The 276,106-nt window shown below is 49.5% G+C and overlaps 3 protein-coding genes across 13 annotated transcripts in view; 1 reads left to right on the top strand and 2 right to left on the bottom strand.

Annotated features, from left to right (window-relative positions):
- DNAJC27 (DnaJ heat shock protein family (Hsp40) member C27) overlaps window positions 1–74 on the bottom strand; it is a 15,673-nt gene extending 15,599 nt beyond the window's left edge. The window contains exon 1 of the mRNA XM_032790539.2: window positions 1–74. This exon is cut by the window's left edge and continues 388 nt beyond it. The gene's annotated coding sequence lies outside the window, so the exon portion shown is untranslated.
- A 32,922-nt stretch (window positions 75–32,996) lies between these two features.
- On the top strand, window positions 32,997–188,813 carry EFR3B (EFR3 homolog B). Of its 11 annotated transcripts, XM_075063570.1 has the most exons (25): window positions 32,997–33,255; window positions 33,717–33,901; window positions 43,322–43,342; window positions 111,458–111,534; window positions 114,177–114,304; window positions 124,408–124,558; window positions 138,676–138,797; window positions 148,639–148,788; window positions 151,783–151,917; window positions 153,646–153,724; window positions 158,757–158,892; window positions 162,178–162,336; window positions 170,559–170,670; window positions 173,395–173,446; window positions 173,995–174,167; window positions 174,998–175,073; window positions 176,376–176,537; window positions 178,532–178,663; window positions 179,827–179,894; window positions 180,535–180,662; window positions 181,162–181,253; window positions 184,575–184,623; window positions 185,443–185,546; window positions 186,507–186,556; window positions 187,184–188,033. In XM_075063570.1, exons 2-25 carry the CDS (start codon window positions 33,895–33,897, stop codon window positions 187,287–187,289), a joined length of 2,469 nt encoding a protein of 822 aa, XP_074919671.1. In that variant the 5' UTR covers window positions 32,997–33,255; window positions 33,717–33,894; the 3' UTR covers window positions 187,290–188,033. The 11 variants fall into 11 exon arrangements, with proteins under 11 accessions (XP_074919671.1, XP_032646435.1, XP_074919672.1 ...); XM_032790544.2 differs by lacking the exon at window positions 43,322–43,342 and having other exon boundaries at window positions 33,044–33,255; window positions 185,440–185,546; XM_075063571.1 differs by lacking the exons at window positions 32,997–33,255; window positions 43,322–43,342 and adding an exon at window positions 33,298–33,490 and having other exon boundaries at window positions 185,440–185,546.
- A 23,999-nt stretch (window positions 188,814–212,812) lies between these two features.
- POMC (proopiomelanocortin) lies at window positions 212,813–224,468 on the bottom strand. The gene is made up of 3 exons (XM_032790516.1): window positions 224,242–224,468; window positions 218,832–218,985; window positions 212,813–213,802 (listed from the first exon to the last, which is right to left on the bottom strand). Exons 2-3 carry the CDS (start codon window positions 218,961–218,963, stop codon window positions 213,152–213,154), a joined length of 783 nt encoding a protein of 260 aa, XP_032646407.1. The 5' UTR covers window positions 218,964–218,985; window positions 224,242–224,468; the 3' UTR covers window positions 212,813–213,151.
- Window positions 224,469–276,106: the final 51,638 nt, after the last annotated feature.

The raw sequence follows: 276,106 nt of genomic DNA, 5'->3' as shown, positions 1-276,106 counted from the left end.
CCCACCCAGGTAGATTCGTATTCAGGTTTGTCTACATGGAGACATGACTGGAATAGCTATCTGCAATTTGCTCCCTCTGGTGATGTGCTATCTGGAATAAAAGTGATTTTAATTCTGCAATAATACTTTGTATGGGAAAGTCACTAATATTCTCGAATAAAGTGACTTTTATTCTGAAAGTGTCTGCAAGGGACCTATCCAGATCAACTACCCTGTGAATAAGGCCTAACAGCCTGCAAGTATTGTGTGTGTAAAACGACAAAACGATTGGAAGAGGAAGCTATCCCTACCCACGGTGATACAAACAAGAGCTCTAAATAACTAATCTATTGCTAAAGCCAGAGGACAGGGCCCAGATAAAGATCCTAAAGATGCTGGTTAGAGCAGAGATGAGAGCCCCAAGAGGATGGGTCTTCTTTCGTCTCCCCCCAACCCTCACTCCACATGCACTGGGATATGACAGCACTTATGACAACAATGAACCACACTGACAAGGTCGAGCACTAAGGGGCTACATAACCTTTATATTATCTAGCACCACAAAGTTTATTCCTAACTGCTAGTCTGTTGCTTTACCAATAGACTCACAAGAAGAATTCAAAGTTATCGCCCACAGTCTTGTTAATGCAACAGCTTTACCTGCAATGTTTTCCCCTGCACAAACTTGCCTCAGTTATTTTACTTTGTCCAAGGATGGCCATGAGAAACCAACACACAACGTAGACATGAGCGTGTCTTGGATAAGAAACCAACTTCCAATAGCTGCCAAATCTGTATCAAAGAGACAAGAGATACTTGTAGCGACTAGCGACTAACAAATTATTTCAGCAGCGCTTCGTGAGCTACAGCTCACTCTTCAGATGCACAGAATGGAACACAACAGACAGGAGATATAACATACAAGAACATGAAAAGGTGGATGATGCATACCAACAGGAAGAGTCTAATCTTTGGAGATGACCTATCATCAGCAGGGGAACAAGCATTTAGATGATAATTAAGATACCTATAGAAGGGTGAGAGAATTAACATAGGAATAATTCAATTATGTAATGACCCAGCCTCCCATCTCTGTATAGGCCTGAGTTAATTGTGTCTAATTTGGCATATTATATCAAGTTCAGCAGTCTCTCTTTGGAGTCTGTTTTTGAAGTTTTTTGTTGCAAAAAACTCCACCTTCAAAAGTCCGTCCTGATGATTAGAGAGGTTGAATTTCTCTCCACTGGGTTTTGAAATTTATGTTCCTATGTCAGATTTAGTGTCCATTTATCTTTGCGAAGAGACTTTCGTGTTGGCCAATGTACATGCAAGAGGGCATTGCTGTACATATGGCAATATTCACGTGGTAGACTGCAGGGAACGAACCCCTGATAGGATGGCGATGTGATTAGATCCTATGATGGTGTCACTTAATCGATATGTAGACAGAGTTCGGCATCACTTTGTTACAAGGATAGGTTCCTGGTTAGTGTTATGTTGCCGGCTGCTGGTGAGTATTGTTTACCAGTTGGGACGCTGTCTATAAGCGAGGACTGGCCTGTCCCCAGGATCTGTAGAGAGCAAGGGATCATCTTAATGAATAGGCTGTAGATCTTATGATGATGCATTGGAGAGGTTTTTAGTTGGAGGCTGCACTCTAACCAATGTGATATATCCATCAATGGTCATCTTAATTATCCCTTCAAAAAAGTTTTCTTCCCCTGTGACTGATAGCTCACCAGCTCAAATTGATTAGAAACTCTCTGTTGGTATGCATACTTCACCTTTTCATGTTCTGTGTACGTATAAAATCTCCTGTCTGTGTGTTCCCATTCTGTGCATCTTGAAGAAGTGAGCGTACTCACGAAGCTCATGCTGAAATAAATTTTTAGTCTCGAAGGTCCACAAGTACCTCTGTCTTTTCGGATACAGACTAACACACTGCTACTCTAAGATCTGTGACAATTCTCAAGAGGTGCTTTTTCAAATAAGCAGGGGATTCGGAAATCACTAGCTCCAGGACCATCTGAAAACAATTGTTCCTTACTTATTTCAACCATTTTATCCCAATCCTTATCACCCCTCATTCACCCAAAATTTTCTTTAGTTCCCCTCCCTGCGCAAGTTTGAGAGATTCTGACTCTTTGGTGGAGTGATGTCTTGCTGTACACAGGCTCTGACCCCTTTATCTGCATAGATGTGCATTCCCCAGCCTCTCGAGGTGCTTGCACATTGTAAACTGGGCCAGAAAACTCACCCCTGCGGCGCCTCCATGCCTGTCACTCCTGAATTAGCTCAAAGTTGTAGCTGGAGCACCCTTGCGGCCCAGTTATCCACCTTCTGCTAACTGCCCCGTGTCCCTCCCTGGAACCTCCACCCCTTTTACATGGGGTTCTGCCCCCGGCAGTAAACCCACCGATTCTCCTTGGGTTCTGCCCCTGCATAAACCGCGTTCTCCTTGGGATTCCCCCCGCCCCCCATTCCCACTTTGCCTCAGTGTCTTGGGCAACTCCCAGTATAGCGTATCCCACACCCTAGGCAGTATTAGCCTTTCATCATCAGCAAAAGGGGTTGACCTGGCCCGTTGCCTACCCCTTGGGTGCCACCCACAACCCCAGTACCTCCTAGCCTAATTCTAGGCCTACAGCCTCGCGGCTTTCCAGGCATGGCTCCACCAGCTCCTCAATGCCTTCCCCACGCCCCTCCACCCTATGGGGAGTACCGTTATCTCAGCTTACCAGCAGCCAGGCCCTTCCTCTCTGAACACGAAAGACTCTCTGGGCTCCTGGCTTCTCTGCCTTTTATAAGGGCCTGTGCTCAGTTTGGGCATGGCCCCAGCTGCTGCCACTTCCCCCAATCAGTCCAGTCTCAAAAGGCTGCATTCCCCAGCCCCAGCCCCTTCCTGGGCTGTTTTACCCCTTCAGGCAGAGCAGAAATCCACTCTGCTACAACATCCATCTTGGTATCAGTGGAGCAAACTACCTGGAGGTTCTACTGAAAATATCACATGCAGAGAAAGTGATAGAGCAGCAAATCTTCAGCTACCTGCACATTTCATGCAACCCACAGTCCTGGCTATCAGTCAGGACTGAAACTGCATGGATGGTTTCCAAATCTGATTGTTTGGGACAATCTGGACTGTCACCAGCTCTTCCCACATCTGATTCCTCAAATAGGTCTGTCATTCAAAATCAAATTAGAGGGCATGAGAACAAGCTGAAAAATCCTCCCTTCCTGCAGTGGTTATACACTGCAAATCACAGCTTGATGCATGTTTTTTCTGAGCAGAGCAGTTCAGAGACATCAGCCACTGAGGCAGCAAAGAGAAGAGTCACTGACTTTCAGCAAATAATACTAAAAGAAACTACACTCTGTGTCTGTAAGACTCTGTTAAGTACTGGGAGAGTTTTACTCTTTTCCAAGCCACATAAGTTGTCTCATAAGAGAGTGTGAAATTTTTGTGTATGTCACAAGCAGAAGAAATAATAATCTTTTCCCTTCAAAAGAATGACACAGAAAAAAAAATCCTTAAAGAATAAAAAAGCTGGACCCATGGTTCATTGTCTCAGCAACAGACTTCCAGCTCCCAGCACAAGCATAGGAAACAATACTGCCCAGACCACTCAGTGCTGCTCCTAACCATCTTAATCTATCAGTAAGCGATTATTTATCAGCCTCTCGTTCCTTTAGCAAGAATCTCTAAGGCTACACTCCTCATGAGCTCAGCTTTGTAAACACCAATTTAGCCTCTCTTCCATGTCATAAACAGATAGTAGGTTAATAGACAGAAGTACTTAAGGTCCTTTTTGCCTGTAAAGGTTAACAAGATCATGAGCCTGGCTTCACCTGACCAGAGGACCAATCAGGAGACAGAATACTTTCAAATATTAGGGAGAAGTTTCTGTGTGTGCTCTTAGAATTGGTGTGTTCTCTCTCTGGGTTCTGAGAATGACCGATTTCTCTCCATCAGGCTCTTATAAGTTCAGAATAGTAAGTACTAGTAGATAGGCTTATGTTGTTTTCTTTATTTGCAATTGTGCATTGCTGGAAGGAGTTCAAATTTGTATTTTACTAAAGGATTTAATTTGTACTGTATGCTTAGCTGGAGGGTATTCCCAGTGTCTATAGCTGAAAGACCCTGTAACATATTCCCTCTTAAATTTACAAAGATAATTTTTACTGTTTTTTCTAATTAAAAGTTTCTTGTTTAAGAACCTGATTGTTTTTTATTCTGGTGGAGACCCCAGGCTGGTCTGAATCCACCAGGACTTGGTGGGGAGAAGGAAGAAGGGGAGAGAAAGGTTAATTTCTCTCTGTATCAGGATTACTGTCTCTCTCAGGGACAGTCTAGAGGAGAGAAGAAAGGAGGGGAAGGTGGATTCCTCTCTGTTTAAGATTCAAGGAGTTGAATCACAGTGATCTTCCAGGGTAACCTAGGAAGGGGAGCCTGGGAGAGCAACGGTGGGAAGGTTTACTTCCTGTGTTAAATCCAGAGGTTGGGTCTGGGTTCCCGGACAAGGTTTGGGGACCAAGGAGTACCAGACACTGGATTCCTGTTAGTGGCAGCACTACAGTTCTAAGCTTAATAAGCTTAGAGGAATTCATGCTGGTACCCCAGCTTTTGGATGCTAAGTCAAAGTGATTTATCATACACACCATGTATCCTATTGCTCTGTTTTACGCATGGAAAACACATCTCTGGAATCATTTGCCCAAGATTTCACAGCAGTCAATCAGAGCTGGACTAGAACCCAGATCTTGGCTCATCCCCCTTAGTCTCATCATAGATCATGCTCCCCCAGAGGCGGAAGAGAACTCAAGGATCCTGGCTCCACCCCTGCCGTCACCACTGCACTGCCCCTGGACAGGAAGGAACCCAGATCCTAGCTCCACCCGTGCTCTCACCACTGCACCGCCCCTGGAACAGGAAAAAGAAACCCAGGAGTCCTTGGCTCCCCCCCTGCTCTCACTGCTGGCGCGCTGCCCCCGGAGCAGGACTGAAACCCAGGATCCTGGCCCACCCCCCACTACTCACCCTGCACCGCCCTGAGCAGGGAAAAGAACCCAGGAGTCCTGCTCCCCTCCTACTCTCAGCACACTCACTGCACCGCCCTAGCAGGGAAAAGAAAACCAGGATCCGGCTCCCCTCCTACTCTCACCACTGCACCGCCCCTGAGCAGGGAAAAGAACCCAGGAGTCCTGGCTCCCCCCTGCTCTCACTGCTGGGCCGCTGCCCCCGGAGCAGACTGGAACCCAGGAGTCCCAGCCAGACCACTAGGCCCGTGACCCCGCTGCCTTCACCCTATCTAACAGCAGAGCAACCCCCGCCCCCGTTCGCCCTGACAGCAAAGTGTCAATAAAGTTATGAAATTGAAAAAACACAGTGTGGAAATCCAGTGGTTTTAAATATAAGAGGAGAGCTTCAATAGTGAACGTGGGACATGTAATTCTCCATTGGTTCGAAAAAGTTATCCCAGATAGAGGAGAGACCGTCGGAATTACACCACAACCAACTGGCCTGGAACACAGCCTTTATTGTAAGCACTGGCAATATTGGTAATCAGTGAATCGCGTAGGTTGGCATGGTTTCTGGAGACACTCTGCTATGGGAGTGCTGACGAAAGTGGCGTTAGGCTAGTCTGTGCAACAGTTAATAAAGGTTAACCTGCGTTGAGATTCTGGACTCATTTTTGCTTCAAGGAACGGTAAGAATTAGGCAGCGTGCAGCACTGGGCAAGATCTAGCATTCAGGTAATGCTATGCATCCTTCCGTTAATGGCAGCTCTCTCATCAGTAGCCATCACAGCACCTCGAGGCATATGGAGGAAGACTACCTTTGTTTGTGAATCGTTCCAAGCTGTTTACTGTTCTGAGCTGCTTTTCAAGGTGCAGAGGTGAGTCTGAGACTGTCCCGTAATAGGCTAGAACAAATGAGATTTCCTTCTTACAAAAGGCAGGTTTTTTGTAACTGGACCTGTAGAGGAATTATAAAACAACCTGATGTGCAAAATATACTGCGAGTCAATCCAATGGATAAAATATTAGGTAGATGTTAAGCTAAATTACAGGCTGTAGAAACCTGCGAATCATACGGCTACAAAAAGCTCTTCCCTTCTACAGGCTGCAGACAGCTCCAAGGAGGGTTTAATGGCTAGCAAATCCCTCTTTCAAGAAATAACTTTATCCAACAGACAGTCTGCTGGCAAGGAGATAGGTTACCTGCTTCATCTTTGTGCATTTGGCTGACTCAGGTTCAGCTCGTCCACAGGGACAGTATAGGCAAAGGCATCATCAGAGAAATCACTTTTTTTTTTCTCTTTTCTTTTAGACAGGGGTTCTACAGACATTTGAGTGGCGGCACCAATTGCTGGGTGGCGCTCTGAATTTTTCTGGAAATAATTACTTTAAGGAAAAAATATATGCACAACAGTCCATCATTTAATTTATTTATGTAGGGTTTTTTTTTCAGAATCGTAATAAAAATAATGAAAGTTTCTTATTCATTCTAGACTAACAGACTAGAAACAAAAAGGACTTTGCGGTTCTGTTTTGGTGTTGTTTCCCTTTGCTTTTTTTTAAAGACTTGCTAGCTATAAGCCTTGCGCTGTCGAAGTGCATTTGTATGTTTTTTAATATAATTTTCCGTAGACTTGCTCAGCGCGCGCAAGCCCTGGGACAATTAAGGTCTGAAGGGGGTTGGGCAGGGAGGCCGAGGGCAGACGAGGTGGGTGTGGTGAAGCTGGGCTGGAGCTGGAACATAGCCTGCAAACATGGATGGAGCCAAAGCAGGCGGCAAGAAGATCTGGGGGGTCGGGACGGGGTGAAAGGCCAACCCTGATGCGCAGTGGGAGAGGGGACTGGTTTTGCCCCCCCTCCTCCCATCAAGCAGGAGGCTGTTGCGCAAATAAGCCCTGATGGCTGTATTTGGACGAACGCTGACTTCAGCTGGCAGAACTAGTATTTTAATACAGATTAAGCCTGTTAGAGCTTGTGGCAACAGGTGGATAGCCTGCTGACTTGTTTCTAGAGATTTACAAACCTCAGAAATAAAACGACGAGTCTTGTGGAATCTTAGAGACTACATATTTATTTTTAGTCTTAAGGTGCACAAGGACTCTTGTTGCTTTGCTGATTAGATCTAACACGGCTACACTCTGACCTGTCAGAAGAAAAGAAAATACAAAAGCTTAAGGAACTCGGCAACAACACAGTTATAAAATGGCATTTAATTTGGCAGAGACAAGCAGCTGCTGTGCAAAAGGTGAGGTGTCTCTGTCTGCCCGCCATGGTTTGATGGAAAAAGTTGAGAGGGTATGTTTAGTGAGACAAAAGAGTGTTTTGTGTAGTTAACATTCAAGGAGGGGTGACGAGAGGCTGCATAATTAATACCAACCACCAGGAGTAGATGTCTGTATCAGGTTTGTCTACAGGAGACATTGACTGGAAAATAGGCTATTTGGCAATTGCTCCCTTTGGTGGATGTGCTATTTGGAATAAGAAGTGATTTTTAATTCCTGCAATAATTGTACTTTGCTATGGAAAGTGCACTATATATCTCGAATAAAGTGACTTTTATTCTAGAATAGTGGTCTGCACAGGAGGACCATATCACTACCTGTGAAGATAAGGCTAGCAGCCTGCAAGTTGACTTGTGGTGGTAAAGACGACAAAACGTATTGGAAGAGGAAGTTTCCTCCCACGGGTGATACAACAAGAGCTAAATATATATCTATGCTAAAGCGCAGAAGGAAGGGCCCGTAAGATCCTAAAGATGCTGGTAGAGAGAGATGAAGAGCCAAGGGATGCGGTCTTCTTTCTCTCTCCCCACCCTACCACTCCACATGCAAATGGGATATGACAAGATTATGAAGAACAATGAACACTGGCAAGGTCGAGAGTAAGGGAGGCTACAGTAAGCTTTTATATTATCTAGCTACCACGCACAAGTTTATTCCTAATGCTGAGTCTGTTGCTTACAATAGACTTCACAAGAAAGAATTCAAAGGTTATGCCCACAGTCTTGTTAATTGCAACTGCTTTCCTGAATGGGTTTCCCCTGCAAACTGCTTCCAGTTATTTTTTACTTTTTGGTGCCAAGGTATGGCCAGGAATACCAACCACTAAGACGTAGAAGTGGAGCGGTGTTTGGATAGCAAACCACTTCCAATTAGCTGCCAAGATCTGTAAAAGAAAAGAGTACTTGTAGACGTTAGCGACTAACAAATTTTTTCAGCAGCGGTTCGTGAGGCTACAGCTCACTTCTTCAGATGACAGAATGGAACACCAGACAGGAGATAGTTATACATGACGAGAACATGAAAAGGTGGAGTATGCATCACAACAGGAAGAGTCTAATCTTTGAGATGAGCCTATATCAGCGGGAAACAAGCACTTTTGCAATGATAATTAAGATGACTATAGAAGGGTGAGGGAATTAACATAGGGAATAAGATTCAATTAGTGTAAAATGACCCGCATTCCAGTCCTGTTAAGGCTGAGTTAATTGTGTCTAATTTGGCATATTAATCCAAAGTTCAGAGTCTCTCTTTGGGTCTGTTTTGAAGTTTTTTGTTGCAAAACTGTCCATTCAAGTCCGTCACTGAGTGATAGAGAGTTGAAGTGTTCTAACCACTGGGTTTTGAATGTGTAGATTCTGATGTAGATTTAGTTATGTTATTCTTTGCGAAGAGCTTTCGGTTGGCAAGTACTAGGCAAGAGGGGCATTGCTGGTACTATGGCTATATGACGTTGGTAGAGTGCAGGTGAAGAACCTGATGGCATGGCGATGTGATTAGGTCCTATGATGGTGTCACTTGAATCGATATGTAGACAGCGTTGGCATCAAGGCCTTTGTTACAGGAATAGGTCTGGGTTATGTTTATGTTGTCGGCTGCTGGTGAGTATTTGTTTCAGGTTGGGACGTCTATAAGTCGAGGATGGCCTGTCTCCAGGTCTGTAAGAGCAAGGGATCATCTTAAGGATAGGCTGTAGATCTTTGATGATGCATTTGGAGAGGTTTTAGTTGGGGGGTGCACTCAACCCTGTGATTTATGCCGATCCATGGTCATCTATTAATCACTCAAAAGTTTTTTTCCCCTGCTGACTGATGCTCCAGCTCAATTGATAGATAACTTCTGTTGGTATGCATACTTCCACCTTTTCATGTTCTGTGTAGTATAATAATTCCTGTTCGTGTGTTCCCATTCTGTGCATCTTGAAGAAGTGGAGCGTAGTCACGAAAGCTCATGCTGAAATAAATTTTTTAGTCTTCATAGGTGCCAAAGTATCTTGTTCTTTGCGGATACGACTAACACAGCTGCTACTCTAAGATTGTACAATTCTCAGAGGTGCTTTTTCAAATAAAGCAGGGGATCTGGAAGTCACTAGCTCAGGACATCTGAACAATTGTTCTTACTTATTCAACATGTTTAATCCAATCCCTATACACCTCATTCACCACCAATTTTCTTTAGTTGCCCCCCTGGCAGTGTGAGAGATCTGACTCTGTGGCTGGAGGTGATGTCTTGCTGTACAGGTCTGCCCCTTTAGTGCATAGAGTGTGCATTCCGCCAGCCTGTCGAGGTGCTTGCATTGTAACTGGGCAGAAAACTCACCCCTGCGGCGGCTCTCTGCTGGTCTCTGGAATTAGCGTCAAGTTGTAGTGGAGCACCTCTGCAGCCCATGATCACCTTCTGCTACTGGCCCCGTGTCCCTCCTGGGAATCCGGACCTTTTTACATGGGGTTGCCCCCTGGCAGTAAACCCGTTTTCTTGGGGTTCTGCCCTGGATAAACCGGTTCTCCTTGGGATTCGCCCTCCCTCCCATTCCACTTTGCTGTGTGTCTGGGCTAACTGCCTCAGATCTATAGCGTAGCCCACACCCTAGGGAGTATTAGCTTTACTCATCAGCAAAGGGGGTTGGACCTGCTGCCCAGTTGGCTACCCCTGGGTGCACCCTACAACCAGTACCTCCTAGCCTAATTCTAGCTACAGCCTGGGCTTTCGCAGGCATGGGCTCACCAGCTCCTAATCGGCTTTCCCCAGCCCGCTCTCCCTAGGGGGGAGTACGTTATCTCACTTACCAGAGCAGCAGGCCCTCTCTTCTTGAACACAGAAAGACTCTCTGGGCTCCTGCTTCTCTGCCTTTTATGGGCCTGTGGCTCAGTTTGGGATGGCCAGCTCTGCACTTCCCCATCAGTCCAGCTCAAAAGGCTGCTTTCCCCAGCCCGCCCTTCCTGGGCTGTTTTAACCCCTTAGGCAGAGCAGAGATCCACTCTGCTACAAATCCATCTTGGTATAGTGGGAGCAACTACCTGGAGGTCTACTGAAAATATCACATGCAGAGAGAGTTGATAGAGCAGCAAATCTTCAGCTACCTGCACATTTCATGCAACCCACAGCCTGGTATCAGTCAGGACTGAACTGCATGGATGGGTTTCAAATCTGGATTTGTTGGGGACATTGGACATCACAGCTTTCCCACATCTGATTCCTCAAATAGGTCTGTCATTGTCAAAATCAAATTAGAGCATGAGAACAAGCTGGAAATCCTCCCTTCCTGCAGTGGTTGATACACTGCAAGATCACAGCTTGATGCATGTTTTTTTCTTGAGCAGAGCAGTTCAGAGACATAGCTGAGGAGCAAAGAGAAGAGTCACTGACTTTCAGCAAATAATACTAAAGAACTACACTCTGTGTGTCTGTAAGACTCTGTAAGTACTGGGGTTTTTTTGACTCTGTTTCAAGGATAAGTGTGTCTCATAAGAGAGTGTGAAATTTTTGGTATGTCAAGCAGAAGAGATAATAATCTTTTCCTTCAAAAGAATGACACAGAAAAAATCCTTAAAGAATAAAAAGGCTGGACCCATGGTTCATGTCTCAGCATAGCAGACTTCCGCTCCCAGCACTAAGCATAGGAAACAATACTGCCCAGACACTCAGTGCTGCTCCTAACATCTTAATGCTATCAGTAAGCTGATTATTTATCAGGCCTCTCGTTCCTTTAGCCAAGATCTCTAAGGCTACAATCTGCATGAGCTCAGCTTTGTAAACACCAATTTAGCCTCTCTTCACCATTCATAAACAGATGTAGGGGTTAATAGGACAGCGAGTACTTAAGGTCTTTGCGCTGTAAAGGGTTAACAAGATCAGTGAGCCTGGCTGTCACCTGACCAGAGGACCAATCAGGAGACAGAATCTTTCAAATATTGAGGGAGGAAGTTTCTGTGTGTGCTCTAGAATTTGGTTGTTTTCTCTTGGGTCTGAGAGTGCGAATTTCTCTCATCAGGCTCTTATAGTTCAGAATAGTAAGTACTAGTAGAGTTAGGCTTATGTTGTTTTCTTTATTTGATTGTGCATTTGGTCTGGAAGGAGTTCAAATTTGTATTTTACTGAAAGGATTTTAATTTGTATTGTATGCTTAGGGGGAGGGTATTCCAGTGTCTATAGTGAAAGCCCTGTAACATATTCCCTCTTAAATTTAAAAAGATAATTTTATCGTTTTTTTCTTTAATTAAAAGTTTTGTTTAAGACTGATTGTTTTTTATTCTGGTGTGAGACCCCAGGGGACTGGGTCTGGATCACCAGGGACTTGGTGGGGAGAAAGGAAGAAGGGGAGAGAGGTTAATTTCTCTCGTATCAGGATTACTGTCTCTCTCAGGGACAGTCTAGAGGAGGAGGAGAAAGGAGGGGAGGTGGAGTTCCTCTCTGTTTAAGATTCAAGGAGTTTGAATCACAGTGATCTTCCAGGGTAACCCAGGGAGCGGGGAAGCCGGAGGCAAGGTGGGGGAAGGGTTTTCTTTCTTGTGTTAAGATCCAGAGGTCTGGGTTGGGTTCCGGACAAGGTTTTGGGGACCAGAGAGTAAAGACACTGGAATTCCTGTTGGTGCAGCACTACAGTTCTAAGCTGGTATTAAGCTTAGAGGAATTCATGCTGGTACCCCAGCTTTTGGATGCTAAGGTCAGGTGGGAGTTTTATCATGACACACCATGTATCCTTTGCTCTGTTTTACGCATGGAAAAGCACATCTCTGGAAAGTCATTTGCCCAAGATTCACAGCAGGTTCTATCAGAGCTGGGACTAGAACCCAGGATCTTGGCTCATCCCTTAGTCTCATCATAGGATCATGCTGCCCCAGAGCAGGGAAGAGAACTCAGGAGTCTGGCTCCACCCCTGCCGTCACCACTGCACTGCCCCTGGACAGGGAAGAGAACCCAGGAGTCCTAGCTCCACCCGTGCTCTCACACTGCACCGCCCTGGACAGGGAAGAACCCAGGAGTTCGGCTCCCCCCCTGCCTCTGCTGGCGCGTGCCCCGAGAGGGACTGAAACCCAGGAGTCCTGGCTCCACCTCCATCTACTACTGCACCGCCCTGAGCAGGGAAAAGAACCAGAGTCCTGTCCCTCCTACTCTCTCTGTGGCGTGCGAACACGCACCGGGAGCAAGCGAAAACCCAGGAGTCCTGGTCCGCGTCTACTCCCAATGCTTCGCTGGAGGCAGGGAAAAGACCCGGAGTCTGCTCCCCTGCTTCACTGCTTGGCGCCGTGCCCCGGAGAGGACTGGAACCCAGGAGTCCAGCCAAACTAGGCGCCGTGGACCCGCTGCTTCACCTATCTAACAGCAGAGCAGCCCCCGCCCCGTTCGCCCTACAGCAATGTCATAAGAGTTTTGAAATTGACTGGGTTCTCTTCCTTGCTCCAGGGGCGGTGCAGTGGTGAGAGCAGGGGGCGGAGCCAGGACTCCTGGGTTCTCTTCCCTGCTCCAGGGGCTGTGCAGTAGTGAGAGAAGGGGGTGGAGCCAGGACGCCTGGGTTCTTTTCCCTGTTCCAGGGGCGGTGCAGTGGTGAGAGCACGGGGTGGAGCTAGGACTCCTGGGTTCTCTTCCCTGTTCCAGGGGCAGTGCAGTGGTGACGGCAGGGGGTGGAGCCAGGACTCCTGAGTTCTCATCCCTGCTCTGGGGGCAGCATGATCCTATGATGAGACTAAGGGGATGGAGCCAAGACTCCTGGGTTCTAGTCCCAGCTCTGATATGAACCTGCTGTGAAATCTTGGGCAAATGACTTTCCAGAGATGTGCTTTTCCATGCGTAAAACAGAGCAAAGGATACATGGTGTGTCATGATATAAACTCCCACTCTGAACCTTAGCATCCAAAAGCTGGGGTACCAGCATGAATTCCTCTAAGCTTAATTACCAGCTTAGAACCTGTAGTGCTGCCACCAACCAGGAATTCCAGTGTCTGGTACTCTCTGGTCCCCCCAAAACCTTGTCCGGGGAACCCCAAGACCCAGACCCTCTGGATCTTAACACAAGGAAAGTAAACCCCTTCCCCCACCGTTGCCTCTCCCAGGCTCCCCCTCCCTAGGTTACCCTGGAAGATCACTGTGATTCAAACTCCTTGAATCTTAAACAGAGAGGAAACTCCACCTTCCCCCTCCTTCTCTCTCCTCCTCCTAGACTGTCCCTGAGAGAGACAGTAATCCTGATACAGAGAGAAATTAACCTTTCTCTCCCCCTTCCCTCATTTCTCCCCACCAAGTCCCTGGTGGATCCAGACCCAGTCCCCTGGGGTCTCACACCAGAATAAAAAACAATCAGGTTCTTAAACAAGAAACTTTTAATTAAAGAAAAAACAGTAAAAATTATCTTTGTAAATTTAAGAGGGAATATGTTACAGGGTCTTTCAGCTATAGACACTGGGAATACCCTCCCAGCCTAAGCATACAAGTACAAATTAAAATCCTTTCAGTAAAATACAAATTTGAACTCCTTCCAGCCAAATGCACAATTGCAAATAAAGAAAACAAACATAAGCCTAACTCTACCTAGTACTTACTATTCTGAACTTATAAGAGCCTGACTGGAGAGAAATCTGGTCACTCTCAGAACCCAGAGAGAACAACAACCAAATTCTAAGAGCACACACAGAAACTTCCCTCCCTCAATATTTGAAAGTATTCTGTCTCCTGATTGGTCCTCTGGTCAGGTGACAGCCAGGCTCACTGATCTTGTTAACCCTTTACAGGCAAAAGAGACCTTAAGTACTTCTGTCCTATTAACCCCTACTATCTGTTTATGACATGGTGAAGAGAGGCTAAATTGGTGTTTACAAAGCTGAGCTCATGGCAGGATTGTAGCCTTAGAGATTCTTGGCTAAAAGGAACGAGAGGCTGATAAATAATCAGCTTACTGAATAGCATTAAGATGGTTAGGAGCAGCACTGAGTGGTCTGGGCAGTATGTGTTTCCTATGCTTAGTGCTGGGAGCTGGAAGTCTGCTATGCTGAGACATGAACCATGGGTCCAGCTTTTTTATTCTTTAAGGATTTTTTTTTCTGTGTCATTCTTTTGAAGGGAAAAGATTATTATTCTCTTCTGCTTGTGACATACACAAAATTTCACAACTCTCTTATGAGACACACTTATGTGGCCTTGGAAACAGAGTCAAAAAACTCTCCCAGTACTTAACAGAGTCTTACAGACACACAGAGTGTAGTTTCTTTAGTATTATTTTGCTGAAAGTCAGTGACTCTTCTCTTTGCTGCCTCAGTGGCTGATGTCTCTGAACTGCTCTGCTCAAGAAAAAAAACATGCATCAAGCTGTGATCTTGCAGTGTATCAACCACTGCAGGAAGGGAGGATTTTCCAGCTTGTTCTCATGCTCTAATTTGATTTTGACAGACCCCTATTTGAGGAATCAGATGTGGGAAGAGCTGGTGACAGTCCCAGATTGTCCCAAACAATCCCAGATTTTGGAAACCCATCCATGCAGTTTCAGTCCTGACTGATAGCCAGGACTGTGGGTTGCATGAAATGTGCAGGTAGCTGAAGATTTGCTGCTCTATCAACTTCTCTCTGCATGTGATATTTTCAGTAGGACCTCCAGGTAGTTGCTCCCACTGATACCAAGATGGATGTTGTAGCAGAGTGGATCTCTGCTCTGGCCCTGAAGGGGTTAAAAACAGCCCAGGAAAGGGGCTGGGGCTGGGGAAAGCAGCCTTTTGAGCTGGACTGATTGGGGGAAGTGGCAGCAGCTGGGGCCATGCCCCAAACTGAGCCACAGGCCCTTATAAAAGGGCAGAGAAGCCAGGAGCCCAGAGAGTCTTTCTGTGTTCAGAGAGAGAAGGGCCTGGCTGCTGGAAGCTGAGATAAGGTACCTAGGGTGAAGCAGGGCTGGGGAAAGGCAGAGGAGCTGGGGAGCCCATGCCTGGAAAGCCCCAGGCTGTAGCCTAGAATTAGGCTAGGAGGTACTGGGGTTGTAGGGTGCAACCCAGGGGTAGGCAAGGCCAGGTCAACCTTTGCTGATGATGAAAGGCTAATACTGCCCTAGGGTGTGGGGATAAGCTATATCGGGCAGTTGCCAAGACACTGAGGCAAAGTGGGAATGGGGGGGGGGGAAATCCCCAAGGAGAACGGGTTTACTGCGAGGGGCAGGAACAAGGAGAACTGGGTTTCTGCCAGGGGGCAGAACCCCATGTAAAAGGGTAGGAGTTCCAGGGAGGGACACGGGGGCAGTAGCAGAAGGTGGATAACTGGCCTGCAGAGGGTGCTCCAGCTACAACTTTGAGCTAATTCAGGAGTGACAGCATGGAGGCGCCGCAGGGGTGAGTTCTGCCCAGTTACAATGTGCAAGACCTCGAGGCTGGGGAATGCACACTCTATGCAGATAAAGGGGTCAGACCTGTGTACAGGCAAGACATCACCTCCAGCCAACGAGTCAGAATCTCTCAACTTGGCAGGGAGGGGAACTAAAGAATTTGGGGTGAATGAGGGGTGATAGGATTGGGATAAACATGGTTGAAATAAGTAAGGAACAATTGTTTCAGATGGCCTGGGGCTAGTGATTTCCAGATCCCTGCTTATTTGAAAAAGCACCTCTTGAGAATTGTACAGATCTTAGAGTAGCAGCTTGTGTTAGTCTGTTCCGCAAAAGACAAGAGTACTTGTGGACCTTCAGAGACTAAAAAATTTATTTCAGCATGAGCTTTCGTGAGCTACAGCTCACTTCTTCAGATGCACAGAATGGAACACACAGACAGGAGATATTTATAGTACACAGAACATGAAAGGTGGAAGTATGCATACCAACAGGAAGAGTCTAATCAATTGAGCGGTGAGCTATCATCACAGGGGGAAAACTTTTTTGAGTGGATAATTAAGATGACCATGATGGCATATATCACATTGGTAGATGTGCAGCCAACTAAAAACCTCTCCAATGCATCATCAAAGATCTACAGCCTATCTTAAGATGATCCCTTGCTCTTACAGATCCTGGGAGAAGGCCAGTCTCGCTTATAGACAGCGTCCAACTGAAACAAATACTCACCAGCAGCGCGCAACATAAACACTAACCAGGAACCTATCCTTGTAACAAAGCTGATGCAACTCTGTCTACATATCGATTCAAGTGACCCATCATAGGACCTATCACATCAGCCATGCCATCAGGGGTTCGTTCACCTGCACGTCTACCAACGTGATATATGCCATCTGTACAGCAATGCCCTCTGCATGTACATTGGCCAAACCGAAAAGTCTCTTCGCAAAGATAAATGGACATAAATCTGAATCAGGAATCATAACATTCAAAACAGTGGGAGAACACTTACCTCTCTAATCACTCAGTGACGGACTTGAAGGTGGAGTTTTGCACACAAAAAACTTCAAAAACAGACTCCAAAGAGAGACTGCTGAACTTGAATAATATGCAAATTAGACACAATTACTCAGGCCTTACAGAGACTGGGAATGGCTGGGTCATTTACATAATTGAATTATTTCTATGTTAAGTCTCCTCACACCTTCTATAGGTCATCTTATTATCATTAAATTCTTTTCCCCTGCTGATGATAGCTCATCTCAATAGATTAGACTCTTCCTGTTGGTATGCATATTCACCTTTTCATGTTCTCTGTATGTATAACTATCTCCTGTCTGTGTGTTCCATTCTGTGCATCTGAAGAAGTGAGCTGTAGCTCACGAAAGCGCATGCTGAAATAAATTTGTTAGTCGCTAACGTGCTACAAGTACTCTTGTTCTTTGTACAGATCTTGGCAGCTATATTGGAAGTGTGGTTTTCTATCCAAACACGCTCACTGTCTACGTCTAGTGTGTTGGTTTCCATGGCCAATCCTTGACCAAAAGTAAATACTGAGCAAGTGCAGACATGCAGAAAAGCATGTTGCATTAACAAGACTGTGGGGCCATAACCTTTGAATTCTTCTTAGTGAGGTCTATTGGTAAAGCAACAGACTCAGCAGTTAGGAATAAACCTTTGGTGGTAGCTAGATAACTATAAAAGGCTTTACTGTAGCCTCCCTTACTGCTCGACCTTGTCCAGTGTGGTCATTGTCTGCATAAGTGCTGTCATATCCATTGCATGTGGAGTGGAGGGGTTGGGGGGAGAGAGAAAGAAGACACATCCTCTTGGCTCTTCATCTCTGCTCTAACCAGCATCTTTAGATCTTACTGGGCCCTGTCCTTCTGGGCTTTAGCATAGATATAGTTATTTAGCTCTTGTTTGTATCACCCGTGGGTAGGGATAAGCTTCTCTCCAATACGTTTTGTCGTCTTTACCACCACAAGTCACTTGCAGGCTGCTTAGGCCTTATCTTCACAGGGTAGTTGACTGGTATGGCTCCCTGTGCAGACACTATTCTAGAATAAAAGTCACTTTATTCGAGAATAATTAGTGCACTTTCCATAGCAAAGTAATTATTGCAGAATTAAAATCACTTCTTATTCCAGAATAGCACATCCACCAAGGGAGCAATTGCAGAATAGCCTATTCCAGTCAATGTCTCCATGTAGACAAACCCTGAATACAGACATCTACTCCTGGGTGGGTTGGTTAGTTAATTTATGCAGCCTCTGGTCACCCCTCCTTTAATGTTAACTACACAGAAACAACTCTTTTTGTCTCTACTAACATACCCTTCTCAACTTTTTCCCAGCAAGCCATGGGGCGGGGCAGGACATGGAGGGACACTCACCTTTTAGCACAGCAGCTGCTTGTCTCTGCCAAATTTAAAGTGGCCATTTTATAACTGGTTGTTGGTGTTGCCTGGGAAGTGTCCTTAATGGCTTTTGTATTTTCTTTTCTTTCTGACAGGTTTCAGAGTGGTAGCCGTGTTAGTCTATATCAGCAAAAGCAACAAGGAGTCCTTGTGGCACCTTAGAGACTAAATAAATAAATTTGTTAGTCTCTAAGATGCCACAAGGACTCTTCGTTTTTATTTCTGAGGTGTTGGTAAATTCTCCTAGAAGACAAGGTGGCAGCAGTGCTTTATCCACCTGTTATGCACACAGGCTCTGAACAGGCTTAGATGCTGTAGTTAAAATACTAGTTTCTGCAGCTGAAGTCCAGCGTTTCTCAAATACAGCCATCAGGGGCTTTATTTGCGGCAACAGCCTCCTGGGCTGTGATGGGGGGAGGGGGGGGCAAAACAGTGGCCCCTCTCCCACTGCCGGCAGCAGGGGTTGGGCCTTTCCCACCCCTCCCGACCCCCAGGAGTCTTCTTTGGCCGCCTGGCTTTGGGCTCCATCCATGTGTTGGCAGGCTATGGTTCCAGGCTCCAGCCCCAGGCTCACCACACCCACCTTCGTCTCTTGGCCCTGCTGCCTCCCTGCCCAACCTCCCTATCCAGGGCTTAATTTGTCCCAGGGCTTGCTGGGGCTGAGCAAGTCTACCGTGAAAAATGATATTAATAAACATACAAATGGCACTTTCTACAGCTGCAGGCTTATTAGCTAGCAAGTCTTTAAAAAAAGCAAAGGAAACAACAACAAAAAGACAAGAACGCGCAAAGTGCCTTATTTGTGTTTCTAGTCTGTTTAGGTCTAGTAATGAATAGAGACAACTGTTCATTATTTTTATTACTGATTCTGAAAAAAAAACCCTACATAAATAAATTAGAATGATTTGGACGTGTTTGTGCATATTTATTTGTTTTTCCTAAAGTTAATTATTTCCAGAAAAATTGTCAGAGCGGCCACCAGCAAGAGTTGGTGGCCGCACTCAGAATGTGCTGTGAGAACCCCTGGTCTAAAAGAAAAGAGAAAAAAAAAAAAAGTGATTTCTCTTGATGATGGCTGGTGCCTGATAGCTGTCCCTGTGGGGAGCTGAGCTGAAGCCTGAGTCAGGCCAAATGGCTACAGAAGATGAAGCAGGGGGTAACCTATCTCCTTGGCCAGCAGGGTAGCTGTCTGGTGGAATAAAGTTAGTTTCTTGTGAAGGAAGGAGGGATTTTGCTAGCCATTAAACCCTTCCTTGGGAGCTGTCTGAGCTGGGAGAGGGAAGGAGCTTTTTGTAGCCGTGACTGATTCGCAGGTGTGTTCTACAGGCCTGTAATTTAAGCTTAACATCTACCTAATATTGTTTTCCATTGGATTTGACTCGGGAAGTATATTTTGCACATCAGGTTGTTTTATAATTCTCTCTGACAGTCCAGTTACAAAACCTGCTTTTGTAGAAGGAAATCTCAGTTGGGTCTGAGGGCCTATTACCTGGGGACAGTCTCAGACTCATGCCTCTGGGACCTTGGGAAAAGCAGACTCAGAAGCAGGTAACAGCTTGGGAACGATGTCACAAACAAAGGGGGTTGTAGTCTGTCTCCATTAGTGCCTCGGAGGGTGCTGGTGATGGCTAGCGTGGGCATGAGGAGAGCTGGATAAGCGGAAGGATGCTATATGCAGTTACCTGAATGCTAAGATCTTGCCCAGTGCTTGCACGCTGCCTAATTCTTACCGTTCCTTGAATGCAAAACTGAGTCAGAGATCTCAACGCAGGTTACCTTTATTAACTGTTGCACAGCACGTAGCTAAACAGCACTGTTCTGGGTCAGCAGCTCCCATAGGCAGGGTGTCTCCAGACAACCAGTGCCACCTAGCGCGATGCACTGGATTACCAATAGTTGGGCCAGGTGCTTACAATAAGAGGCTGTGTTTCCAGGTGCAGGTTGGTTGTGGGTAATGTCCGACTGTCTTCTTTCCTCTATCTGGGGATGACTTTTTCTGAACCAATGGGAGAATTACATGTCCCACGTTCACTATTGAGAGGCTCTTCCTTCTTATATTTAACCACTTGGATCTTCCACAGTGGGTGGAGGGTATGTCTGTCTACTGTCCCACTTAAAAAACAGACAGGGGAGGTAGTGTGTCCTAATGGTTAGTTCTAGGTACTGCAAGGATACCTGGATTCTAATCTTGGACCTGCAACTAACCTCCTATGAGCACCTGTGCAACTCAGCAGTTGTGTAGTTCAGTTTCCCTGTTGGCTTTAATGCCTGTCTTGCAGAGCTGTTGTGAGGCTCCTGTTTGTAAGAAGCTTTGAGATCCTCCACTGAAAGGTGCTGTAGACGGGCGGAGTATTTGTGCTCGAGTAGCAAAGGGTGAACATCATAGAAACAAGCTGGTCAAAGAGGCCAGTCTGAAGGCAGGCAGGGAGGGAGGTGTTCATCAGTCGTCTTCTCAGCAAGTTCAATTGTTCTGACTGATCGAAGCTTTCCAGTCCTGCACCGGTTCAGCTGCTTTGCCAGTGCCCTTTGGCACTGTGCTCATGTCTGAATTGGTTAGCGAAGCAAGAGGGAAGCAAGACTAAATCTGTGCTGCCAGGGAGGGAAAAAAATAGGCTCTGAGGGCCAGGGTCGGTATAAACTGTAATTTCAATTTATATTAAGATTAAACGACGTAAACCGGAGTCAAGCTTACAGGCACCACCAGGGGTCACTGTAGCTCCATGTATGGCTACAGGATTTTTGAGCATCTCCTCCAAAGCTGTAAGTGCCTATTGAACATACCTTACTCTGGCAAAACTCCCATTGGCTTCAGCATAAAGGGTGCTTAATTAGGGACCGAAGAAAACAGTCCTTGTGTCATGTGAACAGTGAGTAGAGATGATAAGGGGGTGTTTACTGATCCCCTGAGGAAGAGCTGACTGCACACAGCTGTCAAATAATCTGTGAGATGTAGGATAGGACAACTGTTGCTCTAAAGCTTATGATGGAAAGTGATGTGATACAGACGCGGGCAAGAAGTCAGGAGTCCCTGGGTCACATTCCTTATTACCAATGATTTACTGAGTGGCCTGGAGCAAGTCTTTTAACTTCAATTATACCTCAGATTCACAATTTGTAGAATGAGGTTGGTAACACTTACCTGCTTTTACAAGCCCTTTGAGATTTATGAGTGAAGAGCACTGGGAATTGCTAGATGTTACTAAGTAAATACTATCCCCATTGAACATATGGGGAAACTCAGGCAGCCCAAAGAGTGAAGACACTTGCCCAAAGTTGCTCATTTAAATGATAAAGCAGAAATGAATCAGGTACTGAGCAGGTGCTACTTTGGGATGTGTCTTGGGATTAGAGATGGGCCTGTGCCTTGCAATTCAGATCCAGACTTCCCTAGTGCTTGGATCTGAGGTTCCAGTTCATTACAGAGATGGGTTCAGGCCCGGAAGCCTGGATCTGAACTTGCCTAAAGTTCAGGGGGGTTGGATCTGAGGTTTCAGTTTGGACCAATATTAGGACTCATTGAATTCAGCACTAAATAAATGCTCTTAAGGGAAATAAAGTCCCTGTGGGGCTAGTCTATTCCACTGGAAAATCAGGTTTATTTTAGGAGGGGAAATTCCTGGTGGATGATACTGGTGTGTACAATAACCACTGACACCTGTGTAGCGCTTTTCATCAAAGTTCTCTAGACTTTACAAGTTATGGGGTTGATTGTGTTCTCACTCCGGTTTTACACTGCTTCAGTAGGATTCCCCCGGTTGACCCCAGCAGTGTAAATGAGGAGAGTCCCTACATATGCCAGGGATCATTTCAGAAATGCAGCTACCTCCATGAGGCAATGGGCACCATTGTTGAGTGGTAAGAATTTGAAGGGCCTAATTTTAAGGGAAATTTTTAAATATCTCATTGAAACGCAAGGAAATCCTTCCTCCCAAGAGGGGAGAGACTTTGAAAATCCTGCCTGAAAACCAATCCCAAGTGGGGTCACTGCCACAATGAAGGAGACTTGGCAGGTCGAAAGGCAGTCTGCTTTAAATAGCTCAGAGAAGTGCTACAGGAGAGAGAGTGAAGAATATCTTATCCACCTGACACTGCAGGAGGAATGTAGGGAGTTGGAACATAATGAACCAACTTAGCCCCAGTGTCCTGAAAAAAATTCCAACGCCTTGCCTCTTACAAAATGTGCCATGGGATCTTTACTTATCAAGAGCTTAACCCAAAAAAGGCTTAGACATTTTTATAGTGAATGAGAACATGCATGGTTACATGAGCTAGGATAACAAAGTGTATGAGGATTATTCATCAACCAGAGCTAGGTAGAAACTACCCTTACGGGTAGGTTATTTCATAATGATCCATTACTGGGATTCTTGTGCTGTCATCTGAAGCATCCAGTGCTGGCCATTGTCAGAGACAGGGTATCAGAGTAGGCTGGACCACTGGCTCTGATCCTGTATCGGAGTGCCTGAGTCTTTAGCCAAAAGGCCACACTATCCACAGTGCTGTGGGCTGTATGCTGACTCAAAAGGAAGAGGGCCACTCACTGACTTACAACGCTGGTGGCTGTGGTGCTGGCATGTGTTCCTCAGAGGCCTCCTATCCAAGGCCAGTGCAGTTTGGGTTACCTAAATGTAGGTATGGACCTGAAACAAAATCCCAGATTTGAACACCGTTGAAAATTGAAGAGGGTTGGATCTGGATTCAAACGGCACTGCTGACACGCAGCTGGATAGCTAGGCCAGAGCAAAACGGACCTGACGCATCACGGACTTTGGAAGACACTGGATTTGGATCGGAGCTTTGCCACTCCAGCCCATATCTGTGTACCAGGGACATGAAATTCCTCCTGACAGTTGTGGGTTGAGACAGGGCTGGCTCTAACTTTTTTCTGCCGCCCCAAGGAAAAAGAAAAAAGTGCCGCTCCTCCGAAACAACCCCCCCCGAGCACTGCCCCACCCCGCCGAAACAACCCCCTCCAAGTGCCGCGCTGCCCTGCCGAAACAACAACCAACCACCCCCCACATCTCCCCTTAGTGCCGCCCAGCTGAAACAGTAGAAAACTTTTCTTCTGCTGAGCTGACAAACTCTTCATGCGTCTTTCTGGAGAGTTTATAAACTCCCTAGGTTTGAATGCATAAAGATTTAAGTGAATATAGTTTTTATATAGAAAACTTCATGGGTTGAAGTCAAGTCATGGTGGAACTTACAGATCTGTCATGCACATTTTTATTAATAATATTTCATTCAATTTCCTTCCATGTTACCAACCCTAATTAGCCAGTATAAACAGGTAGGATTATTGCTTTAGATTTGGAACAGTCAGTCAAAATGAGCTACTCCCAACCGTTCATTTCCTGAATGTTTTCTAGATCCACTTAAGTGAATCACATTATTTACCTTTGGCCCTATCCTGCAACGAAGTAAGTAGGGTTTGCATATATTTCGGTGAAAGATCAGGACTTCTTAGCTTTTGTCCTCCTGGAGCAATATATGTACGAATGTTTGTTTCATACATCTTGGTTTTTTGGGAGGCCTTCCATAAATGGGATTCCAAATCCTGGGATTGTTTCCCTAAGCATATTATAATATACTTTGGGGCTTTATATAGAATAAAAAGGGCACCTCAACAGTCAGTTGTACTTTCAATAATTATGACTAAGTCTCAGATTTTGTCACTGATATTTTTAGTAAAAATCACGGACGGGTCACAGGCTTCCATGAATTTTTGTTTATCACCTGTGACCCGTCCGTGATTTTTACTAAAAGTGTTCCTGACAAAATGGGGGTGGGAGGAGGGTCCAGCACCCACAGTGGACAGAAGCTCTGGGATCCCCTCGGCCCCCTCACAGCAGCTGGGAGCTCTGGGGTCCCCTTGCTGCCCGCGGTAGATGGGCTGCTGAAGGGGGTCCCCTCACTGCCTGCCACAGCTGGGCAGCTGTAAGGAGCCTGCTGCCCTTGGCAGCTAGGAGCTGCAGTGTCCCCCGGCCACCTGTAGGGGTTGGGCGCTCCGGGGAACCCCCCTACCCATGGGGCCTGGGAGCTCCAGGGGACTCCTGCTGCTCAGCAGCTAGGAGCTGCTGGGGGCCTGCTGCTAGCAGTGGCTGAGAGCTGCAGGGCTGCCTGCTGACAGCTCCAGTCCCAGGGCAGAAAACGTCACCGAGGTCTCTGGATGGAAGTCACGGATTCCATGACACAATCGTAGCCTTAATTATGACTGTGTCTCCAAGCAGAGCTACTTATTCCTGGGGGAATTCGCAGCCAAAAACATTAAAATTGTGCAGAATTTTAAAATATTGTGTGCATATTTTATTTGTCAAAACAACACAATATAATCACACCAATTTCAATTATTTTGGTAATTGGGCCCCCACCCGTCTGTCCCTCCCACTAGCCCTTCTGAACCCCCCCACCAGCCCTATGTGCCCCACGCTGTCCATCCCCCCAGTATCCCGTTCCCCTTGACCTGACACCATGGGCAGGGCACTGTGAGGAAGGCAGCCTCTTTTTCTTCCCTATCCACAGCTGGGGTTGCTCCCGCCCGGGAGTGGCTGCTCTGTTCTGGTGCCAAGGGTCCCTTGTGGTGAAAGGTGTAACAGCAGTGCCTTTCCACCAGAATGTATTTTCTGTGGGGGGGTGGAAATTCTGCACAGCCCATGAATTCTACACATGCACAGTAGTGCAGAATCCCCCCAGGAGTAACTACTATCTAGTAAAGAAGAGCTTTGTTGTTCCTCTGCAGCTGGTGTGTTCATTGGCTTTTTGAGAGTCTGCATTTGTATGTTGGTCTGTAGCAATGCGGAACATATCTGCCTCTGCAGGCACAATGGCCAATAATAATTATCCTAGTGGAGGCAGTGTGGTCTAGTGGGTAGAGCACTGGTACCTAGCACATATCCCCAGCTCTGCTACTGGCCTGTTGGGAGACTAGGGGAAAGTCATTTCACCTCCCTGTGCCTCAGTTTCCCCATCTGTAAAATGGTGACAGTGATATTTATCTCCTTTGTTAAGTGCTTTGAGATCTACTGATAAGACCTAGGTATTATTATTATGGGATGGATAAGTCATGGCACAGGCAACATTAAACAAGGGGAAATATCTGGACATCAAAGGAAAGGGGGGGAAAGGAGACACAGATGATTCTTCATAACCTGTTCATTTGTCTGACATGCTCGTGTGTTTTGTTGTGGTTCTCAGATCACTTGGACACTGCGTCCAAAGCGTTTTACCTGTTCACTCAGATGTTTTGCCTCGCTGTTGAATTAGGCACCTGTTCCTTAGGCGGCCTATGGGCTAGGTTTTTGCTTCCCTAACCTTGGGTGGAATGGGTTTGAGGGGACAGAAAGGGTTCATTTGTGACTGCTTGCAGGGTTGGCTGAAGGGGTTTTGTTATCCTGAACAAACCAGGAAATATCCACTCCTCTCTACAGGCCCTCAGCTAATGCCAAAGGGGAGTTTAGTAACTCTCACCAGGACTGGAGTTGGAGCGAATTCTCCCTTTATCATGCCAGGCTGTGACCTGTGCAGCTGACTCTGGGGAGTGTTCCGAATGCCACCTCAAACTGAAATGCACAGGGCAGTTTGTAGTGGAGCTGGCAAGAGACCCACAGCAGACACATGCAGCCTTAGATGCCTTTTTGACTTCTCATCACACTGCTTTGTCTTCACCCCAACCTGTTCTGGCATTCTGCTTCCCCTGTTCTTTAACCGCTCTCTTTAGCTGTGTCTCAGCATTACGTTTGCTTCATTAGAAAGAAACTCTGAAGGACAATCTAATCTTCAGTGCAGATGCCAGGAGCCCAGGGCTGCAGAGCAGGTGGTGTGTGCTCAGGATCAAAGAGATCTGACATATCGGGAGTAAGAGACAGGACTGAGGCAGGAAAATGACTTGGCATCTACAACTGCCGCATGCAGAGCTGGCTGAGGGTGTGGGTGAGAGGCAGAATTAAACAGGAGGCCCGTGCAGCTGAGGCTTGATCAAGGTGCTGCAGGAAGCCCTGAGACAGATGGTTAGGAGAGACGGGGAGTGTGACGCTTCAGAACCGGCCTTTTAGAAAATATCCCAACAGATTCGAGCCTTGCTGGCTAAAATTCTTGGCTTATTAAAAAGATTCCTGTTTCAGAACAAAATCAAAGTGCCAGCAAGGTAGTTTGTAGGAGCACAGGCTTCAGTCCCCATCTGTGCTACTCGTGGGCTCACAGACTTTGAGGCCAGAAGGGCCCATCAGGATCTTCTAGTCTGACCGAACCACAGTGGGATGAACTGGCTCCAACACAAGTGTCTCCACGTCACTTCCATCTTGTGCCATAGATGGGGCCATCACTTCATCTGGAGTGCACTAAACCCCAGGTCAGAGACAGGATGAGGCTACGTCTGCCCTTACCCCGCTACAGAGGCACAGTGGCAGCGCTACAGTGCACCGTTGTAGGCCATCAGTGTAGACACAACAGTGTTAGGAGGGGTTCTCCTATCACGGCGGTTAATTCACGTCTTCAAGAGGGACTAGCTAGGTCAATGGAAGAATTCCTCTGTCGACATAGTGCTGTCTATCCCAAGGGATAGGTCATTTTAGCTACATCTCAGGGATGTGGATTTTTCACACCCCTGAGAGACAGAGCTGTGCCAATGTAACTTTTCAGTGTAGACCAGCCCTCAGACTCACCTGCAATCAGAGATGGAACGATGGGGCAGGGTCAGCCATATTGTAACCAGATCCACTAATATGGCCAAATCTGTAGCTCTAAAGCCTTGGGCTTGGTCTACGTTTGATCAACCTTCCTGCCTTGATCAGAGTATAAAAACCCCACGCTCCTGACCAGCAGAGCTTTCCTGATCTAGCCACCGGTGTGACCCACAGCTACGTCGATGGAAGAACATTGCTTACGTTGATGTAGCTAACATAATTTGGAGAGATGGTGTTCCTGCACCGACAGAGAACCCCCTTCTGTCAGCATCAGCTGCATCTACACTACAGGGTTATGCCAGCATAGCTACACCAAGGTAGCTGTGCTGGGGTAGAGTCTGTAAAATAGATACAACCTTGCCAATCATGGGGATTTAAGCCATTTGTGCAGCTGCACCAGTGGAGATAACTAATGTAAACTCAATGCATTGGCCCCAATCGCGGTTCGGGCCAGTGCACTGAGTCTACCTTCGGAGGTTGCGTTAGTGCAGCTACTTCAGTTTAGCTCAGGGGTGGGCAAACTTTTTGGCCCGAGGGCCACATCTGGGTGGGGAAATTGCATGCAGGGCCATGAATGTAGGGCTGGGGCAGGGGTGCGGTGTGCAAGAAGGGGCTCAGGACAAGGGGTTGGGGTGCAGGCTGACCAAGGGGGCTCAGGGCAGGGGGTTGGGGTGCGGCAGGGGGTTGGGGCGCAGGAGGAGTGCGGCAGGGGGCTCAGGGAAGGGGGTTGGAGTTCAGGCTCCAGCCCAGCACTGCTTACCTGGAGTGGCTCCAGGATGGCAAAGGCGTGCACCAGAGCCAGGGTAGGCTGCCTGCCTGCCTGCCTGCCTGCCCTGGCCCCATGCCACACTGCACCACTTCGCTCCCGGAAACAACTGGTACCACGTCCCTGCGGCCCCTGGGGGGGGGGGACACGACAGAGGGCTCCACATGCTGCCCTCGCCTGCAAGTAACTGCCCCGAAGCTCCCATTGGCCGCGGTTCCCCATTCTCAGCCAATGGGAGCTGCGGGGGGCAGTGCCTGCAGGCGAGGGCAGCATGCGGAGTCCTCTGCACCCCACCCCCGGCCGCAGGGATGTGGTGCCGGCCGCTTCTGGGAGCGGCACGGGGCCTGCGGTGCCACGGCAATGGCAGTCCCACAGGCCAGATCCAAAGCTCTGATGATCTGGATCCAGCCTGCAGGCCATAGTTTGTCTACCCCTGGTTTAGCTAGATAGATGGCTACAGCCCCAATATAGACAAGGCCTTAGCCTGGCCTTAGACTGAAGGAAGTGGTTTTCTGTTTCTGTCTAAAGCCCTATTGACTCTTGGGTCTCGGTCAGTCTTTTCTGAGCACTTGACCACTTCCCTTTTCTCCTCTCAGTCACTTAAAAATGTGATCTAAACCCTAGATTCACAAGAGTCGGCGCTGATCTTCAGGGTCAACTTTTCTAGCTCTCGCCTTCTCGTTGTGGGTCAGCACAAGACCTTACACACCATTTGAGACCTAGTTTAAGTGGGACTTAACTGGTCTTGTGGTGGTCCTTTTCAGGGTGAATTTTGCCTTTAGTGAGCAAACACTAGTACGAGGGCTCTGATGTGGAGCCCTCTTAAAACTGCATGTTTCTAGTTGCCTTATTCTGTTAAACCTCCACTCTATGTGAAGCATCTACAGCCTTTTCCCTTCCTTCTATTTTGGGATAGGATTAAGGGTGAGAGAAATACGCTAGCAAGAGATGATGGCTGGCAACCTTTGAAAAATGAGAGAGCTGAAAAAGAATGACAGGTGCAACTTGCTCCTTAGACTGTAAATTAGCCATCTTCAGTGGTAAGTGCAGTACAGCCATAAAAATAATGGAAAGGTGAAGTCTCCAACTTGATAAGAAACCGCCATCAGCCTCCTGGCTGATTGATTGAAGGAGGGAGAATGGATGCCCTATGACACTCATTGGAACGTGTTGGGAGAGCATGTCTCTGTAGCTGCATCCAGCTATTGTAGGTGTGTTGAAATTCGGTGTGGACCACATGGGACTTGCATCCAAACATAGCACACATTTTACCCAGCACGGAAATCTTGAGAGGCACTAATGTCATAAAGGGCAGTTGCGGGAAGATGAGGTTGAGACATTGCTTATGGAACGGAATTACAAATCTGTTCCTTCCCTTCTGGCACTGGACACTGAAGATGTAGATTCTTACTCCAAATCTCTGAGTGCAAAGGAGCCGTACCGCAATTCATTGCAACACATTGGGGAAGTAAGGTGACAAAAGGCAAGACAGCTGAATTCAGTGTTTTGTCTAATATTAAAGACCTACAGTCCTGCCCACCCAGCTCAGTATCCACTGAGTGTGTTTTCACCACATTCAGATTGGCTTGGTCAATGTTTGCAAAAGGCTGCAGGCTGAGAAGACAAATTAATTGGGTAGAGGGTATTCCTTTCCATGGGCAGCTGTAAAAGTGTAGCAAGTCTAATTAGATACAAGACTGGAGACTAGATAATTGTGTTCCACTTTCAGAACAGCAGTTTTTCGCCTTGGTCAATGTGTGCCTTTTTAGGCTGATGGAATAAATATGCATCTAACGTGAATTGCATGAGGTCTGTCTCATTCCATTAAAAAACAACAACGTGGTTTTAAACTGGGAGTTTTCAGTGGGCTCTCTCTGGGTTGGAGGGAATCCTAACAATCCTGCTGAGGGTTCTCAGATGCAATGAGCACAGCGTGTTAATTAAGAAATCATTTGCTATATTAATAGTTTGTGTTAGTCTCTAACAGGTTCTACCCGAAAAGCGTTTCAGTCAGCTGCACAGGATCTTTACCTGATAGGATTCTTTTTTAGTTTGAGGCAAATGCGTATGGAAAAGTACAGAGGTCAGTACGGATGCATCCAGCAGTAACTCTGAGATCACTTGAGCTCCGTCACTTGGCATATTTGAAATAGAATCAGACAGTACTGTCATAGAAGTTCTGTCACAAGAAAGCGAGAGCAGAGAGCTGATCTCTCGTCCATCCCTGAATTGAAAACTGTGCAAAGCCCCGAATTATTGTCTGTTTCAGATCAGTTTCACTTTAGTTCCAAAGTACAATCTAAGGAGAGTGAGGCGAACCAAAACAGTGATAGAAACTAAATTTTGTTTCTAAAATAAATTACAACCCCCCTTCCCTTCAGTTTTGATACTGAATCATGGACAGTTTGTGGAGTTAGATCTGCAGCTGGGGTAAATCGGTGTAACTCCATTCTCTTCATTAAAGCATCACTGATACCCCAGCTCAGCATCTAGTCCAGTAAAGCACAGGCTTACAGATTACATGCCCTACAGAGCTCATTACTGAAGACACATCTTCTGTTTGATGTAATTATTGTGGCCTGCAGCTGTAAATCAAGGACAGCTTTCTGTTCTGTTTCATTTTCCCTTATGTGAGTGGCTTAAGAAGGATGCAAAGAATAATTTAGGGCAACTCTAAACTGGTGTATACAGTAAATATATTTAAAGTCCGGGACTCTGTTCCAGGGCCATGTTCCCTTGGGGAATCTGCTAGCCCCTGAAGCACATCAGAGAAGAGGGATGAATTTCTTCCTTTGCACAGGTAAAGATTTAACTGACTGGCTGAGAGAGCAGAACTCACTTCTGGGGAGGTTCCAGATAATCTTTAAATTAAGCACATATGGCGTGCATCAGATTCCTTTCTGTATACACAGGGCACTACTGAAATGCAGCTACCACTGGGGTGCAGCATTGTAGCCAGGCACAGAGCACAGCTGAGAGGAGAGGGTTTAAGGTTTAGACACTGAGCAGATTTTGCTCTTGCAGAAATCACCATAGGATCTTTAATGGCCACGCAGAACCTTGGTTTCAAAGGTCTCATACTAAAGGACCTTCCTGCAGTGCATGGCCTAGAGCTTGTTTTATCTGCCTCACATGGATGAAGGGCTGAGTTGGCTGATTTGAGCCTGTGCTTCTGAGGAATGCAGGCACTCCAAAGCTAAGGCATAGCCCATTAGGACATCTCTTCTGGCTTCTCAGGACTTGCGCACTAGGGCTCTGACCTTTGTATGTGGCACTCAAGTCTAAGGAGAGGGACGCCCTGAGGTGTAGGTGGTTCTTATGCAGCTTGCAGGATGGGTGAGCCCCAAGTTCATTTGGGACCTGATGATGCTGCATTGTGACACACAAGCCAGTGAAGGCTCCTGTTTGTGTCCATGTGCAATGTCACAAGAAAGTGCAGCAGTATCCCGCATGGAAACAGTTGCCCCAATCCTGTGGTTGCGTTCCTGCTAGGGACACCCTAAACAGGTCCATGGCCTGTAACTGAGGTGTCAACAGGAACTTGCTGTAGGTCCACTTAGCTGAAGGAGTGAATAGGGTCTGTTGGTGAAAGCAAGGGGTTCTGAGAATTGGGACTCTTGGGTTTTGTTCTCAGATCTGACATTGACTTGCTGTGAGTCAGATGCATACCAGTGTGCCTCAGTTTCTCCACCTATAAACTGGAGTGTTAATACAGATCTATCTCCCAGGGGTTTTGAGATGTATGAAGCGCATTCAAATCATTGCACATCTAGATTATCTTCAAAGTATAATTGTATTGCTTTCATTTCATTTTCATTGTGCTGTCACGTTTTCTAGACACACGTGCATAGAACTTAATCTAGTCCACCACGAAACTCAACTGCCCAGCCCGAGACCTGCTTGTAGCCAAAAGCCTGAGTCACTAGCCCTGAAAACCCAAACAAGTTTGAGGACTGTTGTCTGTGGGACCAGGAGAAAAGAGATCCAGAGTTGAAGGCCCTTTGCAGTATCTGGTTCCCTGCTCTGGAAACTGGGGGACTGTCAGAATACCTCACCTCAGCTATAGGTGTTATTATAATGTAATATATAGGATACGTGTGTGTGCTGCCCTCTCCTGGATGGAATCAGAACAGCTAATCATGTCAGACCCAGACTGATTTTTAGTGGCACTCACACTGCCTGGGTCCTGGCCGTCCGTCTGGGGGGCTCTGCATTTTAATTTAATTTTAATGAAGCTTCTTAAACAGTTTAAAAACCTTATTTACTTTACTCTAGTGCAGCACCTGCTCTGGTCACTCAGGGAACAGAAAACTACTCATCCAGTGACCAGTATATTTGCCCTCTACCAGACTCCTGTACCCCACTGGTCAGGGTCTGTCACATATTGTTGTATGTAATCAGGAACCTGCTAAAACCAGTTAAGACAGGCAGGATAATTAAGACACCTGGAGCCAATTAAGAAACTGCTAGAATCAATTAGGACAGGCTAGCTAATCAGGGCACCTGAGTTTAAAAAGAACCTCACTTCACCTTGTGATGTGCATGTGAGGAGCTGAGAGTGAGAAGACATATTGCTGGAAGACTAAGAAGTACAAGCATTATCAGGCACCAGGAGAAAGGTCCTGAGGTGAGGATACAGAAAGTGTTGAGAGGAGGCCATGGGGAAGTAGCCCAGGGAGTTGTAGCTGTCATGCAGCTGTACCAGGAGGCACTCTAGACAGCTGTAGTCCACAGGGCCCTGGGCTGGAAGCCGAAGTAGAGGGCAGGCCTGGGTTCCCCCCAAACCTCCCAACTCCTGATTAGACACGAGGAATTGACCTAGACTGTGACTTCTACCAGAGGGGAAGGTCTCTGGGCTGTTTCCTGACCCACATGGTGAATCTGTGAGGCAAGCAAATCTGACAATAAGCACAGGACCCACCAAGGTAGAGGAGGAACTTTGTCACAAATAGTTTAGTTATATATTATAGACTTATAGAAAGAGACCTTCTAAAAACATTAAAATGTATTACTGGCACGTGAAACCTTAAATCAGAGTGAATAAATGAAGGCTCAGCACAGCACTTCTGAAAGGTTTCTGACCCCTGTGATTGTCCCTTCTGGCCTTGAGTCTAACCCACTGTTGCCATTTAGTTCCAAAATCAAACTGACAGAATATCAGGGTTGGAAGGGACCTCAAGAGGTATCTAGTCCAACTCCCTGCTCAAAGCAGGACCAACCCAATTAAATCATCCCAGCCAGGGCTTTGTCAAGCCTGACCTTAAAAACCTCCAAGGATGGAGATTCCACCACCTCTGTAGGTAACCCATTCGGTCACTTCACCACCCTCCTAGTGAAACAGCGTTTCCTAATATCCAACCCTGATTATTGTAGCACTGAGAACCTCAGTGCTGTAATAGTCACAAATAATCTCTCCACCTGTTGAAAGCTCAGTTGCTTTCCTCACACCAGTTACTTCCCAGGCACCACCTGACTGTTCTGCTGAGCCCAGTTGCAGCTGATATGTGTCCACCCCCACTTCCCCTCCAAGAAACTTGAGGCTTCCCGTTCCTGTTTCTCCAGAGCTGGGGGGTGTGTGTGTGTGTCTCTGGGCCATTCCTCTTCCCTGTTACTGCTAGACAAATTAGGGGAATCAGTCCTACTCCTGTGGAAGTCTGATGGCAAAACTCTCGCAGGCTTTAGTGAGAGGCTCTCTGCTGGGAAGCCACCTCTCCCCTGCAGGAAGGACGGAGCATAGACAGATGGAGGGGTGGATTTCTTGATGTCTGAAGTCCCTGCTGCGGTTTCTGTGGCAGCTACTGGTGTCCATGGAAACAGCTGTGAGTGTGTCAGGCGGGGGGGGGAGGAAGGAAGGAGCAGTTAGACCAGGGAGGAACCTGTCTGACAAAGGAGGGAGCTGGGCCCCTTTTCCAGTCTCCTAACTGTCTCAGTTCCCTCTGCTTGCCAGTCACCTGTTGGTCAGGACAAATGATGGTTTTATCATTCCAGGCTGCTGTCTTGCTGGCGGTCCAAAGTGCCTGAAAGAGAGCTGTAGGCTTGGCCGGCCTGTTGCTGGTAAATGGGCCTTCAGGGATCTCTGCTTCAATTCACCCCAAGTCACTGTTCTCTTTCCTCCCGCCGAGGCTGTGCTCTGGGCAGGGGTTATTACTCATCGCTCCTGTTTAAAAAGGAAACTGCACGGCTGGGGCTGTCTGCGTGACTTGGGAAAAGAACGAGGCAGCCGACGCACCAAGTAACTTAAACATTTCTCACTCTTGTTTTGCTGCTGCTGACTTTTCAGAGAGGGGCTCTCTTCCTGACGGATCGTGGGGCAGCAGAAGCGGCGGTGTTGGTGGTTTTCTCAGACTTGTCAGCCAGACTGCGGGGAGAGAGACGCCCACACGGATTCCCTCCCTGCCTAGGCTGGGCTGAACTTTGGGACCCATCTTGCCGTGTGAACCCGGCTCTCGAGAGCAGCAATGACAGGTAGGGGGGGAGCTGCAGCTGCTTGCACTAGTGGCAGCACATGGCAGGGGATGTGGGAAGGAAGGTGAAGGGAGAAAGGACTTAAGCTCTTTTTTTGCTTGCCTTGTACCTTAAGGGTTGCTCCCTCCTGTTGAGTAATGTTTGTCTGGTCTAGGCATGCGAGAAGCAATAAGATACCCCATAGTTTTGCCTGGAGCAGGCAATGCGGCAACTGCAGCAGTCAAAACAATGAGAAGTCCTTGTGGCACCTTAGAGACTAACATATATTTGGGCATACGCTTTTGTGGGCTGTAACCCACTTCATCAGGTGCACAGAGTGGAAAATCCAGTAAGCAGTATAACAGCACCTGAAAAATGAGTTGCCTTACTAAGTGGGGGGTCAGTGCTAACAAGGCCAGAGGGAATTATTTTTTGTAATGACCCAACCACTCCCAGTCTTTATTCAGGCCCAATTTGATGGTGTCCAGTTTGCAAATTAATTCCAGTTCTGCAATTTCTTGTTGAAGTCTATTTTTGAAGCTTTTTTTGTTGAAGAATTGCCACTTTTAGGTCTCTTATTGAATGTCCAGGAAGACTGAAGTGTTCTCGTACTGGCTTTGGAATGTTAACAATTCCTGATGTCTGATTTGTGTCAATTTATTCTTTTGTGTAGAGATTGCCATGTACATTGACCAAACCAGACAGAGGGGCATTGCTGGCACATGATGGCATATATCATGTTGGTAGATGTGCAGGTGAGCGAGCCCCTGCTGGTCTGGCTGATGTGGTTAGGTCCTATGATGATATCCCTTGAATAGATATGCAGGCAGAACTGGCAATGGGGTTTGTTGCAGGGTTTGGTTCCTGGGTTAGTGTTTTTGTTGTGTGGCTGCTGGTGAGTATTTGCTTCAGGTTGGGGGGCTGTCTGCAAGCGAGGACTGGCCTATCTCCCAGGGTCTGTTAGAATCACTACAAAATAATTTTTCCCTCTGCTATTACTCACACCTTCTTGTCAGCTGTTGGGAATGGGTGATGTCCACCTTAATTGAATTGGCCTCATTAGCACTGACCCCCCACTTAGTGAGACAACTCCCATCTTTTCATGTGCTGTAATATATATATATATATATATACACACACCTGTCTACTGTATTTTTCGCTCCATGCATCTGATGTAGGGGGTTCTAGCCCACAAAAGCTTATGTCCAAATACATTTCTTAGTCTCTAAGGTGCCACAAGGACTTTGTTGCTTTTACTGATAAAGACTACCACGGCTACCCCTCTGAAACCTGCAGCAGTCCAGTTTTCCCTGCCCTTTCTCCCTCCAGCCCCAGAATGTGGTGTGTCAGTAAAACATTGCGCTTAAGACTGGGAAATGCTGTGTGTCCTTTATGAAGTTGGAAAAAAAATTCAGAGGTGAAGGGGTTAAAAGAGAACCACAGGAGTTTCCATCTGCTGTCTGGAAAAACAGTGTGTTTGCTGGGCAGGAGATTGTTGTCAGGACGGGTACCTTGGCATTAGATCTTAGTCCAACATTTTTCTGTTCTTACTGGCGTATCTGGAAAAGCAGCTCGACTGTGAGCTGTGTCCCATGGGAAATGATGGAAGCACCGTTGCGTGGGGCTTCAGAGACCAAACTGGACAGAGCACAGGAGAATATGGGGTGTGGGGCGCAGCAGTGATCTGATGGGCCTTTTCCATCCCTGGCTTCAGGGGTTTTTAGCTGTGGTCTGTAAAGAGTTTGTGCAAGGGATGGCACTGTCCCGGGCAATGGAGGAGGGATACTTCTGGGGGTGGGCTAGCCTTAGCTCCTCCCAGGTGTCTATAATTACCACCCAGCTGAGAATAGGTGGCTTTGCTGTTCCCCAGACTCTCTGGGTGACAAGTGGGCCAGCCTGGATGCAAGTGGGGTTTTTCAGGGGAAACTCAAAACAAAACTAACAGATGGATGAAACTGACTCGCACTGTGCAGGAGCCCTTGTGAAATGACCCTATGGAGTTTGCACAGTTGTTTCGCTCTCGCAGAGCCAGACTCTCCGTGATCATTCCTGTGCTTGGGGTGAAGGTGGCTTTCAGTCACCATTGCACTCCCTTTATTTTGGGGCTATGGAGGGCCCCAAGTCAGGGCACCCCAAGAGCTATTGTCACTTCCCTTCTCATTGCTGCAGCCCCGTATAAGCATGAGAAGCAAAGAATAGGCATAGTGCAGCACACTGCTGCTGCACCCAGGAACCCCACACTATACTGGGGGCCTGAGAGCAGGGTTGTGACCTGGGAGGGAGGGGCTGTTTCCACCCATTTTAAAGCCACCTTATACTGCCCCCGCATTATAAATGGGCCTTGACATAACTAGAATTAGGGCCTGTTGGGTACAGTTCTCGGTGGCGTGACAGACCTGTACCCAACAGATCAATCCCAGATTGCTTTTCAGGGAAGAGTGAGCCTGTCCCCTCCTGCTCTCCACAGGTTTGGGAGAACCCGAGCTCACCTTTCATGGGGAAACGGTTAAAGAATGAGCAAGCTGAACCACAGGTGGATTGAGCTTCTTTACTGCAGTACTTGTTCCCCTCAACCCAATTGTCAAATCAGTTCCACTCTTTTTATCTAAGTTAGTATATAAATATCTACAATCACTACAACACCCCCAAACCGCTTGAGTAATATGAACGCCCATGCAATGAATGTTAATAGGTATATACTGAATATAATTATCCTCGCCCCTGATAACAGTTAGCATATTCTACAGATGTCTTCAAATGCTGTAAAATAAAAGTTACTACTTTTTTTTTTACAATAATTGTAGCCACAAATTCCCTGGAGCAGCACTTCGCAGGGAAGGAAGGAAGGGGCCAAGACCCTGGGCTAGTTTACGTACAGTAGCTGAGAAAGAAGGGAGGGGGGAAGATAACATGGCTTTACAGAAAGGTATCCTTTAGATCCCCATATTCCTTATGCAGCTGCAATGCTTATCAACCCTTAACAAGGAGGGGAGAGGGGTAGCACTTTATCTATCAAGTGCACAGAGGTACCTGCATTTTATCTATCAAGCGCAGAAGTGGTGCCTGCTTGTGCCTCTACTCCCCATACCATGTCAGCACACCAGTGGTTTCCCAGGTCTCTGCTTAACTCCTACATATCCCAACAGAAACGACATCTGTTAAGAGACACAGCATTGCGTGTTGTGACAGCATTGCCATAGGCCGAGGCTGGACCAGCCTCCAGCTTCCCTTCAGAACAAGGGGGTTGGTTCCATCCACTTTAGGGCTTTCTGTTGCTCCTACTGCTGCTGTATCTTAACACTGCACCTAGAAATCTGTATGGTGAGGTTTGTAGTGAACGTCAAAGAGGGTTCTGCTCTTCACTTCACTGTTTGTAGTACAATATCTAGAGGCATTATAAAAGCATAGGACTGGAAGGGACTTGAGAGGTCATCTAGTCCAGTCCCCTGCATTCGTGGCAGGGTTAAGTATTATCTAGACCATCCCTGACAGGTGTTTGTCTAACCTGCTCTTAAAAATCTCCAATGAGGGAGATTCCACAACCTCCCTAGGCAATTTATTCCAGTGCTTCACTACCCAGACAATTAGGAAGTTTTTCGTAATGTCCAACCTAAACTGCCCTTGCTGCAATTTAAGCCCATTGGATTGAGAACCATTTTTCTCCCTCTTCCTTGTAAGAGTTTTCAACAACGTAAAAGGTTATCACGTCCCCTCTCCGTCTTCTCTTCTCCTGAAGAAACAAACCCAATTTTTTTCAAACTTCTCTCATAGGTTATTTTCTAGACCTTTAATCATTTTTGTTGCTCTTCTATGGACTTTCTCCGATTTGTTCATTACTTTCCTGAAATGCGGCACCCAGAACTGGACACAATACTCCATTTAAAGCCTAATCAGCACAGGGTAGAGCAGAAGAATTACTTTTTGTGTCTTGCTTACAACACTCCTGCTAAATACATCCCATTGCTTTTTTTGCAACTCATCTGCTGTCATAGCTTCCTACTCAGATTTTGAACCTTAGCGTTCATAAAACTGAGAAAGCTAGCATGAACCCTCTAAGCTTAATTACCAGCTTAGATCTGATATCGCTGCCACCAGCCAGAATTTCCAGGGCCTGACTCCCTCTCTGGTCTCCCAAAACCTTCTCTGGGGGACCCCAAGACTCAGAAGCCCTGAGTCTCTCACCAAAGGGAAAAACAACCTCCTCCCCCCTTGTCTCCTCTTTATCTCATCCCCAGCTCCCCTCCCTGGGTTATCCTGGCGATACTGTACTTAAACTCCTTGAATGCAAAACAGAGAGGGCAATTTACCTTCCCCCTCCTTCTTCCCCTGAGGCTATGCAGATTCAAACCTAGTCAAGCTAACACAAAGAGATTTCCCCCTCCCTTCGTTCCTTAGCCTTAACCAGAGAAAAACTCAACAGGTTTTAAAAGAAAAGCTTTATATAAAAAAAAAAAAAAGACATAAAAATATTCTCTGTATCAAGGTGACAATAATACAGATCAATTGCTTAAAAGAAAAAATGAATAAACAGCCTTATTCAAAAAGAGATACAATTTAAACATTCCAGCAACTACACACATGTAAATACAAAAAAAAACAATAAACAGCCTATTGTTTTTTCTACCTTTGTACTCACAACTTTGAAAACTGAAGATTAGAAGCTTGAAGAGAGAAAGATCCCTCTCATAGCTGAGAGCCAGACAAAAGACACAGACCCAAACATTCCGTCCCTGAGCTTTGAAAAATCCGTTTCCTGATTGGTCCTCTGGTCAGGTGTTTGGTCCCTTTGTTAACCCTTTAAGGTGAAAGAAACATTAACCCTTAGCTATCTATTTATGACATAGGCCCATCAATGGCTACTAGCCAGGGCATGGGCAGGGATGGTCTGTCCCTTAGCCATCTGTTTGCCAGAACGGATGGATCACTTGATAATACCTGGTTCTGCTACCATATCCCTCTGGGGTACCAGGCAATTGGCCACTGTTGGAAGACCAGACGGCTCTGAGGTGATCTCTCTTCTCAGGCTTAAATCTTCTGATTTCCAGTTGTAAGTTAAGTTTTAAACGGTATTTTTAAAAAAGGGGGGGGGGGGAAACAAATATAGGTTCTTTTATTGTTTTTGTAGTTTACATGTGTGTGTTGACTGGAATGTTTTAAATTGTATCTCTTTTTGAATAAGGCTGTTTATTCCTTTTTTTTTCTTTTAAGCCATATAACCCTAGTGATTATTGTCACCGTTGATATCAGAGACCATATTTTCTCATGTTTTTTCTTCTGTTTTTATATAAGCTTTCTTTTCAGACCTGTTGGATTTTTTCATAGGGGAGCTCAAGGGATATGAGTCTTGCATGCTTCACCACGGGGGAATGGTGGGAGGAAGAAGACAGGTGTGGGAAGGAAAATCTTATGTGTTAGAGTTGCTAAGCTTAAATTTGTTTTAGCCTCGGGTGAGGGGGAGAGACAATTTGATTCTCTCGGTGGCTTGTTTTCAAGGAAGTGGGAGGAATTGAAACAGGGTGATCTCCCAGGGTCATCCAGGGAAGAAGAAACGAGGAGACAAGGGGAGGGGGTTGTTTCCCTTTGTTGTGAGACTCAGGGCATCTGAATCTTGGGGTCCCCCAGGGAAGGTTTTGGGGAGACCAGAGTGAGCCAGACACTGGAATTTCTGGCTGGTAGCAGTGCTATCAGATCTAAGCTGGTAATTAAGCTTGGAGGCTAATGCACGCACCCACATTTTGGACGCTAAGGTTCAGAATTGGGACTTATGCTTTGACACACCCTCACCCGACAGTACTTTGTTTCAGGCTCTCACATGCTTTGTCCTAGACTTTGTGAGCTGCACTGTCGCAGAAGAGAGTAGCTGCCATGGATGGAGATGTGGTTGCTGGTGTAGCTGTTGATAGCTTTGAAAGTTGGGACCGAGGGCTTAAAATTAGCAACAAGAGGACTGGGAAGGGGACACTGGTGATGCACTGAAGGGGGGCCGGTGTGCTGAGGAGGTCGGACACCATATTGTACATAAGTTGCATTCTCTGCGTTGCTTCCACCTTTTGCCTCAGACAGAGTTATCACAATCCAGTCAGAAGATGATAAAGAAAGGGGTCACTGGGACTAAGGCCTCCTTGAGGAAGAGGAAGCTGGAGATAGAAGAAAGCATTTTTCTCCTCTGTCTCTCCCCAGTCGTGGAGGCTGAGGGGAGGGCTGTGGGGCAGATGTGTCATCTCAACCAGCATCACTTTGGCCTTGTTCAGTCCTGCAGTCTCTATGGGGAAAAATCTGAAGAGTCAGGACAGCTGAGTGACCAGCTTCTTACACTCCTGATTGTGTTAATGGAGCTGCTGTTATGAGCAGCAGATAAGATACAGTTATACAAATCAAACACTCCATGGATCTGGGGGCTAGAACCCTGGCCATTCTTTCCAACCCACAGGCCTCTAACGCTTGAACCAAAGAAGATCTCCCCTAACTGCTCCTAGTAGTAGGTCAGTTATCCTGTCTGTGAGCTAGCCATTGCCAGTCAATATTATATACATGTTTCAGAGTAGCAGCTGTGTTAGTCTGTATCTGCAAAAAGAACAGGAGTACTTGTGGCACCTTAGAGACTAACAAATTTATTTGAGCATAAGCTTTTGTGGGCTACAGCTCACTTCTTCAGATGCATAGAATGGAACACATAGTAAGAAGATATATCCACACACACACACAAGTGCACGGGAGCTGCGGCCACTCTAGTACCAGCTGCTGCAACTGGACTTGCTGCTGCTGCCTGACCCCTGCTGTATTTCATGGTGTGAGGGGACGCTGCATGCTGGGCTCCTGCAGCACCACACAGCGAGACACGGCAGCGTGGGCTCCACCGGGACTGCCAAACAGCCTGCACCCTTGGCTGCTGAGGGGTGAGGAGGAGAAAGTCACGGGTCAGGAGAGCTGCTGGCAGGGGCCCATCCTGGTTCATTAAATTAAATGCATGAGCCTTGCTGCCTGACCACAGCTCCCACCCATAAAGCTGGCCCTGTTTAGGGGGCCAACAACCCCCTGTCCCCAGCTACACTTCTGCCTGCGCACCCCCTCACCCTCACCAGGTCTGCTAATGCCCCTCAATCCTGACCCACAACCTGCTCACGAGCATCCTCCCACCCACAGTTCTACCGATATCCCTCACTTCTGACCCGCTGGGCCCCTGCTATTCAGTCGGTGCTTTCCCCAAGGCAGATAAAGACAAACACAGAAAATTATGCCCAAGTGTGCAGTGGGGTTTGATGTGTACAAATGGGGCCTGGAATGAGACCCATCTGACTCATTCTCCTTCGAGGCCTGCATTAGAATTCAGCCTAGCGCCTGCGGGACTGAGTAGCTAAGTGAACCCATTGAAATCTTGTCCCATGCAGCTTTAGAGCATCCCTCCGGCAACTGCCCTCTATGTTCCTGGTTGGACTCCCAGGGTCTCTGGTATCCAGTCCTGCAACAACAATCTGCTACCTTCCCCAGACAGCATTTCCTCATGGTAGCCAGTGATGGGGAGTCGTTGGGATTGCCTTTAGTCAGCAGGACAAAACAACCCCCATGTTACAGGTAGGAAGAGGGTCTAGGGTGACCTAGACAAATTGGAGGTTTGGGGCAAAAGAAATCTGACGAGGTTCAACAAGGACAAGTGCAGAGTCCTGCACTTAGGACAGAAGAATCCCATGCACTGCTACAGGGTGAGAACTGACTGGCTAAGCAGCAGTTTTGCAGAAAAGGACCTGGGGATTACAGTGGACGAGAAGCTGGATGAGAGTCAGCAGTGTGCCCTCATATGCCAAAAAGGCTAATGGCATATTGGGCTGTATTAGTAGGAGCATTGTCAGCAGATTGAGGGAAGTGATTATTCGCCTCTATTCAGCACTGGTGAGGCCACATCTGGAGTATTGCATCCAGTTTTGGGACCCCCACTACAAAAAGGATGTGGACAAATTCAAGAGAGTGCAACGGAAGGCAATGAAAATGATCAAGGGGCTGGGGCACATGACTTACAAGGAGCGGCTGAGGGAACTGGGGTTATTTAGTTTGCAGAAGTGTAGAATGAGGTGGGATTTGATAGCAGCCTTCAACTACCTGAAGGGGGGTTCCAAAGAGGATGGAGCTCGGCTGTTCTCAGTAGTGGCAGATGACAGTACAAGGAACAATGGTCTCAAGTTGCAGTGGGGGAGGTCTAGGTTGAATATTAGGAAAAACTTTTTCAGTAAGAGGGTGGTGAAGCACTGGAATGGGTTGCCTAGGGAGGTAGTGGAATCTCCATCCTTAGAGGTTTTTAAAGTCAGGCTTGACAAAGCCCTGGCTGGGATGACTTAGTTGGGGTTGATCCTGCTTTGAGCGTGGGGTTGGACTAGGTACCTCCTGAGGTCTCTTCCAACCCTAATATTCTATGATTCTGTGTTCTCCCATCACCATTCATGCCCAAGATAAATGTGTGGCTTTAATTGCCCTGCAGGTAAGGCTTGCTGGTCGTGTTGTAATTAACTGGCTAATGTATTTATGCACCACTGTGCTTTAGTGGCCAGAGGCTTCCGCAAGATTATTACATTGGCTGGTTAACGATGATTATGCCGCAGTTCAAGTGGTAGGCGGAGGTTCTGGAATCCAGGGGCACTGGGTTTTATCCCTTGATGTGGCATGTATGCAATGTATCTGACAGCTGTGATATCTGGCTCTGGGCAGCTGCAAGTTCACTTATGAGGCAGATCTATAAACAGTAGAACTATCCCATGAGTTCCAGGACCATTGGTACTTGTCCTTCATAAACATGCCTGTATGTTGTGATAATTTTATCACTAAATCAAACTAAGAAGGGATCAGCTCTTGCTAATATCCTGGCTCTCGGTAAATTTGTCCCCTTGATTTCACAATTATGTAAGACATGATCATTTCATGTGCAGACAGATTGCATTTCATGGTGGCACTAATTCCACATGCCCTGATTATGCCACAGTATCTTGCAGCTGCTAGGAGAGCTTTTTCCCCCCGACGCTCTGTAGTTGCTCTGAGCACACTGCTCCTTGGCTTATCAGATGTCTGCTTCTATCTCCTCATGTCAGGGCTTTTCAATCATCCAGTGTCTACAGTTCAGGACCTGAAATGGGAACAACTCAAGGTGTTAGCAGCTTGTCTCTGTATTCAGGCGAATTCTGTTCTAAACAGACATCTGTGTTGCCCACTGACATGCTGTTCAAAGCTGATGGGTTCAGGCACATTCAGGAATCGGGTTTCTCAGAGGGCCGCAGATTTAAGAGTTAACATTTCAGCTGGAGAACAGCAAAGCTCTGTTGGGCAGCACAGGCTTATTTCATTTCTTTCTGCATCAGCATGCCCATCGGAAACCATTCTGGTGAGAAGATGTTGTTGTTTTTAATTGACATTTTATAGCAAATGAGTGAGGCTAACTTAGGCTATTTCACATTGCAGGGCGCATCCCGTTGTGCGATGGTGAGTATACATGTCTTTGGTTATGAGGAGTGACTTGCCGTGCCAAATTGCAGAAGTGGGATCCTCTTTAGTAGTAATTAACTCTTTGATCATTCATCTTAAAGCACCTTACAGCACCACTGAAATGCAACAACCTCTGGGGTGGAGCATGGCAGGGAGACAGGGGTTGGGAGGGTGGATTTCTTTTCGCCCTGGACACCAGGAGAAATTCTCACTTATACAAAAAACACCAAAGGGTCTTTTATGGATAGGGAAACCAAGGCACACAATTGCCCACAAATGACACCTTATTTTTTTTAAGGTCATATGCACACTGTAAACCATCACACTTTATATTAAAGCTCCATTGCAAAAAGTTTATAAAGGGTTGATAAATGATGACTAGATGTTATAAGCATGTTAGATGATTATAAGGATATCGGTAAGAAGGTGTGATCGATGGTTATAAGCAACCTATTGACATTCTGGACTGTATAACAGAGGATTCACCATGTATTGAAACATCTACTAATCTGCAGCTACTGTAAATGGAACTTACAAACAAAATGTGGTCCTGTAAATTCTCTGTGGAACCGGATTTACCCAGCAGGTCTCGGAGTCCCAGTAACACAGTCACTCAATGCACTTCATTTCTCAGGTGTTCTCAGGTTGCTGTCTAACAGCGTAGAATGTTTGGCAGTGAACAGCAAGCAGATTTTGAGACAGAGGAGGAAAATAAAAACAGAGACGGCGCTGGGGGGTAGTACCAGGTTAATATGAATCTGTAGCAAGATCATTTAAAACAGGTCAAACATGCTGTTTTAATGCTCCAGAGCAGAGACTGTCTCTTACTTTGTGTTCGTACAGTGACCAGCTCAAAGGGACCTTGATTTGCACAGGGGCCTCTGGGTTAAAATAAACGTTACTGAGTTCCCATGGAAGTTCCCTGGAGAAGCATAGAGAGGGAGCATTATCTAGTAGTTAGAGCAGTGGTATTGGGCATTATGGGACTTGATTTCTATTCCAAGCACTGCACTCTCCGAACAACTTCTCTGAGCCTCAGTCAAATGGGAACAATGCTACTTAGTCACCTTATGGAAAGCAGTTGGAGACCCTTGGAGGAAAGGTACCTACAGATAAAGTATAGATAAGATACCCAGTGGCATGGGACGTTGTTCTTCTTAGTGAATGTACTGTCTGACCTATCGTGGTCCATGAATGGTCTGCTCGGGCTGTCCTATCGTGACTCAAAGTGGAATTGTTAAACAAGTCTCTGTCAGGCCTGTCACTCTAGCTCTGTTCGTATCCTGGCTCTTTTCAGTCAGTAATGTCAGGTGTGGGACACTTCGGTCACTGGGTTATTTTGTAATGGAATATCACGAGCTAGTCTCCGCCTTGTTAGAAGAATGTGAGACAGTTACCAGTGAATCCTATTTCTGGAGCTGTGAGCCGTGGTCCATCTAGTCCCGTAGCTTCTCCCTGACTGTGGCTGATGCCAGGTGATAGAGGAAGGTGTAAAAATCCCCTCCTAGACAATTCCACAATGAGGTGTAACTCCAGCACCCTTGTGGCCAAGTTGGAGTCTGCTCTGCAGGCAGCTCCAGCCAAGAAAAGGCATGCACAGGGAAAGTCCCTTCCACCCCAAGGGCACCTGTTCTAACCCCCTGGAGTAACACATGCACTCTAGAATAGTACAGTGAACATAGGATAGGGAAATATTTATTTAGAGGGACGCATGGAGAAAAACAACAGGGGAGAAGATTAGGGGAGTGGTAAAACAGGGTTACATGAGACCCCACAGGCCCAGCGGTACCGCAATACAAAAGGGCAGACACTAAGCAATGCATCTACACTCAGACTTCAGGAGTCCTGAGCCAGTCTGGCAGCGAGTCTCCAGTGCTCCTGCTCATCTTCGGTGCCAGCAAACTTCCTCCAACAAACCCCTCCGGTGTGCTTAATCTCTGTGGTGCAGTTCCCTGTTAAAGGGAAATAATGGCAATTCCTTTGTTTCTATAGACTGTAAGCTCTTTAGGGCAGAGACTGTCTCCCACCATGTTTGTACAGCACCCAGCACATTGGAGCCTTGACCTTGATTGAGGACTCCAGGTGCTATTGTCCATCCAAATAATAAAAATATTGCTGGGGGGGCTATTTGATTCCTCCACCCACCAGTGCTAATGCCAGCCCAAGTGTCTCAGGGTAAGTCTATGCACCAAAGGAAAAAAGAGGACTGAGCCGGCTGATTCGGGGCTGTTTAACTGCTGCCTAGACTTCCCGGGGAACCTCCCACCTCGCAGGGTCCTAGATCCTGGGCACCAGCCCAAGCCCTGACATCTGCACAGCAGTGAAACGGCCCCGCAGCCTGAGCCCTGCAAGCCTGAGTCAGCTGGCACGGGCCAGCTACAAGTGTCCAGCTACAAATGTCTACCCTCTGAGTCAAGATGGCACCTTCCTATTAGTTCAGTGTTCTCCTATAGAACTTCCATACTGCATTAATTTCCCTTTAAGGCCTGTTGCCCTTTATGGGGTCACGGTGATGTCTGCTCAGTAGACCAGGGATAACGAAGTCCCCTCTGTAATGAGGATCAAACTGAGCTGCTCTCGGTCCCTGAGAATTTCTCTGTTTTCCATGGAAATCGAAAAAGCAAATTCATCAAAAAACGTTTTAATTAAAAGCTTAAAATCTCTTGAGGACAGATTCTGAGTCATCAGCAACTGCATAATTAGAACTGAAGAGCCTGATTGAACGCTGGGGCTTTGGCTGTTCTGAGAGAGTCCAGAATCAGAACTTCTGCATTCTAGTCCCAGTTCTGCTGGGTGACCTTGGACAAGTCACATTGCTGCTCTGTGCCTCAGTTTCCCCACTTGGAAAATGGGGATAACACTGAACTATCTCAGACAGGTGTAACTAACTGGCAGCTCACCAATGAGTGTCTGTAAAGCACTTTGAGAGCCTTGGATGTCAGGTGCTTTAGAAGCACCAAGTTTGCATGTTTGAGCTTTGAAAAGGTTAAAAAATGGGGCCTGATTCTACTCTTGGGTGTACATTGGGAGTCATTCCATCAAAATCAATAGGATTACAGTGGTGTAAGTGAAAGGGGAGCTGGGTATTGGGACCTTCCCTGGAATGGAATGGTTCAGAGAGATACAGGGAGCCAATGGCTTTTTCCAGTGTCATGTGATTGGGGAGAGCATCTGTCAGGGCTCCCTCCCCACTCTGAACTCTAGGGTACAGATGTGGGGACCTGCATGAAAGATCCCCAAGCTTATTTCTACCAGCTTAGGTTAAAAACATCCCCAAAGCGCAAATTCTTCCTTGTCCTTGGACAGTGTGCTGCCACCGCCAAGTGAGTTAGACAAAGATTCAGGAAAAGACCCACTGGGAGTTCCTGTTTCCCTGAAATATCCCCCCGAGCCCCTTCAACCCCGTTCCTGGGGAGGCTTGAGAGTAACCAAGGTGACCACAGACCAGACCCTTGGGTTTTTGGGACACTAAAAACCCAATTAGATTCTTAAAAACAGAACTTTTATTATAAGGATAAAAAGTGAAGGAAACACCTCTGTAAAATCAAGATGGAAGGTAAGTTTACAGGGTAATAAGAGTTAAAACATAGAGGAGTTCCCTCTAGGCAAAACTTTCAAGTTACAAAAAACCAAACCAAACCAAACAAAAAAACAGGAATAAACTTCCTTCTTAGCATAGGGAAAATTCACAGGCTAAAACAAAAGATAAGCTAATGCATTTCCTTGCTATTACTTACAATTTCTGTAATATTAGATGTATCATTTCAGTAGGAACTGGATTACTTGCTTGGTCTCTCCCTTTTGTCTCCTGAAAGAACACCCACAGAGCACAAAAATAAAGTCTCTCTCCCCCCCCTCCCCCGCCATTTGAAAGTATCTTCTTTCCCCATTGGTCCTTCAGGTCAGGTGCCAACCAGGTTATCTGAGCTTCTTAACCCTTTACAGGTAAAGGAGGGATTTTATGCTACCCTTAGCTGTATGTTTATGACAGCATCCCTAGTGATTTCCCGAGCAGCTGCTCTTCTGGGGCTGTGAGGAGCCCAGAAACCCTATGGCAACTCAGGGGAGGCTTTGCAGCTGCCGTGATTGTGATTGTTCCCCATCAATCCCTGCTCACTCTTGCTTCATTGTGTGGGTTCAGCAGCTGGCTGAGTCAGAGGCCCTGATTCTTCTGGTGTGACTCCACTCAGAGCTCCTCCTGAGGTGCACCAGTGTGAATGAGAGGAGAATCAGGACTCAAATGTCAATGCACGCTGCCCTGCACTGGCTGCAGACCAGCAGCAGAACTACAGAGCTAGAAAGCATGAGTCTGTACCATTTGAGCTGAAGGAGTAATTCCAAGAGCTAGCGGTTGTAGTAGACTTTACCCACTTACACGGATTAGCCACTAGAGGAGGAAAAAGACTCATACACGGCACATGTTGGATTACCTTTGCAGCACATAGGTTCCTATACAAAATGGCCAGGGGGAATGGATAAAGCAGAGAAATGTTGAGGGCTGAGGCATGATAATTGGAACTGTGCTAGCCAAGCCCACTGTACAGGCCTGGTAATGTGGGTGATGAATCGGGCCAGGGTTTGTGAAACCCACTGGTGAATGAGTGTTACAGGTCCCCTTCTGTGAGGATCTGCAAAGGATAAGAGTTGTTGCAGTTGCAAGTTATTGGAGCCTTGATTCTGTAGCTCATGCTGTTACCACTGGAGGTTGTGGGTTCAAGCCCTGGTGTGTGAGCCTAGAGGGAGGTCATCTAGGGTTGCCAGGCATCTGGTTGTCAAAAATGAACCCTGGAAGCTCCAGTCAGCACTGCTGACCGGGTTGTTAAAAGTCTGGTCGGCAGTGCAGTGGACTAAGGCAGGCTCCCTGCCAGCCCTGACTCCTGGAAGCAGCCAGCACATCCAGCTCCTAGGCATAGGAGTGGCCACCGGGACTCTGTGCACTGCCCTGCCCCAAGTGCCAGCTCCCCAGCTCCCATTGACTGGGAACTGCGGCCAGTAGTAGCTGCGGGTGTGGCACCTGCGGCTGCAGGCAACACACAAGGCCCCCTGGCCTCTCTGCCTAGGAGCCAGACATGCCAGTTGGTTCCTGGAGCCACCTGAGGTAAGCGCCGCCTGGCTGGAGCCCACACCCTGAACCCCCAGCCCCAGCCCTGAGCCCCCTCCAGCACCCTTCATCCCTGGCCCCACCCCAGAGCCTACACCCGCAGCCAGATCCCTCACCCCCTTGTGAACCCCAAACCCCTCATCCTCAGCCCCACCCCAGAGCTTGCAACCCCAGCCACAGCCCTCAACCCTCCCATACCCCAACCCCCTGCCCCAGCCCGGAGCCCCCTCCCACACCCTGAAGCCCTCATTTCTGGCCCCACCCCAGAGCCTGCATCCCCAGTTGGAGCCCTCCCCTCCTCCTACATCCCAACCCTCTGCTCTAGCCCGGAGAAAGTGAGTAAGGGTGAGGGAGAGCGAGCGACAGAGGGAGGGGGGATTGAGTGAGCAGGGGGCATGGCCTCAGAGAAGGGGCGGGGTAGGGTTGTAGCCTTGGGGCAGGGGTGTTCAGTTTTCACGATTCGAAAGTTGGCAACCCTAAAGTGATTGCATTTGTTCAGTGCTTTCCTATGCAGCGATGGTCTTTGGATTGTGTGTGGGAAATGGAAGCTGTCGAGCTCCTGCAGAATGGAGTCCTTTTGGGTCAGGGCCCCTTTCAGCAGAGCCACTCGCCTTCTGCTTTCTATCCTGTGTCTGTGTCTTTAAAAACTCATCTCCAATCCCCCTGGGGGTTTCACCTCCTGAGTCCAGAGGATTAGGTACACCCAAGGCCAAACCTCTGTGAATGTTAATGAGCTAGGTACTAGGCCAGCAGGATCCAAGCATGCTCAGAGGGGCCATCATGATTTGCTTACTAGAGGCAATCACAGCTGGCTGATGGGATTAGGGTTTGTTTTTTTTTATCATTCCTTCTCCCTCCCGCTATCCATTATTTGTAAGGCTGCAGAGCTGGGCGCCTCTCAGCGTAAGGTCACTAAATGCTGTCCTAAGCTTCCGGGCTGTGTGTGCTTTGATCCCATAGGAGGTGTGGTTGGATTCGGCGTCAAACAGGTCAGTCTGGGAAGATGGGGGTTGGCTGTGTAAATTAACGGGATGACATGGCTGTTCCATCTCTCATCATTCTGCAGAAAGAGCAGATGTTTTTGCCCCAAGTTTCCTCTTCGCTGCCTGCTGCTCAGTGACCGTCCTCCACTCCAGAGATGGCCCCGTTTCACCGGCGCTCACTTTGGGGTCCTCCAGGCGCATGTCCTGCCCCTAGAGTGTCTAGAATGGCGTGTTCTCTGCTTGGAGCCCACTGATATGACCCCCACGGTTCCTTCCTTTGTGTAATTCCTCCCCCAGCGATTCCTCGTGGGATCGGCTGGTTTCTGGCAACACCAGGGGCTTGGCAGCTGTGTAAGCCTGACAGGCTGTAGCTCTTGGGATGGAGCTCTGCTGTTAGACCCAATCTGTGTTTGACTCGTCAAAGCAGGGTGGGCGACCGCTGACAGGTGATTTCAATAGTTTAAAGGGAAAAATGTGTATATATACAGAGAGGGAAAGAGATTTCTCTTTAAAGCAGCCGTAACCCTCTCCCCTCCAGCCCCTGCCTGGGAATGTCTGCTGCCACCTGCCCCTGGAGATGCTGCAGCTTTTCATGCCTCTCTCCACTCACAGGCATTCAAAGCAGAGCCCAGAAATAGCTCACCAGGAATGTGGATGGCTGCCGTGCCCAAAGCAAAAATGCAGAAGCCCTGGTAGCTTGCTCCCATCCCCCCCACTGCCAGCTGTTCAGAGGATTTGCTCTGAGGTGCCCCCTGTTGTTTTTTCCTTCTGCCCTCTTCCTCACGGATATAGAGGGCCCTCTGGAAGAGGAGCCCGTGTGCCCAAGGTGGATGCCCCCAGTACATGCAGCCTAGCTCCTTAGGGTGCTGGCTGTGTGGCTGAGCATAGCTGGGTGCATGGGCCTGGGGGGGAGAAGTCCTCCTTCCCTGTGAGGCAGGGAAATGATTGTCCTAATTATAGAGGAATAAACTGAGCCCAGGGATTGTCCGTATTACAGTCCTGTCTGCAGTCCCCTCGCTGTGATCAGGGCCGCATTGTGTTAGGTGCTGTCTGTGGCATAAGAGCCAATCCCTGCCCTGAAGAATTTACAGTCTAAATAGACAAGCCAGACAATGTGTGCGTGTGTGTGTATGAGTGAGAGAGAAGGGGCGGGGGGGAAGTATAGTCCCCATTTTACAGATGGGTAATTGAGACCAAAAGGGATCATTAAGTGACATGCTGCAGGAGACCAGAGACTGAATCTGGTTCTTTTAGGCTTGGTCAAATGCTTGAACCACAAGAGCATCCTTCTAACATAGTGACTTGCTCATGCCATAAGTAGGTGGTTGAACTAGGACTCGAACCCTCACCTGTGCCTCCCACCCCTGTAGTGCTGCTCCAGATAGGGTGGTTCTCTTCTCACAGATGCCTGGTTCACACCACTGATGGGAGTGGAGTCAGGCCTGACTGTCACTGCCTGAAGAGCTGGCTAGGTCTAATCTCTGACATGTTGGCTGTGTCTATAGGTGTGGCTATAGCTTCACTGCTCCAGTACCCAAGACTAGCTAGATTAAAGCTGTGCAAGCAGCAATCCCAGCCCAGGGTTGCAGGATGGACACAGGCTATGGAGGGGAGCCCATCCTGGATATTACAAGTTTCTTATTGGGCTCCCAGATCCATTAGGGGCTTGGAACACTGAGCACATGGAAGAGAGAACAGCCAAGCAGCTATAGGGATGAAAATAATCCCCTCGCTCTGTAGGCCGTGCAGAGGCTGGAATCTGACTCATCCCAGCACCACTGGTGTTGTCATCTTCCCCAGAGCAGCTCGCAGCACAGATTGCCAGGTGTCTGGTGTGGCTGTCGTGGCTAATTAAACACGCTCCCCAGCCCTGCGTAGAAGTGAAGCAGCAGTGTGGGGTTAAAGCTCCCTCGCCCACAGCTTGCGCCTCTCCCTGTGTGGTAGTGGTGAGGGTGACCTGTGATGTTTGGTTTGTTTTACACTTTTTTCCCCTGCTTGTCTTTTTACCTGGGAAATATCAGATATAAATCTCGTCTGCCCTCTTTTGGCTAGTGAGATGGACTTCATTGAAGGGGCATAGGATTGTTTTCAATCTTTAACAAAGAGCCCTTTTCTCCCAATTGAGTGCCAGTTGCTTGAGTTCAGTTTGGCACTTAAGAAATGCCCCAGGATGAGCTGGCTCTTTTAAGAGAGTTGAGGATCAGGCTCCCCTATGCCACGTGCAGCCTGCTTTCCCAAGTGGAGTGACTACCACCATGGATCATGTGATGGGAGCTTGTGACTAGAAACCAGGCCTGCTCTGGGTAGATTGAACACTGACTGAATTCAGGAAGAGAGCTGGCTGCGAAGATGGCAAGGAGACAACTCTCAAAACCTGCCAGGCAGAAGGCAAATAGACACCCCTTGTTCTCCCTTCTTTTGCAAGTCACCTTTTCAAGCGGTAATTTCTCTTTATTAGGTCTAAGTTTCTTGCCTCGTTCTGCTGCCTGCACAAGAAGCCCATGGAGATGATTTGCTGTGTTATGATCAGACCCTCTTCCAACTCTGGGTGCTCACCAGTTGCCCCGTCCCCTAGAAGGGCTCTCTTCCTCTGCTTTAAGAACATGAGAACTGCCATACTGGGTCAGACCAAAGGTCCATCTAGCCCAGTATCTTGTCTTCCAACAGCGGCCAATGCCAGGTGCCTCAGAGGGAATGAACAGAACAGGCAATCACCAAATGATCCATCCCCTGCTGCCCACTCCCAGTCTCTGGCAAACTGAGGCTAGGGACACCATCCCTGCCTGCTTTACTCTTTGCTTGGCCTCCGTTTTAGAACAGTGACCAGTTCTGCTGGGATCTGGCGTGGGAAGAGATCAGTGAATGCGGCTCAAGCAGAGCAATGGATAGGAGAAACCTCTTCCACTTGCCTATGGGAAGGGATGTGCTGCTCATTGCTTCAGAAGGTGGTGGTGGGGAGAGTGAGGAAGGATGGCCTTGTGGGTTAAGATACTGGCCTGCAACATCCTGTGTAACTTTGGGCACGTCATTTGATCTCCTGGTGCTTCTAGTTCCCATTTGTAAAATGGGGATAATAAGTGGTGCTTAATTTGTAATGAAAGAGGTGCTGCGGCTCAAGCAATGTTTTTACTTTCATAACTAATGCAGCAAGGCCAGAGATGCCAGGGCTAGGAACCGCCAAGCCCAGAGGTGAGCCTCCCACAAGATCTTTGCACAAATTAAACTTTGTTGATAAGACTTTCTTCCTGTCTTTCCCTTTGCCTGCTCTGGATTTTGTTTGGTTTGTTAGCTCGCAAACTCCCTGGGGCAAGTACTGTCTCTCCCTGTGAGAATGTACAGGGCCTGGTCCAGTGAGGCCTTGATCTATGCTATGTGTGTGCAGGGACTGGACTAGATGACCTCTCGAGGTCCCTTCCAGTCCTGTGATTCTCTACTGTAATATGAATGACAAATAATCATGAAGCACGTGTGTCTTTGAGGATGCTATTTGTGGCCAAATCCTTCCTTACGAGGATGCTGCAAAGGAGGAGACCTCTTGTGGGAGCAAATTACCCCATGTCAGCCTAACGTGGGGTTTCTTGCACCTTCCTTGGAAGCAGCTGGTGCTGCCCAATGTGACAGACAGGACCCTCAGCTCGATGGACCCTGGCTCTGCTCTGGTCTCGCAATTCCCCTCTTCCTGAACAACAGGGACCTGTCCAGATAGTGAGGAAGTATCCGGGAAGAATCCTCTTTTAGCGTGTAGAAAGGGCCCCTCTTTGTTCAGCCTGTAAATGCTCCAGAAGCAGTGCTTAATTGGTACCAACGCTGAGCCCCGGCACCTCCGGGCCCGGCAGTTCCTAGCCCCGGCACCTCCGGGCCCGGCAGTTCCTAGCCTTGGCACGGCAGCACCTCTGGGCTTGCTGCATCCATTATGAATGTAAAAATTGCTTGAACCCTGGCACCTCTCTGCTTACAAGTTAAGCACTGTCCAGAAGCAATGATTGGGAACGGAGGGGGAATAACTCTGCACTGAAAGGCAGATGGGCTGGATAATCCCATGCGGCTTTTCTGTCTTTAGCGTCTATGAGCTCTAAAGGCCGCAGGGTGGCAATGCGGATGGAAGAGGGAGCCTAGTTGGCTCCCGGGGTAGCTAATGGAGTGTGGAGCCTCCCACTTGTTAGACTGGCTCAGGCTGGTGATGAAGGTCAGAGTGCTGTTGGGTGGCCTGAGTTGAATGAGGCTAATGCAAGTAGGGTGACCAGATAGCAACTGTGAAAAAACAGGACAGGGGGTGGGGGGTAATAGGCGCCTATATAAGAAAAAGTCCCTCAAAACGGGACTGTCCCTTTAAAAATGGGACATCTGGTCACCCTAGATGCAAGTATCCACAGAACAAAACCACCCGGAGCTGCTTTGGTCCAAGGACAGAATGGGCAATGGAGACTGAACTGCCTTCACTGCCTTCGAGGTAAGCCCTCCAGGTAGGGCTGAGGCCCACGGGCAGGGCAGGGCTGGCGGAGTCTTGCCCTCAGGTTGACAACGTGCCCTGGATACACAGAAGGCTCAGGTCCCTGATGGGGAGACGTTGGCTGAGAGCTCACGTTCAGGAACTGCTGCAGATCTGGGGGAGAGGGAGCCGAAGGACGAGCTCCTGCTCTCGTAACACTTCTCTGTCACCGGCTCACTTGCTGCGGTGGCTGGTACCTGAGTGTGACCTTGAGATGTTGATCACGCTGCCCAGGAATTGCTTGCAAACAAAGTGACTCATTTAAAGGGCGACAGTCACTGGGATTAGCCATTAAACCAGCCACGAGTTCTGGGAATTAGGCCCTGCCCAAGACTCACTAGTTCCAGTGCTGCACTGTTCCTGCATTTTGATTTTATTTATTATTTCAGAGGGGAAAATCCCAGTGCGTGTGATTGGATGTGTAGGTGCAGGGCCGGCTTTAGGAAGTGCGGGGCCCAATTTGAACAGTTTCGACAGGGCCCCGGCAGGGATGACTTTTTTTTAAAAAAACAAACAAAAAACACCGCCACACACGTAAAAAAACACGTGGGGCTTGTACTCACCAGGCAGTGCTCCGAGCCTTCGGCGGCACTTCGGCCGTGGGTCCTTCACTCGCTCCAGGTCTTCAGCAGCACTGAGGGACCCGCCGCCAAAGTGCTGCTGAAGACCCGAAGCGCCACCAGGTGAGTAAAAATTTAAAAAGACGCCACTAGTCAGGGAAGGGATTCTCACTGGATATGGAGCCCTCTTTGGCGCGGGACCCGATTTGGGGGAATTGGTGGAATAGGCCTAAAGCTGGCCCTGTGTAGGTGAGATCTGCTCCTGCTTTCCCAGCTGCCCAGACCCTCCTCCTGGCTCAGTATAGTAACTGCCCCACTCCCGCTCCTTCCCCTCTGCTCTTGTCCCTAGTCCGGAGTTTCTCTGCAGCATTATAGGAGCTCCCCTGATTCCCCACCTCCCCCTGCTCCTATCTCGGCCTCACCCCAATTATTTTCTTCACACTTTGTATAGCAAACAAGCCCCTTCCACCTCTCTCCTTGTGTGCTGGTGGGAAGGAGTGAGAATCTCCGCTTTGTTCTGTACCTGCAAGGATTTTTAGCTGGCTGTTTGGAGAGGAGACCCAGTTCTCACTTTGTCTCTGGCTTAAAGGTGACATGACAAGGAAAATGGAGCTTGTGCCCTTTTTTTATTTGCTGCTTTTTGGTGGTCTGAAAAGAAACTCGGTAAAAATAATAAAATCTGGCTTGATTTGTTGTTTTGTTCCACTAGAAATCCAGGTTTCGCCTGCCCAGTGCGGGCTTGGGAGGAGTGGGGAGCTGGTGCAGTGGTGACACTACAAGAGTTAGAGAGTGAAAGTGGAGCTATTAGGACAAGGGATTTTAGTCAGATGATTTCAGACATTGGTTTTGCTAACACCTGTTTAGATTCATAGCGTCCCAGACCAGATGGGACCACTGTGATCATCGAGTCTGACCCCGCCCCCATAACAGGCCAGAGACCTTCCCTCAAATAATTCCTAGAGCTTTTAGACAGACATCCAATCTGGATCTGAACATTTCTAGTGACAGAGAATCCACCACAGCCCGTGGTAAATAGTTCCAGTGGTGACTTACCCTCACTGTTAAAAATGGACGCCTTCTTTCCAGTCTGAATTTGTCTAGCTGCAGCTTCCAGGCATTGCATTGCGATGTGTCTTTGTCGGCTAGACTGAAGAACCATTACCAAATATTTGTTCCTCATGTAGGTACTGCTAGACAGAGATCAAGTCACCCCTTAGCCGCCTCTAACTCTAATGTCAAAGAGAACTCGCTAGGAAAAGTTTGGGCACCTTTGCTTCCTCAGTTATCCTGCACGAGTGCATGGTGCATATGCAAAGCCAGGGGGCTTAAACTGGCCATTCCTGATAGGTTAAAACTGCGCCCCCCGCAATCCCTCTTCTCAGGCCTACTTTGTCCATCAGAAAGAAGCAATCAATCAATAAAAGGCCATAGGCCCAATTAGAAAAAAATCCTTTGCCTGGGGATTCGGAGGCACCCAACCTGCAGCCCTTTAAAAGAACTTGATTGCTCGAAAATGCTAAGCTGTCAAGCTCTGAGAATCCACGCTCCTTTACCATGGGCAGCGTGTATAAGAGGCCAGGGGAGGCTTAACCCAAAACAGCCGGCCAAGGGCCTTTACGGGTTCTCCTGAGTGTTCACAGCGGAATTTTAATGGCACCTTTAACCAATGAAACCTCCACTGGCTTCTCTCTGCCCGTGAGGAGGAAATGGAAGGCCAGCGTCTGGGGAAGGTTAGAAGAAGGATTTAGGGAGACAAATGGAGAGGAGATGGGGAGGGGAAGGAGAAGCCACAGACAGTAGCTGGTAATTGTATACTGATGCCTTTCATAGTGTGAGGCAAGGCGAAATGAAAAGCTCTGGGGAGAGATCAAAAGAAAGTACAGAGAGGGGGAGAGAGGGAAAAAGAGCAAGTGAATGAGCCAGGGAGAGGGATGTATTCCTGAAGAGCCAGAATTAGAGGGTTACAGAATCAGCTGAGAGGCAGCTGAAGAAATAAACAGTGGCTCTGGGAGGAAGGGAGCAAACAGACAGGCAGGAGGAGGGAGAAAAAAGCCAGAATAACAGGAGCCTTAAAGCTGAGAGCTGGGAAATTAGAGCAGCCAGTGGTGACAGTGTTTTTGCACAGGAGGCAAATTGTGTGGGGGGGTGGGGGGTGAGATTTGTGCGGGTGTAGTTTGCAGCGTGAGAACCCTGGTCTCTGTGGAGGCAGGAGACGCAGCCACTTCTCCTGCAGCTCTCTGTCCTGGCTGAAGGAGCATCCCCGCACTGAAGTTGCCTGATGGATTGCAGAGCTGCTGCGGACCATCGCGTTTGCAATGGTAATGTATTGTTTGGGCGCAGATGAACACATGGGAGACAGGCTGGAAGACAGGAGAGGAAAGATGGGCTTGTGGCTCAGGCTTCAGCCTTGGAGATCTGGGTTCCGTGTCCGGCTCTGCTGCAGATTCCCTGTGTGATCCCAGACAAGTCATCTGGGGCAGGTTTACACTTAAAATGCTGTGCTGGTGCAGCTTTAGTGAAGACGCTACTATGCTGGTGGGAGAGCTTTTCCCATACACATGGTTAATCCACCTCTGCCAGAGGCAGTGGCTGTGTCAATGGGAGACGTTCTTCTGTCTGCAATGGGGGTTAGGTTGGTGTAACTGCATTGCTCAGGGGTGTGGATTTTTTACACTCCTGGCCGATGTAGTTATTCTGATGTAAGTTTGTAGTGTAGACCTGGATATAGTCTCTCTGTGCCTCAGTTTCCCATCTCTAAAATGGGAACAATAATCTCCCATCTTTCACCCTTTGTCTTGTCTGTTTCGATTGTAAACTCTTCAGGCCAGGGGCTTGCTCCTGCTCTGTTTATATGGCACCTAGGATGGTTGGGTCCTGATCTCAGCAGAGGACTCTTGGCACCACGATCGTATAAATAATAATAATGAAATGGCTGTGAATCCAGCTTCCCTCTCCCCACCTGGCTGAACCCCAGAAGGAACAAACTAGATTTTCCATTGTTTCATGTCGTCTTCTGCAGAACGGAGGGTAGGTTTATTAAGTGCGCAGGGAAGGTCTGACCCCAGGGCACGTGAGAATGGCTATCTCCAGAGAAACTAAAGTGGTGTCTAATTTTAGTTTAGGTTTGGCAGGAGCAGCAGCTATGTCAGGAAGCCTGGCTTCCTCCATGTGGTGTCACAGGATTGAGCGTCCCATGGACTAGGCTCTCTGTATGCTGTTCACAAGTGGTGGCTGAATACTACAATGGGTGCAGGCCACTGGATCTCAGTTATCAGTGTGTCATGGAAGTCCCCATGATAAAGCCCTTTCAGATTTCCCTCCCCGATTGGTGTTTTAATGAGTGTCTCCTTACACGTTTGAATGTGGTTTCAAACCGTTTCAAGGGTTGGGATTGGAGTACCACTCCGCAGTAGCAGAAATGGGTTTGTCTGATACTGCCCTCTGCTGGGGAGAATGTCTGAAGGGCTTGCGTGTTCGCATGGCAGAGCAGTCTCTGGAGTTCACCAGGCAGCGGCCTGGGGCTTTAAGCTGCAGGATGGGAGTTCAATCTCTGAGGCTTGTAAGTATCCATCAGGCTACCAGCTGTTCTCGTGTATTAGGAAGCATTATGTCTAAGAGCAGGAAGGCAATGAGACCCTGTCAGTGCCAACAATGGAGAGGAATTATTCAGTGCAATCCATGATTTTATAGCAGACATTGACTCCCTACTGACAAAGAAGCAAAGTTCCACATGGCCAGTTCTGATTGGCCTCAGGAGCAGCGCCAGGGTTTTTGGTGCCCTAGGCGGGGGTCCTTCTGCTGTCCCGGTCTTCGGGGCCCTTTTCGGCGGGTCCCGGACTGAGTGAAGGACCCACCACAGAATTGCCACTGCTGACCCAGAGCGCGGAAGGACCCGCCGAACTGCTGCCGAGGGCAGCAAAATGCCGCCCTCCAAAATCCTGGCTCCCGTCACCTAAATGGAAGCCCAGCCCTGATTGGCCTTATGTAGGATGCAGGGCTATATTCTGATCGGTCACACCCACTGAGGTGTGCGAAGTTCCTCGGCATGTACGGGTTTCAGCATCGGAAGGGAGCTGGTTAGGCATGTCAGTGGGAAGGCCTGAAACTGACCAGCTCTGCCTTCCTTTAAATGTAATGTCATTTTGCTGTGAGAATTATTTACACCCCAGTATATACTGGTATATAATTACTGTATATATACATGTATAATTCCCACAGCAAAATGACTGAGTAAGCATCATTATTCTATCAATTACAATTGGTTGATAACACAGTAAAAACATCCCGATTGACTAATAACTTAGACTGGTTAATAATTAAATCACATAGTGTTTTACTATCATGTGCTGCAAAGAGCCGCAGGAGGTGCATTAAAGAGCCACTTGCGGCTCCCAAGCCTCAGTCTGAGTATCACTGGGCTGGAGGGACAGATGGCTGGGGGAAGATTAAAAGAACCGGACAGTCTGGAGAAGTGATGGCCAAGTGGGGGAGAAGGGAGGAAGGATGATGACCAATTGACAAACTAACTGTTGAGAACAGCATATGCTGTGTTGTTGTCACTGTGTCGGGCCCAGGATATTAGAGAGACAAGGTAAGGGAGGTAATATCTTTTATTGGACCGTCTTCTGTTGGTGAGGGAGACACGTGTTCAAGCCACACAAAGCTGCTTTTCAGATGTGTCCCTGTGTAACTGGCAGCATCCAAAGTGTCAAAGATGCGTTAAAAGTGTGATGGAATGCGGCTTTGTATGCTCATCAAAGAAAATGTTGCTTAAACAACCTAGAAAGGGATGGCCCAGTACTTAATTTGCTGGAACCAGCCTCTCTTAATTCAAGAAATAGTTCTTTACGAATCCTGGCTGGGTGACAAAACATATCCAAGGGCAAGATGTGCTGAAGTATCAGAAAAGAGCAGGCCCGTAAATCAGTGGGCTCTGCTTTGCAAACAGCCTCCGTGCAGCACTTTTCATGCCATGTCTGTTGATGATCAGAAATTCTGCCACTGCAGAGGGTTTGTATCCAGTGGCTCCGTACGGCTGATTGCTCCCTGGCCCAAGTAGTTTCATGAGCTGTGCGCTGATGCAATGAGAAGTTGACGTCGGAGACGACTCCCTGCCCTTCCCAACCAGCACCCTCTCAAAGTTGCATTGCAAACCCTAGCAGGGAGTATGCCTTCCCCAGCCAGCATCCGCAGGCAGGAGGAGGAGCCTGGCTCTGCCAAAGACCTGCTGTCTGGGGCATGTCACATTCCCCTCCTGTATTCCCCCCGCGGAATATTGATGCCTCCTTAGTAAATGCTATGAGATCTACAGATAAGTGCTAGAAGAGCTATGGATTCTCATGACTAATCAGACCTAACCCTTATGTTTTCTGTGGTCTGCTGGCAGCCGGGATACCCAGATTTTCACCAGCTGCACCTCGGCACTTGGTGATTAGCACATGAGACGGGCCTGATATTGCTAACCTGCCCTGACTCCATGAGCAAAGGGCATCACAGGGAGCGAGGTGCCATGGCTGGGGTATTCTGCTGCCCTGCAAAACCTTGTGGGGTTATTGATGCATAGGCACAATTTAGGGCAGCCCTAAGGCTGGAAGCCACATCAGCCCTATGCTCGTGAATAAACACGATGCAGAGCTCTGACCCTGCAATGGTTCAAGGATGAATCAGGCCCAGAGAAGGCTTTGATCTGGCTCCTGAAATGAATGAGGACCCAGTGGAGTGACATGCTCCTTGTGGGTGGCAAGGCTGGTAGGACGTGGTTCACCTCTTCCTGTTTTCTGGGTGTCAGTTTCTCAACTTCACGTTTGGAAGCACAGAGTGTTCCTGTTGGTGCTTCACTGTGTCATAGGCACAAGGAACAAGCGATCCGTGGGAGGGAGGGAGCTGAGTTGGGCATTGGGCAGTCTGTCTGCGTTCAGCTCTGCTGCGGACAAAAGCCGAGATTTCCCTCCCCTGGCCAGGCCTTGGCTTCAGAGTGCTTCCAAAGGCAGATGGCTTTTGTGCTACCTTTCGGCTTTCGTGGTGGCTCCAGAATCTGCCCCAGAGCCAGCAGTCTATGGGCCTGTTCCCAGTGGAGTGCAATGGGGGCTGCGCCATTAGAAGTGCAGCGAAGACTTTAGCTCAAAGTCCTTTCTCCCCATCCAGTAGCTGCAGCCCAGAAGCGAATTAAAGCTCCATATGGCGCCTCTCAAAACAGGCAGCAGGACGGAGGATGTGGCAGGATGAGGTCCATGCTCTCTGGCTGAAGGCATTTGTCTGCCGTTTGTCACTTGACTTCTCAGCTCGGGAGGCTGGTTAGATCCCAGTTCAGGTGGCAGTGACATTCATCTCAGGCCAGGAGCCTGCAGCCTTTCCTTTCAGATGTGGATGGTGGGAGAGGTCCCCAAAGGGCTCAGTCTCCCATTACTGACCTGGCCTGGCTCCACTTAGCTGATTAGATCTGACCGAAATGCCATCTCAAGAGCGGTGCTTGCATTTGCCTCTCGGTCTATGAAGCCGATACCCCGGCGTAATACAATGTGAACTCGGTGGTTGCATAATGATTGTTTAATATTTATATTACCAAAGTGCCTCCCCTAGAAGTCTCAATCAGGATCACCAGGAATTGTGCCTGGGGCTGTGCAAACATATATGAACACAGGGCCCCGGCCCCACAGAACTTACCATCTCAGAAGACAATTGAGGTATGAAGGGCGTGGGAAAAGAGCCAGATAATTTGCTACAACTTTTATATATATAAAAAATGTTCAAGTGCCCTCATCTGCTCCTTACGATAACCAGCATTTGGTGCATTGGGTGACAGAGCAGCAGCAGCCAGCCCCCACCGGTGCACACATTACATGCGTCCTTGTCTGTCCTAGAACCTCCATCGTGCTTGCTGCCAAATCATCAGCCCTCCCCTGTTGCACCAACAGTGAACAATGCCCCTGCGCTCAATGGGTTACAAGGACTGGTTTTGTGGCAGCTGCATGAGGAGTGTGTTCCTGTCTTTCCGTGGGTAGCGCTGGTGATGCTCATTGAGAGTAGGGAGACCTAGAGACCAAACCCCATCGTGTGCTCCACTTGTTACCAGCCAAAGCCATTTATTCATGGCCCAGAGCCAAGATTCATTCGCTTTCCCTGTGTGGGTCCCACTGGCAGCTCCTGGGCCCTTCTCTGGTAAGAGTGCTGCTGAGAACTCTGGCTTGCTGGCTCCGGATCGCCAGTGCCTGCTCGGGTTTCACTTCGCCTGAGGACAAAGGGTAAATCAGTGCAGAGAACTATTATCAATGGTACGTCTGTGGGGCCTTTGTTAGCTACGGCCAGCTCAAGTCATCACGGGGAGCGAGCGTGGCCTAGTTGGGAGAGCAGTGGATGTGGGAGCCAGGATTTGCCAGTACCTTGCTGGGCAAGTCATGTGGCCTCTCTCTGCCTCAGTTTCCCCATCTTGCATCTCTGAGTGGAGGCTTCATTGGATTTCTTCTGCATCAGAGGGAGGTCCAGTCAGGAACTCCAGACCCAAATGCCTCTCAGCTTTGGCGATCTGGATCCCAATTCCCCTCGCATAACCGTTTGGGACCATCTCTACTGAGTTCTCTCTCCATCCTCTTCCCCCTTCCCTACCTAGTCATCTTCAAGCATGCGTGGTCTACGGACCTTATTTTCACTGGGCCATTGTGCTTCTTCCTGATCTGCCATGCGCAGGCTGAATGTCTTCTGCTGACTCTTCGCACAAGAGAGACCTTCACTGTCTTACGGCTGCTCTCTTCTAGGCAGGGTGGCAGCACACTAAGGGGTGTGTGTGGGTCTTACCTTGTCTCTGGTGCTCTGTCCCTCTTCTATGTCTAGAGAATTTCCGTCATTTCCAGAATCCAGCCCTGTTTGTTGGTTTGAAATACAGCAAACCTGTATCTGTCTTTATGTGTTAACTCTCCCTCCAGCCTCTCCTGTCACCTGAGCAGTGTTTTTTGGAAACCTGTGCCACTCCCTCTCAGCCGAACATTTAAAAATAGCAACTGGTGATGCACAAAAGGGCACAGTATCTTCTGCTGTCCCTGCAGTTGCTGCAGTTCACTAGCCAACCTGGTTCCCAGAGCTGGGCTGTTGCAGACGTCATCAGTGATGCTGCTGTACAAGGCACAAAGATCTCTTGGCAGGATAAGCAGTTGAAGCTCTTGTTGATGCGGGTTTTTTGGGCTGGGAGGCAGAGGGGGAATTCAGTTCTAGACAAAAACATGAGGGACAATGTAGGGGGGAAAGGTGGGGATGTAATAATCAGTGTTTTCCAGATTGGAGACAGGATTTTTCAAACGTTCACACAGGTTATTGCCAGCAATGGAGAGTAATGAGACTAATGCTGAGTACCAAGGCCTGGATTTGGAAAAGGACCTAGTTCCCTTTTAGATACCTAAGTAAATGGCAGGATTTTCAGACAGCCTCAGTGATGATCCCCTCTAGAAGAGAGTCGCCTCTCTGGATTTTTAGCCGGCTGTTGCTGAGGGGGGCAAGTGGGAAGATGGGGACATGTGACTCTCTGGTCTAGCTCTTCTCAGCCAAGCTGCCACAGTGGGTCGTGGGTAGCCAGACCTAACAGTCGGAGCCAGAGTCCGCAGTTTGCAGGAGAGGTGTCAAGAGTCGGCTGAGTCAGGATACTGGGAGATCAGAGGCAGGAGGCAAAGGGGAGATCAGAACCATGAGTCAGGAACTAGGGTCAGAGGCAGGAGGCAAACTGGAACTCGGGAACCACAAGTCAGAGGCCAGGAGTCAAGCCGGGTTGGGACACCAGGAAAACAGGTAGCAGAAAGCACAAGGCATGCTGTCCAGAGCAGGGTGGAGCCCAGTTGTTCAGACAACTTCCTGCTCCTGCTGCTGGCTTAAGCAGGGCTAGTGGGCCAATCAGCTGCTTTGGGACCTCAGGGGTGGAGCCTTGCATTGGGGCTGCACAGGGTCTCAGGTAAGCTGCTGCCAGCCACCAGGTGGGTGGAGGGTGGAAACATGGCTGCTGCCATAAACGTTGTGGGCCTGGGCTAAGACCTATATAGGTCGTGACACAAGCTCCTCCTCTTCTCACCAAGACACCCTTTGCCATAGGCACTGCAGAGCCTTGTATTAGTGGGGAACTACTGGCCTAGGCTGCATGGAGAGGGGGGGAGATGGTATCATGAATGAAGAGGAAAGAGTTCTTCTCACTTGCTTACACCACTGTGCCAGGCATTATTCTGCCTTACCGACTGCTGTTTGCTCAGTAATACCGAAGTTCAACGGCCGTGCTAGACCGAACACCCCCCGTCTCATCCAATCTTGTCAGGTAATACTGAAGTTCCCAGCAGGGGAAGCTGCCTTCAGTGATGGAAAGAACTCTCCTGCTGGCTGTCCTTTCAGTAACCCTCTGATATGATTGCTGATAGGTGTACAGTGCCATGAACCTGAAATTTTTAGAGATGCTGAGCATCCACAGCTCCTTGAAAACTTCACCTGGGGTTGGGGAAACTCAGTAACTCAGGTGTGTACAGGGCCTGATTTTCAATCTGCCTAGGTTCTTATATGGCCCCTACTATCTGAGCACCTTGCTGTCATTAATGGGTTTTATCCTCAGCACCTTGAGGAGATAGGGAAACATCATCCCCATTTGGGGGAACTGAGGCACAGGGTAGATTAAATGACTTACCTAAGGTCCCACAGGAAGTCTGTATCTGAGCAGTAGCTGAACCCAGGTGTCCTGTGTCCTAGACTGTCCATTAGATCATACTCCCTATGAATGCTAAGTATGAGTGTCCTTGACTTTGATATCCCAGGCCAGGAGTCTCAAGCCTTCTGGGAAAATGTGCCAGCTATGGTTCTGACTATACCAACCAGTGTCTGCCACTTCCTGTGTGTGAACTAACCTGTGATGGGAAGCTTGTGCTTGCTGGACTGTAATTTGGAGCAACCTCAGCTCTGTGCAACACGCAGCTGAGTGGGAGGTGGGCAGCAGCAGTAGCAGCACCCTGAGATCCAGCTTCACGTGGTGGCAAGGAGAGATCTTAAATGTACTGACTGGCGACTGGACATCTAATGTAGTGAATGCCTGTGAAAATGAGGTAGGATCAGAGTCAAAGTAATTTTTGACTAGTTCTTTCCCTATTTTAGACAGGTTACATATCTTCAAATCATCAGGGCCTGATGAAGTACATCCTAGAATACTCAAGGAGCTGACTGAGGAGATAGCTGAGCCATTCGCAATTATCTTTGAAAAGTCATAGAAGACGGGAGACATTCCAGAAGACTGGAAAAGAGCAAATCTAGTGCCCATCTATAAAAAAAGGGAAATAAGGACAACCCAGGGAATTACAGACCAGTCAGCTTAACTTCTGTACCCAGAAAGCTAATGGAGCAAATAATTAAGAAATCAATCTGCAGAGACCTAGAAGATAATGAGGTGATAAGTAACAGTCAGCATGGATTTGTCAAGAACAAACCCTGATAGCTTTCTTTGACAGGGTAACAAGCCTTATGGATAGGGGGGAAGAGGTAGACGTGGTGTATCTTGACTTTAATAAGGCTTTTGATACTGTCTCGCTTGACCACATAAACAAACTAGGGAAATACAATCTAGATGGAGTTACTATAAGGTGGGTGCATAACTGGTTGGAAAATCATTCCCAGCGAGTAGTTATCCATGCTTCACAATCATGCTGGAAGGGCATAACGAGTGAGGTACCGCAGGGATTGGTTCTGGGTCAGGTTCTGTTCAATATCTTCATCAATGATTTAGATAATGGCACAGGGAGTACACTTATAAAGTTTGCGGACAATACCAAGCCAGGAGGGGTTGCAAGTGCTTTGGAGGATAGGATTAAAATTCAAAATAGTCTGGACAAACTGGAGAAATGGTCTGAAGTAAATAGGATGAAATTCAATAAGGACAAATGCAATGCACTCCACTTAGGAAGGAACAATCAGTCGCACACATACAAAATGGGAAATGACTGCCTGGGAAGGAGCACTGTAGAAAGGGATCTGGGGTTCATAGTGGATCACAAGCTAAATATGAGTCAACAGTGTAACACTGTTGCAAAAAAAGCAAACATCATTCTGGGATGTATTAGCAGGCATGTTGTAAGCAAGACATAAGAAGTAAGTCTTCCGCTCTACTCTGCGCTGATTAGGCCTCAGCTGGAGTATTGTGTCCAGTTCTGGGTGCCACATTTCAGGAAAGATGTGGACAAACTGGAGAAAGTCCAGAGAAGAGCAACATAAAGGATTAAAGGTCTAGAAAACATGATCTATGAGGGAAGATTGAAAAAACTGGGTTTGTTTAGTCTGGAGAAGAGAAGACTGAGAGGGGACATAACAGTTTTCAAGTACATAAAAGGTTGTTACAGGGAGGAGGGAGAAAAATTGTTCTTCTTAATCTGAGGATAGGACAAGGAATAGTGTTAAATTGCAACAAGGGCGGTTTAGGTTGGACATTAGGCAAAACTTTCTAACTGTCAGGGTGGTTAAGCTCTGGAATAAATTGCCTAGGGAGGTTGTGGAATCTCCAGCACTGGGGCTTTTTAAGAGCAGGTTGGACAAACACCTGTCAGGGATGGTCTAGATAATATTTAGTTCTGCCATGAGTGCAGGGGACTGGACTAGATGACCTCTCAAGTTCTATGATTCTATGATAACACATACCACTTGTGTAGCAGATGGTGCCCAGGACATGAGGAATAGCAGTGACCAGGCGAAGGGGATCCTCAGTAGGTGAAGGTCTGCTCAGCTGTTCTGGGGAAAGGCTACACCTGTGCTGCGGGATGGAGCTGTCTCACATGGAAAAGGGTGGATCCCATCTATCTGTCTCTTTCCAGAACAGAACATGGGGTGTGTGTCTGGCAGACCTGGGGATCAGTTGCTAAGCACTCAGAGGCTGTCACTGCCTGCTGGACAAATAACACTTTCTCCTGTTAAAATCCCCCGGGCTTTGTGTCTCCTAGGGGTCGCTGGTTTATGGTTTGGCATAGACGTGAGAGATGGGAGTGGTGTCTTGTTTGTAGCAGAGAAAACACAAATCAGGATGTGAGGAGTGGTTGAGGGCTGCACAATTCATGGAGCTCTACCATGTGGCCGATGAGCGCCATCATTTAAATACAGGGCCAGGGCTGGTGCAGGTTCCAGTCCCAGTGGGTGCTTGCACCAAGAGGGTGCATTGCCGACTGGGACCTAAGGTCTCCGTCCCTCTGCTTGTAGGGACTACCATGGAAAAACTCTTCACAAACATCAGTTGAATTGATCCTCTCAGCACTGGCGGAGTAGGCAGGATTATTGTGCGTATTTCAGAGATAGGGAAGTGAGGCCCCTAGACACCTCAGACCAGCTTCAGGAAGGGCTGGATTGTGGGACAGAACCCATCAGGCAGCAGAATAGTGATTTGCTCAAGGTCACGCAGGGACTGTGGGGCAGAGCTGGAATTTGAACCCAGATCTCCTCCTGCCTTAAGGGATCTTCCTTCCCGGCTGCGCACCTAGGAAGTCGTGCAGGACACGGGCTGTATTTGATCCCAGGCAGGTGCAGCTCCAGGCAGGGCGAAACTGGGACAGCCGGGTGTGTGCCGAGGGCCGGATGCTCCGGTGTGATGGGGGGTTTGAGCCCGGCCGCAGGGAAGAAGGGATCTGGCGTGGGCCCCTCTCCCTTTGTGTGCGGGTGGGATGCTCCGTGTGCCAGCAGCCCCGGGCGGGGCGGATCCGGATTGACAGCTCCTCCCGGGGGCGGGGGCTGCTCTCCCCGCCGCTCAATGAGCCTCGCGCCGCTCCATTCATGCTTCCTCCGCCCCTCTGCTGCCCGCTCGCCGGCGCGCCCGTGAATGAAAGGCAGAGCCGGCGGCGGCCGCTGCTGGAGCCAGGGGAGCCGGAGCCATGTACGGTGAGAGAGCCGGGCGGCTGCTGGCCCTGATCCGGGGCGCATCCCCCCGCCCCGGCCCTGGCGAGGCTGGAGCCCAGGGGCGGGAGCAGAGGTGCCCCGTGCGCCTCTGCTGCGCCCCGGGCTCACTCCAAGCGCCGCGTTCCGGCCCCGCAGGTTGCCCGGTCCGGGCTGGGGGCGAGGGGATCGGGCCTCTGGCGTGGGCGCACAGACGGTCCCGGGGGGCGAGGCTCAGCAGGGGACAAGGCAGCTCGGTTTGGCGGGGGGATCCCCCCCTCCACGCCCCCCAGCTTGATCGTCTGGCTCTGTCCCCAGCCAAATTGCTGCTGCGTGCGCTGGCCCCGTCTGCCGCCTGCCTGGGCGGAAAGCTGCGGTGAGCCCCGCTCTGGCTGGGCATCAGCGCATGGCTCTGCCCGGCTCAAGCCCTGGCTCACACTTGCCCCCCAGCCACGGCTGAGGGAACGCGCCGGGAGCCCCCCATAGGTTGCTGGCTTCGCTGCGCGCTCTCCTTGCAGGGGCCGCCGCGTTGCGAAGTTCACGGGGAAAACTCCGGCGTCTGGGGGAGAACCCGAAATCGCGGCGCAGATCGTGGGGCCGCTCTGGCTCGTGTAGACACTTTTGGGGTGGCTGGGACCCCGGGCTGGCTGGGTTCCCTGCAGCGTGCGGGGCTGCTCGGCTTGGAAGGGGCTATTAGGGAAAATGCCCTGGAACGTGTTAGCCCATAGGGATAATCTCCTAAGGGAGGTAATATTGGGGGATTGGCCCAGGGGAGCCGGATGAAGGACTTCTGCAGTCAGGTTCTGGTCCTGGCTGTGTGGCTGATTTTGTTTGGTGGCCTGAGCTAGTTGCTTTGCCTCTCTGTGCCGGCGCCTTTCTGTCTAGGCACTGGGTGGTATGAGGTGAAGTTTCCCCACCTCCCAGGGATGTTTTTGTCCATAAAGAATCCTTGTCTGAGCTCTTTGGATGAAACCTGCTGAGAAGGGCCTGGTGGAGTCCTTGCGACCCTAGATTCTGGCCCCTGACCCTGGTCATTTGCGGAGGACGGAGGAGCTAATGCAGGCAACATGTCCCCGGCTTGGCAAGGCACCCTCTCCCCCTGCTTTCTTGGTTATGGCGCAGTGACAGGAAGGGGTCTGCCATCGGTGCCAACCTGACTGGGGCAGGATTCCAGCTACGTCTCTCCACGGGCCTGCTTGGTTCCTCGGAGAAACTGCACCAGTGGGTGGAAATGGACTGGCTGAAGCTGCTTGTTAATTTGCAGAAGCTCTCACGGCATTCCTAGATCCTCAGCTCTGGACCTGCCCCGGGATGCCTTAAAGCTCTGAGTCCTCCACGAGCATCAGCCGGTTATGCAGGTCTCCTGCCCCTAGGCGTGGCTGTTGGAGGGGCTGGGGTCTTGTCTGATTTTGGGCTATTCCCTCTCCACCTCCTCCCTGGGCCTGGGCACTGGATCCAGATTGGGATCTGAACTCTGCAGCTTAGCTGCAAACTTATTTTCCCAGGAGCTTATAAGGGGGCACTTAATTCTAGACTGGAGCCATCTCTATGACTGGGAGCAAAGCGCCCCTGACCCCACTGGAGTCTGAGAGCTGCCAGTGCCCAGCACCTCTGAAAAACCAGACCCAGAGTTTCAATGACAGAAATCAGGAGCCCTGGGGTCACAGAGATTGAGGGTCTTCAAAAAGTCTCCACTGACTCCACTGTATAAAATACCATGTGGGACCGACCCCCTCCAGCCCCCAGTTGGCAGTGCCATTTCATCTATCTGATCTTAAAGGCCTAGGCTTCCACGCTTGCTTGCCAAGCTTCCCTCTCCCATCCTATGACCCATCCCTCTGAGATGGCACCATTAGCCAAGGCAGTGGTGCTGCCTGCCATCTCAGCTCTTCAGTTCTGGAGAAAGCATTTAGCTCTTACCAGACACAGCATGCCCTACGATTACTGCTGGGCTAATGGATTCTGCCCCTCCTAAAGCACCTGCTCCAGAATTCTCAGCGAGCTCTCCCTCCAAGCAAGGACTGGTGGGAAAATTGCAACGCACTGCAGGACGCACAGGGAAATTCCTTTGCACAATTCCCCAGATGTCACCACTTAAATTCCAGCCTGGAACAGCACTGGAAACCAATTTCTCAGCTGTTGCATGTCCCTGTTGGCTGGAAGCGATCCAGGCCCATAAATCTGTAAAGTGCTGTGGGATCCTTCTGGATGAAAGTTGCCTTAGAAATGCAAGGGATTATTGGTGTCTTTTTAATCTTTTTACTGTCTCTTGGGCTCTAGCAAGGATTAGATATTTAACTCTGGGTGATTTTTTCCCCCCTTTGTTCATGCACAGGACTAAGCTTTTACCACAATCGGGGCTGGCAGGGAATTGTCCCCCAGTGACCTTGGCAGTTTCTCCTCACTCTTTTCTGCAGTGCTGAGCAGAGATGTCAGTAAGGATCAGGTGGGCATTATGGTCCTGTTGATGTGTGGGCAGAAGTTACTGTCCTGCCTCTCCTGGCTCCGATGAGCTTGAAGTGTTGAGACACCAGGCGTGACTAGTGCTGAGTCACTCCTGGCAGTGTTCACCAGTCCACTTCCTTCTGCTATGATACCAAGATGCTGCGCTTACTCTCCTCTGTTAGACTGTGTCCTCCCCAGTGGCTCCTCACACATCTGTCCCCTCTGCACTGCGGGACGGGATGCAGGTTGCAAATGCTTGAGGCAGTGGGCATGGCTGTTTGGCTGCTCTGTATTCAGCAGCCTGGTCTCATGGCCTTTTACAGCCGGCTGTAGATCCTGGCTGCGCATGGCCAGCAAGCAGCACAGATTCGGGAAGCCAGTCGAACACAAACTAGCCTGCAGCCCAAGTCTTCACCCACAACGGGCATTCTCACCTTAGCAATGGCTGCCAGGACTTGCTGTTCCAGGGTAGCAGTTCCCAGTGTTACTGGTGCTTTCTGCCCTAGGCTCTTTCTCCTTTGAATCCTGGTGCCAGCCCTTGGTGCACCAGCACTGTCTCCCGCTGCGTGAGCTGTCACCTGCAGTGTGGCGTAGGTTGATGCCAGTGCCGCGGGACTGGGTTTTGGGGAAGTATCACCCTGTGACGCGTTAGATAATACGTATTAGGGGTTCCCAGGCACTGGGTGGTAGAACTGAAGTCTTCAGGTGCGTCTGCACTCCAGTAAAATAACCCCATGGCACCAAGTCTCAGAGCCTGGTTAATTGGTTTGGACTCATGGGACTTGGGCTGTGGGGCTAAAAATTGCAGTGTAGAAATTCAGGGTCAAGCAGGAGCCCGGGCTCTGACGCCTACCCCCCCTCGCGGGTTTCAGCTGTGGCCGGGCTGTGGGTCTTTTAAAGCAGTGTAATGCGCCGTTAGTCTGACAAACCGGAGCAGTTGGAACCTCTGCTGCAGAGAACGGCGTAGCTCTGACCCCCTCGTTCCCTTCACCAGCCCGTGGAACGTGTCTCCATTTCCTCTTCCCTCCCCCCAGGTGACAGGCCACACAGCGAGCTGAGGGAAGCAGTGAGAGTCCAAGGACAGCAAAGGAAATAGCAGAGCTGTTTTTCCTAACCATGTTACCACAACAGCACCATAGGAACTGCACCAAACTGCTGTGTTCTCGGTGCCTCTCGGCTAGTGAAATCTGCTTGGCTGTGGCATGGCCTCCCAAGCGAAGCAGCGTATGCTCCATCACTGGAGACATTTAACGCTGAGGCCTGATCTACACCTAAAGCTCAGGTTGAGCTCGTTATTACGTTGCCCTGTGCACTGTAGTTAGGTCACGCTAACTTGCGCTATAGCAGCAGCTAGGTTGACAGAAGAATTCTTCCCTCAGTCTTGCTACCGCCTCCACAGGGTCGTCCTTGGGCATATGTAGCATACGCAGCTGCATAGGGCACCGTGAAATTTGGGGCACCGAATTGCCCCAAATGTCATGGTGCCCTAGGCAGCTACATGCTGCATAGGCGGCAGCACCAACCCCAGCATCCGGCCCTATCCCTTGGCCAGCCCCCCTGTGCTCACTGCAAAGGAGCAGGGCTGTCCCTAGGTGGGTGTGGAGCCCCGGACAACTCCCTCCGCCCCACCTCTTGCCCTTCCCCCTGCTCCGCCACCAGCCTGCCCCCATTCCAACTCTTCCCCGCACTCACTGGTAGTGGCGGGAAGTGGAGCAACGCGGCCCCAGCCCGCTCTACTCCGCCAGCTCCCAGCCACGGCACTCTGCTTCCTGCCACAGGTGAGTGCTGGGAAAGGATCGCCCGCCCCCCTCCCTCAACTGGTGGCAGGAAGTGGAGCAACGACGCCCCAGCCCGCTCCACTTCCCTTGCTCTGGCCTCAGCCGTGTCGCTCGGGTTGGGGAAAGGACCGCCCCCCGCTCTCACTGGCAGCGGGAAGTGGAGCGCTGCAGCTGGGAGGTGGCTGAGTGGAGCGGGCTGGGGCCGGGCTGCTCCACTTCCCGCTGCTGGTGAGGGGCGGAGGGGGATCCCTTCCCCCAAGCCCTCTCCCCTGAGCGACACGGCTGGGACTGGGGTGAGGGAAGCGGAGCGGACTGCTCCTGGCCCCCCGTCAATCCCCTGGGCCACACTGGCCTGTGGGGCCCCAATTTGGGGCCCCACAGCTGCTGCCTCTCAGGCCCTGGGAGGGGAGGCCTGGGGGGGTTGCATAGGGCACCCAAATGGCTAGAGGTGGCCCTGCCGCCTCTCAAGGAGGTTGATTGACTACAGCAATGGAAAACCCCCTTCCGTCACTGTGGGAAGTGTCCACGCTACAGCGGCGTAGCTGCAGTAATGCAGATATACCCCGAGAGGGCTCAAACGGAAGGAAATGGTTTGTTTCAGTTGTGGCTATAGGGCTGCACCAGCAATCAGTGTGGTGTCACTGACTGCACCATCTCAGGTTCTGGCCCAAAGGTCTTTCTCTTATTGCATTGGCAGTGAGGTCAACTCCTCTTTTGGAGGAGGCAGAATGGTCTTTGGTCTTTGGTTAAGGTTCAGGACTGAGCGTCAGAAGTTGTGGATTTTATTTCTGTCCCTGTGAGGGTCTGCGTGCCACACATTTCCTATGTGCCTTGTCACTTACCTTGCCCCGTTTTCCACCCCTCTCTCCCCCACCCCCCGGCTCAAATGGAGAGAAAGATAATTACTGCCACGCAGGGAGGATGTGAGGCTTAATTCATCAATACTTGTAATGTGGAGAGATGGAAAATGCTATCGAAGCGCAGTGAAGGGTTGTTGGGAGAACAGCTTTGGTGTGAGGTGCTGGCTTGGGTGAAAAAATGTTTTTCATCCATTCCCCTCCAAAAGTCCGGGAGGGTCATTATTCCCATTTTGTAAATGGGGAAACTGAGGCCTGGAGGCTGAGGCCACCTTTTCAAGTGCCCACTCATTTTGGGTGCCCAACCTGATTGCACACCCTCAGTTCCAGCAGCAGTCAGTGGTTTCATGTCTCAAGACAAGCATCCAAAATGAGTAGCTACTTTTGAAAACATGGTCCTAAGTGACTTTCCCAAGGTCTCATATCTCACTTCGAGGATGCTGTGATCCCTGTGGGACTTGTACAGCCCAGGTGAGGTCAGAGTTGATATGTTAATATTAATGACAATTAAGGCTGCAGTGGAGATGGTCGCAGGCTGTCAGGGTTGGACCTATCCTGTCGTACCATCTACTCTATTGCTACAATCTGTTTCTGCTGTGCCCATCACCATGGTTTTTGATCACCAGCAGAAACTGCCGCCTGCCACGCTAGCAGAGCTGAAAAAAGAGACCATCTCTTCTGAATCACAACAGCAACGATGGAAAATTAGCCACTTTGATCACTGCTGGAACAAGTGACTGCCATATGGTGCGTCGGTTTCATAATATTCCTTCATACCACCCCCAGCCGAGAGCGAGTCATTGACTCATAGGCAGCAGGAATATAACAACATGTTTTGCATTTAACTCAGTAGCACTAGGTGGGACTGGTGGGGTCTGCAGGTCGGGAAGAGGGGGATGCAAAGTCCAACTTCATTTCCTAACAAGTTACTTTAGTGCTCTCGAAAGTGAGGAGCTGATGGTGCTGTCTTCGATTCAGGCATGGTGCAGGCAGCATCTGAGCTGGCTCCCTTAGAGAGCCCTCTGTTGCACCTCATTCCCACGAGGTAATTCACACACCTGCTATTCCTGTCTTATGCCTTCTCTGGAGCAGAGGCCTGTGCTGCTCAGCTGAGTTGTGCCTATACAAGACACTTGTTATGATACCTGAATCCACCCACAATTCCCCTGGATTTCAGCCTCTTGCAGACTCTTGACACATCATGGTTTCATCAATAGGTTTGGGATGATCCCAGACTCAAGTTTTGAGCAAGCCTTGGCCAACTTGGCTGCAATCTGTGTTTTGAATGAGAAACTCAAGGGATTTGAGCTCCTGAATATGAATGGGAATAACTCCAATCCTGGTTGTCATCAACAGGATTTGAACCCTAGACCTTCATCACGCTGAAGCACACACTGTCATTTGAGCTAAAGGAATAATTCCCTTAGAGGGAAGCACTAGAGGACTATTTTCTGCATTGTGGAGTAGACCGTGGAGGGGGGAATGGAAACTAATTTTGGTGCGACTTACATGAACTTCTGCTGACCAAGCTGGTTGAGTCCTGTGAGGCCACTAGACTTTCACCTGGTCCCCATCAGTACTTATGCTTACAGATTGTTCCCCATGTGATCAACACTGGCTTGTTAGGCTGAGTGCCTTGGGTCTGATTATTTGCAGTATTCTTCAGTCTTTGGCCTGTCTCTGGCACCACCTGTCTGAGAATCTCACAGCACTTTAAGAACATCGTAGATCAGCGCTCACAGCACCGAGTGTGCCAAAGAGGTTTCATTATCCTTGTTTTACAAACAGGGAAATGGAGGCACAGAGTTTAGGTAATTTGCCCAGCAATGAGCAGGAAGGCTGTGCTGGGGCAGAACTTGGTATTGATGCTGCCTTATCTATTATTGGGAGTGGACCACATCCACCCTGACTGTTTTGGCCTTAAACACTGGTTCTCCACTTCTAAGGTAACTCCCTTCTCTTCACGTGCCAATATATATTTATGCCTGTATCTGCAATTTTCATTCCATGCGTCTGAAGAAGTGGGGTTTTTTATCCATGAAAGCTTATGCCCAAATAAATCTGTTAGTCTTTAAGGTGCCACCAGACTCCTCGTTGTTTTTATGGATACAGACAAACACAGCTACCCCTCTGATACTTAGACCCAAGATGTCCTGCGACCCTGATCTGGACTTTAACCTCTCCACCAGGAGCAGGTTCAGGCTTGTAGTCCTGTTCAGTGGTCTCATGTCTGAACAGTTGCGTTCTCGTTCAGGTGTCTTTGTGCAGGCATCCGATAGCATCAGATGGTCCTTAATCAGGGCTGTGGTTTGGGCTCGGAGAACACTTTGTGCATATCAAAGAAGCACCATATGCATAGGAAGAGGCCTGCTCCTTTTATAAACCCAGACAATACAGTTAAGATGTACAGTTAGAGGATCTTCTCCACCAGTTGGAGGATGTGCATGCAGCTACCAGAGAGCTATTGGGAAGGGCACATTTGTTTGCTTTTGTTCTGGCTGGTGTATCACAATTGGTCTGGACCTGCAAAGGTGGTCTGCATTGATCGGAGCTGATGTCTTGCACAGGATCTACTGTAGCAATTGTCTGAGGAACCACACCGAGCCTTTGGTGGTTATTTTGGTTGTGTAGGCAGAGCACCCCAGTGTGGAGCATGGCTGTGGCCCAAGGTTGCGCTGAGCTTCCTATTCCCTCTGTGAACAGAAAAAAACTATGTGGTAACCAAGTTCAGGAACCATGGGTGAATCCAGGGAGGTAACCAGACTAAAACATGATCTTCTCATGTAGCTAGCATCCTTTTCCTTTCCTGACCCCACCAGGCGAGAGACTTTTAGCCCTGTGATCCTTGTAAAACACCTTGTACCTGCAAGTGCTCCCAGCTGTGCATGAGTGTTTGGCACCATTGCAATGGCATTTGCTGTGAGCGAGACTTCCCGAGGAGACCGCCTGCTCTGGGTCACAGTGCCATTGGGCAGTGCCAATGTGGACAGAAAGCACTGGCATTTCAGCTGCTTTGGTGCAATGGGTCCTCCTACTGTGCCCGTGCCATGCTGCAGCGAGCAGAGAGAAGAGATTTTTGATTCTTAAAATGTTTTACATAGAAGTGCTTGTCTGTCTCCGGGGGAAAATGGGGCGGGGCAGGGCAGAGGCTGGCAAGCTGTGCTGACAGTTATGGGGTAGGGACTCTCCATGCTGCACGTGGATGTGGTGTATCGTGAACGTCCGTAAGAGGATGGCTAGTGTGATCGCTGCACTGTGGCAGCTAGTTGACCCATACTGCTGTACAGCTCCCACGGAGAAATTCTCTACTGTAGGCAGAGCTCGGGGGAAACACAAATCCACTTTGCAACAGAGTTGGACCCCATCCATGTTTAAACATCCCTTCCTACTCCTGGGGTGAGAACAGGGCATAAGGTGGCAATGTTTTAGATCCTGTCCACATTCGATGTGTCTCCACTAGCAGATTCTGTTGATAACCGGTGTGGTGGGTTGACGATGGCTTGAATGTGAGTGTGGACAGGGCTAAGTACATGCTCTGGCGGTGGAGACAAGGCTGTTGAGAATAGAACTGTGCTAGGTACAGGCCTACTTAGACTTGTTGCTTGTGATTCTAATGTGGGTTGCTGGACCAGTGGGGACGGGGATTTTTGATTTGCATTAACTGTGTGTGGAGCTGGCTGCAAAGCAGCAAAACTATTTCACAAAAGCATTTGAAATGTCAAAGCTGTTGCCATTTTGCAGGGTTCCAGCTGGCCCCAATTGCAGTCCTTTGGGGAAAAAGTCCATGATGGCAGTTTCTAAAAAGCATTTTCTTACTGAAAACCAGATTGTGTGGAGTGTGTATGGTTTTTGGCGGGGGCGGGGGGAGGGAGAGGGAGAAGGGGGTAAACAAAAATAGTAAGTCATTTTTGAAAATGCTCTAGATTAAAAATATCATGTTTCATTTTTTTGAAAATGGAAAACGGAGAATACGGATGATGTTCTGTGTGACAGGATCAGGCCAGATGGCTACTGGCGAATGATTGAAGGCAGATATATTAGCCCCAGGTTAAGTAGGTACCTTACCCACGGAAAGGGGAACAGGGAAGGTTCCAGAACAATCAGGAGCTTTCTGGAAACAATTAAGGCAGACAGGCTGATTAGAACACTTGCAGCCAATCAAGAAGCTGCCAGAATCAATTAAGACAAGCTAATCAGGACACCTGGGTTTAAAAAGGCGCTCACTTCAGTTTATGGTGTGCTGGGGCAGCTCTAGCCATTTTGCCGCCCCAAGCACGGCGGCATGCCGCGGGGGGCACTCTGCTGGTCGCTGGTCCTGCAGCTCTGGTGGACCTCCCGCAGGTGTGCCTGCGGATGCTGCACCGAAGCCGCGGGACCAGCGGACCCTCTGCAGGGATGCCTGCGGGAGGTCCACTGGAGCTGCCTGCCGCCCTTCCGGCGACCGGCAGAGCGCCCCCCGCGGCATGCCACCCCAAGCACGCGCTTGGCGTGCTGGGGCCTGGAGCCGCCCCTGGTGGTATGCATGTGAGGAGCTGGGAGTAAGAGGCACAAGGAGCTGAGAGTGAGGTGTGGTGCTGAAGGACTAAGGAGTACAAGCGTTATCAGACACCAGGAGGAAGGTCCTGTGGTGAGGATAAAGAAGGTATTTGGAGGAGGCCATGGGGAAGTAGCTCAGAGAGTTGTAGCTGTCATGCAGCTGTTACAGGAGGCACTATAGACAGCTGCGATCCATAGGGCCCTGGGCTGGACCCCGGAGTAGAGGGCGGGCCCAGCTTCCCCCCAAACCTCCCAACTCCTGATCAGCCACAGAAGGAGTTGACCCAGACTGTGGGTTCCACAAGAGGGGAAGATCATTGAGGTGAGCAAATCCGCCAATAAGCACAGGACCCACCAAGGTAGAGGAGGAACTTTGTCACATCTGGCTTTAGTCTTTTTGAAAAGGGTCTTGAACCCTTTTTGTGTGTGGAAAATGCTGACTGGCTCCACAGCTGCTGTGGGTGAGTTAGTCTATGCTGTAATCTGGCTACTGTGACATAGGTGAAACTGTTAAGCCTTTTTTTCTGTACTGTATCTTTACATTTCCAAGAGCTCAGCCTGTGTGCAGAGTCCAGCAGCCATGTTGTTCCTGGGATTGTCAGAGCCTGCCACCGAGGAGATGCACATGCTGTACTCTCTCATAGAGACTTAACTGCGGTTCCTTCTTCTTGTGGTTTCTTTTTTAATCTAAAATAAGTCATTTGGGGCTGAAAGTCTCTGTGGAAAAACATCCTAGCTACTGTGACTCTCAAGGAGGAAGGAAAAATCCCTGTGCCCACTAGTCTTGCTTGAACCTTGCAATCTATACCCATATTTAGGATGCAGAGTCTTGCTCCTTTCAGAACAGGACTCTTAGACCACTGCTAGTACAGTCCTGATTCCAGTGTGGCCAGGGATCTGTATGTACCTCCTAAGAGCACTGAGTTTGGCTTGGCCCATTCTGTGCTGGGATCAGGGACCAGCAGCCCCCCTATCAGCTCCTCCCTCCAGCCCCCAGTGTTTGCTGCCCGGTGGCAGGCCCAGCTGATCAGTGCCTCCCTGTACCTCCAGCCCACTGGGATTAGCTGTTTCGTGGTGTGCAGGAGGCTTTGGGAGCAAGGGTGAGGTGTGCTGGGGGGCGGAGCCCTGGGCAGAGCTGGGGGTTGAGTATCCCTCCCCGCCCCCCCGGCACATTAGAAAGTTGGCGCTTGTGATAAGGAAGAAAAAGGACACGTTGGGGGTGGGGGGACAACAGAGTCTCTCACATCCCAGATGGTGTTTGGGATTTAGCTGGAGGTGGTGGTGGAAGCTGGTCAGGACACATCTCAGGCTCAGGAGGCAGATGGCCCAACAATGTGTCAATGGATCCTGTGGCTGGGAGGTGGTGGGGTGCAGCCAGGATTGTAAAGCTTGCTGCGGCGGTTGTTGGCAGACATCTGCTAGTTCCACCCCACCAGCTCTTTTTTCTTTAAGAACTCGGAAAGGGAATGGGGGCAGAATAACATCCTCTCGTTATTTTGCCCACCCATTAGGGCTAATTCCCAACACACCAATTTTGGTTCACTGATTGTGTTCTCCAGACATGACCTTAACACGGTCCTTGGCTTCTATCCGGAGTTCTTTTTGTTTGGACTAAGTCAGTCTGTCTGTCTCCCTTTTTCCTGTCCACGTTTCTTCTTCTTGTGACCCTTTATCCACTTTTATCCACTTTCCCACAGTTGCTCACCTGTGGCGTAAATCAGTCAGCCCAGTGATTACAACAGGTCTTCCATGCAGACTTTGTATTGCAGATCAGACAATTTGCAAAGCCTAGCGAATGAAAAACCTGTTTAACATTGGGAGCAATTCAGCAAGTGTTCTCACAACACAAAGTCAAAGGGGGTTATTATGTAGAAAGCCAAGTTATGAGCCATGTATCAAGTGTATGTACCCTTACTGTATGGGATGTAATGTACCATATAATTCAGCTCTTTGTCTGCACAGCTGGTGCGGCTGTTACACAGTCCCCAATAACCTCTTTCCTCCCCCACGCGGGCAGCTTAATAGAAAGTGCAGTTCTCTTCTAAACTCTGAAGTTGAGACGCTAATAACAAGTTAACACTAACGAGCAAAACCCCCTTGTATCGAAGGCTTCTGGAGCTCAGAGCAAATAAAGATGCTTTCAAAGCCAGCTGCAACTGATCTGTCTTTTTCAGCATCTTGGTTGTATGCTGTAGCGCCAGAGTTTGCAGCAATGCCTGCTAGCATGATGGGTGCTCCTTGTGTTTGATCCTGCAGGGCACTGAGCACCTTTGGGCCTCATTGATGTCAGTGGGAACTGAGCACGGTCCGCATCTCTGAAAGTCAGGGGTGCTGATGTTCTGACGCCTGGGTTTGCAAAAGCTGGCTGTGGTTTAGGGAGCACTCTCAACATGAAAGGTGTTTGTTGGAGAGGATATGTGGCCAGGGACTAGCGCCGTGGACTGGGAGTCAATAGAGCTGGGTTCTGTCCTCTGTTCTGTCATGTGACCTTGGGCAAGTCACTTCTCCTATGTGTGCCCCACTTTCTCCATCTGTAAAATGGAGACAGTGAGATACTGGCTTCTCTCTGTAAAGTGCTTTCAGATCCATGAGTGTAAAGCATCTGATGAAAGCCAAGTGCTGTTAATTGTCACATTTCTATTGTAGGGCTGGAGCACTTCACGGAGAACAACCCGAACTGGTTATCTGTGGTGTCTAACAAAAGTGTCTCTAGTCTGGATTTAAAAAAAACCCCCGCACATGGATTCTGTTTATGCAAAAAGCAGCAGAAATCGATTCCTGGAAGCTCAGAGTAGCATGGACTTCACTGTGTCTTTGGGGGTATATCGGATATCTGGCAGCTGCTGCTCTGAGTGACTGACATCAGTGCAGAGGTAGGTCTACCACACGACAGACCGTGAACTTCACTGTGCATAACCCAGTTGCATGCCAGCTTTGCTCTGGCAGTATCCCAGGGTGACCCTGCAGAGAAGACAATAGGCGGCAGGGGAAAGCTGTTGGACCTTTCAGTCTGTCCTGGGCGAGACTCGTTGGCTGTGAGTATGTTGCTGTAACTCGCTGCCCACAAACGGTGCATGGAAGTGCTGTAGAATTCACATTTGGATTTTGAATGTCAACCCCAAGTTTGGGTGTGTTTGGAATCCTGGGGGTTGGCTTCAGCCCATTATAGATACAGGATCCAGGTGTGGATGGCGAGGGCTGTGAGGCCAGATGTGCTGGCATGTCACATCTCTAATGGAATTGGGAGGAAGGAGAGATTGTGATGGTGTGGTGATATATTTTTCTTCTCATTTGTCTGAATGGAGGGATAGTGGCTTCAGAGCAGACCCCGCACGAGCCACAGACTTATTATATATTCTGGAACCCACCCCCATCTCTCCATGGGTTCCATACAAAAGGCTCTTTCGGATAGACTCCCCCACCAGTCTCTCTCTCCCAGCTGCACCTTGTCCTCCCCTTACCACCTAGTTAGACTCCATAGTCAGGGATATATACCAACCACCCCTCTGCTCTGGAACCAAGTGCATTGCTCCTCTCCTCAGGGTGTCATTTGCACCCAGCTGGCTTAAAATAACTTAAGTGGCAGATAAAAACATCCTGGTATCTCAAAGTTGGTGGTGGCACAGCAGTTCCAGCCCCGCGCCCATGCAGCTGTAGTTAATGTGGGGTCAACATCTCCTCTGGAAAGCACGTTTGCAGCAGTTTACAACTTGGCTGTAAAATATGATGGCCCCACCCACCCCTTGGCTTACTCTTCTTGGCATTGCCACAGTCCTGGGACCAATGGCTAATTTAAATTCTCAGCAGTTCTTCTGCTTCCGTTGTGGAGCCAGTGATTTCCCCCCACATTTCCCTTGAGACAGGACTATGCTTTTTTATAGTGACTTATATTTGCAGATACAAAGATTAATAAATCAAGCTTTGCCACTTTCCCAGAGAGGAAGGCCATGGTTATGGGGGAGAGATGGTCTGCTAAAGCCAGGGTTGTGAGTTCAATCCTTAAGGGGACCATTTAGGGAACTAGGGTAAAAATCTGTGTGGGGATTGGTCCTGCTTTGAGCAGGGGGTTGCACTAAATACCTCCTGAGATCTCTTCCAACCCTGATATTCTACAATTTCTGCTTCGTAGACAGGAAGACAAGAAGGGGTGTGTGTGATTAAATCAGAAATAGGCTGAGGTGAGTTGTGCAGAACTCAAGGTTTTTTAACCTGATGAGTCAGCCTGGCTGTACCATCTGTCTCTTCTCTCTGTGTCTATTCTATGCCATCCCACTAGGCTTGAAGTGTCCTTCCTTGCCCCCGCCCCAACCATATTCTATAGACTTGTAGCTTCTGCAATGTCCGCGAGGAGTAACTTAAGCCACCAACAAATCTAGCAACTCAAAATCCATCCTTCACTAGGCTTCCTGCCTTCTCCATTTCACCTTCTGGCTTGGAGGTGGTCAGGGCTGCATTTTGTGTTGGGTGCAGCTCCAAGCACGCTGTCGGCCCCTAAGGCATGATAAGTAATAACAGCACAGTGACTTGCCAAGCATCACACAGACGGAATGAGTCAGTGGGACCTATCTGGAGTAAAACATAGGGAGGGAAATTCTGTAGCATGAAACAGAGGAACATATGGTATGTCCCCACCCTTGATTCAAGCTATTGGTGGAAATAATACAGAAGGTATCACCCCTTATGGAAGTGTCAGACCTACTTCACTTAAGGGAAACTGTTTTGAATCTGGTATAATGCACTTTAAGTGCATTGTACCAGATTTCATTTATAGAAGTTACCATAAGTGGTAACACATCATACTAAGGTCCTCGGGAACTTCATAGGGATGACACTAATTGAGTACTATAGAAGCTTAAAAAGATTCTCTAATGTTACTTTACGTATTTTTAAGGCTAGATCCTCAACTCGTATAAATTGACGTAGCTCTGCGGAAGTCAACATACAGCAGCAGTTGAGGATTTGGTTCACTAAATTTAGTGTCTATCTGTCCTGTTTATCAAAAAGCTCTCTGAATATCTAGGGAACTTTCTCTAATTTTCTATGAAATCCCATAGGATTTTTCTACAACTGATTATTTGTTCATTTTAAAAATCTGGTGTTATTTCCCACTTTCCAAAGCCCTGTTCTTAATGAAGGACACCATCAGATTACTGAAGCTTAGCCTGGATTTTAAAAATCACTTTTTTTTTTTTTTAATTCCTTGTGCTTCACTATCTTGAAAGGTCAAGGATGGTTAATTAGTGGCAGTGGACTGCCTTTAATTATGTTGTGCCAGCAGGGTTCTGAATACTGCCACCTCCCCTCCTCTGCAGTGAATGTACATTGCGGTGAATCTATCCTATTAATAAGCCATTCATGATGTAATGAGTATTATGCATCCAGCACTTAAACTGTAAATGAGCTATTTCATTGAACGGGATGCTAGATATTGAGGTCATAACACCCAGCTCTTATGTAGATGTTCTCATCAGTTGAGCTCAAGTGCTGTGCGAAGAGAGAATGTTCATGATCCTCATTTTACAGATGGGGAAACTGAGGTACAGAGCAGTGAAATGACTTGCCTGAGGTCACCCAGCAGGCTACTGGCAGAGCTGGGGTTAGAACTCAAGTCTCCTGGTTCCCAATCTTATGTTGTATCTACCAGGGCCAGGCCACTTGGACTATTGCATAGAGATGGGACCAATTCTCTGAGTGGTGAACTAGCCAGAAGTTCCTCCATTCTACTGTCATCTCTGACAGTGACTTGCTCTGTAGCCAGGGGCAAATCATTTAATCTCTCTGCCTCAGTTTCCCAGATGTAAAATGGGAATAATCGTTCAGGCTCAGTCCTGAAATCCTTGAACCATGAAGAACTGCAGAATCCAGCGCTTATCTCCCTACGTGGGCTGTTTGGAGGATTATTTAATGTTTGCAATGCCCCGGGAAGATGAAAAGCATGATATAAGTGCCAGATTTTATTATTTATTATTATTTCTTTATTATTAACAGAATTCCTGGTGCCCCAAGGGTGCCCGGATTCTACAGAGGGTTAACCCCTCTGAATGTCCTTTGTGTCTTAGAGCCACAGCCTCTCTACATTTCGAGAGAAAAATCTCCTGTCTCCTGTGAGGGGGACCAGGGGAGATGCACAAGGGCGCACCAGGGAAAACATCCCTATTAGACAGCAAACTCCAAAGCCAAACAGTGACACATGCTTGATACTAGAAACAGATCGTCCCTTGGAGAAATCCCAAGTTATGCTGTCAGAATTATTTGGGTGGGTGTGGGGGAGGGGCATAGGAGGGCAAAAAACTGGCCTACCATACACAGGACTGGTACTGGCTGTTTAACCCAATTCGCTGCTCGTTCCTCTCCATCCAAACCAGAACCAACCCAGCCCCACCAGTGTATTTGACTCAGCTCCATACCTACCTTCCCATGACAGTGCATTCGAACCTAGCCAAATTCAACCCAGTGTGAACCTAATCCTCAGCCTTCCAGTCCCAACCCCAACCCAAATGGACCTTCTCCTACCCATCACAAGTGTATGTGACACTCGGGAATCCAACCCAATGTAACCTTGCCAAGGTTGTTGGGCAGCCAGTGTGACCTCAGACACCCCAGTGCCACCCAAACCAACCTCAACCATCAGAGTGCAACTGAACAGAACGTAGTTACACAGCCCTGGGCAACCCATCCCCATTCCTGCCTTGGTGCTGTGCAGTCCACCTAACCCCAGTGTAGCTTGCAGGGCACCTTTGGGGGGTATCAGGTGAGACTAGAGGGCTGGGGTGATGCCCTTACAAGGCACAGGCTGCCGATTGCTGGAATTCCCCATCTGGGCTAAGAGAAGGTTTGCTGTGTGAGGCGATATCCTGAGATGTCTCTGCTCCATGATTAATGACAGTGCAAAAGGAAGGAGAACCCCCAGAGCAGAGAACAAAAGAACGCAGTTCAGCAAATCCCTTTCAGCAGCTCCCCCAGCAGAGCTGCCGGCGTGTGCTGAGCTGATCTTGTTCTTGACGGCGAAACGAAAGAAGATTTTTCTGCACTTTAGAAACCCTGTTCCCTTGGTGCACTGTGTATGTGACTTGTGCGAGTAACCACGGCTGCTGCTTACATCGCTGTTCAAAGGGCCAGTCAGGAGAAGGGCCTTGGACAAACAATCATCCGATAGAACCATGCTGAGCTTCCGGGCAATGTCCCCGTCTGGTACGGCAGCCAAGCCCCTTCATCTCTGCAGGGTGTTTTTAATTCCAGGTCCATTGAAATCAGCAGGAGCCGTGCCACTGGCTTCAGCCAGCTTTGAGCCAGGCCCAGTCTGAAGAGGAACCGTCTCCTTGGCACTTTACTATTGGGAACATTTGCTTGTAGCTCGTGCCAGGCTAAATTCTCAGCCCCAGCCACCCATATGGATGCAGCCTTTTCTTAGGGCCAAATCCGGAATGGCATTCAGCACTCGAGTTGCAGGTGCTCAGTCCATCTTGGGATTAGGCTCTTCGTTTACAGACATTTCAGGCTGTGGTGTCGTTGCATCCCTCGTGGCTCTTTTAAACTTGACTCTAGATGTCCGGACAGATCCTCAGCTGGGGGTAAATTGGCACCGCTCCACTGACCTGGAGGGAGCTGTGCCGATTTACAGCCGCTGAGTCCATTGTCTCTGAGTGCGGGGAGGAAGGGAAGCAATCCTACCCCTGTGGTGGATGGAGAAGATAGTGTCCTGTCGTATTCTTAACTTTTATCATTTTTAAATCCGTGGTGCCCCCTCTTACGAGCTGCTAAATAAAACCCCAGAGAAATGCCCCATTTATATTTTGCCTTGTTGCTCTTCCTGAGGGAACACATTTACACTGGAGAAGGGCGATGAGGCAAGTCCACAGAGGCATTTGCAGAATGTTTCTTGGAGCACCAGCTGTGGGGCTGATCCGACTACTGCTAAAATCTACCATCTCGCTGATGGAGCCTGCCAAATACTTGTCAGTGTTTTTTTTTTTTTATTTTTCCTGCTGCACTGTTGTTCTGGGATTAATTCTTCTCTGCTCTTTGTTTTCTAAATGGCCTGAAGATCCTTCCCTCAATCTTTCATCCTACACTGGGGTAGATAGGTGGTGGTCTCCTCAGCTGACTCTAATGCTCAATGAGTTGGCTAGCAGAAGGCACCCTTTGGAAAGACCTCACTCTTTCCCAACCAAGCCAGGGAACTAAACTGCTAAGAAAGTCAATAGAAAAGAAAGAAACCCGTGCAGCAGGAGCTTAGTTTTTTCCTAAGACCCTCATCAGACACGTAAACTAGATTCCGCTAAGAAGATTTAGAGAATGCTCTAATTCAGCCTAGTTTAGGTATGGCATTTATGGCAAGGATTGGGGGAATGACCTTCATGGAATATTTGGTTTAATGACTATTTTGCGGATTTATTTTTAATTTGAGTGCCCTCATTTTGGGTATGGAGTTTACCTAATGCTTTTCCGTGTGTTGTTCAGACACAGATGCTATTGAAATTGAGGAGGAGAGAGACTAATGCAAATGGTCACTAGATCAAAGCACTGATGATCCATCCGAGGGCTGTCAGGTGGCCAACAGGTGACATCGCTTTTGGGTCTGAGCACAGTTCTCAGGAGACAGGGAGCCCATCACAACTGCCGCTATCACAGTTAGTATTGATTTGCGTCCCCTGCTTGGCTGGATGTTTGGCCACATTGATTTTTGGTTTCGTCAGAGTGAAAATAATATAATCTCTTTGTTTCATGTTCATGCTGAGGGCCAGCCCTTAAGTTGATGTAAACTGGCCTCCCCCCAGTGACTTCAGTGGAGCGATGCTGACTTGCACCATTTTAGGATCTGGCCTCCAGGTAGCTGTTCTGCAGGCAGAGTCCATGGGAGTTCTGCACATGGTTCCATGGCACCATTATAGCCCATATTACAGTGCCTAGACACCCTCGTGCTGGGTGTACTAGAGTTGCTAAGGGGATGTCTGCCTGTGGCATTCAATAGTTAAGTGTCCTGTGATATTTTGGTCTAGTTCCAGCTGTTGGGTTTAGCGTATGGGGGCTGGGTGGTGCTGCAGACCTGTGATGTAGAGGTCAGCTAGATGTGGTGTGGTCTTACAGTCTGTGACAGACTCCCTCTACGGCATGGCCCCAATGGGGTGAAAGGAGCAGTGGCTTTGGAGCAGTCTTCGAGAAGAGTGGGACCAAGGCAGTGACATTCCCTGTTCTCTAAGGCTCTGGAAGCCCCTCCGCATGAGTGCCAGCTGAAGGGGGAGCATGGCCGGGGTAGAGCAGCTTTGAGGCATCCCCGGGAGTTCAAGTGGGAGTTAATGGGGACCCTGTCACTATTGATGCAGTCCACTCTCTCTGCCAGCCTCAGGGACAGAGGGTGTGGACATGGAGGCAGTGCCAGGGTGGTTATTGGGAGCTATGCTGGATGGCGAATAGCAGATGGCCTGGCTCTTTGGACAGATACTCCATTGTCCTGAGTGTTTCTCTGAGGTCCTCGGACGTGTGCAGTCAGAGAGATGGGCCTCTTGCCCTCTCTGTGGCCCCATAATTCATGTCCAAGTCCCAGGAATTCTGCAAGCTGCCTCTCCCTTTCCACTATAACTTCCAGGTGTGTCCTGCAGGTGGAAGCAGGGCCGGATCCAGGCACCAGCTTAGCAAGCAGGTGCTTGGGGCGGCCACTCCGGAGAGGGGCGGCACATCCGGCTATTCGGCAGCAATTGGGTAGAGGGTCCCTCACTCCCGCTTGGAGCAAAGGACCTCCCGCTGAATTGCCACAGATCGTGATCGCGGCTTTTTTTTTTTTTTTTTCCTTTGGCTGCTTGGGGCAGCAAAACCCCTGGAGCTGGCCCTGGGTGGGAGTGATCACGCACTGAGTGTTTGGTTCAGCGCCGCTGTCTGGATGGATGCGGCAGTAGGTCTCCAGTCTGTTACCCTGCATTGGAGCAGGGTTTATTTCACTCTCTCTAAACCATCCTCAGTATATGGGGCCTAGGTCAGGCCTGATGGGATCCTTCCATGCACCCTCCCGGGCAGCTGGCGGCTGAGGAATGTGCTCTTCCGCCTGGTATAGAATCATAGAATATCAGAGTTGGAAAGGACCTCAGGAGGTCATCTAGTCCAACCCCCTGCTCAAAGCAGGACCAAGTCCCAACTAAATCATCCCAGCCAGGGCTTTGTCAAGCCTGACCTTAAAAACCTCTAAGGAAGGAGATTCCACACCTCCCTAGGTAACCATTCCAGGGATTCACACTCTCCTAGTGAAGTTTTTCTAATACGAACCTAAACCTCTCGCACTGCAACTTGGAGACCATTGCTCTTGTTCGTCGATCAGGTACCACTGAGAACAGCTGAGCTCATCCTCTTTGGAACCTCCTTCAGGTAGTTGAAAGCAGCTATCAAAGCCCCCCTCACTCTTCTCTTCTGCCAGACTAAATAGATCCATTCTCAGCTCTCATCATAAGTCCTTGTGCTTCAGCCCCTAATATTTTGTTGCCCTCCACTTGACTCTTCCAATTTTCCACATGCCTCCTTGTAGTGTGGGGCCCAAAACTGGACACAGTACTCCAGATTAGGCCTCACCAGTGTCGAATAAGGGAAATGATTAATCTCGATTCTGCAATGCCCCTACTTATAAAGCCCAAAATGCGTTAAGTCTTCTTGGCAACAAGAGCCACACTGACTTGTATCCAGCTTCTCATCACTGTAAACCCTAGTCCTTTTTGCAGAACAACTGCTGCTAGCTGCTCACGCTCTAGTCTTGTCAAGTGCAATGGGACTCTTCCTCTCCTATAGTGGCAGACTCTCACTTGTCCTTGTTGAACCTCATCAGGTTTCTTTTGGCCCAATCCTCTAATTTGTCTAGGTCATTCTGTATCCTATCCCTACTCTCCAGCATATCTGCCTCTCCTCCCAGTTTAGTGTCGTCTGCAGACTTGCTGAGGGTGCAGTCCACGCCATCCTCCAGATCATTAATGCTGCTTTCCCCTGTGGAGAAAGGCTTGTCACTTCCTGTTCTGCTGTTGCCATCGAGTGACACTAATTGGTCCCTGCCCACTTCAGAACATCCTTGCTTGCATCTTTGCGGGTTGTTCCTGCGCCTCCTCCGTCATATTTTCTCTCTGGCAAACGTGCCCTGTCCCTTTACCTTCTCCTCTGAGGACTTGCTTCCCAGCCCTGGCGCTGCTTCCGTTGATGGTTGTTCTCCGATTTGTCTGCGTGGGTGCCGAGTGGAGCAGTGTAATTGGCTTTGCTTGTTTTCCACCTGCTACTCGCTCTTACATAACTGCTGTCAGTTGCTTAATGGCACCCAGTGTTGCATTTGCAAGTTGAAACCAGCTGTGCTCCTCCATGTCCGATTCTGTGATGCCATGGCCCTGTCACTGTCCTCCCCTGCCCCCATTGTGTATTTGCATCTGATTTATTCCTTCCTTCGTGAGCCACTTTCCACTGGCTAGTGATGAATCTCATTGAGCGCATCAAGGCCATGCGGTGCTGAATAGCCAGAGTTCAGAGCTGAATCCTGATTAATTTGAAGCTGGAGCTTGGGAGTTTGAGGCCTAGTCAGGCCTAGGGTTTGGGTTAAGGGGAACTGAAATTGTGGATGCTGTTCTCCCCAGGGTTTAGCCCCGTGTGGCTGAAATCTGGGTCTGATCAGCTGTGGGATTTCTGCCGTCTCAGATAAATCTTGGGAGATCCACTGTCCTGCGAGCTTCCCGTCAACATGAGTTGCAGCCAAGCTGGATCATGAAAACAGGTCCCTGCTGGTTTTGGACTTTTGCCCAGTCTCTAAACTAACAGGGCAGGTTTGTGGAGCTGAAGTTCAGAGGGCTTCAGATCTCTTGTTTTAATACCATCTTCCAAAGGCTTTGTCCTCTTCCCCAGCTTCTCACTGTGTATGACTTTGGGAGGGGTCTTTTCTACTACAACCTACAATTCCTTACTGGAAAATAGTGATAGCATTGGGTCCAGGCTGGGACTCCTCAGGACTCACTTAACACTGGCTACTGAATCTGTTCCGTAGCCATCATAGAGTGGGTCCCTGTGACCTGCATTTTTCTGGTACTCCTGCGAACACCTTGTGGAAGTCGATACTTCCTGGTGGTGTGGGTGGGGGAGTGGAAGACAGGTGGAATCATGCCCTGCTGCATCTGTTCTGTGAATAATCAGAGGGCTTCTGTGTCTCCAGGAGTATTAAGGCAGCACCTTTGGCTGGCACAAACTGCATTTTGAAAGCTAAAAATGTTCCTCAGCAGATGCAACCTACTCCAGATCCAAGGCATAGTGAGGTCTGGGACCAGTCACTGTACGTGCCCAAATAAACTTCTGTGCTGTGACTCTACACCAGGGGTCGGCAACCTTTCAGAAGTGCTGTGCCAAGTCTTCATATATGCACTCTGATTTAAGGTTTTGCGTGCCAGTGTCATAAACAGATAGCTAAGGGTTAATGTTTCTTTTACCTGTAAAGGGTTAACAAAGGGAACCAAACACCTGACCAGAGGACCAATCAGGAAACCGGATTTTTCAAAGTCTAGATCTATTTAAATGCTAGGCGTTCTCCCCCTGTCGGAAGAATGGCTCTGTCACTTCTCGCTGTCCTGCTGTTTCTAGGCCTCGTGACCCTATTGTCCCTGCCACATCAGAACATCCTTGCTTGCATCTTTGCGGGTGTGTTCCTAGCGCCTCCTCGTCTATTTCTCTTGGCAAACGTGCCTGTCCCTTCTTCCCTCCTGAGGACCTTGCTCCAGCCTGGGCGCTGCTTCCGTTGATGGTGTTCTCCGATCTTGTCTGCGTGGGTGCTGAGGTGGAGGCAGTGTAATTGGCTTTGCTTGTTTTCCCACCTGACTTCGCTCTTACATAACTGCTGGTCAGTTGCTTAATGCAACCCAGTGTTGCATTTCAAGTATAAACCAGCTGTGCTGCCCTACCATGTCCCGATTCTGTGATGCCATGGCCCTGTCACTGTCCTCCCCTGCCCCATTTGTATTTGCCATCTGATTTTATTCCTTCCGTTCGCGAGCCACTGTCCACTGGCTAGTGATGAATCTCATTGAAGCGCATCAAGGGCCATGCGGTGCTGAATAGCCAGAGTTCAGAGCTGAATCCTGCATTAATTGAGGCTGGAGCTTGGGAGTTGTAGGCCTAGTCAGGGCCTAGGTGGTTAAAAGGGGAACTGAAATGTGAGCTGTTCTCCCCAGGGTTAGCCCGGTGGCTGAAATCTGGGTCTGATCAAGCTGTGGGATTTTCTGCCAGTCTCCAGATAAAATCTTGGGAGATCACTGTCCTGCGCAGCTTCCCGTGCAACGAGTTTGCAGCAAGCGGATCATGAAAAAGGTCCCTGCTGGTTTTGGACTTTTGCCCAGTTCTCTAAACTAACAGGGCAAGGTTTGTGGAGGCTGAAGTTCACGAGGCTTCCCCAAGATCCTCCTTTTTTGGTTTTAATACCATCTTCCAAAGGCTTTGTCCTCTTCCCAGCTTCTCACTGTGTATGACTTTGGGAGGTCTTTCTACTCACCTACATCTTACTCTGGAAATAGTGATAAGCATGGGTCCAGGCCTGGGACTCCCAGGACTCACTTAACACTGGCTACTGATCTGTTACCGTAGCCATCAGATAGAGTGGGTCGTGTGGCTGCATTTTTTTCTGGTACTTTCCTGCCGAACATGATTCTGTCCTGTGGAAGTCGATACTTTCCTGGTGGTGTGGGTGGGGGAGTGGAAGACAGGTGGAAATATGCCCTGCTGGCATCTGTTCTGTGAATAATGCAGAGGCTGTCTGTGTCCGCAGGAGTATTAAGGCAGCACCTTTGCTGGCAACGAAACTGCATTTTTGAAAAGCTAAAATGTTTCCTCAGCCGCAGATGCAACACTACCTACAGATCCAAGGCATAGCTGAGGTCTGGGACCAGTCACTGTACGTGCCCAAATAAACTTCCTCTGTGCTGTGACTCTACACCAAGGGTCGGCAACCTTTCAGAAGTGCTGTGCCAAGTCTTCATATATGCACTCTGATTTAAAGGTTTTGCGTGCCCAGTGGCCATACAGATAGCTAAGGTTAATGTTTCTTTTACCTGTAAAGGGTTAACAAAGGGAACCAAACCTGACCAGAGGACCAATCAGGAAACCGGATTTTTCCAAGTCAGGGATGGGAATTTTTGGGTGTGGGGCTTTTGTCTGTGTCTCTAGGTGCTCTCTCAGTCCGGCTCTGAGAGAGGATCTCTCTACCTTCAGGCTTCTATCTTCTGTTTCCCAGTTGTGAGACAGGTATAAGACAATATAACGGTTTTTTATACTGTTTTTTGTATTTACACTGTGTGTAGTTGCTGGAATGTTTTAAATTGTATTTCTTTTGAATAAGGCTCGTTTGTTCATGGTTTAAGCCAATAACCCGTATATTAGGTCACCTTTCGATACAGAGACCATTTTTAATGTCTTTTTCGTTTCTTTTTATATAAAGCTTTCTTTTTTAAGACTGTTGGATTTTTTCTAGTGGGGGCTCAGGGGGATTGAGCTGCAGGTCACCAGGGAATTGGGTGGGGAGGGAAAAGAAGGAAGGGGGAAGGGTGAATTGTTCCTCCTGTGTTTGTAAATTCAAGGAGTTTAAGTACAGTAATCTTCCGGGTAACCCAGGGAGGGGAAGCCTGGGAGGAGGTAAAGAGGGAGAAGGAAAGTGGGTTATTTCCCTTTGTTGTGAGCCTCGGGGCATCTGAGTCTTGGGGTCCCTCAGGGAAGGTTTTGGGGAGACCAGAGTGAGGCAGGCACTGAAATATCTGTCTGGTGGCAGAGATATCAGATCTAAGCGGGTAATTAAGCTTGGAGGTTTCATGCTAGCATTTATTTTCTGAACTCTAAGGTTCAGAACTGAGTAGGAAAGCTATGACAGCCAGTGATACATTTTAACCTTTTTAGAAGGTCTCATATAAATAAACTATTGTATGTAGAGTAAATAAGGTTTTTTAAATGTTTAAGAAGCTTCATTAAAATTAAATTACAATGCAGAGCCCCCCCAGACTGGTGGCCAGGACCTGGGCAGCGTGAGTGCCACTGAAAATCAGCTCATGTGCTGCCTTTGGCATGTGTGCCATAGACTGCCTACCCCTGGTCTATACTCTGTGTAGGAAGCTGCTAAGCTCTTATAGTGGGCTGTTGTGATTGAAGTAATAGGACCAACTTCCCAGTTGGGCTAAATTGCCATAGTCCCCCATGGACTTCTCTGCAGCCCTGCTGATTCATACCAGGTCCCCGAGCAGGGCAGATCTGAAGTAGATCCTGAAGTGGCTGGAGAGCCGGTGGAGCTGTCTGAGTTGGGAGAAGCCGCATTCACCACCTGCTGGAAACTGGTGTGTCTGCGTCAGTATTGCTGCTCCCACTGGCTGTGTTGTTCAGACTGGCCAATTTCTTCCTTTGCTCTAGAAAGGAAATAGTTTTCTCCTGAAGTGGAGCCCTAGGGTTTGCCTTTTGTCAACAGCAGAGTTGGTTTGTTACCAAATGGAGCTGCAGCAAGCCCCAAAGCACGGAGACCGATATTTAGAATCGGGAAATGTACTTAACAGGTTTCTAATAAAGAAATCGCTCATGCAGGCACCAAAGCAGCTAAATAAAGTCTATAATCCTGAGCTGTGTGTTTTGGAGCTAAATGACAATAATTATCCTCTTAGATCAATGTTATTGGCACTAAAACATCAAAGCAGAAGTTTCCTCTTACCTTAGCTTGCCCCTGGCACAAATGCAGACAGAATCTCCTGCGTTTTACAGCAACAGTTGTGGGGAGTCTCTTGGAGGTTTAAACTAATGTAAATGGTGGATTCTCTGTAACTTGAAGTCTTTAAGCCATGATTTAAGGGCTTCAGTGACTCAGCCCAAGGTGTGGGTCTGTTACTGGAGTGGGTGGGTGAGATGCGGCCTGCAATGTGCAGAAGTTCAGACTAGATGATCATGATGGTCCCTTCTGGCCTTACAGTCTTTGAGACTAAAAAATCACTGAGTTTATCAAAAGAGATTAATTCACCTGGGTTTAGTTGAAACTACACAGCGTGGGACACACATCTACAGAATCCCCACCCAGCACCAAAGCCCTTCCTGCAGGATATCGGGTTGCATAGCTGACATAACCAGGACAAACTCTTGTTGGCTGACTGCAGCCTAGTAGCAGGATGTTGTTATGAGCAGCTTTCATGGGAGGCTGGGCAACTAGTGCTCACATTTGTGGATTGACCTGAATCATGTCTGTCTCTGCCTCATTTTCCCCATCAGTAAAAAGGGGGCTGTGGTAAGCATCTCTCTCAAATCTGGACCTTAGCGTCCACAATCTGGGTGCTTACAATGAACTCCCCCAAGCTCACTACCAGCTTGGCTCTGATCTCGCTGCCGCCAGATAGGATTCTGGCTCCTATCAGCCCGGGTTCCCCAAATATTCCTTGGGGGGACCTACCTCTCTGGTCTCCCCAACTTCCCCTGAAAAGACCGCCCAAAGACTCAGAAGTATGAGTCTTACGTAAGGGAATTACTCCTCCCTTCCCCTTCTTCTCTCAGTCGTTCGCCTCTGAAGCAACCGAGGGAATTGAGGCAATCTCTTACATCAGCAATACCGGAGAACCTGTCTTTCTCTTCTCCAAAGAGACAGCCCTCCAACACAGGGAAATAGACGCTGATTCTCTTCTCTCTTTCTTTCCCCGTAACTTTTTCTGCCCTGGGACAATAGGCAAAAAAAAAAGAACCCCACAGAGCATTGGGCTTTTCCTCACCCCTTAACCTGTCCACAGATGTAACAGAATCCGGGCACAGAAATGTGTCTCTCCCGTTGCTCACTAGGAAAAAGAAACTCCCACAGTTTAGAAAAGAAAACTTTATATAAAAAAGAAAGAACTTCATATACTACACTCTGCATAGAACATCATACAGGGATATGGCTATAAGAAAACAGGAATAAACAGTCTGATTTAAAAGATAGCCCAATTAACCAGTCATGCAAAATCAACACCCATGTAAATACAAATCAAAGCACATTCACAGCCGATTACTTTTGTTTCCTGTACTCACAACTTGATAGTAAGAATATTGAAAGAAGATGGAGTAAAGAAAGCTTGTTTATCACAGCCGAGGAAAACAAAAAGACACAGAACAAAGCCAAAAACCTCTAGAGGTTCCCACCCTTACTTTTAAAAATCCGGTTTCCTGATTGGTCCTCTGGTCAGGTGTTTTGTTCCCTTTGTACCCTTTACAGTAAAAGAAAATTAACCCTTACCTTACCTATCTACTTATGACGGGCTAACTCTTCGTGTACCTCTTTAAAAACTTTCTGATGCCCAGCTGCAAAGCGCTATGCACATGCAAAGTATCTGTGCTACTGCCTCTCTCCTGGGTTTGCATATGCCATGTAACCTGCTGGTATGTCCTATGGGCATATCCTGGGGCAAGGAGTAAGAGGTGCTGCATTCGTAGAATTCCCCATCTTAAAGTGCTTCAGGGGAAATGAGCAGTGAATTAAAGGCAAGACTTCTGGGGCTTTGTGATCTAAGGGCTTGCGCTATGGGGGTGTTTGAATTATGGTCCCCGAAACAAATCTGGACTTCACACACAAGTGGGGAAAAAGGTCTGGAGATCTTCTCCCATGGTCATTATGCATCTCAGTAAGCACAGTGTAGTTTACTTGGACAGGATCAGGGTGGAAGAGCAAGGGGAGTTGCAGGTCAGGATGGCACATCAGCAGAACTGTGTGTTTTGGGAGCAGCAGAAAGGGGGAGGACTGGAATAGTAGGGTAGGTCTAGAAGTAGAGTTGCCAACCCTCCAGGATTGACCTGGAGTCTCCAGGAATTAAAGATTATGTCATGATGAAATCTCCAGGAATACATCCAGCCAAAATTGGCAACGCAAGCTAGAAGTCAGATTGAGATGCATCGTAAGAGGCTCATGAGTGGATCCAGGACTGGAATATGGAGGGTAGGGACAGGTACTGTGGGTCAGGATACAGGAGCTATGTACAAGAAGCTTGCCTGCTGCTTCCCAGCTCTCTCTGTCCCTCCCTTGTGTCAACATTTAAACTCCTCCAAACTGCAAAAGAATGCGTTTCGTTTTCACTCCTGCAGTTCCTCTGCTGCTTTTAGGCTTCAGCGTAGAGCAGGCAAAACGCCCCCCTCTGAGTGACTATACCACCTTGTGTGAAACGCCAGCAGAATAAATCAGCCTCCCGAAGAGGGTTCTGTCTTATTACAGCCCGGATCCTTCTGCTTTGCTGCCATCCGAGCGGACTTGGTGACTCAGCACATCTACTCCAGACCCGCAGTAAAAGCTCACTATTTATTTATTTTATTTAACATGCTGCTTGCTGAGCTGGCCTCCCGAGATACCCCTCTCCTCCCCCGGGATGCTCCCGGCGGAGGCAGCAGTCATGCAGTCTAAGTCAGCCTCTCGCTTCTGCTTCCGCAGGGATGCTTCTGTTTTGCGAGAAGTGCGTGTCAGACCATCAGACGTGGGCTATTGAGGTAGCAGCTGCTAATGGCCATATTGGGTTGTTCGGTTCTCTCTGCGGTGGATTTGTGTGGTGAGAGCCCCGCATTGTACTGGAAAAGATTCCATCTGGCTGGAGGTACCTTCCTTAGTCCTTGCTTCAGGTTCGTTTGATGCCAATAACGGAGATGCATGTAGGTGTCTGTGCTGCTGGGCTAGACTCTGATCTCACTTCTATCGGTGTGTAGCTGCAGTTATGTTAGTGCCATATTCTCAGGTCAGGTAGGGCTTCCTAGGTCAAACCCAACATCATCTAGCCAACAGCCAGCTCGTGAAAATCCGAGAGTGCTGGTGTTGTGTTCCTGTGGAGACGTACCATGTCATTGTTACGTCAGTGACTCGGAGTGAAAAGAACCAGCTGTCAAATCTCCCGTACCCTCCCCCCCCCTTTCTCCTGCCCCCTACCTTATCAGGTAATAGGCATGACAGAAAACCCCGAACTGAACAGAATAGCTTGTGGAATTGTAGCTCGGTTGAAGTGAGGGATGGGCAGGAGAGACCGATCCCAAACAATGAGAGGGGAGGTGACTAGCTCCCAAATATACAGGAATCTCTTAACAATGAATTGGATGCTTAATGGAGTCAGTGCCCAAAGAAACTCTGAAAGGAAACCTCCCTATAAATGGGATATCTTCTAATCCTGAGACAGCTTTTTGGGACTAGTCAGTGTGTAAGAGTTTGGAGAATCCTACAGCCCATCGTACCTGGCCTGGGCATAGAGATAAATTCACCACTGTCATCAGAACAGCTGCAGTTCCTTTAACATCCCAGGCTTCCCTCCCAGCTGTTTCCGCCAGCGGTGAATTCAGTCCATAGGAGGGAAATGCAGCCAAAAACCCCCTTCCTCTTTCACTGGGAAAAGTGATTTTTAAATAGACACCACCGAAACCATTTGGTGGGCAGCACGTTGACAAATCTCAGGCAGCCACCTCCCAGAGGCGACTGCCGGGGCACACAGCTTCCTGCAAAGGCATTGTTAGCTTGGGCACTATGAGGTGAAAGTGACTGTGGTCTGGCTGACGGCTGAGTGCCTTGGCTCTTGGTACAGAGTGACACAGGATGGAGATGGGCTGTCCTTGCTGTCTCTTGTTTCTGCCCAAGGGCTAGAGATTTGCAGTCCTCGGTCACAGCTTCACGATCCAGCCCGGGCAGATGGACGCCGCAAGTAAAACAGGTTTGGGACAGGGAGACTTTTTGTGCCTGCCTAGATGCTGTGTAATTAGCTCTTTATCCGCCTCGCAACATTGCGTGGGGTGATGCTGCTGAGGCTGCAAAGCTCCTTTCATAGAGATTTCTTTGCGTTTTCTGTGCAGAAGCTTCTGGTCGATATCCCTCCCCATCCCCCACCCGTCTGTGCAGGCTCTTGTTTCAGTTGTTGCTGATCCTCTGCTAACAAAGCAAACCCGACAAAGCAATTTCTCTATTTTGTAAAGGCCTGAAGCTTGGTTTGCATGAAGCTCGGGTGCTGCCAGTGCCCCTAGCCCTGGGGGCTGATCCATGACAGGAGAAAATGTAACACCTGGGTCTTGTTGCTGATTGTAATGAAAGGAGCATGGGAATTGTCAACCTGGATCACAGGGTGGGGTTAGACCCGTGCCTTATTTCCAGCAGGTTGTGGAAATTTCCACTGTGCTTCGGGGAAAGTTTCTTCCTAGCCCCTCTCAGTTTATGACCTGAAGCGTTAGGGTTTATATTAGAGCTCACTGGAAATTTTCCATCAAAACTGTTTTTCAGTGGAAAATGGAGGTTTTATGCTCAACAATTTTTTTTGCAAAAAAAATTTACTTTCTGCAGAAAATTTGACCTTTAATAAAAAAAACTAGCCAAAATGTTCAGTTTTTGGCCCAGCAATTCCAATAGGAAAAGCTGCCTGGATGTCTCTGGGGAATTCCTATGCATCCGACGAAGTGGGTATTCACCCACGAAAGCTCATGCTCCAAAACATCTGTTAATCTATAAGGTGCCACAAGACTCTGCTGCTTTTACAGATCCAGACTAACACGGCTACCCCTCTGATTCTTGGGAGTTGTAGTTTTGGTGGTTCATACCCCCATTTTCCCCTATGGGTTGGGTCACCCAGCTGGATTACATCTTCCATGATGCACCATGGCAGCACAACTAGAAGGTGGACCATGGTGTATCATGGGAGATGTAGTTTGGCCAAGGAGTCCGTTCTGTAGAGAAGTATGGGGGCCTGGGGCACCTGAACTCTATCTCCCATAAGGCCTTGGAGTGGGCATTTCTGAATCAAACTTTTGGGGTTTGGGGGAAAAAATTTAGTTTTCAGCTGAAAATTGTCATTAATAAACTGAAGTTTTCAGTAGGCAGGAAAATATTTGCCATACACCTGTGGTTTATATTCCTTATATATTTTTTTGATCCAATCTAGTGGGTCTGTGGAGTTTCTCCATTTATAAAATGAGCTTTAATGATGTTGAGGATGGACGAATATCTGTCTATGTCCTGTAGGTCTGAAGTTAAGCGGGGCCAGGCAGCCCCACTTCTGGGGTTTCTGCCGCCCCAAGTGGTGAGAGGTGGGGGGGAAAGCCAGTCAGCGGCACTTCGACAGCAGCTCAAATGTGCTGCTTCATTCTTCGGTGGCAGGCCGCCAGCGGGTCCTTCATTCCCTCTCTTCCTCTTCGGCGGCAGCTCAAAGAGGAAGAGAAGGACTGAGGGACCCAATGCCGAATTCCTGCTGAAGACCCGGCTGTGCTGCCCCAGTAGTGGATGGAGTTCCACCCCTTTGTTTTGGCCACCCCAATCACCTGCTTCCTTAGCTGGTGCCTGGAGCTAGCCCTGCTAATGATTGTTCCCATCGTTAGCAAGGAGGATATCCAGTGAAGGCCCCCTGTACCATCTGCACATGGGGAGGTGCTCTAGTGGCTTGAACATAGAATTGGGAGCTAATATTGCCTGAGTTCTGATCCCAGCTCAGCCACTGACTTGTCCTATAGACTTGGGCAAGTCACTTTGCCACCTGATGCCTCAGTTTCTCCATCTACAAAATGGGGATGAAGAGACTGACTTATCTCACAGGGAGCTTGGGAGGATTAATTCGTTAATGTCTGTGAAGTATGTTGAACAAGTCAAGCACTAGATAAGGGCTAAGCCTGATTATGCAAATGAGGCTCAGCCCTCTGGATCCTGGCAAGATGCCAGTGCAGCCCCCCAGTGGGGAAAGCTTGGATGCCCCTGAGATGAAAGAATAAAAGAGACTCTGCCATCCCCATAGTGTTATGCCTGTGCTTGCAAGCAGCATACACAGGGCTGGTGCTAGGATTTCTGACGCCCTAGGCGCCGGGACATTTCGCCGCCCCCCGCGCGGGTCTCGCAGCTTCAGCGGAGCTGCCGCAGGCATGCCTGCGGCAGGTCCACCGGAGCCGCGGCTCCCTGACCTCCGGGGTGGGCGCCCGGGCTGCCGGACCCAGCCGCGACGGCTTCCTGACCGGGACGCACCAGGCGCCGGACCAACCGCGGCAGCTCTCCACCCGGGAACGCCCTGGGTTGTGCCGCGGCCGCTGTGCGCGGCCTTTCTGCCCGGGGCGCCCTGGGCTGTGCCCGCGGGCTCGTTGCTGACGGGTAGCTAACGGGGCGCCCTAGGAGCCCGTGCCTGCCTGCGACTTGCGCACTGACCCTGGGGGCGCACCTAAGCTGCCGGGGCGTGCAGGCAATGCTCGCGCTTATGGCTGCCGGCAGCTCAGACTATCACAGCCGGCCGCATGCAACCATTTAAAAATTTGGGGGGGGGGCGCCGCTTTTTGGCGCCCCCAAATCTTGGCGCCCTAGGCAACCGCCTAGTTCGCCTAAATGGTTGCACCGGCCCTGAGCATACAACATGTCTATCCCAGCAGGAGGGAAGAGCCAGGGGAGGGTGGAGTTATAACTATTGTCTTCCAGGCTTTTTAAGACCTGCTGTGAATTTTTGGACTCTTTGGCTTTGCGGAGACATGACAGAAACCAGCATGCATTGGGGAGAACTCATCAAACCCTCAGTGAAAAAACCCTGTCTACAAATATGTTGCGGGGGGTGGGGAGGTAGATGGGGAAGGAGCGGATGCTTGCCAGGGTTATGTGTGGAATTTTATTCTGTCTGGGCTGTGAGCCTGCACCTGTCTCCATGGTATCTGAAGCCGAATGGCAAGGGTGGTGGAGCATTCAGTAGTGTCACCTAATAATTACATAGTACGTTGACAGGGCAGTGTGGTAGGGAGCTTTTCAAACCTGCCCTCTGTGCTATGGTGCCCATCACAGGGGTGTTGTGAGGATATAAACACAGTCAAGAGTGTGAGATGATTTGGATAACGGAGGCCATGAGATGGGATTGGGTATGCTGAACTGTGTCATAGCCCTATACTGCAAATGGAGATTTCCCCTCTAACTCAAGTGGCAGGGGCCTGGGATTTTGGAGCAGGAAGCTCTTGAGTTTATCCCCCATGTTGCTGTGAAGTTCTGAGTGACTGCAGCACAGTGACACGGGGGACTGGGGCTAATGGAGCTCAGATCTGGCCCAGGTCGGCAGGGCCTGGGAAGTGGCGCTCTCTCCAGACACATCTGTTTGCTAGGCGCCCGCCCTGGTATCGCAGGGCGGCTGTTCCATGCCGCTGGTGCGAACTGAAGTACCCGCTACGCCCGCTAGAGGCTGCTGCCCGGAGCAGGCCCTGTGCAGCCAAGGCCTCGCCCTCCCTGCCCCCAGGAATGGGGCATCAGCTGGGTAAGGCGGCCCCAGGGGGAAGGGGGTGAAGAAGGACGGATCCCTGGAGAGCAGCTCCCTCCCCTGCCAGGGAGGGTAGAGGGAGCTGGGGCCTGGAACTTGCCTGTGAGGTGGGGAGGGAACAGGGGCTGGGCCTGGGGCCTGCCTGGGAGGTGCGGGGCAGAAGCCAGAGTCGTTCTGGGAGTGGGCAGCTGCCATGTACCAGGGGAAGGGGTTAGGAGTTGGAGAGCAGTGCTGGTGGCAGGGGGAGCAGGCAGAGCAGGTGGTTGCTAGTGAAGGTCAGAGGGGGCCTGGCCTCGTGCCAACAGGTGGGAGAGGGATATCTGCGGAGCTGCCTGTTCGGTCGCCGGCACTGCCGACTTTGTCCTTCTGTGGCAGGTCCGTCGAGTCCCGTGCGTTTCACGAGGCTGGGCCTTCCTAAGGCAGGATCCTGCTGGCTCTGCATAGGGGTGATCCCGTGGCACTTCTTGGGACCCTAGAGGTTTGCCCGGCCACCCCACGGTTCGTAGCAAGCTGAGTGCCTGGCTCTGTCTGCCAGATGCTCTCCACCCTCAGGAGCTGCGTACCAGTGGTGGTGGGTGAAGTGATTCCTCTCTAGGGATATAAACTAGTACTTTTCTGCATTGGCAGGAGCTGCTTGTGAGAGAGAGGACAGCCACAACTCTGCCTCCCAGGGAGAATCCACTTCATACAATGATCAGGGCTGCCTAGGAGAGGCAGCTGGTTTGCAGTGGGCTCTAGCAGTGCATCCTGCACCTGGCTGCACCCCCTTTATCTAGGCAGCTCACTTTTTGGGGCTCCCTTGTGGAGAAAAAGTTGCAGCCACTTTGCTCTGCTGCAACTTATTCCTCCCTCTATCCCCCAACCTATGGTGGGTTTTCCACTGCGGAACATGTCTCGAAGGGTCTCTGCTTAAAAGCGATGCTGTAGAACTGGAGGTGAATCGGTGTAAGACTGGGACCTGGCCTGTCTCTGCTATATGTGTGTGCAGTGCTTAATGCCTCCACACCCCCGATCCCTATTGGGGACCCTCTAGGTGCTACCACAATCTGAATAATTAATAATAATCCTACCAATGGATCTGCTTGGCTATTAAAAGAAATTTAAAAGAGAGCTAATTTAATTCCATTGGGACCCATTGGCTGTGTCCCTCCATCTGGGGATGTCACAAGTTCTTGATGCCCCTGGGAAGGAGGGAGAGAATCTATTATTCTTGGAAGTTTAACAAAATTTACCAGGTTTTTTTCCTGATTAATAACCTCTCCCTCCTCCGCTCAGTGTTTGTACCTAGGCTATTCTTCCTTCCTGTCAGCAGGTTTGGGGGGCTTTTAACACTTGTCCTGCCTGCTGCTGGTCTTTAAAGGCATCTTGAACTCTTGTACTGTATTTCCAAAAGGAAGGTCATGTCAGATGACGGGGAGAGCATTAGACATGATTATGCTGTTAATATTAATGGGAACCTTGATGCATCTGCCGCTCAGCCACCTTCCCCACAATGAATAGCAGCCCTGAATCAAGGCGGCAGCTCGGCTGGACTAGCGTCTTTCCCAGGGCTCATGGGGGGGAAGGAGGGAAATCTGAATTAGACGTAAAAATACTCTGAAGTCGCATTTATGGAGATGAGATAATGTATGTTGAGACTGTGGGGGAGATTCAGAGCTAATGAGATAATTTACAGGAAGACTTGAAGATTCTAGACACATGTAGAGGAAGGGCTTGTGAACAGATGAGCCAGCTTCATCCCTGATATAACTCCAGTGAAGTCAAAGGGCCGATTCTCAGCTGCTGCGAATGGGCGCAGCTCTGTAGCTAGCTCAGAGACTCAGACTGCGTCAGTGATGCACATTGTCAATGCGGAGACGAGATAAATCATGGAAAGAAGGTATTCAATCAGAGATCCGAGATAAAGGGAATTTATTAGAAGGCTTTAAGAGATCATAAGACACCAGTTTCAATGTGAATAGGAAACAAGAATTTATTAAGAGGCCAGATTAAAGGTACTTTGTATTGGAAAGAAAGAGAAATCGATGACTCCATCTGAAGGAAGATGCCAGAGAGAGAGGAAGCAAGCAATTGTAAGGAGAATTACAAAAATCAATGGTGGGAAAGGCACCAAGGGGCTTGTCGGAAGAGTGTACAAAAAGTCCAAAGGCCAAGAGAGCCACACTCAGTCATTCACCACCAGCCCTGCCAGTTTCACACTGCTGCGGCAGAGCGAGCTTTTTGGGTCTTGCTACCCTTGGGATTGCAGGCAGCAGTGGCTGTAGCTTTGGCAGGAGCTGTTGTTCACACGGCCGCATTTGCTCAGAGGTGATGCATTCAGAAAGCGAGTGAACACCTTTCAGGAAACAAAACAGGCCCATGAAATCTTGGAACACTTGAGCCAAGGGCTGGCGTGAGTGGCCTATGACTTCGTGCATTCCAGTGTGATCAGAAGCTAGTTCTCACTAGTGGCCTGTTTCTAAAAGCCGGGGGAACGAAGGGAAAATATATTGATCACTTACATTTCAAACTTTCTGAGCGTTTTACAAAGTATGTTTACAGCGGTCACTTCAGCCGCTGCTGACATGCAGCCACCTCTGCGGGGGGACGGCAGCAGCTGCATAACACACAGTGCTGCTTGGAAAACAATTGTAGTGTAGTGTAGCTAGCAAAGGGAATTTTAGGTAGGCAAAATACCTGATCTGTAATACCAACAGCACCTCTCAAAGCACTTTGCAAATATTAATCACTTGAGCCCTGCAATGCCCCCACTGCAGTGCAGATGGAGATGCAGAGGGACTGAGAAGTGAAGTGACTTGATCAAGGGGCACAATGAGGTGTCTCAGTTGGAGAGATGGGACCAGAATCCACAAGTTTTAAATCCCCCATGCGCCTGCCGCTAGACAATACGTGCTCAGCATAGCCAAGGAAATGGGAGTGATCTGAATGCTTCCCAACAGCCTCTTCTTTCACGACACCAAACCAGTGAAATTACGTTGTCTCCATGATCAGTTGCTCTGCTATGAGGGATACAGCAAGACTCTGAGGACCTGGATATGGTACAAGGCCAAATTTCTAGGGCCAAATGATCCCTTTATCACTTGCCAATCATTTAGAAACCGAGCATGAGTCTGTTGTAGTGTGCAGAGAAGCAAAGTGTAGCATTGATAATATCCAATTATTACAGCCCAGCAGGTGTATAATAAACACCTCTGATGTGAACGTGCTGAACGGAAACTCTTCAACTGAATTCAAACTGGAACAGGTACAGAGAAGGGCTACTAGGATGATCCGAGGAATGGAAAATCTGTCTTATGAAAGGAGACTCAAAGAGCTTGGCTTGTTTAGCTAACCAAAAGAAGGCTGAGGGGAGATATGATTGCTCTCTCTAAATATATCAGAGGAATAAATACCAGGAGGGAAAGGAATTTATTTAAGCTCAGTACCAATGTGGACACAAGAACAAATGGATATAAACTGGCCATCAGGAAGTTTAGACTTGAAATAGATGAAGGTGTTCTAACCATCAGAGGAGTGAGTTCGTGGAAAACCTCCAAGGGGAGCAGTGGGGCAAAAAAGACATATCTGGCTTCAAGACTAAGCTTGATAAGTTTATGGAGGGTATAATGGGATACTGAATTTGGCAATTAATTTTGATTTTGATTACTAGCGGTAAATATGGCCAAGCTGCTGTGATGGGATGTTAGATGGGGTGGATCTGTGTTACTACAGAGAATTCTTTCCTGGGTGCTGGCTTGATGAGTCTGCCCACAGCTCAAGGGTTTAGTGATCGCATGTTTGGGGTCAGGAGAATTTTCCTCCAGGCAGATTGGCAGAGGCCCTGGGGTTTTTTTGCTTCCTCTGCAGGGTGGGGCAGGGGTCACTTGCTGGAGGATTCTCTGCACCTTGAGGTCTTTTAAACTATGATTTGAGGACTTCAGTAGCTCAGACAAGGTTAGGGGTTTGATTAAAGGAGTGATGGGTGAGATTCTGTGCCTGCTCGTTGTGCAGGAGGTCAGATTAGACAATCATGACGGTCCTCTGACCTTAAGTCTATGAGTCTATGAAAATGACATGCCTTGGGGCTGTCTGGGAAACCCTTTGGGAAACTTCAGCTGGTGTGGAGTGCAGCCTGCGTGTGGTAGGGAATATTTGATGCTCAGTGTCCGTGGTCTGCACCTGACTTCCAAGTGATTTCTCAGATGAAATTTAAGGCATTGCATGACCTGTAATGGTGTAAGTCCTGGCTCCAGAGACACCAATCTCTCTCCATGAGATCCTTCAATGCTGCTTATGGGTGCTCAGACTCCTAGAATCCCTTTTAAATGGGGGAAGGGCTGGTTGTCCAATGAGGCTTCCTCTCTGGGAGGGACAACCCCGATTTGTTGCCATCAGAGCACCCTCGCAAGGACTGTTCTAACCTCAAAGGCTTTTGTGGAAGGAGTGTGGTAAGCTGGATCCAGGTGGGTGGAGTGGGAGCATCTATCCATAGGCAGAACTGTGTCCTTGAGGCTACAGCCAGCTGAGAGAGTGAGAGAGAGTGTGTGTGTGTATATAAAATAAGGATAACAGAGCTCTTCGAGCACTGGGTATTTGATAATGTAAACGATTTAACGTTGTGGGTTGCTGCTCCATTAGATTGCCCCAAGAATAATTTGCAGTGCCGCTGACTGACTGTTAAGTCTTTCATACATTACAGCTAGATTGGGTATTCCTGTGGGCTAAGAAACACCATCAAATAAGGCACTTTTGACAGTTGAAAATGGCTGTGCCGACATAATAAAATCTTACATCCATAACATCTTTCTCCTGAAGGGCTCCGAAGGAATCAGTCTAGCAGCCTGGTGGGGTGTTGTGACGGCTGTTCAGTTCTGCGCAGCAACAGTTAAGGACAGAAAGTGAAGGGTAATACTGTATTCAGCGGAGACTGGAGGGAATTTAAGAAGATGGAATTTCATTCTCTCAAATTGGATATCTGATCAGGCACTGAGATGATGCTGTAAGATCAGGACTCCAGCATTCTGTCTGTGTCCTGGGATTGTCAACATGGGCCAACAGTGCCAGTTGGGATGTTGTAGGCGGGCTTCTCAAATGGGGGGTCGGCGACCCTCAGGGGTTTGCAAGGTATTACATGGAAGGTCATGAGCTGTCAACCTACCACCCCAAACCTGCTTACCTCCAGCACTTATAATGGTGTTAAATAATTTAAAAGGGTGTGTTTAAGTTATTAGGGGGGGTCGCACTCGAGGCTGTGATGTGAAAGGGGTCACCAGTAAAGAAGTTGGAGACCACTGTTCTAGGAGGTGTTGTTTCTTCACTAGAGAAGGGGACTGGGAGACAGGGCTCCCGGGTGCCACCCCCAGATCCAGCCCTGGTCTTGGTGACCGTCAGCGAATCACTTCTCTCTGTGTCTTACTTTCTCCATCTGTAAAACAGGCATAGTCTTTGTCTAAAACAATCTGACTTCCATGGCCCCTGTCACTTTGGTGTCTGATCGCCTCACCCCGTCCTTTATACGTTTATCCTCTCAACTCCCCTCTGAGGTAGGGCAGTGCTAATGTCCCCCTTGTACTGGCACAGAGAGACTGAGTGACTCACCCAGGGTCCCACAGGAAGTCTGTGGAAGGGCAGGGACTTAGTCTTCCAGGTAGGCACTCTAACCACTGGCCCATCCTTCGTCTCTTAGTAATACCGACCTTGAGGGGTGTTGTGAGGATTCGTTGTTGTCTGTAAAGCATAGTATCGGGGTGACTTTTTCCTGTGTTGTTTCTTGCCATGTGGATGCTTCTTCACTAGATCTGGACTGAGACACCCCTGCCCCCAAACTTCCATCGCTTTCCAAACAGCCATCGGATTGTAACATTTGGCTACCACTGATATGAAACAGATTGGGATGGGTGACCTAGAAGACTAGGTTCCAGTGGTGCCCCCCCCCCCCCCCCCCAGCTATCTCATCTCCTGCTCGTGATGGCTTGTGTGTGAATACATTGGTCTTTGTGTTTTTAAAATTCTCTTTGGGGACACCTATCAAGTTGGTCATGTTCTGCAGAAACGATTGAATGTGTTCTTGGGAATTTGTTCCTTAATTCACTGTAGTGCCAGTATTTGCTTAGGTTGTTCCTGACCTTGCTTTCTGCATGCAGCTTGTTTGGAGAGACAAAAGGTGGAAGGGGTCATCTGTGTTGAGGCTACTGGATACCTGTTTTCTCTGCAGAGCAGACCCTGTGCAATAACAATGGAAACTTCATCACTCAGTGAACAGAGCTGAATGTGAGTGATGACTATCAACCAACTCAAGTACAATGTTCAGACAAAGAGAGAGAGAGAAATGTTTTGACAGGCAAGCGGCAAAACAGGTCAGGCGGGGATGCATTAATGTTGTTGTTTGTCTTTCTCTGTGCTCAGATCTATTTTCAGAGTGGGCAGGGAAGAGGGGAGTGAGTAATTTAAAGTCCACTCTCTTTCCTGTGGTACGGCAGAAGGTCAGAAGACTTAAACGAGCTTGGTCTTGCGGTCTCCTTAGATGGTTCCTTGATTAGATTTTGTGGTCTCTTTGGATGGTTCCTACCTGACCACAATACTCTATGGGATGACCCAGTACCGTTTAACTGGACCTCTGTTCAGGAAATAGCCAATGCTGGCATGGATGATCAATCTGGTGCAGAGTCCCTTTTGCCACTGATGCATTAGTGAAATTGTAATGGCTCACCTCTTTGAGAGACACTTCCATCAGCATGCCATTGGGACCTCTGGATGGTCAAGAATATATTGTAGGGAAGAGTCCTAAATTGGCAGGGAGGGTGAAGAGGGGAAGGACTAGATGAACTAATCGGTCCATCCCCTCTGTAATTTCAATGGGTTGTATTCTGTTCTGTCTGTCACTGATTCTGTAATACATGCTGTCAATAGTAAAGGACCAACCAAACTCCTGACCAGTATGTTGGACACCAGATTACTTTTTTTTATTATGGGTGGGCACCTGTTGGATGAGGCTATCTGATTACAGACCAACATTTTGGTGCTAGGCCCATTGATCTGGTACTTCATCTCTTGCCTATCATTTTGTGTAAATAATGATTTACTTAACCCTATGTAATGAGTTGCTTGCTCCATTTCTGGTTGGGTGCATTTTCTTCTGTGGCATTGGTAATACCTCTGTGGGGAGTGAATGAAGTCCTTGGCTTATGCCTTTTCACTGCATGCCATGGAGGTAATGCTCTTTGCTGAGAACACACACCCAGGTTCTGATTTCCCTTACACTTGTAAATCTGCAGTTGCCCCATAGCTGCGTGACTTGCACTAGAAAAATGTGGATCTTTCTCTCTCTCTAATGGCTGGTCCACATGAGTGGATAAGAGTCTACTACAGCTAGCAGCTGATGGAGTTACTACTTTAGCTGAAGGGATAGAAGCTCATGCTTTTAGCTTGGAAGGGTTTAGACTCAAACCATGTTGATGACCAAGGTGGGGCTTTGTTGCAGCTGTAGGGGAAGAGAGGTAGGAAGTATGGGGCAATGGCACAGGGACAGAGACTGTGTGTGTGCGTGTGTGTGCGTGTGTGTGTGTGTGTGTGTGTGAGAAACGCTGTGGGAAAGGAGAGAGCGGAGTAGCTTTGGGGAGGAACCAGAGAAGAATGGGGAGTTAAAAATGGAGTTAAACCAAGGATGGGCACCAGAGGACAAAAAGGGAAAATGCAGAGGAAAGAAAGAAACGAGAAGAGGGCCAGGTGATGAGCGGGGGAAAGGCTGAAAAAACAGGCGAGATGCAGCAAGTGCTTTGATTCACAACGCGAGGTGGCATCAGATGAGGTGTCATCTGCTGCAAGTAGAGGCATCTCCAGTCAAGGAAGGTTGGGAACTGCTGAGCTCTTCAAAGCAATCTTCCCTGCTGCCGCTCATGCATTGGCCAGCAGGGGTGGGGCTGCGGAGGGGACTGTCCCCGCAAGTGGGATGACAAGCTGAGTGGGTCAGCAAGATGCATGTTGAGAAACACTGCAAACTAACATCTAGCTGAATTCAGCTGCCTTTGCTGATGCCCACTTGTCATGCCTCGTGTTGTCCCAGGAAACTTAATGAGGAGAGACCGAAGGTCTGGAGATCTGCCCTCTCTCGCTGGATGTCTCTGAGCGCGGTTCTGTTAGCATTCTCTGTATAGCACCCAATGTTTGCGAAGTCCTTTTACTGGCAAGGAAGAACAAGCCACTGTTGGTGTTCTACTCATACTGCGTATCTTAGGCTGGATCTTCAGTTGGGATTGGGCTTTTATATAGTGAACAAGAACGCCCAGAAGGGAGATAAAACCTCATGCTTCAGGGTTTAAGCTAATCTCTAAACTAGTTGGGTTTGGTATGAGACCTTCATGGGGGCAAATTATTGCACCTCTGCCTGTTGCAGGGTTTATTGTACTTTCTTCTGAAGCATCTAGGCTGGCCACTGTCTGGGAGAAGACTCTGGGCTAGATGGACAGGTCGGTTTCATGGCAGCACATCTTCATTGGCCTCCGTGGAGTCACGGTCGGTGTAGTTAGCCGAGGATCTGGCCTATGAACTTTAGAGATTGAGTTTATCATAAGCATAAATCCCAATTCTGAACCTTAGCGTCCAAAATGTGGGTGCTTGCATGAAACCTCCAAGCTTAATTACCAGCTTGGATCTGATAGCGCTGCCACCAGCCAGATTTCCAGTCTCTGGCGCCCTCTGGTCTCCCCAAACCTTCCCTGGGGGACCCCAAGACTCAGATGCCCTGAGTCTTACAACAAAGGGAAATAACCCCTTCCCCTTGTCTCCTCTTTATTTCCTCCCCGCTTCCGCCCTGGTTCACTTAGGAGATACCGTTTCAAGTCTGAAATGCAACACAGAGAGATCAAGTTTCTTTATCCCGTCCAGAGTCCGCAAAGGTACGCTTTGCAACTCTGACACAAAAGATTTCCTTCCCCCCCTGTTCTTTCTCCCCACAATTCCCTGGTAGTTCTAATAGGGAAAAATCCAACAGTCTAAACGAAAGCTTATATAAAAGAGAAGAAAAGACATAAAACTGTTCTCGTATCAAGGTTGACATATACAGGGGCAATGCTTAAAAGAAAAATGAATAAACGCCTACCAAAAAGATACAATTTAAAATTTCAGCAAACTACACACTGTAAATCAAAAACAATATAAAACCTATTGTCTTCTACTTTTATCTTACACTTGGAAACAGAAGATTAGAAAAGCCTGGAGATAGAATCACTCTCATAGCCGAGAGGCACAGAACGAGAGCAGACAAAAGACACACACCCAAAATTCCCTCCTGCGCTTTGGAAAATCTGTTTCCTGATTGTCTCTGGTCAGGTGTTTGGTTCCCTTTGTAACCCTTTACAGGTAAAGAAACTTAACTCATCTGTTATGACAGATCTGGCCTATGAACTTTAAGATGATTTATTGTGCACAGCCTTTCTAAGCAGTAAAATCCAGCGATCTACGAAATGGCCATCAATGTGCTGTAAATATGCCTGCACTGAGGGATTAATTTATATTTATGTCTTACATATCAAAACTCCGTGTGACAGTCCTTCTGTGCCACCCTTGCTAAACACGAGCAATGTTTATGGTTTCACAGAGGCAGTGGGGTTACTGGCATGAGTAAAATTTACTCCTGTGAGTGGGGATGAAGGACCTGGACCTGATCATGCAGGTTTCTGAATCTTTCTCTTGTAACATACTGAATTAATCCTGGATCAATTTCTCCTCCTTACCCCCCCCCCCCCCGCAAATCCACCTCCTAGTCTGCTACCAACTGCATTCTCCATCTCTCTCAGCTCTAATCCCATTTAACCTCCATCCTCGCCAGGTAAGCCTGGAAGAATACATAACCTTTGCAGGGTGCCCTGGAAACCAACAAATGCAGATTCTCTTGGCCCAAGTGGGAAGTGAGTTCCAGGACAGTCAGCATCCCTTCTGAGTCCAGGCCAGGACTTAGGGGGTGGGTGGGCAGGAGGAGCTCTGTGTAATGACAGCAGGTGGCATGAGCTGTGAGAGTCACTTAGGGGCAAGCGAGCCAGAGAGACCCATGAGGACAGCCTGTGTCCAGTCACTACACGTGAACCCTGTCTCTCTTCTCTACCAGGAAGAGTGCTTCATTAGCTAGGACCATAAATGCCTCGGCACTTGTCCTCCCCAACCCCCACCCCACCCCCAGTTTTCCTGGCTGAAGCGGCTGTAGCTTTTAGCTTTACTACTTCAGCTGATTGCAGTCAATATGCAGCTTGTGGAAGTCAGGTCCTGGTCAAATCACAGGCATCCCTGCCAGCCGAAGGGAAATTGCTTTGTGAGTGACCTCCCGTGCAACCTTCTGTGCCTAACAATGTAAAAGGATCTCAGGTTACATTGATGCCACAGTTATAATCTGCCTCCCATACAACTGTGAGACGTTTCCTACCAGAGTTCTGTGGCAGCAGCTGATCAAAGCGACTCAAAACCAGGTTCTTTAAAGACAAGTATTATTTATTCACCCAGAGGTACATAGCAAGCAGGGGAAAGGGATTGACCAACAAGAGGCCTGTCTGTCTGGGTCTTCCCAAAACTTTAGTCCTTTCTTTGCAAGTGTTGGGCAAATTTCACTTAGCCCAGACACCTGACTCATGGCCTTTGAGAGAGAGACTGCCCCAGCCATGTTCTCCCAGTGTGTCTGTGTCAGAGACTCATCTCCAGCTGTTGCTGCCCACTGCGCCTTACTCCTCAACTCCTCTCCAGGCCAGGGTGTTTAATGGTATAGTGCCCCTTTGATCCTAAGCTTGGACCTGGGGAAGATTTAACCTGCTAGCCTGTTTGGAGCCAGGCAGGTGGGCATTTCCCAATTAATGGACCCCCCCATCATTCCCTTACAGATCCTGGGTATTCTGTCTCACTGTACAATTTCTGTCATTGTTTTTTTACCTGCTTGTTTTCCCCCAGTGGCCTTCTTTGATTTAACTCCATGCAGTCAGGCAGGATCGTATCACTAGGTAAACTGCAGGCCCTAGGATGTTCATAAAACAACAATACAGAGAGCTCCCTCCTGCTCTGCGCGGTGCTTCCAGCGTTTCCCTCATCTTCTCAGTCATGACACTTTACGGTGGCGTTAATCTTTGTGATTCATCCCTTTGCAGCCACTCGTGGCCCTGAGCAGTCGCTGAGTAATGCTATGAGTGGTGGTTGGTTGGGTTTTTTTTGTTAGCGGGGTACGAGTTTTCTGTCAAACATGCCTCTCCCTGGAATCTTCTCTGATCCGAGCACATTGTTGGCTCTTGACGAAGGACACGTAATGAGGAGGACCATGGCCCTGCTGCGTTGCTGAATAGCTTTTCCTTTCTTTTCCAGGTGTGTGCGGCTGCTGTGGCGCATTGCGTCCCCGTTACAAGAGACTAGTTGACAATATCTTTCCGGAGGATTCAGAGGTAAATGAGATTCCTGTTTTACTTCAAGCACAATAACTTAACAGCCCCCTGCTTGCTGGAACCAGTCCCAGAGTCTTCACATTTCTCCTGCGTGTGGGATTGCAGGAACTCACTGTCATTCAGTGGTATTCACCTGTGTGCCAGGAAATGCTGTGGTAGAAGAGGTTACCTTTTAAGGCTCTCTGGTTCATACATGAAGGGTTTCATGTTCTCTAATACGCCCTTAATTTTTGTTAGAAGCATTTTGTGTTGGTACCAAAAGCCCAAGCCCCTACCACCTGAGCAGGGCCGGCTTTAGGACGTGCAGGGCCTGATTTGAAAGAGCTGCTGCCGAAATGCCACCGAAGACAGTGGCAGTGATTGAGCAGCCGCCAAAGATAGCGATGGCAGCTCAATCGGTTGCTGCTGTTTCTGGAGGCACTTCAGTGGAGGGTGCGGGGCCCCTCTTCTGGACACTGCAGGGGCCCGAATCCCGGGAATTGGTGGAATTGCCTAAAGCCAGCCCTGCACTTGAGCTATAAGGGCCTCTCTGGGTTTGTCTAGACTAGGGTTTAATTAGATTTGCTGTCAGCTCAAAGTGATGACCACAGCTGTAAATGCTAGTCTAAACACTCCCCAAATATTTGTTTCAAGACACAAGTGTGTGTGGTTTACCCCAGGCTGAGTCCTGCCACAACCATTGGAGTGTTTAGCCTCGTGTTTATGATCACATTCGTTAACTTGAGTTAATTGCAATCATTTGCACGTCCGTAGCACCATTTGTCCCCTAATTTGGAAGTACTGGCTGCTAGTGACTTGTCTCAAACTCACTCAGTGGCAGAGCCGTGAATAGAAGGCACCTAGGACTCCTGGCTCCCAGGACTGTCTTAAACAGTAGACAACAGAGCCGGGAATACACATCACTACCAAGTTGAAAAGCATCTCACATCGGTTGCTTATTTCCCACATTATGACATAAAGTCTGTGTTTGACATCTGTTCCTCCTTGTGTTTAGCTGTGACACTGAGTATGTTTCCCAGACTTGGAGAAGAGCTCTGTGTAAGCTCAAAAGCTTCTCTCTCTCACCCACAAAAATTGCTCCAATAAAAGATATTCCCGCCCTGACCTTGTTTCTTTGACATCTAGTGGATAATGTCACAGGTGGATGGGTAAGAACATAAACAGGGAAGCAGGAGTGGCAGAAGCGTCTCCAGATTCGAGACTCCTGTTTTCATGCTGAAGTCCTTGGCAGTACAGAATAAGGGAGGAGGAATGTTGAAAACATCTCACATGGGAACAGAATAATTTCTAAAGAAAACTGTTTTTCAAAGCTTTCCATGACACACAAGCAGCTTTCTGGGATAATTACCTGCCCACTCAGTGTAAGTGTCAATCCCCCAGCTCTCTTTGAAGATGCTGTCATCATCCCACTAAGAGATGGTTTTTTTATCTCAACAACTTTGTGATCTGGTAGAATGAAGAACTAACGGCTCCTTTAATACGTTTCAGTATAATTTTGTCTGGAGGAACAGATGAAATTTTCTTTTCCCTAAAGAGATGTTCTGCTGTTGGTGTCTATAAAATAGATGTATAATAAATGCCATGGATAGATGGGAGAACAAGATGCAAGCTAGCAGCATCCCTGGGTAACTAATTGTGACCACATGCATGTGAATACCACCAGGCGCGAGTAGGAATTGAACCTGGGATGCGTGGCTGGTGGTCTCATAATGGGATGGCAATAGTATCTTCAAAGAGAGCTGGGAGACTGATACTCGTGCTGAAAAGGTAGGTAATTATCCCAGGCTGCTTATGCAACCCCAGCAGGTGTAAACCACACAAGATATAAGGCAGAATCAGGACTGGTATCTTCCACTTTTGTTGCTAAAGATCACTTGGTTCTAAAGATCCTCTTTGGAAGATGGTGAAGTGGTGAGACCTTGCATTTCTACAGCATCTCCCATCTGAGGAGCTCTAAGTGCCCAACATTCGGCACCTGAATAGGTTACTTGAGCTCAGCACCGAGTAGCTGCTATCCATGCAGAAAGAGTGTGGTTTGCCACAGCTGGAGACAGAGCTTGGGCGAGGTGAGATCTAACAGACAGGCTGCATTTCTTTAAATAGAGTGAAGTGAATTGAATGCTGATGCAAGCTGATGGATTGTTAGCCCTGGAGGCAGAGGTCTCTGTTTATTCCCAGCCCAGGTTCCAGTTCCTCACCAGGGTGCTTCAGGCATGACCCTGAACTATGCAGCTAGTTCAGCCTTCGTCTAGTCAGTCTTTTGACTCTGGACTGAGGCTGCCAGCTTGTGCCAGCTGTGAAGTGCGTGCTGGGAACGGCAGTGACTCCTCCACTCATTTCACATAGGCTGCTGGACAGCAGATGCCTCAATGCTAACAGATACTTACAGCTGACTGTAGGGTTTCTGGCACCTTCCTCTGAATTATCAAGAATCTGGCCAGCGTCCAAGATATGAGACACTAATTGACTAATTAGAGCATTGGTCTGACCCAGTGTGGCAATTCACGTGACTTCCAGTGCTCTCGATTTCAGCCTGGAGGCTGAAAGCTCCGTAGCCCCTTCCCTGTGCCATTCCCTGGGAGTTGCCTTTTGAAATGCAAAGGAGATCAAACCCCGTGTCCCTGTGTCGGTCTGTTTTCCAGGATGGGCTGGTAAAAACGAACATGGAGAAGCTGACCTTCTACGCACTGTCTGCGCCGGAGAAGCTGGACCGCATCGGTGCGTACCTTTCGGAAAGGCTGATCCGAGATGTGGGCAGGCACCGATATGGGTAAGAACAGCATGACACTGACTCTCAGCGATAATTACACTGTGTGCATAAAGAGGGAGGGCCCAGAACATACAGGAGAAGGTCCAGACAAAGATTGAAGCTAATGGGATGAATCGGCATATTGAGCATTGAAATAGACACATGTCCTGGGGGACACTCAAACTACTGTGTTCTCTGTTGCTGGGCAGCTACACACCCATCAGGTTACACCTGGACGATGGCATCTTGTCACCTGTGGACCTACACGTGGTGCGAGACCAGGAATTGCACTACTGTGCATAGGCACAAACTTTCTCTGGTGCCAGTGGGTGCTTGTGCCACCCTGCCTCTGCCCCACCTGTATCCCAACCCCTTCCCCAAAGTTGTTGCCCCAACTCCGCCCCCTCCCTGCCTCTATTGAACCCCTTCCCCAAATCCCTGCCCCAGCCCCGCCTCTTCCTCGAGCATGCTGCGTTCCTCCTCCTCCTCCCCCTTCCCTGCCAGCCGTGCAAAACAGCTGTTTTGTGGCGCAAGCGCTGGGAGCTAGGGGGGAAAAACCGGGCATGCATCACACTCAGGGGAGGAGGCGGATGTGAGCTGGAGTAGGGAGGGTGGGGCGGGGAGCTGCCAGTGGGTGCTGAGCACCCACCAATTTTTCCCCATGGGTGCTCCAGCCCTGGAGCATTGAGTTGCACCAAGCTCAAAGTACCCATTGATCCATGCCTTTGGATTTCCAAAGCACTTCTCTCTGTAGTAGCTAGAAGCCCTAAGAGGCTTGCAACCATTGCTGCTTATCCAAAGTCATCCATAGCAGTGAGGGGCAAGACTGAAAAACACATCTGATTCCTGCCCACCATGGCTAGAGCACTGTACTTGGACAGGCTCGAGGATTTTGTGGGTCGGTGGGTGATTTGATGCTGGGTAACACCACAGGCTCTTAACGGCTTAATTTTTCATACCAAGTGTCTGAGCCGTTAGAACCTTCCCCACGTCATCTCTTGCTGCAGGAGTGGAGCCCTGCTGGTGTGTTGCTGTTAGCGCTGGTGATTGGTTTCTGTCAGTTTCTTTTCCAAGACTCGGCTCAGGGAAAAGGCTACAAGTAACTTTTAATTTTTTTTAAATGAAACCTGAGTCTCCTCATTTCTGGTTTATCCTGAATCATGGGCACTTGTGGGCCTTCGTAGGGTCCGAGGTCAGACAGGACTGTTGTGATCATCCAGTCTGCCCTCCTGCGTAACACAGGCCAGAGAACTGCCCTGAATTAATCCCTGTTTGAATTATGTTTTAGAAAAACAAAAAATACCAGTGATGGAGAATCCCCCAGTTGTTGCAATGGTTAATTACCCTCGCTGTTAAAAATGCGCACCTTATTTCTAGTCTGAAGCTTCAGCTTGCAGCCATTAGATCTTGTTACGCGTCTTAAAGAACCCTCTGTTATCAAATTTCTGTTCCCCATGTATGTACTTATAGACTTAACCTTCTCTTTGTTTAGCTAAATAGATAGGCTCAAGGAGTTCAATCACTTTAAGGCACTTTCTAATTCTTTAATTGCATGGAGCCCAAAGTCCGACTGTCTCTGTCAAGCCCGTTCCTTTTCCCATGCGCCTCTGTGCAGATGGAGTTCCATCAGACTGTAACCCTGGCTCCGGTGGTAGATTCCTCATGAATCACACCAAACCACACTGCCCCTTTGGCTGTCCACTGTATACGTAAATGGTCATCAAAATCACTGCTTAATAAGCCATTGGGACGGCTTCTCCACCTCCTGGCTATTAGGTAACCATCTGCCACTTTGCAAAGTGCGTAAGGGAGGAGCACAGATAGTATTTTATGCTCACTTCGCACTGGCAGCAATAAGGAGGCAAGATGCATGGAAGAGGCGGTGACTTAGGCCCACAATTTGCTTTTCACATAACCATTGTATTAGCAGGAGAGTTGTAAGCAAGATGCAAGAAGTAATTCTTCCACTCTGCTCAGCACTGATAAGACCTCAGCTGAGGCACTATGTCCCGTTCTGGGTGCCACATTTCAGGAAAGATGTGGACAAATTGGACAGAGTCCAGAGGAGAGCAACAAAAATGATAAAAGGTCCAGGAAACCTATGAGGGAAGATTTTAAAAAAAAATTGGATTTGTTTAGACTGGAAAATAGAAGACTGAGAGGGGATGTGATAAGTCTTCAAGAGCGTAAAAGGTTGTTATAAAGAGAAGTGTGATAAATTGTTCTCTTTTAACCTCTGAGGATTGGACAAGAAGCAATCGGCTTAAACTGCAGCAAGGGAAGTTTAGGTTGGACATTAGGAAAAACTTCCTAATGGTCAGGGTGGTTAAGCACTGGAATAAATTGCCTAGGGAGGTTGTGGAATCTCGGTCATTGGAGGTTTATAAGAACACGTTCGATAAATACCTGTCAGGGATGGTCTAGAGAATACTTGGTCCTGCCTCAGTGCAGGGGATTGGACTAGATGATGTACTGAGGTCCCTTCCAGTCCTACATTTCTGTGGTTCTATGGTTGTAAGATTCCCTGCCAGGTACCAATTATTCCCTCGTTATAGAGCTCAGATTAACATTTCTTTCTGGGGCAATACAGAATGGACCTGTTTAAGGAAGAGAAGCTGTATTTCATTTGTTCCCTTTATGTTGCAATTTTTTTGGCTCAGCCAGTTGACTGGATTCGCTGTTCTCTTTTTCCGTCTGTCTTTTATGTAGTGCCATGTCTGGGACTTGTGGTGTTTACAAACCTATCCCTTTGGTAGCAGAGCAGTTGCTAAGACTAGACAGCTTCTCTGATTTAGAGTTGCCAAGTGCTGGAAGACTGCAGAAGGGATTGCTCTTTGAAATAATGGAGAGAGTCGTTCTCTTTGTCTCGGGAACAAAGCCACAACTGACAAAGTATCTTAATGCCATGGTGCAGTGGGAAGTTCAGTTTGGCTTTCATCCTCTGGGGAAGAGGAGGCAGAGAGGTGCTCCTGAGAAGTGAAAAAGTTGGAAAAAGCCTGCTATGCATGAGCTGTCATGACTGACAAGACACCCTAAAGCTCTGCCTGATGGCTGCTAACGGGGCTCTGCATGCTACCCAGAAGAACGACTTGAAGAAAGTGTGACATCTGATGCCAGACTTTCTGGGCACTGTTACCCCCCTCTCCCCCCTGTGGTACAGGCATAGAATTGACTTGGTGCATTGGTTAATTCCCTGCAGAAGGGCAGATCTCAAGTCTTTCTCTAATCCCTGAAATCAAGCTCAGGTCATCACCAGTTGGAATTGACATGCTTCTTCAGACCAGGGTCGTGCTGTGACCTAAACTCAAAAGCAATGAATTGTCAGTTCAGAATAAACAGCCACGGGAGATCTGCAGAGTTGAGTTTGTGTTTGCTGATCTCCTGCCTTGTAAAATGAGGTTATAGTCTTTATTTCAGAATCCTTCTGCAATGGTTGGTTATCCAATAGCCCCGTGATCTGATCTGATCTGCTTGCACTTGTGTTTTTCCTTTTATAATCCTCTACAAATTGCTTATTTTTTGAACTCACCTGCAATAGAACCCAGCAGTTACTGGAAGGCAGCAGGTGTTGATCACACACCAGGACTTCCTGAGTCCCATTTGGCCCTCTGGGCCACCCCTGTGTTCAGTTGTCCCCAAAACAAACTTTCAAATACTGTGATCTGGTTCAGGACACCAATTTTTAAATACACACAGTTGGGCTTAGTCCCACTGGGTTCCACACCAGTGTGAATAGAAGTGTTTTCAGTGGAGCGACACTGGTCTAATACTGGGGTAAGTGAGAGCAGAATCAGGCCTGGTACCAACTTGTCAAACGCACACCTTCCTTATGTGCTGTTACCAGGACCCCACATGCTCCTCGATTCCGTGGCCTCGGCATTAGCACCAGAATCTACCCTTTTGCTGCAGAACTGAGAGGCAACTGCATGAACTAAGCCTGGCCCCCTTTGGGGAGTGCAGGACAGCAGTGGGGTATCTGTCTCTGTGAGGTAACTGGCTATCTACTTAGGGTGACCAGATGTCCCGATTTTATAGGGACAGTCTCGATTTTTGGGTCTTTTCTTATAAATAGCCTCCTATTACCCCCTCACCCCGTCCCAATTGTTTCACATTTGCTGTCTGGTCCCCCTATATCTAATGCAGTTTTCTCTTCTCTTCTTCCCCTGCAGATAGATGTCTGTAGCTGGCTTTGCATGTTGTATACAGTGCATCTTTCATTTACACCCCATGCACCCTTTTGGGGGTGGGAGGGTGTCTTATTAGCACAGAGGCATCTCAGACATGCTGCCTGCATTGCGGCTAACTGTCTCTGCTTGCAGCCAGACCCGTTGTAGTGGGCGAAGATCTCTGCTGCTGTGGCACTCTGTTGATCAGCAGTTCTGCGCTGGCACTTGGCACTAGTGTGCGGACAGATTTTTACCACTATGTAAATCTTTAGTATTTCTGAAGGTAGAAGGTTAAAGTCTATTGAAGAGTAACTCATTTCTTCTGGCTGTGTGGGGCTCTCCAGCTCTCTCCTCTGCATCTTTGGGTGTTGATATTCAAGGCTGTGCAATACATTTCCTAGTTTCCTTTTACAAAGGGACTTGGTGCATTGATGTATTTAGCAGCTGATTGCCTGTTCACTCTGTCCGCTGTGTCTGAGGGTGCATTTTTTTTCATCTGCATCATCTTAACATTCAGGCAGGGCGGCGACCCATGCAAATAGAGCCTCCATCTGCAGATTATTTTCTGCTCGTACTAGAAATCTTTGCTTGGAGAGTCTCTTCCTTTGATGCTCTTAGTTTTTCCCCCTTACAGAGCGATATGGTCATTGTTGCATGTGACCAAGGCTACCAAATCTAGGATTTTTAAGGAGCCAGGACATGAAATGTACATTAATTGTATTCTTGTATCCATGGTTGTCTTGGCTGCTCACTGGACTGCTTTGTGACACACTCTATCCAGGTGGGACTCACTCGGCCAGCCTACGTCTTCCTTTCATGTGAACTCTTTCTAACTCTGAGTGAAATGGACTGGAGTTCCTTTTGTTTTTTACCCTCTTCTCCTCTCTGAAAGCCAAGGCTAATCTCTGCTGAATGAAGAGAGCCTCTCTCTAGAATAATATGAGTAGTGCCCTCATCCCCAGATCCTGAGGAGATACTTTAAAAACATTAATTAAGGCTCAGGTCACCCCTGGGAGGCCAGTAAATATCGTCCTTCCTCTTTGACTGGGGAGAGCGGGAGCTGAAGCACAGAGATGATAAAGGAGGATGCTCTTGAGAATCATGTTTGTTATGGTCCTGCCCAGCGACACACTGAGATCAGGGCCCTGGCTAGGTGCTGTGCAGACCCATCGTAGTACATAACCTTTGCCTCTGAAGAGCTGATGATGTAAATGGAGAGGCCAGACAAAGGCTAGGGAAAAGGGGTATAATGGATGTGATGGTACCATGAGTTGTTTGGGAGGTGAGTGGTTGGAGTTGGGAGGGGATTGGTTAAGTGGGAAGGGAAGGGGCAAGGAAGGTAGGAAGGGGCAGGTGTGGAGTGACGCTGCGGTGAAGAGGCTGTGAAGGAGGAAGTGGGAGCAAACAGCCGATCAGCACCAGTCAAAACTGTAGCAAATCTCATCTGTGTCTGTGGCGCTTGGTCTCGGCTGCTTCTGCAGCTGCTCCCTGGCTGCGTTCTCTGGCTGGCTCCTCCCAGCCCAGTTTCCTTTCTCCAACGCCTCACGGCTTGGGGGAAGGGGTGCACTGCGGGTATCCCTGCTGCTCAGCCGTGGCCTTGTGCTTAATCCTCCGGGACAAGAGCCAGGTGCTCTGGGAGCTCTTCTTGGCTCTTCCATGGGACTGGTCTGTGCATGTCCCGATCTGTCAAGTGAAGCCTGTAGGGGGGAGGGATAGCTCAGTGTTTGAGCATTGGCCTGCTAAACCTAGGGTTGGGAGTTCAATCCTTGAGGCGGCCACTTTGGGATCTGGGGCAAAAATTGGTCCTGCTAGTGAAGGCAGGGGGCTGGACTCAATGACTTTTCGAGGTCCCTTCCAGTTCTAGGAGATGGTATATCTCCAATTATTACCTTCTCCAGTGGGGTTGTAACTCAGGAGGCTGAGTGAATTCATACTTGTAAAGCCCTTTGGGATCCTGGTCAAAGTGTCATTATCTATACTGGGCAAGTCGCCTGGCTGGTGTCAATCAGGGTAGTGCCGTTCAGAGCCGCACTGACGTACAATAGCTGATGACCTGGCCCGAGATCACCCCCTGATCAGGAACAGAGCTGGAAATAGAGACCACTGCACTTGTGAGGAGTATGCTGGGTTCCTGTTTAAATGAGGCAGGCCTCATTTTTAATGTGGGGAGGTGGCCCAGCGGACTCCTGGTCCGAATGGAACATGGCCCACCGGAGCCCGCAGCCTCTGCTGGCATCAGAGGTGAGGCCCAGGCTGCGGGGGAAGAGGCAGAGAGTTAGTGGGGTGAACCCATCAGCAAACCCCCACCTGTCTCAGTCCACCAATAGTAGGGGGAGTTCATCTTCCCTGGAGGCTTCGTCACCCTCCAAAGGAGCAGCTCCTCCGAGATTGCCTGTATTCCTTCTCAGCTGGCTGGGCCCCTCTGTCCACAACCCGTCACTCACTCTTCCCTGAATGCCCAAGGGAGAGCTAAGGCGTTAACACCCTGTGGGCCAGGCCGTTAGGCCGTTCGCAGCCACACTAAGTGCATAGGCAGCACTGGCTGCAAGTCCCTGTGACCCTATTCTCCTTTCCTATGGTATGAGTAACTCCTGTTCAGGTTTAGGGGAGGAGCTCCTGTCCTGCTGCTGGAGAAGAGGAAGGGTGGCCCAGTGGTTAGGGCTGTAGCCTGGGGCTTTGGAGACCTAGGTTCCAGTCTCTGTGTTGCCAAAGACTCCTTGTATGACCTTAGGCAAGTCATTTAGTTGCTCCATGCCTCAGTTTCTCCATCAGTACAATGGAGGTAACACCCTTCTCTGCCTCACGGGGGACGTTGTGAGGATACTACAGTGATAGGAGCCATATAAGGACCATAGGTAGAGAATGGGGCCTGCAGAGTCTAGCTTGAAGGTTACACTGATCATTTGCAAGCACAGACGGCTTGAGAAGGTGCTGACGCTGGGAGACAGAAGATTGTCAGTGTGTGTGGCTTGTTTTTTTTTGTTTTTTTTTTAAATGATTTTAATCAAATCTGTGCTGCAGCACCTGATGCCAAACATCTGTTAGCTGAAGCCACAGGAGCTGTGCAAAGAGCCAAATAATTCTCAAGACGTGCTCAGGGGGGCAGGCGGCCTGCAAAATAACACGCTGCCGGGCTGGCCCACGTATGTGAAAAGCAAGAGCCTTGGTACCAGCATCTGAGAGATGGAACAGGGATGCCCAGGGAGGTGGTAGTAATGCTTCTTGCTTACTGCAAAGCACGTTGCTGATGTTAGCCAACTCATCCTCCCAACAGCCCCAGAAGGCGAGGGAAACTAAGACTGAGAGGTGATGGGACTTGTCCCGGGCCACGCATGGGAGCTAGAGTCTGAGGCCGGATTGGAAATTACAAACTCTCGACCCTGGGGCTTGTGCCCTCACCACTAGTCTGTCTGCTGCCAGGGGTCTGGGACTAGATCTGCCTTTCCCCGCGTGCCTTCCCTGTACGTAAATCTTTCCAGGGGGCTGGCTGACTCTTTTGGTCAGGTCGTGGGATTTGAGTTGATTTCACTGGGGTCACTCAGCAGTCCAACAGCTATGTCTGGAAAGCCCAGCTTTGATGGCCATTCCTAGGTCCATTTGTCAGACCCGGGTCTGGCTGTGAAATAGCCACTGAGGGTATCGGGACAGATCCTCAGCTGTGTACTCTGCTGCAGCTTCATGGATTTCAGTAGAGTTATGCTGATTTATACCTGCTCAGGACCTGACTCTGTGTTACTAGTGCCCTTTAATTTGGGGAAGGGAAATACATACATTTCTGGAGCAGCCGACTGCTTCCACAACTGCAGGGTCCGAAGGCTGCTCGGCCTGTCTCTTTGTTATATAACTAGCCAACGGGGAGGTAATCCAGAGACCAGAGCCATCGGCAGCCTGCACGCACAGACACCTCAACACGCATTGAAACAACCAGCTTCAATTTGTCTTGGAAACCAAATGTGACAGAGAACAAATTCTGAAATTGGAACATAATCAGGCAGCCTGCGTGGTGGTGTGAGTCCAATAAAGATTCATACCTTGGTGTTCAGTGTCTCCTTCGGTCTCTTCTCTCCTGTTCAAATATAGGAGCATTAGAAAAGCAATTTACTAAGTGACCTTAAAAGATCTGCTGTGACAACTCACTGCAAACAGTCTGGTGAGGCGTCGTTCTACTTCTCCCTCAGGTGTTCTTCCTGGGCTCAACTCCTGGAGCTGAGACGCACCTGCCATGCTCATTGACGTCAGTGAGTGGCGGGGGCCTGACCTTGGAGGGCATGCTGGCGGTGTAAGATGCCTGATGTGGAGTTCACCCTCTCTCAGGAGCCATCAGAGCTGGAGAGGCGTGGCCGGCAGTGCAAGAGATACTTTTACCCAGCTGTTTTCTGGAAAATCAGGGCTGCCTGGAGAGTTTCCTGGCTGCACGTGGATTGTGAGGGCAGCATTACAGATGATTTGTACAGCACAGTAGTGAAGTCCGCTTGCCTCATTACAAGTGGAGTAAGCTTTCTAACTGGAATAAGCTGAAGAGCTAGAAAACTGCCTTAAACTGAAACACAAGGGGGTTGCACCCAGGTAACTCAACTAAATCAGATTCCGAGCAGATTTAGTCACTGCACACAAAATGCACTGACTAGGTTCGTAGATTCAAGGCCAGGAGAGCCCCTTGTGATCCTGGAGTCTGACCTCTTCTCTATAACACAGGCCAGAGATCATCCCCACAATAATTCCTTTCGAACTAGAGCATATCTTTAAATAAAAAAAAAAAAAATCCATTCTTGATTTAAGGATCGCCAAGTGATAGTGAATCTCTGCGACCCTTGGTAAGCTGTTCTAATGGGTAATTACCCTCCCTGTTATAAAAGCTACGCCTTATTTCCCATCAGAATGTGTCTAGCTGCAACTTCCAGCCTTTGGATCACGTTAGGCCTTTGTCGGCTACGTTCCCCGTCCCGAAGATTGTACAATTGAAGATGGAGAAGACGTGGGGCGAGCCATTAGTAGCATGACTAGTACCAGGCGATTGTTTCCTGCTGCTCTTCGCTGGGAGGTGGCAAATGGTTTTTCCCCCTTCAGCGCAGAGATCTGAGTCCAGCTGTCAGTGCTCGCAGACGTTCAGCTGGAACAGGGCTCTGAGCCATCCCTGTGGGTGGTGGGACGTCTCCCAAAGTGCTCCATCTCGCTATCGGGTTATGCTCCCTCCCCTGCCTCCTGTCGCGGGGCTCAGGATATTGCAACAGACCAAAGAATCTGTGTCCCCATTGCCTCAGCTGTAAGGAGACGCTAAGCAGGAAGACCAAATCCAGAACTGGGTGGGTAGCTTTGGAAAATGCTGTTCAGAGCCTGTTCTGTTGCTGCCTCCTTGAGTCCCCTGGGCCTTGTGGGGCTGTTGTTATTCCTAGAGAAATTAACCTGTAAAGAGAATCGTTGTTTTGCTTTACCAAGCAGCTCTTCCTGCTGCTTATTCCCCACCACGAGTCATCTTAACCCACAGTTTGCACCATTGCAATTATTTCCCCAGCAGCGTCTTGCAGAGTAACGGGCACTGGGAGCAGATTAACCCTTTCAGAAGCAAACGTGGTGGTTGGATACAGATTCCCCGTAATACTGTAGTACTGCCTGGGCCAGATCCTCAGCTGGTGTAAATCAGCAGGGCTCCATTGGCAGCTGAGGACTGGGCCCTGTGCCACTGTAGCATCCAAATATCTTCGTACACAAGCATTAATGAATTCAACCGAGGATCTGATTCTTTGGCGGTGTATTGTGCAGTAGGTTGATTTTAACCCTGCTTTACAGATGGGGAAACTGAGGCATTGAGGGGTGAAGCTAGCTCAGGATTGCACAGTGAGTGAGCAGCAGAGCTGGCAGTCGACCCCTGGGTTCCTGAGGCCCAGTCCTCCCTGCTCTAATCACTAGGCCTCCTTTCCTACAAGGTGAGTTACTTTTGCAATATGCCTTTTCCCTCAGGTACGTGTGCATTGCCATGGAAGCCTTGGACCAGCTGCTAATGGCCTGTCACTGCCAAAGCATCAACCTGTTTGTGGAGAGCTTCCTGAAGATGGTGGCGAAGCTGCTGGAGTCAGAGAAGCCTAACCTGCAGATCCTGGGTACAAATTCTGTAAGTAGCAGCCTGGGTAAGGCTGAGCCTTTCGTCGTATCTTCTCGTGCACAGTGGTTGTCTTCCCCTCACTGCTCCCGTCCCCCACCCCATAGAAATCCTTTGCAGTGTAGTGAGATCCTGGTTCGATTCCGCCCGTTCCAATACGCAGGGGCACAAAAGGGTTTTTCCCCCGGAGAGCCAGGTTCAAGCCTTGCCCAGATCACAAGTGGATCGTAATCTCATCCTTCTCTAGCCACATCTCTGAACCACCGTGTGTGTCGGAAAATCTCCTGTTGGGAGAGACTCAGGCCTGGAATACTGGTGTGGAAGGGGGCTGCAGGCCAGGATGAAGGGGCATGAGTAGAGCTGGGGTGGGGGCAGAGCTCACGATGAGAATAGCAGAGGGGCTGTGGATCAGGATTGAGGGGCATCATCAGAGCTGAACAGGGAGCCCAGGACTGGGAAAGCAGTGAAAGTCCCTGCAGCTTCCCTCACATAAACCTAGCAGGGGGGAATAGCGCGTTCTGTATCCTGAAGATCAGTGGAAGAGGGGCACAGGTGTGTGTGTGGGGGGGAGAGAGAGAGAGTGTGTGTGTGTGTAGTCAGAGGTGAGGGGCAGAGAAAGAGACTGAGGGGTGTAGAGTGAGACAGACAGGAAGGCAGAGAGCTGGAAGGGATCCAGTGCGGAGGTGGGAGAGACTAATGGGATAAGGGTAAGAGAGACCCAGTGGGGTGAATAGGGAAAGGGCAGGAGGAATAGGGGTGTCAGGAGAAGATGATGAGATGGGGAAGGAATGGAACTGGTAGCAGAGGGGGAGTGGAGACATGGGGAGAGAGCCAGTGAAAGCGGGAGGGGGATTGAGAGAAGTGGGTTGAATTTAGGGGATGGATTGAATGAAGACGGGACAAAGAGGGAGGGAAGGGGCTGTATTCAGCATTAAGCTTGTCCTGGACCTGGAGGACTCCAAGGAGCCGGTGCCTAAAGCTTGTGGCCCTGCTCAAATGGACCTTAATGGGGCAAGGGTTGGGTGTGTCCCTGCTGTCGACCTGACAGCAGCCCCAGGGGAAACTTGGAGCCTGTGTCATTTCTGTTGCATTTTCACCTGGCAAGTAGTGTCTGTCTGAGCGGGGTGGGCACGCTGGCGGAGGGGGAGACGTGGGGTGAGAAAGATGGTGCCTATTGGTGTTGACTTTTAGTGGCTGGGATCGTGCAGTGTCAGAAAGGTGAAGGGGTCGTAAAGGGACATGGTGACTTAGGGCAAAGTCTGCAAAAGTGGCCACTCTTTTGGGATGCTCAATTCTTAGGAGCTTCTCCTAAGCCAGGTCGGGCCTGATAATCAGAGATGGGAGCGGGCACCTGCAGCTGCCATTGCCTTCACTCAGGAGTTGCCGCAATATTGCCAACCTCAGCATTCAAAAATCAGCAGTCAGGTCCCCAGAAACCATGAGACTGAAAGAAAAACCATTGTCTCCTTTCCTCTTTGAACTATTAGGTCACGTTCGGGGCACCTCTTCAAGCTTCTTTTTCTGAAACCCTACGAGCGAGAAACATTTCTTTTTTTTTAAAAAAAAGGCTGAGTTTTGTGAGAGTTTCATGAAATAACAAGACTCCAGGAGTTGGGGCTTTTAGGGGAAAACTCCCCCCAATCTAACAAGGTTCATGATGCAGTCACAGGAGTTGGTAAGCCTATTGATGGGTACCCAGCACCTCTAGAATTCAGGCTCAGGGTGTATAAAGTTGGGCACCCAAGAAATCCATGACCACGTGTGGGCTCAGAAAGTCAGATTTAGCTAAAAACATGCTGGATATAGTGAAGTGAGACCAGTTAGTCTCCTTGGCTGATTCACATGTTGTTGGTCTCATTTCACTACATCCAGAATGGTCCAGTGGATAAGATGCTGGGCTAGGACATCAGAGACCTGGCTTCTCTTCCCAGCTCCGCTACAGACTCCCTGCGGGACCCTAGCTGAGTCAATTCTCTGTGCCTCAGTTTCCCCTTCTGTACAAAGCGGATAATACCACCCGCCTTGGATTGGGAAGAAGTTGCAGGGGACAGTGCTGCAGGGTGTGGCTTGACCTTAGTCCTCTTTCTTTGGACCCTCCTCTCCAAGCTTAGAAGAGCCCTTTGCCTGTGAAATCCTAGCTGAAGGGCTCTGCTGATCGCTGGCCTGTGTGGCCAGGGGTTGATCTTTCCCTTTATGTTAAGCTGTGACGGTCCTAGACAAATCCCAGGCTGGGATTTCGTGCCCCGTGTAATGAACTCTGGCACCTGAGCCTTGCTGGGGAATTGTTAGAGCTCCATCCCTCTGGACAAAGGCTGAACCATGGAAGGTAGTTGTTCAAAGCAGATTCTTAACAGCAGCTTTTCATTCACTTCATAGACATGCAGAGAGCAACGTGAGCTGAACCTAGCCCAGCTGCTACGGCTCACTGCCCCGGGAGTTCCCTTCCTTCATCTTGTAGCTGCAGGCTGCCGGCAGGGTCACAGCTGCAGGAACGAGCAGGATGGGCGCTGGCATAGCAAGCCCAGCTGCCAGGATCAAGATTCCCTTCGTTGGCTCAATCTGTCCTAGTAACTAGCAGGCACATCATGGGCAATACTACTTCTCCCCACCCTTAACTGGTATCGCCCAGTGCTGAGAGCTGAGTATCCTGGGTTCTTTTCCTTTCTTTCCTTCTGACTAGCTGTGCAGCCTTGGGCAGTCACGGCACTGTTTTGTGCCTCAGTTTTCCCCTCTGTAGAGCAGGGATCGTCTCATTCCTCAGCCCTGCAAAGCGCTTTGAGATCCTCGGATGAATATTGAGCGCTCACCATGAACAATTTGGAACAGCAGGTATACTTCTTACAAATCATGCTGGGTTTGTGAGCAGAGAAAGGGCTGAATTACCCAGCGACTGCATTTGCAAGAAATCATTTTGACCAGCTCAAGTATGTAACATTACCCCCATTCTACAGATGGGAAAACCAAGGCACAGAGTGGTGAAATGACTTCCTCCAAAATACACAGGGCAGAAGTCCCTGATTCCCAATCCCCTGTTCTCACTACTACACGGTGCTGCCTCCAGCTGTGTAACTGTTCGTAGGTTGACTCTTCACATCTGCGTTTGGTGGGACGACTAGAACCTCTTATTAGTTGCTTCATTTCTCTGGCGCACTAGGTTTGTGTGACAATTAGGTTTCTGAGGACCTCTGGCTTGATGGCTTCAGCATTGCTAGTTATAACCCTTTAGGCAGTGGAGACCCTTGGCTTTCTCTGGCTTAGCCACTCAGGTGGGTGACACTGTTTACAGCTCTCCTGTTTGAACTCTGGTGGATGCATCTCAAAGCTCCTGGCTTGAGACTTGGCCATGTAATAGGCCACCCTCTGGCTGGATGGGGAACTCCGCTCCTGGGTTATGGCCAGTGGCTGCATCCCAGCTGGCAGGCCGGACAGCCCTGAGTTGTGTTCTGCCTCTTTCTTGCCGTGGAACAGAACGTTCCCAAGAGCGACGTGGGTTATAAACATCACCGCATAAAAACCAGAGACAGAATCAAAAGCTTTCACACCCTGTTCTTCAACGATGTTCATTGCTCCAAATTGAAAGTGATGGGAAACTGCCACGGCGCATCCATCAGCAGAGCTCTTAATCTACAGACATCAGAGGAGCAAGATCATTGATCGGTCGGGCTAAGTTAGCAGAACGCTGCTGTTGGCAGGCTGGAGAGGCATTGCGGCACCATCTCCTACTGTAATGACTCTGCCGTTAACCCACAGTCCTCAATAGCCACTTGATTGGAATCATAGGATTCTCCTAGTCATAAAGCACATATCTGTTCAGGGAAAGGAGAATCTCCACTAGCTGTCTATGGCCTATGACATACAACTGAGCTGTTCTGGGTCCATCCAATAGAAGGCAGTGGTCTCTCCCCCACCCCAGTTCATTCTGATATACTGTAATATAGAGCACTCTATGAACAGTAGTTACTTCTCATCCCTGCCTCCCTGCCTGTATGGCATCATTCTGCTGGCAGGAAAACCTAAACACCAGAGGTTAAGTGTTTCACCTTAGGCTGCAGAAGGAGTCTGTGGCAGAGCTGGGATTAGAACTTGGAAGTTCCTGGCTCCCTGTCTGGTGCTCAAAGCACTCAGCAACACTGCCTCCCTAAGTCAAAATTGGAACTCTGTCCAAACGCCCCTAACCGTTAGGAGCTCTGATAAACCAGAGCCTGGATCCCAGGGCTCAGGGCCCCATTGTGCTAGGGGCTGTAGAGACACGCAGTAAAGCGACATTTCCTCCCCTAGAAGGTGGATGAGGCAAACCGCATGGGGCTTGGAGGCAGAGATGAGGGGCCTGCCAAGTGTGTTTATTGTACAGCAGCCGGCTGGAGTCTCTGCTCACCACCTGCCCGGGTGTTGCGCAGGCCATGGGAGAGCCATGGAGGCAGAAAGGAAGCGAGAGGCGACAGACTTGTATTTCGGTTTGTGGCAGCAGCAGCAGCCACCTCCTCTCCTGGGCTGTCTGGAGTGTAGTGATTTTAATGGGAGCTGCTTTTTCAGGCTGGCTTGCATCCATGTGGGGGAGTAAATGTTAAGCTTGCCGAAGGATTGGAGGTGACAGTCGTCAGCTGCTGGGCTCCAGATGTTTCATCCCAGTGCTTGCGCTGTGCTGATCAAAGCCTTCTCCGCACTCACTCAAGCCAACGGGGAGCTGTGGGCGAGCGGGAGGCTCAGACCCCAAAGAAAACACAGGGCCTGTCTCAGTCCGGTTCCCCTGCCAGACGCAATGGGGACAGAGCAGCCCTAGGATGGAGGGGCAGAGATTTGGCGACAGCAAGTGGGACCCTGCCATGAGTCACTTGGTGGAAGGGAGCGAATTTCTCAGCAGCTGAGCTGCCCTAGGGGAGAAAGCGGCCATTATCAGCCTTTTAAATGAGTTGGCCGGCCCCCATAGGTAGGAGGCTGATTGTACCTGGGAAGCGTAGAATGGCTACTGGAGCATGGCCTTCGCAGCCCCGTTCCCTTCAGTTGATATAATTGTGGATTTCGACGGTGCCTGTGGTCAGTGATAAATTGGGAGAGTAAAGGGGAACCATAGAGTCCAGTGAACATGAGGAATATTCATCCAGGCACAGAGGAAAAACACTGGGCTCAAGGGTAATTCACTGCTGCTGAGCGGGGATGGATTGTCATGCCTGCCAAGCGGAGGGTCAGAGGCTGCTCTTGGTTATGCCAGTTGCAGGCTCGGATGCTGCTCTCAGGCACTTTACTGTTAATCTTAATCCCTCCGTTAATGTTAATCTCAATCCCTGTGCCAGCAGGCCTCCCGCCTCCTGTGCATCCCTTCCTGCAGCAGGCCAGCCTCAGTTTCCCCCTCTTCAGGGCACTTGTAAACTCCACACAGTCTCTCGTGGCTAACGCCAGCCCTGCCTGGGGACGAGTGAATAACAGAAATAATTCAAGAGATGAGGTGGGGGAGGTAATATCTTTCGTTGGACCAATTCTCCAGGTCCAAATAAAGTCCAGCACAGCATCAAACTTCACAGTCAGCTGTGGTGCCTCCTGCCATGCCTCTTCTTGGGTCCCAGCCTGCTCTTTGTGAAGCTGTCACCCCTAGCTGGTGTCTAGCCCTCTGCCTCTGGCTTCCCTTTCTCCCAGTTAGGGTCTCCTGCAGGAGCTTCCTCCTCCCCTCTGGCTCATCATGGGGAATACCTGCCCTCCACTGGAGAGGCTGCTAATGAGGCACAGGTGGGTTGGATCAGTTCCCTCTTAAGGGGCCAGGTCCACCCTGTGACACTCTCCATGAACTTCAGAGAAGTTGCTGGCGCAGCTGATAGCAGAAATCGGACCTGAAGTCGTCTTTTGTGTCTACACAGATTAGAATCAGCCTGTAGATCAGCTAGAAACCTCTCCCCTGACGCAGCCCCGGGCCAGTGTGCCTCCGACCCAAGGAACGAGGGCCCGGGGAGAGGATCATGAAAGCTGTCCCTGCCCGTTCATTCTTTGCCTGTTGTTGCTCCAGCAGCGCAGACCGTATGCAATAGCATTTCAGATTACGAAGCCTAGTGGTTAGAGCAGAGGACTGATGCTCACATGATGAGAGTTGGTGCGTAGGTACTGAAATGCCTTAGGAATAATGATGGGCGCTGAGGATTTGGCTACTGCCTGGTTTGTGGTATTTCCCTGTGGTGTGGTCCCCCCCCGCCCCAGCAGTCAGTTGCGTTGCTGGCAATGGACTCTTAATAATTTATCCCAACTACGTTCTGGTCTGACTTGAGCGGACGCTCTGCCTGCCATGTGGTGTTTTGCACTCCATAATTCGGAGGAATGTTCAGGACAATTTCTGTGGAGAACCTGTGGTGTGTTTGTGCTGGGAAATGGATAACGGTAATGAGACGCTTCCTCCCCTATCTGCTAAGGAGAAACTGTTTCAGGTGCATGCTTAATTAAAGGGTATTGTCACAAACAATCCCTCCTGTCATGGAGCTAATGGTGGAGGCAGGAGGATGCTGTTTATAGACAGCCAGGCTGAGTCACGCCTGTGAAATCTCGCCTTCGAAATGTCTCCCCTTCGCTGAGTCACGCGTTGCTAATCCCCAATACTGATCATTCTCACACGCCCCCCGGGGGGGGCTCGTTCCACATCTGTCTCAGATGTGCCCATCTCAAGGTGTCTAGCAGAGATGTGTGCAAATCCTGTTATTACTGTATCCCTGAAGACATCCATTCACCCATGCAGATTCTGTACCCTTGGGGAGTTTCTGTAGTGTAGAAATCCGGCTCAGACACATGTAAAAGCCTCCCCACCCCCAGTCCTCTGACACGTTCCTGCATTCTCCTTAGCACATAGGCTTGCTGGCCAGGGGTATAGGTACCGACCCTTGTCCCAGCCTGCCCACTTTGCAGTGAGGGCATAGAGCTATAGCACGGTTGTGGTGCTTGTGTTCTGATAGTTCACCAGCGCTATCCCACAGTTCCCAGGGTCTGCGTGTTCCAGCCCTTCTAGATCCCGACTTCCAACTTGCCTCCTATGCGCCTGAAGCAACTCGCTGATTGAAGTGCAGCTGCTTGGTGTTTATCCCCACATGGACTGCTCTGCTTTGCACTAGGATGTTAGTGTACCTCTGCATAAGCAGGTCTTCTCAGGACTCGGCAGTCCTAGGGTTCAGCAGACATGTGGGCAGATCCTGTTGTTAATTTTGCTGAGTTTCTATAGGGAAATCTGCAATGGCGCTTGGAGCTATACGTAAAGGCTTGAGCCTCCAGAAGCTTACAGTAGCATTCAGATGCATGCATAAGACTTCCAATAGCTGTTGGGGGTATTAACGTGAGTTTGTGGTGATGGAGTAGGGGGTGGAATCCTGCAGCGCTTTCTCAATACGGCCGTCCTGTGAGATAGGGAAGGATCGTAATCCCACCTGCTCTACCTGCAGATGTTTATTTAAAAAACCTCATTGAAGTTAGTTCCTGGAATTTTTAAGAATTTAAGTCATAAACATTTTCCAGTGTCTGTCAAAGCTGATGCTTTGATCTTTAGGTACCTGTCTCTGGCTTCTCCTGCTTTGGAGGACTTTGAAGTATGCGTGGCTGGCGCCAGCCCCACTCTGAGCCCAGAGACACTGCTGGGTGTTTTCAGATATGCTTCAGCCTACGTACAGCAGAGAAAGAGCATCATTAAAAACCACAGGTTCCTCTGCACTCACAATGGTTGGTTTGAGCCTGGGTCTCTGATCCAGTTAATCAGGGACTGCTAATGGCTGGTGGAGCCTTTCATCTACAGGTCACTAGCTCCAGTCTGTCTCAGGGCAGGCAGAGCACAAAGCGACTCTGGTCTGATGGCTTCTACTGGAGTGAAATGCGCGCTTGGTCTAAGTCTAGTTCCTTATGGACAGATGTTGCCATCCCAATGGATTATGTGTATTAAGGTGGCATCCAGAAGCCCCCCCCCCCGTCCGATCTGGGTCCCGTTGTGCTAGGCACTGGCTAAACAGACAGAGGGAGACCGTCCCTGCTTTCAGACAGCTCAGACTGCAGTTGGCCCCACTTTGCAGCCCTGGCTGGCAGGCAGAGCAGAGGGGCCATGGATCAAGTGGGCCCTGGGGAATGTTCTCCTTTCTCAGCCCCCGGAGGAGGTCCCTACAGGCCAGGAAGGAGGCAGATTGGCAGGAGATGGGCAGCATGCAAGAAGCTCACATTGCCTGTATGTTGTACTCTGGAGCTTGTCAATCGGGCATCTTTTGGGAGCACTAAATGTCGTCCTACTTTAAACAAACCTTCTCCCCGAAAAGGAGAGGCTGCTTCAGCCAGGAGATGCTACAGCCAGCACTGCCGGTGCCAGCTGACATTGAAGGGAGCTTAGGATTTTAGGGTGACAGTCACTGGAAACTAATTAAAATCAGTGTCTTCTGCTGGGATCACTAGCTCCTTCCTCGGCGGGGGGATGGGCAGGATAATCCCTCCCAGTTCTCTCACCCTGGGATCCAAGTCTTGTGCCATGTCAGCACCCAGATGTACAGTAAGCTAAGCAGGTGACTCCCTTCTTGTGCAGCCAGTGGTATAAGGTTCATTATACCTTAATATATACTGCTGCTTTTCCTGGTAAATAATGGATGCATTTATAGGTTGAAAGTAGGTCTGTTTTTTTTCTGGGAACAGTTCCCAATGTGTTGGATTGCACATAGCCAGTCTTTCATTTCCCCCTTTGGATCTAACATTTTATTAAGAAAACAAAAATCGTGTGCCCAGAGGTGAATCAGACCCTTCCGCCTGTGCAATGATTTGAACACCGAAGGCAGAGGCTGAGCAAAATGTGCAGATGATAAACTACTCAAGATAGTTAAGTCCCAGGCAGACTGCGAAGAGCTACAAAAGGATCTCTCAAAACTGGGTAACAAAATGGCAGATGACATTCAGTGTTGATAAATGCAAGGTAATGCACATTGGAAAAATAATCCCAACTAGACACATAAAATGATGGGGTCTAAATTAGCTGTCACCACTCAAGAAAGAGATCTTGGAGTCATTGCGGATAGTTCTCTGAAAACAGCCACTCAATGTGCAGCGGCTGTCAAAAAAACGAACAATGTTGGGAATCATTAGGAAAGGGATAGATAATTGGACCGAAAATTTCACACTTAGAGGAAAATTCCACACTTAGAGGAAAACAAGGTGATCAGAAGCAGTCAGCATGGATTCACCAAGGGTAAATCATGCCTGACCAACCTGATTGCTTTCTATGATGAGATGACTGGACTTGTGGATGGGGGCAAAGCTGTTGATGTTGTATACCTTGACTTTAGTAAGGCTTTTGACACGGTTTCCCACAGCATTTCTCATCAGCAAACTAAGGAAGTATGGGTGTGGAGGAATGGACTGTGAAGGATAGAAAACTGGTTGAATAACGGGCTCAGCGGGTAGGTTATCAATGGCACACTCTCTAGTTGGCAACCAGTAACAAGTGTGTGCCCCAAGGGTCTGTCTTAGGCCCGTTCTATTCAATGTCTTCATTAATGATCTTGATGATGGATAGCTTGCCATTAAGTAAATTTGCAGATGACACCAAGTTGGGGGGAGTGGTGGACACGCTGGAGGGCAGGGATAGGATTCAGGGAGACTTAGACAAATTGGAGAAGTGGGCCAACAAGAAACCTCATGAAGTTCAACAAGGACAAGTGCAAAGTCCTGCACTTAGGACAGAAAAACCCCATGCACTGCTACAGCTGGGGACTGTTTGGCTAAGGAGCAGTGCTGAAGAAAAAGGATCTTGGGGTTACGGTAGATGGAAAGTTGAACATGAGCCTACAGTGTGCTCTTGTAGCAAAAAGGCTAATAGCATACTGGGCTCTATTAGTAGGAGTGTTGCCAGCAGATCGAGGGATGTGATTATTCCCCTCTGTTCGGACTGGTGAGGCCGCATCTGGAATATTGTGTCCAGTTTTGGGTGCCACACTACAAAAAGGACGTGGAACAATTGGAGAGAGTCCAGCGGAGGGCAACAAAAATGATTGAGAGGACTGGAGCACATGACTTAATGAAGAGAGATGAAGGAACTGGGCTTATTTAGCCTGCAGAAGAGAAGACTAAGGGGGGATTTGATAGCAACCTTCAACTACTTGAAGGATGCTCCAAGGAGGAGGGAGCTAGGCTGTTTCTCAGTGTGACGGAGGAGAACAAGGAGCAATGGTTTGAAGTTGCAGTTGCGGAAGTCGAGGCTGGATATTAGAAAAAACTTTCTGACTAGGAGAGTGGTGAAGTATTGGAATGGGTTACCTAGGGAGGTGGTAGAATCTCCATCTTTAGGCATTTAAAGTCCGCTAGACCGCACCCTGGCTGGATATTTTAGGGAAAATGGTTCTGCCTTTAGCAGGGGTTGGACTAGAGATGACCTCATGAGGTCCCTTCCAACCTTTTGATCTATGATTCTATATTGCCTCTATATAAATCCATGATAGTGCAGATGTGGTTCCCTCATCTCAAAAAAGATATATTGGAATTGGAAAAGGTACAGAAAAGGCAACAAAAATGATGAGTGGTATGGAACAGCTTCCATAGGAAGAGAGATTAATAAGACTGGGACTTTCAGCTTGGAAAAGAGGATGTAATAGAGCTCTATAAAATGACTGTGTGGAGAAATGAATAAGAAAGTGTTATTTACTCCTCTCATAACACAAGAACTAGAAGTCACCAAATGAAATTAATAGGCAGCAGGTTTAAAAAAAACAAAATGAACTTATCTAACCTTTTTTTGAATCCCATTATATTTTTCCACAAAACGCACAAGTATACCTGTGGAACTCCTTGCAGAGGATGTTGTGAAGGCCAAGACATAACAGGTTCAAAAAGAACTAGATCAGTTCATGGAGGATAAGTCCATCAATGGCTATTAGCCAGGATGGGCAGAGATGGTGTCTCTAGCCTCTGTTCACCAGAAGCTGGGAATGGGCAATGGGGGATGGATCACTTGATGATTCCCTGTTCCGTTCATTCCCTTTGAAGCACCTGGCATTGGCCACTGTTGGAAGACAGGATACTGGGCTAGATGGACCTTGGTCTGACCCAATATGGCTGTTCTTATGTTCTTATTGAGTGGCATAAATGATACAGATGGACAATTTGGATGTTGTTCTCCCAGCAGCCTCGCAGGATAGGCAAGCAGAGAAAAGAGAGAGAATCAAGTCTAGCCCCATCGGGCTTGTGGGGGCAGAGAGAAGGACTGGACTTGCTCGCTATAACTTTGAGTTGCAGTGGTGATGGGCACCATATTAGAAGCTAGATACACCTAGCACACTTTAGAGGTAAGTCGTATTCTCCTCATTTTGCAGATGAAGACATTAGATCGGCCACGCTGGGTCAGACCAATGGTCCAGCTAGCCCAGTATCCTGTCTTCCGACAGTGGCCAATGCCAGGTGCTTCAGAAGGAATGAAGAGAACAGGGCAATTTCAAGTGATCCATCCTCTGTGGTCCAGTCTCAGCTTCTGACATTTGGCGGTTTAAGGACACCCAGATCATGGGCTTGCATCCCTGACCATTTTGGCTAATAGTCATTGATGGGCTTATCCTCAATGAACTTATCTAGCTCTTTTTTTGAACCCTGTTATGGTCTTGGCCTTCACAACATCCTCTGGCAAAGAGTTCCACAGCTGTGCGTTGTGTGAAGAAATATTTCCTTATGTTTGTGTTAAACTTGCTGCCTATTAATTTCTTTGGGTGACCCCTGGTTCTTGTATTATGTGAAGGGGTAAACACATTTCCCTATTCACGTTCTCCACACCAGCCATGATAAAACCATAATGAAAGTAAGGAAGTCTGAAATAGAAGTGATGCATAAATGTCTCTTTCTGGCAGAGGGAGTGGGTCTCTGTAGTCTTCATTGCATTGCTAACAGACAGATGGTGGCTTGGAGCATAGAGCTGATGTGCTGGCTGCAGGCTGGACTACAGCTCCTGGAACGAAGCATTTTTTGGATCCTTCTTCCACGAGCAGTCATTCCTCTCTGGATGTTTGCTGTGTTGCACTAGGAATTAGGACAGTTTTGGAGATAGCTTGGCTGTGCCTCACAACGCCATCCAAATGCAGCTGCTACTGACACAGCCCTTGTGATGAAGGAAAATTGCACGTGCTGTTGAATCATTATCTGCCCAGTTTTATAGGTGCTGCGTAGTATTAGCACAAGAATTGTCTGTCAGGCTACAGTAGCCAAAATCTTACCAGGGAATTGGTTGTGTCTGCGTTTTGGGAAAATAAAGCATGTGGGATTGTTAGCAAAAAAAAAATTCAAGGACTCTGCCTTTCCCTGGGGATAAAATAAATCCAACGTGTGTTCAAAGTATCACAGCATTGGTAACTTTCTAAGATGTTTGTCCTGAGGTTACACTAAGAAAAGCAATGACCTTCTCTTCAATGCAGCTACTCTCTGGGTGTTCAGGTTAGATGCCAATGCTTGCAGTTTTATACTGAGTCTTGTGGTATTTGATGTTTTTCTGAAAGCTGCAGCTTCAAGTCCTGGAAAGAAACTGCAGAGACTGTCGGCTAAGTCTCTAGCCCTTGTGGCTGCAGAGAAAAGCTTGAAAATGTGACTCTCTCTCAAAGACCCGAGCTGTAGATCTGCTGACTTGACTGACACAAGTTTTCACTCCAGTTAGCCCTGCAGAAGCAGGTCGGCTCTGAGCTGGATTCTATCAGCAGCAGCAGGCTTGTCAGCTAAGTTCTGCAGGGAGAATCTCCACTGTTTCCTGGTGGAGATGTTAAAAATAGGAAGAATCCAGTTGGATTTTCAGAGTCTCATAATGCTATTTTAAACCTTCACTTTTCAGGCCTAGATTCCCAGGTTAGCTAGAGCAGAGCGCAGTGCCCTTCCAGGGGCATTAGATGGCTTTATGCCATCTTTCCATCCTTTCAGATCCTGGAGATACTGAGGTTGAACTAGCCAATAACGCAAATTAGAGCAGCCTCAGGGGTGCTCTAACTTGTCAGTGGAAAAAGGTCCTCAAGGTGCCGTTCCCCCAGCCAGGATCACCAGAGCACATGTCACTGCCATCTGTGACACCCCCCTTCCAATCCCCTGCCTATCCCTCCATGGTCGGGGCTGGCATAGGATTTGCTGTCCAGCTCAGGATTCTTCTACATTAGCGGTATCCTCAGCTGATGCCTTTAATGCAGCTTTAAGCCCTCTTTGTATCGCTGGAGCCCATAAAAGCTATAAGAATAATAAAAGAGAGATGCGTATTATTTGCAGTGGTGTTGTGGCCATGTTGGGTCTAAGATATTAGAGAGACAAGGTGAGTGAGGTTATATCTTTTATTGGACCAAATTCTGTTGGTGAAAGAGACCAGCTTTTGCACTCCACAGAGTTCTTCCTCAGGTCTGGGAAAGGTGCTCAGAGTCTCCCAGCTGGTGGGACAGATAGTTTAGCATAAAGTTAGCATAAACATTCAAGCTGAAGTGGCAAAGAGTCCTGTGGCACCTGATAGACTAACAAACATATTGGAGCATGAGCTTTCATGGGTGAATCCCCACAAGGTGAAGTGGCCTGTTAACACCTCTGCAGTCATAGGACTAAAAAGGGGGGTTAGCGAGTGGCAATTTGTTTTAATAAGCCATAAACCAGTGTCTTTATTAAGACTGTAATTTTTAGCATCTAGCGAAATTATGAATTTCAGCTCCCAGGCTGGTCTTTTGAGGTGTTGTGCAGGTTTCCATTGAGGACGAGGACTGAGAGGTCATCTATAGAGCGATCGCTTTGTGAAACGTGTTCACGCACAGGTGATACGGTGTCTGTCTTTTATCATTTTCCTGTGCGAGTTCGTTTGAGAACGTAGTGGTTATCTGGCTTCACCCACGAAGTTGTTGTTGGGGCATTTATTGCACTGGAAGAGGTACCCCACATGTTGCAATAGACGTGACTAGGACCCCTGGATCTTGATGGGTGTGGTGTGGGGGGGTGTTGATTATTGTAGTGGTGGAGATATGCCTGCCGGTTTGGCATCTGTTGTTCTGGCAGGGTCTGGTGGTGCTTTGAGTTGGTGTGTCCTGGTTTGTGAGGAGCTTGCTTCTGATGGTGAGCTTGGTGAGGCTTACTAATCATTTTTCTCCCTCCCTCCTTTGCTTTCCTTTCTCTGTGCTGACTCTTTCTCTCGTTCATTTTCCCTTTTCCAGTTTGTGAAGTTTGCGAACATTGAAGAGGACACTCCCTCCTACCACAGGAGCTACGATTTCTTTGTGTCACGCTTCAGTGAGATGTGCCACTCCAGTCACGATGAGCTGGAGATCAGAACAAAGTGAGTATGGAAGAAAACACTTCAGCCCCCACTCCTGTCTAGCAAACGAACGACTGAACAAGTGAATGAAACTTTTAGGGCTTGTCTACCTGGGGGTGGGCAGGAAAGTTAAACCGAATTAACTATAGGTTAAAATGTAAAGGGGTGAGTTAAACCTCATTAACCTGTGTGGATGCTCTTATCAAGACTTCAGTTTTAATTTGGTTCATCTTAATTCATCTGGAAGTGAATTAAATTAATCTGAATTAAGGCCACTTTAATTGTGAACGAGAATGTCCACACAGATTTAATGCAGTTTAACTAATCCATTTTAAAAATTAATTTGCCTGAGTGTGCCCGTGTAGACAAGCTGTTACATGATGCTTTTCATCTTGGGATCACTGTACAATGGAGCCTGTGAAGAACCTCTGGAAGATGCAGCCATTTGTGGAATGGAATCCAGTGGCTCTCCATGCCATCCCACAGCTAGCGCTGGTTAGGAATTTTTCAACAAAATGATTTTTTTAATTGGAAAATGCCGATGTTTTGGAAGCAAAACTGTTTGAAGAAACATACCGGGTTTGCCAGAACTTTAATCGAGAGAGGTCTCTTGACTGCAGAACTGAAAGAGGCAGATGCCCTGGAGTAACTCAGTGGTCAGAGCACAGGACTTGAATCCAGCTCTCCTTCATCCCAGGTGAATGGGGCTCTGCCTGGCTTTTTTCTGTTTTGTTCTGATTTGGAAAGGGAAAGTTTCTGTACTCTTGAAAATATTCGCAGGAGAGGAAAACCGTTTCCCACCTGGATCTACTCCCAGCCACCTAATAGAGTAAGCCAGATCTTTTGCCAATGGCTGTTGGGCATAGAGGATACAAATTCACTCTCTAGGACAACCTCCCAGAGAGCCCCAGAACTCACTAGAGAGAGGCCGTCAAATTGGTAGTGACCCAGTGACTCAGATCAGAGTTGAGGCACATGGATAGGAAATGTGCACTTAGTGTGTGGTTCAACATAGGACTTCGGTCTCCAGTGCTATTGAGCTGTCTCCTTAGAGCAGCATTAAAATCCACTAATGTGACCGAGTGCTTGATTATAATATTGAAATACAGAAAATGAGTGTGATTGAGCGACTCGCTTTCCTGTGCTGGGAAGATGCTCCTCGGGAGGATTAATTATGACTAACACAGACAGATTAATGTTGTTTATGGTGAACTCGTCTGCAGTGCATTTAAAAACAACTAGCATTTAAAAGGACCTCCTCTCCGTCACCTGCAAAGCATTCCGTAACTGACTGTGATGCTCTGGGGGTCACCCAGGCCAGGAAGAGGTTCAATCAACACCTGTTTGCAGGGGAACTCAATAACCCTTCCAGCCCTGAGTTCTCCTCCCACAACATCTTTCTGCAACTCCCAGCCCCTCTGACTGTAACGCTCACACAACCATTACCAAAGTCACCGCTCCTTTAGCGAGACAATATACAGCAGCCTGTTAGCTTAACTGGGGTTAACACAGCCTTCCCTTCAGTCACGGCACTGAGCTGGTTTATAGCAAACATAAACCACATTTGTGAAAAGAGAACCTCAGTGGAAGTGATCCCATAAGGATAGAAATGGTTACAAACAAACAAAAGTGAAAATACACTGCTAAACCTGAAATTCAGCAAAGAGAGTCTGTCTTTTGTTCAGAGAAGTTGTCTCACCGCAGTCATTCTTCCAGCATGGCTGGCTAGTCCTTAGCCAGGATCCCAACACAGAGTTCAAAGCGCTTGGTTTCTTTGGCCCGGTCTACACTAAAAAGTTACGTCGACCCAGCCACATCACTCAGGGGTGTGAAGAATCCACATCCCTGAGCAACGTAGTAAAGCTGACTTAAGCCCGGGTGTAGACAGTGCTAGGTGGATGGAAGAAGTCTTCTGGTGACCTAGCTGCTGCCTCTTGGGGAGATGGATGACCTACACCGACAGGAGAACCCCTAGAATAGTGTCTACTCTGTAGAGTTTTAAAAGTAGACAAGCCCTTTGTCTCCTCAGGTGAAGGGCCACTTACGGGTTTTCTTCCCCTCTCTTTATAGACCACTAAACCTTTGAAATGTGTTCTTCTGAAGTAACTCCCCACATAAAGTTCCTTTCCATGCTGGGTGCAGATGCCATGCTGTGTGGTGGAGACGCCATCCTGGCTTCTACCCCGCTTGTGATTTTCGCCATGCAAATGATCTTCCTGCAAAGTCCAGTACGAAAGAATAGACCCTTGTCTTTGGCCACATCTGGCCTCAGGTGTCCGCCCCTTTCCATCATCTGGAAAAACCCATTTATCAACTTCCCCTAGCGTGCCCGTGTTAAACATGTTTTAATCGCGTTCCAGCACGTCTGTATAATTCTTCGTAGGGTAACTGTACCTACATCCCGCAAGGACCATGAATGAGCAGTGAGTTAGCTTTCCAAAGATATATCACGTGCCATCTTTTGGAGCAGTGGGTGAAGCACAGTGAGCTGACCAGCCAGCTGAGGCCAGTTGCTACGTGCCAAGGGGCTCCGGGCCCTCTGGCGCTGGGGTTCTCTTAGTGTCACCTCGACTGGGTGCCGTTTCAGTAACGCCCTGCTGTTCTCGTAACTGTATTTTGCCCGTGGTTAGGCTGCAGCCTGAGTTTGATGCTTCCCCTCATCTCGGAGCGAGGTTAGGCATTCTAGAAAGCCTTCCAAAGGCCGAGGAATAATAAGGAGGGAGAGGCCAGGGACAGCACAGAGTAATAACCCAGTGCTTCAGAGTGGCGTCAGGAAGAGTTGATCGTTTGGTCTGTGATCTTGGAATCTGGAACCTTAGAACAGCCAATACTCAGACTATGCACAAACCCAGAGCTGAGGGCATGAAGTGTTGCTGTCCTGGACTAGTTCAGTGCAGCTGGACACACTATTAGTGGCTGTATGGTAGCCGTAAGTGCTGCTCCAGCCAGAATCTGGACCTACATTGTCATGGGCGCTGTGCAGTCATGTGGTAAGAGACAATCCCTGCCCTAGGTTGTAGAGCTAACAGTCTAAACGGCCTAATGGTGGGAGCAGACACATAGAGGGGACATGACCCAGAGTGGGTCATTGGCAGAGCTGGGAGTAGATCCTATGGTCCAGCGCTCTCTCTGTTGGACCACTCGGCCTTTCAGATAGTCTAGTGCTCAAATAGTGCAGCGGTGGGTACCAGTGTGAGAACCTGGCTAGAGAAAGCTAAGGTTGCAGTCACTTGTAAAGTTCAGGTTTCGCTTCTCAGGGCCTGCTGCTTGAAGGAGACTTTTTTTTTTTTTAAAAGTGGGAATAAAACCGCGCCAGCCATTTCCGAGAACAGGGAGAGCGATGGGGAAAATATTTTCCCAGAGGGGAAAAGTAACATTGGCAGCTTTGTGTTTTGACAGCTGTCTGGCTGGAACGGCTGGGACTAGGAAGCTGAAATTTGACAAGGAACTAGCCTTGACTGAGAAGAGATGCCTCGAAGTGTTCTAGTGAAAATTTGGATGAGTTTTAAGGCTCTGAAAATTGCATTTTCACACACGAATCAACTTTTAATAGCTGAACTATCACAAGGAAGAATAATGCACTACTCGGCACCCATATCACGCTTTTCGTCTGGTGTCCAAGCTCGATAAGGACTGGTGGCGCCAGGAGCGATTCACATGCTTCTCTAGTAGAGCTGGGTCCAAGTGACGAGTGATAATTGGAGTGAGATTCAGACTGTAACAGCCCCAGTGCTGAGAGTGTTTGGATTCAGCTCATTGGCAAGAGAGAGGAACCATCACTAACTCTACTATTTAGTCATGGGTATTTTTAGTAAAAGTCATGGACAGGTCATGGGCAATAATAATTAAAAAAAATTTCACGGCCTGCGATCTATCCACAACTTATACTATAAATACCCCCGACTAAATCCGGAGGTGGTGGTGGTGGTGGTGGTGGGGGAGAGGGGCACTCTGGGGGGGAGCTGCTGAGGGGGGACTGGGGCCAAGTGGGTTTCAGTTGCCACCGGGATTGCAGATGCCTGACATCCAGGTGCATTTGGATCTAGAGTCTGGGCCCATCTCTGTTTGCAGTGGGCTAAGTCCTGAGGTTCCCACTCTGTTTTTACTGATCGAAAGTCTTCACAGACTGCCGGCCCTCTTTACTTCTAGTGACCCAGTGGGGAGTTTGTCTGAGCCCAGGATTAGCGCCTACGTTTCTTGGGCTCCATGACTTGCTGGTCCACACACAGCTGCAGTATGGTCGCCGGACGGGCTTGCCGGTGACTTACCGGGGGGCTATTAAAGTTTATAATTGGGGGGGCTCTTACACCACTTCCAAACAGTTCATTGAGAAATGAATGCCTAGAAAATGTGGAGAAAATAGCAACTGCCCCGTAACCCTTACTCACAGGCTCACAATTTCCAATTGCATGGGGCCTCTTTTCCCCCTGACTTGGTTTCAGCCAACCCCTCCACCCATCTGCCTTGCCATGCTCTGGGATACTGGGAACTGTCCTCTGTATTTCGAGCAGTTCTGTCCATGTACTTCACACACTAGTTCCCTTGACACCTCCTGCATCTCTAATGCAAGTGGACGTTTCGTTTCTCCTGCAGCACAGCTGCTTATTATCCACTTTTTTAACACTGAGCAAAATACTTCTAGTCTTAGCCCTCGCACACCTGTTTCACCTGATGAAAGTCAACAAGCTACGTGGGGGCTCAGTCTGTGATCCAGCACCAGGTCCTCAGCTGTAAATCAATGGATCTCACAGATTTATTCCAGCGGAGGGTCTGATCCTTAGTGTTTATTGATAAGTGAGGTTACAGGGCCAAGTTCAGATCTGGGACAACTCCCCTGAAGTTATAATGTAACGGAACACTGCAGGGTTTTTCTCCCCTCAGGATTGCTGGGAATTCAAACCATGTCTTTAAACAATGCAGTCATTTTCCAGGGAAGAGATGCTATGTGGGGTGAACCATCCCTTAATGAGGGTACGTTTTTCTGGGTTATGTCCCTTTAACCACCTTGGGCCTTATATTTTCAATGGTGAGAGTGAGGATGCCCAGGCACTGCCTGCACAAGCATTGATAGCATGTCAGACACAGCTTCTCCAGTCTGGTCTGCTGGCCTTCTTCAGATTCCCTTGGGGCCTGGGGGGAGGTTAGTGTGTTTGCTTTAGGTCAGGGCTGCTGTATTTGGGGAAAGAGGCAAGCCGTAGGCAGGGCTGGCGCAACGCATTAGGCAACCCAGGCAGTTGCCTAGGGTGCTAACAGTTAGGCGGCTGCAACTGCGGCGACCGAACATCCGGCCGCCGTGGTTGTTGTCAGTATTTCAGGGGTGGGACCTTCCGCTGCCTCTGTCAGGGGCGCCATTTTGGGGGCGGGACCTTCCGCCGCCTAGGGCGCCAAAAAGGCCAGCGCTTCTGGCTGTAGGAGCCGAGAGGAATGAGAGCCATTTACACCAGATCCTCAGCTGGTGTAAATTGACATAGCTGCATTTACGTCAGTGAAGCGAAGCTGATTTCCACTAGCGGGGCTCTGGCTCAGAGGTCCTTGTGATCCCATCCAGCGGACACCGTGCATGTTTAGCAATCGCCCCTCTATGGAATGCAGGATTGGGACCTTCATAAACCGGCCCAGGCAGGGATCTTGTTGGCCAGTTTGTCCTGAAGGCACCTCTTATGGCCCAATTTAAATAATAAGCATCCCAGCGGAGCACCCAGTCTGATCTGGCAGGGGATTGTCAAAGGCAGAACAGGTGCCCAACTCTCATGGGAGCCTGATCCAATCTGGAGTATAGTTTGGTGACTGAGCAGAGTCTCTTTGGGCCAATTTGTTCTCTGCAGCTTATTTTCCCCTTACTGTGATGAGAGGGCATTTTATTTTCCCCTAGTAAGACAATGGTGCAGAAAACTCATTATTTCCCCCTGACCCGTAGAGCGCAAATGATTTTGGTTCAATTACGCCATGGATTGCAAGAGAACTATTCTGCGGCTCCTGCAATCCGGGGAGAAGTGCGCTGCGTTTTTTGGCGTTTTCGTTCTATTTCACAGCCCTCCTTTGGGAGTTGCCTCAGGGTCAGATAAGTGCGCTGGTCAGATCTCAAGTTCCATGAATTGGTTTCACAAAGTGTGTTGGGTTATTTTTATTTTTCTAGCTCTAGGAGACCACTGAGTATAGAGATTGCTGGTCTGAGTAAAGGGGCGGACTTGCCTTGTCATCACCGCTGAGTAGTTTGGGCTCTGTGCAGAGCGGGGGGATTTCTTAGTACAGAGAACATTTTTGTAGTCCGCTAGAATTGAACCTAGGACCTTCAGAATGGAAAGGACAGTGCTCACGCTAAAGGAGTACCTCTCTTAGGCCTGGTCTACACTACGCGTTTAAATCGATTTAAAGAGCATTAAATCGATTTAACGCTGTACCCGTCCACACTACAACGCCCTTTATATTGATATAAAGGGCTCTTTAAATCGATTTCTGTACTCCACCCCGATAAGAGGAGTAGCGGCTAAATTCGATATTAACAATTCGGAGTATAGGTTAGTGTGGATGGAAATGACGTTATCTGGCCTCGGCGGTATCCCACAGTTGCTACCACTTGCCGCTCTGGACAGCAATCTGAACTCGGATGCGCGGGCAGGTAAACAGGAAAAGCCCAGCGAACTTTTGAATTACCATTTCTGCTTGCCAGCGGGAGCTCTGTATCAGCACGGGTGGCGATGCAGTCTCAAATCCAAAAAGAGCCCTAGCATGCATGGACGGCGTTACGGGAGATACTAGACCTGTCGCTGTATGGGGAGACAAATCTGTTTGTATATCAGAGCTCCGTTACAGAAACAGAAATGCCAAAAGCATTGAAAAAATATCTCCAGGATACACCAGCGCTGCGTGACAAGCGTAACGGAAGCCAGAGACTCACAAATGCACGCTCATGGAGGGGGGAGTGGGTAACTGAGGACTCAGCTATCCCACGTCCCGCATCTCTGAAAAGTATTTGCATTCTTGGCTGAGCTTCCAATGTCTGAGGTTCAAACAAGTGTCTGCTTGGTTCAGGGAACAGCTTCTCAGTTTCTTTCCCCCCACCACCACATGAAGAAAAGGTGAAAGAAATCATTCTTGACTACTTTTTCAATGTCACCCTATGTGTACTGAATGCTGCGGTAGAACGCGATGCTACAGCAGTGAAGAGCAGTATCCGCTCTCTCTCCTCTCCCCTTGCCATGGTAGACGGTGCTATAGGACTGCCCACCATCCTCCGAGAACCCATGCCTGATAATTGCTCAATATCATGAGGGAATGATTCCTGGTTAACTCCAGTAGATATGGACATAGAAACAGCTAATAAGCAATCTTCATCATACAAGTTGGGGCTGAAAGCCCCCCCCCTTCCCTTTCAGTGTAAAGAAAAGATTCCTACTGCCTGGACTGTCATAGCCCCGGGAGGCTGCCTCCAAGTCCTGTTTCTTTCCTGCATTCTTTATAACTCAACACAAATGTGGGGGGACAACTGTCACGGTAGCCAGGAAGGTTGGGGTGAGGATGGGAAGCAACGGGTGGGTTGTTGCAGGGGCACCCCCTGTGAATACTGACACGGAGCAGCTGGCTCTCTGATACACTGGGTTCTTAATACATGCCTCTTATTCTAGGCAGGACAGACTCTATCTTTAGAACCATCAAGGGAGGGATTGACTCAGTCCCAAGTGAGTCAATCCCAATTTGCTTTTGCGTTGCGCCCCCTGGCAGATTTCAGCCAGCGGGCACTCATGATAGCAGCGACAGTACAAGAGAGGAGAGATAACCGTATCTTCATTGCCAGTTTTCTCCAGCAGTGACGTTACAGAACGACTGGTAACCATCTTGCTAATCATTTGCAAAAGCAAAGTGAATGCTGCTGTGTAGCGCTGGAGTATCGCCTCTTGTCCGCGGCATCCAGTACACATACAGTGCCGAGAAAAAAAAAAGGCCTGAACGGGGCTCCATGGTTGCCGTGGCTATGGCATCTGCCAGGGGAATTCCAGGGGAAAACGGTGCGAAAGGATTGTCAGCTATGTTTTCCCTGGAGGAAAGGAATGACTGACGACATTTACCCAGAACCCCCCGCGACAATTAAGATTCAACCCTGAATTCCAAGGGGCGGGGGAGACTGCGGGAACTATGGGATAGCTACGGAAGTGCTACCCACAATGCAACGCTTCAGAAATCGACGTTAGCCTCGGAGCATGGACGCACAATGCCGAATTACTGTGCCTAGTGTGGCCGCATGAAATCGAAATTATAATATCAGTTTTATAAAACCGATTTTAGCAAATTCGATTTTATCCCGTAGTGTAGACGTGGCCTTAGCTGATACAAAGCAGAAATCTCTTCTTGTGGGAGCCAGCCATTAGAGGGAGATGTGAATGATCATACACCTCTAGCTTGATATAAAGCGATCCGATCTAACATGGGTTCGTATACAAATTGCCGCCGGAGCCCTGCCCTCGCTCCCCCAGTATAACGCGGTTTCCCCCATAACTTGGTAAGGACTTTGGGCTCCCGAGGACTGCATTCTATCAGGGTAGAAGTGTATTATATTGGACCAGATCTTCAGTGGGTAGAAATCGGCATGCCACCATTAAAGTCCCTGAAGCAAAGCTGCTTTCCATTCGCTGCCCCATTGCCTGGTGGATTCTGCTGGGGGACACAGAGAAATAACACCACTTGCTTATTTGCTTCTAAGTCAAGATGGGCTTGAACCAAAATCCTGGCTCCAAACACCCTCAGGCTCCGAGGAAGATCAGATCTGGGTCTGAACTTCATGGCTGCCCTTTATCTTTGTATTGGGCTGAACCAAATCCCTAGATCCAACCCCCTCCCACATGCTGGGGAAATTTAGGTCTTGATCCAATTCTAAGCGCTGCAGCCTGGGCCTGTCTTTGCTTCTAAGCAGATTGACCACTTGGTGAAGTGAGAAATAATGGCACGAGTTCACCCCTTGGCCCTGGCTTGCTAAGCGCTACTGGTGCTCTGTCCCTCTCTGGCGCCTTTCACCTAAGGCTCTCGGAGCACTTTACAAACTTCAAGTTAGTCCTGACAGCAGCCCCTGGGAAAGACAGAATTAGTGTTATCTCTAGTTTAGAGACGGGGAAACCGAGGCACGGGGAAGTAAATTGACTTGCCATGATCACTGTGTGACACAGCTGCAGGGAGGAGCCAGAGCATGGACCACACCAGGCATACACTGTTCTAAGTAGAGCAGTTTGGAAAAGTGCCAACAAAACATTCTTTTCACTAGAATTTGCCAGTTTGTCAAACTTGGAAATATTTGTTGGAGATGGTTTGATTTGACGAAGTTCTGTGGGAACCCTGCTGGGTTTCCTGCCAGCCCGCCCCCTTGGTTCTTCAGTAGCCCGTCATCTGGGCTGATGGGAGCAAAGAGCCTAGAAGCTCCTTGGCTGTCTGGACTTCCAGGGGCTGCAGCTCGGGGCAGTCCACCAGGCAGACCGCCCTGGAGCTGGGGCTCTGTCCCCTTTTGCAGAGATTTTTTTGCTCTCAACCCAGATTTTGAAAACTCGAAATTCTCCACAAAAGGGAATGACCTCCCTCCAAACAGCTCGAGTTCGAGCTCCCAGAACTGAGAAAGGAAGCCCAGAGTCCTGACTCCCCGTCTTAACCACTCGATCACATTCCTCTTGCAGAGTGAGGAAGAGAACCCAGGCGTCCTGAATGGCCAGTCCTCTGCTTTCACCTTTGGACGACCATCTCTCCCCTAATGTGCCCATTGTCACACCCGAGGGGTGGGTAATCCTCAGCTGTTCAGTCACCACCTTCAGACGTTCTAATGAATGGGTAGCCCTGTTTCATCCATGTGGTGTTTGTCTTTTTTTTTAATCCTTTCCTTAAGGATCCGGATGTCTGGCATAAAAGGCCTGCAGGGGGTGGTGAGGAAGACGGTTAATGATGAACTCCAGGCGAACATCTGGGACCCGCAGCATATGGACAAAATCGTGCCTTCGCTGCTCTTCAACCTACAGCACGCAGAGGAGGCTGAGAGGTGGGAGTTTGCTTTTCCTTTCCTGGAAGGGGGTGCAGAGCTGTATATAGCGTTTCTGGCGCTGCTAGGGTCTGGGTAGCAGCAAACTCTTGTTCTGTTCCCTGAGTGGCGAGGAACGGTTTGAATTCCTGGACAGGGGTTCTAGCCTTGGCTCCCCAGATGGAGCTCAGGCTGCTGTCCTTGCTGGGTGAGAAATGAGTAAACCAGCCTTGGGAGGCTGTGTGGTTTCATTCACAGTGTACACGTTGAAGCAGATCCTCAGCTGGTACAAATCGATGTCAGTGGAGCTACACTGGTTTGCAGAGTTGAGGGCCTGACCCGTATTTCCTACTATTGTCACAAAAAAGGGAGTTAAACAGCAAAACCATCTTCCTCTGAGCTGCACCTCAACCCCCAGCAGGCTTTCTGTGCGCATCATAGATGCGTTAAAAATCCAGACATTTTGTTTCCATTGCAGGCGACCTTTAAGTAGAGCTGGGTGAACATTTTTTCTTTTGAGAAATGGTAAATTCAGTGAAACATCCATTTTCCAGGGGACCAAAACTGTTTGCAAATTTAGGTCGAATTTGGTGGAAAGAAAAAGAAGAAAATACATATTTTAAAAGACAAAAAATAATTCTAGCCATTTAGACATTAAATATTTTGATTTTTAACTTCGAAACAATGGTTTTGTTTTGAAATACAGCTAGATTTGACAACCCCCCTGAGAATGTTTTTATTTTTTTTGAAAACCTAACAATCAAACAAACAAACATCTCAAAATGAAACAAAACAAAAAACTCTCAGCTTGTTCTCTTCTCTTTTCTGTGGCATGTAAAACACTGCAGTCTCCTGGATTTGGGTGTCTACCACTGTCCTCTAGTGGTTGGCTCCCAGAAAGAATAAAGGAACCTTTCTGGGTATGCCTACAGTATGCATGGAATCCAGGTCTCGCTTCTGACCACACACAAATCAGTGTGACTCAGGTCAGCAAGCAGTGAGGACCCAGGCCCCTGCTAAGGGGGTGGGTCAGAGCCTAAGTCCTGCCGCGATAGATCCAAGCCCTCTCCTTTTGCAGCGTGGACACAGCTCAGGCTGCAGACCTGCGTTAAATGGTCAGCCCAGTGCAGGACGGATGCATTAGCAGGGCTGAGACACCTGGATCCAACAGTTGTAGTGCAGTGTGGACACTCAAGCCCGGGCTTGGAAACAGCAGGTCCCATGGACCCAGTATAGTGCTTCCATCAAAGGGGTTAGTGGAAGTGGTTGAGACCTGTGTATTTGGACAGGGGTTCTAGCCTTGGCTCCCCAGATGCACATGTTCAGTTTTTGTAATTATGGAGTCTGTGGCACGTGGACAGTTTCCTACAGGTACACACTGCAGACCAAGATCCATCTCCTGCCCTGTGGGCTGGGGGTCAGAGGCACAGAGCTGGCTGGGAGCAGTGAGCTGTGCACTTTGCTGCCTCCTTGCCCCTGATTCACTGTCTGGCTACCTACGTAGGGGTCTGTGCGGCGTCCGTCGCCATGGCACCCGAGTGCCAGATGTCTTTTTTCAAACACAATTCATATTTTAACTTTCTCTCCCCGCCCTGCCCCAGGGCGATGGCTGTTATTGTCGGGAAACTGAGGCAGATTAGTGTGTGTTTTCAAATTGTTCTCAGGGCGCTGGGGTCTCTCCTCACTCTGATCTGAGCTCCGCAGTCACAGGCCAATGGCTAAGGAAGCTCTGACCGCACTTGCCCTCGTGGTCCCGTCCATCCTTCGGTGGCACTAATAAGATATATTGGAATTGGAAAAGATACAGAAAAGGGCAACAAAAATGATTAGGGGTATGGAACCGCTTCTGTATGAGGAGAGATTAATAAGACTGAGACTTTTCAGTTTGGAAAAGAGACGGCTAATGGAGGATATGATAGAGGTCTATAAAATGATGGCTGGGATTGAGTAAGAGGATAGGTCCGTTCAATGGCTATTAGCCAGGATGGGCAGGGATGGTGTCCCTAGCCTCTGTTTGCCAGAAGCTGAGAATGAGCGATGGGATGGATCACTTGATGATTCCCTGTTCTATTCATTTCCTCTGAAGCACCTGGCATTGGCCACTGTCAGAAGACAGGATACTGGGCTAGATGGACCATTGGTCTGACCCAGTGTGGCCGCTCTTAGGTTCTTAAGCACATAGCTCTTGTGGGTGGTGATTTAGAAGCAATCAGTGCCAGCCACCATCACAGCCAAACAGCCCTTGCTGTTTGGGTTCATCAGGAGCTTGGATCTTTGATTCCAACGTGTTACACCCCACGGAGGGTATAAAGCACAAAGCATGTTGTTTTGGTGGGGAAGGGGAGAGTTGGAGCTCCCTCTACTGGCCCATTGTAGAATAAACTAGGCACCTCTTAAACTCTGACCCAAATTCGCTTTTTTACTTGGAACCCTAATTTGTGGGAAAAGAGGAATTTCCCACTGGCTGCCTCCATTCCATGGTACATCTGAGCCACGCTGCGCTGGTAAAGGTTAGGATCTACGCGGGTGGAGAGGGCCATGTGGGCGGGGTCCGATAGTCAGCACCCTTCTGTTTATAGATCAGCTCTCGTATCAAAGGAGCCCAGACTGTTGAACAGGTTCATTGCTCACAGGGGATCCCTTCACTGATCACTGAAGCACAGCAGCCCTGGAGCAGAGCACAGCAGAGCACAGCACTTCTATTCTGCGTGGTTCAGAGCCACACCTGGAAGAAGATGTGAGGAGCCACTAACGTAGCTGGAGTTTAGGGAGGCAGAATGACTCTCATTGTAGGCCCAGATTTCCTGTTCCTGAGGGCGGTGTTTATATTCCGGATGCCAGCATCCTTCGCAGCAGAGGAGTGGCAGCGCTGGGAGCGTGGTGTTGGAAAGAGAACGAGAGCGTCGCGCTGTGGGACGGGAGAATGAGTGGGTTAAAATCAGTCTCCTTGATTGCTGCTGTACTGAGTGGTTCTACGGATGAGGCTTAATCTCTCTCTCGCTCTCTCTCTCTCAGCCGCTCTCCATCTCCCCTGCAAGCAACTGAAAAGGAGAAAGAGAGTCCCACTGAGCTGGCAGAAAGGTGCCTGCGAGAGTTACTGGGGCGAGCAGCTTATGGTAACATTAAGAACGCCATCAAACCTGTTCTCATGTAAGTCACTTGATCAGGTGATTGTTCCTCCACCCTGCCCGCATGTCTCCTGTGCTGGGCCCTCTGGCTCTCTGGGTTCTCTTTTCCTCATCCCCTTTTGTCCCAGAGTGGGACCCTTTCGTATTATTGATCATAAGGAACAATAATGTTGCTGTGAATTAGTGAGGCTTGTTCTACACTACGGGGTTAGGTTGACATGAGGCAGCTTATGTTGACCTAACTATGTCAGTCTACACTACAGGGTCACCCCCGCCAATGTAAGTGCCCTGCTACACCGACATAATAACTCCAGCTCCAGGAGAGGTGAAGGGCTTATGTTGGTATGGTTGGGGCAAGGCAGTGTCTGTATAAACACTGTGTTCCTTACATAGGCTGTTGGCGGTCTTGTCAATGTCATGGCTCAGCTGGAGCTGTGAAACTGATGAAAAAGTTGGCTCCTGGCTCCCTAGCCGGGTTGCTGCTGGGTCTCTATTCCAAGCTGAGCTGCTACCCAGGATCCTGGCTTGGGCTGCTGCCAGGGCTCCCTGCTCCCTGCTGGGAACCTGCTGCTCCCTGGGTCCTGGCTCCCCACAAGGAGTACGGCAGCTGACCAGACCCCGGGCGCAGACCTCCTCACCAAAAGTGAGAAGCCCCGGGTGACTATACCCCAGCTCCTGGCAAGGAGCTACGCGGAGCTGAGAGCCCTGGCTCTCAGGCCCCCACAATGCCCCCCTTCAGTCGATGGAAGTGCTCCTGGTGAGGAGACGCACCACCGACAGAAGGAGGGTAAGGTGGACATCAGCCACCGCAGTAATTACTGCAGTAGCTGTAAGCTGGCCTAAGATAGGTCAGCTTAATATTGTAGGGTAGACATACCCCTAGTGTCTCTTTGTATGTAGTGGAATCATAAGAACATCAGAACAGCCAGACTGGGTCAGATCAATGGTCCATCTAGCCCGGTGTCCTGTCTTCTGATAGTGGCCAATGCCAGGTGCTTCAGAAGGAACGAACGGGACAGGTAATCATCAAGTGATCAGATTTACTCAACTGTGTGTCATAAACCTTAGACTGCTCATGGGTTCTGGAGAGTCTCCTTTAGCTCAAATGGCAGTGGGGCCTGCGTTTCCAGATCAAGAGGAGCCGAGTTCCATCTCTGCTGTGCTTCGAAGTCAGTGGCCGCACCTGGAACAGAATGACAGCTCTGATGTCCTGGGGGCTGTGGATTTATTCCAATACCTAGGGCATTGCACTTTCCAAGTGCTGTATACGTGTTAGGTAATGTCCTCCTCCCAACAACTACTTCCCCTGGTGGATTGGTAACTACTATCAGCCCCAGTCCAGTGAGGAGGGAAACCGAGGCACAGAAAAGTTGAACGATTTGCCCAGGGTTACAGAGGGACTGAATGGCAGAGCTGGGATAAAGACCGAGCAATTCCTTGGTCCCAGTCCCAGCCATATGGGGGCAAAGTCATTGAGCACAAGCTGTGGACTAACCCCTAAAAGTGAGCAACGCCTGAGCCAGGGAGGGAATTGGGGGGAAAAGGTAAGCAAATTAGCTCTTTACAGGGTTTGATCCTTAGATGGCAGTTTGCTCCCTGCTCTCACTGCTTCTGTGTCACCTGCCTCCCATGCTGTCTGTTTGCTGTTCTTTCTGAGCAAAGGGAAAAGATGCCTTTGCTTGTCCTACCAGCAAGCCTACAAGCCTCTGTAATTGCTAAACTCACTCTTCTCTCTTCTCTCTCCCTGAAGCCATCTAGACAACCACTCGCTCTGGGAGCCAAAGACGTTTGCTATTCGCTGCTTTAAGATCATCATGTACTCCATTCAGGTGAGCCGCTGGAGAGATGGCGGTTTGTGTCACTTCAGTACTGTAATGAATTGTGAGTGTGTGCCCTGGTGCTCTCTGCTAGAAGGAATCCGAACTGCACCACTTGTGTGTCAGTGGTCCCGTGCTGCTAACTGTGGTGAAGACCTGTGCTTTTGGAGGAGAAGGATCTGGCTTCTGTCCCTGTTGTCACTGTGAAAGTCTGAGTAACCACTGTATGCAGTCTCTGGTAGCAGTGGACAGATTTGTTGCACTCTATATAAAACAGTGTAGGTAATTCCCTGGAACGAATCTGTATGTATCAACACAGAAACTTGCTGTCAGATGGTACTTTGCAAATTACATCAGCCTATAAATACTGATACCTTGCCCTTATGTAGCACTGCAAAGATGGGGAGGCTTGTTACCGCCATGCTACAGATGGGGAAATTGAGGCATGGAGGGTAAGTGACTTGCCCAAGGCCATACGCTGAGGATTAGCAGCCAGAACTCCTGAGTCCCAGTCCTGTGCTCTAGCCGCTAGAACATACTACTTTCGTGATTTACCTGTGGCACTAGTGACCGATCCTAAACCCGTTAGTCAGAGAGTTTGCCTGAGTCGGGATTGTAGGATCCGGGAGTATGTTGAATCCTTGTCCTGTTGTTGCTGCCTTTGTCTTTCCCTTCCCTCATTCATTAGACATGTTTGCAGCCTGGTGCGGTAAGTAATGAGAGTCCCTCGCTGTGCTGTGTCAGGATCCTGCCCTGCATGCCGGAGAAGGACTGAGACGGGCCTATCATGAGGCTGGAGCTCCCAGGAGGAATTCAGGCAGAATGTGTCCCCGAGAATTCCTGTCTTACACAGCCTGGGCTTTGCAGATATAACAAGCAGCGATGCTTTAGGCCAGGGGTCCCATCCACCATAGCTATATCAGGGGAGGTGTTACCTAGGCAGAGGTCAATTACCTGCCTTGGAATTTGGCCAGGGCTAACAACCCTCTTCTGCAAATCAATAAAACACCGCTCTAAAGGACCGTGTGCATGGGGGAACCAGAATACAGCTTGTCTCTCTCTCGACAGCCGTTCTTTCCCTGTTAGTGCAAAGCAACCTCCCACTGACTTAGCTGGCATGGCAGTAGGGTGGAAAACCTCATCATGGGAGCCATTGAAAGCTACCCATTTCCAGCTTGCTGTCGTTCCATCAGTGCACGCTGCCTGCCTCTGCAGAAAGAGAAAGGAGCCGCCCGCGGCTAAGCACAAACTGTGCAGACAGGAGAAACCATACAGGCCAAATGCTGTGCTCAGCCACTCCCACGGAGCCCCAGTGGCTTAGCAAGATGTTGCATGGAGGTGAGTGAGGGGAGAATTTGACCCTCGTGTGTAGGATATGGAAAGATACTGGAACAAATTGTGAAATAATCAGTTTGTTGGCCCTGGAGGAGAATAGGGTTAGCCCAGAGGTGGCCAACCTGAGCCTGCGAAGGAGCCAGAATTTACCAATATACATTGCCAAAGAGCCACAGTAATATGGCAGCAGCCCCTGCCCGATCAGCTCCCTCCCCCCCGCTTCCAGCACCTCTTGCCCACCAGCAGCCCCACCGATCAGCACCTCCTCACACCTCCCCATCAGCTGTTTCGTGGCGTTCAGGAGGCTCTGGAGGGGAGCGCACGGCAAGCTGAGGGGAGGGGGCAGGAAGGGGTGAAGTGGGGGCATTGCCTGTGGAAAACCTAGGGGCTGAGCAGTGAGTCCCCCCAGCTCCCCGGCACATTGGAAAATTGGTGCCTGTAGCTCCAGCCCCGGAGTCGGTGCCTATACAAGGAGCCGCATATTAACTTCTGAAGAGCCGCATGTGGCTCCGGAGCCCCAGGTTGGCCACCCCCGGGTTAGCAGGAATAGCCAGCGTGGCTTTGTCAGGAACAAATCATGGCAAACCAACTGAATTTCCTTCTTTGGCAGGGTCACTGGCCTAGGGGCTGGGGGAAGCTTTAGATGTGAGACCTTGATTTCAGTGAGGCTTTTGACACAGTCCCATGTGACAGTCCCAGTAAACTAGGGAAGTGTGGGTTTGATGAAGTTACTGTAAGGTGGATTCACAACTGCTTGAAAGACCCTCCTCAAACAGTAGTTGTCACGGGCTTGCTATCAGCCTGGGAAGGTGTATCCAGTATGGCCCTCTGGGGTGTGTCCCGGGTCCAGGGCTGCTCAGTGTTTTGGAGAACGGAAAGGAGAATTCACATGACGCCACGCTGGGAGGGGTTGCCAGCACTTTGGCGGACAGGATTCGAATTCAAAACCACCTTGACAAATTGGAGAGTTGGTCTGAAATTCAGTAAAGACAAGCGCAACGTACTTCACTTAGGAAGGAACTATCAGAAGCCCAACTGCTTTTGCGGGTTGTACAGCTGAGAAGGATCTGGGGATTGTAATGGGTCACAAACTGAATATGAGCCAACAGTGTGCTGCAGTTGCGAAAAAGACTAATATCATCCTGTCTCGTATGTGAGACACAGGCGGTAATTGTCCCGCTCTGCTTGGTGCTGCTGGAGTAGGAGCACGGTGTCCAGTTCTGGGAGCCACCGGTTAGGAAAGATGTGGACAAATTCAGGAGCGTTCAGAGGAGGGAACAAAAATGATCAAAGGACCGATGAGGAACGGTTGAAAAAACTGGGCACGTTTACTCTTGAGAAAAGAAGCCTGTCGGGACCTTATAACAGTCTTCAAATATGTTAAGGGCTGTTAGGGGGAGGAGGAGGATCAATTGTTCTTCATGTCCACAGAGAGTTATCTGCAGCAAGGGAGAGCCAGGTTAGATATTCAGTGAAAACCTTCTGAGGGGAGTTAAGCTCTGGACCAGGCTTCCAAGGGCGGTTGTGGAATCCTCGTCACTGGAGGTTTTAACAGGTTGGCCAAACCCCTGTCCGGGGTGGTCCAGGTTTACTTAGTTCTGCCCCAGTGCAGGGGGCTGGACTCGATGACTTTCTGAGATCCCTTCCAGCCCGACATTTCTATGACTCTGGGCTTTATCTTTTCCCTTTTCTTGCTCTGAAGCCAGCCCCTCTAAAGTGACGCTGTTAGGATCACAGAATATCAGGGTTGGAAGAGACCTCAGGAGGTCATGAGTTGGGATTGAGGTTGGATTGAGCTAGGCCCCAGATTTAGGTTTTGTTAGGATTTCTAGAACCCTGTTTTCTAAGGTCATTAGAAATCTTTCCATGATCTTTGTTTGAATCCTAATGAAAATATATTTCTCTCTGGATTGTCGTCTCCCTTCCCTTCTTAGTCGTCACCTAGCCCATTTACTTTTCATCCAGCGCATAGGTTATTTAACCTTTTCCCCACTCTGCGCAGCCGGGCGAACGGAGAGGAAGGACAGCTTGGTGCTTAGGGCACTAGCTGCAGAGACCAGGTTTCAATTCCCAGCTCAGCCGCTGGCTTCCTGTGGGACCATGTACAAGTCACTTAGCCTCCCCGTGCTTCAGTTTCCCATCTGTACAATGGCGACCGTAGCACTGCCCTGCCTCACAGTGATGATGTCAGGATAAATCTATTAAGTACTACAGGGTTAGGATACACAATCAATACGTTCTCCCTTCATGAACACCCGGGATTAATCACTTTTTGGACCAACTCCTGTTGGTGAGAGAGACAAACTTTCGAGCCACACAGAGCTCTTCTTTGGGTCTGAGAGAGATACTCCGAGTGTCACAGCGAAATACAAGGTCAAACAGATAGTTTAGCACAGGTAGTAAGCACATATTGTGAAGGACCAATGCTGAGCTATTGAACCTTGTAGTTAGCTGTGACGCTCTCAGTACCTCTCCCAGAGCTGAACAAGAGCTTCGTGAGGCTCCAAAGTTTTTCTCTCACCAACAGAAGTTGGTCCACTAAAAGATATGACCTCCCCCACCTCATCTCTTGAATACAGAATCATAGACTATCAGGGTTGGAAGGGACCTCAGGAGGTATCTAGTCCAACCCCCTGCTCAAAGCAGGACCAACCTGAACTAAATTATCCCAGCCAAGACTTTTGTCAAGCTTGACCTTAAAAACCTCTAAGGAAGGAGATTCCACCACCTCCCTAGGTAACCCATTCCAGGGACGTACCCAATTACAACCACCCCGCATACAGGATTAATCACGACAGTGGCTTTTATACATATGTAAACCCTGTAAATCATTTCCCCTATATGAACATCTCCCGACTGAAGTTCCGTGCACTAGACTTTCATAAGTATGTTTCCATTCTGCATGTCCATTTCTATTTGGTAGCTTGAAAAGTCATCCCGTGTATTCCTGGGTCAGTGAAGCTTGTTCTCTACACAGTATATTTCCCTGCGCCTCTTTCCATAAATACACAGGTGCAGTCTGTGTGAGCACATCAGCTTCTGGCTGGCCCAGCCTCTTACTTGCCCCTCGTTAAGGATGGTGCCCTTTCGATCAAGTGGCAGAGACTAGTGCTTCTGGTGCTGAAGGTCCCTGATTCTGTCCTCCCAGGTGACCTGCCTGCATGTCTGTGGCCGTGCTAATGCGTGCATGGAATGATCCGTTGAGCTCGAGGTAGTGGGTGCCGTTAGGAGTGACATGTTTATCACTCACTGGTGTTCGTTGATCTCGGCGCCTGCGGGATTGGCCACAGAACTCTTCCCCGACTCCCCTTCCTGCTGCCCTCTCCCTGGCGTCAGTGGGATTACACAGGCAGCAGGCGGGCACAGAATTTGGCCTGGTCTGGAAGATTCCACAAACGCAGGTCAATAGTTCAGTGCTGTGTGTGTCCGTATTTCATGACAACCATTGCGCGGTCAGGAAAGGTTCTGTGCAGAAGTGACCCCGTTCCCTGTGTGCTCCGCTGCCTTCCTTGCTGTTGCCTTTGTAGAGGTGGCACTGCTATTGGAAGGCTGGATTCTGCCCTCACGCAGGTGTCACCCGCCAGGTGCTGACTGCCAGGCCTTCCTTTCTTGCGGTGATGTCCAAGGCAGGAATTACCCCCAGACTGCTACGGTCGGCCTGGCTCAGCAGCCGTCTATCGGCACGGCTCACTCTCTGCTTTCCTTCCAGCCTCAGCATTCCCACTTGGTGATCCAGCAGCTCCTGGGACACCTGGATGCCAACAGCAAAAGCGCGGCCACGGTGCGGGCTGGGATCGTGGAGGTCCTGTCGGAGGCAGCTGTCATCGCGGCCTCAGGATCAGTGGGTAAGGAAGGGATCCAGTCCAGTGAGCCTCCCATCGTGTCTGGACGGTGCTTCCATAGCTTTCCCCTTCCTTCCAGCGCCTGAGCCTACTTCTGCCTCTCCGGGCTGGAGTGATTCCCTGCAGGCTGGGGCCCACAGCAGTAATAGATCCTAGAGGCACGGTGAGAGCTTGGTTCTCAGGAGCCGGAAATGGCAGCCCCGGAGCCGTAGTGAAAGCTTAGCCCAGTGCAGGCCTCTGCACTTTAGTATCTGGAAGCATTTTGGTCAGTTTCCTTTTGAGACCCATTAGACGGGCTGGGGCATTGCAGAGATGCCAGCTGGGGATAAAACCCCTATGCAGCTGGGATGGAAATGAGGCAGGTAGACAGACTCAGGACGAATGGATTGTTGGTGCTGGCAGTGCTTTGTCATCAGGGCATGTGACAGCCTGGCTCGTTGCTTCCCTTTGCACTGCCAGCAGCTGGCACCGGGGGCACCAGGTCAGATAGCAGGAAGTGTCCGAGCTTCAGGGGGAGAATGGTTTGGTTTGATTTTGGTTTGTTCTGACTCCCGGCTGGAAAGATCTGAGAGCGGCCAGTGGTGTGTTTGGAGAGGCGGACTCCCGAGCAAGGCTTTTACACCCAAGGTCTACCCCTGCTGCCACCCCAGGCAGCAGCCGCACTCCATTGACCTGGCTGGGCCGAGGGGGGTGCCCCTAATGTTGCCTGAGCCCACCTGGCCTTATGCGCTGGTGGACTGGCTGGTTATCCGGGGTGAGCTGAGCACATGCAGACTGGGGTTATGGGCTTTACAGGAGAGCTGCTGGCATTTGGATCGTGCAGCCGCCTGTGGATTCCTTTGTACTCAGTGCTCCTGCTTCGAGCGGTAGAATCGCAGAATCCTGGGGGGGGGAGGCGGTGTTCCTCCTGCTTAGCACTGGGGGGCAGAGACCCAGGAGTCCTGTACTCCATACCCTTTGCACTCCTGGCCTCCTGACACACAGCGGGACAAAAACGCAGATGAATTAGTTCTGTCTATCAGACTCTTTTAAATCCTTGATTCCATGGGGCTGTGGGTTTCCCACCTCTGAGCTTCTGTGTCTCAAGCCCAGCAGGCAAGTGAGTGTCATCTAGTGTCTGTTGCAGGGGACTGGGAGTTGAACTCCTAGGTTCAGTTCCTGGCTCTGGCACTGTCCCACTGTGCGGCCTCAGGTAGGTTTCTTAACCAGTCTGGCCCGTTTCCCCATTTGCAAAAAGCTACTAAGGAGACAGGGTCAGTAGAACAAGGAGATGAGGAGGCAGGTTGTTAGAGAAGCAGGTTCACATCATCAGGATTTTACTGGGCTTTGCTTTTGCACACATTTCCTGCCCCCACCCCTTCTTTTCTGCATCTTTCTTTCTTGTATTTACATTCCTTAAAAGTATGTGGTCACATGTATTCTGGCCAGAGGTGCACCAGAAACACACAGACCCTTGGAGAAACCAGGTAGTTGTTACTGGCATTACAGGAGCACATCCGGATCTTTGTGCTAGGCGCTTCACCAGCATGCAATGAGAGATGGTCTCAGCCCCAAAGAGCTGGTAATTGAAATAGACGAGAGAGAGGATGGGAGGGGAAACTGAGGCACAGAGCAGTGACATGGGTTGCCCAAGATGACACAGCAGGTAGAGGGCCAAGCTGGGAATGGAGTGTAGGTGTCCTGAGTCCCAGCATGCTCTGCACCTCGAAGACTGGACAACTCTGTGCGCCTGAGTGCATCTCCATAGCAGAATAGCCAGGTTCTCTTTCATAGGCAGCATAGTTGGAGTTGTGTTGGTCCCAGGATATTAGAGAGACAGTGACCTGTAGAAGAGCTCGGGGTGGCTCAAAAGCTTGTCTCTCCCCAGCAAAAGTTGGTCCAATAAAAGTTGTGGCCAAACTCTGTGTTGAGTTGGGTTTAACAAGGGCTTTACTGCAGATTGCTAACAAATCGATAGCATCATTTGGTCCTGTCTGCACTGGCAAACCCCAGGCTGTGCTCTCGGAAAGGATCCTTGGATTTGGGATCTTTGCTAGTGTAGAAGTGTGAGGCTCACTGTTAGAGAGCTTATTCCTTCACTTTCACCCTTCCCTGGTCCCTGTCGCATGAACGGAGAGCAACACTATCCGAAGTCCAAAGGTGCAAAGAATTTGATGTTTATTGGGGTGAACTTCCAGCAAGCTTAAATTCAAGTTCCTTTTCCTTATTTTCGAATTCCAACTTACTTCCTGTTTGCCCCTAATTTATATAGTAATATTTTCAGCTATACCTTAACCAATCATTCTACTAAAATTTACCTAACCAATCCTAACATATTTAACATGTTAGCTAACAATATATCCCACCACCTTCAGTAGTTTACACCGTAAGCAAAATTAATTATACAGCAGACAGAAACAATCACAGAACCAGACAGAGACCATGGAAATAAACATACAAAATGATACAGAAGTGAGGATTTCACAACTACATCTATACAGAGGTAAGGGTTCTCCAGCTGTGTCTATTGATAAGTGAGTTCTTGCCAGACAGGATGCAATCAAACTAAGTTTCCTTTTACATCTTCTAGGCTCTTCCCTTTTTCTGGAGGTGACAGATCGAATCGCCATCCTAACAGTCCCAGATTGTCTTATTTTAATATAACTAGTTTGGAATGTGAGGATGTGACCATACGTTTCCCAGTTTATGGCTGCTAAAGAACCAGGCCTCAGACTGTCACAGTAAGAGAAGGCCACTACACAGACAGTGATTTTTGATTCTTTCTTTTATACCTCTGTAACTAGCTAAGTGATAAGAATACACCTAAAATCTTAAAGTATAGGCCTTTGCAGACAGGCCTGAATACCTATATCCTAACATTCACACTGGTGGGAGGGTGGAGAGTTGAGTTGTGGCGCTCTCCACAGTGGCCTGGTGTCTCTGCTGGGGGTATGAAGAGCAGGGGCCATAAGCCTGGGATGTCCTCTTCTTTGTCAGGTTACATCCTAGTGTGGCCAGCCCCCTCTCGCTTACAGTGGGGCTGCATGGCCCAATAGGAGTAGCAGGGATGGCTGAATGGGAGCAATGTGGTGTAGTGGTTAGACCACTGGCCTGGGTCTCAGGAGATGTTGGTTCAATTCCTGGCTTGGCCCTTGGCCTGTTGGGTGACTTTGGGCAAGTCTCTTCCCCTCTTTTTGCCTCAGTTTCCCTATCTGTAAATTGGGGCTAATGATACTGACATTTAAGCACTCTAAGAGCTAGGTGGTGGTCTTGATTAATGGCTCTGCCTGCCCTCTCTGCTCTTCTCAGGACCGACTGTGCTGGAAGTGTTCAACACCCTGCTGAGGCAGCTCCGGCTGAGCATCGACTATGAGCTGACGGGCAGCTATGACTGTGCCATCGTCAGTACCAAGATCATCAAGGAGCATGAAGAGAGGATGTTCCAAGAGGCCGTTATCAAGACCACAGGTATGCAGGTCACGTGCTGGGAGGGCATCGCGTCCTCCATTGGCCGGAGGAGCCTGCTCTGCTAACAAGGATGTGTTCGGATAAGGGTGTAGTCATTTGCTGTTGCTGTCGGTCGGGTTGGACAAGGGTGATCTGATACCCATAAAACAAGAAATGATCCAAATCACATGTCATGCTGAGGAGCAAAATCAGCTAGCTAAGCAGGAGCCGGCCCTACAGGTGGGTTCTAGTTACAGGGCAGGTCAGTCGGGATCTAACTGGCTGATGTTCTCACATACTGAGTCAGATTCTTTCTAACACTAGGGAACGCCAGGAAAATGTAAGTCCAGCCTGACTTGTGAGTCAGCATCGAAGCCCACAGACTGGGCTTGGGGTCAGGCCTCCAGACAAAGGGGGAAGTGCAGCAGTGGTGTTGGGGAAAGTGACATCTGAGCCCTATAACTGAATGATCAGTACAAGCAGCGATGGCTGGAACCAGATCCCAGTCGAGTTCTTTTAAAGCAGCTTGGTTCTTCTTCGAGTGCTTGCTCATATTCATTCCAAGTAGGTGTGCGCGCGCCGCATGCACGTTCGTCGGAAGAATTTTCCCCTAGCAACACCCGGCGGGTCGGCAGGCGCCCCCTGGCGTGGCGCCTTTGCGGCACCGTATATATGCCCCTGCCGACCCGGCCGCTCCTCAGTTCCTTCTTACCGCCCGTGTCGGTCGTTGGAACGTGGAGTGCGGCTTAGCTGACCTCCACATCCCTAGCGTTTCACCCGTTCTACATAGTTCTTAGTTAGTTAGTGTTGTTTGGTAGTTGTTAATAGTTAATAGTTATAAGTATAGTTGTTAAACGTAGTTGTATATAGTTAGTGGGCTGAGGTATACTCCTCCTCGCCCGCTCCGGGACCCAGGCTCATGCCCGGCTCTCCCGGCTTCAAGCAGTGCTCGGCCTGTCGTCGGCCGATGCCAACGGGAGACCCCCACGATCGTTGCCTCAAGTGCCTGGGGGAATCCCATCTGACGGAGAAGTGCCGCATCTGCAAGTCCTTCAAACCGCGGACAAAAAAGGAGCGGGACTCCCGTTTAAAGCAGCTCCTTATGGAGGCCGCCCTGACTCCGGCAGTTCCGGCACCGACCGCACCGGCACCGAAACCACCGTCTTCGGCACCGGGGACGAGCGGTACCGCCACAGCACCGCGGCACCATAAGTCCTCGTCTGAGCAGCCAGCCCGGCGGCGCTCGCTTTCACCTCGGCCGAAGAAGGCGAAGGCTCCTGCGGTCGCGCCTCCGGAACCGCAGTCCGAGCCAGGAAAGCCGTGCCGGCACGCACCACTATCTGCCCCGGCACCGGTGCTTCCCGTACCGTCGACTCCGGCCCGGCAAGGGCCGTCGAGTCCGGTGCTTGATAGCTCCCCGGCACGTGCCGTGGTCGAGCTCACGATCCCGACTACGCCAGAAACCTTCACGACGGCGCGGGACCTGATAGCGCTCACTGAGCCTTCCCTGCCTCAGCCCCCGGCACCGCCGGTGCGGGCGCTTCCCTCTATGGGAAAGCCAGCGATGCTCCAACCTCCATCTCTGGGAGCACCGGATAGGCGCCGGTCCCGATCGAGATCTCGGCACCGATCCCGCTCACGCCATGGTTCGCCATCCCGACGCCGCTCGCAGTCCCGGCACCGATCCTACTCTCGGCGCCGGTCGTACTCGCGGCACCGGTCCAGGTCCCGATCTACAGACCGACGCTCAGCACGTCGCTCTGGCTCTCGGCACCGCTTCCGACGAAGTCCATCATACCATCGGCGCACCCGATCCCGGTCGACCTCCCGGCACCGCGCTGGTCGTAGGTCCCGGTCCCGATCTCGGCACCGGTTCGACTCTCGGCACCGTTCCCCGGCACCGACCGTCACTCGGCACCAGTCCTACGGGTTGTCTGCCCCGCCTTGGCCTTCCAGACACCCTTCCGGCTCCTCGCGACCAGACAGCGTGCTCTATGGGGATGTGGGCCAAGATCCGGACCAGCCCCAGCAGTGGTCCTTCTGGACGCCTTGGGCGTACCATCAAGCCCAAGGCGATCCTTTCCCGCCGGCGAGATCTGCTGGTGCAGCTCGAGTGCCAGAGGCCACCATCAGCGTTCCTCCTCCGGCAACCGATGTTGCCGAGTCACAGGACCCAGAGGCACCCCTCGAACCGAGCCATGCTCTGGATCAACAACCTGCAGGGGAGCCCCCGGTCCCCGGTCTTTCCTCCTCCTCCTCCCCAGATGAGGCAGTGGCGGGCACTTCGACCTCTGGCCCGCCCCCTATTGACCTTCGCGCTCATCAAGATTTGCTCCGCAGAGTGGCTTTGAGCATTAATCTACAAGCGGAGGAGGTGCCGGAAGTTGAGGATCCTGTAGTGGACATTCTCTCATCCGATGCACCAACGAGGGTCGCCTTGCCCTTCATACGAACTATTCAGGCCAAAGCGGAGTCTATTTGGCAGGCCCCAGCATCGATCCCTCCGACGGCCAGAGGCGTGGAGAGAAAGTACATGGTACCCTCCAAGGGGTACGACTACCTGTACACCCATCCTCCTCCATGCTCTCTGGTCGTCCAATCCGTGAATGAGAGGGAGCGTCATGGCCAACCAGCCCCCGCCCCAAAATCGCGTGAGGCTAAACGTATGGACCTGCTGGGCCGTAAGATTTACTCCGCTGGGGGTCTCCAGTTACGTGTCGCAAACCAACAAGCGCTGCTAGGCAGATATGATTTTAATACCTGGCAGACCATGGACAAGTTTACTGAACTGGTCCCGGTAGACTCCCGCCCTGAGTTCAAAAGTCTCGTGGAAGAGGGCAAGAAGATCTCAAGGACAGCCTTACAGGCTGCGCTCGACGCCGCAGACTCAGCAGCTAGAACCATCGCGTCGGGCGTTCCCATGAGACGGATTTCCTGGTTGCAAGTGTCCGGCTTACCTCCGGAGCTGCAGCATACCATACAAGACCTCCCTTTTGAAGGGCAGGGCCTCTTCTCAGAGAAGACGGACCCAAGGCTGCAAAGCCTTAAAGATAACCGCATAATAATGCGCTCCCTGGGCATGCACACACCGCAGACCCAGCGGAGGTCCTTTCGACAGCAACCTCAGCGCCCTTATCCCCCACCACGCCCCCGCCAAGACTTCAACAGACGGCGGGGACGGGTGAACCGACGACGCCAGTCCGGTTCCCAAGGGGGGCAAAACAACGGTACCGCCAAACCACCGGCGGGACCGAAGCAAAACTTTTGAAGGTGCGCCAGAGAGCAGAGCACCAGTCCCTTCCCGGACTCCTCTTCTTTTTTCCAACCGCCTTTCTCCCTTCCTCCCGGCGTGGACCCGGATAACTTCAGACCAATGGGTCTTGCGCACGGTGGAGTTTGGTTACCATCTCCAGTTTATTTCGCCTCCACCCTCCCACCCACCCTCCCCGTCCCTCTTCAGGGACCCCTCTCACGAGCACCTCCTCTGGCAGGAGGTCCTCACGCTTCTCGAACTCGGAGCGATAGAAGAGGTGCCTCACGACCTCAGAGGCCGAGGGTTTTACTCCCGCTATTTTTTAATCCCCAAGTCGAAAGGAGGTCTCCGTCCCATCCTAGACCTCCGCGGACTCAACGCCTTCGTAAGGAAGTTACGATTCCGCATGGTATCCTTGGGGTCCATCATCCCTTCCTTGGATCCGGGAGACTGGTTCGCTGCTCTCGACATGAAGGACGCGTACTTTCATGTTTCGATCTACCCGCCTCACAGACGCTTTCTCCGCTTTCTGGTGCGGGACCGGCACTTTCAATTCACGGTCCTACCATTTGGCCTGTCCTCTGCCCCACGTGTCTTCACGAAATGTATGGCAGTAGTGGCCGCTTGCCTCCGTCGCCAGGGGATATGTGTCTTCCCTTACCTGGACGACTGGCTGGTTCGCGCGTCCTCCCAGGCTCAGGTCGCCGCGCACATGACAATCATCAGGGACCTGTTCGAATCTCTAGGGCTCCTGATAAATTTCGACAAGTCCATCCTCGTACCATCCCAGAGGATAGAATTCATCGGGGCCGTCTTGGACTCTATGGTCGCGACAGCCTCACTTCCACCCAGCCGTTTCCAGGCACTACTCACTATCATAGACAGCCTGCTAGCCTTCCGCACGACCTCGGCCAGGGTCTGTCTCAGCCTCTTAGGCCACATGGCGGCGTGTACTTTTGTAACCAAGTATGCCAAACTCCGCCTGCGCCCACTGCAGATATGGTTAGCTTCGGTTTACCGTCCACGCAGGGACAGCATGGACATCGTTGTCACACTCACAGAAAGCGTCCTACACTCCCTCCGATGGTGGCGAAATCCCGCCCTGGTGTGTGCGGGGTTACCGTTTCACCCCAGACAGCCGTCCATTTCCTTAACAACGGACGCATCCTCTCTGGGCTGGGGAGCTCACATGGGGTCTCGTCGAACACAGGGCCTCTGGTCCTCTCGGGAGCTGTCGCTGCACATAAACATCAGGGAGCTGAGGGCCGTCCGCCTCGCCTGCCAGGCTTTTCTTCCTCACCTGCGAGGCCGTTCTGTCTTAGTGCTCACGGACAACACCACCGCGATGCACTATATAAACAAGCAGGGGGGGACGCGCTCTCTCCCTCTTTGTCAGGAGGCGATAACGCTGTGGGAAGTTTGTGTAACCCACGGCATCGATCTGGAAGCCTCTTTTCTTCCAGGAGTCCAGAACGTGTTGGCAGACCGGCTCAGCAGGTCCTTTCTAGCCCACGAGTGGTCTCTTCGTCCGGACATAGTCCATTCTCTTTTCCGGCGGTGGGGATTTCCCCGAATCGACCTCTTCGCGTCCCGCACCAACCGGAAGTGCCCCCTGTTCTGCTCCTTCCGCGGTCTCGACCGCGGCTCTCTGTCGGACGCGTTCCTCCTACCTTGGTCGACCCACCTCCTCTATGCCTTCCCGCCGTTCCCCTTGGTGCACAAAGTCCTCGTAAAGCTACGCAGGGACAAGGCCCGACTAATTCTCATCGCCCCAGCGTGGCCTCGCCAACACTGGTACCCCACGCTGTTGGACCTGTCCATAGCCAGTCCGGTTCCCCTGCCGGTCCATCCGGACTTGATATCACAAGACCACGGCAGGCTTCTCCACCCCGACCTCCGGTCCCTCCACCTGACTGCGTGGCTCCTGGCTGGCTGAGCTCTGCAGAGCTGTGCTGTTCCACCCCAGTGCAGCAAGTGCTCTTGGGAAGTAGGAAACCTGCAACCAGGGCTACCTACCTGGCAAAATGGAAGAGGTTTTCCTGCTGGTGTCAATCACGAGGACTGTCACCAGCTCAGGTTCCCATCCAAGTGCTACTGGAATATCTATGGCACCTTAAACAACAAGGCCTCGCGCTCTCATCCCTCCGCGTCCACCTAGCGGCCATTTCCTCCTTCCATCCAGGAGAAGGCTCTTCCTCCGCCTTCTCTCACCCTATGGTCTCGAGGTTCCTCAAGGGCCTGGAGCGCCTGTATCCCCAGGTCCGCTATCCCGCCCCCTCCTGGGACCTCAATCTGGTTCTCTCGAAACTAATGGCCCCTCCTTTCGAACCCTTGGCAACCTGCTCTCTCCTGTACCTATCGTGGAAGGTGGCGTTCCTTGTGGCCATTACATCGGCCAGGAGAGTCTCAGAGCTTCGCGCTCTGGTGGCGGACGCACCATACACGATATTCCATAAAGACAAGGTGCAACTCCGTCCGCATCCGGCCTTTCTGCCCAAGGTGGTCTCCCCATTCCACCTAAACCAGGACATTTTCCTTCCAGTGTTTTACCCAAAACCTCATGCGTCTCGCAGAGAGCAGAGCTTGCATTCACTCGATGTTCGTCGGGCGCTGGCGTTTTACATTGACCGCACCCGACCCTTCCGAAAGACCTCCCAACTATTCGTTGCCGTCGCAGACAGGATGAAGGGTCACCCTGTCTCATCGCAAACAATATCATCCTGGGTGACGGCCTGCATCAAAACATGCTATGCCTTGGCTCACACTTCTCCAGGGCGAGTTACCGCTCATTCCACGAGAGCGCAAGCGTCCTCGATTGCCTTCCTCGCCCGTGTGCCTATACAAGACATATGTCGTGCAGCCACGTGGTCGTCAGTGCACACTTTTTCTGCCCATTACGCCTTGGTGCAGCAGTCCCGGGACGATGCGGCTCTTGGCTTGGCTGTTCTGTATTCAACAGTCTCCAACTCCGACCCCACCGCCTAGGTAAGGCTTGGGATTCACCTACTTGGAATGAATATGAGCAAGCACTCGAAGAAGAAAAGACGGTTACTCACCTTTGTAACTGTTGTTCTTCGAGATGTGTTGCTCATATTCATTCCACACCCGCCCTCCTTCCCCACTGTCGGAGTAGCCGGCAAGAAGGAACTGAGGAGCGGTCGTGCCGGCAGGGGTATATATCAGGCGCCATGGCGGCGCCACTCCAGGGGGCGCCCTGCCGGCCCACCGAGTGTTGCTAGGGTAAAAGTCTCCGACGAACGTGCACGCGGCGCGCGCACACCTACTGGAATGGATATGAGCAACACATCTCGAAGAACAACAGTTACAAAGGTGAGTAACCGTCTTTTTTCCCAATCAGCTAGACGGAAAACACAAACCCGGGAGTTTCTTGGAACTGTCAGCCACTTCTTTACCCTGCCCTTTATTTCCCTTCTATCTCATTTGTAAATTGCCAGAGGGGTGAATTGGCTTCCTGTAGGAAATCGATACTTTGGCAGAAGTATTGATCCAGCTTAGCTCATAAGTGGCAGTAACTTGGATGGATCTGTCATCCGGGTTCCAGTTTGTCCATGTCAGACTTGCAGCCTGACTGGAGGGGTGGGCTGCAAATCGGGACTGAGGTGCAGAAGAAACAAACGATTGAAAAGGTGTTGTCCTTAGCTTGGCAGTATAGATGAATTGAGGAATAGCAGTGGCACTTGTCTTGCAATGACAGTGGAATACCAGCGGAGGGCAGTATCCACCCAAGAATTCCCAAAGCCTCATCTCTGAGGGAATTGCAAAGAGATTTGGGCTATAGGCTGAGATTTCCCTTTGCCCTTGTGTAGTTTGGGAGCCGTGTAAAGGAGTTCAGAATTCAGGCCCAGCCTTGCAGTGAGGCGGGGAGGGGCAGTGGAGAGGAAGAAGAGATAGTGAGCATGAGCTAACTATGAGCAACCAGCCTCCCTGCAGTTCTAGGTTGTGCAGCTACTTTACATGGCTGGAATAGGATCATTTTGTCTCCAGGTGGAGGGGCAGGATGCTTCTGAGCCGGGCCTGCCCGTCACAGAGGCCTCTGGTCTGAGCAGTGAATCAGAGGCGCAGCAGCAGGGGTAGCCCATTGCCTGCCTGGCTCGGCTGTCTGCCATCTGCCTGAGGAGTCCTTGTTCTTGGTGGGTCTGGGCCCTGTTCACCTTATCCCTTCCTCGAGGAGGGATGCATGTGTCGGGCAGGTACATGGGGGGAGACGGAGAAATCCGAGTGAGGAAGCTGCTACAGGCCACTGCCTAAGCTCCTCAGGAGTTGTTCTCTATGCCGTGAATGGCACTGCAGCCAGCCTGCCTGTGCTTAGCCCTTGCAGGCTGGCTGCAGCCAACCTCTGCCACCCTGCTGGGCGGGTTCGCCACTCACGACTCTGAGCAAACCCAGGGAGACGCAGCGGATGGGCAGGCCCCTGACCCTCCCTACGCTGGGACGTACTTACCCCTGACCTGGTGACCCTGTGTGCTACTAAGCCTGTGGCTGAGCAGAGCAGGATGTGCCAGAGCCTACTGCTCTGAAGGCCACATCTGCTGCCTGGGGCACTGATTGAGGTGGGCTTTTCCCCCGATTTTTGGCTTTCTGAGTGGCTAAAGGGTCCCACTTGACAGGCATCAAGAGCAAATGCTAATTGCCTGAGCTGTGTGCTGGTGATGAGTTACCGAACCTCCACTACTACCATGAAATGAACCCCTGCCATGAATTCTGCTGGGCCACTCCACTGCTCCCTCTCGCTGGAATCAGAAAAGGAAGCCCCCTTGGCGCTGTTCCTGAGATTCAGCCTGGGGGCTCTCTCTGGGCAGGTGGTTTGTGGGGTAGATAAACGGACGTCTGCATGGGACTCCCGCTGACCGCCCAGGGCAGAGATCGGTGTGCGCAGGTGTCCGCCGTGGAAACGGGAACTGGGTGTGTGTTCCTCCTGTGAGTTGGCCTTGACTGTCTTGCATGGTCTTAGTGCTGTCTGTCTTCTCAGGTTCCTTTGCCAGCACCCTTCCCACCTATCAGAGGTCAGAGGTCATGCTCTTTATAATGAGCAAGGTCCCGCTGCCTTCTCTGCACCACGCGATAGACGCTGGAAAAGCTGGGTGAGGACAGACTTACTTCTCTTTGTTCCCTGCTCCTCCTGCGAAAAGGGAACCTTTCTCGGGTGACACACTGGAAGCTGATCAAGAATTGGGTTTGGATTCGCTCCAGCAGGGATCCCCAGGGAAGTGTCCTCTGCCTCCCCAGCCATGCACCAGGCCAGATTTTAGTTCATATCTAGGGCCAGTTTTCAGGAAGGCCTTTGAGTCTTGGGGCCGCTCCTCTGATTCATTGTGCAGTAGAAGACGCCTTTCACCTCTAGGTCCTCAGTTCAAACCCAGCCTCCGGTGGTGGTAGGTAGTGTCCATCTGTGACCTTTATAAAATGAGCAGTGGAGCTCAGTTCAGCTTTTATTGGATGGGTGCCCAAATCACAGAGCCCCCACCACAGCTGGTTCCCTTAGTAACAGAGACGCCAAGGAGCGAGTGGGCCGTGGAGACTCACGCCAGCCCCCTCAGTCAGTGCTTGGTGCATTGGTAGGGCCGTGGCGAGGAAGCTTGCACGGCCATTTCTGTGACTACAGAGGACTGCAAACTGCCATGCTCTCCATCTGCATTCACCCTCCAAATTCCCTTTCAAAGCCTCTTTACGGTGCAATTAGAGAGGCATGTGAATCCAGTGTGTCACGAGCAAGGGTTTCTCTCTTCCTTCTCGCGCTTTGCTGTCTTTTCAGAACGTACCTGCTGTATGTCCCTGAAATCATTATCCTGGGGCAAGAGAGCTTTGAGAGAGCAGAGCTTTAATAAGAGTGTCCACGCTGGGTCAGCCCAGTGTCCTGTCTTCTGACAGTGGCCAATGCCAGGTGCTTCAGAGGGAATGAACAGACCAGAGCAATTATTGAGTGATCCGTCCCCTGCTGTCCACTCCTAGCGTCTGGCACTCGGAACCTAAGGACACCCAGAGCATGAGGTTGTGTCCCTGACCATCTTGGCTAACAGCCATTGTTGGACCTATCCTCCATGAATTTATCTAGTTCTTTTTTGAACCCTGTTATAGTCTTGGCCTTCATAACATCCTCTGGCAAGGAGTTCCACAGGTTGACACTGCGTTGTGTGAAAAAATACTTTCTTTTGTTTGTTGTAAACCTGCTGCTTATTAAATACTTTAATGCTGCATCTCCACCCTTTCAGGCAGACATGGCCACAGGAGACTAGTAGCGTCATCAGAATTAGCCATGTGGGTTTGCTTGACTGTTCTGCTAGAGGCTGGAAGTGTGCGGAGGGCTAGGGCTTTGGGGAGGAGACTGAGTCAGGAATCATGGCCGGTATTCCCCACCCCGCCACTGACTCACTTAATGACCTGGAGCAAGTCACTTATGGCCTGACATTGGGGGTGTTGAGCGCTCACAGCTTCCATTGAAGACAGTTTTCCCGGTCTCATCCCAGGGGCACTTGGTGTGTAACCGGATTCGTATAGACAGCCTCGTTTACACTGGTGTAACTCCCTTGACTTCTGCGGAGATGCTCCTGATTTGCACCAGTGCGAGATCAGAATCAGGCCCGCTAACTTCCGGGCTGCCCCTGCTGTGAGATCAGAATCAGGCCGGTGGCCACTTGCGGGTGAAAGCCAGGCATTGCCACACTCAGTAATTGTGATGGCAGACTGGAGTCACAGCAGCCGTTTAGCACAGCTCCGTTATCAACTGATTGGCTTCATCCTTGAGAGTCTTCAAATGTTACTAGATGCTGCAAGAAAGATGAAGCTGACTCTGTGCATGGGTGTGAACTGGCCCTTTACCCCTCGGGTTGCTTTTGCTCCTGTGGAAGTCACAGCTCACAAATGATCCTTGTGGGACGCGGCTTCCTGCCGTGTGATTTAGCCTCAGAGTTCAGAGATAGAGGGCGCAGAGAGAAGTGTTGTAAATGGCTGAAGGATGATCGCGTTTTCCTGCAAACTCCCCGTGATGTTAATTAACCCAGTAAGCATGGACGGAGTTAAAACTCCAGCTGTGTCTACACTTAAAATGCTGCAGTGGTACCTGTAGCTGTGCTGCTGTAGTACGTCCGTGTAGCCACTCGCTGCTGTTAATCCACCTCCCCGAGAAGCGGTAGCTAGGTGGACAGAAGACCTGGCGCTGTGTACAGGGTGGTTAGACTGGCTTAACTGCATCCAGGTATGTGGATTTTTCACATCCCTGAGAGACTTCGCTATGCCGATGTTCATTCCCAGCGGAGACCAGCGTCCCTCGTAGGGACCTCAGGATTTGTCTTGTTTACCTCGAAAAATGAAATGATGAAAACCAGGGTTGGTGCCTCATTACAGAGCAGAGGCCAATGAATGTGTTACACCCAAGTGACTGGTGAAAAGTTGGTGTGTCTCCACTGCACTCAGTCGTGTTGCACTGGTACAAGACTGAAGTGGTGTTGGAATGAAGCCCACAATCTGGAGAGCTTGATTGTGCAGTGACCGGAGGTGATTGCGGGATCATTGTCTGCAAATAGAAGGGTGTGAATACTAAGGAGGGAGAGGAGTTACATCTGGTGGCCTGCAGGGGTCTGACTAGGAGCCAAGGGCAATGACATCTGTTGAGCAGCGAGTGCCCCAGTGTTAAGGTTAGTGCTGTGGCCACTGTTGCTTGAGCTGTTAACTCGCCTGGCCGAGACACTAGGAAATATCCCCTAGGGAACACTCCTGCCCTGGCCCTGGCGCGGAGAATAGACTGATTGCTTTGGGTTTCTGTAAGTCTTTTCCATGCAGAGTTCACTGTTGTTTTTTGTCCCCTGCAGGGAGAATCGGAATCGCCTGACTCAGATAATGCTGCTGAAATCCCTCCTGCAGGTACGAACGGGGTCCCTTAGCAGGTGTGGCCCATGCAATCTCAGCACAGGCCTTGCCCTGGGACAGCCGGTGGCTGGCGGGCGGGCAGGCACCTGCCCATCCTCAGGAAGGTTTGACTACTCACCCTCTTGCAAAGAACAGGGCCCATGTTCAAACCCAATGTACCAAAGCAAGGAATTGCTGGGTGGCTCTGTGGCTAGTACCCTGCTGTGCCACATGGGTTTGAGTTCCAGTCCCTCTTTCTGGGTTTTCGAAGCTAGGGACGCTGTGTGGGTTGCAGGTGCAGCCCCGGCCTGTGGGCAGGACTAGTGGTCGCTGCCCTTCATGACTCCCCATGCAGCCTGTCTCTGCGCCAGCCCAGGGGCTGCCTGGAAGCTCCCATGCCAAGCTGCTCCCCGTGCCACAAGGGGTTAAAGTGGAGCTCAGGCAGTTCCTCTGCAGGCCAGCGACTCTCTTCCGCCCATCCCCCAGCTTTTCTATCCATGGGATGTTTTTCCCACTGGCTAATATCCCCCTTCTGCTCTCCCTCCACCTTGTGCAACCTGCAGGTCTCCACGGGCTTCCAGTGCAGTAACATGCTCACGGCCCTGCCCAGCTCTTTCCTGGACAGGTTGCTCTCGGCTGCGTTGATGGAAGATGCCGACCTGCGTCTCTTTGTCCTCGAGATACTGATCAGCTTCATTGACCGCCATGGAAACAGGCCCAAGTTTTCAACTATCAGGTGCACTGGCGTGTTCCACGCGGATGGGTTGTGGCTGGGATCAGACTCTGGTTTTACGTCAGGCACCTACGGGTGGTGGTAGCACCTGCACGTTATGACAGACATATAGGCACCCTTTAATGCATGTTTCCTGAAATTAGGATAGTCCTTTTTCAAAAAATTAAGTTTTAATGTTCGTAAAGAAATGTCAAGAGGCATAATCTGTGGGTGTAATCCCAGGACTGGGAACCAGCAGCTACTGGCTACTGAGCCTGCTGCTGATTTCCTCTGGGATGCTGAGCGTTAATCGTCCTGTGCCTCAGTTTCCCTTTCTGTAAAATGGGGATTGATACTTGCTGTCCTCACAGGGGCTGTTGTGAGGATTATTAATTAATGCCTGTGAAACCTATCTAGTACTCCTACTACTGCCTGTGTTCATGTCACAGACCCGAGATACCCAACATAGGAGCCTCACACAACACAGAGACCGGACACTCAGTCGGGGAGTTTACAGTTGAGATGACGCCGTTACATACAAATGACGGTAACCGCAAACAGAAGCGCAGGAGTGGGAATAGGACAGGGCTACTGCAGATGACTATGGACAGGTGATAGCTTAGTTTTTTACATCCCTTAATAGCTCAGTTTTCTTTAAAAATATGCCACAAGCCTCCAGCATTGGTTCTTGCCAGACAAGTTTACTCCCTGTAGGTGGCGCAGTAGCTGGGCAAGTGGAGGAGGGGATTTGTATTCTACCAAGAAAGCTAAGGGAAGGACAGTTCTCTTCCTCCTACAATATTCCGCTGCATCTGGGTCCTAGATTTCCCTTCCCCTTGTCTCTTTAACTGCAGCACCATCAATGACATCTCTGTCCTGAAGCTGAAAGTGGATAAGTGTTCCCGCCAAGATACCGTCTTCATGAAAAAGGTAGGTGCTGGGGCTTGTTTGATGGTAGCAGCTGGCCAGCTCTTGTGCCAGCTCACTCTCCCGCAAAATTCGTGTGACATGGATAAGGAGTGTGGCCCGGTTCCGTGTGTCATGGAGCAGCATGAGTGAGAAGAGAGGAAAGATCTCAGTCCACCCGTGCCTGGGAGCGCCCAGTGATCGTGTGAGATGCGCTGACTGGATTCTAACAGCTGATCTCTGCTCACTGCCCCGCGAATGCTCTTTTGTATCCCCAGACCATCCATTGTTTTCTCTTATGAGTTGATCCCCCACAGAATCCTTTGTGCTGTTTCACAAAATGCTGTAGTACCTGACAATGTGCGCAGTATTGAGCAGCAGATTGTCAGAGGCAGCATTTACCTTGGATAATTTCACAGCTACAAATTATCTTACAATGATCATTGACGCAATGTCCTGCCCTGCATATTCCCCGTTGTTATAGAGTAAATGAACCTACTTCTTCCCGCCCATTCAATCATTGCAACTACCACAGAATCCCAAGGATCTGAAAACTCTATCTAGTAAGCTCCACATGTGCCTTCTGTTCATCGATGCTCTGGTCGCCTCATTTGTATAACAGGGATTCTACCCTGTTTATATGCACAAGATTTCCTTTGCAACTAGAAAAGCGAGTTCAAGTTGACAATGAAATCTTAGGACTGGAGAAACTCTCTGGATTCCTCAGACGCGATGCTGAGGTTGTGATCCTGAGGCTGAAACCCACAGTTTCTGGCAGTAGGAGAATAAGCTGCCAAATCCCTACTGATCTGCCTTACACAACCGATAAGGAACCTAGTTTGAAACATTGGCTAGGAAGCTGGAGGAAAGCCGGACAGCAAAGGGCCTACAGCCTTGCGTACGGGAGTGCTTGCATCCCTTCAGTGGGCCTTTTGTGCTTTCCGGACTAGGGATGTATTTTGGAATCAGGAGCCAGGCTCTGAGATGTGCTGAGTTGACAGGTCTCAGCTCCTTGCAGAAGGTGCTCGGCCTTTCGCAGTATCAGATGCCAATGGCAGAACTGCTCTCCCTTGAAGGTCAGTGGGGCAGGTTCTGCCCGTGGGAGCTGTAGGTGTAACCGAAGGCAGAACGCAGCCAGGCAGGGTCTCCCCAAGAGCAGAATTGCCATGGTGCTAACGTTTTTAGTACCTAGCGAAGGCTGGCTAGAAGCACCTGCCGCTGTGACTTGTGCCATGCTTGGCTGGCTCCTGTTACGCCTCTCAAACAAGAACCCATGTTTTCCCTGGGCTCCGTTTACGTGGTGCCGCGCTCTCTTCTCCCCGGCAGCATTCCCAGCAGCTCTACCGACACATCTACCTGACGAGCAAAGAGGAGAGCAACGTGCAACCGCACTACGAGGCGCTGTACAGCATGCTGGCACTCATTAGCATCGAGCTGGCCAACGAAGAGGTGGTGGTGGACTTGATCCGCCTGGTGCTGGCAGTTCAGGTAGGATCGTGTGACCAGTGCTGGGGGCGGGGCCTACAGTGTAGAGGGCTCCTCTCTCCTTGGTGCAAAGACGGGATCGATGCAAGGACCTCAGCTAGGCATGGAGCAGGCAGACCAAAGTGGGGTAAATTCCACATTGGCTAGTGGGTGAAAAGAAATGTAGCAGGGCTGGATTCTGGGCTCTGTTATGTTGCGTGACTTAATGGAGTTTTACATGGGCCCAGTGGAGATCAGGATGCGACCCCACGTCTGTCATGCTTACCTTCCCCAGATGGATGTTGTGATATTGAGTTAGGGAAGGCCCCCGGGGTTACTCCAGATTTTTATCCGTGCAAATGAGATCCAGGTTTGGCTCAATGTGGCGAGGTTGGTGCAATGCACTCTGAGGGGCTGCAGGAGAGAAGTGTGACGTGGGACTCCTGGGGGAATTCTGCACCACTGCGCATGTGCAGAAAATAAAATATGCAGAATTCTAAAACTTGTGCAGAATTTTTTACTTTTTTTTGGTGCAGAATTTCTTCAGGAGTAATATGGGAATTACAGCAGCACTTTCATTCTGCCTCCTTGGTTTATAAGTTCCACCATCTTAGCCTCGAACACAGTCGTGTCAAAATCTGAATGAATATTTGAGAACTGTTTCTCTTCTGTGTTTGCCCAGGCAGTTCCAACCCCTCTTCTCTTTTAAACCTTTCACTGCAATTAACATTATAATATTCTTTTATTTCTCCGCATCAGGTACCCAGAAGCCTTTGGGTACCTTAGACAATGGAATAAATAGCAATACAAAAATGAACCAGTAAATGCAACGTAGCCAGTAAACCCAGACTGGAAAACAAAACACTAACATGACAGCAGCCCTGCCTTGCCACTCACCTGTCGCGCACACAAATGTCAGTGAGCAAAGCCACCTGGTAATAAGCTGGAAACATAGTGCCGTATGTTCGGCAAATGCAGATTAATTTAGCTACTGCCTTTCTCTGATGCATTGGTTTCAATGGAACATCTACTTAATAGTAGATGGAGAAGATGCGCGAAGTGGTTAAAGGGACATCCAGCTTCTGAGCCTAAATCAGTGTGGGACGTAGACCTCTCGGCATTTGCCCACATGGGGTTAGCACTGAGGTGGAGAAGCAGCTATATGGGCTCTCCCCTCCCCACTCAATTCACATGGTTTTGGACCACCCACTAGGATGTTCATATCCCATCCATGCTGTAGGCTGCTGGCCTGGCTGCCCAGGAAAGAACCAGTGTCACACCGGAGTCTATTTCAGAACCTGAGCTTTAATTCTTCTGTGTAAATTCAGCACATCAGTCATCTCTTCCTGGCTAACCAGGGGTCTTCTGTAGGGGCCCCTCTATTGCCTTCAGCTTTCCACCATCCGACTTTCCTGCCACAGAAACCAATCTTGCGCCAGTACCTCTCCATTCCAGCTGAGCCACTGCTGGCTTGTAGGCTCACCTGATGGCTGGCTGGCTGGGAGGCAGCTGACCTGTCACAGGCACAGGCACCGACTCTGTGGGTGCTCTGGGGCTGAAGCATCCATGGGGAAAAAAACAGTGGGTGCTCAGCACCTACCCGACACAGCTGATCTGTGGGGCTGCAGATCAGCAGTTTGGCAATTGGGGGAGGGCAACGAGCATGGACCTTGGAGGAGGGCGCGGTGCGGGGGCAGAGAGAGGTGGAGTGATGGTGAGGCCTTGAGGGAGGGGGCAGAGGGGGCAGGAAGAGGTGGAGTGAGGGTGAGGCCTTGGGGGGGTGGGGGCAGGGCCTCGGGGTGGAGCATCCTCGGGGAAAAATAGCAATCAGTCATAGGCGACACTGGGCCGAACTCCCCTTAAAGTGCCAGCCGCCCTGTGACTCCTTTTTTTGGTCTCAACCCCTGCCAGTTAGTTTGCTGTCTCCCCATCCGCCTGTCATTGCTTGGCTAACAAACTAACCGGCTCCCCGGTCCCGGCCATGCTGACGGGTCTCTCCCTGTCCGTGGGCTTTGCAGGAGATCGCCCAGATCAACGAGGATAACCTGCCTGTGTACAACCGCTGCGCCCTCTATGCCCTCGGCGCCGCCTACTTGAATCTGATCAGCCAGCTCACCACGGTGCCCGCCTTCTGCCAGCACATCCACGAGGTCAGTGTGGCTTGGACCCCCCCTCGGCTCTTAGCTGTACGCTGTGCAGGGTGGAGGGGACCCGGCTCTCAGTGGGAGACATGCGCTTCCAGTGGCACAGTTACCTAGCTAACCCATGGCTGGTGGAACTCCCCCAAGGTCTGTAGTGTTACACCAGACACTGGCTAGCCCCAGGTCACCAGGTCAAATCCAGCCCAGGTTGGAAGCCACTGAAAATCATGCCTGTTGGCTGGGTTGTGTGCAGTGAGTCTGGAGGGTCTTGGTCAACTGTGACCAGAGGGAAGATGAGAACGGCCATACTGGGTCAGACCAAAGGTCCATCCAGCCCAGCATCCTATCTACCAACAGTGGCCAATACCAGGTGCCCCAGAGGGAGTGAACCTAACAGGCAGTGATCAAGTGATCTCTCTCCTGCCATCCATCTCCATCCTCTGACAGACAGACAGGCTAGGGACACCATTCATTACCCATCCTGGCTAATAGCCATTAATGGATGTAACCTCCATGAATTTATCCAGTTCTCTTTTAAACACTGTTATAGTCCTAGTCTTCACAACCTCCTCAGGCAAGGAGTTCCACAGGTTGACTGTGCGCTGTGTGAAGAAGAACTTCCTTTTATTTGTTTTTAAACCTACTGCCTATTAATTTCATTTGGTGACCCCTAGTTCTTGTATTATTGAAATAAGTAAATAACTTTTCCTTATTTGCTTTCTCCCATCACTCATGATTTTATAGACCTCTATCATATCCCCCCTTAGTCTCCTCTTTTCCAAGCTGAAAAGTCCTCCATCAGGAAATCCACCCCACTTACTGGCCCCCTCACTGATTGTCTCAGCGGGGAAGCTGAAGGCTGAATTTCCCTCCCACTCTGAGAAGGGGTCACTCCAGGGTAGGGTGGAGGCAGGCCCGGTGGTGAAGTAGGGTGTGTGTGTGTGGAGGGGGTAGGGGGACTTGAGCTGCCTCTGCCCACACAGCGCCTGTTCTGGAGGCAGCTAGAGGATTATTGTCTCCAGGGCTGTCCATCAGGCCCCTGTCCCCGGCACTAAACTGGCCTCAACGAAAAAGTCTGAACGTTCGGTTCCCATGGATATTTGCTAAGTTGGTTAACTTGCCACGCAGAGGATAAGCCACTGACGGGTTCTCTTCTGTTCCCTCCCCGCTAGGTCCTCGAGACGAGGCAGAAGGAGGCGCCATACCTACTCCCAGAAGACGTGTTTGTGGAGAAACCCCGGTAAGCACCCCTGCTGTAAAAGGCACTTGTCACCCTTGGTTTGAACTCAGAGCAGCGGCAGAAATGCTGCTGCACCTGTCAGAACCGTCACCTGCAGTTGTGTGCTGACCAACTGTCGCCCTTTATAATTCTCCATTAGCAGCCTTTGTGTGGGTTCAAATTGCCAGATGAGTTGAAGGAGGAATCCTGGAGAAGTAGCTGCCAGGGAAACCTCCCAGCAGAGTCATTTCCTTTCTTCCCCTGAGTCAAGAGAATGTGCATCAGCTCTCTCCTCAGGTGGTAGCATCTCCTTCTCCAGGCAGAAATGCCGAGGGGCCTGGTTCTGATCTTGCTTAGACGAGTGTCACTCTGCTGTAGCTGGTGTGAATCAGAGGAGGATCATGGTCAGAGTCGTCTTTGCCCACCTGAACTGATCTGGCTGTCTTGGAGGGAGGTAGAGCAGTCCCAGTCATAGAATCATAGAAGATTAGGGTTGGAAGAGACCTCAGGAGGTATCTAGTCCAACCCCCTGCTCAAAGCAGGACCAACACCAACTATTCACCTGGAAACCCTACAGGCCTCTGAAAAGCAAGGGCCCAGGTAACCCAAACTGCAACATGCCAGTGTCGTTACCTGTTTTCCTCCCTGTTCAATCACGCAGGCTGACGAAGAGCCTGGATCACTTAGTGCCCGAGGTCTTCTTCCGACAGAGCAAGATCAGTGAGGTGCTGGGAGGCAGCGGTTATAATTCAGACCGGCTCAGCACCCCCTACATCCCCCAGCTGACAGGTATGGTACAGAGCATCCCTGCGTGCTGTGGCCTTTTCCATTGCAGTGCCCTGCCATGCAAGCGGCATGGCTCAGTTGCAAGCTTCCGAGATTTGAGTCCTTGCTTTGCCGTAGACTCCCCGCGTGACCTTGGTAAAGTCACTTAGTCTCTGTGCGCCACCTGTACCATGGGGATAACTGCATTGGCCTGCCTCACAGGGGGCTGTGAGCAGCTCTGCTACTACGGCAGCCGGGGCCAAATAACTACAGGAGAGAGAGAAGTAGAACCGTAGGGTCACAAGGGACCGCAAGGGTCACCTAGTCTACTCCCTGCTGGAACACAGGATTTGTTGGGTCTAAACCATGCCGGTCAGATGGCTCCAGCCTCCTTCTGAAAACCTCCAGCAAAGGAACTTCTGCAACCTCTGCATCCTTCCCTCTTCTGACCCAGACAGCCCCGCTCCCAAACGGTGTCTCCCCTCTCTGCCTTCCTGACGGGTTGGCTCCCCCTGTTTTCCAGACGAAGATCGGTTGTCCAAGAGGAAGAGCATCGGCGAGACCATTTCTCTTCAGGTCGAAGTGGAATCGAGGAACAGTCCCGAGAAAGAGGAGGTACTGTGGGCTGCCAATTGGCCACCTGTTCAGGCCAGCCTGAGAACTGTCCTTGTCATTACACCATGTCACCAGCAGGAGGGGTGGTTTTTGTGGCTTGCCTAGACAGCTCCTTTGCTGGTGCCCAGTGTCCTGAGCCAGCTGGATTGGCAGCGGGGCGCTTGCTTGGAACAGCCATTTTCCTATCAAATCTAGGGATGGCAGAGCCCTATTAGATCATGCAAGGTGAACCCAGAGGGAGACGATTTCCTGCCTGGGAAGCTTTTTCTGCAGACGTTTCCCTGAGCCCATTACTTCTAGCCCCATCCAGAACATTCTCTCTCCCCCACTCCCATGCTTACAGAGTGTTCCCATCTCCCCCAGCGCGGGTGCTGTGCAGACAGCCTGTGTGTGGGTACCTCTTTCATCTCCCCTCATCGTTCACTTTCACTGTCCCCCAGATCGTTTTCCCCCTTCTTTCCACCGAGTTGAGATCTTGGCGAAGACCCGCTCCCATACACCCCTCCCTACTCGCCTGGTATCTGAGATTCGCTCTTCACCAGCCATTGACTTGACTCCATGTTGCATTTGTGGTTAGAGAGAGACTCAGGGCTTGGCTACACTTGCAAGTTAGAGCGCATTAAAGCAGCCCTGGGTGCCCTAACCCACAACTCGTCCACGCTGGCAAGGCACGTAGAGTGCTCTGACTCCATGGCTAGAGCGCTCCTGGAACTCCACCTCAGTGAGAAGCATAACGCTTGCTGCGCCTCAGCTGAAATGCCCGGGCATCAGTGTGAATGAGGTGTTGCATTACTGCGCTCTGATCGGCCTCCAGAAACGTCCCATAATCCCCTGAAGTCAAGTGGCCACTCTTCTCATTGTTTTGAAATCACTGCAGGAATGCGGATATCCCCTTTCAAGCTCTGTTTCTGACAGACAGCTGCTTATCTGCTCTGGGACAAAGAATCCATTAGTGAGTGTGTGTGCGCGCGCGTGTGTGTGTGTGTGAAAGAGAGAGAGAGAGAGAGAGGTGTGTGGGGGGGTCTGCTGCTGTCTGAACTTACAAGACAGAATGCTGACATGCTCTCAACCCCCCCAAAACCCACTCTCTCTCCCCTCACATACACACAACACACACTGTCACACTCCACCCCACCATTTGAAAAGCACATTGCAGCCACTCGCATGTTGCGATAGCTACCACAATGCACTGCTCTCTGTGGCTGTTGCAAGAGCTGCTAATGTGGCCACGCCAGTGTGCTTGAATCTGACAATGTGGGCACACTGCAGCGCTTTCCCTGCTGTGCTCTCCGAGGGCTGGTTTAACTCACACAGCTCTACAGCTACAAGTGTAGCCATGCCCAAAGACTAAAACCTGCCTGGAGCCCCAGGATCTTCAGAGACTTTGGTCTTAATACAGATCCTCGCTGTGGTTCCAGCTACACTGAATGCACAGGATCTGTGGGAGTGAAATACCTGTAAAAGACAAACCCGAGCCTTCCCGCGATGCTAAACATTCCCATCTCCTGACCTGCCTTCTCTCCCCGTAAGCTCCTGTTTTAACAGGATAATGCGACATACTTAAGCACCGTGTAATTTTTCATTAGTATGCCTGGCCAAGCACTCTGTGTCTGCATCTGGCCGTTGCAGGCCATGAGGGATGGGGTAATAATTCACTCCTCGTGTTCAGCAGGGCGAGGTGAACAGGCCTTGTGCCCACCAGCGTCCTACGCACGAATTATTACAGCCTGACATCCCTGCTGGCAGCCAGGGCCAGGTAACCAAGGCTGGTGTCCCATCCTCGGGGGGAGGAAGAGCTCCCATGTGGCAGTTCTCTCCAGCATTTACCTTCCAAGAGTATGTTTGATTGATTGCTTCGCTCTCTGAAACAGGGCCGGCTCTAGCCATTTCAGCGCCCCAAGGATGGCGGCACGCCGCGGGGGGCGTTCTGCCACAGGCTGGTCCCGCAGCTCCGGTGGACCTCCGGCAGGCGTGCCTGCGGATGCTCCACCGGAGCCGCGGGTCCAGCGGACTCTCCGCAGGAATGCCTGCGGGAGGTCCACCGGAGCCGCCTGCCGCCCTCCCAACAACCAGCAGAGCGCCCCCCGCGGCATGCCGCCCCAAGCACGCGCTTGGCGCGCTGTGGCTTGGAGCCGGCCCTGCTTTGAAAGCCACTGCTTCGGCAGCCGCTTTGTGTTTTATCCTTTTCCATAGATTCTGGGCTTCCTACCTGTCAGCACTAGGGCGACCACCCGCCTTGAAATGGGCAGGACAGCCCCGAAATGTACATTTCATGTCCTGGTCCCGGATTCCTTGTGGTGCCCTGCACCTGCCCAAAGCTCAGGGGTGGTGCCAGCCTCTTCTCGTGTTGGGGGGCTGAGGGGCGCCTTAGCCCCCCCTTGCCACAGGGCCCTGCCCCTCCTTTCTCACCACCTCCCCGACGTCCCACCCCTGGCCAGGCTATAAGCTGGAGCTGAGCCATGGTAAGAGCCGCCTGGGGAGTCTTGCACCCATCACCTGCCCTAGGCAATGCACCCAAGGGGGTGGGGATATGGGCCAGGGGCTGCTCTCAGGCACTCGAGCCCCCTGACCAGGGCAGGTGGAGGGTCTGGGGCTCCTCACGGTGGCCCGGGCTCCCTGGGCAGCAGCTGTCACCATGGCCTGACTCTGGCTTCTGGCCTGGCTAGTGGGCAGGGCCCTTGGGGGAAGAGGAGGAGCAGGGGGTGGAGCCACAGAAGGGCGAGGCTCCTGCATGTATCCCACTTCTGCCTTTTGAAAAGATGGTCGTCGTAGTCGCACCTTCATAGATTTTAAGGCCAGAAGGAACCATTGGCTGACCTCCTGTACAGTGCAGGCCATTCAGTTTCACCCAGGTACCCCTGCAGGAGCGACGCTAGGGTTTTTGGCGCCCTAGGCGGGGGTCCTTCCACGCTCCCAGTCATTGGCGGCAATTCTGCAGCGGTGGGGGGGTGTCCTTCCGCGCTCCCGGTCTTCCGGGCACTTCGGTGGCGGGTCCCGCAGCGAGTGAAGGACCCGCCACAGAATTGACGACGACGACCCGGAGTGCAGAAGGACCCCCCGCTGCTGAATTGCCGCCCTCCCAAATCCTGGCTCCCTAGGCGACTGCCTAGGTCGCCTAAATGGAAGCGCCGGCCCTGTACCCCTGTCCTGAGCCTGAAAAGGTAACGCCTCCTAGTGGTAACCTGCGCTACTGGAGGAATCAAGACCCTAGAACCACATGGTCTGTTACTGAAATGAAATCGCCCTGTCCCCTGTCTTTCTTCTGCTCTCAAAGACAAGCTGCCCTGGAGGTATAACCTTGTTTTCTTGCCCTACCCCTAGAGAGCCCCCGCTGAAGAGATCACGTACGAAACCCTGAAGAAAGCAATTGGTAAGTAACTGAGCGATCTTTTCAGAGTGCCACAGAGTTTAAGGCCGGACCGGCACCATTAGATCATCTTGTCTGCCCCTCTGTGTGCCACAGGCTGTACATTATCACCCACATGCTGCTGTGTTAAGCCTAAGTTAGTCTGCACACAGAGGAAAGATTGAGCTGTGTTGGTCCCATTGTGTGTGTGTCCAGGGGGTGTAAAACGTCTCCTCTTTCTGCTGTTCTGCTCCATGAACGTGACTGGAAGTGTCGGGCACAAATTCTGCCCCAGGCCCACCACACTGCCTGGCCAGCGAGTCTCACACAGCGAGACCCCCTTTAGGGCTGGAGAGATGGCCAGCTAGTGGTCTGAGCACAGGACTGGGAACCAGGCACTGCTGCCACTGACTCTTTTTCTGACCTTGGGCATGTTGCTTAGGCCAACGTTTTCAAATGTGTCCTTTGATTTTTGGGGTGCATCGGTGTCTGGGTGCCCAGATTTTGGGGTGTGTCAGTGCCTAGAATGAGACACGTGGGGCCTGATTTTCCCAGGGTGCTGAGCCCCCACAAATCCAAATATAGTAGCTGTGCAGTGTGGCGCTCAGCCTGCTCGCACCACCTGGCATGCAGGGGAGATGAGAGGTGCGGGAAGGCACTGCTTTCTGGGTATTCTCTGCACACCAGGGCTCATAGCAGAGCATGCGTTCCCCTGGGGGCTGGGCAGGATCTGTGCATGGCCCCAGAACCGATGAACAGAATGACTGAGACTCTGGGCCTGTGTGCCTGGCACTGCGCAGAGCTTTTTCACCATTGCTTTGTCCCCCCCGGGTGCTTTAGTAGACAGCGTCGCCGTGGAGGAGCAGGAGCGGGAGAGGAGGCGGCTGGTGGTGGAAAAGTTCCAGAAAGCTCCTTTTGAAGAGATTGCGGCTCACTGCGGTGCCCGGGTGAGTCTCTGCTTTTGGCATCTCACCCACCGGCTCTGCAGTGCCGTGGAGATGACGTAGGCTGGGAGCACGTGCTGGGCCCATCCCAATGGATCATAAAACCAAAGCGTAGCACACCGCAAACTGTGGCTCCTACCCTGGCTAATGGCTGATTTGCTAGCAGATAACACCCTACTACTGCTACCCGCCAGCTAAGCTATTCCTTTAGCTTACATGGTGGAGACCTATTTTGTACTATGTTCCAAGTTCAAACCCTGTTGGTGACGCATGGGAGAGGTTGTTGTGAAAGCACAGGAAGCCGTCAGCTCCCTGAAGCTGTGAGACCTCCGGAATTAGGTGGTCTTTGTGAGTGACTGATATTTAGACCTTTCTGGTATAAATACCCCGAAGTCCCTTATGCATCAGAGATAAGGATCTGACCTGCCAGCTCGGGGGTGGAGTGGAGCAGCTCTCAAGCAGCATACAGCACAATTGCACTGCCCTTTGGGACAGGAAGTGGAGAATCCCATATCCAATTAAAACCACAGCGGGGAATTGTCCAAGTCTAAATTTGGCCAGGGCACCCTGCTCCTGTGAAACATGTCAGGGAAACATTAACAGCCCCAATTAATCTGGACTCCAGATCCCAATCTCCTATGAAAGCTGGAATCTCAAAGCACCACTTCACGCCATGGTGCGGTGTTGGTCAGTACAGACGCAGGAGGGAAGCATGGTACCTGCATCACCAGCACGACTTCCGGCTTTCCGTTGATGTCCTGTGGAGGTGCACTGAGGACTCTGGGTGAAGGAGTGTGTTCCATAGTTGCCTGCCCTGGCGTGCTGCAGCACTATGCATCCTGCTGTGCCCCACACAAGGACTTGCAGAACGCAGACCCGAAGCGATGCGTCCGGGCTCTGCAGCTGTAATAAGCTCTGCCGGGACACGAAGCCTCTGATTAATGGAATTGTTGTTTCTTGCAGGCCTCGCTACTGCAGAGCAAGCTGAACCAGATCTTTGAGATCACTATCCGGTGAGTGTCAGACTCTTTGGGGAGAGGACAGTCGGGGAGAGGGCTGTCAGCAGTCTGCAAGCAGGGAGAGACTTGTGAACTACAATGCGGGTGGCCTGTGCCCTGGGGCACAGGCCCGGGGGTGGGTTGAGACATGCATGAGGCAGCTGCAGTCTTACAACTGGAAATGTGCTTGGCTTTATCAGAAAGTGGGAGGAAACAGGCCCCCCGTCCACAAAGAGCTTCAGGCAAGCAGAGTACACAGGACAGCAGCTGCAGTACGGGAAGGTGCAGAGATACCACCAGCCTCTCCATCTGCTTCGTATGGTTCTCTCCCATGTTCCCAACTCCCCAAAGCTGTCACTGTCTCCGCTGGGCTTTAGACCCTGGCACGCCCCCTTGTCCTCTCCAGTTTGGCCCTAATGTGGAGTCACTAGGTTGGATTTGTGCCTTCGCATCAGCTGAGTGGTGATCAGTCTTCACCTTTGGGTAACACAGCGACAGGCTCCTGAGCTGGGAAGGGGAAAGCTTTGCCATCTTCACAGTGAGGCAGAGTTGGGCAGAACCACTGGCCAGGCTGGGTCCTGTTTTTCCAGTTTGATGAAATGTGGGAGTCCACCTGTAACTCTCTCCTCTCTGCCATTCCAGACCACCCCCGAGCCCGTCTGGTACCATCACGGCAGCTTATGGCCAGCCCCAGAACCACTCCGTCCCGGTGTATGAGATGAAGTTCCCAGATCTCTGCGTGTACTGAGAGTCGAAGCACATGCCGAGAGAAGGCCAAGCCCTGATGCAACTGGAGCCAAGGGGGAAACACGCCTTCTGCATGAATGAAAACGAGTCTCTTGAACTCAGTAACCCTAAAGGAAAACCCCTCTTGGTGAACTCTTCGGCAGTCTTCCCTCTTCCAGAGCTACGTGGCCCGAGACCACCCCACAGTCCTTCAGCCATTTACACAAATCGAATGTACTTTTTCTTTGCCACCCTCTTTCTTCTCAGCTAGTTTCACCTCCTGGGTTTGACAATGCATGAGGCTCAAGAACTTTCAGGAAACAGTTTCAGAGCCGTGACTCCAGCAGCAAGAAGTCGGGGAGAGCACGGGGTAGCTGGGTTTTGCTTTAGCTTCCCTTTTTAGAAGCGGGTTAGACTTTTGTGGAGGGGGTTAGGTCTTACCCCGGAGAGAGTGTGTTTGGCGTGTTGATGTCCCACTACATAAAGCGGAGCTATGCCAGTGACAGTGTCACTCACGTTTATCTGCCTTTGGTCAGTTTAAGGGAATTCTTTCTTAGCAAGGAGCTGCTGTCCAAGCTTGCGGTCTTCTGTACTTTAAAGCCAGACTAACTGTACTTGAACGTAGGGCCCAAACTTGTTGCGAAAGGTGAATCCTAGTTGCCTTAAGACGGGTCAACCTGCCTCTTTGGCTGCTTTGCACTAAGATGTAAAATTAGTCATCACAGTTGGATGCATATTTTTAAAAAAAAGTTATTTTTGTGCTGCCGGGTCCTGTACATCAAATGCGTATTTGCCTTTCCAGTAATGCTGATTTAAGAAGACAAAGGGGCTGAATGACAGACAGGTACAATCAAGGCAAACACCCTTCACTTTTCCTGCAGGTTCTCAACTGAAAGGGAAATGGTCTCTGTCATGAACCAGCTTGTGTGTGTGTCTCCCACTCCATGGAGTGGGAGCCTAGGATCCAAATGACTCAGCCCTATACTGCTAACAGCTAAAGGAGATTCTTTGTTAGAGCCAAGTGGCAGGGGGTTGTGGGCTTCTGGAGGAGGAGGACCGGCTGTGTGAGCCAATCTAAGTTGCCAGTAGTGCGCAGCCGATGGGGAGACCCTTTAAGTCCTAGGCGGTTACAGATTCATTGCATACCTGATTTTTAAAATCCGTTTCAGTGAGGATTGTCCTGTGGAAGACCCGGGCCCCGATCCTACAGGCTGTGGGTGAGGGCTGTACTGACATGCAGGCAGGACTAAGGGTGGGGCAGCCTTGGGGAACCCAGAAAGAAGCAGGAGCAGGAGTGAAATGGGAATGGAGAGGAAGGTGCATTAACCCTTTGAACTCTGGCATTTCCACTGTGCTTGCTGCATGCAGGCAGTTCAGGGAGTGCATGGAGGCACCTACTCTAGTTAAGATGATTATTACCCCCCATTTTCACATGAGCCCAGTGCTCCTTGAGGGCTGAAATGTCCCACAGTTAGGCTCTGTCTCATGCTTCATCTTTCAGCAAAATCTCTCTGGCAAAGGGACCTAAAATAAAATGAAAAAATTCTGTGTTTTGAACAATTCCAACAACACTAAGCTACAGCAAAAACAGCCGGTGTGTGAAAGTGGTGACTTTGTGCAGGCAGAGGAGGGCCTGTCATCTGCCAGCTTCAAAACAGGAGTTCAAAGGAGTTTCCCATCCTACACCTGCCCTTGGATTCTCCCTCCAAGTGTGGCTTTATAATCACATTTTCTTGTTTCCCAAAATGTTTTCCTTTCCCCTAAAAATGTACTCCTGATTTGCCATCTAAATTTGTCTAGCTTCAGCTGTCAGCCTTTGGACCATGCTAAACTGAAGAGCCAGTTTTTAAATATTTGCTCCTCGTGTAGGTACTGATAGATTGTGATCAAGTCACACCTTAATCTTCTCACCGTTAAACTAAATAGATTGAGCTCCCTGCGCCTATCAGGTTGTCCAACTCTTTAATCATTCTCATGGCTCTTCTCTGACCCCTCTCCAATTTATCAACATCCTTCTTGAATTGTGGGCACCAGCGCTGGACACAGGATCCCAGCAGCGGTCGCACTAGTGCCAAATACAGCAGTAAAATAACCTCTCTGCTCCCACTCAAGATTCCCTTGTTTATGCATTCAAGGATTGCATTCATCCTTCTGGCCACGGCATCACACTGGAAGCCAAATAGCGGTGACCCCAAAATCTTTGTCAGAGCCACCACTTCCTGAATAGAGTCCCCCATCCTGTAAGTATGGCCTGCAGTCTTTGTTCTGAGATGTATGTATCTACTGAGGCCATGTCTACACAAACTTGCACCAGTTTTATGAAACCATTTTAGTTTCATTGGTGCAAGCGCCTGTATAGAGACACTCTTAGTTTGGTTTGATTGGGCTAGTTCAGTTTAGCCTACGTTTGTTCTGGATTGATAAATAAGCCTTGTTTAAACCGACATAAGAATGTCCATACTCCTTTCGCAGCAGTTTAACTAAATTGGTGTAAAATGCACACCAAGGACCTGATTCTTCCCTGCCTTGCAATTTGTGCTGCATTGAGACCTGTGCAAAGTGAGTGCTAAGTGGGTGAAAATGCTGCCAGATCCAAAGGGCAGAGTTTTACAGGCACTTTGCACAGATGTGAGTGATGTCACAAGGTGCTAGACGGGACAATCAGATCTGCTCTGCTGCTCAAGACACAGAGCAAACTGACCAGGCAGAGATCAACCATTCCAGTCTCTGATCTGTCTGAACCATCAGAGAGAAAAGATTTTCAGACAGAAATGTGATTTTATTTATGGATGAAAATTCCTCCCTTCTGAAACTGCTCTGTGTTCAGTTTCTTGGGTTGTGATAATTCCTCTAGTTTTCAGTTGTCCAAGTAGAAAAGACGAGAGTTTGTAATGTAACAAAAAACCAGTAAGGAACAGAAACCCCTTTTCAAAGAATACCTCATTCAGGCCACCTTCTTTCATCACAAAGAAACAAAAGGCCACACAGCCAGTCTTCCCACCCTTTGCATCAAGGGGAGTGTCTTGTTTTGGTAAGGTTTTGTTTTTAATATACATCCCTGATAGGGTTTATTTTAATTATTTGTATTAGTTAAACATATCTGTTGATATCATGTTAGAGAAGGCAGGTCAGTGAAACGCACCTTGTGACTGAAGCAGAAAAATGGTCCTTGGTTCCAGGAGGAGTTCATTGCACGGTCTCGGATCACATCTGGAGAGGGTTCTCTCCTGGCACAGATCAGCTTTACTCTGAGTTTAGCCAAGTAAACACTGCAGAGTGGTGCAATTCTAGCAGCCCAGGCCTGTATTCAGGACCATTTCCCTTCAGCAGCAGAAAGCCTGAGCACAAGTTAGATGGTGGAGAAGAGAGTTGGTTCTGGTGCTTTATGGCCCCAAATCTTGTCCCACCCACCTCTGGGCCACCCTGTGCCTGCTGGTAGAAGGCAGTGGAGCTTGGGAGGTGGAGTTCTACTGTGCAGCTCACAGAGTCTGCCTCGGCGGCCAGGCCTGGGCCCTCTGCAGCACAAGGAGCCCATCTGCCCAGGCATGTTGGGTGGGAATCTAGCCGTGGATTGGGATGGGTACGGGGCTCCTGCCAGTGTAGGTGGAGCAGCGGCTGGAGTTCAAAGCCCATTTACTCTGGCTTTGCGCCAGGAAGGCAGCCAGAGAGGAGGGAGTGGAAACGTGAGGGCAAATAGTGCAGCCAGGGCTCAGCTACTGGGGCGATGGGCCTCAGGCGAGGTCAGTCAGAGATAGAAAGCAGCAGGTGGGTTTGTCACCGGAACTTTCCATAGGAGGCCAGATCTAGCCCTCCCTGGCATGGATGGTCAAGGCCCCCAGGCCTGGGGAGCTGCTTTTTCTGGTGCAGGGGCAGAACAACGCTGAGTGGGGAGGTTTTGGTGGAGGGCCGTGGGATCAGACACCTGCTGCCCCCAGATGTTAGCCTACATTAACAGCAGACGCACATGCCGTGGCTAGCGGCTCAGATCACCTGCCCTCTGAGGAGGAGGGTGAGCTCCCCGGTGGCACCAGCCCCTCCGAGCAGTTTAACCTGATGCATTGAGCTGCGCCAAGGCGTAGACTCAGTGTAGACAAACCCTGCTTTGAACCTGCTTGCTCCCCTTGGGGACAGGGTCTGGAGCACAAGGTGATGTCTGGCGGTGGAGGGGCCCACGTTCCAGCTGCCATCTCTGAGCCGCAGTTTCTCCTCCAGGACTGCCGCAGCCCCAGGCCTTGTCCAGCCTCAGCCTCCCCACTCTGGTGCCAGGCCAGCCTGCAGCCCCCTAGCAGGCAGGAGGTGGAGGGAGTGGTGGGGCTGGGGAGGGGGACAAGGATGGGATAAATGGGGAGGGGGAGACTGATGTGGCTTTCCCAAGACCCCCGTCTCCCACTGCCCGCTCCCAGAACCTCCTCCCCATGGCACCCCATAGCACTCCAGTCTCTACCCACAATCGCTTAGGCTTCCTCTGCCACCATCCCAAAACTCCCCCCCCTCCACGACAACCCTCCAGGTTCTGGCCCCTCATAATCTCCTGAGGTGCCCTTTGTCCCCCAGGATTCTCCTTCCCATGCTCTCCCCCCCCATAACCCTCCAGGCTCTATCCCCAAATCCCTCTTCCACACTCAGACTCTCAGTCCGACTTCCCTACTGCCCCTGAATCCTCCGGCACCCTGGTCACCACATGCTCCCCCGGCTGCCTCCCCTGACCCCAAAGTCTTCCTTGCTGTGGAAGGGGAGAGTCCATGGGAATCCTGTCATCCCTTCTGCTGTTCGGAGCACCCTGAGGTGGCTGTTTCTGAAGCATCCCATGAGGAGCTGGATGGACTTGAGCAGCAAATGGGTTTTGTTTTTTGAGGGGCAGGGGGAATGTGCAGGTCTTGGGGGAGAAATGGGAGATTGTTTATTGTCCAAGCAAGTGGGCGACATTTCTGGGGTCCCCGGCAAAGTGCCAAGGTGCAGTCCTTGGCATCCTAATTTTGGACGCCCCCTGCGGTAAAGGGGGAAGTTAAGGCCTAGATGAGAACTCAGAGTGAAGTTCTAATAGAGAGAAAGGAAAGGAGAGAGAGGTGCACCACTGCTGTCTATTGGAAAGAATCAGAATGGCTCAGCTGTGTCATAAGCTCCATACTGCAAACAGCAAATGGGGATTCTCCTTTAGGCCAAGGGTCGGGGACCTGTGCTTGTAGAGAAGGCAGTTCTGGGTTTTATCCCTGCTTGCCCCTGTGAAGCTCTGAACGCAGACGATGTGCGACAGAGTAGCAGCTGCAAAGTCCTGAACTGAGCATGGGTTTGTTACAACAGTTAGTCTCTCATTCTTCTGAAAATTTCCTCTTTCATTCGTGGCACTTCCCTGGCTGGAGTGAGCCAGTGCTGACCCCTTGGGTCCCCCCTTCAACTTGCCTCAAGGGGAGAGCAGGAGGAGTGGGAAACAATGAGATGCAGAAGCAGCATTTTGCTTTTTTCCTCAGGGAGCACCCCTTACTCAGACATTCTGTAAGACCTGCCGGCCTCTCCTCTGACGGCTGCATGTTGGGTGAAGCGTCACACTCCTTTAGTACCTGTCTGGGAGTGGCAGCTCAGAAGTGGAGCTGAAAGTTTGAGAAAAGGGGAGCACCATGACCCGACACAGGTACAGCATTTAGCTGGGGGGACGAGGGTGGTTTTATTAGTGAGGCTCTCTGTCCCAAAGTGGGAACAACTGGTGTAAATAACGTACGTACTTAGAAAAATCAGCTGTTAAACAATAAGTTCCTCTGAACGACTGCCTCCCTATAATCCCTGGAAATACATACTAAGTAAGTGCTCGGTCTAGAGGATGGGTGGTGAGACTGCATTGTTGAAGCAGGTTGCACTCAACAGGAATAAAGGAAGTAGGAGCCTATCCCATTAGAGCGGGTCGAAGGCTGTTCTTGGGAAAATGGGGTTTTGTTAAACTAAAGTTTTCAAGACAAAGTTGTGTGAACATTTTTTTGTTTAAATTCAAAACAAAAAACGTTAGAAAAAACACCAAAGTTTTTCCTTTCAAAGCTGTGAGAAAATGCCCCCTTTTTGGCTACCCCTCCCTTTCCCACTACAAAATTCGGGGGGGGGGGAGTTAAAAAGGAGAGAAAATAACACCTTTGCACCTCAAAACTAGTATTTTCTTTCCACTTCAGGACATCCTGTCTCTTTAGGTGAGAGAAAATAACACTGACTTCCCCCCCCAGGAGCGGGAGGAAAAATGGGGTGTTTTTTTTCCCTACCCAAATGAACCAAAACACTAGACTGTTCTCAGTGGTACCTGATGACAGAAAAAGGAGCAATGGTCTCAAGTTGCAGTGGGGGAGGTTTAGGTTGGTTATTAGGAAAAACTATTTCACTAGGAGGGTGGTGAAGCACTGGAATGGGTTATCTAGGGAGGTGGTGGAATCTCCTTCCTTAGAGGTTTTTAAGGTCAGGCTTGACAAAGCCCTTGCTGGGATGATTTAGTTGGGGGTTGGTCCTGCTTTGAGCAGGGGGTTGGACTAGATACCTCCTGAGGTCCCTTCCAACCCTGATACTCTATGATACTTCAAACTGAAATTTCACAAACCCCAAAATTTGTGCAAAAATTTTGAAGAAAAACAAAATACGCAATTAAAAATAATTAAACTAAGTAAAAGACTGGGTCCATGAGCTGTATATGGTAAATAGGCAGCCAGATTTGGCCTTTGATACTGGTACTGGCCCACCATAATACCATGCACTCCCATGACCATTGTTCAGAGAGCCCACCTTTTCCTTCAGAGGGAAGGATGAGTGCGTTTGGGACGAATCTCCTCGTCTAGGCCACGTTGTCCAGAGACTCGGCAGCGATCGCAGGGATTCTATTTCTGATCTCCGTTTCTCCACACTTCTCAGCCATCTGGGATCAGGAGCCTTTTAGAAGCAGGAAGCAGCATTTCGGATTTCTTCTAACATGCCTCGAATCCAGGGAAAGGAGGGGGTGGGGAAGGTATGGAGCAGTGCTCAGTTCGTAAAGAAAGGGGCACGGGGTTCAAGCAGTCTTTTTACTTTCATAACTGATGCAGCAAGGCCAGAGGTGCCGGAGCTAGGAACTGCCAAGCGGCCCCGGCACAAATTAAGCACTGCTATGGAGACACAGCAGGGCATTGCCTACGTGGCTGCAGCTCCGCTGGTGCAGACAGTAGAAACCAGGCTCAGGAGGCTGTTGGATTTTCCAGCAGTCTCATCTGAACTTGCCCTGAATAGGGTTAGACAACACAGGGTTAAAATATCAGCGGTTGGTGCATACTAGTGCAATCACTGATTGTGTTGCAGTGCTAGTGCAACCGTGGGAGATCTGAATAAAAATGCCAGTGTAGATACAGCCTAGGACTTGTGGTCTACCCAAGGCAAACCAAATCAAGAGTGTACTTCCCAGTTCACTGAAAAAAATCTCGTGTGGGGGTTACTTGCAATTGGTCAGTTAAATTGCGTGGTACTGATTCTGTTTCCTGATTGGGTAAGTGCACAAGCAAGCACTTCCCGGTGCCGGTATTCGTATGTGCAAATTTAAAATTTCATTCCTGTGACGGTTCATGCTAGTAATGTTTGGTCGCTCAAATGCTCATGGAAAAATTCACCAGCTCTACCGACAATGGGACAAATCCTGAAGTCCTTACTTGGGTTTGGACTTGGCCAACTTCACCTTAAAGGCAATGGACGTTTTGCCTCAATAAGGACTTCATGGTTTTGCCCATTATTTAGCAAGAGTAGCAGAAGCATCCTGCAGAATGGGTTGGATGGTAGGACAAAAAATCAGAAATGGGACATTGGAGTAGGTGGACAATTGGCCGTAGGGTGACCAGATAGCAAATGTGAAAAATCAGGAAAAGGGGTGGAGGGGTAATAGGTGCCTAGATAAGACAAAGCCCCAAATTTAGGGACTGTCCCTATAAAATTGGGACATCTGGTCACCCTCATTGGCCATTATGTCAATTCCTGCATTGGCTTAACTGGCACAGATTGATTCTTGAATTTCCTCTAAAAACGTGGGGCAGTGTCATAGCTGAGACTGATGGAACCCCCTTTACTGTATGATTTCCCCAAACTGCAAGCAAGCATGTCTTTTTACAGCTTGCGGTGAGATGCTTCCACCCACTCCTCCTTGGAAATAGTTTCCGATATTTGCACTAAAAGTTGAATTCTGACACATGATCTCCATCTGTAAATGTCTTCAACTGTGCGTTGTGATTGTATGTATCGTTTAGACCTTGGGAGTATAGATAGTGTATATATAATTAGATATAAATATATTTATATAAATCTGTCATAGATGCATGGCGAAGTTTCCATTTCTGTGTTTCAGGAACATTTTTTGTGTGAGTAATCGAGGGCAGAAATATGTTGTCTGAGTTGCTAAAGGTCACATTTTGGTAAGGGGCTTTGTTGATATTTTCAAGTAAGTCATCTCTGCCCTTTTCAAATAAATGTTAATGTTGCTCTGTTATGGTGCTTTGAGATTTTTCATAATGGGAACGCGTCGTTGAGAGCCAAGAATGTTTACTAACCCTCAACACTGATTTCATGGAGACAACAGGAAAAGCAGCAATGGTTGGTTTGTTTTTCCTTCTGTGGGTCTGGGCAGGAGGAGACGTCAAAGCTGGAGATGAGCATAAACGGGGCTTCTTGGCCCTAATTCGCCTCCTTTACTCTAGATTTACACTAGTGCACCTCCACCCAAGTCAATAGGCCAAATCCTTAGCTGGTGTAAATGGACATTGTTCTTTTGACTTCAGTAGAGCTGTGCTGACTTACCTGGGTTGAAGTTCTAGTCCAGGAGAGCAAAGAAGTGGAAAAACAGGTCCCTTTATATCCCTTTCAGATGTCCTCAAAAACGGGCACACTGAGTCAGAACAAAGTTCATCTAGCCCAGTGTCCTCTCTTCTGACAGTTGCAGGGCAGGTGCTTCAGAAGGAACGACCAGAACAGGGCAATCGTCGAGTGATCCATCCTGTCATCCAGTCCAGTTTTGGCAGTTGAAGTTTAGAGACATCAGTGCATGGGTTGTTTCCCAGACCATCTAACTAACTAGCATTGATGGACCTATCCTCCATGAACTCATCGATTCTTTTTGAACCCAGTTATATTTCTGGCTCACAACATCCCACTGCTAATGAGTTTCACAGGTTGACTGTATGTTATGTGATTGAAATGCGCTGCTGTTAATTTCATCAGGTAAGCCTGTTCTTGTGTTATGTGAAGAGTAATAACACTTCCTTATTTACTTTCTCCACACCAGTCACAAATTTTATAGCCCTCTAAGTAGGCAGCTGTTTTGAGTGCACGATCCAATGCTAACTGTAGCCTCACTTACATTTCCATCTTTTGGATATATGAACGGGCCTGTGTTACTTTTAGACAATGAGGACTTTCTGTAGTATGGAAGAGAATCTAGCCCTGATATGAAACTCTGTAGCTTTTCAGCCTGAGGCCTCATGGGGTTTTTGGAAATTTATGGAGGGTCGGTAGGGGAGGGGTGTGGCCTGGCCGCACCTCTGCTGCGCCCTCGGGACCCTGCCCCATCCACACACCCTGTCCCTGTCCCTTGACTGCCTCCAGAACCCCTGCCTGACTGCCCCTGCTGCCCCATCCAACCCCCCCTCCTTCCTGACTGCCCCCTGAGACCCCAGCCCCCATTCAACCTCGCTGTTCCCCCAACCCTATCCACACCCTGCCCTTGACCACCACCCTGAACTCCTCTACCCTCTATCCAGCCCCCCCTGTTCCGTGCCCCCTTACCGCGCTGCCTGGAGCACAGCTGGAGCCAGCCATGCTGTTGCCACCATGCAGCACAGAGCATCAGGTCAGGCCTGGCTCTGCAGCTGCGCTGCCCCAGGAGCTCGCAGGCCAGAGCATTGCGCCGGCCGCAGAGTGGATGAGCTGAGGCTGCAGGGGAGGTGGGACAGCGGGAAAGGGGCCAGGGCTAGCCTCCCGGGCCAGGAGCTCAGTGACTGGGCAATATGGTCCCGTGCGCTGTAGTCTGCCCACCTCTGCTCTATAGAATGGGCCAGAAAACAGAGAAAAATGATCATTTCTATTAAATTGTGTAGGGTCTTAACTGACAAGTAACTTTTGAGGTCGGAATGAACAGCTTGCTAACACTTTATGGAAGGAAATTGGAAAGTGCAACAGTGGTCATCTTGGCCAATTCCAGGGCTTTACCCAGGGACCTCCAGTTCTAACTGGATGAGTCTCTAAAGCTCGAGCACAGGACCCAGGCTCTGTAACCAATGGGCATGCTCTGCGGACTGGGCAGAGAGGGATGCGGAGCGCACATGGACACATCTTCTGCACGGGAAGAAACCTCAGACCTGATTTTTATTTATTTCTGAGCTTTGTAAAAAGGCCTCCTGCTGATCTCAGGGCATGTGTACGTTTTTCCCTAGAGCTCACTGAAAATAGCTCCAGCTCTTTCAGATGTGGGCAGAAATAGAGCGAAACCATCTCTCTCCCTCTATCCCGTCTCAGGCACAGAGATTGGGTCTTGCACTGAGCCTAAGCAATTTGCATGCTTGAACTGTCAAACCAATAGGGACACATGGCAGAATCCCGGGTTTCCCCTCTTCACACACTGAGAATGCCCTGCTGACAGCCTCCTCTTAGTTCGATCTAGGACCTTGTGTGACCTAAACTATAGTGGCAGATCGGGAATTAGGTGGCTCTGTTCATTTAAAAAATATCCTGCTCCAGATCCTTTTCCCCCACCCGATCAGCTGCATTTGAGGCGGAGAATGGTGGTGGTGGAACCCCACTTAGCCACACAAGCACTGTTAGAAACCACAGTGCAGAGGCTACGTCAGCACATTGGCCGTGTTGCAGTGGTGCTGCTGCTGCAGCACTTTAGTGTAGACACTGAGGTCTGGTCTACACTGCAGTGCAGCTTGCATCGATCTAACTCTGGAAGTGACTACACTTAAATGTCGCTCCCACCAACGTCACTGCCCTGCTCCCCTGACTTAATAACTCCACCTCCACAAGCGGCGGAGAGTCACGGGCGACAGTGTCAGTATTGACACTGCAGTGCATCATCGACTGTTACTGGCTTTCTGGAGCTGTCCCACAATGCCCCACCTGGACAGTACCATCAATGCAAGCGCTTCTGGTGAGCACGTGCACCGCCGACACAAGGAGGGCCATTAGACATGCACAAGTGCCATAATTGCAGTGGCAGTTGTATGCTAGGTTGACTTAATTTTATAGTGTAACCATGGCCTTATTACAGTGCTGGGAGAGGTTCTCCCACCGCTGTCTGTAATCCCTCTCCCCGAGAGGCAGTACCAAAGTTGATGGAAGGATTCTTCCTTTTCCCTAGGACTGTCTATGCTGGCGGTTAGGTCAGCTTAACCGGGTCTCTCAGGGGTGTGGATTTTTCACCCTTGCTCTGCCTCTTCCCCCAGGCCCTATCCCCTTCTCTGGCTCTTTTCCCCCCACAATCAAAAAAAAACCCTGGACATCAGCGCTTGTCAAATGGCACCCAGACACACAAGCTGAAACCTGGACAGTCCAGGTGAAAACCTGAGGCTAAGCTACCCTTGTCATGAAGTGTGCATGCACCATAATCGACTTCTTACACAGAAGCAAGTGGGTAACTAGTAGATGGACCTGAGCCTGATTTCAGGGAGTCTGGAGAATGAGGCCTGACGAGGGTGAGCATCCCATTGGATCATGACAAAATTGGCCCCTTTCCTTCACTTAGATCAACGGTTCTCGCGACTCCATTTTAGACTTGCTGAGGCCCAGGGCCGGAGCCCAAGCCCGAGCCCCACTTCCCTGGGCCAGAGCTGAAGCTCAAGCCCCACCGCCTGGGGCCAAAGCTGAAGACTGATGGCTGCAGCCCTGGGCAGCGAGGTTCAGGTTGCAGGCCTTCTGCCTGGGTCTGAATCTGTTGGGCTTCAATTTTGGCCACCTTGCTCAGGGCAGTGGGGCTCAGGCTCTGGCTCTCCCCCCTACCCAGGTGGTGGGGCTCGGGCAGGGTCAGGCTTCAGTCCCCTCACCTGGGGTCGTGTAGTAGTTTTTGTTGTCAGAAGGGGGTCGCAGTGCAATGAAGCTTAAGAACCCCTGGATTAGATAGAACCTGAGCCAGCTATTGATAGTATTCCTATAGGGCCTGATCCAAAGTCCAGATTGCCATTGATTTTAAAGGCCTTTATGTGCTCTGGCGAGGGCCCTCATCTAAAGAGCTGAACCTACTGCCCTAAGGCTGGTAGGCAATCACTCATTGACTCATAGAAACATAGGGCCGGAAGGGACCTGGAGAAGCCATCAAGTCCAGCCCCCTGCGCTGAGACAGGACCAAGTAAACTTAGACCCTCCCTGACAGGGGTTTGTCCAACTTGTATGTAAAAGCTTCCAAGGATGGGGACACTGCGACCTGCCTTGGAAGCCTGTTTCAGAGCTCAACTAAAATTCTGGCCACTTCCTTGGTACAGCTCATATTCTTCCAACATCATTTCCCATCCTCCTGGTGGCGCTGGCTGAAGGGTGGCACTTTGGTGGAGGTGTCTGACATCTGTTTGCCCACTGCCCACATCAGTGTGCTAGAGATAAACACTTAGGGGGGGATAGGGTGACCAGATGTCCCGATTTTATAGGGACAGTCCTGATTTTTCGATCTTTTTCTTATATAGGCTTCTATTACCACCCCCCTGTCCTGTTTTTCACACTTGCTGTCTGGACACCCTAGGTTAGGATTAGTTTTCGGAACATCCTTGTCTGAAATGCGATCTGGCAGGAACATGTTGAGAGTTCTAGCCAATCCATCACTGTGATCTTTCGCCATGTGGAGGGACAAGGGGCCCTTAGAACTGCTGTCTTTGGAAATACGTGCTCCTATGTGGTCAGTGTGCAGAGTGGGCCTTTTTCTTGTTGTGCCGCATACGTCACTGGAATACAAACCAGCCTTGAGAAGTGGAACCTCTTGACCATAGACCAGTACTCCCCAGCTGGTGGCTGGGAATTATTTGATGTCCACATAGAAGCAATTCTCTTTTAAGAACATAAGAATGGCCATACTGGGTCAGACCAAAGGTCCATCTAGCCCAGTATCCTGTCTACCGACAGCAGCCAATGCCAGGTGCCCCATAGGGAATGAACAAAAGAGGTTATCATCAAGTTATCCATCTCCTGTCACTCATTCCCAGCTTCTGGCAAACAGAGGCTAGAGACACCATCCCTGCCCATTCTGACTAATAGCCATTGATGGACCTGTCCTCCATGAATTTATCTAGTTCTTTTCTGAACCCTGTGATAGTCTTGGCCTTCACAAAGTGCCTTTGTTGCAGTTTATACAGTATTCATTCATTCCACCCTTTCTATGTAACCCTCCAACCCCTGTTGTCTTCTGAAGCTACCTACATAACATAAGACATAACATAAGAACGGCCATACTGGGTCATACCAAAGGTCCATCTAGCTCAGTATCCTGTCTACCGACAGTGGCCAATGCCAGGTGCCCCACAGGGAGTGAACCTAACAGGCAATGATCAAGTGATCTCTCTCCTGCCATCCATCTCCACCCTCTGACAAACAGAGGCTGGGGGCACCATTCCTTACTTATCCTGGCTAATAGCCATTAATTGACTTAACTACCACAATTTCACCAGTTCCCTTTTAAATGCTTATAGTCCTAGCTTCACAACCTCTCTCATAAGAATTCACATGTGTTTGACTGTGCGCTTGTAAGAAGAACTTCCTTTTTTTGTTTTAATCCTGCTTCCCATGTAATTTCATTTAGGTTGCCCTAGTTCTTGTATCTATGGGAACAAGTAAATAACTTCCTTATTCACTTTGCTCCACATCACTCATGATTTTATATTACCTCTATCATATCCCGCTTATCTGCTCCTCTTCAAGCTGAAGTTTCCTTAGCCTCTTAATCATTTCCTCATATGACCCTCTCAACCACTGTCATTTTATGTTGTCCTTTCTGAACCTTTTCTCAGTGCTAGAAATATCTTTTTCTGATGTGACAACATCTGTACACAGTATCAGATTGTGGATACCATGGATTATATAAAGGCAATATTATATTCTCATCTTATTCTCTTCCCTTTTAATATCCTACCTGATGTTTGCGTTTTGACCGCCTACTGCAGACACTGCAGACATGTTCAGTAAGAAGTTATTCCTACGATGACCAGATCTTATTTCCTGACTCGTTGTAGCTAAATTATGGACCCCATCATATCTGTAATTATAGTTGGGGTGAGTTTCCAATTATGCATCCCTTTAATTATCCACATTAAATTCATTTGCCATTTGTTGCCCAATCACTTAGTTTGTGAGATCTTTGAAAGTTCTCACATGTCTGCTTTAGTTTAACTAATTTGAGCATTAGTATCACTGCATACTTTTCCACCTACTTGTTTCTCTTTCTCCAGCTCATTTATGAATAGTGAATAGGATTTTTGAGACTGACCCTTATGGTAACACATAGTACTCTCTCCATTCTGAGAAAATTCCATATTCCTACCTTTGTTTCCTGTCTTTTAACCCTTTCAATTCCATGAAAGGACCTTCCCTGTCTCCCAATGAAGTCTAATTTACTGAAGCATCCTTATGTGAGGGACCTTATCAAAGCTTCTGGAAATCTAAGTATACTATGTCCACGGGATCCCCCTTGTCCACATGTTTGTTGACCCCTTCAAAGAACTCTAATAGATTAGTAAGACACGATTTCCCTTTACAGAAATCATGTTGACTATTGCTCAACAGTTTGTTTTTCTATGTGTCTAACAATTTTATTCTTAACTATTGTTTTGACTAATTTGCGTGGTACCGACGTTAGACTTACCAGTCTGTAATTGCCAGGATCACCTCTAGAGCCCTTTTTAAATATTGACGTTACATTAGCTACACCAATATTTATAAAGGGCTCTAGAGATGATCCTACAATCAACTGGTGCTTCAAATGGGTCTCAGGAGGTGGTTTTAGAGAAGCCATGAACAAGAGCATGTTTCAGCAGATGCACGTCAAAGCTAGATATTCGTCTCTCTTCTCATCCTTCACCCTGGGTGATCAAGATGTGTAAACTCGTATCTTGAGCCCTTGAGAAATAAATATAGCCAGAGAACTGTGAGCAGAGCAGGCAATTGTATTCTGTCATTCAGGCTGCTTCGTTGCTAAGTATGCTGCTCCTCATTCAGATTCTCAGGGTTGCAATTAACCGATCTTGGGGGGGAAGAAAGACCCCCAAGAGTCCAAAGGGTTAATGTGACCCTGTCACGTTGCAACACGACATGGTGACACAAGACAGGATTTCTAGTACAGAGACGTCGGCCTTCTCAGTCCCAACAACCCCCATTTATTATTAGTGGTGACTGTGAAGTTTTGTGAAAATTTGATCACTTTTTAGCAAAGGAGCTTATAGCTGGGGTAAGCCTGCTAGCCCCCAGGTATTTTCACCACCACTGCAAGCTGTCCTCAGCTGTACCCCGTAGAAGTAACATGAATGGTTAGAAAGAACATCAGAATTTTTAATAGGCTTAAAAGACATTTCCTGCTTCGGAAGTTATAACTATTCTGAGCCCATTAAACTCAGAAATCAACAGCACCAGTTAGGAACTGCCGAAGTAGCTTGGACCACATGGGTGTCTGGCTTGTTGTTCGGTTCCTGATTTCCTTATTCTCTTCTTCCCCTGCTTCCTCCATCCAATGATACAGTTGTTAAATCACCGTTACGACAACATGAATGTCTAAGACAATGAGACCCTTTTACTGGCTCCCTTGTCCACCCCATTGATTTCAGCGGGGGCAACACCTGCTTACATCAGAAATTGGTCCAATATTTAGCTCTTCAGAGCAGAGTCTGCCTGAGACTCGGTGTTCGTACAGTGCCTGGCACAACGCAGGTCTCCTCTGCTTTGGTGCCCAGGCACTGCTGTAATAAACATGATTAAGAATCCGCCTGAGTCACATGGCCTTTGATCACCAAGGCGAGAGTGATGTCTCTAGTGAGGCTCATCCCACTTTCAAAATGCACCGGAGCGTCTGGCATTGAGTCCAATTAATGCAAAAGCATCTGGCAGTGCTGGGCAGCAAGGAGAGTGGTGATGAGGCTGCTGTTCATGGGTCTCCTGATGCAGCTAAGGCAAAAGAGGTATAGATCCCATCTGTTACACAAGCACTCCAAATAGCAGGGGTGCAAATTCCAGTCCCTGCCCCTGAGTAGGGACCTTGTTCTGGTCCCTGCTCATGTCTCTCTCCCCATGCTGTAGAAAGCCCAGGTCTCCTTTGGCCAGGGAGTCTCCCATCTCTTTTACTCACCCAGTGAATGAGTCAGTTTTTCCAGAGTTGAGTCTGTGGCAAACTCCCCTGCGCTCTGCCATACAGGTGCAAACTCCCCACGTGCCAGGTCACAGCACCCTTTGGCCTGGCCGCCCCTCCACCTGGATGGAGGGGCAGCCGGGCCAAATTTGAGTGGTATGGCCACCTGGTTATGTTACCAGGTGTCTGGTTTTCAAGCAGAACGCGCAGTTGAAAAGAGATCCTGGCAGCTCTGTTACAAGTTTGGTCAGGGCTGCTGTGAGTCAAAGGCAGGCTAGTCCCTACCTGTCCTGGCACCGCGCTGCACCCCCAAAGCAGCCAGCAAGTCCAGCTCCTGAGGGGAGCTGGGGGGCACTGACTGTGGGTGAAAGTGAGTGAGGGTCGGGGAGAGTGAGCCACTGAGGGAGGGGGCAGGGCCCTGGGGAAGGGGCATGGCCTCGGGGAAGGGGCGGGGCTCGGGTGTTTGGTTTTGTTTGATTAGCAAGTTGGCAACCCTACACTCAGTGCACTCGGCTGCGATGCCACTTACTGAAATTAAGTGCACTCGGCTGCGATGCCACTTACTGAAATTTGGCCCAAGTGCCCCTCCTTCTGTACAGAGGGGCAACTGGTCTGGTCCTCCCGCTACCCTCCTCTAGGTGCCACTGTCAAGTATCCTATTCTCTGCTAGTGTTTGCTGGACTCCCCTCCTGACAGGGGAGGAAATGAGACGGGAAGTCAAACAAGACTTACAGAAGCACCACAAAGTGCGGCGTAGGAAGCATTCCTGCACTGATCTCTAGGAGCTGGGCTGGGCTGGATGGTTTAACAAAGCTTTGCCTTCTGTGATAAGCAAAGACTGCAGACCCAGTGTAGCATGGCTCTCCTCTCTCTTAAAGCCTGTGGCAGAGGTGGAATTTGAGAGCTCTCTGCATATCACAGGGTAGTGCTCAGGAATTGTAACAAGGGACCAAACAATGCTCATTTGAATATTCACTCAATACATTTGCAACGGTCATAAAACCTCTGTTGCTGTTGCAAAGAGAAAGGTTGTGTGGTCTTGTGGCTGGAGCAAAGGCCTGGGTTCTAGTGTCACCTCTGCCACTGGCTCCCTGGGTGACCTTGACTGAGTCATTTTGCCTCTCTTTGCTTCTGTTTTCCCCTTTGCAAGATGAGCATTGCGCTGATTCATTACCTCCTGTGGGGTGCTGGGAAGCTCAGTATAGTTAGTGTGGCAGTGCTTTGAGATCCGACAATGGACACTGCCGTATGAAGTCGAGTCATTTTTTAATAATAATCCTTAAGACATGACCTAGCCGTTGTTATGTGAACTCTGCCTCTCCCCTTCCCTTCCCGATGGCATTTGCGCTAAAAGCATCGAGCCATTCCTGAACTCAAGTCTCAGCCAAACCCAAGACTTCGGAAGCCCTTTGAAAACAAAGCCCTGCCCTGTTTGTCTGTGCTTGTCTCTTATGGCATTGTCCTCTCTGACGCACCAGCAATGGCCACCACAGGCACCCATTTGTCTCCCACCTCCACAGACCCCCTTACTCCTGGGACCTCCTCCCCAGAGGAGGCTGTGAACCCATGAGCCCCTCCTCCAGCAGATCTGTCCTCCAGACCACGCCCACCGTGACACCGGCAGGAAACTGCCCAATGAGAATAGCCGGGTAAGAAGCCAGTAGCGCCTTCAGCTAGCTATTACATTTACTTGATCTTAGCATTAGACACGCTAATGAATGGGCTAAACCATCTACCTGTGCCCACAGCTGGCCCTAGTATATTCATAGATTCATAGATTCTAGGACTGGAAGGGACCTCGAGAGGTCATCAAGTCCAGTCCCCTGTCCTCATGGCAGGACCAAATACTTTCTAGACCATCCCAGACAGACATTTATCTAACCTACTCTTAAATATCTCCAGAGATGGAGATTCCACAACCTTCCTAGGCAATTTATGCCAGTGTTTATGCACATTCTAATCCTGCTTCCCTCGTCCTCCTTCTCTCGCTCCTTGAGATTGTTTCTTACACTCGCTGGTGTCTTGTCTGACTAGATTGTAAGCTCTTTAGGGCAGGGACTTGCTTTTGCTCTGTTTCCGCAACACCTGGCACAAGGGGCCCTGATCCTGTCTGGAGCCTCCAAAGACCATCATGAGGCAATCATTAATAATAATAATCAGAAGAAGAAATGTATTTTCAGCCTATGGCTACTCTTCAAGGCTGCATGTTCAGGCTGTGAGGTTTTGGCGTAAGCTGCCTGCGTGCTTGATGCAGGGCTGAGCATGTGTGGTGAGTGCAGGAAAGACTCTCTTTTTCCCCATCAACCATGGATGGAGTCACTACCAAGTGAAAGCCCATTGCTCCTCTCCATCCATTATGAAGCAGGGGGCGAGTGGTCGAGCAATTCACACCTCAGCAAGGATTCCAGTGGGGTCAGAAATTCTGCCTTTTTTTGTCCGGTGCAGCCTGGAAATTCAATAGAGGCTTTGAAAATGATTCTGGTTCTCATTCTCCCGGTCATAGTTTGATCGAGCTGGAGCTGAACTCTCTGACTGGCAGCTGCCACTGAGACACGTCCTAGGTTCTTGCTGCAGATGAGGCATGGCTAATTGATTTTAATAGACCAGATCTTTTTACTGCAGGTGGTCAGGGAGGGAGCTGTGTTGTTTGCACTAAGCTGCTTCTGGAATCTCTGTAAAGGGAGAACAACTGTCTCTTGAGATGGGCCAGGGGTGAGTTCTGAACCTTTGGGTTCTTCCCTCTGCAGAACGGTTTAGGGCCCAATTCAGGAAAGCATTTTGTGTAATCTGAAGTATGTGTGTAGTCCCATTTATTTTACAGATTGGGGCTTTATCAGTTTTTTAAAACAATCTGTTTTCTTTCAGATTTTGCCAAAAATCATAAAAACTAAAATGGATCCAATGAGACTCTTCTTTCCAGTTGCTGTACATGTTAAACTTCACAGCCAGGAGAACTAGAAACCTGGTTTGTTTTTTTTCAGAAGGGGGATGTGACACTACACCCCATATTCTCAATAGTAATATTATATCATTATGATTATGGCACAATTATAAAGCCGTTTGTACAAGATGGGCCATGTAAGGTGTCATTGGAAAAGTTATGATTTGCTGAATAGGATGCTCCTATTTGTGTGCATGTATAATTTTTGTATCTGAAGTTATGAATATTGACTGTGTATCTGTAGTTCACATGTAGTCACACCTGGGTGACACCCACTTGGCAAGATGCTTCCAGTCTAAATAGCTGGTTGTGAAGGGCCCTTTCAGGGTAATGCATTATTAGGGAAAACAGTAGGCCTTAGGCGAAGCTTATCTCTCACTGGGCAGGGCCGCCCAGGGGGTGGCAAGTGGGGCAATTTGTCCCGGGCCCCACAGGGGCCCTGAGAGCCCTGGCCTGATGGCAGTCTGGGTCTTCTGCGGCATTTCAGTGGCGGGGGGCCCTTCAGTGCTGCCAAAGACGCAAAGCGACTGAAGGGCCCCCCCGCTGCCAAAATACCGCCAAAGACCCAGACCGCTGCCGGATGAGTATAGGGGCCGCAGCTCTCCTGATTTGCCCCAGGCCCCCTGTCATTGGGTGAGCCTTCCAGAGAACATGTTGGCCAGCCTGTAAATAGTGGCTGCTATGACTAGCAAGGACATGTGACCAAACCACATGTCTCTGGTCTCCATTTTGGGTGCCTGTATTTTTCCACAAGCTGGGCTGGGAACCGTTTTTTGGAACAAAGGGTTCCTGCCCTCTGCTGTTTGTACTTGAGTGGCTTAGGTGAAGCACTCTCAGGTAGCTCAGTTTGGGTGTGCGGTGCCACCTGCTTTCGGGTTGGGTGACAACAGGGCCTGGATAAGGCTGGCTGTGTCTCCATCCAAAGAAGCAGTGTGAGAAGAGCCAGCACAACTGAGTGGTTAGAGGGGCGCAGCGGTTTCTCACGGCTCCTAGACTGCACCCCAAGGGTGGCAACCCATCAAAGGGACACTTAGGTTCAGGAGCACAATGTGTAACAAGGATTGATCCCCACGGCAGATTCTGCCTTTGTGAGAACACATGGTAGCCCAGACTGTAGCTGCGGTCATAGATTCCAAAGCCAGAAGGGCCCACTGTGATCATCTGGTCTGACTTCCTGGACAGCACAGGCCAGGGACTTTCCCCACAATACTTCCTAGAGCAGTAGAGCTTTTAGGAAAACAGCCAGTCTTCATTTAAATATTGCCACTGATGGAGAATCTACAGCGACCCTTGGGAAATAGTTCCAATGGTTAATTACCCTCACTGTTAAATTGTTCACCGTAATTCCCATCTGAATGTATCTAGCTTCAACTTCCAGCCATTGGCTTGTGTTATCTGAAAGACTGAAGAGCCTGTCATCAAATATTTATTCCCTATGTAGGCACTTATAATCGGTCACCATGTCATCTCTTAAGCATGCTGGATCCTTCAGGTGCTGAGATGTCATGGAGCTGGAAGTTGTTATGTATTTGAAATACATTTTCTTCAGTCTGAGAGGATTAGCCTTTGATGAGCTAGAGTTGCTTCCATTTATGGTGACCATTTTGCCAAGGACGCGCTACGGAATTCAGACTGAAGAGTCCGCGAGATAGAACATATGATGAATTTCATGCATCAGACCAATGAGTAATATCTCCATTATTATTCAACTGATAAGCACTAAAAAAAGTTTTCTCTTTTTATGTTAGTTCATTATGTCAATTTTATCCATGCACAGCTCCGCTTCTGCAAGCGATTGCTATTATTAGTAGTAATTTTCACTCCCTTTAAATGTTCTCAGTGATGCCCTAGTTAACCGCCTTGGAGACTGGAGTCCTCTCTCTCTCTCTCCACATAGCCTGACATAATCTTTGTCTGCACCCAAAAGATGCACCTAAAAACAGTGTATATAAATCAATTTAGGTTAATTAGAGAGACAATGAGGAGGGGGATGTCTTTTATTGGACCCAGAGCTCTGTGTAAGCTCAAAAGCTTGTTTCTCTCACCAGCAGAAGTTGGTCCAGTAAAAGATGTTACCTCACCCACCTTGTCTATCTAATATCCTGGGACCAACACAGCTACAACAACACTGCCTACAACATTAGCTTAATTTGGTCAGATAATTAAGCTAGTTTGATATAAACCAGGTGTAAACTGATATATGGATGTCTCCATGGGAGTTTGCACTAGTTTAACTAAACAGATTTTAAAACCCATTTCAGGTAAATTAGAGCAGCGTTTGCACATAAGACCATTTTTTCCAGGTTCACTGGGACTAATTTTGAGTTCATTAATGTGGGGGTATGTTAGGAATAACTCCACTGAAGTCACTAGAGCTTCACCAGAGTGAGATCAGAATCAGACCCATTCACCCGGCTCTGTGGATGCCTCCTTCAGGGTGGTGTTGTGGGAGCAGGTGCGGGAGGAGTGCTGATTTCTCCCGCAAGGGAGTTTTGCTGAAGAGTTTTACCACCTTACAGCCTGCTCCCGAGGTGGATCTGCCAATCTAGAATGGGACAATTTCTTGAGCTCCCCGTTAGTGCTGAGACTGGAACGTCTCAGATGAGGCCTCATAGCCAGTTCCCAGCTTCTTCGCCGCTCCGGCCGCCCTGTAGGGAGCAGCGGCGCAGAGGAGGGGAGCGCCCTGCAGCAAACTCAGCAGGGCAGACCGGGTCCTTCCCTCCCCGCGGACCAGACCAGAGTGGAGCAGAGCCCTCCCGGCAGGTGGCACAGCGGTCGGGGCCGCGTGGCGAGAGCCCTGCTGAAGCACTGGGCGCCCCCTTCGCTCTTTCCCCCCTTGCTCCCTCCCCCTCCCCCGCACTAGACCGGGCGTGCACTCTGCAGCACGGGGGTGCCCTGACTTCGGCTGCCCTGTAGGGCTTTTTGTTTTGTTTTTCCCCTGCTTTGTCAGCCGCGCCATTGTTTCTCGCCCCATCCCCTCCCCCCACCGCTTTGCCGCTCCAGCCGCGCCCTGCCCCCCCCCCGCTTTGCCAAAGCTGCGCCGTTTTTTTGGTTTCCCCTGCTTTGCTGCTCCGATGGCCTCGCCCCCCCCTTTTTTTTTTGCTTGGGGTGGCAAAAAAGCCAGAGCCGGCCCTGGCCGAGCCTTTCCAAAGAGGAATCATAGAATATCGGGGTTGGAAGGGACCTCAGGAGGTATCTAGTCCAACCCCCTGCTCAAAGCAGGACCAACCCAATTAAATCGTCCCAGCCAGGGCTTGGTCAAGCCTGACCTTAGAAACCTCTAAGGATGGAGATTCCACCACCTCCCTAGGTAACCCATTCCAGTGCTTCACCACCCTCCTAGTGAAATAGTGTTTCTTAATATCCAACCTAAACCTCCCCCACTGCAACTTGAGACCATTGCTCCTTGTTGTGTCATCTGCCACCACTGAGAACAGCCGAGCTTCATCCTCTTTGGAACCCCCTTCAGGTAGTTGAAAGCAGCTATCAAATCCCCCTTCATTCTTCTCTTCTGCAGATTAAATAATCCCTTCCCTCAGCATAAAGCCTGCCCGTTAGCTATTCTGTCTCTGGTTCTTAAGGACATAGATTACACACTCCCCTTAACAAGAAGGAACTGGAGCTCTTTGCTGCTTGGACTCTGGTGCAAGGTTGTCCAGGCATAAGCAAGAGAACACCAGTGCTTAGCCTGGGTTAGCCCTAAAGGACATATAGAGCTTGCTTATCACAGAAGTGTCTGTTACCCTTTGAAACATAAGATTGTAACTCATTGTGTGCGTACGTTCACCTATGTTAACCTGTTAAACAGCTCTCTTGTTTCCTTTTCCTGTATAATAAATATACAGATAGTCTGTTATAGGATTGGCCTCAAGCCTCGTCTTTGGTGTGAGATCTAAAATGCAATCGACCTTGGGAAAGTGACTGGTCTTTTGGGACTGAGTGTAGCCTGAATAGAGCTGTGATTCTTGGCATAAGGGAGTATCTGTCACAAAGGCAGGCTCACCTGGCTGGCTAGACAGATCGGAGTACCCATGGGTACTATCTGTGACTCCATGGTTAGGCTATTACAGTAGCCTGAGCAGTTTACACGTGATAATTGCTTGGTGAAATCTAAATATACAACTCTCCGCCAATTTGGAATTTGTGCCCTGGTTCTTAACAGTCTGTCCTGAGGTTGGTAATCATGCTCTTGAGCTGCTGCAGGACAACTTGACAGAGTGTTCTGGGTCCATCTCACCCAACCCCTTCCACCAGCATCTTCCCATCCACATCTCCAGTCTGTCTTCCAGAATCACGTTCCTGACTGGCTGTGCGTGAAGTTTTAAAGGTTTCTAGTGGGCAGGTTACGTTTCAGTCACCCTGGACTCACTGGGTATGTCTACACTGCAATGCGGAGGAGTGATAGCAGCATGCCTTGGCCATACCCTTGCTAGCTTTGATCTAACTAAATCAAAGTTAGCTCGAGAAACAATAACAGCAAAGGTGTGGGTGGCTGCACAGGCTAGCTCGGCTTGCCCAGGAACTGGGGTACATAATTGAGTGCCTGCTGCCCATGCTGCCATGGCTTCACTGCTGTCATTACTCAAGCTAGGTGAAGGGTTAAAATCCATGTGCATTTTATATAACAACCTGCTATATGGATTGTGCCAGCTCTTTTCCAGACCCAAAGTCCAGAGTATGGTCAAGCACCAGAGGCCTAGCAAATAGTGATTAGTTAAGAGAAAGCTTGGGGTAACAAGATAACTGCCTTTGCTAAGATCTGCTTGGTCTGTAGAAATGCCAGATGTTGAAGCAATAACTGAATAATTGTGTTTTATCCAATGTTTCAGATTGAACAAAGGATCTCTGTTCTTATTGTGTCAGTCCCTTCTGTAGGGAACGTTATTCCCACAGATCCAACCTTGAGTTTATGAAAATTGGCACGTCAGTATAAGATATGGCCTCCTTCCACCTCCCGTCCCAGGGACCAGTGCCTGCCTTAAGACATAAAGGGGACAATTGTTATTGCCATATACTTTCACTGTTTCTTTGCTTTAACCCCTAGGAATGTACCTGGTGGACCATCAGAGGAGTTGCTCTATTCCTATGGACCCCAAATCAGAATTCAACATATATTTTTTATACTAATAACATTTTATCGAAGTATTAATTAAATGTTAACTTGCTAATTTGAGACCATGGGTGGAGACATTATGTAACTTTTTAACCATTGGCTAATGTGCTATCTTGTCTTGCTGCAAATCCTATCCCGGGATGTGGAACTGCCTACACCATCACTTTCCCCCGCCCATGGAAAATCTATATATTCTATTGTAATCAACTGATTGGCAGTGTCGCTGAGCCTAATAAGCAAGGTGACACTCTGCCAGCGCTGTGTGTAATAAACTCCTATGCTTGACCTCTACACGGTGTGGATTTATGTCCTTCACTAGGTTTGACCTGATTCTAGCTTGATCAATGATATTGTATAGATCCGGCCCCAGGACAGATCCCTGTGAGACCCCACTTGATTTACCCTTCCAGCTTGACCAGTGAACCATTGATAACTACTTTCTGAGTACAACCTTATGATAGGCTCATCTAGGCTATATTTCCCTAGCTTGTTTATGAGAAGGACATGTGAGACATTATCAACAGTCTTACTAAAGTCCAGATATATCTACTGCTTTCCTCCTATCCACAAGTCCTGTTACCCTGTCAAAGAAGAACACTAGGTTGGTTTGACATGATTTGTTCTTGTCAAATCCATGGTGACTTATCACCTTATTATCTTTAGTTGTTTACAATTTGTTTTATTATTTGCTCCTTTATTGTTCTGGGTACCAAAGTGAAGCTGACTGATCTGTAATTCCCTGGGTTGTCCTTAGTCTCCTCTTTTATAGCTAGGTACTATATTTGCTCTTTTCCAGTCCTCTGGGATCTCTCCCACCCTCCATGAGTTCTCAGGAGATCATGATTGAGGTGCACTGGCAGAGCTGGGAGTGGAAAACCCAGGACTAGAACATCAAAGGATTTGTTGCAAGTCTGGACTGATGTTTGTGAGTTGTGCTGGAAATTAGCACAGTGCCTGCCCACTCTGTCCCTATTCACTGTTCTTACATTGCGAAGGATTTAATATATTCACCAGTCCTGTCTATCGGCTTCCGAGTCTTGACTTTCAGGCTGTAGCTTGTCTCATCAACTTGAAACGCACACGAACCTTTGCCAAAGAAAGCAGCTCATGCCAGACAGAGCCAGAGACACTGCAGAGATCTGCTTAGCTTGCAAAACTGTATTATTATTTGAATCCATCATTTACAGTATTGTACAGCTTGTTTCAAATATGAAAATAATCTGGCAGGGCAAAACTAGATATGCACTCATCAAAGTATCTCTTTCCTCATATGTACAGAACGGATGTTTTTATTTCAATGGATTGATTTTTAATCTGTGCACATTCAAAGTCAGAATAAGAACGTGAAATCATTTCCTAACAGCAAACTGCTTAATAATAATAATAATAATAATAATAATTAATAATTAGTAACAACATGATACGTGATCATTGTAACTGTATCTAAGTGAAACACATGCCAGTGGGATCTTGAAGCTAACTTGGGTCTCCTTGGGGATCTATTTGCAAATTACATCCCCAGCCTCCACTCCCTCCCTCACCTTACTGGCCTTTCTTGTAGGCATTTTTGATGATGGCATTCTTAAAAAGAGTCATTAAAGGAGTCTGGCTGTTCTCCGATGTCATGAAGCCCCCATATCGCTTGTCTTTGGGTGGGGTGTTCCATCGGAAATGGTGCATCTTGTAGGACCCTCCATCTTTTTTCTCTTCCTCCTCTGAGACCATCTTTTCCTCGCTCTCTGGGCTTTCCAGAGACTCAAACTTGGGGTAGTCCAGTTCCTTTGAGAGGTCTCTTCTGAATTCCAGTGGGTAGCTCTCAGCGGACTCCTCTTCCACCCCATTGGGATAAACCTTGATGGGTCTCCTCTTCCTGCCTACTGGCTTCCCCCATCGGAAATGCTCCATTGAGTAGGATCGTTTGCTGTCTTGCCTTTCGAGGGCAGCTCCTTCTTCTTCTTTGTCTCCTTTTTGGGCTGGGGAAGCATCAGAGAAGAAGCCAAAGAGGAGATTGCTGGGGATCTCTTCTCGCTTGTGGCCAGCGCCGCTGCTGCTGTTCTTTCTGCCGAACTTGTTCCAGCGGAAGTGGCTCATGACGTACTTCCGGATGTTCTCAGACAGAGGCTGCAGGTGGCCATTACCTGGGTACACAGGTGACTCTGCAGACAGGTCCAGTTTGCAGGCTTTGATGCACTCCTGGGTGAGGAGAAAGGAAATGCTTCAACTAGACACACATTTGCAATGTGGGGCTCATGTCATATAATGTCCAGGCATGGAGGTGACCTATGGGCCTTTCTATTTCTCTCTGTGAGTAATGGTACATAGAAGTGTTCTCAGTGTCGGCGCAGCTCTGTTTATTAATAGCACTAATGCTCTGCAAACCCCTCAGGGTCTAAAACACTCTACAGAAAGTGAGCCGGGTCCTCAGCTGGTGTGAATTGCTATTGCTCTTCTGAAACCAATGGACCCATGCTGATTTACACCAGCTGAGGTCTGCCTATTCAGTCTCCCCTTGGGAGGCAGGTGTGTACTTTTATTTTCATTTTACAGAAGGGGAAACAGGCACAGAGAGGGGCGGTGACTTGCCCACGATCACACAGGGAGTCCTTAAAAGAGCTGGGCATAGAAGCCACATCTCTTAAATCCCAGTCCGAAGTGCTAACTGCCCGGCTGCGCTTTGCGTGGTATAAAGCAGACCCCTGAAGGGGAGAGAGCTGGGCGGCTTGCTTGCATTTGGCCAGGGAAAGAAACTCGCAAGCCCCCTCCTCTTTCCTTGACTCTGCTTGTTTGCTCCGTCACTTGCAACCAAGCCCTCCCCAGAGGCCAGAGCATCTTATAACCATTGTGCCACTTCCTGTGGCAGGGGAACCCTTGCAAAGGGTTAGCTGAAGTGGAGCTGGGGCTAAGGAACATGTGGTCTTAAATAGGCTTCTGCAGCATCCTTCCTGCAGCTGGTTGCACTAGAAGATCCAGGGCTAATAGGACCTCCTATCCGTTAGGACCCAGCGTCCGTCCTGAGTCAAGTGTGCACAATTCCCACTGCTGGCCACAGGACCCGTGCATGTGGGAGGGTTGGGGTTGGCCCTGTGGTTCTGCTAAGTAAAGATCGATTCAGATTTTAACTATAAACTGTTGCCTTCAGGAGTTCATAACCCAGCTCCCACGGTAGCACGGGACACTGAAGATCTCAAACACTGATGGAAATGTCCAACCCAGCCATGATATTCCCTAGTTTCATCACTTGTAACAGGGTGTGCAGGGTCAGGAGCTTTCTGCACCCTGTCACTCTAATACCCACCAGGCTATATTAACTGGGAGCTAACTGGAAGGCAGGTCATTGACAGAGGGTGTCTATTAACTGAGAAGAGCTACAGCTGAAGGGCTAATTGAAGGGAAAGCAACCCCAGCAGGTGCGATTATGTAGACTGATGGGAAGGAAGTGCTGGAGAGGAGGGAGCCTGGAGGAAGACGGAGATAGGCCGAATGGGCTGCTGCCGGTACTGTACCCTTCCCTGGAACCACGTAGGGATGCTGGCTGTGGACTGTAGTCTGCTGACAGAGTACAATGAAACATGGCGGTGGTGCAGGAGACCTGGAGCACTTGTAGTCTGTGATTAAGAACTGACAGGACTCTCAGGGGGTGACCCCGTGACATTTTGGCAGGTTGCCTGGGATCAGTGTCCCGTGTCTGTGTGGGAAGCCAAAAAGGGAGCCAGTGCGAGGGTGGGTTGTCTGGGGGGAAATGAAAGAACAATGACAGGAGCTGCCACAGTCCATGCAGCTCCTTCAATGATCCCAGCAAGCTGAGCAGCAGTCCAGGAGGGTGTGACCGGCAGAGCAACAGGCGGCTCTGCAGGAATTTATTATGGAGCAGACGGCACCACAGCACCAGATGCTGCAGTGCCTGAGAGTCCTGTGACCAAGGGGGCAATAGAGCCCAGGGAATCGGACTGTGAAAAATGGCTCTGGCAGACAGCTTAACTGTTGAGCTGGAGGTTATGGCTGGGATAAGGCATCGTGGACTTTGCGAGTGGCTTCTTCCCGGCCAGGCAAAGCACAAGCAACCCACAAGCCCCGACGCAAAGAACACTCCAGGGACTATGATACAGTCAAGGCAGCATCACTGATAGGCTGGGTCTGTTGTGGGAGGGATGCCAGTAGAGATTTAGGGCTGCGAATTGGAGCTTCCACACACAGACTGGCTTACTAGGCTACAAGGCTGAGGCTGGAAAGCCAGGGGCTGGAGGAAAGGCTGGAGACGGTCATTTTAGAGCAGTTTTTGCAATCTTCCCAAGGCGGCAGGTGTCTGCGTGTGGTGGCACTGACCCTCAACTTTGGCCAGTGCAGTGACACTCGCCAAAGAGTTCTTAGACGCTGATGTACCAGGAGAATAGTCTGTCCCCTGAGGGGACAGGAGATGGGGAAGGAGACTGTCGATGCCCAGGCACCAAAAGGGAGAGAAAAAAGGCGGGAAGAGTCTAAGGGGTCCTCCTCCTCCACTAGCAGGAGAGATAGTTTGTTACTGATGTGGGCACTCAGGACATATAAAGAGACTGTCGGCATAGGGACTGCAGGTTGGCAGAATTCTGAGGGTGGACTGGAGTGCCCAGAGGAAAATGAGTGTCTATCTGTAGGGTCAAAGTCGTCAGGAAGCGGGTGAAGGGGTTAATGCATTCGGCAGCCAGAGTGTTTGCTTGTCCAAGTAGATCTGGGGAAACCCCACTGAATGCTGCCTGGGAGGGGATTGAAACTGGAATGCGTACGTGAGGAAAGGAAACACTGCCCCTTAGCGAAAATCCCCGTCGAGGTCAAGGTTTAAATAGAAACAGGTGGGGATGGTGAAGGTTCGTTTTGGGAGCTGACTGGAAACCCTTCATTTTGATGGAAGGAGGAAACTCCTGGAGACCACAGACTTGGTTATGGGGTGTGAAACAAGAGACTGAAGAAGGGGCTGATCAAAAAGAAAGAGAAGAACCTAGCCAGGAAGATACAAACCAGGAAGGTTGGCAAGAGGAAAAAGAGTCTGGAGCAGAGAGATCTGGCTAGAGAAGGAAGAGGAAATGGAGGTGAACAAAGGCTGGTGACTGAGACCTGTACGGGTTTAGCTGCTGAGGAAGGGGTCCCCCAGGCAGCCCCAGGAGCAGACCAGCAGGAGAAAGAGCCTTTGGCCAAACAGGGGCCAGAACAAAATGTCGCGGCGGGTGAAAGGAGAATGGAACCAGTGGAGCCACCCACGGCAGAGTACAGAGGAAGGTCAGCCCATGGTGTGAGGATGGAGGGGTGGAGACAGCCTCCACCCACAGATTGTTCTTTCTGGGGCTGGAAAGTAGAGCACACCCTTCCAGGGGCTGGAAGAGCTCAGCCCAAGAGATAATAGAGCATCGGGGAAAAGAGAAGGTGTGTCAAATCAGTAGCTAAATGCAGGCCCTGTCGCTCTAATACCCATCAGCACGTATGAACTGGGGCCTAGCTGGAAGGCAGGTCGTTGACAGAAGGTGTCCATTAACTGAGCAGAGCAGCAGCTGAAGGGGTAATTGGAGGGGCAGCAGCCCCAGCAGGTGGGATTACGTAGCTGGACAAGAAGAAAGTGCAGGAGCAGCGGGCGCCTGAAGGAAGACAGTGGTAGACAGGACAGATGGCTGCTAGGACTGCTCCCATCCCTGGAAGCACGTGGGAAGCTGGCTGTGGACGGTAGATATGTGTTGTTAATGCTATAGATGAGGGCCTGCTGGAAGAATGCAACCAAACATGGTGCTGGTGAAGGAGACCTGGAGTGGTTGTGGTCCGTGATTAAGGCCCGAAAGAGGGACAGCACCACAGCCAGCAGTTATTGCAAAAATTATATTGGTTAACGAGTGGTCAGAGCCTGACATTCTCGCTCAGGTCGTTGACTGCAGCCCACCGTATACTATGCCTACTGTGCTGAGTGGGAACTGTGACGGTTCAGCAGCTCTGTACGTCAGGCAGTGCGTACTCAGGTGCCTAACTAAAGCAGACATAGGCACCCAACTTTCGGCACCCTGGTGTGACAGTGTTGGTATAAATGACTAGCCCAAGGCCAAAGAGGGGAGTCAGTACCAGAGCTGGGGTTAACCCCCTCCTGCCTTCCTAGCCCACGCTGCCACTAGGTGTGGGTCCAGCCCCCTTCTTACCAGCCTGCGGCAAAGGGGCAAACCTTCAAATGGCTGAGGTTGTAACCTAGAGAAGTGTCCACTCTGCCTGCTCAATAGACATATCCTTGCACGTCTAGTGCCAGGTAACTCTCCCTTCCTCCATGGGGAGTGGGGGAGAAATGAAATCCTGCCCTTCCAGCAGATGGAGTCAGTCTCTTCCATCTCTAGCTCCGATGTGAGCACTCAGTTACCAGTGAGCCATCTGCAGCTTAGGAACCTAAAAACTAGCTAGCGAGGGAAAGCGCCTAATCTGGTGGTAGGCAGACAGCGAAGGCTTTCTTGTCGCCCTGTATGCGCAATGCAGAACGCAGGACAGCAGGCAAGGAGTGGAAAACTCCCCTGCAATCTTTGCAAACCCCCTCACTGCAGGAGGCGACCGACCACGTGTTATTGTGATTGCTGTGACAGGGCCAGCTCCTCTCAGCTGCTGGGAATCTGTATTGCTTGAGTGCCTTCCCTGGCGCTATGCCCACTTACACCAGCTGGCAATCTGGCTAAAAGGATAGATAGCCATATTGCTCTGAGCAGCAGTGCAGCAGTTCTATGGCATACAAAGGGCCACGGCCACCTGTGAGCGACCCTAGGGACTCTCCCTATGTCCTCCCACAGCCCGCATCACTGCAGTTACCAAGAACTTTACAAGCTTTCATGACTCTGCATCCACAGCACCTCTGCAGGGTAAGGGAACAGAATCACTCGCATTTTACCACTGGGTGACTGAAGCCCACCGCGATGAAATGAACCGCCCAAGGTCTGCGACCGACCTGGGAATCTCCCAACTCCCAGTCCTGCACCTTCGCTGAAAATGCTCCTTCCTGCACGGTTGGGCGGCTGGGCATGGGGTAGCTGTTTTTTTAATGTATTTAATTCTGAGCGTGGCTCAGATGTTAGCAATGGGAAATATCTATTGTGCCTCCATTCACCCGCTTTAGTGCAGGACACGGCATCTTGTTCCTCTTCCACTCTCTCCCCAGAACCTGAGTCCCATTTTAGAGGCCTGACTGAGTCCCTTCCTCATGTTCCCCCTGAGAGCCTGGGGCCGAGCCACTCACCAGAAGGCCAGCTTCTGTGCTGAGCTCCCGACACCTGCTGCTCTGCCAGCACTGGCTGTTCACGCCGCCGGCCGCGTGAAACAGCAGCACGCCCACGATCGCCAGCAGGCCGCTCCGGACGGGTTTCAGCATCTTCGGGATGGAACTCGGAGTCCTGAGGAAACAGAACAGGTCGGGGTGATGCCAAGTGTAATCGCTGTGACGCTTGTCGGCCACGCTGGTAGCTGTTAGCCGGCACCTTGACAGCAAGGCGAGTCCATCACGGATGCACAAGATGGACAGAAAAAGGGTTACACACAAGGAGCTCAGCAAACAGATCCATTCAAATGTCGCTCCTGCACCGGGTGTGGGGAGGGTGTCCTGAGAAGGTGTATCTGTTAGACCTGGGCCCAACTGCCAAATGAAAGCCGCCAGACTTAGGGGTTGGAGGCTTTCAGAATTTGAACCTGGGCCTGGGTCTGAATTTCAAAGTTTGGCTCCTGTCTCTCTCTGCTCCACTAGGCAAAATCACAAACATGACCCTCAACGTCCACGGGAGGGGCTGGCATTCAAACCCAGAACTGGAGTCAAATTCCACATATGGCTTCTGTCCTAAGGTATAATTCCCAAATCTGAACCTTAGCATCCAAATTTGGGTACCTGCATGAATTCCTCTAAGCTTAATTACCAGCGTAGATCTGATAGCGCTGCCACCACCCAAAAATATAGTGTTTTGGGGCACTCTGACCTCCCCAACCTTCCCTGGGGACCCCAAGAACCCAAATCCCTTGGATTCTTAAAACAAGGAGAAATAAACCATTCGCCTCCCCCTACGTTGCTGGACAGACTTCCTGGAGGAAGCGTATTCTGGCACAGAGAGAATTAGCTCTCTACTCTCCGCTTGCGCTCCTCCTCACAGTCCTGGGTGTTTACATCCACTCTTCGTGGGATCAAAACAAGGGAAAGCAAGGAAAGATCAATCAGGTTTCTTAAAAAAATCTTTTAATAAAAGAAAGGAAAAAGTAAAGAATTATCTCTGTAACTTCAGATGTAAATATTACAGGGTCCTATAGTTTACAGACAAAGGAAGAAACCCTTCCTCGCAGTACCAATACAAATCAAAAATATTCCCAGCAACTACACATATAAAAGTTTAACCAGCCAGAATCCACATTTGCAAATAGAGTACAAACAAACAATTAAAAAGCTAAATCGCCTGTTCTACTTACTATTTGAACAGAAACTTTAGAGAGCCTGTAGTAATGTCTGGTCCCTCTATACCCCAAGAGAAGAGACAAACACACAGAAACAAAGGACCCACACCCAAACTTCCCTCCAGCCAGGGTTGAAAGTATCTTGTCTCCTGATTGGTCCTCTGGTCAGGTGTTTAGTTCCCTGTTTGTTAACCCTTTCCAGGTGAAAGAGACATTAACCCTTAACAATCTGTTTATGACAGCTTTTCTCTCTCTAATGCAGTGGTCCCCAAACTTTTTAACTCATGCTCCCTTTTACCACTGTCTGCGGCCCCCTCTTGGAGCCAGGAGTGAGGCTGCAGCTGGGGGCGGGGCCAGGAGTGGAGCTAGATGGTGCTTCTTCCCTGCCACCCATGGGGGCTGGCCCAGGCCCCAGCCGCGCCCCCCCCCCGAAGGTCTTCCAGGCCCCCTGAGGGTGAGGGTGTGCACCCCACAGTTTGGAGACCTCTCCTCTAATCAGTCCAATTGCCAATCTGAATATCGGCCGACTTTGGAAGGATGGGAGTTGGGTTTCCAGCCATGCTATAGAGCTTAGGGCTGCAGAAGGATGCTGGAGCTGAGTCCGAGCCCTGCCCAGCCAGCAGGAGCACATGGGATGCGCCCACGTGCCACAATGTCATGCATGGTATAAATATGGGATGGATGGGCAGTAAGCTCCAGCACAGCTCTCAGGTACGGCAGGTGCTCACAGCAGCTGAGTTCCAGCTCAGCAGACAGAGATTCCAGCCCGATGCCCTGCTGGGAGGGATGCTATCCTGAATAGTATCCCTGCAACATTGGAGGTTTACACGTCGCGAGTCATTGCTCAGACTCACTACAGGCAACGTCTGCTTGTAATAGAATGTTTTGATTGGGCGGGTATGTAGGTAATGTAAAACACCCTGGTTCCATCCATGGAATTTTTAAATGCGCCTTTTGATACATTTCCCCCACCCTGTTCCCTTTATCTCTTAAATCATGTAAAAAAATTGGGGTGCAATAATGTATTCCATAGGCTTTTACTGGTTCCACTGCCTCTGGGGCTTGGATCCGTTACAAAGCGGGTTGGGTCCTCCACTGGGGTAAATTATTGCTGCCTCACTGAAGCCATGTTGTGTTGTACAAATACCCCGGGGGGACTTCAATAGAGAGATGCCTGTTGACACCAGCTGAAGATCTGGCCCTGTATTTGTAGATAGTATCCATCTTAAGAGAGGTTAATCACAGACACCGGGTCTGGCGAAACTTCCCTTCTGCAGAGAGTAGCTTTTATAGGGAGGTGTAATGAGTTTAGCTCATCCTCTCTGCTCTGGGGCAGATTGCCTTAGTTCGGTGAAAGATGCAGTTCCCCTCCTGTCATTTCTGCAGAACCATTGTAGCTAAATGAGAAGCAGGCTCCATTCGAATCTAATCAGCATAATTACCAGCTACTGCCCTGGCTTTGCTTTTGTACAGGAATTTTGCAATGTGTATTCTTAAAGGAAAGCAGTTCTCTCACCCTGCAGTGCAGGCAGCATATTAAAGAGTTAGCACCATCCTTTGTGATTCCAGTCTCTTTACCAATGGTAATGGTGTAGGAAGCAGAAAGAACACAACTTGGGTTTCAGATGCCCTGGAAGTGCCAGCCAGTAGGGAAATCTTGGGATATGAAAGTTACAGAGGGTATATATGGAGCCAGACTTGAATTTCTTGCCCTAAGAAGCACTTGAAGTGCATAGGAAATAACCTCCCTTCTCTGCGTCTGGAGTTCTCGCTTTGTGGTATGACACCAAGTTAAAGCTTTTACTTGAATGTTATTGCTGCAGTAATTAGCAGTGCTCGCTGGACCTGTTTCTAATACTTTCATCTGAGGAACTTAAAGCGTGTTGCAGATACTAATGCAGGGGTAGGCAGTCTATGGCACACATGCCGAAGGTGGCACACGAGCTGATTTTCAGCGGCATTCACACTGCCTGGGTCCTGGCCACTGCTCCAGGGGGGCTCTGCATTTTAATTTAATTTTAAATGAAGCTTCTTAAACATTTCAAAAACCTTATTTACTTTACATACAATAATAGTTTAGTTGTATATTATAGACTTATAGAAAGAGACCTTCTAAAAACATTAAAATGTATTACTGGCATGCAAAACCTTAAATTAGAGTGAATAAATGAAGACTCGGCACAGCACTTCTGAAAGGTTGCCGACCCCTGCCTTACACCATGAGTGGTCTCACTGAAGTGAATGGACTAAAGTTCTATTTCATGTGAGTGAGGCAGGTCTGCACAAGGACCTTTTACCAATCCAGTATACCAGCAAAGCTCTCCTAGAATGGTTGCAGTGAGACCAGTAAGCTGTGCTTTGTGCTGGGAGAGTAAAACCACTTCTATGACTGAAACATGCCCTTACACCAGCCCATATGAGTGACAGAGCTTTCTTGCTGGTACCGCTGTGTCTACGCTACCAGTTTTTGTCAGCAAAGCTCTGTCAATTAGGGATCATACATCTTCATACCCCTGTCTGACATGGGCTATGTCTACCCTACAATCTTAAGTCAATCTATGTTAGGTCAGCTTACAGCCACTGCATTAATTACTGCGGTGGCTGATGTCCACATTACCGTCCTTCTGTCAGTGGTGCATATCCTCACCAGGAGCGCTTCTACCAACTGAAAAGGAGCAGGGGAACTGAGAGCCAGGGCTCTCAGCCCCACACAGCTCCCTATCGGGAGCCCAGCTGTCCCCTGGGACTTCTCACCTCCCCGCCAGGAGTAGGGGAAAGCCGCCTGGAGCGTCTCACCTCTGGTGGGGAGATCCATGCCCGGAGTTTGGCTGGCTGCTGTGCTGGGGAACAGGGAGTTGGGACTGCAGGGGGGCAGCAGGGAGTGGGGAACCTGCGCAGCAGCTCAAGCCGGGAGCCCAGTTGGGAGCGGAGACCTGGCAGCAGCCTGGCTGGGGAGCTGAGCTGTGAAACTGACAAGCATGGCAGCCAACAGCTGATATAAGGAACCCAGGGTCTACACAGACACTGCATCACCCTAACTACACCAACACAAGCCCTAGGTCTCTCGTTAAGGTGGTTTTATTATGTCAGTATAGCAGGGGCATTACATCAGCAGGAGGAGCATTTCAGCGAGTACATCTCCAGTTTTGTGGACAAAAGCTGACTTCTGTCAACAAAATTGTGTAGTGTAGACAAGGCCTTAGTTATGCTGGCAGAAGTCTGTAGTGCAGACCTGGTCTAAAGTTCTCTCTCTCTCTGGCCCTGGTGGTTTTCCCTGAACGTGGGGATTTTGGTGGCTATGATTGTTTCTTTAACTTGACTGCACGAACATCACTGCCACGTTATCATAAACACCGTTAACAGATTCCTCTCGGTTTAGACACCACAAGACGTTAGTTGGTTGGGAAGCAATGACTTGCAGCTAGGAAACGGGGATGCTTTTAATAAAGCTGGTTATAAAAGAGAACAGATCAACCCCAAAGAAAAAAAGTCCTCTCCTGATCTTTTGTCAGCATGCAACCACTGGTAAATTTTGACATTATTAAGGAGGGTGAGAAAGTACAGAAGGTCTTGGAGCTGTGGACAGAGACAGTGCAGGCGTTTGTAATATATTTAGAAAACAGAACAATCCGCGGCAAAATAGAGGAACAATGAAAAAATAAAGGCTTTAGGTAAGAATTTATTAAATATTTAGGTCCAAGGAAGAATGGGGAGAGGGGCTTAGATGATAGGGTTTTTTTTGGGCGGGGGGAGGGTTGTGTTTACTGGCTTCTTCTTGCAGTTAGATCACTGACCACGAGTAATTTATCTTCACATGCGAATGAACTGTAACATAGCCCTAATATTAACCATTTCCCCTTAGAGCAAAGAGGGCTTAGCAGTCAAGTGTCATTCCTTCGAGACTCACGTAACAAATTGGGACTATCAGTCCTGAGTTGATCCCATTCTAAAATATGCCATTGAAAGAAGTCGGCTAGTGGGAATACAGGGTTATGTCCTCTGGTAGCTTTATAGCTCCCTGGTATGACAGATTCCTTTAAATCACACCTGATATGAAATATTTCTGCTGGTTACAGCTAAAGGACAATAGCTTGTTCTTTATCAAGGCCAGGAACAGAGCCATAAGACAATGCCCCTGTGCTCCTGTCTTAACAAGAGTGGAGAAAAGATCAGAGCAGAAGGAATACAGAGGAAGGGCTGGAGTCGTTCCAACTTACCTGTTGCTGTGCAGTATGATCTTGGCTTCTCAGTCTGATGCCTCACTCTCCGTCTCCGTGAGCGACTGTAGCTCCCAGCTCCAGCCCCAGCTCTTTTTATACCAAAGGCTGGGCTTTGTGCAGGGCGTTTCATCCAAGACAACCTTCTGGACAGACCTTTTGAAGCAACTGTAAAACGTCTGGGAGAAGGGGGCGTGTGGGGTGGGGATATGGGCAAAGAAGCCAGTGACGAGGGAATGTTCCAGGTGTGGAACAGAACAAAAGATTAGCAAACAGTGTCTGGAAGACAAACGTTTGCTGGATCTATCTCCGTGGTAAATGGGGAGAGATTAGCATCTCCCTGTGAGCAGGAACGCTGGGTGGAGCATGGTGAAGTTTTCCAGTCATGCTTGCTAATCACATTTCCAGAGCGGAGATAGCAGGTTTTAATTAGAAGTCAAATGTCCCTTTGGAGCAGGTATTAGTGAGCAATAAGGTATCACTTCTGGATCCTGGTGCTGTTTATTACATGCACGTTGGTGGGGTTGTTAGTCACTGTTCAGTCTCAGAGGCTGGGCTCCAGGGGGCTTTGCAGATTTTTGTTTGTCTTTAGCAGAAAAAAAAATATTGTTCTCCTGCATTTTAAAAAGTGAATGTTGTGCTGGTGAAAGGTGGCGGGTCGACAGCTCTGGGCCACATGGAATAGGTCCAACGTGGACAGGGGCAGTGCAAATGCCCCCATGTTATCAACCCTAGCTGGAGGCCAGAGGAGAAATTCCGTCTCCATGGCCCAATCAATTCTTGGCCCCTCTGCTGAGATTGTCAGCCAGGAGACCAGCCGGAGCTAATTGTTGGTTTTGAGGTGTGGACACTGGGAGATGGACTGGGACCAACCAGACTTGTGATACTCTAATAGGGTTGGCCTTGGATGTTGGATGTTTAAAACATGTTCTTGTTGGCATTGTGGTAGCATCTAGGAATCTCCATCAAGGAGCAAGGCCTGTTATCATAGAATCATAGAAGATTAGGGTTGGAAGGGACCTCTGGAGGTCATCTAGTCCAACTCCCTGCTCAAAGCAGGAACAACCCCAACTAAACCATCCCAGCCAGGACTTTTTCAAGCCTGACCTTAAAAACCTCTAAGGATGGAGATTCTACCACCTCCCTAGGTAACCCATTCCAATGCTTCATCACCCTCCTTGTGAAATAGTTTTTCCTAATATCCAACCCAAACCTCCCCACTGCAACTTGAGACCATTGCTCCTTGTTCTGTTATGGCCAAGCAAAGAGGAAAGTCCTTCCCCTACCATGCTTACAGTCAACATGTCAAGGCTCAAGAGGTGGGTACCCCAGACAAAGGTGGAGGGAGCTATTGGAACTCAATCGAGAAATCTCAGCTTGCATCAACTTCTTTTATGCCCAATGCCTTGTAAGGTAGCGTAATTCTGAGGTGATGTTTCACCTCTGGTGCTTGTGACCTTGTTTACTGACAAGATGGCATCTTGCCGCCATGCCCCTTTTATGCTCACTTTCCACAAACATCCCTGAACAATGGAGTTTGTTTCAGACACGATTGTCAAATGTGGCCTCCCAGTTTGCCCAGGCAAAGAACTGCGCTGCACAAATGTTAAGGGATGCTTTATTTAGTTTTATAATGATTATGTCTGGAGTGGAATGAATGCCATGTGACTTCTCTGGCCAATGCCAAATAACCAGCGCAGCCTGAATTTTGACTCTCAAGTACTGGATGCTCCTCGCAAACCATCTGTGACTGATCCACAGAGGGAAAGAAAATTGGGGGGAAAAAATCACATAAATCTGAATATTTAATAAATTGATGGACACTGTGACTTCCCCAGCGACAGTTAACCAACAGAAAATGAGGCAAAATGTGACCATTACATTCTGCCTAGTGCATTATTTGCATTGCTCTTAGTTCTTTACTTTTTCTTCTTACTTAATTGACTGTGATGGAAATTTGCCTAAGGGACAGATGCTGACATGTCCTGCACCTCTTTACTTCCCTCTGGTGGCTACCTGCCTTGGTTTTCTCTGAGTCACAGTCTGCTTCTTGGATTGCTCCTGCGGCAGCTTCACGGTGCTCCGGTCTGTACTGCGGCTCGTGGCAAAGCCGTCGCTGATCTCCCCGCAATAACTGTGTGAGGCCTTTTGGAAGCTTTCTGGGTGAAAGCCACTGTCTAAAGCATAGGCTATTCTCACAGTTGTCTCCTGCTCCAGTTTTACCTGCTTTAATTTTAGCTCAGTTCATGCCATCAGCTGACCCTCTCCTTTTAAAATCCAGAAGTCCTGCTTGGAGACATCCCATAGGCAATTCATCTCTACGGCAATGCACATAATGACCTTAGCTGCCTCCACTGTCAGTGCCACGTCCCCTGTGGTGAAATTCTTTTCCTTGACAGAAGAGCAATTCTGAGACATTTTAGGAGCCCAACCAATTGCTAAAAGGTGTCCATGATTTTCACTTTAAAGGATCCTCCATCATCATCATGAAGCCGCTCTGAGCTTTTTATTTTTATAGGGAAGCTCAGAAATCAATTTACTAGGTTCCAAATCCTTATTGATTGAGCCATTTACAGGGGAAATGTGAAGGTAAAGTACCACATGGCAATAACGTTTCCAGTCTGTGCTGAATGCCTCCAATGCATGTAGCCCAAGGAGGGTACCCCTCAGGGATGAGATTTTCACTTCAGAGCTCACCATTTCTGGCCAGCCCCCACCCCCAGAGCTGAGCCTCCGCTATTACGATTTCATCCCCTTTCGCTTTAGAATAGAGATGGTTCCAGCACAGAGTTTGGACTTTAGATCCAAATTCCCGTTGTTCAAATGTGTTCAGCTGCAGATCTCTTACAAAAAAGAAAGGAGTCTGATCCTCAGCGCATGGGATGTGGCATTGCATCACAGAATTCTTTCCACCTCACTCTGATGTCAGTAACTAATTCACTATGAATTTTCCCGAACTTGACATTTCTTGCCAGTTTTGTGTTTACGCCAAATGTGGAATTTAAGCTATGTTGTGAATAGGAACAGAAAAGTCACCTGGGGTTGTTTCTGGTCACTGAAGGCTTGAGTAAAGGCCCTATAATCCAATTTCTAGTGTGAATGGTCACAGAAAGTGAATGTAAAATTGTCCTTCCGCAAGACTTTGAGCACCGCCACTGGAGATCCTCTTCTGTTAAGCATTTCTGTCAGAGAGACATGACTGCACAAATAGTTGTGGGACATGGACCCAAAGGGGGAGTGGACCCAGATGAAATTATTGTATTAAGATGTGTGAGCAGAGATTCACAGAAACCATGGGCCAAAGAGAGCTGCAGGGGCGGCACTTGCGGGCGCGGGCAGCGCGCGGAGCCACCCCCACCCCCGCCAGGGGCTGAAGAGATGTGCCAGCAACCGACCGCTTCCAGAAGCGGCATGGGGCCATGGCATGCAGGCAGCCTGCCTGAGCCCTGCTGCACTGCCGGCCTGGAGCCATCTGTGGTAAGCGCCTCTCTGCCGGAACCTACACCTTACATCCGCTCCTGTACTCCAACCCCTGACCCAGGTCAGAATCCCTTCCTGCGCCAAATTCCCTCCCAGAGCCCACATCCCTCACCCACCGCTGCACTCCAACACTCTGTCCCAGCCTGGAGCCCCCTCCTGCACCCAAACTCCCTCCCAGAATGAAACTAATATAACAGCTGTTCTAAGGTAAGACGTAGGTTATTCTGAATTAATTTAACTATGTTCTACATGTTTTAAGACTGAAATGTAACCACAGAACAGCTTATGTTAATTAAAAGGCAAGTTTAGTATAGCGTTAATAGCCTCAATGCCAGAATTGTGATCATTTCATTTTAAATTAGAAAAAAGACTTGAATACAGGGGCTCCACAAAATCTAATACCCCGGACCCACAGGAGAGTTAATCCGGTCCTGGGTGTGGGACCCACAGATCTCCATTTTGTCCCGGATATTTTTAGTAAGTCAGAGACTGGTCACGGCTTCCATGAATTTTTCTTTTTTGCCCTTGACCTGTCCGTGACTTTTACTAAAAATATCCATGACAAAATCTTAGCCTTACCCATTGCCCAGTGGCTGGGGGATGTGCCTACAATGTGGGTAACCTAAATTCAAACTCCTTCTCCACCTCAGGCAGGAGGAGGAAGTCAACTAAATCTGCTCGGAGTCCTCTGCTGCCAGGCCTTTTGCAACTGTCCTCCAAATCCATTTGCAGTTGAACGAAACATGTTTTTTTCAACCCCAAACTGATTTTTTTTGTTTCACTGAAATGGTTCGTGTTTTTTGGATTTGGAGGTTTCACCTGAAATAAAATCTTTTTAGAACTGCCAGCGAATGAAAAAATCCAATCTTCATGTAAGCAGAGTCAGGATGCTCTACCCTGACATCTGGTGGAAAGAATTTCAGAGAGTGTATTTGCATAGGCACGCCTACCCCATCCCAGACTGCCGAGCTGTGGGACTGCTTTGTGACAGAAATGACTCAACCTCAGTTGGGTGGTACTTGCTAGACAAGGGACATGGGTTCCAAAACCCAGTGAATTGAGAGAGGTTGGGGACAGGTATCTGTGCATGGTGGTGCAGTCTCTTTGTGGAGCCAGAAGCACCAGTTCCACCCCCTCCTCTCTCCACTGTGGAATGTCAGAGTTGACTTTTTATTCCCCTAAGAATCTAGATATAGGTTACTGAGCTGAACTCACTTTGGGCTAATGGTGCACTAGCACTGGGGCTCCCCTACTATGTGCTGAAATCACAAAAGAGCTGAAATTACTGAGCTGGGAGCACTGAGTGCTGTGCTAACTAGTGGGGGAGCCTGAAGCTATACTGTGGAACAGAGCAGCTGGCGGAGTGGAGCAGTTTATGGGGATGGCTGGAGCGGACCACAGGACAGCTGGTGGAGTGGAGCGGCTGGCAGAGCGGAGTAGCTGTGGGGCGTGTGGAGCAGCCCACAGAGCGAGCGGAGCCGAGCAGTTTGCTGGGACAACTGGAGCAGCTCACGAGGCAGCTGGTGGAGCGGAGCAGTTTGTGAGGACGGCCGGAGGAGCAGAGTGGAGCAGCTGGTAAGGCGGAGCAGTTCGTGGAGAAGGCGGAAGCAGAACCCACGGAGAGGCAGGGCAGTTGGCCCTGGACCACGTAAGGTGCCCCTTTCACCCAGGCTGGGGGGAGGGACCTCTACAGATAGACTCTTGAATTCTGTGGTGGCATTGACCAGAGACTTTTGGGTTGTTGGACTTTGGAGTGATTGGACTTAAGACCCTAAGGGGAAAAGGACATTACCAAATGTACTTGGGTGTGGGTTTTTGTTTATGGTTTGTGTTATAACTCTGTTTGTGGTGTTTCTCCAAAGGGATGCCGCATTGATTCCTTCCTTTATTAAAAAGGTTTTGCTACACTCAGACTCCGTGCTTGCGAGAGGGGAAGTATTGCCTCCTAGAGGCGCCCAGGAGGGTGTGGTATGTAAGTGTCCCAGGTCACTGGGTTGGGGCTCAAGACGGTTATGCATTGTGTTACTGAAACGGAACCCCTGGATACTGAACCCGGCCCTTGTTGCTGCCAACTCAGAGGGGCAGAAGGGTTACATTCATCCAGCTCTACCAAAGAGCCATCGGACGGTGATTTTTGGTCCCTACCAACATGGGCTGAATTTACACCTGTGATCTAGAGATAAAGGGTCTTTTCACTCCATTTGCAGCCTGCTGATCCACCAGTTCCATTATGTCATGTGTCTGTACTCATTATATGCATTCCTTTGGGGGACCCGAGTATCAGAGATACTGAGCGCCTGCAGCTGCTGTTGACTTGGGACGTTGGGAATATTCAGCACCTGGGTTTTAATATGTTAGTTATTTCCTGGTTTCCAGTTCCAGGCTTCTAAATGCAGTGGCGTGCCACGATGCTTTTAGCCAGGCATGCACCTTTACACTTGGGAGGACGTGCAACGTCACACCAGGCAGAGAATGCTGTTTTGTGGCTGGACGGAATTGTCCCATGGGCACCACCTGTCGTGGAGCGTACAATGAATGTCTAAATGGCCTTAGATCATCCTGCTTTCCTTTTCCTCCTCTGACTTTAAAGTGTATTTTTTTTCATATCTTGGATAACAGCAGGAAAATCAGGATTTATTTTTATTTCAGAAGATTTTCTTTGAAAGCCATGGCGCGTTTGAGTGATTACCCACTTGGAAATCAGCTGGTTCCTAGGCACATGGGCGTGATGTAAAAACCAAGATAACTGGACAGGCATCTAGGAGGGGACAGGAGAGCAGAGCGAGTCCCAGCCTGGCCCCCTCCCCACTCAATGGAATATCTCTTCCCTCTGTCTGGTCTCTGTGCCCTCACCGCTGCGTACTTCTGGCTGGGACAGAAGCAACTGAGGTCCCAGAGCATCTCTGTGCTAGGAGGCAGCGAGTGGCGCTTAGTTCACTGACGTTGGCTGCCATGTTGTGGCACCAAACAGGGAGGCCTCGGGTGGTAGCAGAAGGATGAGACCTTGGAGGGAGAGAGAGAGGCGTTGTCTGCAGCGGCTTGGTGTTGCTAGGGCTAAAGCAGTCCTTGTCTGGCAGGGCGGATGTGTTAGTGGGTGGTGGTGTCTGCATGGATCTGGGGACTAATCAGCCATGTAATTTCTGGCCTTTCAGTGAAGGGCATTTTAATTTGGATAACAAGTTGCATCCTGGTGTGAATGAGCCCCATGCCATACGGTGTTTCTGACAGCTTTGTTCAAATCCAGCCGGCCTGCGTAGAAGCAGGAGATGGGATGATCTGCTACTCAGGGGAACAAATCAAGCCTGTGGTAGAGTCATAAACAACAGAGGCAGCTGTGCCAGCAATCACACCATCCTGGCAGCTGATCGTTCTCAGGGCGGGGAGCCAAGCAGGGCCCCCCACAGTGCTAATCCAGGCATAGCTCTACGCATGGGTTATTAGCAGCACACACTTCCCGTAGGCAGGGGTACCAACATAACACAGATGCAGCAACTGCCAGGCCCTTTGGCAAAGGCAGGGCAGGCGGGCACAAGCTGATCTGGGGCTGACTGTGGAGGCCTTTGATTGGGGCCATCAGTCAGTATGCCACCTCCTCTGTAGCTTCTCTAGCATTCTCCCTGGAGGCACGATGAAGGTGGGACAGGTAAAGGGGGCAGAGGTGCATGTGGATGGATGGATGGTGGTTTCCTGTTTAAAGAGAAGATGGGTGGAAACCCTTATGATGTGCTCCAGCTGAGGGAGACGCAGAGCAAGCAGAGATGAAGTTCTCGCCCCAGGGCTCTGTCATCATGTAGCCCCATCTCATGCCAGGTTGGTGCATGAGCAGCAAATGCCACAACTGCCCTTCTGCAGTGGGGGACCCTGACTCAGGCTCACTGTGCCTGCAGGTTTGGTGGCAATTTCTCCACTGGCATTGGAGGCAGGGGCAACAATGAGGGATTCCTCAGGATTCTCCTCCTTCAGCCATCACCCTCAGCTCAGAGGCCGGGCAATGAGCATGTGGGGAAGAATCCCAGTACAGGAAGTGGTAACCCCTCAGAAAAAATACTAATTTAGAGCAACCTGGATCGTTTGACAAACTGGGCTCAAGCAACCAATATGTGTTTTTAAATGGCTAAATTTAAATGTGTACTTCTGGGAAGAAAGGATCCAGGCCATACTTAAAAGGGAGCTCTATCCTGGGAAGCAGGAACTCTGAAAAAGATATAGGGGGCATGATGGATAATTGGCAGAACATATTCTCCAACATATACTATAGCCAAAAGAGCTAATATGGGATGCATAAATAGGAGGATTTTGAATAGGAGTGCAGAGGTAATTTCACATCTGTGTTTGGCACTGGTGCGACCACTGCTGGAACAGTGTCCAGTTCTGGCGCCCACAATTCAAGAAGGATGTTGACAAATTGCAGAGGGTTCAGAGAAGAGCCACGAGAATGATTACAGGATTAGAAAACCTGTCTCAGAGTGACAGACTTAAAGAGCTCAATCTGTTTAGTTTACCAACGAGAAGATTACGGGGTGACTGGATCCCAATCTATAAGTACCTACATGGGGAACAAATATTTAATCGTGGGCTCTTCAATTTAGCAGAGAAAGGTCTAACAAGCTCCAGTGGCTGGAGGATGAAGCTAGACACATTGAGACTAGAAATAAGGTATAAATTTTTAATAGTGAAAGTAATTAATCATTGGTGGATTCTCCATCACTGACCATTTTTAAAATCCTGATTAGATGTTTGTCTAAAAGATCTTCCCTAGGAATAATCAGGGGCAGTTCTCTGGCCTGTGTTATCCAGGCGGTCAGACTAGATTATCACAGTGGTCCCTCTGGAATCAGAAACCATTAATATTACTATCCTCTCTAGTCCCCAGATGTCTGCCAAACACACAGGGATTATTTCCATGGACCCCCAAGGTTGCCATCTACTGCTGGGTACAGCTGTACCATGCCCCTAAGGTTTCTCTTTGCAGTAGTTTTGCCTCATTGAATTCCGCAGTCAAACAACCCCCCCAAATTCAGCCAATACCTCCCAAATTTGGGGGGAGGTAGCAAACCTGAGAATCACATGGCTTCTACCAGCTCTTCTCTGCTCCTACATGTGAACCAGAGCAGCTGGTGATGTGTGACAACCCAGAGCCAGGGCCTGCAGGACTTGAACCAGGGTTCTGGGAGTCACCATGTGCTAATCCCCCACCTGGCAGCTCACAAACAGCTGCTGGGACCAGGACCCTATGGGAGGCCAAGTGGGGCACAGGCCCTGCCCATACACTCTGACTGGGAGAGCTCCAAGGGTCTGATTGGGCTGCAGCCTCTATTTAAGCCGGGGAGGGATAGCTCAGTGGTTTGAGCATTGTCTTGCTAAACCAGAGTTGTGAGTTCAATCCTTGACAGGGTCATTTGGGGAACTGGGGTAAAAGTCTCGGGATTGGTCCTGCTTTGAGCTAGGGGTTGGACTAGATGACTTCCTGAGGTGCCTTCCAACCCTATGATTCTATGTCCGAGTAGTTGTGTTCCACCCTGCCATGGACTGATGATCTGCTGTCTTCCTGCCATTTGTCCCTGACTCCTGGTAGCTGGTTCCTGCCCTCCTCTACTGTCACCTGGTCCCAGCCTCCTGGCAGCCATCTCTTGATACTGGCATCTGCTTTGTCGCTTAACTCTGATCTCCTGGCGTTCCAACCTGGCCTGGCTCCTGGGCCCATGCCTGATGCTAACCCTAGGCCAGGCTGCCCATCATGGACGGTGCGTGAATGTGTCCTTGGGGGAGGCTAGCCCCTGGCCCCTCCTGCTGTGCCTGAGGCCCCGCCCCTTCTGCCCCCATCTCCTGACAGAGCCTGAAGCGCAGCCACTGCCCCCCCATGCACCCCCAGCCCCAGTGCACTGGGCAGGCAGCATGGCTGGAGTGCCCTCAGTGCTGGGCGGGCCAGAGAGCGTGGTCCCAGGGCCAGGAGAACAAGCATGGCATAGCCCCTGCCCAAGGGTCTTTTGTGCATGGCGGCCCTCAACCTCAGATGGGAACAGCAGGCAGGAGTGGGGCCTGGAGGCAGAGCATGGGCAAGGCTATGCTAGGCACAACTTTCCCCTGCCTATGATACATGCTGCCCATGCCTGACACCCCTGGCACCCAGTACCCCCTCGACTCTTCCACGTGGGGTCCTCAATGTATCTGTCTACCATCCAGATACTTATATGGTCCTCATCCCCATAGTATCTGAGTGCTCCGTATGGACAGGGGACTTTGCTATCATGCTCTTCTGGTAGCTGGCCCCTTATATCTGGGAAGGATAAGCGGCCATTTTTCATCTGAGTGCTGCTGGCTGTACCTCCCTCCCTTTCTTGCAGTCAGTGGTGTTAATTTATGTTTCCTTTTGTGTTTAGGAATTGGGTGGTATCCATTTAAACAGTTTGTGAGCCTTTCAGTGGTACTCACTGTACTGTTTATTTAGTACCCGTGGTTATTTGGGACCCAGCCATGACAGTGGGCTTTCTTCCTGTCTGTGTGGTGTACAGAGCAGGAGGTGGCATGTCTTTATATGATGGAGGCGAGCATTGGCAGCTAATGAGACTGCTGAATTGCTAGAAGCCTTTCCTGCTGTGCAAGGTTTTTCCATGTATTATTGGTAACGCTGGCACACCAGGTGCCAGGTCATGCCAAGGTCTCCATATCTTCACTAACCACTGATAAATTCCTAGCTGGAATCAGTCTGGCTCCCCTGTGTGTTAGTATTGTTAAAAAATGGTCTTAGAATTATAAAAACGTGTTTAGTGCTTAGAGTTTACGAAATTCTTGTAAGTTGCTGCCTGCATTAATCTTGCTTGTAACAGCAGTCACCCGTAGGGCAAGGTAATATTTAAGCATTTGTATGTAAGCTTCTGTGACATTGTCAATCACCAGACAGGAGAGGGACACAAATCAGCGCAAAGAGCTGATATCCAGCAGGAGGTGTGATGTCCTGCCCAGGAAAGGCAGCCCACTGACACCAGGTGGACTATTGTGGAACATTAAAGAGGATGAAAGACTTTGCTGCTTTGCACTTCTGTTCATGTCCCCTCCCCTTGAGATGATGAGTCATGAATATGAATTCCTCAAGTGAGTTTGCAACCAGGAAAACATGGTGGGGGTGGAGGGAGGAGGGAATAAAAACCCATAACAAGAAGGAACTGGATTTCTATGCTGCTTGGACTCTGGGGGGCAAGGTTCTCTAAGCATAAGCAAGGGATCCCCAGCTTTTTAGCCTGGGTTAGCCCGGAAGGGCATACAGAGCTTGCTTATTATCTTCTTGCTTATTGTCTTCTAATCGTCTATGATTCTATGATTATAAAGTTTCTATTACCTTTTAACTTAAGGTTGTAACTCATTTGTATATCCGTTCACCTGCTTTTACCTTGTAAATAACTGCTTTGTTTCCTTTTCCTATGTAATAAATCTGTAGATAATTTATTATAGGATTGACTACAAGCTTTGTCTTTGGTGTGAGATCTAGGGTGCAATTGACCTGGGATAAGTGACTGGTCCTTTGGGACTGGGAATAACCTGATCATAGCTGAGATTCTTGGTATAAGAGACCATTTATCACAATGCCAGGCTCACTTGGGTGGCAAAATAGATTGGATTACCCAAGGGTAATAATTGATTCTGTTATAAAGGTCAGTTTGGATTGCAATATCTACTCAAGCCCCCCCTTCATTCAGCTGCTTATGCCTTTCGAGAACACTGCGTCATTTGACTATGTAAAGATCTCTCCTTTCCCCACCTGAGCTAATCAGATAATTTGCTCTTGGATAACCAAAAAACATCTGAAGTTGGATATTTCAGCCTTGGCTTCTTATTTATTATAGAGTTAAAAATTAATTCTAGTTTGAAGAAAATTGACTTGATAACTGTTAAAGTTCTGAATGTTTATCATTGCCTGTACATTAAAATGTTTATATTCTTTCCTTTTAAAACCTCATTTCCTTGTGCAGTTATGGTCTGACAAATGATTGTAAAAATGGCAGCCTATTTTTTCACTGCTCTGACCCCTCCCTGTTCAGATACATCCACTGAACTTAGCAACAGAAACACATCTTTACTGCTTTTGCTGACTTTCTGTGGGTGCAGGCTAAGGACCTGCAAGGGGCTTTAATGCTGCAGTACCACTGCATCTATTGAAGGCCTTTCCAGAACCTCCTAATGCATGATAAAAGATGCCTTCATAACCTCTTCAGCTGCACCTATTTTTCATCAATTATAAAACCAACAAAAGAAATTCATCTCCAAGGCTGCATAGAGCTCTCTGCCTTACCGCTTAGGCAAACAGAGTGTGCTTCCATCCTCGGGGTCACATCTGAGTTCACGTTAAGTAGCAGGAACATATTCAATGGAGAGAAGAGGGTAAAACTACTCAGACTGGGCTCTTCTTGATAAGAACACAGGAAGACCCCAGTGCTAGATAGGATCACAAAACTTCTCTTTTTTATAATGTGTCGCATTGCTTGTCGTCAGCTGAAGGCAACTACTGACTTGTTATGTACTGCTTCAGTCATGTAGGAGCCGAGTGCTTCCCGACTATATCCTGGCAACTGCCTATGTGCAGGCCTGGCTTGATATAAGAAACTTGCCTCATTTCTTAGTGGTCATAACTGGGAAGATGACTGGAAGGTTAAGCTGTAAAGAGGAGCTTGACAAACAGTATGCTGGAGTCAGGAGGTCTGTGCTAGCTAAGATAAGCAGCAACACCTGGATGCTAGGGACTATGGACAAGATAAACCTGGAATGTAAAGACCGTATTCCATGTGAACAGCACATGGACAGAGCAGGGATTCGTTCCTGTAAAGCAATGGTTCCCAAACTGGGGTTCATGAACCCTAGGGGGTTTGCAAAATGTTACAGGGGGTTCTTGGGGAAAAAAATTCCCTAAAGGAGGACAGAGCTGTCCCTTGGACTTCCAATAGCTATGCAGATCAAAGCAAGCATACATGTCACACTGAGGAGATTTAAATTTCAAGACTCCTTATACAAAATGGAAAGGGAGTGGATATTTTTTGCTGTTTTTAAAATTAAATAGGCACCTAGCATTGTTTTTTAAATTATTATGAAGAACAAGTTTAAGCTTCGTAACATGTGTGGTTTGGCTGGACTACTCAAGACCTGAATGCTTGTGTAGGAGGAACTTTGAGTTGGCTTCTTAAATACCTTCATGCTCTTTCCCATCTGATACTCCTTGATGAAATAGGCTTATTCAAAGTGATACAAGCTACCAAAGGGAGATCTTGGAAGAGTGTTGCTGTTTTCATAATGTAATAAAAATACTGCAATGATAAATAGTGTGTGAATAAACATGTCATGAAAGAAAATTTTGTATTTCCAAGATCACTGCTTTTATAATTTATACTCAGGTAAAAGAGAAAATCCCTGGAAATATTCGTTTTTAGGAGGGGTACGTGAGACTTGACATTTTAGTGAAAGGGGTTCACAGGTTGTTAAAGTTTGGGAACCGCTGCTGTAAAGTAACCAATCCAATCCAAAAATGTGTTGTGTAATGGATAGCAAATGCAGTGTGATGTGTAAACGTACATAAAGGAAGACATTGTCTGTGACTTTGGACGTGAGGTCACTGAATACCCACCCCCTACACTTGGTCTGGTCAACTCAGCCTAGCTTTGCTGCATGCCAAATAAAGGAACTTGAGTGATTAAATCCAGAGTCAAACTGAGTGTTTTGGATCCCAAAGAACTGAATGAAGTGTTCCCAGAACTGGCCAGGCTGCTCAGGATAAGCCAAATGGAAAAGGTCTTGGAGGGAATCCCAACACTGACTCAAGGAAGGTTTATTATGCCCATTTACAGGGGTGGAGCTCAGGCAGAGAAGGATTAGGGAACTGATTTTCAGAGGTGCTGCATGCCCTCAACTCGAGGCCAAGCTATGGAAGCTCAGGACTAAGGCTATGGTTTAATCATGGGTATTTTTAGTAAAAGTCATGGACAGGTCACGAGCAAGAAACAAAAACTCATGGCCTGTGACCTGTCCATGACTTTTACCATAAAGAACCCTGGTTGAATCTTAAGGGGGAGCATTATCGGGGGCGGGGGAGGGATGGAGGGAAGTGGGGAGCCCGCAGCACCAGTGGTGTGTGTGTGGGGGCGCAGTTAGGGTTAGGTGTGGCGGGGTATCCACACTCCATTTCCTGTGGGTGGATAGCGGATGTGCTGACGCTGCGGTTACAGCCGATCACATGGTCTGGGGCCTCAACACAATGAGAGCCAAAGGTCAGAGTCAATACAGTGGTCTTTGAGTGCAGGGCAGTGTGGCCTTGTGGAGAATCCATCACAACCCTTGGGAAATTGTTCCATTAGTTAATAGCCATACCATTTAAAAAAAAATTACACCTTATTTCCAGTCTGAATTTGTCTAGTTTCAACCTCCAGCCATCGGATGGTGTTAGACCTTTCTCTGCTAGAGTGACGAGTCCATTATTAAACATTTGTTCCCTGTGTAGGTACTTATAGGCTATAATCAAGTCATCCCTTAATCTTCTCTTTAAACTAAATAGATTGAGCTCCTCAAATTGCTCACAAGAAAGCATGTTTCCTAACGTTTCATTCTTATGGCTCTTCTCTGACCCCCTTCTAGTTTATCAACATCCGTCTTGAATGGTGGGCACCAGAACTGGACACAGGATTCCAGCAGCGGTCACACCAGTGCCAAACACAGAGGTAAAATAACCTCTCTACTCCTGCTAAAGCGTGCCTTGTTTATGTAGCCCAGGATTGCATTAGCTCTTTTGGTCACAACCTCACACTGGGAGTTTATGTTCTGCTTATTACCCACCATGACCCCCTCATGCTTTGTCAGAGTCACTGCTTCCCAAAATAGAGTCTCCCAGCCAGTAAGTGGGGCCTGCATTCTTTGTTCCTAGATGGACATGTTTACATTTAGCCACGTTAAACTTGGTGCAAGCAAACAATATGCTTTTCATCAAGTGATCTAAATCATTCTGAATTAGTGGCCTATCCTCTTTGTTTGCCACTCCCCCGATTTTTGTGTCATCTGCAAACTTCATCTATGATGATTTTTGGTTTTCCTCCAGGTCATTGATAATGATGTTAAATAGCATAGGGCCAAGGGCTGCTCCCTGTGGGACCCCACTGGAAAGAGACCCACTTGATGACAGTTTCCTGTTCACAGTTATATTTTAAGATCTATCAGTTAGTCAGTTTTTAATCAATGTAATTAATTGAAATATTTATTTTTTATACTTTCAAATCATTTTGATTTTGACCTCTTCATTTTTGTAACCATCTTTTTTCTTTTTAGTACAAATTGGTTAAAATTTCAAAACAAAAGTTGTTGTTGTGAACTGGAAAATGAAAACTTTTTATTTAAAAAAAATCAACAATTTTGAAACTCTCCCCTCCCACCTCCAATTTTTTTCAAAGTGGGAGATTTGTCAAAACTGACCCTTTCCTGTGGACAGTTGTGATGTCAACAAATGAGCATTTTCTGAGAACAAGCGTTTACGGTACACTTGTTTTGGGGAACAGCAACATCTTTTGGAAACCGGACAGTTGGAGAAATGGAAGCACTGTTTTTGAACAGCAGTTTCACTGGTATAGGAATGGGGGGAATGATGGGAGAAATGCTGATGTTAGCTTAAGAGTTCGGGCTTTAATAAAGAGTAAAACAGTTTGATCAAAACGCGAAAACTGTATTAATATCACTGTGGACATAACTGAATTATATATCTTTCTCTAAAAACTTGACTAATCACAGGCTGTTGGTGTAGGTCTCAATAACTGCAGGTAACAGCTCGGAAATGCTGTTGATTAGCACGAGCAGGTGTTAGGAGGCTAGTTGAGAAGTTATTAGCAGGCGGTTAACTAACACAGGGCTACTGCGTTAGTCTGGATTTGGATAACTAACATTTTCTGAAGGGTAGCCATGTTAGTCCTCGTGGCACCTTAGAGAGACTAACAAATTTATTTGGGCGTAAGCTTTCATGGGCTAAAACCTACTTTATCTTGGGTGATCAGACAGCAAGTATGAAAAATCAGGACGGGGGTGGGGGGCAATAGGAGCTTATATAAGAAAAAGACCCAGTCACTCCCAGTCTTTATTCAGGCCTAATTTGATGGTGTTAAGTTTGCAAATTAATTCCAGTTCTGCAGTTTCTCAATGGAGTCTGTTTTTGAAGTTCTTTTGTTGAAGAATTGCCACTTTTAAGTCTGTTATTGAATGTCCAGATTGATTGAAGTGTTCTCCTGCTGGTTTTTGAATGTTACAATTCTTGATGTCTGATTTGTGTCCATTTATTCTTTTGCGTAGAGACTGTCCAGTTTGGCCAATGTACATGGCAGAGGGGCATTGCTGGCACATGATGATGTATATCACATTGGTAGATGTGCAGGTGAACGAGCCCCTGATGGTGTGGCTGATGTGGTTGGGTCCTATGATGGTGTCACTAGAGTAGATATGGGAACAGAGTTGGCAATGGGGTTTGTTGCAGGGATTGGTTCCTGGGTTAGTGTTTCTGTGGTGTGGTGTGTAGTTGCTGGTGAGTATTTGCTTCAGGTTGGGGGCTGTCTGTAAGCGAGGACTGGCCTATCTCCCAAGGTCTGGGAGAGTGAGGGATCATGCTTCAGGATAAAGAACAGGAGTACTTGTGGCACCTTAGAGACTAACAAATTTATTTGAGCATAAGCTTTCATGGACTACAGCCCGCTTCATCGGATCATCCTTCAGGATAGATAGATCCTTGATGATATGCTGGAGAGGTTTTAGTTGGGGTCTGTGGGTGATGGCTAGTGGCTGTCTGTTACTTTCTTTGTTGGGTCTGTCCTGTAGTAGGTGACTTCTGGCTCTGTCAGTCTGTTTCTTCACTTCCCCAGGTGGGTATTGTATTTTTAAGAACTCTTGATAGAGATCCCGCAGATGATTGTCTCTGTCTTAGGGATAGGACCAAATGCTGTTGTATCTTAGAGCTTGGCTGTAGACAATGGGTCGTGTGACGTGTCCTGGATGGAAGTTGGAGGCATGTAGGTAAGTATAGCAGTCAGTAGGTTTTTGGTATAGGGTGGTGGTTGTGACCATCGCTTATTTGCATTGTAGTGTCCAGGAAGTGGATCTCTTCTGTGCAGGGGTTCAGGCTGAGGTTGATGGTGGGGCAGAAATTGTTGAAATCCTGATGATTCCTCAAAGGTCTCTTCCCATGTGTCCAGATGATGAAGATGTTGTCAATGTAGTGCAAGTAGAGTAGAGGTGCTAGGGGACGGGAGCTGAGGAAGTGTTGTTCTAAGTCAGCCATAAAAATGTTATCATACTGTGGGGCCATGCGGGTACCCATAGCAGTGCCACTGACTTGAAGTTTTAAATCGTCCCCAAATCTGAAACAGTTGTGGGTGAGGACAAAGTCACAAAGTTCAGCCACCAGGTTTGCTGTGACATTATCAGGGACACTATTCCTGGTGGCTTGTAGTCCATCTTTGGGTGGAATGTTGTTGTGTGGCAACTCTGACACCACATTCTTCAGGCCATAACCCTCTGTAGCACTTCAATGTAGACAAGAGCTCAGAGGCGAGTCCTCTCCTCAGCACCTCAGCCAAGCACCTCCACAGGGTACCTCGGCCGGGGCAAGAGCAATATTGAAACCTCGTTGTGGCTGCTATTACAGGCAGGGGAAAAAAGTCTCTGCATATGCCCTGGCCTTGCTCCCACCCTCGCCCTGGCCTACCCTGGCTCATCCCTGCTGAGGAGAGCTCTGTGCCATGCAGATAACCCCTCTCTTTCACACACACTGTGCAATGGGACCACACCTGCGACAAGATTGCTTTCTGCACCTACAAGTGCTCAGGAGTGGGAGCCGGGAACCGTGGGTTCAATTCCTGCTTCTGTCACAGACTTCCCATGTGACTTTGCCCAAGGTCACTTAATTGCCCTGTGCCTCAGTTTCCCCTGCTGTAAAATGGGGATGACTATGTTGACCTACCTCCCCGGTGACTGGGGCATGTAAATTTGCTTGTGTTTTTGAGGTACTCACTTTCCATAGCAACAGGGGCCATGGGAGTGGATGAATGGCGTATTTTTTTTTATTTGTCGTATCTCCCCCTTTCCAAGCCTCTAAGAAGGACAGTCCCTGCTTCAGGAAGCTCATGATCGCAGAATGAGTCCAAGTCCTGATGCAAATAAAAGGTTAAAAAAGTCGTAAAATGGGTTAAATTACTGCACTGAAAATCATGAGACTAAAATCCTTATTTCTGTTCTCATTTCCTTTTCCTTTCATCTTTATTTACCAACTGATCTAGTTATAGATGGGAACGTGACATTCTGCACCTCTGTCCACTGGCCAAACACCACTGACCCTGCCTCCTCTTCCCCAAACTTGTCTCATCCTCTTAGTGTTGGGTGTCTGGAAATCTCCCAGGATACAAGATCTTGAATACCAGAAATCTCATTGCAACGTATGATATTTGTATGTTAGGTAATAATTATGCATCAAGAAATCTGTCAGGGAGCTGGGAATTCACAAAGAATGTATATGCCTTTCACAAAGAGAAATAAAGGGAAGTGCGTGTGATGGGGAACAAGTCATTGAACCTTGATGGGGGCCATAGTTCACAGATTTCACATTTAATCTGACTTGCGACGTAACATAGGCCTTCAAATTTCACCCAATAAATTGCCTGCAGTGAAGGGAACTTTGCTGCTACGTAAGTAAGCCCAGTTGTGCCCAGCTTATGTCTGTGCATGAGAGAGGGATTTGAGAGGTGTAATGAGAAGGAGTGTGAAAGGAGGGTTACTATAGAAGGGAAGGGTCTGTGATTTCTTTGCATATTGTATCACCTGGTGATAGTGCTTATGAACAGAGATTGCTGTGGAACTTTATGTAGCTGGTGATTTCCTTGACAGCATTGACAGGAGCTTGGTCAACACACACTCTCAGTTACCAGAGGTTTGTGTTTTTGTGGGCATAAATTACCAAGACGGGCAGACTCTGAGCTCACACACTAGTCCGAGATCCACGAGCAGCCTTGCTCCTGCAGGTCTGAACGTAATTTCCAGTATTTCAATTTCCTTTTGCATAGTTTGGCTGCCATGGTAACATTTTCTACTGCTTTCCTTCCTTGCCAGAATTAATTTCTTGTAGAGAGGGCTTTAAAAAAAAAGCCACACTAGAAAATAAAACATGTTTAGTATAAATTCTTTGCAATTGAAAATCAAGAATGCATTAAACTTTGCAAATCCAATGATGGTTAAGGGACTTCCCCAAGTTTACACAAGAAGTCAGTGGCAGAGCTGGGATTAGACTGGAGCCCTAGCTGCTAGACCACACTTTACCAAGCCAGGAATAGGCGTTGTGGCCCCACTCCTCTACTTTGACCCTAGTTTCCACTGCCTTTTGCACAGCCTTTCTGTTCTCTTATTCCTAAGGTCTCCCTTGACAAATGCAGCCGCAGGGACGTGGTGGGAGCATTCGGCTTGTATAGATTTAAATAGAAAGCTGGTGTCCATCGTAACTACAGCCCACGCTATCACGTGACAGGGCAGGGAGATGGGCAGTGAAAGGAGAAGGCTCAAGATGTACAGTGGCTGCTTCTCTTGATATAAGGCAGAGTATCTTCCATATGGGTGTGTGGAGTGGAGGCTGAGCGTCTTGGGGCAGTGTCAAGTATCAGAGGGGTAGCCGTGTTAGTCTGGATCTGTGAAAGCAGCAGAGAATCCTGTGGCACCTTATAGACTAACAGAGGTTTTGGAGCGTGAGCTTTCGTGGGTGAATACCCACTTCGTCAGACGCAGGTAGTGGAAACCTCGTTATCTCTAGCTTGCTTGCTAGCATATATATACCTGCCCCTGGATATTTCCACTACCTGCGTCTGACGAAGTGGGTATTCACCCACGAAAGCTCACGCTCCAAAACCTCTGTTAGTCTATAAGGTGCCACAGGATTCTCTGCTGCTTTCTTGGGGCAGTGTGTATCAGCAACTGGGATGGAGGGACATGGTGCAGTGTGGAGAGGATGAAGATGGTCCTGGGTGTCATGGCTTCACTCTCAGCATCGGCCTGGCGATTGGAGGCTGCAGGTCAGGATTTAGGACCATGATCAGAGCTACATGGGAGCCTGGAATCGGAATCACAGGGAGGGCTGAAAATCAGAATCCAGAGGCTTTTGCAGAACTATGGGGGAACCAGGACTGGCCCAGCCATGCGTACTGCAGAGCGGGATAGGCAAGGACTGAGCTGTGTGGCAGGTCAGAACTGAGGTACATTGAAGAGCTCAGGGCTGACATCGCAGAGGGGGCTGATTGCAGGGCAGTGGCAGAGCTGTGTGGGCACAACACCAGAATAGCAGGGTGTGCTGCAGATCAGGAGTGAAACGCTTCCATGCAGCCACGTCCTCCCTACACCTCATTCCAGCCATGACAATAGTCACTCACTTTCTCGAGCACTAAATCCACTCGGCACATTATTTCTTCCAAGTGAGGGAATGAAATGCTCCCCACCAGTGTATATTACGCCCTGGATCTCTTTTAAAGTTAGTTTATGACAAAAGAATCCAAACAGCTTGTGAAAAGCTTTGATTTCTCACCGCTCTTAAAATTGGGCAGGGGCTTGCTTCATTTGGATGCCCTTACCCATCAATCATAGTGCAGACAATTCAAGCGGCTCAGGCTTTACTCTTATTATCTGCATTAGTCTTTCCCCGATGATCCAGCCAAAGGAAATAAGCAGCAGGCTGCCTCCAGTAGCTAGTCAAATCGGTTTCGATTAGGCCCTGGGCTCTTAGCCTCAGAAATAATTGCTGATGATACCCAAGATGTTTTGTTGTTTTTTGCCATGCACATTACTTTTGCTGGCTGCCTGCAAAGCCAGTTTGTTTGGACTCCAGAGGCAAGCAACTGCTGCTGCAACCTTTCTTAATTGCACCAGGGTTTCTTAGAGTTTCGGCTCTCTCTTCCAGGAAGCTAAAATACAAGCTCGTCGCTATCGCTGGTAGCAGCCATTCATAGCCTGGGTCAATGGGTCTGACAGCAAAAGTAGGCCACAGAGCTGAGTGCAGGACTAATTAGAACTGGGCAAGGAATGGATATTTTTTCCAGTGTGCCGGGTGAGCCAGAGGAACCACCCTGAATTAGAGAAATGCTTTAGGTTTTGGAGGGGCCTCCGTGTTAGTCTGTATTGGCAAAAACAAGGAGGAGTCCTTGTGGCACCTTAGAGACTAACCCATTTATTTGGGCATAAGCTTTCGTGGGCTAAAACCCACTTCATCAGATGCATGGAGTGAAAAAACCAGTAAGCAGAATATAGATTACAGCACATGAAAAGATGGGAGTTGCCTTACCAACTGGAGGGTCAGTGCTAACGAGCCAATTCAGTTAAGGTGGAAGTGGCTTATTCTCAACAGTTGACAAGAAGGGGTAAATACCAAGGGAGGGAAAATTACTTTTTGTAGTGACCCATCCACGCCCAGTCTTTATTCAGGCCTAATGTGATGGTGTCCAGTTTGCAAATTAATTCCAGTTCTGCAGTGTCTCGTTGGAGTCTGGTTTTTGAAGTTTTTTGTCGAAGATGAAGCAATGTTTTTGGCCAAAAAACATTGTGTGAAAAACGTTGCCCAAAGCTAGGAATAACGGCCCATTTGACCCTTTATTATTCTGCCACTTGGCGATGCTCCTTCACATGCCTCTTGTTCACAAATTGTCATTGTCTGGACACTCTCTTGTGAGACTAAGGCTCTGTCTACACTACCACCTAGAGCTTCCCCCACCAACACAACTTATGCCGCTCGCGGGGGTGGGTTTTTTATGCTGATGGGAGTGCTCTCTCCTGTCGGCATTGAGTGTCTTCACCAGATGCCCTGCAGTGGCACAGCTGTATCGGTACAGCTGCAGCACTGTATGTGTAGACATGGACTTATCCCGGAAATACAGTGCCGGTTTCGCTTCTGAAAGAGGCGATAATTGTATGCAATCAAGGGGGAAATATAATGCAAACTTTAGAACAAAGGGTTAAGAGCATGATCAGTGTAGCTATGTGGCCTTGGGTGAGTCACTTTCCCCGCTCCGTGCCTCAGTTTCCCCATCTCTAATCGTAGCATATAATATTTACCTAGTGAGGCTTAATTAATGTCTGTAACAACACTTGGCACATATATTATCCAAGTGCTTTATTATTTCGGTCCATGTAAAATTAACATGTGCTTGATCTAGTGCCTTTCTTCTCCAAAGAGCCCAATGTGCTGTTTAGACTGTACGCAGATATGAGCCTGAGGCCTGCCTGGCCCACACTTAAAGATTAGATCAACTGAGCTATGTTGCCCTTAGTGTCATAGTTAGGCCAACCTAATCCCAAGGACACAAACCGCAAATTGGCTGTGAGTTCTCTGTTGAGATTTCAGCAACCAGTTCTCCAGTGTAAATGCCTCTGGCACTATGACAGCTTTAACACGGAGTCACAGACAGTCTCCTTGGTATTTTGATCCATCTCGTGACCCAGGTGAGCATATCTGTGTGGTAGACGGATCACAGCAATATTCAGGTTACTCTCAGTCCCAAAGGATCAGTCACTCGCCCTAAGTCAATTGCATCTTAGATCTCACGTCAAAGACAACACTTGTAGCCAATCCTACAAAAAATTATATAAAGACACATAAAATCAGAAAAGGACACAAGAGAGTTGTTTACAATAGTTTATATGTTACCTGCTTTGTACACAAATGAGTTACAATCTTAAGTTTCAAAATAAGCAAGTTCTATATAGGGTAAGCACTGGGGATCTCTTGCTTAGAGAATTCTTTCCTAAGTGCTGGCTGGTGAGTCTTGCCCACATGCTCAGCATTTAACTGATCACCATATTTGGGGTCGGGAAGGAATTTTCCTCCAGGGCAGATTGGCAGAGGCCCTGGAGGTTTTTCGCCTTCCTCTGCAGCATGGGGCATGGGTCACTTGCTGGAGGATTCTCTGCACCTTGAGGTCTTCACACCACAATTTGAGGATTCAATAACTCAGATATAGGTTAGGGCAAGGGTCGGCAACCTTTCAGAAGCGGTGTGCCGAGTCTTCATTTATTCACTCTAATTTAAGGTTTCGCATGCCGGTCATACATTTTAACATTTTTTAGAAGGTCTCTCTCTCTGTCTATATAACTAAACTAGTGTTGTATTGTAAAATAAACAGGGATTTCAAAATTTTTCAGAAGCTTCATTTAAAATGAAATTAAAATGTTGATCTTACGCTGCCGGCCCGCTCAGCCCGCTGCTGGTCTGGGGTTCTGTTCACCTAGGTCGGCATCGGGCTGAGTGGGGCCTGCATCTGGGACCCCGGGTGGCAATGTTCCGTCAGCCAGAACCCCAGACCAGCAGCGGGCTGTGCGGGGTTGGTGGCCAGGACCCAGAGGGCTGGGGGCAGAGGGCTGGAGTCAGGTCTGGGGGCTGAGTATGTGAGGGGGTGTAGGTGTCAGGGCAGAGGGGGTGCTGGGTATGGGTGCGGGTGCCAGAGTCAGGGCTAGGGTTGCAGGTGGGGCGGGGGATGAAGGAATCAAGCAGAGGGCTGGGTATTTCTGAGGGAGGTGCAGGAATCAGGGCAGGGGCCTGGGGTGTGTGCGGGGCTCAGGGTAGAGGGCGTGGTGTGTGTCTGTGGGGGGGGTCGGGGATCAGGGCTCAGGGGAGAGTGCTGGGTGACTGCCCGCCTAAAACCTCTCAACTCTGCTGCTCCTTGTCCTCTGACTACCCCCTCCTGGGCCCCCTGCCCCCAACTGCCCCCCAGGACCCAACCCCCTATCTAAGCCTCCCTGTTCCTTGTCCCCACACTGGACTCTACCTCTTACCTGTCCCCTGACTGCCCCGACCCTCATCCACACCCCGATCCCCAGCCAGACCGGGACTCCCATGCCCTATCAACCATCCCTGTCTCCTGACAGACCCAGAACTCCGACGCCATCTGACCTCACGATCCCTCTGCCTACCTTCCAGCACCCCTGCCCTGACAGGACCCGAACTTCCAACTCATACAACCCCCCAACTCCGTGTCCCCTGACCAGCCCCTCCAGAACCACCCATACTAGCCCCCCAAGGACCTCCTTACTCCCGGTCCCCTGATGCCTGATCTCTATTCAACTTCCATGCCCATCAGCCCCCATCCAACTCACCCTGCTCCTGTCCCCTAACTGCCCCCCCTTATCCAACCCCCAGCGCTCGGGCCCCCTTACCATGAGCTCCTGTCGTAATTCTACTCAATTTGAACTTAGCATTCATAATGAGAAACTAGCATGACCCTCTAGACTTAAACCAACTTAATCTGATATCGCTGCACCAGCCAAAATCTCCAAGTGCTTGGCCACTCGTTCCCAAAACTTCCCTGGGGACCTAGCAAGACTCCAGAGGCTGAGTCTCACACCAAAGGAAAACACCCTCCCTTGTCTCTCTTTATCTATCCCCAGCTTTCCCCTCCCTGTTATCCTGGCGAATACTGTACTTAAACTCCTTGAATTCAAAAACCGAGTGCCAAATTTACCTTCCCCTCCTTCCTCCGCTGAGGATCATTCAAATCTCGTCAAGACACAAAAGACATTCTCCCTCCTTCTCCTTAGACTTACAGAAAAACTCAAACAGGTTTTAAAAAGAAAGTTTATATAAAAAAAGAAAGAAAAAAGACATAACAATTTCTCTGTATCCAGCTGACAATACAGGGTCAATTACTAAAAGAAACATATGAATCACCTTATTTCAAAAAGAGATACATTTAAAAACATTCAGAACTCACACATGTTAAATCAAAAACCAATACAGCCTATTGTTTCTACTTTGTACTCCCAACTTTGGAACTGAAATTAGAACTTGAGATAGAAAACCCCTCTCATGGCTGACACCAGACAAAAGACACAGACCCAACATTCCCTCCCTCAACTGAAAAATCCGGTTCCTGATTGGTCCTCTGGTCAGGTGTTTGTTTCCCTTTGAACCTTTTACAGGTGAAAGAAACATTAACCTTAGCTATCTATTATACAGTCCACACAGAGCTAGATATGCTGCTCCACGGGAGCACAACAGCCCCGCGCCTCTGGTTGAGCAGCGCGTGTATGCCTCCCGTGGCCAAATGCGCCCTTCGGTGCGCAGCCCGACCCCCAAGCGCTGCCACGGGCGGCAGGCCGGGAGGGAGCAAGGCGGGAGGGCTGCAGCTTGCTGCGCTCAGCCCCCCGCTCCCGTCTGGGAGCGCGGACCCCGCGCTTGCTGTGCGAGAGAAATGGCATTTGCCAACTCCTTCGCACGCTCTGCTCTGCTCCTCCCCATAGGGGAATGAGGCAGAGAGAGCACCGCTGGCTGGCGAGCATTTTTTATGGGCACTGGAGTCCGGCAGGCTCCAGCGGCCATTAAAAATTGGCTTGCGTGCTGTCTTTGGCACTCGTGCCATAGGTTGCCGACCCCTGGGTTAGGGGTTTGATACAGGAGTGGGTGGGTGAGATTCTGTGGCCTGCATTGTGCAGGAGGTCAGACTAGATGATCATAATGGTCCCTTCTGACCTTAAAGTCTATGAGTCTTAAGCCTACTAAACCTGGCCCCCCAGAGTCCAAGCATCTCAGAGATGTTCAGTTCCTTCTGTGTGGGGTTTTGGGCCCCCTCCTGCCATGTGCTTTGAGCAGCAAAACTCAGCTGATGGGAGGAATCCACTTGCATGACTTATCTTCCTGCGCGGGGTGGGGGGAGAGCAGAGCAAAGTGTTTTGTTCCTTTTAGTGACCCATAATAGTCAATGTGGGGTCGGTGGCCCTTTCCTGTGGTGCAGGACTGAACACCTGCTGCTGCAGATTGGCACTTCACATGAGTTAGCGTTTCTCTCCTACCTGGTGATTTCCAGCCTCAGAGGCTCACAATACAACCGCTCCAATATTGCCAGACAATCTGGGGTAGAGATGCTGTAAGTGAGATTAAAGCAGGCAGCCACTGACATGCATTCAATAAAGTCTAAGCACTTTCTTACAATCCTAATACCTATCCTAGCACACAGGCAAGCCTGACTGATTCCTGCTAGGTATTTGCCAGAGTGCCACTGAGAGAGGGGGACCTTGGCGTGAGCTGGCACCTGGTGCTGGCATCGCAGCGGCGACTAGATCCTCTGATCTGTTTGAATGGCACATTACACAGCTCTCAGCAGACCAATGCTCTTGGGTGAGGGGATAGACCAATATAAAGGAAGCTCCAGCAGCCCCGGTGGAGGGAGGGCAGTGGAGTAAAGAGAAGAGTCATTTCCTAGAGAAGCAGCAGAAGAAGCAACTGCAACCAAGGGGGTCTGGTTGTGATTCTCTGTCCCATACCCTGGGCACTGCCCAAGAGGGAGGTAGAACCGGGCCAAAGCCACCAGAAGGTTGCAGGCAGTGCTACCCCACCGCAGAACCTCAGCTTCGGGCCTCAGGAAGGGAGGGTGAGGGCAGATGCTGGTCCAGCAGGGATCTTATCCAGAAAGCCTGGGACATATTGAACTGAAAGCCAGACTGAGGTGGGAGGGCCAGACTGCTAGGCCTGCTGGCCAACCAAACCACCCAGCACAGAGCCTGGCAGGTGTATCTGGGTGCTACCATACTACACAGAAGAATAAATCCCATCTCACCACTGAATTGCAGCCACCTCTTAGGTGGAACTTGGCAGCTGTTTCTAGGCAGCTGGTTAGGATAGGAAGTGAAGAGTAATCTCTCCAAATGGAAATTGAAGGGGTTAATAATTCCGGAAGCAGAATATAACAAGGAAATATCGTATTGCGTCTAAGTCCAGCTAGGACACAGTCAACCTTTAGCCTGACCTCCTGCATAACATGGGCCACCAGCCTTCCCTGAATGAATTCTTGTTCGAATTAGAGCTGATCTTTTAGAGGAAGCTTTCCTGTGATGGTGAATCCTTGGTAAGCTGCTCCAAGGATTAATTACCCTTGCTACTTACAATTTGCACCTTATTTCTCATGTGAATGTCCCTAGCTTCAGTGTGCAGCCATTGTATCTTCTTATACCTGTCTCTGCTAGATTGAAGCACCCTTTGTTTTTAAATTTCTTTTCCTTGTGTAGGTTTTTATAGGCTGAGATCAAGTCACCCTGTGACAGGGCGGATTAGCCCTGTAGTAAGTGAAGGCCCTGATAAAGGCCCAGTATGAGGCCTGAGGCCTGAGCTAAAGTAATGGTCAAGACTTTGCTAACATAAAGCAAAGTGAAGCTGTGAGTCAGAGGCAGGCCCTGCTCATAGAAGCTGGCAAGGAAAGGGCTGATGCTGTAAGAAGATACGTACCTAAAAGGTACTGAACACTAGAGATCAGAACATTCACATACTTGCACATTCCACACCGATAACAAGCAACAGACTGACCCATCCCAATGACAGGGGCAAAAGGGTAATATGATGGATAGAGTTGTTTTGTTCTAACCAACATGTACAAGGTGAAAGGCGGCACCTTGCTACGTAGAGGGGTTGTACCTTACTACGTAGAGGGGTTGCACCTCAATACGTCAGGAGTGATGTGTAACTTGTTTGTACCTGTGTATAAGAATGTATCCCTGGGGCGATGTCAGTGTCTTTGTCCGGCCTAGGGGGCAGTGGAAAGTCCCGCCACTGACTGAGCTGAGTCCATTGACCGGGGACACATACTCGTAGTATGCCCTGTAGAGTAACAATCTGGAGGGAACTATCATTGTGTCCAATACGGCAGTAAACCTGGCCGACGTGCCTTCGTACCTTACTAGACTCTGTGGTCATTGGAGGTTCTCTCCGGGTCTGCTGTGTCAGCTACCTGCGCAGAGCTGGGACAGCACACAGAGGGAACACACGCACGCAGCCGAGTGATACCAACATTAAGCAAAGCAGAGCACCACACCGGTAGCTTCTAACAACACCTCTGACAACAGGCCCCATGCTGGTACGGTGGGGGTTAATCCTTCCCTCCTATCAGAAGAAGCCCCACCCCTGAGGCTCTGCGGGGCATGCTCCACCTAGGAGTCAGGTATAAAAGCCTGCAGAGCTGCTCAGTCAGGACTGACTGCTGGGGAAGAAGGATGCTTGGTGGAGGTGCCAGCCCCTGACTGCAGAAACCAGAGAGTCTGAAGTCTAGACCAGAGACTGGTTGCCCACAGTGAGCTGACTGGAGTTGGGGTCCCAACAAGTACCTGCGCCAAGGAGCTTGGAGACCCTGATGATGAACAGACTCTGGCTTCAGGACACATGGTAGGAAGTGGCCTGGGGGCTGGAGAGAGTGGCACCTCGCACCTGAAGAAGGTCAGTGTATTGGAAGGATCCCTGCTGACTGGGTGGTGACCATGCTCACCGCTGACAGGGCCCTGGGCTGGGGCCCAGCGGAGAGGGAGAGGCTGGGTCCCCTGACCACGTCTGCTGCCACCCAGCCCTAGAAGGTGTCCTACTTCTTTGAGTCTGGCTATGATGCCACATAGCTCTGACCCCTAGGGGCTCTTTGTATGGACTCTGGCTGCTAGGCCACATAGCCCTGACCCCTAGGGCAATTGTATGGACTCTGGCTGCTAGGCTGCCTTACCCCCCTAGGGAAGGGGAACTAGGTGGACTTTGGCCATTGGGATGCACTGCCCTAGGGGCTCTTTGTATGGACTCTGGCTGCTAGGCTGCGTTACCCCACTAGGGAAGGGGAAGTAGATAGACTCTGCTAACCCCAGAGGGGTTTATAACACTGACTTGGCCTAGAGAGGCTGAGTTACCTTCAGAGGTGGCTCCAGGCACCAGCACGCCAAGCGTGTGCTTGGGGCGGCAAGCCGCAGGGGGTGCTCTCCCGGTCGCTGCAAGGGCAGCAGGCAGGTTGCCTTTGGCGGCATGCCTGCAGAGGGTCTGCTGGTCCCGTGGCTTCGGTGGACCTCCCGCAGGCTGCAGCTGAATCAGCGGGACCAGGGACCTCCTGCAGGCAAGCAACCGAAGGCAGCCTGTCTGCCTTGCTTGGGCAGCAAAATATCTACAGCTGCCCCTGGTTACCTCCCGTCCCCTTGACTTAAGGGGCCGTTGAGGTACTAGCCCCACCACATCCCCCGTAACCTTCTCTTTGATAAGCTCAGTAGATAGAGCTCCTTGACACGTTCACTGTGGGCGTGTCTGCACCACCACTGGCTAGCTCCGACGGTGTGAGGATGCTGAAGCTGGACTTGTAAGCTGTGGCAGCATGACTAGCAGGATAAGCAACACCCTGTGCATGATCCCATCTGAAACCCTAGCCAGGTACTCCAGGGAGCTCCCCCATCCTACGTTGGCACCTGAGCTACCCGTCTCTTTTCAGTGCACTGAAAAGAGACTCTTGTTGATCGAGCATGTCTACCCGAGCCAGAAGTTCTGCCTCCTGCTCCAGTGCTGAGGTACCCAATAAAGAACTGCAGCATTTCAGATTCTTTAATCATTGTTGTGACTTTTCTCTGACCCCTCTCCAATGGTTCAACATCCTTTCTGAACTGCGGCCCCCAGAGCTGGGCACAGGATTCCAAATACAGAGGTCAAATAACCTTTCTCTGCTCCTATCTGAAATTGCCCTGTTTATACTGTGATAGACCCAGGCCAGCTGGGAACAGCAGAGAAGTAGAAGGCAGATATACTGGCCACTGGATAGGCAGTTTTCTGTTCCCTGAGTGACCAGAGCAGGGGCTGCTCCAGGCTAATGAGAACACCTGACTCCAATTAACCTGCTAAGAGTCAGGTGAGGCTGTTAAGCACCTGACTCTAATTAAGGCCCCTCTGATGCTATAAAAGGGCTCACTCCCCTCAGGCCAGAGGGAGCCAGAGGAGAGGAAGTGTGTGAGAGGAGTTGGGAGCAAGAAGCATGCAAGGAGCTGAGTGAGCAGGCATACTGCTGGAGGACTGAGAAGTACAAGCATTAGCAGACATCAGAAGGAAGGTCTGGTGGTGAGGACAAAGAATGTGTTTGGAGGAGGCCGTGGGGAAGTAGCCCAGGGAGTTGTAGCTGTCATGCTGCTGTACCAGGAGGCACTCTAGACAGCTGCGATCCACAGGGCCCTGGGCTGGAACCCGGAGTAGAGGGCAGGCCCGGGTTCCCCTCAAACCTCCCAACTCCTGATCAGACACAGGAGGAATTGACCTGGACTGTGGCTTCAACCAGCGGGGAAGGTCTCTGGGCTGTTTCCTGACCCACAGGGTGAATCTGAGGAGAGCAAATCCTCCAATAAGCGCAGGACCCACCAAGGTAGAGGAGGAACTTTGTCAGGATGGCATGAGCCCTTTTGGCCACAGCGTGGCACTTGGGAGCTCCTGTTCAGCTGATTAGCCACCATGACCCCCCAGGGCTTTTTCAGTCACTGCTTTGCAAGACATAGCCCCCACCCTGCAAGCATGGTCTCCATTCTTTGTCCTGGGATGTGCACGGTTACATTTGGTTGGATCGCAGGGCATGTTGGCAGCTTTAGCAGTTAGAGAAATCATCTTTTGGGCCCTGGTCCTACACAGGGGCAGCGGAAGCTTCCTAATGGGGTGTGGGGGAGAGGCACTGGCTTGTGAACTGTGGCCCCACCCCCTGCATTGCCCCTTCCGAGGCCTGCCTTTGCGCTGACCCGTCCTCCCTGAGGGTCCACTCACCCCTTCCCTCCCAAGGCCCTGCCCCCACACTGCCTCTTCTCCCAAGGCCCTGCCCCTGGATCACCCCTTCTCCCCAAGACCCCTCCCTCATGCTGCCCCTTCCCCAGGAAGCCCCGCTCCCACACAGCCCCTTCCCCCCCAGCCCCTGTCTATGTCATAGTCATAGACTTAAAGGTCAGAAGGGGTTGTTATGATCGTCAGTCATCCTTGGGGCTGATAAAAAGGGTAGGGGGGGCCATGGCCCCCTGCCCCCCGTTCCAGCCCCCTCGGTCCCACAGCTGGAGCCACATTACCACAGGAGGCTGAGATAGCGTTCCCCTTTGCAGCACGGGGGCCTTGCTTTGCAGCCTGACCCGATTTGACCGAGGAGCAGGACTGGTGCTAGGGGTTTGAGCGCCCTAGGCGCACGGCAATTTCGCCGCCCTGCGCGCTGGTGCCATGGCTCCGGTGGACCTGCCGCAGTGGTGCCTGCAGACGGTCGGCTGCTCCCACGGCTCCGGTGAAGCTGCCGCAGTCGTGCCTGCAGGAGGTCCACCGGAGCCGCATGAGCAGCTGACTGTCCGCAGGCACCACTGCGGCAGGTCCACCGGAGCTGCCTGCTGCCCCCACCGGCAAAATGCCGCCCACCAATAATTCTGGCGCCCTAGGCGATTGCCTAGCCCACCTAAATGCAAGCGCCGGCCCTGCTGAGGAGTCACTGAGAGCAGCTAAACGGGAAGCTGCCTGGTGCCATTTTTTTTTCCAGTCACTTTTTCTGAGGCCTCGTCTGCTGTAAAAAGTTAGGTTGACCCAGCTGTGTTGCTCCAGGGTGTGAAAAATTCCCCTGTCCCCGAGCGATGTAGTTCGGGTGACCTAGCCCCTGGGGTTGACAGCACTAGCTAGAGGGAATAATTCTTCAGTCCAGCCAGCTGCCACCTCTTGGGGAGGTAGCTGACCCAGCCTGGTGGGAGAACCCCTCCCGTCAGCGTAAGAAGTGTCTACAGCGAAGCAGCCCTGCTGCAGCAGTGCCTCTGTAGCATTTCAAGCATAGGCAAGCTGTGTAGTGTCTGCCTGTTGATCTCCCTCTCTCAAACACACATGCAGCACCAAATCCCCGATTACTGTGCTGTCATTATCTTCCTGCCTGTAGCACATGCCCCTAAGAGGGCTTAATGTGGCTTAGATGGGGAGGAAGGCCACAGTGGAGTTTAGGAGCCCAGCAAGGATTGCTTTTCTGCCAGCAGGAATTAGTTTTAGTCTTAAGTTGATAGGGGAGGGATAGCTCAGTGGTTTGAGCATTGGCCTTCTAAACCCAGGGTTGTGAGTTCAATCCTTGAAGGGGCCATGTAGGGATCTGGGACAAAAACCAGTAGTTGGTCCTGCTAGTGAAGGCAGGGGGCTGGACTCAATGACCTTTCAAGGTTTATTCCAGTTCTAGGAGATTGGTATATCTCCTATTATTATAATGTGTGAAGTGAAGAAAAGAGGCAACCCAAGACGCTCGCCGATCTGTTGCAGCCGTCAGAGATTCTGGCGGGGTACAGCTGAATGTTTCCTAAAGCAAGGAATGATACACAGGGATATGAAAAGGCAAACCCAAACCTGGCTTGCAGGGTCATGCCGTTCGGCTCAGAGGGGTAAAACAAAGCTAACCATCAGCAGGATTCCCTTGCTGAACAAGCAGTACCTGGAAACATAATGGCACAAACAATTAAGCAGTCAGTTTGCAAACACCTAGAGGTTAATAAGGTGACAAGTAATAGTCCACATGGATTTGTCAAAAACAAATTGTGTCAAACCAACCTGATAGCTTTTCTTTGATAGCTGCTCCATCCAAGCCATGTGGATAGGGCAGGGGAAGCGGTAGACGTGGTGTATCTTAACTTTAGTGAGGCTTTTGATACTGTCTCGCATGATCTTCTCATTAACAAACTAGGGAAATGCAACCTAGATGGAGCTACCATAAGGTGGATGCATAACTGATTGGAAAATCATTCCCAGAGAGTAGTTATCAGTGCTTCACAGTCCAGATGGAAGGGCATAATGAGTGGGGTCTCACAGGAATTAGTTCTTGGTCTGATTCTGTTGAATATCTTCATCAATGATTTAGATAATGGCATACAGAGTACACATGTAAAGTTGGCAGACAATGCCAAGCCAGGAGGGGTTGCAAGTGCTTTGGAGGATAGGATTAAAATTCAAAATCATCTGGACAAACTGGAGAAATGGTCTGAAGTAAATAGGATGAAATTCAATAAGGACAAATGCAAAGCACTCCACTTAGGAAGGAACAATCAGTCGCACACATAGAAAATGGGAAATGATTGCCTAGGAAGGAGTACTGTGGAGAGGGATCTGGGGGTCATAGTGGACAACAAGCTAAATGAGTCAGTGTAACACTTGCCAAAAAAAACCCCAAAAATAAAAAATTCACACATCATCCTGGGATGTATTAGCAGGAGTGTTGTAAGCAAGACACAAGAAGTAATTCTTCCATTCTACTCTGTGCTGATTAGGCCTCAACTAGAGTATTCTGTGCAGTTCTGGGTACCACATATCAGGAAAGATGTGGACAAATTGGAGAATGTCCAGAGAAGAACAAAAAAATTAGTAAAGGTCTAGAGGTAAGATTGAAAAAATAGGTTTGCTTCTTCTGGAAAAGACTGAGAGGGGACATAACCTTTTATATANTGCAGCAAGGGCAGTTTAGGCTGGATGTTAGGAAAAACTTCCTAACTGTCAGGGTGGCTAAGCAGTGGAATGAATTGCCCAGGGAGGTTGTGGAATCTCTGACATTGGGCTTTGGCAGGCTACCATTGGGGCCTGAGGATTTGGTGCTTCCTTGAGTGCAAGCACCGGGTTTACCCCTGCACCAGGCATGTGCAGCATGCAAGGAGATGTGCTGTGCATGCAGGGGAGAGTGAGGGGATCTGATCCTGTAATAGGCGTGCTGCCGCACAGACACCAAGTTATACCTGGCTTGTAGCAGGAATGAGGCCTGAGAGGGGAGCGCCCAGTGTGATGCGACTGGGTGGAGACCATTCTCCGCCCCATGTTAACTGCACACTCATGAGCTGAGATTCACTCAAACTCAGTGCAAAGGACAGTGCCTGTCACTTCCTCTTACTCTCCCCCACTTGCTTGTTCACCACAGCTGCTGGAGTGCAAGCACCATGCATCCCTGGCTGCCCATCCGACCAGGGCTTGCAGACTCGCTGCCTTGAGAGCCAAGTACCATGCAGACTGACAGAGGGGGAGGAGATGGCTTCTGGACCAGCTGTGACTTACAGACTGAGGGGAGATTTCCCAGCACAATTGGCAGAGTGTGCTCCAGGTCCTTGCACCAGTTTCTCTCGCCAGGGCCACCCAGAGGATTCAGGGGGCCTGGGACAAAGCAATTTTGGGGGGGCCCCTTCCATAAAAAAAATTGCAATGCTATATTCTCCTGGGGGCCCTGCAGGGCCTGGGCAAATTACCCCACTTGCTCCCCCCCACAGGCAGCCCTGGGAAAAATAAACCACCTGCATCTCAGCACAAACCTAGTTTTGAGAACTTCTTTACAAGGTATCACTGGTTCTCAGAATCAGCTAGTGTTAAAAGGCACTAAAGCTCATTAAAAGGGTTGGACGAATATTTTTTCCATCAAAACTCTTTTTGGATTGAAAACTAGCGGTTTTTAAAAAGCAGAAAAAAAATCATGGACAATATCTGCTTTCCTTCAAACGTTGTAGTTTTTTAATTGAAAAGCTGAAATTAGTCTGCCAAAACCTGAATATGGTTTGGGGTTTCAGAAGTGTGTGGCAAAATATTTGCTGCTTGCTGTGTTTGATTGTTTAAAGAAACAATAAATTCTGATTAAAAAAATCCAGAACTTTTGAACCACCTCAGCTTGTGCCCAAACGCCTGAGCCCATCCAGTCAGATTTTTCCAGGTTTCTGATACTTTGCTGGCTTCCTTGACTCATATCTGTCTCCATAACTTTGGGTTCATTTAGGTTAGAACATAAGAACAGCCATACTGGGTCAAACCAAAGGTCCATCCAGCAGAACTGCTACCTACAATGGCCAATGCCAAATGCCCCAGGGAGTGAACCTAACAGTAGGATCAAGTGATTCTCCCTGCCATCCCATCAACCTCTGACAAACAGAACGCTTAGCTATTGAACACCATTGTACCACAGCCTGCTAATAAGCCATTAAATGACATAACACTCCGCAGTTATCTGTTTCCTAAGAGAGTGGCTCCATGGGTCCACTGACAACAAACTGGAGACAGTACTGTGGGTTGCTTATATGCTTATGTACATACTCCAGTCGAACGTGACATTTGAACTTGTCCAGAATCGGGATGAACCTATGTTGGAAAACTGAAATGCTCAAAATAGCACATGCATTAATGGACACAGCGCACCAGGGTCTCAAACTGGGGCTGGAACCCCTCAGGGCCGTCAGAAGTTATACTGTGAGTGTCAACCTGAGTGTGAAGCTTCCACCTCAAACCTGCTTTGCCTCCAGGCATTTATAATAGAATAAAATAATATAAAAAAGTGTTCTCCAATTTGGAGGGGGTGCACTCAGAGGTTGCATGTGAAGGGGCTCACGCAGAACAAAAGTTGAGAACCACTGAATTAAACCCTTCTGAAGCCACAGGGACAGGGGGTGGTCCCTTGGTAGAGTTGGGAAGAGGTAGGTGGTGTCGGATATGCTCTTCCATGTGATCCTCCCCAGGCAGTCTATTTAAGATAAACTACCCTCCTCTGACATGATCTCCCTATTGCACTTAATAAATATAGACTATAAATTGGCATGAGAAGAATGGATTGACCCTAATGGAAAGCAACACTTCTCTTCTCTGAACCCAAACTGCTGAATGACTTTAGGGAGGAAGGCTTCCTCACCAATACAGCCTGGCTTGCCCCTACTGATCCTCCCCACGCCTGCACCCCAAATCCTGACCCACCTCTCCTTGCCCCACAGTCCCAGAGACCCCACCATCACCATCCGGGACCAACCACTGCTCCCTGCCCCCTTGAATCCCCACCATCCACCAGGCCTCTCCCCTGATCGACACCCCGAACAACAGACCAACCCAAATCCCCATCCCTGACAGCCGGCCCTCACCTCGAGCTGGCCCCCATCCCGTGCCCTGAGTCCGACCCCGCCCCTTATCCAACTCCCCCCTGGCTCCATACCCGCTCCTCTCACATCGTGGAGTCTCAGAAGAGTGTACCAGGAGCATTCCGACAGCGGTGCAGCAGCCCCAGCGGGCCTGAGCTCCAGCCTGCCCCTTCCACGCGGCTCTAAAAGGGGGACGGAGCTCAGGGCCCGCCAAGAGTCAGGACGTCCCTGACAGCTGCGCATCGTGGATGACGAGCTCGGGAGAGGGGGCGGAGCAGGGCGGGCAGCGGCTGGAGCCCTCACTCCTTCCCCGTGGACCTGGGCAAAATTGCCCCACTACCACCCACCAGGCGGCCTTCTCTCGTCGTGGCAGCAAAATCTCACGTGGCCATTTGCTTCAGGTGACTGTCTGCTTGGCACACCTGCAAGCCCTGGCATACCTAACCTAAGGGGAGGAAGGCTAAAAGCTGAGCGAGGGTGAAGTGCACCAGCGCCAAGGGCTCTAGCCGTTCGGCTGGCCCAAGCCACGCGGCCACGCCGCGGGGGGCGCTCTGGGCCGCCGCTCAAATGCCTTGGCTCGTGAACCTCCCGCAGGCATCACGGAGGGTCTGCTGGTCCTGCAGCTACGTGGAGCGCCTGCAACCGGAGGCACCCCCTGCGCCATGCCGCCCCCACCAAACGCTTGCCCTGCTGTGGCCTGGATCCCCCTGACCAGGCTGGGAGCCATTCCAGACGATAAGAGCAAGAAGTGTCGCTCCATAGGAAACAACTGGGCCAGATTGGCCAGCCAGTGAGTTCCAGGGAGGGGGATGTGTGTGGGGCCAATTTGCATCGTCCGAACAGAGGGCTAGCAAACACAGCGTGGGACAAAATATTTCCCCCGTGCCCTGTGGTGAAGCACTGTAATGCGATTCGCAGTAGGCAGCACTTGCAGCGTCCCTTGAAGCGGGGAGTTCAGGGCAGCTGACTTGTTCCACGATCAAATCCTAAGGTCCACAGGTTCGAGCGAGGTCAGAGCGCTCCAAGCAGGCCCAGTGTGAACACTTCTGGCCAATTCCAAGAGCTCAGCACTGTGTCCCCTAAGTGAGTGCTGCGCAAGACCCCGGTGAGGGCGAATGCACCTAATTAGGGAGAGCCATGTCACCCTACAGGTGGGACTGGAATTAGAGGTAGGAGTGGGGACAGGGAGGGTGAGGAGTGTTGGTAAGGTGGAAGTGGGGGTCAGGGGGTGGGGCGTCCAGGCAGGGCCGCTCCAGGCCACAAGCCGCCAAGCGTGTGCTTGGGGCGGCATGCCGTGGGGGGCGCTCTGCCGGTTGCCGGGAGGGCGGCAGGCGGCTCCGGTGGAGCAGCGGACCCTCCACAGGGACGCCTGCGGGAGGTCCACAGGAGCTGCGGCACCGGCGAGTGGCAGAGCGCCCTCCGTGGTGTGCCGCCATGCTTGGGGCGGCGAAACGGCTAAAGATGCCTCTCCCCAGGGAAACTGAATGGGTGAGCACAACCCAGAGGCTGACTCCACTGAAAGAACTGGCAGCAGGACAGGATGGGCTTTCCAGCCATGGAGCGTATTTTCCCCATTGGAACAAAGCTCTCCCCGGCCCCAGTGAATAAAGGGAAAGAAGAGACTCCCACCCCACTGACTTCCTCATACCATCTCCTTCTCACACACATCACTGATTTGTTGGGGGTTTTAGCTTCCTCTTTAGGAACCCCAGATCACATTTCCCCCTGTGGCTGCCTCTAAGGAGCTTACTGGTGCCTGGGGCTGACTAACCTTTGCAGGCTATGCACAGGAAGAGTGAAATAGATTTTCAGAGGGCTACCCAGGAGCGAGCGCCTCCTTTCCCATGAGTGTGACTGTCTGCCCTGTTCCTGCAGGGCAGGTAGGAGCTCTTCTTCCTTTCCTGCTTCCACATGGAGCCTGACTTGCTTCAGAATTGTCAAGGCTAATGTGGAGCTGATTTGGACTTTAGGGTGAAACTCCTGAACCCTGTATAAAGCCTGAATAAGCTGACAGTGTGTGGGATGTGGGGATACAATATAACCCTGACCTGTACATTAGCTGTCAGGCTGCAGAGCAGCCATTCCACAGATGGAACAGCTGTAGCCCTCCCATCACATAGCAGGGTATGATTTTTTTTTTCCGTCATAGAGAGATTTGCACAGTTCCCACCTCCAATGCATTTCACAACCTTAAGGGGTAATTATTCGGCTATGCATGTGGATGTGTAGAGAGGTGGTTACCTGCTCCTGCCCTGCGGGCTTGAAACAGCCCAGGAGAGGGCTGGGGCTGGGGAAGGGAGCAAAGCCCTGGCTGATTGGGGGAAGTGGCTGCAGCTGGGGCCACACCCCAGACAGACTAGCCAGGCCTTATAAGAAGGCCAGGGCAGTCAGAAGCTCATGACTTTCTGCTTGTAGAGAGAAACTCCTGGCTGCTAAGGAGCTGAGCAGGGTATTGGGAATGGAGCAGGGCTGGGGGAAGGTTAGAAGAGCTGGGAAGCTCTGGCCTAGGAAAGCCCCAGGCTGTGGGCCTAGCTGAGGGCCTAAGACCAGTACTGGGGCTGCAGAGGGGCAGCCCAGCTATAGAGAGTGTCAGCAGGTCCAACCTAACCTTTCCTGTGCTGAGTGGCGTATACTGCAGTCTGCCCCAGGGAGTGGGGCTTGATGGTGACTGGCAGTAGCCTCCCACCAAGGAGAGGTGGGGTTAGTGGGTGGGGGTTCCCCTGGGTGGGGAGACCCAGAGTGTAGGAGTACTGTCAGGAGGGCAACAACCCAGAGAAAGGGGCACTGGGGTCCTGGGAGGTACACGGGGGCCAGTGGTAAGGCAGATCACCAGCCTGCAGGGGGCGCTCCAGGACACCAGAAGAGCTAATCCCCATGGACGACCAGCAGGAGGCACTGCAGGGGTGAGTCCACTCCCTTACATGATGGTCCATGGATCTTAGAGGAGGGGACAAAATCCTGCCCCTGAGGACGCAGAGTGACTTTGTTGCACCATCACCAAGTAGTCACTCTTCCACATGGAGACAACCACAAAATCTGCAGTGCATGCATCTGTTGCCCCCTTTTGACCTGAGCAGCTCGTCAAAGTTTAGGGTTCTGGGGATGTTCCAATTGGAAGTAGAAATTGATGGAGCCTTTCCCCCAGCCCCGGGGCTGCGGTGAGGAGAGACGCCTCTCCCCCAGCCCCAGAGTTTTTTGTTTCTGCAGGTGGCACACATCCGCACATTACCTTAATATTGGTGCCACACTTAACCAAATTCATTCCGCACATGGATAGAGAAAATTAGAGGGAACATTGGGCTGAGCTGTGAGCCATGTGCACATTGGAATGACTCACCTGCCTGTGAAATTCAGCTTCTTCTGGGGTGTAGCTTAGAAATCAGTCTGAAAACCAGCTCTTTGTCCATGCAGTGCCATCTCAATGCTACAGCCAGCATTGAGGGGAGGGATAGCTCAGTGGTTTGAGCATTGGCCTGCTAAACCCAGGGTTGTGAGCCCAATCCTTGAAGGGGCCATCTGGGGCACAATCAGTACTTGGTCCTACTAGTGAAGGCAGGGGGCTGGACTCAATGACCTTCCAGTTTTAGAAGATAGGTATATCTCCAATTATTACATTAGCAGGGAGCTGGCATTTAAATGGAAGGGGGCTGTTGTCAAGGAACTGGGATTTACTCCACTGTTTGGTCTGAAACTGCCTGCAGCACACCACTCTTCTTTCCTTGGCCTTGTGGGGAGAACTGGGGGCAGGAGGGGTAGTATTTTTGCTTTCGTGTGTCTAGTGGGTCGATTGGGTTTGTTGTGGGGCTGACATTGTTCTGTGCTCGGGTTGCTATTGTTAGTTTGTAGAGGTGGGGTGTGTCACAGGGTGGGGCAACTGCACCTCGATTTCCCCCACTGTAGTCCAGGAAGGGCACCCACTCTCAAGCTTCCAGCCTCCAAGCTGTCCCCTCTCTTGGGCGGAGACCCATGTCTCACTCCCTCCTGACTGGCTGCACATTTCCCTGCCTGAACATGAGCTCCAGTGTGATACTGTGACCAAAAGAGCTAATACAATCCTGGGGTGCAGAAACAGGGGAATCTTGCATGGGTGTAGAGAGGTTATTTGACACTGGTGAGACCACTGCTGGAATTCTCTGTCCAGTTCTGGTGCCCACTGTTCAAGAAGGATGTTGATAAATTGGAGAAGGATCAGAGAAGAGCCACGAGAATGATTAAAGGATTGGAAAACCTGCTTTCTTTTGAGAGAATCATGGAGCTCCATCTCTTTAGTTTAACAAAGAGAAGGTTAAAGGGAGATGTGACTATAGTATATAGCCGTGGGTACGTGTACCTCTAGGGGTACACAGAGGTCTTCCAGGGGTACATCAATTCATTGAGATATTTGCCTAGTGTTACAACAGGCTACATAAGAAGCACTAGCAAAGACAACACAAACTAAAATTCCATACAGACAGTGACGTGTTTATATTGCTCTATATACTGACATGTAAGTACAATATTTATATTCCAATTGATTTATTTTGTAATTATATAGTTAAAAGTGAGTCAGCAATTTTGCCGTGTAGCCCTGGTCTACACGATGAGTTTAGGTCGAATTTAGCAGCATTAGATCGATTTAACCCTGCACCTGTCCACACGATGAATCCGTTATTTTCGACTCAAAGGGCTCTTAAAATCGATTTTTGTACTCCTTCCCCGACGAGGGGATTAGCACTAAAATCTACCTTTCTGGGTCAAATTTGGGGTAGTGTGGTTGCAATTGGACAGTATTGGCCTCCAGGAGCTATCCCAGAGTGCTCCATTGTGACCGCTCTGGACAGCACTCTGAACTCAGATGCACTGGCCAGGTAGACAGGAAAAGGCCTGTGAACTCTTGAATCTCATTTCCTGTTTGGCCAGCGTGGCAATCTGCAGGTCAGTGCAGATCTCATCAGCAGAGGTGACCATGATGGAGTCCCAGAATCGCAAAAGAGCCCCAGATGGACCGAATGGGAGGTACGGGATCTGATCGCTGTATGGGGAGATGAATCCATACTATTTGAACTCTGTTGCAAAAGATGAAATGCCCAAACATTTGAAAAAATCGCAAAGGGCATGAAGGACAGAGGTTTTAAGAGGGACCCGCAGCAGTGCCGCATGAAATGTAAGGAGCTGAGGCAAGCCTACCAAAAAGCCAAGAGGCAAACAGCCGCACCCAGGTCAGAGCCCCAGACGTGCCACTTCTATGATGAGCTGCATGCCATTCTAGCAGGTGCAGCCACCATTACCCCACCCCTGTGGTTTGACTCAGTCAGTGGAGCAGCATGCAACAGGGATGTAGGTTTTGGGGACGAGGAAGATAGCTCACAGCAAGGAAGTGGAGAAACCACTTTCTCTGACAGCCAGGAACTGTTTCTCACCCTGGACCTGGAGTCAGTACCCCCCCACCCCCCAAACCCACCCAAGGTTGCCTCTTGGACCCGCCAGGTGGAGAAGGGACCTCTGGTGAGTGTACCTTTGTAAATATTATACATGGTTTAAAAGCAAGCATGTTTAATGATTAGTTTGCCCTGGCAGTACAGCTACTGGAAAAGTCTGCTAACGTGTCTGGGGATGGAGCAGAAATCGTCCAGGGACATCTCCATAAAGCTCTCCTGGATGTACTCCCAAAGCCTTTGCAAAAGGTTTCTGGGGAGGGCAGCCTTGTTCCGTCCTCCATGGTAGGACACTTTACCATGCCAGGCCAGTAGCACATAGTCTGCTATCATTGCATGACAAAGCCTGATAGCTTATGGTCCTGGTGTTTGCTGGCATTCAAACAACATCTGTTCTTTATCTCACCGAGTTATCCTCAGGAGAGTGATATTGTTCATGGTAACCTGGTTGAAATACGGAAATTTAATTAAGGGGACATTCAGAGGTGGCCGTTGCTACTGGGCTGTTTGCCTATGGCTGAAAAGAAATCCTCCCCGCAGTTAGCCATGCGGTTAGGGGAGGGGTGAAGCGATCATCCCAGAGAATTGTGTGTGGGAGTGGGGTAGTTGGGTCTGTGCTGCACGTTAATCTGAAAATTGCAGCCCCTTCTCCTTGGAAATGGCCAGCCCATTTTAAATGGCCAACCCAATGGCTGCTTGGTAGGGGAAATGAGGGTGCAGCTGTTTGAAACCATTCCCACATGTTATGAAAGTTAAAGAAGCCAAAAGATTGTGTCTTACCATGGATGCCTGCAAGCCAAACTCTGTTGCCCAGCCCTGCATGAAAGATCTCTCACACCAAACCGACATGCCCTCAATAAGAAGCAAAATGGGACCTTGTACCAAAAGCACATGTGCTATGTAATGTTAACAGCAAGGTTTACCATGAGAGTCTACTCATTGTTCTCTAAAATGTCTTTTTTTTTTTTTTTTTAACTACCACTCTCCCTTTTTTTCCTCCACCAGTTGCAATGGCTCCACCAGCTCAATGCTCACACTAGCTTCTCCTTCTCAGAGGCCAGCGAAGATTAGAAGGCCAAAAAATGCACTCGAGATGAAATATTCTCTGAGCTCATGCAGTCCTCCCACACTGAAAGAGCCCAGCAGAATGTATGGAGGCAGACAAGGTCAGAGTCCAGGAAAGCACAATATGAACGTGAGGACAAGTGGTGGGCTGAAGATGATAGGTGGTATCAGCTTGGTGACAGAAGGCAAGAGGCAATGCTGAGACTACTGGAGGAACAAACTGATATGCTCCGGGGTATTGTTGAGGTTCAGGAAAGGCAGCTTGAGCACACACTACCGCTACAGCCCCTGTGTAACCAACCACCCCCCTCCCAAAGTTCCATAGCCTCCTCAACCAGACGCCCAAGAACACGGGGGGCGCTTCCGGGCACCCAACCACTCCACCCCAGAGGACCACCCAAGCAACAGAAAGCTGGCATTCAATAGGTTTTAAAGTGCAGTGTGGCCTTGTCCTTCCCTCCTCCGTCACCCCACCCAGTGCTTCCCTCCTATCACACCCTTCTTGGGCTACCTTGGCAGTTATCCTCCTGTTTGTGTGATGAATTAATAAAGAATGCATGAATGTGAAGCAACAATGACTTTATTGCCTCTGCAAGCGGTGATGGAAGGGGAGGGTGGTTAGCTTACAGGGAAGTAGAGTGAACCAAGGTGTGGGGGGCGTTTCATCAAGGAGAAACAAACAGAACTTTCATACCATAGCCTGGTCAGTCATGAAACTGGTTTTCAAAGCTTCTCTGATGCGCACCATGCCCTCCTGTACTCTGCTGACTGCCCTGGTGTCTGGCTGCATGTAATCAGTGACCAGGTGATTTGTCTCAACCTCCTACCCTGCCACAAACATCTCACCCTTACTCTCACAGATATTGTGGAGCGCACAGCAAGCAGTAATAACAATGAGAATATTGGTTTCACTGAGATCTATCCAAGCCAGTAAACTGCCCCAGTGCACTTTTAAACATCCAAATGGACATTCTATCACCATTTTGCACTTGCTCAGCCTGTGGTTGAGCAGCTCCTGACTACTATCCAGGCTGCCTGTGTATGGCTTCATGAGCCATGGCATTAAGGGGTAGGCTGGATCCCCAAGGATAACTATAGGCATTTCAACATCCCCAACTGTTATTTTCTGGTCTGGGAAGCAAGTTCCTTGCTGCAGCTTTTGAAACAGATGAGAATTCCTGAAGATGCGCGCGTCATGTACTTTTCCCGGCCACCCCACATGGATGTTGGTGAAACATTCCTTGTGAGCCACCTATGCTTGCAGCACTATTGAAAAGTACACTTTTCGATTTACATACAGGTTGCCCTGGTGCTTTGGTGCCAAGATAGGGATATGGGTTCTGTCTATTGCCCCACCACAGTTAGGGAATCCCATTGCAGCAAAGCCATCCACTATGACCTGCGCATTTCCCAGAGTCACTACCCTTGATATCAGCAGTTCAGTGATTGCATTGGATACTTGGATCACAGCAGCCCCCACAGTAATTTGCCCACTCCAAATTGATGCCCGACTGACCGGTAGCTGCATTACAGTGGCACAACTATGGGGCTGTAGTGCTGTAGCATAGATGGAAGGGGTTTTTCCATTGTTCTAGGTAATCCACCTCCCCGAACAGCAGTAGCTAGGTCGAGGGAAGAATTCTTCAGGTGATCTACCTGTGTCTATACCCGGGGTTAGGCTGGCATAGTTACGATGCTCGGCGACGTGACATTTTCATTTCCCTGAGCCATGTAGCTATGTCAATCTAAATGTTAAGTGCACACCAGACCTATAGTGTGAATTATAATCCTGCCATGAGAGCCCTCTTCATCCAGTAGAAGAGTGTGGCTTATGTTGCCTGGGAAGAGGTTTAAGCAAAACTGGAAAAAGCTTCTCTTGAGTGTCCACATAGTTCTTATACCTGTGTATCTAAAGTGGTGTAGCTGGTAAAGCTTTCTCATGCAGACAAGGCCGTACTTACACTAGTGACACTTTTCTAATGTAGACCAGCCCTTAGATTTAAATTTTTTATTAAAGCTAATGATACAGTACACAGGTTAAGAAAAAAGTGTCTGTACATCTGGGTAAAAGTGCTTTGATTATCCGCATATACAAAGTTTGTTTTAAGTCATAAGATACATATAGTGCATAGTCAGCACTAGCCCAAATTTAGGTGAATAAATTTAACAATACAGTTTAGATATTAGTGTAAGCAGAGTCAGGATGAGCTGTGCCCTGACATCTGGTGGTGAATTATGGGAAGTGTGGAAAGAATGTCTGGAATGTGAGGTCTCAAATATTTGCATAGGCACGCCCAGCAAGGAGCCAGCAAGGAGCCTGGGAATAGTTATTTTGACATTTCTGGGATCCCCAATTTCTTCATTGTTGGGGCGGGATAGATAAGGTGTTGCCACCTGATTGTGTGAATGAGGAACTACGGGACTGCTTTGTGACAGAAATGTCTCAATATAAATTAAATGACACTTGCTAGACAAGGGACATGGGTTCCAAAACCCAGTGAATTGAGAGAGGGGTTGGGGACAGGTATCTGTGCCTAGTGGTGCAGTTGCCTTGTGGAGCTAGAAGCACCAGTTCCACCCCATCCTCTCTCCACTGTGGAATGTCAGAGTTGATTTTTTATTCCCTTAAGACTCTAGCTACAGGTTGCTGAGCTGAACTCACTTTGGGCTAATGGTGCACTAGCACTGGGGGCTCCCCTATTATGTGCTGCAATCACTAAGAGCTGAAATTACTGAGCTGGGAGTGCTGTGCTAACTAGTGGGAGAGCCTGGAGCTATACTGCGGAACAGAGCAGCTGGTGGAGTGGAGTGGCTGGCAGAGCAGAGTAGCTGTGGGACGTGTGGAGCAGCCCACAGAGCAAGCGGAGCTAAGCAGTTTGCAGGGACAACTGGAGCAGCTCACGAGGCAGCTGGTGGAGCGGAGCAGTTTGTGAGGACGGCTGGAGGAGCAGAGTGGAGCGGCTGGTAAGGTGGAGTAGTTCGTGGAGAAGGTGGAAGCAGAACCCACGGAGAGGCAGGGCAGTTGGCCCTGGACCACGTAAGGTGCCCCTTTCACCCAGGCTGGGTGGAGGGACCTCTACAGATAGACTCTTGAATTTTGGGGTGGCATTGACCAGAGACTTTTGGGTTGTTGGACTTTGGAGTGATTGGACTTAAGACCCTAAGGGGAAAAGGACATTGCCAAATGTACTTGGGGGTGGTTATGGTTTGTGTTATAACTCTGTTTGTGGTGTTTCTCCAATGGGATGCCGCATTGATTCCTTCCTTTATTAAAAAGATTTTGCTACACTCAGACTCCGTGCTTGCGAGAGGGGAAGTATTGCCTCCTAGAGGCGCCCAGGAGGGTATGGTATGTAAGTGTCCCAGGTCACTGGGTGGGGGCTCGAGCCGGTTATGCATTGTGTTACTGAAACAGAACCCCTGGATACTGAATCTGGCCCTTGTTGCTGCCAACTCAGAGGGCAGAAGGGTTACATTAGCATCCAAGTATTTGGGTACATCACTCATGAAAAGTTGTGCAGAGAGTTGGTTGTGGAAAGCAAAGTATATCGATGAGTGAAGATTGTCCCTCAGTAGTTGAGAATTTAGGGTAGGGTGTTGTCACGGGTGGGGGAACTCACTGGTGTGGCGCCTCCTGCTGGTCATCCAGAGAATTAGCGTTTCCAGCTCCGGAGCTCCCTCTGCAGGCTAGTGTCCCGCTTGCCCTGGGCCCGAGTCCTTCCTGGACCCTGGTGCCCCTTTCAGGACGAGGTGCTGCCCCCTGGCAGTTCCCCATCACAGATCTGGGTCTCCCCTCCCCAGGGAACCCCAACCCTCTATCCCCACCTCACCTCAGTCTGTGGCCACTGCCAGTCACCATCTAGCCCCACTCCCTGGGGCAGACTGGAGTGTAAGTGCCACTCATCATGGGCAAGTGGGGGTTGGACCTGCTGCCTCTGCCTACCCTTGGCTGCCCTCTATAACCCCAGGACATTTCTTTGGCCTTTAACAAGGCCTGCAGCCTGGGGGGTTTCCAGGCCGGAGCTCCCCAGCTCCTCTGGCCTTCCCCCAGCCCTGCTCCAGTCTCGGTACCCTTCTTAGCTCCTAGCAGCCAGGCCCTTCCCTCTCCACATCTAGAGAGAGAGTGTCTCTGTGTGCTCCTGGCCCACTGCCATCTTGTAAGGGCCAGTTGGGCCCTGATTGGGGCGTGGCTGCATCTGTGGCTGGTTCCCCAATCAGCTGAGGCTTGCTGCATTTTCTCACCCTCAGCCCTCTCCCAATCCATCAGGGAAGTATTTCAGTTATTTTCTGATTTTGCTTCTCCTCGGCATTTCAGCTCATCTCTCCTGGTGTTGCCGATGTCCAGTGATGTGTTCTAGGTAGATGTCCCTCAACCAACTGATGGCGTCCGACACCCTGAGTTGCTGCATCAGCCAAGTGTAACATTGACCAATTCCACATTCCCCCAACACTCGCTTATTCTACAGTGATCAAAGCCCCTGACATAGATAAGATCTTGTTCTCCAGAATTGCAGCTCTCGTTGAAATAAGTCTTCAGCTGTTGTGATCGAGAATAAAAACCTTGAAGATGTGAACTGAGTGTAACCAATGCTGAGACATTTACACGAGTTTACACAGAGAGCTGGAACAGCAGCTCTGAGAGGTATGAACTGCCCCTTTCCTCTCAGTGAGATGTTAATGCAGGTGCCCAGTCTCATTCCGGTGCCATTTGAGCTGCCTCTCCTTGGAATCCACCTGGAACAGGTGCAGAGAAGGGCTGTTAGGATAATCAGGGGACTGGAGAACCTATATTACGCAGGATAGGACTACCTTTGAGATGGGAGGTGTGAGTCTCTCCGTACCCATGCTTGCTTTGCCTGAACTCCTGCCTAAGGAATAGCAGTATGTTCACAGTGGGGTGGTGGGGTGGGCTAGCTACCAGCGTACGGCGCCAGAGGTCAGGTGGGATTGTACCTGAGGTGGCTATCCAGAGCGGCTGCCCATGCTGCCATGGACAATGCTGGTCTTTTTAGGCTCAAGCCTGAGCGGAGCTAGCATTGATATATCTCCACCCATTGAGAACCATGCCTCCCAGCTCAAATGCAGACATCCCCTTAAATAGCTTGGCTTGTTTAGCCTAGAACGATGAAGGCTGAGGAGGGATCTGCTGGCTCTCTCTCAATATGTTACAGAGGTAAATACCAGGGAGGGTGACGAACAAGTAAAGCAAAAGAACAGTGCTAGCACAGGAGCGAATGGGGATCAATGGGCTATGAACAAAGTCAGGCTGGAAATGAGAAGCTGGTTTCCAGCCATGAGAGTGGGGAGGTTCTGGAAAAGCCTCCCAATAGTGGTAACAGGGGCAAGCAACCTAACCGGGTTTAAGATGCAGCTTCATGAAGGGTTGTATCAGCAGGCTGGTTTGGGAGAGTAGGGGACTGGACTCACTGACCCAGAAGGTCCCTTCCAGTCATATGTTTCTTTTTTCTCCCCCCCACAAGAAGGGTGGAAGGCCAAGCAGCCCAACAGAGCCCATGGGCATAGTCACACCCCACTCAAGGAGCCCCCCGTGGACCCCAGAGAGCTGCCCGGTTCCATTTGGCATCTCATGTTGGCAGCTCACATGGGCGGTGTTTATTTTGTGGATGGAGTTTATCCAAGCACCAGCAGCTTCCTTGCATTCCCCTCCTCTGCTGAATCTCTGTCCCTATTGTTAGCCAATACAGATAAGTTAGGCATAGTATCGATACAAGTGTCGGGAAGTTATGTTAACTAAGTGTGTTATACTCGCCCCACAATTCTATCCACCCACATCAAGCATCCCATAACAACTTGCACTTGCTGAAGTAAGCTTTGGCTCCAGTAGATAGGAAGAGTGCTGAGATCAGGACATCTGAATGCTTTACCATAGCAACTGGCAGGGAGTTACTCTCACAAGCTAACACTGGAATGTCCCAAAGGAAAAGGCCAAGAGCTATGTATTTTCTATCCTAGTACAAACCTAGGAGGTGCCTTCGTGCCCTTTGGTACCTGGAATGCAGGCATTCAGAATAAGGTGTGATAGACCCAGGCCAGTTGGGAAAAGCAGAGTAGTAGAAGGCAGATATACTGACCACTGGATAAGCAGTTTTCTGTTCCCTGAGTGACCAGAGCAGGGGCTGCTCCAGGCTAATGAGAACTCTTGACTCCAATTACCTGCTAAGAGTCAGGTGAGGCTGTTAAGCGCCTGACTCTAATTAAGGCCCCTCTGATGCTATAAAAGAGCTCACTCCCCTCAGGCCAGAGGGAGCCAGAGGAGAGGAAGTGTGTGCGAGGAGCTGGGAGCAAGAGGCGCAAGAAGCTGAGAGTGAGCAGGCATACTGCTGGAGGACTGAGAAGTACAAGCATTAGCAGACATCAGGAGGAAGGTCTGGTGGGGAGGACAAAGAAGGTGTTGGGAGGAGGCCATGGGGAAGTAGCCCAGGGAGTTGTAGCTGTCGCGCAGCTGTACCAGGAGGCACTCTAGACAGCTGCAGTCCACAGGGCCCTGGACTGGAACCTGGAGTAGAGGGCAGGCCTGGGTTCCCCCAAAACCTCCCACCTCCTGATCAGACACAGGAGGAGTTGACCTGGACTGTGGCTTCTACCAGCGGGGAAGGTCTCTGGGCTGTTTCCTGACCCACAGGGTGAATCTGTGAGGAGAGAAAATCCTCCAATAAGCGCAGGACCCACCAAGGTAGAGGAAGAACTTTGTCACAAAGGAAAGAAGGGATACACCATGGCACCAGGAAAAACAAGCTAGGAAGCTGATTGGTTGAATTGAGTTCGAACTGATGTACACAGAACCTTTGGCTAGTAAACAGGTAACGTATAAAAAGAATGACAGAAGTGAGAGCTCTTAGGTCCTCTCGTTCATTTTGCCAGAGGGTAACTGGAGGATCATCCCCTACAGGAGATATTTCAGTGCTTTGTTCAGCCTATTTGAGAAATGCAAGGGATGGAGTTGCAGAGAAATGGAAATGCTTCATATTTTTCAATAGCACCATCCATCTGACGTTCTTGTAAATGAAATAAACACTCTCCTGTGTCTTACTGAAGTGCTGACAGTGTGCTTGGGGTGGGACAAGATGGACATAAAGACAGTCCCTCTCCAAGGAGCTCAGAGTGTAGAAGGCAGACTTGGAGAAGACAGTCAGAATGAGCTAGAGATCTGGATCCAAATCCAAACTTCACCAAGTCTAATCACCTCCAGACTTTGGGAAAGTTCAGAGCTGGACCTGACTTCTGATCCAAATTTCATATCTAAGCTATCTATGTGACTCCCATCATCTGCATATTTTAGCTGTGAGAAGTGATTCTTCACTTCCTTTCTCTGATATTGAAAAGTGTAGAGGAAATTTTAACTCAAGTTGGGCCCAGACACTAGGGATAATGCCTGTACTCCTATGAAAAGTTCTGTGGGATCTTTAGCTATCATCCATGGATACAACTTCAGTTTTGTAAATCATCTAGATGCCATCTCCATCAGCACAGAGCACCACACACCATGTTCCAGCACTGTGAGTTCCTTTCCAGCCTGCTGGGTCATTCACTCATCCCTGTCTCTGAGAGCACATCTTACTGATCTGCTAACAATGGTTCCTGATGCATGGAGCTTCCTTAGAGATCCCCTATGTAAGTACCGAACACGTCCAACCCTGCTTAGCTTAGGAGAGCTGAAGAGATCCCAGCCCGAGGCCAGCAGAGGCTTTTGTTTTGTAATTTTCCTTCCTCCTTTCCCTTCCTCTCATCTCTCGCTCTGGTGGTGTTAGTGACAAAGATTGTCAGGGGGTGGATGTGAACTGTCGGTGTTCCTGTTCAAAACAGCAGCGATGACAGAGCAAGTGAAGGGAACCTATGCAAACTAGAGTAAATTAATATGGGGAAATCAAAAATGAAAAGGTCGCCAACTGACGAGCTTTTTGGTTATTACCCCAGCAAGAACTGGACGCAACGGAGCGCAAAACAAACATGAATAAGGCCAGCACTGGGAGCCACACGGGGCCTTGCCCGCTCTGGAAGCATGTGGACAGAGGAAAGCACAGAAGCAGAGCTAGCATTTGGTATGGGAGATGGATACTGTGCCACTAACATCTGGACAGTCCTAAGAGTGATAGCATGCGATAGGTGCATAGCAGCCTCTCCTGATGTGCTGGCCGTGCCGTCACTTAAGTTATTTAGAAGCAGAGCAATCAAAGATTTCTTCCTTTCTTTCTGTGAATATAATTGACATCAGCAATGCCTGCAGGCTATTTACCATGGTAGAAGTGAGTATAGAGGAGGGATTTGAAGGAGAACAAGGTGCTGGCTTTATGGTCTAATTGAGGGAGAGGGTTCCATGAATAAGAAACGGTACAGAAGAAAGCACAGAGGCTCTTGGGGGGGATGGGATGGCATCATTGGCAGAGCAGGGGATATTGGCGGAGCGACATGATAGTAGCTAAGTGGAGAGGGGCGAAGTTGCGCAGGTGTCGGAAGAGAGCACCACAAAGCTGGATTTTGATGCAGTGGGAACAGGATAATGAGAGCTGAGCTCTGAGTACAGCATTAGGGGGATGCACATACTGGTTTGGTATCGCAGGCTGACCTGTGCACACTGGTTTATTCTTGTCGGGTTGTCCTGCACACGCTGGTCGGTTATCTTCAGAGGGTTGCTCCTGTGTGCTGGTTTGGTGGCATGATGCATTTGGGCAACCTCCTCCCATTGCCTGCCCCCCATAGTAGAATAAGATAATGTAAAAACAATGTGAACATTGCAAACACAAGACCTTTTTGACCAGGGCAGCTAGGCAAATGTCAATTTCACCCTGACCAGGCCCCTTGTACAGCAACATTTTATAACTCTTCTCTGGAAACTATTTCCGCTGCAATCTGCTGCTCATTCTCTCTCATTACTTTGACCCCCCCCCCCCGGTCCCACCTCCTTCTCTGCTAAATGCTCCCAAAACAACTTAAGGAGTAATTGATGGAAGAAGAAATATTAGTTCTTTGTTTCACTCAAGAGGCTTTGACTCAAGTGGGCAGTTGCCCATCAAGGAGCCAGCCGAGCGGCGGCCATATTCATTTAGCCGTCACAAAAAGCAACCTTGAGTGAAACGCCACTTCATGCTAATTGAATGAAGGGGCCAGGGCTGGGAGCACGGCTTTTCCATGTGGCAATAGCTCCCATTCACTCAGGGCACACTAATGATAGCAACGAGCTTTCGGGAGCATAATGGGAAGAGAAATGAAAGAGAAAGGAGTAGGAGGGAGGAGAGGTCAAATCCATTTAGGAGCCGATCTATAAATATAAATATATTGCTGGAATGTCTCCTAAATGGTTTCATGAAGACTTTGCTGCATAGGACCACAATGGCCTGAAAAGGTGAACGCAATGTCTAAGGTTTGAGTGAAAGGTGATGAGAATGGATTTTGTTAGAGGGCAAATAGATTAGATGTGTATCTATTCAAACACAATAAAGAGGCTGGTCTTCAACCATGCCAGAGGAATTAGGCAGCTTTTAGCGTCACTTAGCCAGGAGTTGCTGGAAAGATGAGCTCTGTTCCGATGAAAGCCCCTGTAACTTTAGGTCCCAAATTGATGGGAAAATGAGCCCCCCTCTATTAATTTAGCCCAGGGGTCGGCAACCTTTCAGAAGTGGGGTGCCAAGTCTTCATTTATTCACTCTAATTTAAGGTTTCGCGCACCAGTCATACATTTTAACGTTTTTAGAAGGTCTCTTTCTATAAGTCTATAATATATAACTAAATTATTGTTGTATGTAAAGTAAATAAGGTTTTTGAAATGTTTAAGAAGCTTCATTTAAAATTAAATTAAAATGCAGAGCCCCCCAGACCGGTGGCCAGGACCCGGGCAGTGTGAGTGCCACTGAAAATCAGCTCACGTGCCACCTTTGGCACACGTGCCATAGGTTGTCTACCCTTGATCTAGCCTGTTCCCTTGAGTGTTCTGCTATCACCTTTGTAACCCACAGATTTATGGGTTTGCTGCTAAGTTTGGGTTTACGGAGCTGGATCTGTTAGCTTGGAGTGAAAACTCTTAGAACCAGTGATCAAGGGTCCGATCCCCGCAGATAATAACTCCTTCAGGGACATTGTGTTATATCATGATATGGAAGGCAGTGTCACATGGAGCCCCTTATTGTGTTTCACAAAGTGTGCCCATTGGATTGAAGTTTCTCGTGCTGCTCCTCAGATTCGAGGTCTAAATTTCTTTGTGGGGAAAGTCTGGTACAATCCCATTCGATCATTTCTGAGCACTCTGGCCA

Source organism: Chelonoidis abingdonii, chromosome 3 (assembly GCF_003597395.2).
Source record: "Chelonoidis abingdonii isolate Lonesome George chromosome 3, CheloAbing_2.0, whole genome shotgun sequence".
NCBI lineage: Eukaryota > Metazoa > Chordata > Testudines > Testudinidae > Chelonoidis > Chelonoidis abingdonii.
The sequence above is the reverse complement of the archived record's forward strand: the minus strand, read 5'-3'. Positions and strand labels throughout refer to the sequence as shown.

Coding starts and splice junctions, on each gene's coding strand:
- EFR3B (XM_032790540.2), top strand. CDS start 56,757: ATGGATTGCAGAGCTGCTGCGGACCATCGCGTTTGCAATG. Junction 170,671..173,394: donor ATAGACGCTGGAAAAGCTGG/GTGAGGACAGAC, acceptor TGTCCCCTGCAG/GGAGAATCGGAATCGCCTGA. Junction 179,895..180,534: donor GTGTTTGTGGAGAAACCCCG/GTAAGCACCCCT, acceptor TCAATCACGCAG/GCTGACGAAGAGCCTGGATC.
- POMC (XM_032790516.1), bottom strand. CDS start 218,963: ATGCTGAAACCCGTCCGGAGCGGCCTGCTGGCGATCGTGGGCGTGCTG. Junction 213,803..218,831: donor GCACAGAAGCTGGCCTTCTG/GTGAGTGGCTCG, acceptor CTCCTCACCCAG/GAGTGCATCAAAGCCTGCAA.